The sequence below is a fragment of the Eretmochelys imbricata genome, chromosome 4 (assembly GCF_965152235.1).
Source record: "Eretmochelys imbricata isolate rEreImb1 chromosome 4, rEreImb1.hap1, whole genome shotgun sequence".
NCBI lineage: Eukaryota > Metazoa > Chordata > Testudines > Cheloniidae > Eretmochelys > Eretmochelys imbricata.
The window spans coordinates 122528180-122791895 of record NC_135575.1 but is presented as its reverse complement, the minus strand read 5'-3'; the positions used below and the strand labels follow the sequence as shown (position 1 = coordinate 122791895).

Genomic DNA, 263716 nt, shown 5'->3' with positions numbered 1-263716 from the left:
AAAGTGTCTAAATATGGATCAAAATCCTTCCTTTTGGGTGCTCAGGTTTAAAAAAGTTTGGCCTATTCTGAATAAACTGTAGAAGAGAAGAGAAAACAAAAAGCAAAGAACAGAAACATCCTGGTTCTTGACAAAAGCAACAAAAACATTACATAAAAATGTCCATAAATGTCACTGCTGAAATTTATTACTACAACCCATTACCATTACATTTATTTTTAAATCTATCCCTGTAACCAAGCAGTAAGCTACTCTGCTACTAAAATCATTCCCCTCAGTTGCTCACATTTTTTTCAGACATAGTAGAGTCCAACAATCAAATATTACAACACAAACAGCCTAAATACAGCTAGATACTCAGGTATGAAGCATAATATTTCTCCTACCTTTTCCGAATCTGATTTGTTCTATTCTAACATTCTGGTGAACTGCAGGCAGATCTCAGCCTTCCACAGCTCTAGTTGGAACTGACTCCTGATCCATCCCTTCCTGTTTGACCTTTTTACTTTCCTGTTGGTTGAACAGCCCAGCTTGGATATATGAACTAACTGATAGTTGACCATTAACTGATACCGCCCATCCAAGAATCTCCTTTTCTAAAACGCTCACAATTGCAAGCTCAGTGCATTGGACTACTAACAATTTGCCATGCAGGAAAATATGTCAGAAATATACTGAAAGCCTCAGTCAGATACATTTGCTCTTAAGAGCTGAAATTTATTATCATCTATATCTGGAAGCCCCAACGCATTGTGCTAAGCACTACACAAACAGAGTAATAAGTAGTCCTTAAGGCAGAGAATACATGACTTCGTTTAATTTGTTTGATTTTGGTCAAAGTATTAGTAGGCCTGTTGATTAATTACAGTTAACTCATGCAATTAACTCACAAAAATTAATTGTGATAAAAAAATTAATCACAATTCATCACAGTTTTCGTTGCACTGTTAAACAATAGAATACCAATTGAAATGTATTAAATATTTTGGATGTTTTTCTACATTTTAATATATATTGATTTCAATTATAACTCAGAATACAAAGTGTAGAGTGCTCATATTATTTTTATTACAAATATTTGCACTGTAAAAATGACAAACAAAAGAAATAGTATTTTTCAATTCACCTCATACAAGTACCGTAGCGCAATCTTTTTATGGTGAAAGTACAACTTACAAAAGTAGATTTTTTTTTTGCATAATTGCAGTCAAAAACAAAACAATGTAAAACTTCAGTGCCTCCAAGTCCACTCAGTCCTACTTCTTGTTCAGCCAATCGCTAAGAGGAACAAGTTTGTTTACATTTACGAGAGATAATGTGGCCCACTTCTTATTTACAATGTCACCTGAAAGTGAGAACAGGCATTGGCATGGCACTTTTGTAGCCGGCATTGCAAGAACATGCCAGATATGCTAAACATTCATATGCCTCTTCATGATTCGACCACCATTCCAGAGGACATGCTTCCAAGCTGATGATGCTTGTTAAAAAATAATGCGTTAATTAGATTTGTGACTCGACTCCTTGGGGGAAAATTGTATGTCTCCTGATCTGTGTTTTACCTGCATGATGCCATATATTTCATATTATAGCAGTCTCGGATGATGACCCAGCACATGTTGTTTTAAGAACACTTTCACTGCAGATGTGACAAAAAGCCAATAAAGTACCAATGTGAGATTTCTAAAGATAGCTACAGCACTCGTCCCAAGGTTTAAGAATCTGAAGTGCCTTCCAAAATCTGAGAGGGACGAGTTGTGGAGCATGCTTTCAGAAGTCTTAAAAGAGCAACACTCCCATGCGGAAACTACAGAACCGGAACCACCAAAAAAGAAAATAAACCTTCTGCTGGTGGCATGATGAAAATGAAGATGCGTTGGTCTGCACTGCTTTGGATTGTTATCGAGCAGAACCCGTCATCATCACGTCCTCTGGAATGATGGTTGAAGCATGAAGGGACATATGAATCTTTAGCTCATCTGGCACTTAAATATCGTACAACACTGGCTACAACTGTGCCATGTGAACACCTGTTCTCACTTTCAGGTGACATTGTAAACAAGAAGTGGCAGCGTTATCTCCTGCAAATGTAAACAAACTTGTATGTCTGAGCAATAGGCTGAACAAGAAGTAGGACTGAATGGACTTGTAGGCGCTAAAGTTTTACATTTTTTACATTTTTGAATGCAGTTATTTTTTGTACATAATTCTACATTTGGAAGTTCAACTTTCATGATGAAAAGATTGCACTACGGTATTTGTATTAAGTGAATTGAAAAATACTATTTCTTTTATTTTTACAGTGCAAATATTTATAATGAAAAATATAAAGTGAGCACTGTACACTTTGTATTCTGTGTTGTAATTGAAATCAATATATTTGAAAATGTGGAAAACATCCAAAAATATTTATATAAATCGTATTCTATTATTGTTTAACAGCACATTAATTGCACAATTAATCATGATTAATTATTTTAATCGCTTGACTGCCCTAAGTATTAGCCTACTTGAAATTCTTCCAGTTACAAAATGGCTCAGAATCAGACCTTGTATATTTTCCACATTTTCCTTTTAGCTCCAGTGGTTTTAAAATGTAAAAGTAGAGACTCGAGTTCATTTAATACCCATTATTTATTTATTTATTTGTAGTGTTCACACCCTAGACATGGACCATTGCATACCCCAGTGTGCTAGGTGGTATACAAACACGGAGGGAAAAACCCCAAAATACTAAACCATCTTTGTTATGATACTTACTAATATCTGTTATTAAGAAGCTAACATTTTCTTCAGAACTTTGTAAGCTAGCTACAGCAGCAACATATAAATGAGTTATTTTATTGTTATATACTGTGATAGTGTGCATTATAAACATTGTTATAATATGATAACAATAGGCATCTATATTCTGACCTTGCAATATGCTGAATATCCTCCATTCCCAGTGAAATCAGTGGAACTGGAAGCGACTTAAATCCTTGCACAGTCAAGACTACCATTCACCTGATAGTCTTTTCCATCAATAACGTCACTGTATGATATTGCATAATAATATAATATGAGATTGCATAACACACGTTGTGCTAAAGGCATTACATTTTAAATTAACTTGTAACACTGTTGTGCTTTTTAGCAGGAAATAATATATTTTAAACTAACCATTTTCCCTTCAATTTTGTAAATATTTAAGCTTGTTGGCACATTTTTGTTTTCTTTGAAGATTTGGGAGCAGTTTCTCCCCTAATTTCAAGTCACATTATTGGGGATTCTAGGAAAGGAGTGAAGAGATAATTGGTTCCTTTATTTGGATTAAATGTATCGTTTTCTTTTGTAACTGTGCAAATCTAATCCAAATTCAAATTTGTGACTGTTCTGTGAGTAACAGAAAAGTCTCTCACTCTCTTTCTAGGTTTCTTTTATGGCTCCAATCACTGTAGTATCTGAGCATCTCGTAAATTTATCCTCACATCACCATTGTGAAGTAGGCAACTATTATTATCCCTATTTCACAGACAGGGAAACTAAGGCAGGGATTAAATTACTTGCCAGATTTCACACAGAAAGTCTATGACAGAACCAGGAATTGAACCCAAATCACCTTAGTCCCAGTCCAGCATCAGAATCACCATTTTCTTCAGCCTTTCTTGTGGTTTATAGCCTAGAAGATAGTACCGTTATAGTTCATGTACATGCCTGTAATTGTTCTTAGATTCCTTTGGGTGGACACCCTACATTGTGGTATTCTCAATGGAATTTAACCAGTGCCTTTTCACTCAAGATGCGCATCTGGAGGGACGTGGGGAAATGGAAAGGTTTGTGCCTAGGGAATGAACACATCTCAAACTGGCCCTGGCCCTTGACCTTCTGTAGCCTTTTTAAAACACCACTACACAAAGACAATTCAATACCTCTACACTGTGGACACCTGCCCTCATTAAATAACCCCAGAGACCAATGCACTGTAACAAACAGGAAAAAGCACAACTCGGGTACATTGTGGATACCACATTAGGAATTCCATATTCCCTTATGTTCCAGCTTGAAAGTCCTAGGAATTTGGTGCTGCATGACTTGCAGAAACTATTCAGATTCCTTCACATTGGGGCATAGGTTCTGTTGGTGCTTTGATCTCTCTCATAACTATGAAAATAATTAGACGCAAATGAGATGAGAAAAAAACCCTGTTTTTGTCTAGCTGTCCTGGATCTTTTCAGGATGATTGAAAGAAGCTGCCAGGAAGTTGAAAGACGTCTCATATGAAAACAAGATATTTCCTTTAATTTCCATTGTCTTTCTCTGGCATTGCTATTCAGCATCCTGTTTGCATGCTTCAATGCAGCTGTGCGTTTGGCTGAAGGCTTTAGGGTTTTCTTCAGCAGTGCCTCTCAAATATTATATAACGTGTTAATATTTAAAGAGCAAGTTCTACCCCAAATTACACCCAGGCAGTCCTACTGAAATTGGTGAGATATATATATAGGAGGGCACGTTTTGGCCTTAAGAGCCCAATTTAAACCGTGAGAAGAAAGGATATTTTGAGTTAAGGACTCCATGGGATATATAACAGCTGAGAACCTTTAACGCAAGTGCCAATCCTGGAGCTTCGGAACTGGGACTAAGGGGGCTTCTCCTGCCTGCCTTGTGTATGTTCTAACTTGCAGGGAAATTTGTGCGGTTCTAAACACCAATCTCACGGTATCTGCAGTCTCCAGACTGAACTTTGTCTGCCCCCAATGCACTGTGTAGTTAAATGAGAAATGTCATTTTAACGTGGCAGTCATGCTAGTTCTTTATATATATATATGCTGGACACGGTAGGTTTTGAAATGGGCTTAAGACGGTTTTGTATTCTTGCACAGTTTTGGTCTGATTAGTCCCTCAGATGCGTAATCCCCCAAAATACTGTAATCTGGATTGTAAACATTCATTAGCTAATATGCGTATAATGCTTTGAAGATGTGACATATTGCACAACTGCTAAAGACATGTCTATATAACAACAGTTGTGCATGGACTAACCTCTCTGAACAAGCCTGAATCCAGCTAACACGGATAATAACAGAAGCGGGGGCTTCAGTACAGGCTAGTGAGCAGAGTACATACCCAAGGTCTGTGCCAGGCTTAAACTACTTGTACTGAAGCCCTCATTGCACTTGTCTTTACTACTGTCATTATGTGCACTAGCTAGAGTCAAGCTAGCTCAGGTAGGCTGGCCTGTGCACAACTTTTACTGTTTCAGAGTAACAGCCGTGTTAGTCTGTATTCGCAAAAAGAAAAGGAGGACTTGTGGCACCTTAGAGACCAACCAATTTATTTGAGCATGAGCTTTCGTGAGCTACAGCTCACTTCATCGGATGCATACCGTGGAAACTGCAGCAGATATTATATACACACAGAGATCATGAAACAATACCTCCTCCCACCCCACTGTCCTGCTGGTAATAGCTTATCTAAAGTGATCATCAAGTTGGGCCATTTCCAGCACAAATCCAGGTTTTCTCACCCTCCACCCCCCTACACACAAACTCACTCTCCTGCTGGTAATAGCCCATCCAAAGTGACAACTCTCTTTACTGTGTAGACATACCCTAAGCATGCACCTGATCCTACAGCCTTTTATTCAGTGACTCACCTAAATAATTGCATTGATTTCAGTAGGATTCCTGGCACGCAGAAAGGTCTGCAGGATCATGGTCCTAGATTATCATTTTTACACTGGGATTACTCTAAATTTAAATTCCACTTTTTGAGAAGATTAGATTCCAGACTGTGCTTCACTCTAACAAGCATGTTACACCTGAACAGAAACTCCCAGTAAAATCAGCTCACGGGTTAAAATCTTTTGGCATCAAATTGTGTCAGCATTTCCTCTTCCTTGTCGGAATCAAGATAGCCTAGCTTCCCCCAGCTCTTGCAAAATGAAAAACTGGCTCTGCAATCTGGGTCAGAATGTAAAAACAGAAAACACCAAGAGAAAAATATACTCTGGTCCAGTTCTAAGGAAATGCAGTCGCCCTGTAGTCTGCAGGGAAACGCTGACTCAAAGCACCCAGCTGTGACAAGACATTGCTGTTGCTCTGAAGATGTTTACCTAGCTTTATCAATAATAGTTACATTTACTTGAGATTACTAGTGTTGCTGATGTATGTTGTTAGGCAGCTTGTTATTTCTCAGCAGGAAAGGCAACATGCTGTATGTCTCACAAAGCTTCCTGCTAGCTATTATGGACCCATACGGCTCACTTTTAGCACTTCCAGCCCCAAGAAGGCAATGAGTTCAAGTTGAATGCTAGGATTCAGGATCAGAGTCCAATTCTAACAAAGCAACACAGTACTAATAGAAGCCTGCATTGTTAGAGGTCCTAACATTCAGCTGACATTAAAATAGGGTTACAACCCTACCCAGGGTTTCTATTGTATTAGAATGGGTGAAGCCAGCTCAAGTAGCCTCAACCGACAAAGCTCAGGATGAAAATGAATGGTAGAGACTTACCCGTTGGAAGATGTAATGTCTTTTTTCCCCCTTTTGCTGCTCAGCAAAATTGTGTTGTCTGCTTGCTTTCTGGTATACTCCTTTCCTTTCCAAGGGGGATAACCTCCTTCTTTAAATAAACATGAATTCTTGGGTGGTACAAATAGAGAAAAATCTTTTATCTTTGGATTTCAGTGGAAAAGGAGGGAGGCTCAGTGTACTTGGGGGTTTTAATCTACAAAAAATAGTTGAGACATTCAGTTTTCCCCAGCTCCTGTAAAGCTGGAAACCACTGGGAGGAAGCTAAACCCCTTGTATCTTCTGGAAACTGGGATTATAAAGCCACCCAATGAAGCAGGAGTTTGGATTTATAGCATAGAGGGATGAAGCACAGTAAAACATTGAGCCAGTACTTCTCTGTTTAGAATAACAGAGCTCATATAAATGGCTTTGGTGAAATAACAAAGGCCTTTCAAGAGAGGGCCAAACCATTCAGTATGGGAGGGGAGATACTATGAAATGTCTAAACACAGTTTGGTAGAAGTTTAAATGCTGCCATAATGACTGGTGGAACAATTTAAATACTTTTCCCCCAGTAGGAATCACTGTATAGTTTGTCATTATGTTTTATGTGGTTTAGGAAATGTAAGAGTCCATGGGGGTGAGATAGTCATGTGACTTAGCTCTCCATTTAAAAGCTCAGCTTCTCAGCAGGCTTGACAATAAGGAAAGGATTTTAATGAAAGCACCTGCTTGGGAGTACTAATGGAGACTTCCAGCTAGTGGGGGTATATACCATTTTGGTTGAAGATTGTTTGGTTTGTTGTGTTTCTCAAATAAGCTTGGTATGCGAGTATCAAATTTATTGTTGTGAGAAATGTGATTTAATTCCTGTATCCTCATTTTAAAAAGGGATGTTAACCAAGGCTCTTCCCTCAATAAGGCCTTTCATCTGGGCAATTTTCTTCAGCTCCCCAGAGTGTAGGGACTCGGTGTCCACCTGTGCCTGAGTGATGAATTGATAGGGCTGAAAATAGAAATAGAGAAGAGCTGGGTTCTGAGCACAGGGTGACCTTTTCTAGAATTTCATGGCTGCTTGATAAAAAGCAGCAGCCACTTAGCTCTGTGTCTAACTCTTCCTTCATATTGACAGTATTAGGCAAAATGTACTGTATTCTAGATTGTATTTTCCTTGTTAATGTGTTTTCTCCCAGAAGCAGTAGCTACCAACAGTCTGAACCTTGTAGGCACAAAGAGGTTCTGACATGTACAGTACAGTGAGACCTATGTTGTGACCTCAAATGAGAAAATGTGGGTTGGATCCATGAAGGGACTTAAGCATTGTGTCACTCCGAGTGGCAATGCGCCAACTTCTAGGTGCTTAGACAATCCCAGGAACAACACTGCTTCTCAAAACCTGAGTTAAAGTGCTTAGGCTCCCTATACAATGAATGGGGAGAGATAGGTGCCTTAGAATGCCATCCACAAAAGCCAGCATGCTAGGTGGGGAACGATCTAAGCTAGGTAATGGGAATGGGTGACAGGCCTCTCCCCTCTCTTGGAGTTGGGTACCTATTTCCTCTAGCAATGCACAAATGGGAACAAGCAGCCTGGAGCTAGGCAGCTTAGGTACTTAAGGCTGGCACCTGCTTTGCTTCACACAAAAAGGCTGGAGAAGGAGGAGGAAGTGGTGGTGGCAGGGCCACATAGAGGCTTTTGGGGACCTGGAGAAAAATCTGAAACTAAGGTTCCCCCATACTCTTCCCCCAAAAAATTATCACTGAGTGGAGTCTGAGGGTGGGTGGGAGACTAAGCATGCACCATACTCACCCCATAGCAGCAACTCCTGTCCCCATTCTGGCTGTTGTGGCCTGGCGTGCAGGGTTGCAGTGCTACTCAGGGTTAGGCCGGCCAGCAGCCCTTCCATCATGATTGGGGGGTAGGGGGGAATAATGGGCCAAATTTCAGTGAGTGGTGGTGACTGTTTCATTGTGGATAAATACTTAAATAGTCACTGGGCCAGAGAAAGAGAGAGCATGTGAAAGTCACTCTGTAGGTCAATGGTTAGGACACACAACTGGGTGGTGAGAGACCCAGGATCCAGTCCCCCTGCTTCAGTCACTCTCATTATTTATTCACAGTGGAACAGCTTCAGCAGGGTAGAGTGAGGGAGCCCTGTAACAATGCTAGTTCTGGCGGGACCCAATTGAGAGTGTCAATTCAGGACAAATTGCTTAAAGCAGCCCAGTTACAGCCCAAGGCTGGGGTTTCTTGCACACCAAGGCAAACCAAACAGAAAAGACTTTGTTTTTACCCCACTGGCTAACCATAAGTCACACAAGCAATTCCCTTAGACACTCCAGTTTCCCAGTATCACCACCAGTGCCACTCGTTATGGGGATGAATAGTTATGAAAACCAATACCCCTGTAAAAGAAAAGAGGTTCTCTCGATCCCAAAGGACCAAGCCCCAGACCCAGGTCAATATACAAATCAGATCTTACTCACAAATCACGCTATTGCCAATCCTTTAGAATCTAAAATCTAAAGGTTTATTCATAAAAGGAAAAATATATAGATGAGAGCTGGAATTGGTTAAATGGAATCAATTACATACAGTAATGGCAAAGTTCTTGGTTCAGGCTTGTAGCAGTGATAGAATAAACTGCAGGTTCAAATCAAGTCTCTGGAGTACATCCAAAGCTGGGATGGGTCTTTCAGTCCTTGGTTCAAAGCTTCAGTGTAGCAAACTTCCTCCAGAGGTAAGAAGCAGGACTGAAGACAAGATGGAGGAGCTCCAGCAGCTTTTTATATTCTCTTGCCATGTGGTCTTTCTTTCTTTGTTTCAAAGACAAGCTGTCCATCACATGGCATGGAAAAACCTCAGAGTTCTGTCCATAGGTATGTTCCTGCATACCTTGCTGAATTACAAGGTGTGTCTGCCTTCTCTCAATGGGTCAGTTGTATAGCTGATGGTCCTTAATGGCCCATCAAGCAGGCTAGGCAGAGCTGACACCAACTTGTCTGGGGTGTCACCCAGAAGCATAGCATAAGTTTGAAATACAGACAGTACAGAGCCAATATTCATAACTTTAAACACAAATATGGTACATGCATACAGATCGCATAATCATAACCAGCAAACCATAACCTTGTCTTAGACACCTTATTTGACCCCATTTATACAAGATTTGGTGCCACGACAGGACCTTGGTTGCAACAATGATCTATACGGTCCCAGATTATGTCAATAACATCATAAGCCCTATCTCAGAATATCCCATAGCTCTGTGGTTAGAGTGCTCTTCTGAGAGGTCATAGATCCCTGTCCTTTCTCCTCCTCTAGCAGAGTTGTGGGGGATTAACCCTGGGTCTCCCACATGCTAGGTGTGTGCTCTAACCATTGGGATAAAAGTTTATAAGGTAGACACCTCCATCCCAGGCTGGATTTTGAATGGGCTCAGGTGCTCCAAGGTCGCCTACCAGATTGGGCCCCACACCTGCCTTCCCCTGGTTTGTGATTTATTCTGTGACTTAGGTGTCCATACCATACCTGCTTCAGGCTTTTGTAAGATTCCTTAGGCTCTCTGTACTGCCTTTGAAACATTGGGGGTGAAATCCGGCTCCATTGAAGTCAATGTCAAAATGGGAATTCTGCCTTCAATAGGGCCAGGATTTCACCACAGGGCTTTTGGCATCACCATGGCTGTGCTTACCAGGACCCCAGGTGCCACAGGAATGGAAGTGATGTTGAACAGAGAAAAAGATCCTGTCTGGAGAAGCCCCAAGGAAGGCTGTTCTTGAGCCCCACCATGGTTAAAATTCATTTAACATAGAAGATATCTTTCCCCTTTTTAAAAAAATTAAATTTTATGGCAATTGGCTTTTGTTGAGAAATCTCTGAGGCAAAATAAGTGATAGGATTGTGCACATGTGTGCATATGCATCATTGCAATCACCTCTGGGGAAGAGCAAAGTAGCTGTTTAACAATGAATCATAGAATATCAGGGTTGGAAAGGACCTCAGAAGGTCATCTAGTCCAACCTCCTGCTCAAAGCAGGACCAATCCCCAACTAAATCATCCCAGCCAGGGCTTTGTCAAGCCTGACCTTAAAAACCTCAACGGAAGGAAATTCCACCACCTCCGTAGGTAACCCATTCCAGTGCTTCATCACCCTCCTAGTAAAAAAGTTTTTCCTAATATCCAACCTAATCCTCCCCCACTGCAACTTGAGACCACTACTCCTTGTTCTATCATCTGGTACCACTGAGAACAGTCTAGATCCATCCTCTTTGGAACCCCCTTTCAGGTAATTGAAAGCAGCTATCAAATCCCCCCTCATTCTTCTCTTCTGCAGACTAAACAATCCCAGTTCCCTCAGCTTCTCCCCATAAGACATGTGCCCCAGTCCCCTAATCATTTTTGTTGCCCTCCGCTGGACACTTTCCAGTTTTTCCACATGGGAATGCAACCCAACCAATGCATGGGAATGCTATCCAACCCTTTTTCACAGAAAGCAGATAGTACTTTAGCCATTTAAAACTAAAGGGAGAGTTTCTATGTAGGAAGACTGCAATTACCGACATTGAAATTTGGCCACAATACTATGGTTTACACTCCTGTTCTTATGATCAGAATCTTTAATAACTAGAAATTGTCAATACCTCCTGTTTGCATCCTCTCCAGTAGCACAGTCCACCCAGCACTATGTTTGGGTATTGGTTCACTAAGTGACACAGACAGAAGAGTGACACCAACTAAATCGTCAGCACGACTTCCCGCAGCACTTGAGTTTTTTGTGTGAGCCTTAGTTCAATTCTGTTTTTCATATGAGATCTGATGAGATCACAGTTTATGGTATTGCAGCAGATGTACTGCAAGTATCCTTCATTCAGGTGTTAATGAATCCTGGAGGAATAATGAATAGCTATTGTCAGTATTTTCCACCATGCATGAGTGTAATTTTTTCCATGTTGGTCAGAGAGAACATTTCAGCAATCTATTTAGAGCATCTAACATAGTGTAGAACTTACGTCAAGGTATGGCCTATCCTGTTGTTGTATCCAAAGATTGTACCAACAACTTCTTTCTAATTTTAGAAAAACACTGGAAGGATTATAATGAGAAAGAAAATCTTAATCCATAGTAGCATTTTCTGGGCTGTTTAATTAAGGGTATGCTAACATAACACTAGAATTACCTTTCACAACATGAAGATTGCTCATTCTTGCTTTGTGGTCCAATCATACAGAGGAATCTTAGTCTCCCTTTCTTTAAATGCACTCTTGAGGCTAAACTTTGTGTCCAATTTATTCTAGTGACCATAAAAGTATCTTCCCTTTGTGTTTCTTAGCTGTGTTCACTGGGAGGTTTTTCTGCAATATGTCTCATACACTCTTATTCAGAATTGCCCCTTCTCAGCCCAGTACACAGTCTGGTCCTCTTCTGATGTTGTAAAGCTGCTGATGGAATTGCCTAGAATTTGGATGATTGTCTAGCCACATACAACATTTTAGATGATGACTGAACCCTGAATTGAGCAACAGACACAGAAACTGACCCTCTACCCCATTACACCATTGTTTTCAATGAAGTTAAAATGGTCTAAAACTGGCGTAACGGGGTGGAGGATTGAGCCCACAGTATTCAGTTTGAGTTGCACAGGGATATGAGCTGATGTGCCAAAATACTGTCCAAGCCTTTACTCTCTTAAAATTTATGTTCCTGATCCTGTCTCCTTCTGCACTGATGTGCAAGGTGGAGGTTGTGGAAAAAATGACTTAATGAGCCTTTAACTCCTTGGCCTGGGTAATCTCTATGCTCTGTTGGATAGATGCAGTTAAGTGTTTCTCACAGTACAGTGCCATGGCCAGTACAATTCTCTCAGACAATGAACTGGGTAGTGTGTCTGCTCCCCTTCTTTGCCTGGACCAAGCCAGCATTTAGACCCATGTTCTATCCAGACCACCATTGTCTCTGAATGTTTGAGGTTTGTAAGATGTTTCCATAACTGGCTGCTGCAATTTAATTTGGACATATTTTCCTGAGTTGAGCTGCCTATTTTTTTAACTTAATCTAAATAATAGATAAGATTTCTTCTTTCTCTCATGGTGATAGCTTGAGTCACCCTGTCTTTTGTACTTTTTGACATTGCCCAATATATTTAGATTGAAAGTATACAAAGAGGAGGCTCTGGGTGTCATGTATTTCTATACCAGATATGGACTGGTCATAGAGCTAGCTTATGCACACCAGATATGTTCGCCATAAGATCCTTTAATGCTCTCCCCGGTATGGCTGTTGTGAATTTGAAAAAGGACTAACAAATTTATTTGAGCATAAGTTTTCGTGAGCTGTAGCTCACGAAAGCTTATGCTCGCATCCGATGAAGTGAGCTGTAGCTCACGAAAACTTATGCTCAAATAAATTTGTTAATCTCTAAGGTGCCACAAGTACTCCTGTTCTTTCTGCGGATACAAACTACTCTGCTACTCCGAAACCTAAAAAAGGAATGTTACATGCAGTGCCACCTAGTGGCTGAGCTATATAATACAGTTTGGCATTCCTTTACACTAGGGGCCTGACGAAATAGTACAAAGAGAAAAGGTGGGTGAGGTAATAGCTTTTATTGGACCAACTTGTGCTGGTGAGAGAGAAAAGCTTTCAAGCAACACAGAGCTCTTCTTCAGATCTGGGAAAGGTATTCAGAGTGTCAGAGGTAAATACCCCCGTAGTCGTAGTGACTACACTACCCCTCCATTTGGTCCTATGACTACATGAGTGCTAATGGACCACTTCACCTTGAATGGTCCCTAAGAATATGTGCTAAATACTGTTTGATCTTGTATTTAGCTTTAATGCTCTGAGATATTACCTCACCCACCTTGTCTCTCGAATATGCTGGGACTGACATAGCTACAAAGAAAAGGAGTACTTGTGGCACCTTAGAGACTAACCAATTTATTTGAGCATGAGCTTTCGTGAGCTACAGCTCACTTCAGATGCATACCGTGGAAACTGCAGCAGACTTTATATATACACAGAGAATATGAAACAATACCTTATCTATTACTTAGCTATTACCAGCAGGACAGTGGGGTGGGAGGAGGTATTGTTTCATATTCTCTGTGTATATATAAAGTCTGCTGCAGTTTCCACAGTATGCATCTGATGAAGTGAGCTGTAGCTCACAAAAGCTCATGCTCAAATAAATTGGTTAGTCTCTAAGGTGCCACAAGTACTCCTTTTCTTTTTGCGAATACAGACTAACACGGCTGTTACTCTGAAACATAGCTACAAAGATTACTGCTTACAAAATAGTATGAATAGAGTCTTGAAACAATCAAGATCAGCAACAGATCCCACCAACCCTTCCACAGTAAACAAAACAAAAATCCCCATCCTTCTGTCCCGCCCTCCAAAAATACCCACCCCACCCTCCTCAGCCCTCTCCAAATGCCTGTTTTTAAAAATGTGCTATGCTGAGTACTTGAAGGGTCACCAGACAAAGACTCATTGGACTGGGGGGGCAGTCAGTGCCAAACTCTCTGGCATCTCATGGAGAACGCCCTGCCAGCAGCTCCCTCTCTTATAAACCATAGAAGCTCAAACCCCTCCATGATTTTATAGAGAATGCCGCTCACTTTGTTACCCAGGGACCCCTAGAGGCCAAATGGCAGAAGGCACAGGAAGTGCCTAGGGTTTTACAGGGATTCCTTGTGTCAGATATCTGCACAATAGTTTACCAAAGGATGGCATGTGAGTTCTGTGTCGAAATCCAGTAGCCACTGGTCAAGATAATCATTACAAACTGTGTGTACAGATAAGATTTAAAGAGTTATGCATCTATACTAAAAATTATGGTCTTAAGGACTTGGAGTTAGGGCAGGTCTAGAGCAGGTGACATACAGTACTTTGAAAATGTTCCTTTCAGGCAGCAGGTAACAGACATCTAACCACTGTTCCCGCTAAGCTGTGCATGTGTGCACGCGCACACAGATCCTAAACCCCGCACACACAGCAAAACACCACGCGCACAACAATTTGCACAGAAGAAATTTTTTGCTCACACGGCCTGTCAAAAATTAGAGGGAACATTGCACCTAACTCCCTGTCTGGCCATTTGTGTACTGTGTGTTGTATGCCTCAGTGTATGGCTATTTGCATGCTGAGTCAGGTGCAGACAGAGATTGAAAAAACTACAAAGGAGGAAATCTAGACTACAGGAATAAACAAACAGCGGGGTGGGGTGTGTCCTGTTTATGAATAATGGCAAAGGATTGCTCTTGTATATCTTGGAGTGTAAAGCAACACACCGATTCCTTCACCAAGGAGGCAAACTGACAGCATAGCATGTTTGTCTCATGAGAGCGGGGTCACAGCCAGCCTGGATTTTGGGTGAGCAATACTCTACAAGACATGAGTATCTTGTTAATTAAATTTAGGCTCTAGAATGCATGTTATGATTTTATTTTATATGTAACCATTTGTTTCCAATACTACTTACTACTACTTGAATTTCTGTGCTTTGTTCAGTAACCTTAGATATGTTTATAGTAAAATCAAGTATAAGCGCTGTGTGTAAAACAGAGCTGTGATCTGAGATGGAATTGGTACACTGGGTGCACGGTTTCTTTGGAAGCAGCAAATCTGAGTGTCCAGTGATCCAGATGCTGGGCGCTCCAGGGAGATGCTCAGAGGGCTCGGGACTTGGAGTGTCCCTATGGTTAACCTGCAGGGTGACAGCAAGGCCTACAGTTCCTAGAGGGGAGTGTTTGTGTTGCCCAGGGCCGATGAAGTTGGGGAGCTGACTCACAGCAGACACAGACAAGGTTCCTGGCACTAAGGGCAGGTGGTAGCGAGGTGCCTCATAGGCCTGGGTGCTCTGGTGAAGCATCACTCATAGCTTATAGCTAAGGTTGCAAATAGTGTCTATTATAATCCCCTGTTCTCATAAGCACATAACTTCCCTTAACATTCAACTTTTGGGGCAAAACTTTCCATGCCTCAAAAATGGCAAATTTTGAAACTTTGCCTAAACAGAGTTCCTGGTCTAATATTGCTTCATTGTTTCTTTGTGCTCCCCTATTAGGGTGACCAGATGTCCTTATTTTATAGGGACAGTCCAGATTTTGGGGTCTTTTTCTCACATAGACAACTATTACCCCCCACCTCCTGTCCTGATTTTTGACACTTGCTATCTGGTCAGCCTATCCCCCATTTATCTGTCTGTATCCACCCATCCGTTGTCTCTTATCTTATACTTGGATTGTAAGCTCTTTGGGGAAGGGGCCAACTTTTTATTCTGCGTTTGTACAGCACCTAGCACAACAAGGTCCTGGTCCATGACTGGGGCTCCTAGATACTCCCACAATAGCAATAAATAATAATCCGCATGTGACATAAGCCTATTCCATGAATATTATTATAAAAAGATTGGAAAAAATGAGGTTAATCAATTATTTTTATTTGTTTGACAATTGTACTGCTAGTGCCTAGAGACCTCATTACAATTGTTCAGTAAATGGCCATCTCTGGCCCAAAGTTGCTTAATCAGATTGAGATCATAGCATGGACTTTGTTTTTGCTCTTGTTTAGCTGTTTCTGCAAGTTTTCTTTGCTGCTGATTCACTTTTGTTGAACTAGATGAGAATTGACTGCCTTGTTGCAACAGTGTCTCCTTCTCTTTGTCAAAAAAATGCAGCTGCTCTTCGTCATCTTCACAATTACATTCATGAGCGTGTGCAGGTAAATGTTATCGAGACAGAGAAAGAGACGAGCCATAGACTCACACCAGTCTTCATGCTCCAAGGAGTTTTGCATTATCACATGCATTCGTCATTTGTTCCACCTTTGCTGATTACCACAAAGGGTGCCATTGCTCTGTCATATCTCAGAGTTTTGCTGGCAGTTGCTGCTGCCCTTGTCTAAAACAAGTCATAGCCCTTCTGAATGTTTCTCCTTGTTCTTATCACTTCCATGGTAAATTCTCAAATGAATATTATTTGATGTTGAATCTCACTAATATCTGCCTTTGGTGCCTCTTAGACACTTTAACGTGATGTACAGGGATTTAGGCATGTAAATCCCCACACTTAGAGATGAGGGTATAACTGTCTGTCTTGTAGAGTCTGCAGATTTATCTTGATCTGGGCATTAATGACAGTCATCTAAGTCAGTTTCAACAATGTAACAAGTGTGAGAGTTCTTTGTAGGGTGTTGGCATTTTGACTTATTAGAACAAGATCCATTTCAGTGCTGACACAGATTTCATACCCTAGAGTCACAAGGAGGGTTATTGTGGGAGCCTGGATGGAAAGGATAAAATTGACAGGAGGTGAAAAGCTTATCCAGATTTGCTTCATGGTTGTTCACTTTCTTGGGTGTGTAAATGAGCTGCCAGTAACTCAAAGGTTAATCTGTCAGGTCTAGACCTTTCATGTAAACCATGAAAAGTAAATTGCTGATGGCACATCAGATGGCTTCAGTCCTCAAAGTCTGTGCAAAAAACTGATTTTTGTCTTCATCAATATATGTCCTCAGAGATCAGGTTGCTGATGAAGTAGGGTTATCTCCAGAAGATGTTATGTAGAGTGATATATAGCAGGTTGGTAAGCCTGACTTAAGTACTAGACAAACTGGTTGAAACTATAGTTAAGAACAAAATTGTCAGACACATAGATTAACATAATTTGTTGGGGAAGAGTCAACATGGTTTTTGTAAAGAGAAATAATGACTTCCCGATCTACTAGCATTCTTTGAGGGGGTCAACAAGCATGTGGACAAGGGGGATCCAGTGGATATAGTGCACTTGGATTTTCAGAAAGCCTTTGACAAGGTCCCTCACCAAAGGCTCTTAAGCAAAGTAAGCTGTCATGGGATAAGAGGGAAGCTCCTCTCATGGATTGGTAACTGGTTAAAAGATTGGAAACAAGCGGTAAGAATAAATGGTCAGTTTTCAGAATGGAGAGAGGTAAATAGTGGTGTCCCTCAGGGGTCTGTACTGGGACCAGTCCTATTCAACATATTCATAAATGATGTGGAAAAAGGGGTAGACAGTGAAGTGGCAACATTTGCAGATGATACAAAACTACTCAAGATAGGTAAGTCCCAAGCAGACTGCAAAGAGCTAAAAAAGGATCCTGGGTGACAGGGCAACAAAATAGCAAATGAAATTCAATGTTGATAAATGCAAAGTAATGCACATTGGAAAACATAATCCCAACTATACATATAAAATGATGGGATCTAAATTAGCTGTTACCTCTCAAAAAAAGAGAGTTCTCTGAAAACATCCACTCAGTATGCAGCGGCAGTCAAAAAAGCAAACAGAATGTTGGGCATCATTAAGAAAGGGATAGATAATAAGACAGAAAATATTTTATTGCCTCAATATAATTCAATGGCATGCCCACATTATGAATACTGCGTGCAGATGTGGGTGCCCTATCTCAAAAAAGATATATTGGAATTAGAAAAGGTTCAGAAAAGGGGAACAAAAATTATTAGGGGTATGGAACGGCTGCCATATGAAGAGAGATTAATAAGACGGGGACTTTTCAGCTTGGAAAAGGGACGACTAAGGGCTATGATAGATGGCTATAAAATCATGACTGGTGTGGAGAAAGTAAATAAAGAAGTGTTATTTATTCCTTCTCATAACACAAGAACTAGGGGTCACCAAATGAAATAATAGGCAGCAGATTTAAAACAAACAAAAGGAAGTATTTTTCCATAATGCACAGTCAACTTGTGGAACTCCCTGCTAGAGGATGTTGTGAAGGCCAAGACTATAACAGGGTTCAAAAAAGAACTAGATAAGTTGATGGAGGATAGATCCATCAATGGCTATTAGCTAGGATGGGCAGGGATGGTGTCCTTAGCCTCTGTTTGCCAGAAGCTGGGAATGGGCTACAGGGGATGGATTACTTGATCATTACCTGTTCTATTCATTCCCTCTGGAGCACCTGGCTTTGGCAACTGTTGGAAGACAGGATACTGGGCTAGATGGACCTTTGGTCTGACCCAGCATGGCCATTCTTATGTTCTTATGTGATACTTTCTCAGACAAGTGTTGTTTCTCTGATAGACAACCTTGGAGACAAATGCCCACACTTACTTTCCTCTCTTGAATTACTTCCAGATAGGAGAACTAAGGGCTTGTAGTTAAAGCACTGGACTGGGACAGAGGAGATCCAGGTTGAATTTCTGGCTCTGCTACAGACTTCCTGTGTAACTTTGAGCAAGCTTCTGAACTTCTCTGTTTGAGAAGCAAGCTTCTTAACATAAATTCTATAAAATGGGTATAGTTTTTCCTCCCCTGCTTCTATGTCTTATCTATTTAGATTACAAATTCTCCAGTGAAGAGATTTTGTCTTGTACAATGTACAGTCTAGAAATAGTTGGCCAGATTTACTGCTGGCTTAATTGCATTGTCTTCAGTGGAGTTACACTTCTTTCAGGCCAATATTGAATTTGACTTGTGCAAATAATGAATTCTTGCAAAGCTTCATAGGATATCTGGCTTGTCAATGGGAATGAAAGGTCCCAGAAGTCTACCTTCCCATTATCATACGATGATTTTTGTCAGCTCACTAAAAATGCCTACTTCTCTCATTCAGGAGATACTGTAATATTTAATGCAACATTTAATTTTCCTACATTTAGTAAAAGTTGAATGACTGTAAATTATGGTGGTGAGGGTGTCATGTAATCTTTCATGATGGCTCAGAATACTGTTCTCTTACTTTAAATCTGGTTTAACATCTCTATGGTCAACTAAATTTCCAATAGTAAAGACACTACCTTTCCTTAGTAACTTTGACTTCACGAAACACAGCGGACAACTCAGTCCTTTAAAACATTTCTCTGCAAGTCTGCACTTGAATGGAATAATTCCAGCCTGTTACTGACCTCTAGTTGAAACTGCAAGAAAATAAAAGTATTGCAATAAACGTAGCAGGTCTTATGCTTCAATACTCTGCCCTGCGTCTTCCCGGAAGGTCTCATAAAATATTTCTAAGGGGAAGAAAACTAAAAAAAAGATGATGCAGTCTAAAGTTATGTGAAATTGAACAGTGGTGGTGCAGAATAATTGCCTTGCCTGTTAATTCCCTCAAAGACATCAGTAGGACGAGTAAACATATCATCTTCCAAAAACATCAGAAAAAACTAGCTGGCCATGAGATCTCCACATCTTCCTTTCTTGTATAGACAATGCCACTTTGTGCAGTAGGTTTGATGGGGGTTCTGTCTCAGGGGTCTTAAGCAGAAGAATTCTGGGGTGGGTGGAAGACTGCAAGGTCCAGGAAGGGCATCCATAAGTATGGATACTTTAGAGAAGCATCCAAATTGTTGGACACAGATTTGACTCCAGTTCTGGAGCTCTTTATCACTAGATTTATACGGATTTTTTTGCTAGGGTGGAAGCTGGTTTATTCAAGTATGTAGCTTGTTGTTGTGAGGCTGAAACTGCATAATTCTTATTTCCTTTAGCCCTATAAACAGGGCAAGAATTAGGTAAATGTGTGTATGTCACTTGTGCATAAATCAGACCTAGTAATGCATTACACATGTATGAACAGTAATAGGAAGGGATCCTGGTGGGGAACCACTTATATTTTTTATCTCATTCCTGAAACTCTCTAATCTTGGTGGTCTGTTGTCTGAGAATCAGTAATGGTTGGGATTCATTGTGGAGATCAGGATAGCTTATTTGCTGTTGAGGCTCAAGATTGTTCCCTGTATGAAATTGCTTCCCTCTTTCACAACAGTGTTTAGGATCTTTTCTCATATTTTATAATCTTCAATTCTATAATCCCTTATGTCAGTCATTTGATATGGTATTGTACTAGACTTCTACTGAAGAACTCTTTGCGGCCATGATACATGGAATGGATCCAGTTCTGCACTTGAACAAAACGGGGAAAGAGTGGCTGGTCTAATGGCTAAGACCCTGGTCTGGAGTGTAGGAGCTGTGGGTTCAGCTCTGCCTTTAGACTTTTATAATCTCTCTCTGCCTTAATTTGCCATCTGTAAAATGGGAGGATATTTCCTTTCTCTCACCCTGTCTTTGAATATAATCTTTTTGGGGTACCACACCTACTGTAGTGGGGGATCATCATTTTTGTAATACAATTTTGTGTTCTGTTAGAGCAGTGTAAATTTGGAGTGTTGTAACTCTATTGCCTGTAATTGAGCTACTCCAGATTTGCACCAGCTCCCATTGGCCTGGAGCAGCGAATCGCGGCCACTGGGAGCCGTGATCAGCCGAACCTGCGGACGTGGCAGGTAAATAAACCAGCCCGGCCTGCCAGGGGCTTTCCCCACACAAACGGCGGAACAAGTTTGGGAACCACTGAATTTTAGGTAAATTACAAAGGAATTAATTTAGTTGCTTTCAACCCTTCACTCCCACCCCCACCAATTTTAATGTGTTGTTATAGTGCAGTGAATGAAGTAATACTAGTAATTGTAGAATAGATGAAGTATCATAATTGTACCAAGGTTCTTATACTGCCTTCACCCCTGCAGTGCCTGACCACCTTCCAGTAGTTGAGGTAAGTAAAATTCAATCTCTCCTCATCTCTCAAGGTGGAGGGCTCAGTGTGCAGTGTACTGTTTAGGTTTGGAAGTGGTTGTGTTTGGGTTTGGTATTTAATTTTTTATATATCTGCATGTTGACAGTTACTGGAGACAGGACAAAGAAGTGCATCATGCACTTGGAGAGGACGGGGGCAAGGTATGTGATGGTCTTCAGTTCCTGTGACTGTTCATTCCACAGTCTGGGAGCAGCCCCTGAGAAAGCTCTGTTTCCCACACAGATGAGCTTTACCCTTGTGGTAGAAAGTTCCATTGTGCCTGAGGAGCAGAGCTGTTGCCTACAGTATTCACTCTAGAGTTTTAGGAGATCTTTTAGAAAGCGTTGTCCCGGGCCCACTGAGAATGTTGAAGATAAAGACCAAGACCTTCCAGGTGACTCTTTAATCTATGGGAAGCTAGTGTAAGGAGCAGAGGACAGGTTTAATGTGCTCGCAGTAGCCCATGTTGTGGAGGGGGTGCACTACAGCATTCTGTTTTGGTTGGATTATCCAAAGAACTGATGTCTTCATGCCTTGGCATACTGTAGTCTAGCCAGTGGCGGATTAGCCACTGGGCCAATAGGGCCGGTGCCCAGGGGCCCCGGCCAATTGGAGAATCCCTGGAAAAATGGGTGCCCCCGAGCTTCGACCCACTCCCCTTACTCAGCGCTCTAAGCCCGCTTCCCGGCAGGAGCACCAGGTGGGGCAGGGAAAGCCCCTGTGCCCCAACCCTGCTCCCTGGCAGGAGCACCAGGCAGGGAGGGGAAGGCCCTTGTGCCCTGACCCCATTTCCCCAGCAGGAGCGCCGGGGGAGAGGGGCAGGAGGGGCTGCAGTGGAAGGGGTGGGGAGGGGCCCCCCACTTGCTTAGGGCCCCCCACTTGGTCTTGCTCAGGGCCCCACAAACCCCTAATCTGCCTCTGAGTCTAGCCAGGAGGCAATGAGAGCACGTATAACTGAGGCCAGGACCTCATCTGCTCAAATGAGGTAGCATCTACTAGCCTTAGGTTGGACAGTGCTATGTGAGAACCTAGCATCAGCAAAGAATCTAGGATCTGCTAAATATGGTAACCAGAGTGATGCCAGATACACGGTATAGGCTAAACAAGAGGAAATTAGGACACCTGTGCAGGGAAATGTAGAGTTAAACCTTCTGGTACAATGAAAGTCCAATAGACTATATTCCTATCCTTTGGCTAAAGAAAATTATGGCTTCATATAAAGAGCAGTTTTCTAGTGAGTCATATTTAAGGGAGGTTGCAATATATTTACATCACACACACACACAAGGGACAGCAATGCAATTATAGAGTGGTATTTACTATAGAAAGCACAAAATTGCAATACCATAGTTAGTATGATAGTCACAAACATTTATTGACTGACTGTATTAAGCATTTGCTAAAGTTTTGCACTATCTTGTCATTGCCCTGTCTCGTCTACCATTACATTTATTCAAATCTCATTTTTTTCCCCAACATATGATGTTTGGTTGTGCTTCGCGGACCAGCCATTTGTGAGGTTGCTCATGTTCTTACTGGTATTCCCCACAGGTGAGTCAGTGGTTTTATTTTTCTTTGCATTTCTATTGGTCTTTCTTGCTTACTGTTCTTTCTTGTGTATAATTTATACATAGCTATTGGTTAATACCTGTTATGCTTCATGTCACATTAAGCAACTGCTTTGCAGATATTAAAGTTTGTTTGTTTTGACCAACTTTCTTAAAGCTGACTATTGACAAGATTGAATAAATCCTGAGTGTCCCCTTCTAACAAAGATTTATTTTATTCTCCTTAGTTGTTCCCTTTGATGTTGTTTTCATTCTTTCTGTTTTCAAAGTTTGCTTTGGAATTGTATTATGAGCTATAGGTCAAACATATTTAGATGCCTAAAAGGTAATTACGGCAGCTGGACAATGTCTTAAACTTATAACTGCTGCTGTAATATTTATATATGAATCACAGAAAGAAACATGCTTAACATAAAAGTTTATCACACAGATGCACTCTCCTTAATATTACACTATGGTACTATTTCAGTGTTACTGTAATGTAGCCATAATGATGTAACTGTAGCTCATGAAAGCTTATGCTCAAATAAATTTGTTAGTCTCTATGGTGCCACAAGTCCTCCTTTTCTCTTTGTGGATACAGACTAACACGGCTGCTACTCTGAAACCTGTCATAATGAAATAATAACTCATTATTTATAGACAAATTGATAAATTGTTGGAAATTTGTTGCCATATCCAGAAGCTTACAGCAATTAAGATCTTTGGCATGTTATTCTTTTGAGAGCAGTCTTATAATTTTGTTGATTATATTAACATCCAAAAGCTTCAAGAAGGATCAGAGCTCCATAATCCAAGATGTTAGACAGAAGGGCAGGTACTGCCTCTTCCCCAAAGAGCTTACAATTGAAGGCATTGTGTCCATTGGGAATTTGCTCTGATTCCAGCAGTTGATGGCCATTTTCCAATGTAGCTGCCTGGGATTTGTAATGGTGCAGCTACATTGGTTGCTGCTTATTGATTACTGGAATCAGAGTGAATTACCTCTATAGTCAAGGCCTATAAAGATAAGCAACACATGACTGGGGGAGAGTAAGACAAATATATTCAACATATGTCTTTTCAGGGAGATTTCTTCATGCAAAAGGAGAGATGTGGAAGAAAGCACAGATATTTGTGGAAGGTTCAGACAAGTAAGTGTCCAATCACTGATAGGGAGGAAGAGCTGGAGCCTGATGGCTTCAGATTTTCAGACCCAATCATAGGGTCTTTATACAAATAAAACTCTCATTCCACTAAGCCACGAGATTCTTTTACATAAATGGCATTGCAATAGTTCTAAAAACATACCTTTTGTGTTCACACTGCTGCAAGCACATTTTTCATTCTGTCTCTGAGGGCCTATTTGTTTAAGTCAAAAATGTCATTTGGATATGAATTCTGTACTGGCGTTCTTTTGCTAAATCCATCCCCAATTTCTCTACCATCAGTTTATGAGAATGAAGATTTCATTCTAAGCTTCATAAAAAGGTTCAAATATTAGGGAAAAGCAGGTAGATACATTCCAGGCCCAATACGAACTGTCCCCCCACCCACCCCTTATGTTTAATAGTACTTTGCTGGACTCCTGCCCAAAGAACTTCAGCATATGCTTAACTCTAAGGATGTAAATAGTCTCACTGATTTAGACAGGCATATTTGTGGGGTAAAATATCACTCAAATTGAGTAAGGCTGGTAGAATTCAATGACAAATATAAAAAATTGAACTTTATTAGGTTTAAAACAAAATAGTTTTCAAGTGATAATATTTACAACTCAGAGAATGTCAGACAAGCTGAAAATAAAGAAGCTTTAAATAGAGATCTTTCAGTAACAGAAAAATTATATTGTTGTTGAATTGAACATAAATGGAGCAGTATCTCGTTCTAAGCTCCGAATAGTTGTGATACAAAAGAATAATTGCCTTTCATAAAGAAATGAGAAAGTGATGATGCAGAAATTAAAAAATACATTAAAGGAATGGAGACAGATATGGAGAATGGGTTTCTCATCTAAATTACATTTTGTCACAAAAGGAAATGATTACAAACCACTGAATCAATAGTATCTTTATAAAGATGTACTAGTTGGAAAGGGGAAACAACTGGAGAGAACGTGAGGTGGGGATTTCAGGTAAAATTTTCTAAAGCACCTAAGTTCCATTTTCAAAAGTCACTTTTGCAAATGGGATGTGGGCTTCTAAATCACTTAGGCACTTTTGAAAATTTGACCTTTGATACATATTTGGTAATGACCTAAACTGGAAACATTTTTTGAAACAAACATGCTAACAAGTAAAAGAGAATACAAATTTTATTTTACCAATGGATTTATTGGCAAGACTGTTGGGCTTTTTATATTTCAAATAAATATTGTTGATTTTTCTATCAAGAAATAATATCCCCCTTATTAGTTGCAGCTAGCTTTTCTATAGCAAATCAATGGAAGGAAAAACAACCATCCAACATCTTTCTAGTTCACTATAATTTAGAAGTTTTGGTGATGGAAAAATTCATTAAACAAACAAAAGGGAAACCAAATTTCAAGACACTTTGATTGAATTCATGGGGGGGGAAATAACTTTCCAGGAGCCTAACACACAGAGTTATGCCAGCTTCTCTGAAGCAGTTATGTTTGGTCAATGCAGAAATCTACAACCCACCTATTGGAGAGCAGAGCTGGATAAGTAACTGATTTTTCAGTTTGCTGGCAGTTCTGAAAAATTGACAGAAACAAAATGGGTTTGGTGCAAACAAACTGAAATACTGACAAATTTTGGTGAATCAAAAAAGTCAACATTTCTTTTTGAGTTGAACAAAAATGTTTTGCTTAATGTTGGTCACTTTTCAAAATTAAAGCAAAGGAAAAGGCTATATTCACAAATCAGGAGGAAGAGGTGATAAGTCCCTTTTAACCTTTAGCCCAACAGCTATAGCTCTTACCCAAGATGTATTAGACCTATCTGTGTTCACTTCTCCCCTCTGCTTGATGAAGAGCAGGAATTTGAACTTGCATTCTCCTACATGGTAGGGAAGGGTCCTATGATTAGGGGGCTGGGGCATATGACTTATGAGGAGAGGCTGGGGGAACTGGGATTATTTAGTCTGCAGAAGAGAAGAGTGAGGGGGGATTTGATAGTAGCCTTCAACTACCTGAAGAGGGGTTCCAAAGAGGATGGAACTAGGCTGTTCTCAGTGGTGGAAAATGACAGAACAAGGAGCAAAGGTCTCAAGTGGCAGCGTGGGAGGTCTAGGTTGGATATTAGGAAAAAATATTTCACTAGGAGGGTGATGAAGCACTGGAATGGGTTACCTAAGGAAGTAGTGGAATCTCCATCCTTAGAGGTTTTTAAGGCCCGGTTTGACAAAGCCCTGGCTGGGATGATTTAGTTGGGATTGGTCCTGCTTTGAGCAGGAGGTTAGACTAGATTACCTCCTGAGGTCTCTTCCAACCCTAATCTTCTATGATTCTATCCACTGGGCTATGGGATATCCTGGGCCAGAGGTCTCGTGAAGCTGTTATAAAGGAGGAGCTCCCTCATCCTCCTGCTGTCATTTTGTGAATGACTCCTAAGCCTGAGGGGAAACATTGAGACCAAAACTATTTGGTGAACTTCTGTCAAATTTGCAAATGGTTTTGGGTTGACCAGAACTTCATTTTTTGGCAAATAAACTATTTATCTGATACTTTTTGTCCAGCCGTAATAGAGAGATTAACTTTTTCCCTGTATGATACTGCCACAGTTGCAACAACAGAGATTCTTGGAGTCCTTTTCCTTTAAACAAAATGGTGTGGATGGTTCAGCCTTCTCTTTGAGGGGCCCTCTGGTTTGGCAGTTACTTCCCCCTTTGCCCAAAATAGCTTAAATCTGTTGACCTTTAAGTCATGTTACAAGGTCCATTTTTCTGTATTAGCCATTGAGTAGGGAAGGGAAGGTTAATGTTTAGAGAGACTTTGGTTGGGGGTTGTGAGTTACCCGTTGCTCTTAGCTGGATTATTTTTCTAAATAATAGTCAAAGGGTCCTGGAGTAATAGGCACTTTATTGAGAGAGAGAGAGAGAGAGAGAGAGAGATTCTTTTGTATGCTCCAGCTTCTGTGTGTGTCTCCAGTAATACAGAGCCAGCCAAAACCAAATTTAGTACATCTTTGTGTCACTGGAGCAGTGCTGAGCAGCCAGAGTGTAATGCTGAATCTGACCATTTGAATTTTTTGTTATAAAATCTAAATCGTTTTTACTTTAGCATGATGTGGTCTTAATATATTCAATACAGTTAGTTGCAATGAGCTATTAACATGTCTTAGTCACAAATATGAAAGATTAGTCAGCAGGGTTCATCTACTTGTGGGAGAGGTTCTGACCTCCTCCACCTAATATGGAAACTTCGCTCCTGAGATCTCTAACTCAAAGCAGGTGCTGGGTTTCAAGAAGCCACACTAATATAATTACAGGTTTCAGAGTAACAGCCATGTTAGTCTGTATTCGCAAAAAGAAAAGGAGTACTTGTGGCACCTTAGAGACTAACCAATTTATTTGAGCATGAGCTTTCGTGAGCTACAGCTCACTTCATTGGATGAATGTGATGCACTTCATCCGATGAAGTAAGCTGTAGCTCACGAAAGCTCATGCTCAAATAAATTGGTTAGTCTCTAAGGTGCCACAAGTACTCCTTTTCTTTTTACTAACATAATTGAGTTGGTAAATAGTGTAAACTTGGTCGTTTTCCTTTACTGTGTTTTTATTACAGAAAGTGGTACATTAAAACAGTAAGAACTCTGCATTTTCTTAGCAGCTTTCATGTGAATATCTCAGAGGTGCACGTACATTAACTAACAGAGCCTAGTAGGAAAGGGCTATAGAGAGGGACCACAATATGTGTCACTGGAATGCAGTAGCAGCTGTTTAAACTCTACAAAACATCCGAGGGGGAAAAATTGAAGAACAAACCATGCCCACCTAAAATAAGAGGGGGATTTAGAGCCCAGTTCTGCAATGTGCTGAGTGCCCTCAACTGCCTGAAGCGTTCTGTGTGGCTCGAAAGCTTGTCTCTCTCACCAACAGAAGCTGGTCCAATAAAAGATATTACCTCACCTACCTTGTCTCTTTAATCTCCTGGGACATACATAGCTACAACTACATTGCATATGATGAATCCAGTGGGAGTTAAGGATACTTAGCACCCTGCAAGTTCAAACACTGGGGGAGACAGAATCTTTTATCAGTTAGAAATTGGAGTGATCAGTGAGTTAACACTACTATTCTACAAAATGTGCAATGGATGTCTGAGGGCTTGCTCCTGGGAGGTGTTGAGCACCCTTAGCTTCTATTGATTTCAGGGCGAGGTAAGGGCACTTAGCACATCACAGGATTTGAGGCCCCTGTTGATCAAAAATAAGGGTCAGTACCTGGGTTGTATGAGCTATCCAAAAGATAAATTCTGCTCACTGTTACACAAGTGTCCATGAGTAACTCTACCTAAAAATGGAGTTACTCTGGAATGATAGTGGTGTAACAGGGAGAAGAATTTGGCTCAGAAGGTAGAATGTTTTGCCTTCCTATTATTTTTCCCCTGTGGTGGTAGTATTTTTTTCATTGTTTACATTATAAATGAAGGGTTTCAGTATTTTAATGAGCTTTCGTGAGCTACAGCTCACTTCATCAGATGCATACCGTGGAAACTGCAGCAGACTTTATATATACACAGAGAATATGAAACAATACCTCCTCCCACCCCACTGTCCTGCTGGTAATAGCTTATCTAAAGTAATCATCAGGTTAGGCCATTTCCAGCACAAATCCAGGTTTTCTCACCCTCCACCCCCCCACACAAATTCACTCTCCTGCTGGTGATAGCCCATCCAAAGTGACAACTCAAAGCTCATGCTCAAATAAATTGGTTAGTCTCTAAGGTGCCACAAGTACTCCTTTTCTTTTTATTATAAATGAAGCACCCCTTAACAGTGTATTGAATCTTTCATACAAGCCATGTTCCAAGAGGCTTCTCAGGCTTGCTCTATACTACACTGTTAGGTTGACATGAGCTGCTTTGCGTGCAAGTGTCTTCACTGAAATTTGGCTCCCACTGCTGTAAGTGCCTCTCTATGACAACTGAAAAACACCACCTTCCCCAAGGGATGATAGAGTGGTGGTTGATGTAATGAGGTCGACACCATGTCAGTGTGGCCACTGCATTCCATTGGCTATTCCTGCCTTTCAGGAGCTGTCCCACGCTAAGAAAACAATCGCTACAAATGTTCCAGGGGAGGACGAGAACTGCCAACGTCAAGAGCCAAGTGTGCGCACCCATAAGCGATTGAATAACTGCTGCAGCTGTTTGCCCCCCTAAGGTAAGTCGACATAATTTTGTAGTGTAGACCTGGCTTCAGACGTGCTGAGCATAAATAAAGAGGACCAGCTTCCCAGCGCTTGGTGTCTACATCGTTTGCTGAGGTATCAGCCGCTGAAGCAGAGAGAGGGGTGCTCCCGGCATCCCTTCCACTCGCTCCCCCTGGAGTTTACAAGCTAGGTATTTTTATTTACTAGGCGGGATGCCGGATTAAAGCATGGGGCCTCTTAAACGGTGCTGACCATCGCTGCGGCTGCTTCTCTTAGAGGGTGTGGCCTTGGCAGAGAAGCCCATTTCCCAGCGCGGCTCGGGTGCGCATCACAGAAGTTGGCATCGCAACAGGGCACAAGCCCACCAGCTGCCCCACCCGCTCCTTCTTGGGGCTCGCTGGCGCAAAGCATTGCGGGGGATGTAGTCCCTCGCCGCTCCTTAGGCGGCTGCTCTCTGGCGGAGCAGCCTACACTTCCCAGGGTCCCCCCGCCCCTCTCCCTCTGCGCCAGAGCTGTCAGAGAGCCGCGGTGGTCACCTGGCCGGGGGGCAGGAGCGGGAGCCGCACGGCGGGGCAGGCTGCGCTGCGCCAGGCTTGCGCTCTGCCTTGCGCCGCGCGCGGGGCGTTTGCAGGGCAGCTGCGGAGCCGGGCCGCTGCCGCTCTCGGGAAGTCGGGGATGCGCCACCAGGGAGCGGGGCGTTGAATGAGGCTGCGCTGCCTGGGGAGGCGGCGGCGGCGGCGGCGGCGGCTCAGGGGCGCTTCTGATGTGCACCGGGGGCAGGTGGCTCGGCCCGCCCCTGGCGCTGCGCGCACCATCCGCCCGGGCCGGAGCAGGGACCTGCGGCTCCCGGGGCGGCTGAGAGCAGCTCGCGCGGCCAGACCATGAGCACCGGCACAGGTAGGCGCGCGCCGGGGGGCTGGCGTGCTCGGGGGCTCGCGGGGCAGGGTGGCTCTCGCTGCCAGCGTTTGGCAGAGTTGTCCCATGTTTATGCGAGAGGTAGACGAGCCCCCGGGGTTCTGGGAGTAGCGTGCAGGAGAGGGGGGCATCATGCGGCTAATTTCCTCCCCCCCCCTCCCCCCGCAGCCTGGAGGTTTGAACGCCAGGAGGCTGGGTGGGGGGCAGGGGTGCAGGGCATTAATTGCGGCTGCTTCCAGTCGTTTCATTAAGCTACTGAAAAAAGCTTCTGCATCATTTATGTTTTTTAGGCGGAGATTTCCCTCCCTTTCGGCAGGTTCAGTCACGTTACAATGCAGCTTTTCTTCGCGGGGGGGGGGGAGCTGGTGCTGAAAAATATTCCCAACCGATTCCCCCCCTCCAAACATCAAATGCGGGCATCCTCTTGCAAGCAGCCGGGTGAGGGTGGGAGCTTCTGCTGCGTCCAGTGCTGGATGCAAGGCGGGTTGCAGAGCCCAGCCGGCGCTGCGCTTCCTAGCGTGCTGGCAGCCTTGGTGTTCATCCACCCGCCGCCAGCCCTCGTGTGGGGGGCTCGTGAGGACTGAATCCCAGTGGTCTAGGTGCGAATCGAACTTTTTAAGGTGTGGTTTTGCTTTTTTTTGCGGTCACGATTAAAAGCAGGGTCTGTAAACTTTTGGCCAGCGGATACCGCAGTGTTGCTGGGAGAGGAGAGCAGCGCAGCCCCCTGGATAGATGGGCAGTGCGCTCAAACGCACACACGCCCCTTGTCACAGGCCAGTAATAAGGAGCCAGCCGTACGTGTGTAAAGCCTGCTTGCTGTGAAGAAGAAAAAATCCGTGTCAAAAGAGCGTCCCCGATCCTCCTACGTGCAGCTGCTTTCTGCAGCAGAAATATGGGTCAGATCTATTGCTACAAACTCGCTGCCTACCTTCCCACCCTGCAAGTTGCTGCTGGAAAGTAAACACATATTTGCAAAGGGAAATGTATGGGTTTAAATTCTCAGCCTTTGCAGACCTGGCCCAGACTATATGGTAGTGCACAAGATGAAAATTGGAATGTCTTCTTCGGATCCACAGAATTATATAGAAGTCTGGGTAGCATTCTGTCTCATTCCATGCAATGAAGAAATAAATTGCAATGCATTATATTCACACATGACACCTGTTTAAAATAATATATGCAGCTTCAAATATAGTCAGATATTTGTGTGGAAGAATTTAATTTGGGAGTCCACTTGAAATGTTATTTTAAAAAGATTAAGCATTCACCTGCTTTGCATGGCACTGAAGTACGGGTTAGTTTGGAGCAGAGTTGATTGCAAAATGTTACACAGCTTTACCAGAAAATGTAGGTTTGCAGGGGGGAAAAAACCTTTAAGAGTTGATTGGGGGTATTTCACTCCTGAGGATAGCAATGACTGCTAAATATACATTTTTCCCCCCACAATAATTATATGTTGAATAGTTACAATTAGATGGTGACTCTGTATGTCAACAGCTGAGTCTAAAGAGGAAGGATGGTGTAGTGGTTAGAGCACATGTCTAGGCATTGGGTGACCTGAGTTCAAACCGCTTTGGGGAAGTCACTTAGCTACTCTGTACCTCAGTTCCTCATACGTAAATTGTGGATGATTCTTTCCTATAGGGGTAATGTGAAGATAAATACGTTAAAGAGTGTGAGGTACTATAGGAATGGGGTCAGGTAGGTACCTAAAATTCACAGAGAATACTACGGAATTCAAGGGATGTCTTTCCAGTTATATTAGTTGGTTTTGGATCAAGGGCACAATTTCATCTTTATAATTTTAATATAAATTGAATATAATGATAAACAAGTTTTATATATATACCTGTGTGTGTGTGTATGTATATACACACACACACATAACACTGCAGAAATGTCAGTGGACAGCAGCCTGGTGCAGATTAAATCTCAAAAATGTGTATCCCAGCCATATTGAAACAAACAAATTTCCTTAGTTATATTTAAAAAATCCCCAAACAAAAACAACCCTCCCAAAACTGACAGAATTTTAAAAAACATTTTTCCCCCTGCATTTCTCTGTCTGGACATGAAAACAAACAAGCAAGCTTTTATAATCAGTTTCTACTAATAATTACATTTCAAGCCCAAACTTTTCTCCACTGAAGTCAATTGTTTTTTTTTTTACACAGGTATTAATAATAATCATAATCTATTTTTATAGAAGGGGAAAATGCTGCTTAAAGCATCTGCCCCCTAGCCACTACCCTGCTTCACAAAGGGGACAGAGATAAGAGTGGAAACAACTTCCATTGCTTTGTTTGCTCCCCTTGCTCATTTCTACAGGATTAAGGTGCTCAGCAAAGGGGAGTATATATGCCTTTATGTTGTTGGACAATTTGTATGCACCCCTCAACACATCCTTTTGGGTGGATACTACCGAATTTCGTTTCTTCCCTATGTCAAGATATATTAGCATTGTGTCAAGGCATTTAACTATTGTTCTTTGAAATGCTGGAATAGTTTTGTCACAACCTGTCAGTTGATGTTCATGCTGTGAAATGTAGACAGAATATTTGTTTTGGATAAAGCACATTTATTTGTTGTTACATGTTTTAGAAAAGGGCATGAGATGAAAATTTGTATTGAACAAATGAAGGTTTTTATCATGATTTTTAGAATCCTTTCCATCTTCTGAAGAGCAAATGTTTCTTTCACTGGTATTAGAAACCACATTGGTGCATCCATTTGGGAGACTATCATAATTTCATATTTCAAGTTCTTTTATGTGTAGAGAAGGAATAAAAATCTAAAATGCAACCAAGTTTGCTCCAAGGAAACATGAAACTGCTGAATTAATTGAGAGGATATGATTCCTGATGTGTAATAAAAAGTATCATTTTAAAAACACTTTATGGATTTTTTTTGTATGGATTTTTTCACTATTTAGAAGCTGTTAATTTTAGACTTAAGCACAGTGGTGGCCATTAAACAGTCAATATTTGGTAACATGTGTCTCATGAGACGTGTTAAGTATCTGAAACACCATTGTGTGATGCCTGTTGGCAGATGCTGAGGTTTCAGTGGTGACCCTCCTGCCTCCCAGGACCTAGTTACTTTTGTTGACAAGATGAAGATGTGGTCAATCTTTATGTATTTTCAGTAGATGAACTAGAGGTGGTTATGTAGTGAAAATCCTGATTTATGGTTTCAGTTGGGGGGGAAGGGAGGGTACAGTTTCATTGGATCTCATTACACACCAAAAGAAAAATTCACCCCTGTGCAGAGCACCAGCTTAAGGCTTATGCATCATTTAACTCTTCAGAATAGGAGGAGGTAAGTAGTTCATTGCACGAAGTCCTGGCCCATTGCACCAGGGTGAATTGTATCCTATTTGCAAGAATTTGGATATTCATGGCTGTAATCAAGAATTCCAAACTTTAGCATGCATTATTTTGTCGTCCTCTTGTTGTATTTTTAAAAGTTTTGGCTATGCAGTTTGAAAGGCTAAATACCATGTGATGTCGATGACAACACAAATAACAGGTAGCAAACAGGTGAAGTGAACAGCTCAGAAAACCCACAGACTGAAAATCATTTGGTGCATACTTCTGAATAATGAAAATAATTAGCAGAAATTGGGATCCATTTACAAACTATTAGCTAATGCCCAATGGGGCTAAATTAGCGATGAATATTATTTGTAATGATTGATTAATTCATGCACTTCTAATATGGACACAGATTATTTGGGTGTTTTTCTTTGACCATTGTCTGAAAGGTTTGAGAGATTAGAGCTTTCTAAACTCCTGCAAGTATTGCACTTATGCTAAGATGGTCTGGAAGTCATAAAAATGACTTTTAGGGTTTCATCTTTATTTTTTCAGTTTAGTTACACTGTTAATTTTGCTCAGTTTACAAGCAACTCTACAAGTTGAATAGATTTTTTTCCCCCTCCTACTATGGTTCCCAGCACTGCAAACTCAGCCTGGGATCTGAAAATGAAATTGAGGGTTTTTTTCTACATCCTGCTTAGTAATAAAGTTTCTTGCATGGGAGCTTAGCTGATATCTTTGATGTTGTGTGAAGTCAGATTCTTCACAGCTTATACCACCATGGCTTTGGTTTTGCAATACTAGCAGCTGTAAAAAACTCATTGGTAAAGTAATTAACTATAACTCAGCTGCAAAGGGTCAAATTGTGTAGACTATTTACAGAGCTGTATGAGGCACATTGTTAGCCTTCTTGGATTCTGGTCTCATTCTACCCTAAGGAGATTACTGCACCCCTGGGGCTGCAATAAGCCCTGTAGACTTGCTGCAGAGGGATAGCAAGTACCAGTCTAGAGTCCCTTGCATGACACTGTTTCCCATTCAGTCTCCCTGGTTGTGATTCAGCAATACCTTCCCATCTCAGGATGCTGGAGATGCACTGCTTCCTTTGCTCCATATGTGGAAGTTATGAGCTTAGCCATGGCCACAGCTTATGGGGAAGGGGCAGAGTTGGTCAGTCAAAAGTTGTTTCACAGTGGCCCCTAGGGCAGTTACCCCTCTCCACTTGGAATACGGGGTAGAGCTGTATAGTCAGTGAGCCCATACATGATGTGTGACTTCCACTCTACACCGAGGGGCAGGTGTAGATAACCTTCCTGAATGTAGACATTAATCTCTTGGCTACTTCCACCTTTATGTTCTATCCATGATTATTTTCAGACTGGGAGATCCACAAGCTCCTAGGCCAAGATTGTTAAAAATGGGTGTCTAAAATTAGGCTCCTAAATAACTAGCCTGATTTTCAAAGGTGCTGAGCACCCACTATCTCCCACTGAAGTGACTGGGGGCTGCTCATTGTGCAGCACCATTGGAAATCAGGCTAATTATTTAGGTGCCCTTGTATGAATTTGGGTGCCTAACTTTATGCACCCATTTCCTTAAAATCTTCGTCCTAATATCTATAGCTTTTGTGGTATAATAACACAGTAAAATTAATCTGGAAGACCACTGGGATTTTTTAATGGGTTACATGTCTGTAACAACCATTACCACTCTCCCAAGGCCTTTTGTTAGGTTTTATCTGCAGATGGCATTCAAAATATACCACTTGATCTTTCCTAAAGTGTGCCCCCCCAAAAGAAGTATTGTGACGAGTGGCCCAGTGCTCCTGTTCAAGTGAATGTCTTTGAAATACAGTTTCACTACCTTGGGACCCAGTCCTGATTGTTTTGAAGTCAGTAGAAGTTTTAGAGTAACAGTAGAAGTTTTGCCATTGACTTCAACAGGAGCAGAATTGGGCCCTTGTTCTCTTGGCAGAAGTTATATGTTGAATAGTTTTATTTAAGACAGCTGGAGTTTCCTTTTGAAGTAGAATGATTTCCATGTGAGATTTGCTCCATAAACAGGATTATAATAGACAGCATTCCATACCAAACATGAGACATTTAGTAACAGGCATTAACATTTTAGTTGCAGTTTGTCATGCTTATTTTCTACTCAATAATTTTGCTTTTGTTTTAGTGGGCCAGGGTTCCATGTATAGTCCCGGGGAAATATACAGGTAAAATACCATACACCAAGTTAGCATTATATCCACTAGTAAAACTCAATATGGTTTGGTGTGCTTCCCAGTGTGAATGAAAATTATGTCAACAAAACTATTCTGAAAAGCAATTACGTTGCTGTTCAGTGCCACATTTTATTTTCTTACTGATGGTCTTCAAGTTAAATGACCTAAGACATGATCCTGGGAAGTGCTGAGCTTCTCCAGCTCCCACTGACTTCAAAGGCAGTAGGATCAAACCATGACTCCTTTTTAAAATGAAATGGCTAGTTATGTGCTTCATGGAGGAAAAAAAATAGTAGAAGTGATTTGTTCCAAGTTCATATTAATTAGCTGTAAATTTCAGTGAGTAGGAGCAGGCGCAGGATTAGGCTCATGCTGCTAATCCAAAGGTATTTTAGATTACACAAACTTTTTGCCTGAATATTTACTTGATCCCAGATTTATCTGACCTCTTTTAAAGTGAAAAATAAAATTCTCAAAGTCTATAAATACATACTCTGTAGATTAGTGCAAGTGTCACTTACTGGTCAGTGAGTGTTACAGCCCCCCACTGGGCCAATCCATGGGGGATATGGGGCTGTCATCTCCTATGTGACAGGCAGGGATACTTACCCCCATCCCTAGCAGGGGCCGTGGTAAACTCATGTCCGCTGTGGTTTGGACATAGATGGGGCCTGAAACACACTCCCCACCTGTAGATTACACAAGTTGTTAATTTTGGAAACATAGTGTTCAAATGTTAAAGACTGCTTCAGGGCCAGTCATTTTGGTCTTGTATGAGTCTTCAGTACATATTGAAACAAAACATCATAACGGCACTAAAGGTGGTTTAAACGTTCTAATAAATGTTTCCAAAATTGATATTTGCATTAAAATATGCATCTTCTTGATAACACATTGCAGTCTGCCAGGTAAATATAAGTACAGTAGAACCTCAGAGTCATGAACACCTTGGGAATGGAGGTTGTTCGTAACTCTGAACAAAACATTATGGTTGTTCTTTCAAAAGTTTAAACTGACCATTGACTTAATACAGCTTTGAAACTTTATTATGCAGAAGAAAAATGCTGCCCATAACCATCTTAACTAAAATGGAACAAGCACAGAAACAGTTTCCTTATCAAATCTTTTTTTTAATTTTCCCTTTATTTTTAGTAGTTTATGTTTAACACAGTGTTTGTTTGTTTTTGTCTCTGCTGCTGCCTGATTGCGTACTTCCTGTTCCAAATGAGGTGTGTGACTGACTGGGCAATTTATAACTCTGGTGTTTGTCACTCTGAAGTTCTACTGTAATCCACAAAACTGAAGAGTCTCATCTTTCTGATTCCATGTTTACAGCCAATTTTTGGATGTGTATATCAAACCCTTCACAAATTTCAGTTCTGAGACTCAGCCCCATCTTCGTTGTGGAAAAACAGTGCCAGTCACTTGGTTGAATAATGTTACCCCTTTTGACCTGAGCAGTTAACCAAAGTTTTGACTGTGCAGGTTGTTAGGAGGAGAAATTGATGACAGAGTCAAGCATCTTTGATGCAGTCTTGTTTGTTTACAAGGAATGTACAAAGTCCTGTTTCCCTGAACAAAGGAGCAATCCAGCAGAAGGAGCTCAGAGCTCTAGGCCCCTTCCCTCAAAAGCTCCCTCTGTAAGGATTTCTCACATTGCTGGTTCAGCCTGTGTTTGGCTTTCTGCTCCTTCTCTATCTCTGTTTTTGTGCATTTCTTTTGCTTCTTTCTGACTCTCACACACGTGTACATCTCTGCTAAAAGCCATACCCAGCCAAGTCCTTCTCCCTGATCATTCAAATTCCTGAGCAGCCTCACCTGTGCTTTATTTTGCATGGTGACATGTGCCTATGTTTGGGGGTGTAGGCTGTTATTGTTTCACAAAGGACCTTAAGTGTTTCTTACTGGTATCTTAAATGAAGGGCAGTGATTATATTTCCCCCCACACACACCATTTTCAATGAGGTTTAGTCCAACCTATAACAATAGTATGTACTGCTTCACTTTTGCTAAAACATTTCCTTTTCCTTCCCAGAAATATCAATAAATCTGCAACTATAAACAAAATATTGACACAGTATTATGCTATTGTGAGCCCAATACTGCACTGAATCTGAGCGTTACCCACCCCACAGAAGCTACATTTTCAAGGTCGAAAGTATTAAGGACGTTAATAGTCACTGACCAAAAAAGAGGTCATTGCACCTATTGTATTCCTTGATGGTGCAGAAGATATCCAACAACCCTATTACTCAGCATTTGTTGCAGGGTTAAGGTTTAACATTCATTCACTGAACCTTCTGGCTTTTTTTAGAGTAATGCCTCACTATTTTCCAGTAATGTGACAGCATTGATTTGTCAAATGTTAGACACAACTGTCGGGTTGAAATACCAAATAGCTTGCTTCATATAACAAATCTGCGACTGCTAATCTTGCATATTTTAATAATGTCCAAGTCTTATGGCTGTTTGTGAACTCTAAAAGTTACACTTATGGAAAAGAGGCATCAAGATAAGCCACAAAATTCTTTCATGCCCTCCACCTACTCCGTCCCCATAGTGTTGTCTCCAGGACTCCTCCTCTGTAAATCAGTGTCAGGAGTCTGCACCCAGCCTCTGATTTTGTTGTCCTAATTTCATTCTCCCCTCTACAAATTAGTCCAGAAAAGAGACTCATTCCTAAAGGCCTGTAAAACCTAGTCATGTCCTTAAGGAATTATTAACAAAATACCCAATAAACTCAAATACCCCCCCATTAACAAAAATTGTGCAGTTAATAAGATGGCTGTTAACATCATCTGCGTGTGGTCCATTTAGTCTGTAAACTTTTAGGGACATGGATATTGCCTTTCTCTTCATCTGTGAATCTGGTGTGTTATAAACAATAATACTGTTATGTTTATCCCCGAACAAAAACCCCCCTAAGATAGAACTTTCTGTATGGAAATCCCTGCTATACTTTGCAAAATTTGCTATATTTTGCTACTCTTCTCCCACTAAAACTCTAAAAAGTAAAGTCTGGCCCATAATATGACCAAAAAAAAAAAAAAATGGTGCACACAAACGAGCAGTAAATGTGAAGAGTTTACTGCTGTAAAATCAATGGAGGAATCCTGGCAAATCTAGATATTCCACCCAAGGAGTTTAGTTTCCTTTCTGGATCCTATCTATGATGCTATTTCATTCCAAATAGAAGTCAAGATTGTATCTAATGTTACCAGTTAGATAAGGGGGGGTTACAGATTTGAAATATAAACAGAAGCCCCAGGAAAATGCTTATATTTTTATATGGTATACATGTACAAGGTTACATGTACAAGTGTGCGCTATCTGCAACAATGCAGCCCCGCCAAGGAATCTCTGTTTAACATATATTAAAGCTCTCCCCATCAGACCTCAGCCAGCAGCTGTTACTGTCAATTGGGGAGTTGTTTAAAGTGGTATGTGACCTAATGGTCCAAAAAGACAACAAGGGACTCAGTCATTCTAGAAGCACTGACTGGGGCATGTTCTCCAAAATGCAAAAAGGCAATATTTACATATTTTAAACAAGGCTTTCTAGTACTAGATGGACGTGTTATTGCCCCACTCCCTGAGCACCACCCACATTTATAACTATGTGGGAAAGTAGGGGTCCAGGCCAATAAACTGGTTGAGTAGCCACAGAAGCATTCCTCATTCCCAATATCATGGTGACTAAGGATTAGCAGTAAAAGAGAGGTGAAGCCAGGGCTCTGCTGCCTGGTGCTGCATATCTTAAGGGCTTTATTGATCCAACTGAAATCAATGGCCAGCTATCGAACCAGTTGCTGTGTATTTTACAACTCTGATATCTGCAATATCTAACATGGAAAATATTTCTGATAGATTCCAGGCCTGACTAAATAATGCTCCCACTTCTTCAGCCCTCAGTGTGCGTCAGCAATGTGAAAGCTTGGCAATGCTTTATTGGTGCGAAAATCATCCCAGACCTGGGGGCCTGCACACAGGTTCAGTGTACATATTATTTGTTAATTAATTTTGACTTGCTACATTGGTCAGTTGGTCAAGACACACTGGTCATCTTTGTTACAAACCCACAGAAATAACTAGATCCAATCTCTGAAAGATAAAATCTCCATTTTTTGGTCCCTTGTTGGCATCTCCCTCTTGAATAACCATGGGAGCACAGGTCAGCTTTACAGCTTGATATGAGGGTCCCCACTGATTCTGCAATGGAGGAAGTGAATGTCATGCTTAAGAACCCTCTACTGAATGAGGAGATTGCCAGAGTACCTCACTTGAGCTTTACTGCCACCGTTTCTCACACATTGTTATTCTATGTATTGTTGGTAGCTCGTATAAAGTTCTGGCTTATGAACCTCTCCCTAATGACTGACAGTTTCATGATTCCAGAGAAACATAGCTGTGGATGGAGGTTGTGGCTGTGGAGGGAGACCTAAGCTCTGTGAGGAAGGGGAGGTAGCTAGGCCCTGTCAAATGAAGGGCATGACGTTTCAGATTTGTACCAGGCTCTTTAGCTGCAGGGGAGCCAACACAAAGCAGAGTACCCGGGTAATGTATTCAGAGACCTGTGTTGCTGAGCAGACATTCTTCTGTATTGTGTGTCAGCTGAAGATTTTTCTGGTTATTAGGTTTTGCTCCCAGATAGGAGTTGCAACAATCGAGTGTGGAGGTCACAAATGTGTGGATTCCTGCATCTGATACAAATGGGGTGCTGTCATTTGGCCATTCGTAAATGAAGAGGGTGTTTTTTATAACTTTTGACATTTGGGCATCCCAATGCAGGGGAGAATCCAGGAGTCCTTTTCCCTAACTAGTGCTCATTCATCTCTCTCTCTCTGTCCCATGTTTATTTTCCGTATCACTGGGGTTCTCAAGCTTTTCATAGTGTGGCTCACACCTCCACCTGTTTGCGTTAGTGGAGACCGTTTCCCCTCCCAGGGGTGATTAAATGGCATTCTTCCGGCAACTACAGCAGGTGCTTACACAGAAAAGGGATATTGGTAAAGTATTTAATTTAGGTATAGTTTCTTTTAATTGCAAATGAAAATGAGGAGGAGGAGACAGCAGTATAAGAGCAGCCAGCTATGCATTGGTCTCAGATAGTTTGTGGTTTGGGAGCCATTACTTATCATATCCACTCTCAGTCCATTTTCTCCCACTTAGCTTCCTTTGGTTCCCTCTCAGCCCCAATACCCCATCACAGTACCTCTGGTGCAGGGGAGATGAGCAGAAACACGGACATCAGCTTCCAATCTGGGCCAGTAGCCAACTGCATGCAGCTACAGCTGAGCTGGCCTTGATTCTGTGGGTTGGGTTGAGGTGAGAGCTCACTAGGACACTTCCTGGGAGGAGGGGCAGAGGAGCAACCACATTATATGACAGGCCTGGGAGCTGTACTTGAGCTCACTCAGTGTGCTGTCAATTTCATCAGCTCTGTTGCTTGATAGTTCCTTCAGCTGCCAGTGTACTGGGTTGTGTAAAACCCAGACAAAACACTATTTTCTGTTTTGTTTTTAAAGGGGGCGGGGGGAGGGGGAATATGGACAATCCCTGAAAACAGCTTTCAGGGAATCGCAGTGACTCTGTTCATTTATTATAGTGAGATTATGGTGTTTGTTCACATTGATGCACAGTGGGATGTAGGCAAGTTGGTTAATTTTTTTGTGGGGACAGGTAATAGAATAGGATGAAAACATTCATGGAAAATATTTTACTGGCTTGGCAAAAAAATGCTATAGGGATGTGTCCATAATAATTTACATGGTTAATTTATTTCCATCTACATTGGTACTATTGGTCAATTTTGAAGACAGAAAGCTTGTTCTGATCTTACTTATACTAGTGTCAGTCAGGAGTAACCCAGCTGAATTAATGAGTTAGACTGGTGCAAAATTGCTGTGACGGACAATGGAATCTGGTGTCAGTGAAAATCAGGGCCAGTTTTTGTTTTAATAAATATATTTCAAATAAACTGTTTGTAATTCTGCAGGCTTCATTAGAGACTTACTATCCCTCATACTAAACGATAGTTGAATTTCAGTGAGAACATAAGTGTAATTTTCAAAACAGATGTCTTGTAGCATTTCTTGTCTCTAAAACACAGTTTAATGCATCCGATGAAGTGAGCTGTAGCTCATGAAAGCTTATGCTCAAATACATTTGTTAGTCTCTAAGGTGCCACAAGTCCTCCTTTTTTTTTTTTTCAGTTTAAACTCAGTTTATGTTAAGAAAGTCTTGAAAGTTATTTTCAGAACTGTAGTAGTGAACTCACTGATGAAGCACTTAGCAGCTAGTCTTAAATCCTATGATCCCCATAGGGAATGCCTGTTATAATACACTTTGGCAGAGCTTCAGAATTAAGCTTTGACAAGCTAAATTTATCTTGCGCATGTCCAGAGACCCTTGGGGAAACACAAGTGCGAATGATATGGAGGCCAACTTATCCAAGAAATTCAGCTACACACAAGAAGATTAATTTGACTAATACATGCTTATATTCCATCAACCTAAGGAAGCTCCTCAAAAATTTGATGAAGAGTGACAGCTGAGTTTGATTTAATAGCTATAATGATATAAGTTTACTTTTAAAATAAACATGTCCTGTTTAATGACATTGAAGCTGTTATTCATGTTTGCCTTTGGGCCTGACTCGTTCAAGGAGGTCTGACTAATATTACCAGTGTGATTCTAAAACAACTTACAGGAACCAATCCTGTAAACCTTTAATACTTGATGTAGTGCTTTCCATCATGAATAATCCCACTGATGTTCATGGGACTACTCGCTTCATGATAAACATGAAGTCCCAGCTACAGCAGCAAGCTCTGCTTGGGGCAGAGCCCCATTAAAGTCAGTGGAGCTCAGTGATTATTTAAAATATATAAAAAATAAAATTTTAGCTAAAATTTCAAAAAGTTATATTTTTTTAAGAAGTTGAAAATAGGATCCTTTTAAAATGAAATGAGCCCATTATCATACAAAAGGTCCTGTTTTTAGTTTTAAAAACTGAACTTTTTGAAGTTTTTCACAAAATTTGACCAGTTTGGTTGAGCCAAACATGTATATCTCAGATTTCAAAGCTTGTTGTATTTTTAATGTAACCCACAAACTTATTTCGGATATTACTTTGGACAACATTCTCTTACAGAGATAAGCAAATATTACAATAATTTCCTTAAATTTCACTGAAAATAACTCATTGCTCAGCAGCAATGCAGCAAGTTATTCAATAGAGTGTATTCTAAATATTTACTGCTGTTTGTGTCATTTAATGTAAACTAAGCTAAAATATGCTGGAAAATTAAGTATTTTAAGTATTCATTTGAGATAGTTGGGTTGTACTTACTCAGCATCAGGAGACTGAAGATAAGGATGGGGTATTTAAAATAAATGCTATGTATGAAAAGCAGAGAAACAGAAGGCTTCAGCTCCCATCTAGAGTAAATTCTATATGCTAAATTGGAGTAGACTATAATTAAAAGGACTGCTTTAGTGTTCTCAAGTAGTAGTTCTCAATGCATCTGATGAAGTGAGCTGTAGCTCATGAAAGCTTATGCTCAAATAAATTTTGCTAGTCTCTAAGGTGCCACAAGTCCTCCTTTTCTTTTTTAAAGTAGTAGAGTAACATACTTAACTGTTTTGAGTATACCACATTTTCCACATCAGAATAAAAGAAATATCAGTTCAATGAACTAAGTCATTTCAGTAACTAAGTACTATAACAGTACATTGTATTAGTAGGTGAGAGAACCCAGGGCTTAGTAATAGATTGAACAACCCATGTTCTGGGTCATTAGAGGCTAGATGCATGGAACAGGTGACCTAATATGCAACAGTTACTCTTCACATCTTTTTTTTTTTCCTTCTGCGTCTAGGTTACTGCAGTGACTGGTGCTATATAAATACCTTGGTTAGATATTGTAGCTCCTCTAGATGTCTCAAAAAGGGTCATTGTTGTTTAAACAAAACGTGTGTCTGTCATTCTCAGCATGGACTCAAGGTGCTTTAATAGTATCTATAGGGACCTGACAGGAGTTTTTAAAATAATTATGATTTAATTTTATTTGTGCTTTACAAATGGGTATGAAGGCATGCACTCTGCCCCAGAGACCAGGACAATGTGCAATTGAAGAAGGGGAATGGGAGACCGTGCCAATGAGTGGGCAAAATGTAGGACAGGTCTTGGTAGTTGCACAGGTATGACTACAGAAGAATCCCTATGAAAGTAACAGTTTCAAGTTGTCTAGTATGTTCCATGTCTCAACCACCATTTCCTCAAAAGTCTGGGAGAACAGCAAGGCCTTTCAACGTGCCCCGGTCAAGAAGCTCAGAATCTGTCTGACCAAGGGCACAAGAGTATTGCAGAGATGACGGCTCCTTGCTGAGAATGCCTAGCCAGCAGTCCACTTCATATAAACACGTTGATGTGCCTCAACTGATCTCAACTGCAGGGAGACTTGGTTTCTCAGGACTCAAACCATTTAGAGCCATTCATGCTCTCAGAGGACAGGAGTAAGGTAGAAAGGCCTTTTTAGAAGAAGCCTGTTTCAGTGGCAGTGAAAGAAAGGGTGAGTGTGAAGGCTTCACAGAGGAGGGCCAAGAAGGTCATCCATGTATAGGGGGTACACATGGAAAACTATCTGGAGCAAGAGTGTGAGAAAGACACAACATTGTAAGCTAGCCTTGAGCCTCAGGAGGAGCAATGGAGCAACATGGGCAGTTGAGAGAGAGAGAGAGAGAGATCAGAGGGGAATATCAGAGGCAGGTTGTGTAAGGTCTTGACCAGTCGCAGCTGTCAGCATCTTTATTTCCTTTTATTTAGAGTAGAAAATACCTTGGAAACTAGCAGAACTAATTCCAGGAGACAGCCCCCTGTAATAAATAACCACTTAAAAGTCTCTCTAAGGTATTCAGTGGGCTGTTAGCTGAACACTGCTTCTGCACTAAAGACAATACACATAATAAAAGAGATCTGAGTTGCACATACCCAAAACACTGGATACCAGGGATAAAATCATGCCCCTATTGAAGTAAATGGGAGTTTCAGCATTGATTTCAAAGGTGCCAGGATCTCATCCCCAATATTTTAGGGTATTGAGAATATGAACATCCAATAAACATTACCATTCAACCTTAGATACTGGTTACATTGCCCAGGACATCATCTTTCCAGCAGTACACTGCATAGAACATAGTAGGACAATATGATTTATTTAGTGGCTGGAGGAAAGCATCAAAACAGTTTAAAACAAGAGCTGAAACATTTTAAAAGCTACACATGACAGACTGTTCTGGCTCAGTGAACTGCAAGCAATGTTCTGCCCATCATTTGCTCATGATGGGGAGAGGCTGACTGTTTTAACCGATATTTGTTACATATCTAAACCTAGAAATATTCCAAATTATGCAACACAGAAATTAGAGTAAAAGGGCCACATTATCACTGGTTTAAAGAGGCACAACTCTATTTAAATCTGCTTATGCTAATAATGAATTTGCCCCTGTGATAGTAGCACACATTTGGCTTTATTTTCTAGTCTACTTTCATGGGAGCCAGAGGGACTGAATTTCAAATATTGTAGTGGAGAAGCACCAGGACTCCCCTCAGAAGACTAAGTGGGGCTAGGAAGAAGACAGGATGGAATACAGTGCATAGGTCCATATAGCGCATTATGTAGGTCAATCACTGATTAGGGCACAACATTAGTCGCATATTTTATATCAGAAAAGTTAAAATATTCCAATCATTTTATTGTTGGTACTTGTATTTTTTACAGATTTGTACATTTTTCCTCAAGATTTGTCACTCTCCTGTGTAGTGTGAGGACATAAACCTTTGGAAACAGACAGCCTGCTCAACAAGAGAGAGTGAGAAAAGCTGTGGCTGCAGTGTAAAAATAAAGGGCTAGATCCTCCGCTGGGATAAATCAATCCATGGAAATCAATGCTCACCCCACCTAACAATCTGTTCTTTGACAAACTTTGTATCCCATGACCCATATGTGACAGAGCGCTGACTCTAGCACCCTGGTCACTGAGATTACTGCCCCACAGAAAAGGCTGCAGGCTCAACTGAGAGCAACTGAACATTTCTGCTGGGGGATTATGAACACCTGGGTGGTAATTGCTGGGCTAAATGATACATTAGTAGTAATTAGGAGGAACAGAGGGGGAGAGTTCAGAGGGTGAACTGGGCAGAAAAGTCTCCTCAGGTAGTATACATGTGTCATGTCTGTTTGCAGGAGAACCGAGGAATCCCAGTACATGTGACGAAAGGGACACAGCCTGGGGGTGTTTATCATCGTGAGGTGACAGAAACAGGCAAGGCAGCGCAGCACACCGGGTAACTGAAGAAGCACTCTGATGCAACACTAATAAGATGACTGTGTCAGAATTGCCTATTTAAAATCTCAAAAAATCGTCTGTCAGACCATCCCCAAAAATCATGAAAAATCATGAGATTTTAAAAATGTAATAGGTTTGGGGTGTTTTTATTTACCCTCTGGTTTTTGAACTTTTAAGGGGCAGTGGGCGGGGGGAGGGTGTCACATTTTCAAGCTTTTCTGGGCAAACATGAGAGCTGGAAACATCACTTTCATGTAAAAAAATGAGTCTCCTGTGCTTTGGCTAACGAGAGATAGGTGAACTTTAAATAAAACACCAAATATTGCAAGACTCACCATATAATTGTGAGAACTGATAACACTACTGTATTTCAAAGAGTCACAAACTCCTGTTTGTGGAAAAGTCAGACAAGTTTCAAAATTCACCCAGACTAACAGTGATAGTCAGTTTCCTTGTTGTTTAAATTGTAAGGCATCTACACAATCTGTCAAGACTGGAAACTGGATATCCATACAGTAATGTACGTGCCTGAGAATCTGACTCATAGGACATGTGGGTGAGTAGGATTGGCATTTACTCATGACAGAGTGTCAGCATGCAACTTTACTAAGATTAGGCTCTGAATGTTGTATATGCAGGATATGTATGTATGTTTACATTGGAGCCCTTCTTTCTGTGAAATTTTATGGAATATCAAGCTCATGCCAATTTACTCCTGGTACTTTATTTGTGGAATTACAGTAAAATCTCTATTGAAAAATAGAAATAGTCAAATTGAACTGTGCTTCTCAACTCTTGACATGCTCCCTGCAGCAAAGAGATTGAAAATTCAAGGGAAAAATGTTTAAGTGGAAATAGGCACGTTTGGTATTTTGTCATGATTGGCAGCACAGCAGGGGCACAAAATAGCTCTTGATCCCTGACAATATTTGCAACAAAGAAGCAAAAACTTAGTTTTATCTACTCAGGCCAACATTTTCCAACATGGTTTCCTAAAATTAGGTGCCTACATGGGGAATCTAGGAGTCTAAAATAAGTCTCTCTCTTCAGAAATGAAAACCATCCAGCAGCTCCTGAAATGACTGTCACTCTTGCCAACTGCAGAATCCATCTCTTCAGCTTAGCTTTTCCACAATTTCAGTTATGCCAGTATCCTCACCCCAGGCACATACTACCACCCGTGCTGCTGATGCTACGCTATATTTTTAGCGCAATAGCTTGATCAGAGCTAACATAGTTATGTCTCCTCAAACAGGGAATCGCACCCCCAGCTCCAAGTGTAGACATAAGGATTTTTTAGGTTCCGAGCCACATGATGGCTTTTCAAGTTTAAAGCTAGATCGCTGGGTGTGGGGAGCAGAAGTGCACTTTGGCAGTGGCTGGACTTAATTCCATGTGTCATGAATTCATCAAACAGATTCAAGACTTTTCCACTTGCCTTTTTATAACAGATAATTAAAAAATGTAATCTCTTGTACAGCTGGCCTGAAAATAAAGCCAGTGCATTTCCGGGATTCTTTGTGTCTTTTGCAAACCAGAGTACACAGCAGCTTAGTTTTTGTTTAATATGTCATAATTACGAGTAAGCCAATTTTAACATTGTTTCTTTATTTAAAGTTTAAATGCGGAACTCTTATGAATTGGGAATAAAATGATATTTAGTTACCTAATAGATGTCTGTATATAACAATTCAGATAAAATATCATTAATATGATCTGTAGGAAAGTAATTGTCTGTAAAAAGATAATGCAGGAAAGAAGCTAATATATTGTTTCTTAAGATCCACTAGTTTCTTCCAGTTTCTGATAAGAAGGTTTATCTTTTGAAAATATTTATTTTTATTATATGCAAATATAATTAAAAGTCAGGATACCTTCCAGATAGTGGGGAATAGGATAAGCATAGAATAGTGACAATTTAAAAACAGATCTGGAAGAGCCTAGACTTTTTTTTGGTGTACATCACCTTTAAAAATAAATATATTTACAGTGGTGTATTAATTTTAAACTAATGGTTCTTTGTCTACTCTTTGTTATACAGATGTAACCTCACTGATTTAAGTGGGATTGTAGTTGTGTGAATGAAAGAAGACTTTGGCTCAATAGATCTAAAATCAATTAAAAGTTAATTTCTTTTTACATCTTTTTGCCTGTTTCTAAAAATTACTATACTTATGACCAGTTTTTTCCCCTTTTTCTCCTTCCCACTGCTGTTCTGACCTTCTGAAATATTAGGCTTCTGGTTCTATTCCTTCTGTATGGCTCTAGCAGCGCAAAAGGGATGGCGAGCCACCTTAGCAGGGCAGCTGGGGATGCAGTTGATGTAGGGGACATTTGAAGGTAGTGCAGAAATATCGTAGTTGGGTCTATGCCACACTCTCTGCTCCCACTTCAGGCTGTAAGGGGCATTGTTGGATAGGCCAGAAGTCGCGGGGGGAGGGGAAGCCAAACTACATTGCACTCCTCAGCAGGTGGAGTGGTTCCTAGAGGACTGTTCTATCCAGAGCAACTTTGAGCAGCTAGGGTATTTGTTAGGAGAGCAGAAAGATGACTTGCAGCCACTTTCCTTCTCCCCCGCCAGAAACCACCACGAAGCAGAACTCAGCTGGACTGATGGAATTGGCCAATAACTTTGTAAAACTTTGTTGCTGACATCATTATAGGCCTAATCCTGCTAGCTTTCCATGAGTAGTCAGACTAATTGTGTGAGTGAGGTGAGCAGGGTTTGATCCACCCTTTGGTAAGAGCTCCATGTATGGAGCTGCACAGAAGAAGCGATTTGTATGTCACAAGAAGTAGTACTGGTCCTAGAAACCCAATAGCTGTGCTACATATTCTTGAGCACCATCTACTGGCATATTACCTATTAACTAAGTTTGTACATATGTAGACAACTCTTATTTATAGACCACTTCTTTGACACTATCTTGCCATAAGAATTACTACTACAAATACTTCTAGGTATAAGGAAAAGATGGATGACAATACAGAATGACTCTTACAGTGTATACCATTGTCCCTTTTTGCTCGAATGACTATCCAATATTTGGAGACTTGTGAGTTGTTTCCATTAGGTGAAGAAATTGATGAGTTAGGAATTTCTTTGGTGCAACTTGTTTATTTACAAAAAATGTATACAAAGTCCTGTTTCCCTTAACACAGTAGGAACAAACAACAAGAGGCAGTTTCCTTGTTCAGATATCCAAGCCTGTTTTCAGCCATCATTGCACAAATGAAGCTTTCTTTCAGGGTTTTAGTTTACTACCTGTGTGTCTCTGATTTTAGACCTGGCTTTTCTGTCCGCTTTCTGTTGGCTTTTTTCTTCTCCCACACACAGCTGAAATCCAATCAATGCCACAGCCCCTGCATTTGTAATCAGTTCTCAGGGAAATCCCTCTTATTCTCCCGGAGTTAATTCTTGCACAGGCCTTCCATGTGGCCAGTGCTTTGTGTGGTGGCATCTGTTGTTCCATCTATCTTCAGAAAGCACCTTAATTGTTTCTCCCATTTAGCCAGAATAATGGGTTTCTAGCATGCTCACAAGCTGCAACAAAGTCAAAGATTGCCTATAGGTCAAGACATGCCTACTGACAACAACCATCAACCTCCAGCAGAACCATACAAAAACACGATGCTGTGACTAATCTATGCTGTATTTATTCAGATGTTTAGATAGCTGAAATGCTTTGGAGGTTCAATTTAATATGACATTTATAAAGTAAATTGCTGTACTACACCACTGATTATCGCTAAACAGAAGGGGAGCTTTCCATTTGTTCAGATCAAACACATTCTGCTCTATTTCACTGTTCATTTTAATAACTAAAGAAAGTGTTTTGAAATGTAAATGGTCTCAGTCTTTTCATAAATGTTTTCTGTAATCTTATTCTCATTATAAAAGTAAACCCTTTAGGTTCCTAAAAGATGAATGAATCAGTCATCTGATTTTATATTTCAATTACAGGCCTGTCACAGGGCGCGGCTCCTCTACTGCCCTCGCCAAACCCTTTTAAGTTCCCTCCAACATTTCCCCAACAATCCCTGTGTAACAGTCTATATATACAGCACCACCATGATTTTTGGCCTTCTCCCCAGGACCTGAGTCCTCCGTGTAACTGGGCTCAACTAGCTCTGGTCCCCCCTCCCTCTCCTCTCCTCTTGCCACTTTCTTCCTGCTTCTTTATCAGCCTTGGGCAGATAAGGTAATTGGTTCCTTATTTCATCCAGCTGGCCAGCCTGATTGTCTAATTACCCTGTCAGCTTTCTCAAGGGGAGCTAATTAATATTTGAGAGATCAGAGTGCAGGCTCACTGTTCATCCCCTGCACTTAGTCACAAGGCCCTAAATGTTGTGTGAAGTAAATGTTGAACACTGTCATATCCATCTGTCATAGGTACTTACATAGCCCCATCACCATAGTATCTGAGCACCCAGTATCTGAGCATCCCATAGTCTTTAGTTTATTTATCCTCACCATGCTCCTGTGAGCTGGGGAAGTGCTGCTGTTCCCATTTTACAGATGGGGAGCTGAGGCACAGAGAGACAATAGGTAGGATTCACAAGGGGGGACTTAGGTGCTGCAATGCTGTCACTTTTTAGGCGTTCTGCCACCTCATGGAATTCATGACCCTGAGTTAGGGGCGTGGGCTCCCTATACAATGCATGGGGAGAGTTAGGTGCCTAAGAATGGGATTCACAGAAGCCAGCAATTTGGGCGGGGAGTTGCCTATGCTAGCCAGTAGGAAAAGCCATGGGGAGGTGTGTTCCCCTCCCTCAGAGGGACTTAGTCACCTAACTCCAGACTGAGGCCATGTCTACACTACAGATTTATGTCAGCATACAGCCACTGCAGTTATTACATTGCTTGTGCATGTGCACACCTGGCTCCTTGTGCTGGCACTGCACCTTGTCAGGAGCACTTGTACTGATGCAGAGTGTGCGGTGCACCATTGGTAGCTATCCCACTGCGCCACTTTCCAGCGTAGGGTCTTTTGGAAAGTTTTTGCAGTGCCTGATGGGGCTGAAATGAGTTGCGCAACGGGGACTGGGAGCAGGGGTCAACTTCCCATAATGCATTGTTCTCCATACCATAATTGCATCAGCATAATTTTCACACTTATTTTTTTTTTTCAAAATCCCGCAAACCTGCCTGTCCCTCCTCGCTGTCCGCCATCTCTGACAGAAGCATGGAGCCTGCACAACTCTGCACTATTGTCACGTGTGGTGCAAGCACAGGGTGTGATCCTGCAGTATTTGTAGAGCTACAAGAGAAGCTGCAGGAAACATGATGATTCCTTGGAGGCTAGATTGCTCTGGGACATGGGAAAAAAAATCAAGGTTGTTGATGGTGTTCAAAGAGCAGCTGGAGATAGTGGAATGCTAGTTTTGGGTCTGAGAAACAAGCACTGACTGGTGGGATCGCATCGTCATGCAGGTTTGGGACAATGAGCAGTGGCTGCAGAACTTTCGGATGAGCCAGGCGCCACTCCTGAATCTGAGCAGGGTGATCAGACAGTAAATGTGAAAAATTGGGACAGGGGGTGGAGGGTAATAGGAGCCTATGTAAGAAAAAGACCCAAAAATGGGGACTGTCCCTATAAAATTGGGACATCTGGTCACCCTAAATCTGAGTGCTGAACTTGCCCCAGCCCTTCAGCACAGGGACACCAAAATGAGAGCTTCACTGACAGTTGAGAAGTGAGTAGCGATTGCTGTGTGGAAACTTGCAACACCGGATTGCTACCAGTCAGTCAGGAATCAGTATGGAATCGGGAAACCCACCGCAGGCGCCATTAATCATCTCCTTCTACACAGGGCTGCGACTCTCGGCAATGTGCAGAACACAGTGGATAATTTTGCACCAGTGAGTTACTGAACTGCAGTGGAACACACACATCCGTATTTTGGCCCAGACCACCTTGACACGGAAGACATCAACAGAAAGGGTTACTTTTCTATGGTCATGCAAGTGCTGGTGATCACCGGGAATACTTTACTGACATCACTATGGGCTGGTCAGGGAAGGTACATGATGGGTGAATCTTTAAGAACACAGGACTGTTGAGAAAGCTGCAAGCAGGGACTTTCTTTCCCAGGCAGTGGATTACCATTGGTAATGTTGAAATGCCACTAGTGATCCTGAGCAACCCAGCCTACCCCTTGCTCCCATGTGTCATAAAGCCATACACCAGCCACCTCAACAGCACCAAGGAGTGCTTCAACTACAAGCTCAGCAGGTGCAGAATGACCGTTGAATGTGCCTTTGGTCATTTGAAGGGTCACTGGCATTGTTTACTTACAAGATTGGACCTCAGTGAGAAAAATATCCCAGTGGTTATAGCTGCCTGCTGTGTCCTGCATAATATCTGTGACGCAAAGGGGGAAAAGTTTCCGTCAGGGTGGAGGTGGACTGACTGACTGCTGAATTTGACCAGCCACACACAAGAGCTATTAGAAGAGCTCAGCGTGGAGCTATATGGCTCAGGGAGGCTTTGAAAGACTATTTTAATAGTGAGCCAGAATAGTATGTTTGCTGTAGTGTGCTCTACCTGGCCTTGCTCTTTTGCAGTCCAGTATGAATCTTGTAGTGATTGCTGCATACGTTGGTGTATGTAACATTGTCAGTGCACCTATTAATATTGTCTGTGAATTATGTTATGGGTTGTGTGACTCAATGCAGTAACAGGTAGTTGATCTCTGTCAGGCCTTCTCATCACCAGCCAGCATATGTTGTGAACTAATAAAGATGAATTATCTTCCAAAAAATAGAATTTTATTCTGTAACATGAAACAGAGAATTAAATAGAACATTTAAAACTTAATTTATTAAGGGAACAGAACTTATGAAGGGGAAAGAACAGACATTTCCATTTCAGGCACACATACACCAACCACAGCTTTCACAGGTCAGTGTGCGTGATGCTATAATTGTCTTTAATGTCCCCCGGGGTGGACAAAAAAGTGAAGGAGGGGACTGGGGTTGGGGTGGGGAAAGGGAAGGAAAAAGGCAGAGAGCTGAGGGGGAATGGAAGTCTGGCATTATTTGGACCATCTCAGCATTCTTTATCCAAGTGTGTCAAGAAACAGAGTTCAAATTTCTTTGAATTCATATAATTTCTTTCTACGTTGATCAGCTATTTTTTGTTTTGTGGCTAACTTAGGACAGGCATATGCCTACTCCTCCATTTTTGACACATCATGTGTTTGATAATCATTGCAACCCTCAAGAACCAAAGTCTTTGTGGTGGAGTTAAACTCAGCATAGTAGGTACCTAACCTAGGATGTAATTTTCAGCTGCTGAAGTCAGGCACTATTTTCACCCCCTCTTTCCGTAGCTTGTGCCCCTTCTTTCCATAGCTGCCTGACTGTTGGACAGTATATGCACCAGGGTTCCCTTTTCTTTATTTCTGCACAAACAAACAAACAGAGGACAACACCCTCATCTTGCACAACCTCTGTGGCATCCAGTACATTTTAAAATTAATCTTTTGCTGTATCAAATGTATCCTGAGATCCACAGAAGCATTTTTAACATTCCGTAATATGCTCTGCCATTGGGTTCTTTTATGGGCTATGATAACCCATGCCCCTTCCTGCACTTTCATGCAGAACTCCAAACCCAGTGAAGTTCATCGTCCTTAGTAAAGTATATATAACGGGCATGGGGAGTTTATGAAGCATTTCCAAGGTCCCCACAGTAGCTCTGGGACCTCTGGCAATATTAGGGCATCAGGACCAAACTGATATGTTAGTAGGTGTTTTAGTTGTAAGTACTGCCACTCTGCTGAAGGAGACAGGTGATATCATTGTTTTAGTATTAGAAAAGAGACAAAACCCTCATCCTTGACTAATTTAGAAATCCATAGGATGCCCCATCTCAGCCAGGTCTTCCAAATTATAGGGTTTTTTTCCGCAATTTGCAAGTCTGGATTGCCCCAGTGTTGGATCATATTAAAGAAGTTCTGTATTAAAATCACAAATGAGTTTGATTCCCCATAGTTTAAATTCCAGGCTATTACTAATTAAGAGGTCTCTTGGTTTTTGGTACTGTTTCTCTCCCTCTATGTGTGAAACTTGCAAGCTGCTAATTGTGTTAGTACATTCTAAGACAGAGTCTGTTCTCAAAGCAATTCACAGAGAGGGAGACTCAAAGCAATACTCTAACAACAGAAACAGCACCCAGAGACTCCCTGCCCTTTTGTTGTATTAACAATTATGATTAAAATAGAGATAGAGGATGTATGTGGATGGATGCTTGGTGTGGATAATAACTGAATGATCAGGGAGGTGCCAGCCTAAGAATCCAGTGTCCATCCGCTGAAGAAGGCGTCAAGTGGAAATAACCAGAGGACCCCCAGAGGGCAGACTGGAATCCACACAACAGCCGCAAGAATGGGAGAACCAAAGAACAAGATAACATCTAGCAGCACGGAGCCATCAGGAATGTGCTATCTGCTGATTGATTCAGAAACAGCATGATGAAGCAATTCCCATAGACTGGCATAGGAAGAAATTCCTATAAAAATAGACTCTAAAAAGTGAGAACTTCGGGGTCTGATTCTGCAAACCAACTTCCAGGAGCATCAGATGAGCATCTGACAAAGCTCTGCTCCCTCCTCATGTCCAGGCCACCTGGCCAGTGGCTTGGCATGAGCAACTCTAAGGCTGGTAACTATGATAACAACCTTGCAGACAACCTGTGTGTGTGTGTTTGTATGAATGAATGTGTGAATAAATATGAGATTGAATGGAATGTTATAGCTATCATAGAATATCATAGAATATCAGGGTTGGAAGGAACCTTAGGAGGTCATCTAGTCCAACCCCCTGTTCAAAGCAGGACCAATCCCCAATTAAATCATCCCAGCCAGGGCTTTGTCAAGCCTGACCTTAAAAATATCTAAGGAAGGAGATTCCACCACCTCCCTAGGTAACGCATTCCAGTGTTTCACCACCCTCCTAGTGAAAAAGTTTTTCCTAATATCCAACCTAAACCTCCCCCACTGCAATTTGAGACTATTACTCCTTGTCCTGTCCTCTTCTACCACTGAGAATAGTCTAGAACCATCCTCTCTGGAACCACCTCTCAGGTAGTTGAAAGCAGCTATCAAATCCCCCCTCATTCTTCTCTTCTGCAGACTAAACAATCCCAGTTCTCTCAGCCTCTCCTCATAAGTCATGTGTTCCAGACCCCTAATCATTTTTGTTGCCCTTCGCTGGACTCTTTCCAATTTATCCACATCCTTCTTGTAGTGTGGGGCCCAAAACTGGACACAGTACTCCAGATGAGGCCTCACCAATGTCGAATAGAGGGGAACGATCTATGCCCCTACTTATACATCCCAAAATGCCATTGGCCTTCTTGGCAACAAGGGCACACTGCTGACTCATATCCAGCCTCTCGTCCACTGTCACCCCCAGGTCCTTTTCCGCAGAACTGCTGCCTAGCCATTCGGTCCCTAGTCTGTAGCTGTGCATTGGGTTCTTCCATCCTAAGTGCAGGACCCTGCACTTATCCTTATTGAACCTCATCAGATTTCTTTTGGCCCACTCCTCCAATTTGTCTAGGTCCGTCTGTATCCTATCCCTGCCCTCCAGCGTATCTACCACTCCTCCCAGTTTAGTATCATCCGCAAATTTGCTGAGAGTGCAATCCACACCATCCTCCAGATCATTTATGAAGATATTGAACAAAACCGGCCCCAGGACCTACCCCTGGGGCACTCCACTTGACACCGGCTGCCAACTAGACATGGAGCCATTGATCACTACCCGTTGAGCCCGACAATGTAGCCAACTTTCTACCCACCTTATAGTGCATTCATCCAGCCCATACTTCTTTAACTTGCTGACAAGAATACTGTGGGAGACCGTGTCAAAAGCTTTGCTAAAGTCAAGAAACAATACGTCCACTGCTTTCCCTTCATCCACAGAACCAGTAATCTCATCATAGAAGGTGATTAGATTAGTCAGGCATGACCTTCCCTTGGTGAATCCTTGCTGACTGTTCCTGATCACTTTCCTCTCATGTAAGTGCTTCAGGATTGATTCTTTGAGGACCTGCTCCATGATTTTTCCGGGGACTGAGGTGAGGTGAAGTAAACTATAACTAACTGCTTACTATGATTCTTTCTGTATTCACAATAAATGTGGTATTTTGCCTTTTTCCCTTTAATAAAGATCCTGCTCGTTTTTATTTTATTTGTATAACACAAGCTAGGTGCTTTTGCATGAGGGTGAAGAAGAAATTAGTACTTCTTAACTAGAATAGCCCAGACCCTTCACGCAGCCACCACCATAGATACCTTATTTTTCTCCATCAGACAGAATGAAATCCCAAGGAGACCCATAGTGGGAATTGGATGTGTTAATACTCATAAATTTTCCACCATGTGAACATAAGGGTGTTAGCATGCTGGAACCAGTTTGATATCTGTGACATGATAAAAGTGTAATAGTAATTGTCTAGGTCTGGGAGTCCAAAGCCCCCTGGGCTGTAGGTGGCTGGAGTTTTTTAAGAGATAGTCATGGGCATTGACGAGGGTCCCACAGAAGTTTCTTAAAATCAGATACAGGCTGCTTAGAATATAGAGGAGCCTAGGCAGAATATTCATTTTTATTGTATTAACCTTCCCCCACAGAATAAGGGAGAAAGAATGTATCACTAGTTATTTGAGAGAGTACAGGATCTAAATTTATCTTCATTGGTTTGTTAATTGGTCTTGGAACTTTTATACCCAGGTCCTTAACTGCATCTGTTTGCCGATGGAAAGTCCATTGAGAAAAAGCCCCCCTACATGAAAACTGGGAGATTTCCTCTAGTTCTGATTTTTCCCAATTTATTTTGTAACCAGAGATTGCTCTGAATTTTAGAATTAGTGACAGGAGGGCTGGAATGGTGGTTTCTTGTTTGGACATATTAAAAAGGGCATTGTCTGCATATAACATCAATGTATACACCCTGGAACCAAGTTGTATGCCTCAGCTATCTGGATGAGCTATTGCCAGAGGCTAAAGATCCAAATAAAAAAGTAATGGTGTCAGAGGCCACCCTTGCCTAGATAGGCAGAAGGTATCCGAAGTCACATTGCTGGTGGTGATGTGAAAGTTTAGGTGGGAATATAGTAATTGGGTTCAAGAACTAAATATGGATCCAAATCTAAATTTTTGCAAAGTATAAAAGATATACATCCAGCCCAGTCTATCAAAACCTTTTGCCTTGCTTATTTCTAGAATTAAGAGTCTAAAAAGGCATGTTATAACCCTGCTACATGATTTTTAAATCTTTGTCCAAGATTCATTCTTGAATCCTACAAGTATGATATACGTACCATAGTTCCATTTGACATGGTTTAGCTAGATGTTTGAATTGTTTGAAAATAATTTACCTTGTTACCCGTGTTTTGTGTTTACTGTGCTATAGTAGCAATAGTAGGCAGTAGTATTTAGGCAAAAATGTGTTAACCACCATACAGACCCACAAAAGTAGACACTATCACTACTCCAGAAAGTTTTTACAGTCTGAGCCTACAAACACCTATGCAGGTATTTAACTTTACCCAATCAATTGATTTCAATGTTACTGAAACATAGATCCCATACTGGCACAGATCACAAACTATAGTAAGAGACTTAGGTCTTCAGTGTGTAGAATTGAGAAGAGAAAGTCCAAAAGGATGAAACATAGTCTGGCTAAGGCACAGTTAAGAGAGTTAACTATCTACAGATACTTGACATATAGCATGGAGGGAGAGAATTATATAAGTTGCTACAGGGAAGTAAAGCTTGAAGTAATGGGTTAAAGTTAGTAAAGGAAATTATACATTAAATTTCAGGGGAAATGTTGTGAGTGCTGTATTTAACAAAGCCTGTGATTTTCATATATTCGTGTTACTCCTGCAGCTGTGACTTGAAGACAAACTCACAACGAAAATCGTAAGAGTTGACAGTAGTGTGACAATAGCGTGACAGCGAGATCTGTAAGATTGTGGAATGGTCTAACATGGGAAATAATGAAACCCTCAACCCAGACGACTTTTGAAACCTAGTACAAAAAACGGAACTGTAGGGAACAATTGCACACAGGCTGTCAAATGGACCAAATTATTTGATAACTTTGCCCAACTTGTGTTCATATTTGTATGAAATCTGTATTCTCCTATGGTAAAGAATGAAAACCCATTTTTATTGTCACACCTAGATAACTCAGCTGCGGCTTTGATGATGTCAGGGCAGGACTCATGGTAATTAGTTAATGTTTGTACAGTACTTTGAAACTGCAAAGCACTCTGTAAGTGTTGAGAATTATTATCAAGTGAACTCAAGCCTCAGGTGCATAAAGTCAAAACTTACCTGCCTCCAAGCAACAGTGTGTTTTTTCACCCTGATGTAATTGTGACAAGGCGCATTTTACAAAGCCAGCTGCCCTGGGGTACAGCTTAGTGAATTCAGCTTCAAAACGTGAATTAGGGCCTGCCAGCCTATTTAAGCCAGTGGAATCAGACACTTAGTCTCTGGGATCAGCACGGGAAGAGGTGTTAAAAGAGATGGAAAATGGGATTCATAGGAGCCAGTGATCCACAAAAGGGGTCTTGTGTGCTTTCTCCTCTTACACAAGGGGAACTGTTTTCCTGGGAGTGTGGCTGGTCAGTCAGTTACATTCCATCGTTTTCCACACCCTCAGAGGACCTCAAAGGATGTTATGTTTTCAATAGGAAATTGAATATTCTCTTCTTACAGTAAGTTAGAGCAGTTGACTGAATGTTAGACAATGTGCGTTTCTTAAAGAGCTTTTTTATGATTAGGTCCATGTCCAAGTTTTAAAAAAGCACAGAAAGAAAAATGACCTTTTGGAAGTTCAGATCTTTTCCTACAGTAAGACTAATGGGGGGGGGGGGAACGGCAAGATAGAGGCATCAATAGTGCTTAGCAGTGCAGAAAAAATTCCCTGGGTGACAGTGAATGTTGATTTCATTCATTGCAAAGCAGAACCATTGCAGCACTTTTCAATCAGTGAGAGCAACAGTGTCACTCTAAATAATGGAGAGAAACAGGATGCCAGAGCATGGAATTTAGCATCTGAGTCACCATGTACTTTATGAATGTTTGGATGGGGAGAAGAATTGTCTTTGATTACTTTCTATTTTAGAAATAAATACTGGAAACATGCTGCTGTGGGTGTAGATTGCTATGCTTTTTGTTTATTGTCTCTATCAAAAATTATGGCTAATTCTTATTAAAGCCAATACCTTTGTGAGATATTTTATGAGCAAGACACCGTAGAAATATCTAAAGGCCAGATCATGTCCTACTGCTCCCTGGGTCCATGGTCTGGATGGGGGTAGGGTATAAGGAGTTCCCCTCCTGCACCCCTACAAAGCAGTCAGGCATGGTTGCTTCCTCCTGGGGCACATAGCACACCAAAGTGGGCAGGGAGGAGACAGAGCCATGGCTCTTCAGAGGGAGGAACTCCGTCCCCGGAAAGGAGTATAGCATTGGGTGAACTAACTTTGGGGTCCTGTGGCTTCACACTTCCCCAGATGTGGAGCTGTGTCCCTAGTGGTCAGATTGAACCACAAAATAGAGAGGAAGCATTTTGCCATATTTTATTTTTGAATTTTATGAAGCACATCTTGTAAGATTGGATTATTTGCGCAGAAGACTGATAAATTCTGACTGTCAGATTGGTATTTACTTATCAGCCATTCATGCCAACAGTGAAAAGATAATGAAGAAGGAAGGTTGAAATAGCTGAGGAAGGATGGACTTGAATTGGAAAGTCTTGCTGTCGGCCACAAATCCAGCAATAAATAGATTCATTGAGACAAGCTCAGGCAGGGAATTGCATACACTGGCTCCTTGAACTAAGCAGGCCCCATCAAGATCGGATCTTAGATGGAGAGCAAGAAAAGGTTGGCTGATTCCAGCTGTCTTGGTAGGACAAAAATCAAGGACTAGGATGATCCGAGGAATGGAAAACTTGTCTTATGAAAGGAGACTCAGGGAGCTTGGCTTGTTTAGCCTAACTAAAAGAAGGTTGAGGGGAGATATGATTGCTCTCTATAAATATATCAGAGGGATAAATACCAGAGAGAGAGAGGAATTATTTAAGCTCAGTACCAATGTGGACACAAGAACAAATGGATATAAACTGGCCACTAGGAAATTTAGACTAGAAATTAGACGAATGTTTTTAACCATCAGAGGAGTGAAGTTTTGGAATAGCCTTCCAAGGGAAGCAGTGGGGGCAAAAGATCTATCTGGCTTTAAGATTAAACTCGATAAGTTTATGGAGGAGATGGTATGATGGGATAACATGGTTTTGGTAATTAAATATTCATGGTAAATAGGCCCAATGGCCTGTGATGGGCTATTAGATGGGGTGAGATCCGAGCTACCCAGGAAAGAATTTTCTGTAGTATCTGGCTGATGAATCTTGCCCATATGCTCAGGGTTTAGCTGATCGCCATATTTGGGGTCGGGAAGGAATTTTCCTCCAGGGCAGATTGGAAGAGGCCCTGGAGGTTTTTCGCCTTCCTGTGTAGCATGGGGCACGGGTCACTTGCTAGAGGATTCTCTGCTCCTTGAAGTCTTTAAACTACGATGTGAGGACTTCAATAGCACAGATATAGGCGTGAGGTTTTTTTTGTTGGAGTGGTGGGTGAAATTCTGTGGCCTGCGTTGTGCAGAAGGTCAGACTAGATGATCATAATGGTCCCTTCTGACCTATATATCTATGAATCTATGAATAGTCACTCATATTTCCTAGCCATAAGTTATTGTGAGCTTAATATGCTGCTACCAAAATATTGAATCAGATCTGTAGGCTTATTGGCAACTGGCACAGAATGAAGGAGTCTGGAACTTCCTTGCCCTTTACACAAAATAGTGATGACCTTTATCTGTCTATATGATCTATGTATATCAGACTATCAAAACTTATATAGAGGATAAGAACAACCTGCAGCATAAGAAAAACTGGTTAGCTGAAGCCCTCTGGGTGCTATTGTAATAAAAATAAAAAGAAAAGCTTCTGTGGTGGGTGGAAAAAAACTTTGTTCTCAAAGACAAACCACTGAAATGGCACAGGTTAGGCTCACTGTATTTTTTCCATGTGATGATAGTGCTAATCTGATTCAGTCTCAGTGAAACTAAGTGCCATTTAGATTTTTCAAGAAGGGTCCCTAAAATAGAATACCCTTTCCTTGTGTTCGGACTTTATTTTCTTTTAATACTTATTTGGTCTTATAAAACTGTCTCAAATACCAGCTCCTCTTTCCACCAACCATATGTTACAATGTTCCCTCCTGGTGAACAAAATGCAAAATATATTCTTCCTGAACAGCGTTTATCAGTGCTCTTCCTGAAATATATCATGCACATAAACATTTTTTCAGTGAATCCGATAAAGTTGGTATAATAGTAATTCATTTCTGTTTTTAATGTCACGGAAATAAGTAGAGTTACAATAATATAGAATTTGGTCTAGGATTTTGATCTAATCCTGCAACAGACAGAAATGGAGCAGTATTAAAATATCACTCATATATATGAAAAATAGTGTGTATCTTGTTATTATTAGGCTAAATCTGCTTATTCCTGGGCTTTCTGCTAAGGGTTAATATGAAGTTTCTTTCTGTCTAGAGTTATTCTGGTCTGACCTGAAATTGATTCAGCTTTTGAAGAGGATGTCAGGTTGCAAAGTGAACAGAGCAAAATTCTTTCCCATCTGTTCAAAGAATTTGCTGTCTGGGCAGTTTTAAATTTTATCTGCTGCAGATAAATGGAGGTTTTGGTTACGGAGATCTGCAGAAAGTAGCACAGGAGTTCCAGGTTCAGATCTGATGCTTATGTGAATATTACACATTTCTCTGATGAAAGTACTTTTGAAGGACAGTTGATTCCTGAAATTGTATAGCCTGTATGTGAAAATGAAAACTATGTGCTGATGTGTTCTATAGGGATAAACAATAGCTTCATTTGTACATATATAATAAAATTATAAGAGTGTATTACTCCTGGGTGTATGCAGTCACAATTTCATTGAAATCAATTAATTTGTACCCACTTATCGCAAGGCTCAATTTATTTCCAACATGTTTGCAAGTCCAAGACAAGCAAGCAATTGAAGTGACTAAGTGAATGCAACAAAATAATGGTTAATCCCTTCATTTATGTCAGAATTAAACACAGAAATAAAACCTAGGAAAAGATCAGACCCACATTCTTGACTTTTTTTTTCCAAACTTTTTCACTGCAAACTGTAAAAAAAGGGCACACACTTCTGGAAGATGAGATTAATGTTTGTAGTGCCTGCTGGTGCAGCATAAATCTGACATTTTATACGGGTTTAGTGGCAGATTAGCAAATGTTTAAATAGTGTTTGGGGCAGTTCATCATGACTTAGCTAGCAGTATAAAAACATTCTTCAACTTGATTTTATTTCTCTTTTGCTTTTGGAGTTACTATAACACATAGGCAGTATTATTGTTTTGTTTTCAGCTGGGAGAGGATGAAGAGCTTAGCCATGGAAATTCCCTCTAAACTATTTTTTTTTTTCCCCTGGCTCTAAATGTTTGTTCGGTTTCTAGCCAGGGAATGTGTTTTTTTCCCCCCTCTGTTGTCTGACCTCCATTCAGTAAGACAGATGGGAGCAAATACACATAATTAGCATGAAAACAGGGCCAGGACTGAAGATTAGAGGAAAGAGAAATGAGGCACACAGCCCTTTTTTCCCAAGCTGGAATCAGTCCTCCACATAAGCAAAGGACATTTTCATGGAGAGGCTGAGGTGAAGTGCAAACTATCCAGGCACCATGTTCCCAACACAATTTAAGGCAGCATTAATTTCTGCTCCATGGCATATACTGCTCTCTGTATGTGTAGGTTAGTGTGCTTACCATGCAGCAGAAGAACAGAGAACCAACAAGAGAGTGACCACCAAGTCAGCTGTGCTGCTAGGAGCTACATGTCTTAGGACAGCAAGGAGTCTGCTGGCACCTTAAAGACTAACAGATTTATTTGGGCATAAACTTTCATGGGTAAAACACCACTTCTTCAGATGCATGGAATGAAAATTATAGATGCAGGCATTATATAATGACACATGAAGGGAAGGGAGTTACCTCACAGTGGAGAACCAATTTTGACAGGGCCAGTTTGATCAGGGTGGATGTAGTCCACTTCCAATAATAGATGAGGAGGGGTCAATTCCAGGAGAGGCAAAGCTGTTTTTGTAGTGAGCCAACCACTCCCAGTCCCTGTTCAAGCCCAAATTAATGGTGTGAAATTTGCAAATGAATTTTAGTTCTGCTGTTTCTCTTTGAAGTCTGTTTTTGAAGTTTTTTTGTTGAAGTAAAGCTACTTTTAAATCTGTTATAGAATGTCCAGGAAGATTGAAGTGTTCTCCTACTGGCTTTTGAATGTTACCATTTCTGATGTCCGATTTGTGTCCATTTATTCTTTTATGTAGGGACTGTTCGGTTTGGCCAATGTACATGTCAGAGGGGCATTGCTGGCACATGATGGCATATATAACATTAGTAGATGTGCAGGTGAATGAGCCCCTGATGGTATGGCTCATGTGGTTGGGTCCTCTGATGGTGTCACTAGAGTAGATATGGGGACAGAGTAGGCAATGAGGTTTGCTACAGGGGTTGGTTCCTGGGTTAGTGTTTCTGTGGTGTGGTGTGTAGTTGCTTGTGAGTATTTGCTTCAAGTTGGGGGGCTGTCTGTGAGTGAGGACTGGCCTGCCTCCCAAGGTCTGTGAGAGTGAGGGATTGTTTTCCAGAATAGGTTGTAGATTGTTGATAATCTGCTGGAGAGGTTTTAGCTGGGGGCTGTACGTGATGACCAGTGGCGTTCTGTTATTTTCCTTGTTGGGCCTGTCCTGTAGTAGGTGATTTCTGGGTACCTGTCTCGCTCTGTCAGTCTGTTTCCTCACTTCCCCAGGTGGGTATTGTAGTTTTAAGAATGCTTGATAAAGATCTTGTAGGTGTTTGTCTCTGTCTGAGGGATTGGAGCAAATTGCATAGGGACTGGGAGTGGCTGGCTCATTACAAAAACAGCTTTGCCTCTCCTGGAATTGACCCCTCCTCATCTATTATTGGGAGAGGACTACATCCACCCTGATCAAATTGGCCCTGTCAACACTGGTTCTCCACTTGTGAGATAACTCCCTTCCCTTCATGTGTCATTATATAGTGCCTGTATCTGTAATTTTCACTCCATGCATCTGAAGAAGTGGAGTTTTACCCACGAAAGCTTATGCCCAAATAAATCCGTTAGTCTTTAAGGTGCCACCAGAGTCCTTGTTGTTTTTGTGGATACAGACTAACACGGCTACGCCCTGATACTTGACACCATGCAGGGCCTTAGGACGGATATGCAGATGACCAGTAATCTATAAAGTTGGGTCACAGTTCCCAAATCCCTCAAGCTCCATGCAGTTCCATGCCATGACCATCTCCTTTCACAAGACCTCTGAGCAGAGAGTGAGTCAGCATTTCCACACCTTTATCCTGGGACTCCAATTACATAACTTTTGTACTTTTGCCATGGAAAGGAGTTATTTGATTCCACATTTTTATGTGGTTTGCATTGTTAGCATTTGCTATATTAGGACATATTGCAAATGTTAGTCTGTAGCTTTAGGGCTTTGTGTGGCTTCCACATAGGCTTTTACAGACAAATTACTGGATGGTATTAGTATCTTTCTGTAGTTCTAATATTTTGATTATTTCAGGTTCACCTTGACCTCTGTGGAGACACCAATTAGTAATTTAAAGAGATCATGCCATTTTACCTCTATTTCTAATTGGTTCCTAAAAAGGGAGAGCTAATAATTCCAGAAACTAGTCTGTTTGAAACTCATGCTTATACGGCTGGAATACTGCTTTATTTAAACAGCTATGAGGACAAATATTTCTAGATTTTGTTTCTTTGTACTTTAGTGTGCCCATAGGCATTATTTCACTTAAGATGGAGCTGAGGGAAAATAGTAGCCATGGCAAAATAGGGAACAGTTTAAACTTTGTAGCAAAGTAATAAGAAAATACAACTACTGAGATCAGAAATGGTTTATATTTTAAAAATTATTAGGGCGTGGAGTTGCTCCCATTGGAACAATGAGATTTTTGCCATTGATTTCAATGGGAGCAGACTTGAGTCTGCCCAACATACATACTTGGCCATTTCCTCAACTAGAGTAAATCAATGTTGCTTCAGTTACACAAATTGAGGATCTGGCCTGCTGTTTTTCACATCCGATGAAGTGAGCTGTAGCTCACGAAAGCTTATGCTCAAATAAATTGGTTAGTCTCTAAGGTGCCACAAGTACTCCTTTTCTTTTTGTTTTTCAGCTGTATCCCTTTATAAAGAAAGAAGTTTTGCAAAACAAGCAGTGTGCTGTGTCCTGACTTTGCATTTGTCACCAGGTCTCTTAATCCACAATTTTTCTGATTTATTGATTGATTTGTGTGCTCTCTTAAATTAGTTTCTAGAAAAAACCCTTGAGGGGGACAATGCAATTAGATGCTTTTTGTCTGTAGAATCTGGTACTTACGAGCATCTGCTATTCTTGGGGCATGGGTAGCTCAAAACAGCAGAATTACAGGAATATCTACATAACATTCAAGGACAGAAGAAGGCTGCAAAGTTTATTTAAGTCCATCTGATTAGTTAGCTAGTACCTTGTTTTTTATTGTCTATTTAAGGGTCCTGACTTGCCATTGACTTTTTTTTCAAAGGCAGAACTCCAGTTGACTTAATGTGTGTGGACCAATGGAGAGCTAACATCTAGTTCTTTATGAATAATCACATTTGCTTCTTCAACCGTACCCTTTAACCATCTATTCTGCACATTAATTTCCCTCCATGTAAAAAACATTCTCAAAATAGTCTTACTGTTTTTACAGAGCCTGCCACCTTTTCTACACCCTTCATGATCACATATATACCAAAGTCATACTGGTTTTTAACGGATGCAGATTCCTAAATTCTTTGCTTACTGTGTAGAACTTTGAACATCCCAGCTGACTGCCCATGTGCTCACTCTGGCTCTTCACTATCTCGCTTATAAAATGGAATCGAAGTCTGTGCTCATAACTATAGATATTATTGCACCAGTGCTTTGAACAGTGCCATTGCAATCACTTATGTTATGCCTTCCATTAACACATTACATCCCATTAGCCTATTAGCTTTGCTGATTTACTGCCAGATATTCAGCAGATGGGTTTAGTTTCTCTCCTGCTATTGCTGTCAAATCCTTTCCCTGATTAGTGTCTTGTAGTGCCTGACCTTTTAGGAAATAATCTCTTTTGTTAATTGTTTCCCTTATCCTCATTACTTGGCACTAAATTGCGCTTGTCAGCCCATAACCCCATTTGACCAGGTCTCCTTTGATCCAATCTCTTTCCCATTTTGTACTGACTATCCTTCTCAGTTTCATAGGTTCAGCAAATTTCTCCTTGCAGCATGTGCATTTGTGAGGGTTGTTGATATGCTGTATGTAGCATCAAAATAAAAGGCTCTCTGAAGGCTAAGCACGCCGTAACTTCACCCTATCATTTCTTCCTACTGAATCACTTTTAAGCTAGGTTGTTTTCTTATCCTATTTAGCCACTCAGTTGAGTAAAAGGGCATTCAACTCTCCCCTCCTTCACTCAGCCAAGTAAGACCTTCTTGGGTAAAGTGTGGAGAACCACTCCTCCTCTCTGTTTACTTCCCTCTGCACGTGAGTGGGAGTTGGGAGTTCGCAGAGTATTGGCTCCATCCACCCTGCTTGCCAGCAGAGCAGGGCCCACATAATGGGCAAGGTAAACTGCACCCTTAGGGGAACTGCAGTAGGTTCCTTTTTCCCCAACAGTAATTGCGGATCAGGGAAGGAATTGTGACCTGCTGAGTCACAATTACTTCTGAGGTCAGCACAGCCCCTTACTCAGGGCAGAGAGTAAACTCTCAATCTAGTCCCAGATTTTAAGATCTACTGCTTCATAAAATTATGATGCAAACTATGGTATACTTACACTGGGCCCCCATATTGCAAAAGCCACAGGTGATTTCAGTTTTCTGTAGATGAGTGGTATGCAAATTATAATTAACACAGTTCCCATATGTTTCATTGTCGTGTACATGACGAGGAATGCTTCTCTGCAAGTGAATTTTCAGAGCTTACCTATTTGGACAATCACAGATGCATTTTTCCCTTCAGCATGAGTGCTCTCTTCTGTGCAGACTGGCTTTTGACAGGGTCTATTTGTTCTGCTATGGTATTTTCAACCTATTCTAGAATGACTAGTAACTTTCAGATGTAAACTTTCTTGGCCTAGTCTTCAAGGGACACTGTTACTATTGTTGGACCTAACATATGACTTGCAAGACTTTTACAGTCAGTCCATGTGGGTGGGCTTTTAGCTTGTATGCCTAAGGACTAAGCTTATTGGCAAGGTTGAACACCACTTTGCAAGTATGGTAGGATAACCAAATGGATCTAAGCTCCAGAATAAATAAGATCCTTGTCTGATGCCCTCAAGAGAGAAAGTATAGTCTAATAGATAAGTCACTGGGAGTCAGGAGACCAGATTGTGTTCCTGGTTCTGCCACTTACCTATTCTGAGACGTTAGGCAAGTCACTTACCCTCTCTATGGCTGTGTTTTCTCTACCACAATTGTCCATCTTGTAAGCTCCTTCTGTCTCCTGTGTGTGCACATGTCTAGAACAACGGGACCCCGGTTACTGAATGGTAACTGTAACAATGATAACTAAAGAGGAAAGATCTTACATTCCAGTAAATCAAATTGAAGACGGGAACAGGAACCAGCATAAAATGATTAAAGAATTAGAAAACATGCAATAAACTCCAGGAATTCAATCTGTTTAGCATAACAAAGACAAGGTTAAGGGGTGACTTGATCACAATCTATAAGTACCTACATGGGGAAAAATATTTTGATAAAACAGGCCTTGTCAGTCTAGCAGACAAAGGTATAACAAGATCTAATGAGTGGAAGTTGAAGCTACCCAAATTCAGATTAATAAAGGTAATTAACCAATGGAACAATTCACTCTTGGGTGTGGTTGATTTTCCATCCTTGGCAATTCTTAAATGAAGATTATTTTTTTTTATCAGGGATAGGGCATGTTCACATATGCACACATACACACACACACACACACACACACACAGAGGCAGGCCTGTGACACTTCTATTAATTTATTTAAGTGTCAGATTATCTTTAATGCAAGAAAAGAGCAAGGGAAGTAAAACTCAAAATGATAGTGAATCTGAAGCAGTGCAGTGACTATGGAGGGAAATGACTTAAAGAGCACAGAGAGAAACACCTAATAAATACAGCTTCAATGTGTTCTCCAGCTGATACCCCAGAGCTGAGGCTCTGTGAAAGGCACCATCAAGATCTGTGGAAGAAGTAGCTGCATCTGGTGGGAGGGACTCTGCAACAGTGTGCTGTGTAAAGAGTATACACACCAGTTTTGAATAGGCTGGAGACCTAAGGAAGTTCATGAAATCCACGGCTACACAGACTCAGCTGCTTAAAAAGACACAGCCTCCTGCATAAGAGGACATGGGGGCTATTTATTGCAGAGGTGCTATGACTTAGCTCTGTTCAAAAATACCTGATAGAATTTCTTTTATTTCTTTTACAATGGAGAAAACAAGCTTACTTGTTTCGCTCTCCCCCAGCTCAAGTGGTGAAGGAAGTTTGCTTTAGTGTAAAATAACTAAGCAGGGGCCAAGGATGGAAAACTTCAGTTCACAAATGGATATTGCAGAAAGCTCTGAGCATGTGAACACAGGGTTACATTATATTTTGAAACCTTAATTATTCCCTATTTTTGTTGAGATGGGGAATTGCATGTGGTGAGTGTGAAAGATATAATTTATTCAGAGGTGAAAGTAATAATAAATTCTTACTGGCACGGGGTCCGGCTCCTTGGGCGGAAGGGGCAGAGCTGGGGGGGCACTTTAACATCATTCCCCTTTTGGCTCACCCGTCGGCAGCCCTACCGGTAGGGTCCCTGCCGACAGAGCTGCCAACGAGGGTGGGGAAGGGGCAGCACTTTAACCTTGGTGCCCCTTCTCCTCTCCCAGCCCCCGTCGGCCATCCTGCCGGTATGGACCCTACGAGCAGGGCCGCCGACGGGTGAGCCAAAAGGCCGGCAGCACTTTACCATGGGCTGCATACGGGTCAGTACCGGCTTCTTACCGGTACACTGTAGCGGCCCGTACCGGCTCACTTTCACCCCTGAATTGATTTCAGAACAGACTTAAAAAAAACCCTGCATCATTTAAAACCACTGCTGCCATGACAAGGAGTTCCCATCAGTCAGCTGCATTTCAGTGTCCTAAATTCATTGCTAAACTGTCTACTGATACTTTTGCAAAAAAAGAAAATTAAGGCAACGAACTGAGCAATGTAACCTTGGTTAAGTGAATCCTGCAACAAAGATGGGTAAGGGATACAGCGAGGCCATTACTGCAGTGCCCAGGATTTGACTGCAAATTGGAAAATGAACTGAGTTGATTGTCCTTTTTTGCAGTGTTGATTATATGGCAGGTGTTCATCATACCTGTAAGTTGCTATCATTTTTAATGTCAGGATGTTAAAAGTGTCTGGCTTGGTTGGTTTGAAAAAGTCTTTTCAATGAGTGAAATCAGTCTAAGTTCATAACCCTGACTGCTTGCTTTTATGGTTCATCAAATGCAGGAATGTTGTCCCTGTGTCTTGAAGAACTTTCTTGTTTGTATCGTTGGCACTGTTCTTTCCTATCAAGTTCAGCTGAGTCAGTGGCACATCTGCCACACCTGTGCTCCTGGAGTGTAATAACTTCTGTGGCATCGCTTTCCTGAAACCGCACTGACAGCCCTAAAGCTCTTGAAGTATGATTTGCCTTTGCAATAGCCACACTGTGAGATTGCGGGGGAGGCTCCAAGATTACATACATTAAATGCTGTTGTAAGTAGAATTGTAAATACAAATTAGCTCATTATTTGACTGCACCATACATAGTATAATATCTAAATACAGGTTATTTACTTACAGTTCAGACTTTTGATAGAGAATGAAGCTGACAGCAGAGGGAAGAGCTGTGATTTTTTTCCTGAAAGCTCATACACGTTTTCTGCCTATTAATTTTTGTTCTTTTGAGTGTTGCTCTTTAGCAGAGTGATTTCTGCCAAACTCAAAGTGTCTCAGGGAAAACTGAATGGGCCAAATCCTGGAACCCTCTGCAGTGTCCAACCAGAGTGTCTTCAAAGTGACTTCAAAGGGACTACTCATGTGAGTAATGGGAGGAAGGATATGGTCCAGTGCCGGTAGCACATAAATATTTAACACAATAAAGTCATACTGCCTTAGAATTTTAAAGTCAATTACATCAGCTGCATTTACTACCTGCTAGTGTGTATATAACTGGAAATTATAGTTTAAAAATTGAATAATTCTAAAACCAAAGAGATGAGGTAAATTATAAATGTCATTCAGCTGTTCCTGGCAGTGAGTTCAGTTACTCGCTGTGTCAGTCAGAAGCAGAAGTGGTCTCAAGCTACAGCATTCTGGTCTGGTCCTGAATCTGGATTTTGAACACCCAAAAATTCTGGGTAGGAGGTGGGATTTTTGGATCTGCTGCTCTGGTTTCAGCCCATTGTCAGTCAGAGGCTGGCTCAAGTTACAGATGACAGGTCAGTCTTGTTTCAGTTTACTGAAGTGTTCACCACTGAGAGATTGTTTTACAGCAAGACTTTCTTTATCATTATTGTAAAAGGAAGCTTACAAGAAGTGGAAGCTTGGACAGATGACTAAGGAGGAGTATAAAATTATTGATTGAGCATGCAGGGGTGTAATCAGGAAGGCCAAAGCACAATTGGAGTTGTGGCTCGCAAAGGATGTGAAACGGTAACAAGAAGGTCAGGGAAAGTGTGGGACCCTTACTGAAAGGGGGAGGTAATCTAGTAACAGATGATGTGGAAAAAGCTGAAGTACTCAATGTTTTTTTGCCTTGGTCTTCACAGACAAGGTCAGTTCCCAGACTGCTGCACTGGGCAGCACAGTATGGGGAGGAGGTGAGCAGCCTCAGTGGTGAAGAACAGGTTAAGGACTATTTAGAAAACTGGACATGCACAAATCCATGGGGCTGGATGCATTGGTCCTGAGGGAGTTGGCTGATGTGATTGCAGAGCCATTAGCCATTATCTTTGAAAACTCGTGGTGGTTGGTGGAGGTCCCGGATGACTAGAAAAAGGCAAATATAGTGCCTGTCTTTAAAAAAGGGAAGAAGGAGAATCCGGGGAACTACAGACCTGTCAACCTCACCTCAGTCCCCGGAAAAATCATGGAGCAGGTCCTCAAGGAATCCATTGTGGAGCACTTGGAGGAGAAGAAGGTGATCAGGAACAGTGAGTATGGATTTACGAAGGGCAAGTCATGCCTGACCAACCTGATTGGCTCTGTGGATATGGGAAAAGCGATGGACATGATATATCTTGACTTCAGCAAGGCTTTTGATATGGTTTCCCACAGTATTCTTTCCAGCAAGTTAAAAAAATATGGATTGGATGAATGGACTATACAGTGGATAGAAAGCTGGTGAGATCGTTGGGCTCAACGGGTAGTGATCAACGGCTTGATGTTTAGTTAACAGCCGGTGTCAAGCGGTGTGCCCCAGGGGTCAGTCCTGGGGCCAGTTTTGTTCAACATCTTCATTAATGATCTGGATGATGGGATGGATTGCACTCTCAGCAAGTTTGTGGGTGACACTAAGCTGGGGGAGAGGTAGATATGCTGGAGGGTAGGGATAGTGTCCAGAGTGACCTAGACAAATTGGAGGAGTGGGCCAAAAGAAAGCTGATGAGGTTCAACAAGGACAAGTGCAGAATCCTGCACTTAGGACGGAAGAATCCCATGCACTGCTACAGGCTGGGGACCGACTGGCTTAGTGGCAGCACCGCAGAAAAGGACCTGGGGATTACAGTGAACAAGAAGCTGGATATGAGTCAACAGTATGCCCATTTTGCCAAGAAGACTAATGGCATATTGGGCTGCATTAGTAGAAGCATTGCCAGCAGATCGAGGGAAGTGATTATTCCCCCTATATGGCACTGGTGAGGCCACATCTGGAGTATTGCGTCTAGTTTTGGGCCCCCCACTACAGAAAGGATGTGGACAAATTGAAGAGAGTCCAGTGGAGGGCAACAAAAATGATTAGGGGGCTGGGGCCCATGACTTATGAGGAGAGGATGAGGAAACTGGGCTTATTTAGTCTGCAGAAGAGAAAAGTGAGGGGGGGGATTTGATAGCAGCCTTCAACTACCTGAACGGGGGTTCCAAGGAAGATGGAGCTAGGTTGTTCTCAGTGGTAGCAGACGACAAAATAAGGAGCCAGGAACCCTGGCCGGGATGATTTAGTTGGGGTTGGTCCTGCTTTGAGCATAGGGTTGGACTAGATGATTGCCTTCGGCCTCTTCCAACCCTAATCTTCTGTGATTCTGTGATAACAGTTGTTCTATTCCCTGCAGTCAGTATTGGACTAACAAAACAATATGCTTTACTCTGTTTCCATTAATAACTGATGAAATCATGGATATTTCCTGTAAATAATATATCAAAGGGAAACATTTTCAAGGGGCTTCTCCCTTTGTTAGAATTTCTCATTTCCATCTAGTGCACTGGGATTTCTGCAGTATCTAAGAACTATCAGCTGTTCCTACCAGGACGTCAAGAAATGTCCTTTTTCTCGATCACACATTCATCGATTAAAAGTCCAGAAGGGACCACTGGGATAATCTCGTCTGACCTCCTGTATTACAAGTCATAGGATTTCCCTGAATTAATTTTTGTTTGAACTAGAGCATGTTTTTAAGAGTACATCTAATCTTGATTTTAAAATTGTCAGTGATGAAGAATCCACCACAACCATTGGTAATTTATTCCCAGTGGTTAATCATAATTATGTAGGTACTGTGTATATATGAAGGATGGGGGTGTTGTTTTGTTTTTAGGTTTTTTGTTTTTTTTAAAGGCTATTCATTCATTCATTGATAAAATAATGTCTAGAAACTTACCAAGACAGATTGACCTAAATAATAATGGCATATATTTTGTCCTCTGGAATGTCCTCTGGAATGGTGGTTGAAGCATGAAGAGAGCTATGAATCTTTAGCGCATCTGGCACGTAAATATCTTGTGATGCCACCTACAACAGTGCCCTGTGAATGCCTGTTCTCACTTTCAGGTGACATCGTAAATAAGAAGCAGGCAGCAATATCTCCCGTAAATGTAAACAAACTTTTTTTGTCTTGGCGATCGGCTGAACAAGAAATAGGACTGAGTGGACTTGTAGGCCCTAACGTTTTACATTGGCTTGTTTTTGAGTGCAGTTATGTAACAACAAAAATCTACATTTGTAAGTTACACTTTCACGATAAAGAGATTACACTACAGTACTTGTATGAATTGAAAAATACTATTTCTATAGTACTATTTCACACATAGTACTATCGATTTCTGGTTGCCAGACGATTTTTGAACACAACCTCCCTCTAGAATTCTAGGAATTATAAAGAAAAAGCAACCTTTACGGCAAGATGCCACCACTATGCTAATATTCAGTAGTTAGTTACTCCGCTAGCAGCTCCATTTATTTCAGAGGGACTACTCATGAAGTAAGGTACTGCTCATCATGAGTAAGGGTGTCTGGTGTGTGTGTGTGTGTGTGTGTGTGTGTGTGTAGAGAAAAGGGAGTTCTACCAGCTTCCCTAGCAGGCCCTTTATACCAGGTGGCTCCCTAAAGAGTCTGCTGGAATGGAATGGCACGGAGTACTGCTTGAAGAGTTAGTTATGCATCCTGCCCCCTGAGTACATTAGGGTGGTTCCTACTGGGTGTTGGGAGGTAGATGTGTACATGTTTGGAAGAGGCAGGGATACTGGCTAACAGGAGAGGTTTTGCAGGTTTCCCATTCATGCCAACAACCGCAGCCCATGTTGTCTTTGTGGCCATGAATTTCACAAACACAACCAGTCCCAAACTCAAGTTGATTAGAGGTTTAGTCCAAGTGTTCTGCTCCTCTCTTTTTACTCGGAGCTCATTATCCTTGTTCTTTATCTGCTGTAGAGAGTGATCTTGGTGGATACGCACAGTACTACGGTTTGCATAATGCTGTGCTGTTATGAGTTGGGTGAAAGCTTCTTAGTGGTCAGGTTAAAACCTTGCTGAGTTTGATGAGGGTGTATGTACCCTTCAGTTAACTTAACTGTAGAAACAAGTTAGTCACAGGCCCCCACCTGAGACAAAAGGGTTATGTGAATGCACTGAAGAGTTTTGGACTGTGTGGACGGAAAGGCTTTGCTGCGTATTGTTTTGGATCAGGGTGGGTAGGTGTGTGTATGTGTGGATAAAAGGTAGACCATGGAGGGCAGGGAGTAACACAGACAGCCTGAAGGAGCAGCTGTAAGCAGGCGAAAAAGTATATATATTTTTGGTGCTGTGAGCAAAAGAAGCTGTTTCCTGCTCTTTGATTCCTTCTGTGTTCAGAGACACAGGACTTTGTACTTTCTTTGTCAGTAAGCAAAACTGCATCAAAGAAATACCTGACTGTCACCAATTTCTCCTCCTAACTGGAATGACCAACTAGATCCTGAATTTTTGGGTCAAAAAAGGATAACAACACTAAGGCCAATGTATATTTGGGCCTGTTTGTAAGAGATGGATGTCCTGTGAATGTGGGAATTTTGAGGTCTCTGTAGAGTTCTGTTTTTACTAGGCAGTAAGTTCTTGGCTATAATCCTGTTTATGTGTGGGAGCTGCAGGAGTCAGATGACCCTTGCCACATTTCTCTCAGGAAGGAGCTCTAGTGGCAGAGCCCAGCTGCAGTTTCACTCGGCTGTTGAAGTACTCTTCAAATTCACGTGTTCAACAGCTGCTTTAACTGTGCTCCTTGCAGATTATAGGTACTTGGAGTGGTGATATGCCTGGCAGTAGTTCTTGTGTCACCGACTGAATTAATGCTGGAATGCCGGATGATACAGGTACAGTGTGACGACTCCACATTTGGGGGATTTACACAAGAAATGACTCTCCTCTCATATGGAATTTTCTGTGATTAAATTGTTAAGTGGATTGTCATCAGAATGTACTATTGCATGTAAGTGTTGCAGAGTGCAGAAGGATGGTTAAATGTGAACTGCTTTATTTTAAATTGTACTAAGTATTCTTGTTAATTGGAAAAATACTGAGTTACAAATTAGCATGACTGTCATTCTGTTAACTACGTTTCATGTTGGTAGTTGAATGGGTGATCCATTTTAAAACTCCATGGCTTTATTTAACATATTAGATGTTTTTAAATCTCATATTAAATCCTATTGATGAAAAGTGTTGTACTTTATGCAGCTACATTGGGAGTGCTGTTCAGTATCCTTATGCAGTGCAAACTCACTAAAATGTACAAATCCACAGTTTATGTTGAAAACTAGCAGAGGGTCGGTCATATGAACTGAAATGATGAATGTTAAAGACATTTATTTAATCATAAATATAACAGGCTTGCTTGCACTAGCCTCCTTGCAGTGTGTTGTGTATCTTGCATGTGAACATATTGGCAGATTTGAAACTGTTTGGCACTGAGCACTTTGCATTGTATCTGTGTCTTACTGTGTGTGTTTGCACGAGCCTATTTTGCATTGTGCAAGGTAACCTCTCTCCCTTTTTTCTGCCATCTCCCGTGCAAGGTATTCAGGAATCAGTAGTAGTGTCACATGGTGTTTCAGGCTTACAGTTTTAAGAATCTGGTCTCCTATGCCAGACAACACTGTAAATCTACGACTTGATTTTGATCCTTAGGCAGTACGGAATGAGACTTCAAAACCTTCTGTTAGTGCCTTTGGAAGAGATACTACAGTCAATTATTAATAATAAATATTTAATATATCTACATAGTGCAAAGATAAAAGATTGCTAATCTGGACTCTTGGATTAATACATTAAATTACTGTATTTTAGTTTTAGAAAAGAATTGGGGACTTCATTGAACATGAAGTTTGTTTGGGCTTTTTTCTACGTAATTCATTGGACTGCAAAGAAATATGTCAGATAAACTGCAAAACAAAGGATAATGCTGCTTGCTTCACTGCGGTGCAGTGTAGGAACAACTGACAAGAATTCCTTGGAAGAACTGTACCCAGCACTTCAGAAAGTACACTACTTGAACGTCAGTATAAAAGATCTCTTTAGGAAGTCAGTAGTTAGTATACAGCAAAGTAGTCAGATTTCAAACCCCCAGAGAACTGGATGCAATTTTGAGGTCTTTTTGTGGATGGGTCATTGCCAAGTGGACAAACTTCTCTAACCCTTTATTTTACTGTCAAATTTAAGATGAAAAAATCTTTTGAGGGGTCAGTTAACATGAGAGGGTTATCTTGAAAAAGACTGTGAACATAAACCTCTAGCTGATTGATATGTTCTGGGGCTTGAAGGGGAGGGATGGCGAGGCCTGGAGGAGTCACCACTCCGTGATCCCTTAGCCCTTCTGTCTTCCTCCTCCCTTCAGTGGAGAGGGAAAGGAATCACAAGGGCAATGAAGGCTGGAGGAGCATCTATGCAGGGGCTCTGCTCTGCAGCCCCCTGCAGGAAAGTTAGAGGGACATCCCCAGTACCCAGCAAAGTTCCAGAGGGTCTCAAGGATTTTTAAAGGAAAAATCTATTTTGGGTGCTTATCTGGCCGCCATTACCAGAGTATGCACCTCGCAGTCTCTAATGTATTTATCCTCACAACCCTCTGATGAGGTAGGGAAGTACTGTGTAGTACTTTGCTTTGCAGATGTGAAATTAAGGCAGAGAGAGGCTAAGAGCCAGATTTCCAAAGGTAATTTACATGTCTAAAGATGCAGATAGGCACCTAGTGGGATTTTCAAAAGTTCAAGGTGTTTACTTTCCATTGGTTTTTGTTTTGTTTTTAGGTGTTTAAGACACCTAAATAACTTTTGAAAATCTGGACCTAAGGAATGTGTCCAAAGTCACACAGGAAGTCTCTGGCAGAGCTGGCAATTGATCTGAGGTCTCTCACGTCCTAGGCTAGGGCCCTAAGACATTTGTCCTTCTAACGTTTAACGAATGACTGGCATTCCCATCTCTCATTTATCTGCTTTGCACTTTCTATGCGTCCAGGCGTGTGCAGTAGTAGTCATCACTAGAGCTGCTCATTGGTGTTCAAAGCTGGGAGTGCCGCCTGTGTCTGTTTTGTTGTTCATATTTTCATATGAACTAGGGAATGGCCATTGATTCTTTCAGACCTCGGTCATTGCTTTGCCAGATTATCCCATATCCCCTCAGCTGTGGCTCAGCCATATTGTAAATCAGTACCTCAACTGCTCTAACAACGTACTCCCTCCTGTTCATCTTTATATTTCCAGTATTGAGGTGTGCACAACTCAGTGCAGTATTCCAGGGTCAGCCTTATCAGGGCCATATAGATGGTCATCATATTAATAGTTGTATGTGAGTGAAAATCTTACTTCTTTTCAATGAGTCACTGCTAATTCAATAAACCTTATTTAATACTAGAATTAATTGGAGCATCACCTCACTCCTGCTGGGTGCTCAGTAGGTAACCTGTGATTCCTCTGGCTGTCTTGAGTTTTCGTATCAGAAATATGTTGATACTGGATTGTCACAGGACATCTCCATTGCTACCCAGTGAACCTCACTGTCTGGCCAGTTCAGATGGTTTTCCAGTCACAAATATGCACACTAGGCTGTTTATCTTATACCAATGTGTGTATTTATTTCCCTCTTACATAGTAATACTTGTGCAATACACGCTTACAGCAAGGTAGGCTTCCTTACAGCCCTCACTTCTGAATCCAAGGTTCTCTCTGAGCTTCCTCCTGAGCTCCTCTTGAGCTCCCCTTGCTTCCTGTTTCCTCCCCCTCATATTTTCCCCAGTTACCTTGTTAGCCCAGTGATTGCCACCCAGGTGCTCACAATCCACTCCCCTGAAAATGTATAATTGCCCTCAGCCTTCCCCAGGCTGCAGCACTGTCAGTGATCAAGGTGTCCTGTCACATGGATATTTAGCAAGAATATCAGCAATAAAGTTCCCGACACCAGATAGTGCCCATGTGGCAATGCTATGGAAATGTGTCCTACTTTTACTCATTTCTTTATAATCTGTTGTTTTTCTTGTGGGAACATACATGCAATAAATTCTTCGTTGGGCTTTGAAGAAGCAAGTAAGGATGCAGGAACCTTCAGTGACTTTCTAATATGGGTAGTTATAATCTGCTTCTTCATCCAGACCTGTGGAGGTACCAGATCCAGGCACAGCAGAACATCAGCAAGATTTTGGGCTCCATGCATGCTATCGTCACCAACACAACAAGGGCTCCCTCTATATTTCCATTCAGCAGAGGCTATTTTCAGTGTAGAGTAAATAAAGGTGAATTTCAAATTTCATTCAGTTCAGTAATCTAGGAAAAGTATGTGATCACTCAAACTTTAAATGAGAACTTTAATCAGGACGATACTACGCCAAATGCCCTAATATACTGTATAATCATTAAACTCCACAAAGGATGACAGCATATTGCTAGCAAAATATGTTGATATTTTGAAGCTAAACTTTGACACATAAAGACAAAAGTAAAATGATCAGAATTACTATATAAAGAGACTAGATTCAAAATGTTATTGAAATGCATGTAAGTTAAAAATGTATTAGGACTTGAATAAAAGAAGCGTTCTCTAGTCTGAAGGAGTTATTTCTCATGTTCTATCATTATGGTATTCCAGATGAAAGAGACAGTGTTTAAACTATATGAAGAAACATAAAAGCGGCAAAGAGTCCTGTGGCACCTTATAGACTAACAGATGTATTGGAGCATAAGTTTTTGTGGGTGAATACCCACTTCGTTGGATGTATTCACCCATGAAAGTTTAGGCTCCAATACATCTGTTAGTCTGTAAGGTGCCACAGGACCCTTTGCCGCTTTTACAGATCCAGACTAATCCGGCTACTCCTCTGGTACATGAAGAAACATAGTTTTATTATGACCTCACAGAGGTTACATTTCTACTCTGATCCACAGAGAATGTTGGGTGAAACACTGATCAGTTTTAATGTAGTAAATTAATTAATTCCTTTTGAATTGAGAGGAAAATAAAGCACCCTGTTAGTTTTTGTTGTTTGTTCATTCATGCTTGTTTAACATGGTTATTTTTGAATGTCAAATGCATCCTTGTGAGATTTAAAAAATGGAACGCAAGCAAAAAGTTATAGTTGTTGTACAGTTTGTTGCATATCTGTGCTTTAGGCTAAATATAATTCTTTACTTTTCATTTCTACTCATGGCTTGGAAACTGTTGTTAAAAAAAAATGCTAAGACATCAAAAAGATGGCAAGAACATGCCAGATAGGTTCCCCCCGCGCCTTTTTTTTTTGAGTCCTACTGTAACAAAAAAGGCTTCTGTGTTGATTTCCAGATACATTGCAGGTTAGGTATTACAGGGAGCTATGCAGAGCCCTTGGCCCTACTGCACGTTTCTGAATCAATGCTAGCATTCAAGGGAAACCATCTGCATGCAGTAAGTCTTGCTGCCCCGAAGGAGGTGGGACTGTAAGCATGGGTGCAGTTGACAACAACCTTTCCATAGTGTTTCTTTTTAATAAACATGACATGAAATTTCCATGTAAGCATCCAGAGTTCAAGCAACAGCTACAGCCAATTCCAAATGAGGAAACCCTTTCATAAAAATCTATAGTTATTTATGAGACAAGATGTTCATAATTTTCACGCAGAGGAAACATCTGCATGGTTGGCTGCATTAATGTCTTTCTGCTCTGAAAAACTGCTACATAAAAAGTTACTTGCACAAATATTTGGAGGATCGGAGCATTAGAGTAAATACAGGGAGACAACTTTTAGCCCTGAAATAGTTATAAAGGAAAATTAAGGGGTAATTGGCTGATAGCACTTTTACTAAATCTCTAAAAGGAAATACACCAAATTCCCTTTCACAGTTAATTTATTGGTCAATCTGAGAGGACATAACACCACTGATTTAATTTTATTTTTAAGTTGCATTTGTTTTCTTCTTGTGAGACTGTACGGAAACCGGAAACCTTTTTAAAGCTGATTTGGAATCACTTTGGGGAAAAAACCCGCAACTTTAGAATGATGTGCTGAATCCCCCGAGTAAGAAGAGGGACATTCAGTTTGTAATTTACTCTCCCTTGTTCACTCTATTAGTTCCCTGTATTAATCTGTTGCTGGGTGGAAAAGCTACTATGGGTGTGGTGAGTCATGATTCAAGCCTGTTACAATTTGATTTAATAATTCAGCCCAAAGACACTGTTACCTAACATATTAAAATGTAAAAATAAAAAATGTACTGTAGCAAAATAACAAGAACTAGAAAGTTTGTGTTCAACATTTCATACAATACTTTGGAATGCCCTTTTGCATAAACAACCTAATAGGTGCAATTTCTATTTTATATCACAAGATGGCAGCAAATTTTTAATTTGCTCGATATTTTGCTAGCCTAAATGAGCTCAGTTCTGCAGCCTTCATATACTTGCATCTCTTGTGGAAGTCAATAGGCATTTGCTTGCAGAAGGACAGCAGGATTAGAGCCTTTATTTGTTACCATGATGCACAGGATAAAGACCCTTAGAATACCTTTTTGACACTAACCTAGCAACTCTTTTTAACCTGGAACATACACAGAATAAAGAGTGGGTGGGGAGTTGCTTTTGGGGGGTGGGGGTGGGGTGTTTGTTTTTATCACAATAAGATTTTACTTGGTTTAAAATGACATTTACCTTCAGTGCTGACAATCTTGAAAGTTCCCAATGTGCTATTTACTAAATGTAATAAAAAATATCTTTGGCTGGAAGTCACAAAACGTAGAAAAACGAAGTTTGTGCATGCATCCCTAGCATATTACACATGATTTCTTTTAGATGTAAACTTAAAGCTTGATCATGAACATCCTTACTCAAGTGAGTAGTCCTTACTTGAATACTTGTGTGAGGCTTTGGCTTTTAGAGTTGGCAGGCTTTGGCTTTTAGAGATTAGAAATAGAAAACACCTGTTAGATCATCTCTCTTCCAGTGCAGGATCCTTCCTCCAGTATTAAGTATTTGCAGTACAAATGGCTAGTCGGTTGCATGTTTCGTAATAAATGCCCTGCTCAACATTTTGATATATACTGCTGGGAAAGCACAACATCTTACCTTTGTTTTTCCTATTCTAAAAGGGTGACTGTGTCTGGGAGTCTGAAGAAAGTGCCTGGATATGTTGTTTAGCATAGAATCTGATTTGTAAGATTACATGATACTTTATATGAGAATAAGTATTTTAACACCACCATCCTGGATCAATTCCAACATAAGTGGTTGTAATCTTGCTTGCCAGAAATTCTGCCATAGGTTCAGTTGGCTAAGTCCCATTAACTATTCATGAGACGTAGGCCCCGAGAGAGTTAGGCATGTGTGAAAATTTTATCCTGGTCTTTATTTTGGCAAATTTTGTGATAGAAGAATCCATATTTGTTGTATGTGGCTATGATGAGCAAAGTTACTATGTAACTGTCTTACTTTTCTGCCACAGAGTTAGTTGTCAATGAAGTTCTGATTGGAGACTCTTTATCACTAATGATGATGTAAGGGGCAAATTGCACTGTGATTTTCCTCCCCACACCCCATTTCAATTTGAGTTTGCAAACTATTGGTTAGAAGCAGTCATATTTTGACTTCTCAGCTGAGAACATTTGCTCTGGATGTCAATAAGTGAGATCAGAGCTCCACTCACCAAGTCATATTTATTATAGTTATTCCTTTAGTGGCTTCAAATGCATTTTAATGTAGTAATAAATTTATCACTATCTTGGTGCTTCGGTGCCACAGACAGAAGAAAGCGTCTGCTGACTAAGCACAGTTATATAAGTACCAAGGTTACCAAGCATGTACCAGACCAGAACTCTGTAGTAATGTCATAGTGCTTAACATTCTTTAAAATTCCCAAAACTTTCTGTGTCTCCTGGCTGGAAATTTGCGATATACAGTATATTGGTGTTTTCCAAACTGTGGGATTAGCATGGGCGAAGGACTAGCTGGGAGCACAGGCCTCTTAGTTCTTCTCCAGATTCTCAGCCTTAGTTTGAAAAAAGTCTGTCATGGTTACAAAGAAACCTTCAAACATAAAGTGACACTGATGTAGAGACATCTCTCTGAGTTTGCAGTACCCACGAAAAATAGCTGTGAGCCCATTCATAGCAATGGGTGCTAATGTTGATGCTAATGATGGTGCTTTATATGTCAACATTTTAAGCTATTTCAATTCTCATCAAAGCATGTAACAAAGGGGAGGAAGGGTCATCTGAAGATCTATGTCAGTGTTTTCCAAAGAGTTGTGTTTAGGGGGATGTGGAGGGAAGACTAGCCATGAGAGGGAACATGGAGGATGTATAATTAATATGTGTAGGCTTTTAACAGCGCATGGTGAGGTTGCAGGAAAAGGAGGAGTGCATTTGGTTTTATTTTGCTGAGGAGGAGCTCAGCATTCAAAAGTTAGAGAAACCTTACAATATCTTTGTAATATCTTCAGTATCTTTCATTGCATAATAATATTGTAACAAAAGTGGAACCAGAACTTAGATCCTCTGGTTCTAAAAGCATAATCACTTACCAGTTGAGCTAAAGGAAAATCTTTTGTAATTTCTTACAGTCTGGGGTGGAATCAGGTGCTTGAGATCCTATGAGACATTAGTTTCAGCAAATAATTTGTAACTAGAGCTGGTTGATTTGATTTTTTTTGTTTTTTGAAATTGACAGAATGTTTAAACTTGTAATTAAACAGTGTGATGCAAACTGTTGAAAAAAAAAGGCAGTTGAATTTTCAAAAAAAAGTGTTACCATTTTTTTGTACAGTTCTCTTTATACAACCCTTGATCCAAAATGTTTTTGTTCAAGTTGGTTGTGAAATTCATAAGCCATGTACAATTCTTTTGCATTATTGCAGTGGTAACCTATATGGAAATGAAAATCAGCAGCGATGCTTACATTTGTGAGCAGACTGTTTACACTGACATATAACTCTAAAGGGAATTCAATTAAAATAAAGTTTTAAAAGACCACATCAGGAGCTGGCCAATACCAGAAAGTGAGACCATTTTGGCCCAGGTGTCATGTTCATGGCATGTTTTGACTGAAATGTCAATTTTCATTATTTGTTTCTCTGACAAGATTATCATTTTATCTAATTTGTCCACCAGAAGTTTTTAATCTACTGTATGTTCTTATACAACTTGTCTTTCTTTTCAGTTTCTCAACCACAGGCTGTACATAGCAACCTGGACAAACCATCAGGTACAGCAATTCTCTGCAATAACTGTGGAAACCCATGCAAAGGGGAAGTTTTGAGAGTTCAGAACAAATATTTTCATATTAAGTGCTTTGTTTGTAAAGGTAAGTGTTTACTATTTATTACTGCTGTTATTGATTTTATATATATATAAAAGTATACAGTAACTCCCTGGAGATTGTGGCCCCATTGTTTTGGAAATGGCACAGAACTGTAGTACAAGACAGTCCTCACATCAAAGAGTTTATGGTCCTAAGACCCTGACATGCAGTGAGTTCCAAGTGCAAGGGTTCACCCAGATGGAGCTTTTTGTAAGACTGGGGCCTAAATAGGAACAAGATGGGAGAGGAACACAGCATAGGGGGAGGAAGTCAAGGGTAACAACAAAGAAACACAAAGAAAACATAGATTAGCTATGTCCAATTTGCAGGATAACTTTGTAGACTTTATGGGTCTGTTTTGTTTTAAACATATAAGTGAACAAATTGATAATTAATCTTTAATAGGCCATTTGCCTAGCTATTGCCAGTCAGCAGTTTACTGCAACTTTACTTCCAAACACCACATACAAAACAGGTGCTCTATTCTTTAGGCTGTAAGTTATAGAGGCCCCAACTTAGATCTGAAACCCACTGTGCAAGGCAATGTACAAACTCATTGTAAAAGACCATCTTCCCAGAAGAGCTGACAGATTTAGGGTGAAAGGGGAAATCAAAACACAGAAAGATGAAGTGAATTGCTAAAGGTCACATGCTGGTTAAAGGCAGAGCCAGGCTCAGAACTCAGGTCTCCTAACTCCTAGACCAATTCTTTATCCACTAGGCTATGTGTGCAGTTTGTTTAATTTTTAATTCTGCTCAAAATATAGATGAGCGCATTTCAAGGGCCCATTAAATGAGTATCTCCTTCATATTGTTCCGTCTGTCAAATACAATTACGTCTTTACTAATCCTGTGGAACAAAGCTTACAGCATGTAATATTCAATACCTGGATGAATCTTTAATGAAATAGTGAGAGTATTAGATATTATAATGTGACTTAATTCAGTTTGATGATATATCACTCTGTGGAAGGATTATACAGGAAGACATGTAAGCAATAATACAGTGTTCTAAATGGAACAAATATTTTAGTTACATACTCAGAGCTAGAGGAATAAAGGTCAGAACTTAAAGTATTTAAATTGGACTAAAATCGGTACATAATTTTCCACGTTAATATAATTATAATATGCATTAAATAGTAATACTACTATGATAAATTTCACTTTCAAAACACTTTTCAGGCATTAACTAATAAGTAGGCTTAGAATAGTTGTTGTTCAGAGTGAAATTCTTGCCTCTTACATAAAGCCTCAGTAATGTATGGGCTCTACACTGATGAAATCTAAGGCCTTACCCTGGAGGCCCCAGTGCTGCAGTAGAGAATCACAGCAGACCTTCACAATCACAGCTCCAGCAGAAAGAAGAACCAGTAGTGATTGCTATCGCTCAGTGTCTTCATTGCACAGGCGATTTCCATGTAAGCATGGATCTACTGACACTTCCACCTGCCTGTTCCTAATGCTCTCCTCAATCAGTTCATAGCTAGTGCAGAACCCATGTCTCAGTGGGATGCTGAGACCCCCTTACATGGCCACCTACATCCCTAATCCCACCTCATGCAAGTGTAACGCCAACAGACCTTGGTCGTCATCGGGCAGGATTGAACCGGGGAACTCTGAAGCTTAGCCCTGGTCTACACGAGGACTTTAGGTCAAATTTAGCAGCGTTAAATCAATGTAAACCTACACCCGTCCACATGATGAAGCCCTTTTTTTTGACTTAAAGGACTCTTAAAATCGATTTCCTTACTCCTCCCCTGACAAGTGAATTAGCGCTTAAATCGGCCTTGCCGGCTTGAATTTGGGGTACTGTGGACACAATTCGACGGTATTGGCCTCCGGGAGCTATCCCAGAGTGCTCCATTGTGACCGCTCTGGACAACACTCTCAACTCAGATGCACTGGCCAGGTAGACAGGAAAAGAACTGTGAATGCGGTGCTTGTTTCCTGAGCCCAGAATCGGCATTCCACAGCATGAACCTGCCCCATTAGCACCATGATGCATGCATTGGCAGGGCCCATGCTTTGAGAGAATGTCCATGTCCTGATCTGTGTCCATGTCCTGATCACTCACGTGACCGCGCTGACGTCGCCTCCTCGCCCGGTATCGCTCTGCCAAGTTCTGGTGCTGCATATACTGCTGGACATGCGTGTGGTATGTAATGTGCTCCTAATTGTCAAAGTGAGCTGAGCGGCCTCCATGCTTGCCGTGGTGTGGCATCCGCACAGAAAAAAGGCGCGGAACCATTGTCTGCCATTGCTCTGATGGAGGGAGGGGCGACTGACGACATGGCTTACAGGGTTGGCTTACAGGGAATTAAAATCAACAAAGGGGGTGGCTTTACATCAATGAGTATTTCAGGCAGGACTTCACGGAGGGTTCCAATAAGAAATGGTGCACCTAAGTAATTGTTCTTATTGGAACAAGCAGGTTAGTCTGGCCTCTGATTGATACGTGGCTAGATTTACCTCGCTGCACCTTCTCTGTGACGGACTGCAGTGTGACCTAGAGGAATAAGTGCCCTGATGCGGGAGGGGGGGAAGCAAATGAGTACAAAACAAATCTGGTCTATTTCTTGTTTTGATCCACTCCATCTATCTTTTACATCTTTGGCTGGCAGCAGACAGTGCAGAAGGACTGCAAGCCATCCACATCTCATGGCTGCTCGGCAGAAGATGGTGCAGTAGGACTGCTAGCCATCCTCATCTCTTGTCTGCCTGGCAGAAGATGGTACAGTACGACTGCTAGCAATCCGTATCGCCTGCCTGCTCACCATAAGACGGTTCAATAGGACTGACTGCAGGACTAAAGAGAATGACCTGGTCAAGTCACTTCTAATGTAGTCCCTGCACCCATGTCTGCCCAGGCGCTCCTGGCCGACGTGGCCGGGAGCACCTTGGACATGATGATGACTGCTACCAGTCCTACTGCACCGTCTGCTGCCACAAGGCAAGGGGCTGCTGCTGCTGTGTAGCAATGCAGTACCACGTCTGCCAGCACCCAGGAGACATACGGTGACGGATATCTGAGCGGGCTCCATGCTTGCCATGGTATGGCGTCTGCACAGGTAACTCAAGAAAAAAGGTGCGAAACAATTGTCTGCTGCTGCTTTCACGTAGGGAGAGAAGGAACGGGGGCCTGACGATATGTACCCAGGACCACCCGCGACAATGTTTTAGCCCCAGCAGGCACTGGGATCTCAACCCAGAATTCCAATGGGCAGCGGAGACTGCGGGAACTGTGGGATAGCTACCCACAGTGCAACGCTCCGGAAGTCGACGCTAGCCTTGGTACTGTGGAAGCACTCCACCGAGTTAATGCACTTAGAGCATTTTCTGTGGGGGGACACACACTCGAATATATAAAAACGATTTCTAAAACACCAACTTCTATAAATTCGACCTAATTTCATAGTGTAGACATACCCTTAGTGCATGAGCCTCTACTACATCAGCTTAAAGCTGGCTGGCTGGCTGTAGAGCAGACCACACACACACACACACACGTCTCGGTGTCACTAGATGGGTCAGAATACCACACCCAGAAGGTGTGTGAGTTATACAAGGTTACTGTGAATGTTTTGTGGTGTATGTAGGCGACCTTCTGCCAATGGGTGAATTTCACCATAGGTGATTTATCGCATTGCTAGAGTGTCCTGAAATCAGAAGAAAACATGTAATGGTACCTTATGACTGGAGTATTTCAGATGTCATGTACAATTCAGAAAACTCTCAACTAACAGACATTGCTACTGAATTGTAACTAAATTATAGTTGAAATAAACTGATTAGAGAACAGAACACATGAACCTGGGCTGAACCCAAAATGAATAATTGCCAAAACCACCCTAAACTGGCAGTTTTCCTTGTGGACAGACCTTCAGCTGGTTTAAATTATCATAACACCAGTGAAGACAATGGAGGTATGACACTTTACTCCAGCTGATAACCAGTCCCTTGGTGTTTAGACCCTTCAAATACTTGTAGACATTTATCATATTTTACCTTAGTCATCATTTAGCCCAGCTTATATCTATTTAGGTCTTTTAATCTTTCCTCATAAATCAAATTTCATGATAATTTTGTTGCTTGTTTGTGAACTCCTTCCAATTCATTGACATCTTTCTGGTGTCTAGTTTTTCAGAACTGTAGACAGTATTCTAGTGCAGACTTACCACTTCAGTATGGGATGGAAGGTAAAGGAACCGTTGGCTATAGGTAGCACAGGCTAAATAAATAAATAATTAAATAAACTTTACACAAGTTGTTAGGCCAACTTCGAGTGGTCATTTTTAATAACATGACAAACTCAGTGGATGAAGGGAACACAATAGACGTGTTAGGATTTAATAAAGCATCTGATAACATTACTCACAAAATCATACCTGAAAAAGCTCATTCAGGTAGCTTTGGACACGAACACTGTCATGAAGATTGTAAACTAGCTAAAAGCCCACGAACAAAGGGTATAACTGAATCTATACTGAGTTTAGGGGAGGTGTGCAATGAGGTACAGCATGGTCTTATCGAACTACTTTTTTTAATGGCAGATGATGTTACATTGGGAGTAGTTACAGTTACTTGTGAGCACATAAGTGATATATAGAACCAATGTATTTGATAGAGTGTTAGTTGTGGGCAAGGGAGGGTAGGAGGTTTGAGTGGGGTGGAATGAGGTATATTCTGCTGCCTGGCTTACTAGCTATCAAAACAATTGAATGTAGTATCATATTGCTACATGTTATCCTTATGTGGATTCATAAATTATCCAGGTGCCAACAGCTTGCTTATAGACGTCTTTTGTTTGAAATGACACATATAAATATATAAAAATAATAAAACTGGCACCAAAGGTTCAAAGTCCCACCCTGTCTCTGTCAAGTTCCCTAGATAAAGCTCCGCTATGTTCCAAAACAGAGAGAAGTGTCAAGAAGATAGGGTGGAAAAGCTAATAATCAGTTAATGATTTCTCCGACTTAAAACTGTGAGGAAACATATCCAGGTTAAAGGTAATAATAACAATGCTATGAATGCCAGGAACTCTCAGTAAAATCAGTGGTGTCAGTAATATGTTCCAGACTGATGTACTGAAGATGCAGAAGCATCTTTTGTAGACCAAGTAAAAAATCTAATTTCTGCAACTCAGCCTATCAGTCTGGAACTACGGAACATCTGTCTACATGTCCCTTGCACTGGGCCCAGTACCTAAGTCTTTACTCTGTTTTTACTCCGACAGAGTCCCATTCAAGTCAGTTTTAATAAAAGGATAATCATAACAGGATTTAAACTTTGTGCCATTGAAATATAAGGCAATGCTGTTTTCTTTAGGCTGTAAATCCTTTGGTTAACAGCTATGAGAATGCTGTTTTATTTTTTTCATTAAAGCAGTAGAAAAATATGAAAGAGAACGACAAAACATGATAAAATATTGACTATTACGGCTATATCCGTTTTCTAGTTCACTCCTAGGGCATCTGTCACAATAGCTTTTCATACGGTATGTGATGTTAGAGAAATTCTGGTCCTCTGGGCCAACTGCAGGACAGATTGTTAAAGAACAGGGCACAGACACCAAATTGGTTTTGAGTTCTAACACTTAGATTTCACCAACCAACTGTACCAAGTGCAAACTCCTGAAGCACTTTAACAGCCTTAACATGGAGTCACAGACAGTCCCCTTGGGTACTCCAGTCTGTCTTGCCCCCGGGGTGAGTGTATCTCTGTGGTAGGTGATCTCTTACACCAAGAATCACAGCAATATTCAGGTTACTCCTAATCCCAAAGGACCAGTCACTTACTGCAGGTCAGTTGCATTTCAGGTCTCACACCAGAGACAATGCTTTTAGCCAATTCTATGATAAACTATATGAAGATTTATTAAATAGGAAAAGGAAATTAGAGAGTTATTTACAAGGTTAAAGCAAGCAAACACAGATACACAATTGAGTTACAGTCTTAGGTTTTCAAACGTCTATCGGCTTCTATAATCATCAAGCTCTATTTGTCTTTTAGGGCTAACCCAGGCTAAGCAGCTGGGGAATCTCTTGTTTATGCCTAGAAGCAGCTTGCTGACCCAGCATCTCCAAGCAGCACAGAGATACCTAGTTGCATTTTATCCCCCTCCTGCTATGTGATGTGAGGTGCAAACTCATCTGATGGGACGAGTTCACTTGCATGACTCCTGTTTACAGGGAGCAGAGCAGAACAACAATAAGTTTTAAGTCCTTTTGTTGACAATTCCTCAGTCCAGATGTGGGGATTTCCAGCTGTAAGAACCACTCATAGCCTGTCTGGTATTGATGGGTCTCCTCCTTCAGAAGGGGCATAATTTCTGTTGAAGAGCAGCTCTTCACACTAATTAATATCCCTCTTCAGTATGGCGATTCACACAGTCACAAAGGCTCACAATACAACCGTTCAAATATTACATTACAACATGGAGCACAGATATTACAAGTAGGATTAAAGCATGCAGCATCTCACGAGCATTCAAATGAATCTAAACACTAAATTCTTTCTTATAATTCTAATACCTATTTTATCAATATCCACCCACAAGTGAGCCAGACAAATGACAGCTATGTATCTGTTTGTGTCCAGCTGAGACACGGGGACCTTGGCATGAGCTGGCACTTGGCCTGCCAGTGTCATGGTGCCATTACAGTACCCCGGACAACTTAAGTTTGATCCCATACAGGTAATAAAGATAGGGATCATCTTTATTTTGGCTCTCAATGTTTATGGTATGATACCTTTCTAACAATTACAGCATAACTTTGAACTGCATCAAGCATTACTATTTAGGGAATTGTTCAGGTGCATATACAAGCCCAATGTATCCGTGGTGCACAGAAAATTTGGTGATGACTGGCATAGATTTGACTATAAATTAAAAAGAAACAGAGGGCGTGACTCTTCTGCTTTCAATGATCAGCTCTAGCATGCTGTGGAAGGAACAAATCCACACAACTTCCATGAACGCTGCTCTGTAAACTTACAGTGGCTGTGTGTGGAGTCCTGCCGTTTCCCTACCAAATAAATAGGGCCATGCAAAACCCTACTATAAAGTTACACAGATGTAAGTGGAATGTGCTGTGCATTGTTTCGCTGTCCTTAGCCAGGTTTCAGTCAAAGACAAGGCAGTGAGCTTGCAGCCTGAACCTCAGATGTGGAAAAACAAGGCTGCTATACAGGATCAGCTTTACCATATATCCACCCATCTTTTCTTTAGGTCTTGCTGCTCAATCTTTAATCAAAACCTATTGGACCCTGGATTGCTATCGTGCTGTATGTGCCTTGGAAACAGTAGCTCTGCTCCTCCATGGTGAAATAGTCCGCTCTTTTGTATATGCATCCTCCTAGGTATTTATCCTTGCACGCTGGGTTTAACTGATCAAAGTGGGTCAGATCCTCAACTTGTGTAAATTGGTGTAGCTCTTAAGCCAGTGTGCCTGTTTCACATTTGCACTAATGCCTCCTTTATACAACTGTGGCAGTGAAAAGGGGGTCTTGGAGTGGGTATTCATTACAGCTTCACCCATGTTAAGGCCCCTTTAACGTGACTGGAGTGATGGAAAGCACCCTTAGTGTAAATGGGAATTGGAGCCAATGATTTTAACTGCATTGGATTCAGATGAGAAGATGGGCAGAGCTAGGATAGAGAGTATTCACTAGAGAAGGAAATAATTAGAAGGTATCTGTAACTTGGTAACAGGGCGTGGTTTGTTTATGACATCAAACCCATCTGCTGGGCTATAAATAAGCATGTTAAAAGCTCCCATGTGAAATGTGAGGGATTTGCATTTGAACATAGTGTAAAACCAAAGAGTCTCAGGTTGCAGGAGAGGAGCCATTTACAAAAAACTTGAAAGTAAGATTAAAGCCCAAAACAAAGTTAACAAAGCAGGTGTGGTTCATTACCTTGCATTCTTGGTGACTGCCATGGAATATCCGTAACTGCTGTTGTTCCATAGACAACACCAGCAGTATGTTCATCACTGGCTAAATCCTTCGGGCCCTGTAGGGCCCCGAACGTGTTAAATAGATATACCAGGAATAAGTGAGCAGTGGACATGGCACTCTCACAATCTGTCTTGAAGAGTTTAGTGGCTTTGGGCCTGATTTACCACTCTGTCGCACCAGATTTACAGTGGTGTGACTCTGTTAATTGATTTCATTGGAGTCATGCCAGTGTAAAACTGATGTAATACAGTGGTCAATCAGATCCTGTGCTGGGATTTTCAGATCATTTTTAGACCATAGCTTTTTAAAAATTCTATAATGTATATCAGGCTGAAAGCTTATTTATTTCTCTGATTTGCCTTGTTTCTTTCCTACCTTCACCTTCTTTGTCATAGGTTTTCTTTACTAGTGCACAAGTAATTGTTGATGATGATTAGGTACAGCCTTCAATATAGAGCCCAGCAAATTCTAGTCATTACTCAAGTAATATCACAAAACTCCTGATCTGCCAAGCACTTAAGCATTTGCTTAACTTTTAACACATAAATAGTCCAATTCAAATCCAACTGAAAATTAAACACATGCTTCAGTGGCTTGCTGGACTGGGACAATGGACTATGTGTAAAACTTTCATAGGTAAATACATAAAAAAATAAGAATGTCCATACTAGGTCAGACCAATGGTCCATCTAGCCCAGTATGCTGTCTTCTGACAGTGGCCAATGCCAGATGGTTCAGAGGAAGTGAACAAAACAGGGCAATTTATCGAGTGATCTGTCCCCTGTCATCCAGTCCCAGCTTCTAGCTGTCAGAGGTTTAGGAACATCCAGAGCAAGGGGTTGTGTCCGTGACCGTCTTGGCTGATAGCCATTGATGGACCTATCCTCCATGACTTATTTAATCCTTTTTTAAACCCAAGTATACTTTTAGCCTTCAACATCCCCTGGCAATGAGTTCCGCAGGTTGACTGTGCATTGTCTGAAGAAGTGCTTCCTTGTGTTTGTTTTAAGCCTACTGCCTATTAATTTCAATGGATGACTCCTAGTTCTTGTGTTATATGAAGGGGTAAATAGCACTTTTTCTCCACACCATTCATGATTTTATAGTCCTCCATCATATCCCTCCACAGTAATCTTTTTCCAAGCTGAACAGTCTGTCTTTTTAGTCTCCCTTCATACAGAAGCTGTTCCATAACCCTAATCACTTTTGTTGCCCTTCTCTGTCCTTTTTCCAATTCTGATGTATCTTTTTTGAGATGGGGCAACCAGAACTGAAGACAGTATTAAAGGTGTGGGCATACCATGGATTATTATAGTGGCATTATGATATTTTCTGTCTTATTATCTATCCCTTACCTAATGCTTCGTAATATTCTGTTAGCGTTTTGACTGCTGGCACTTTGAGCAGATGTTTTCAAAGAACTGTCCACTTATGTGTCTCTTCATTCTATTCCTTACTACAGTTTCAACCAATTTGCCTAATACTAAAGTTAGGTTTACTGGCCTGTAATTGTCAGGATCATGTCTGGAGCCTTTTTAAAAAAATCTGTGTCACATTAGCTATCCTCCAGTCATCTGGAATGGAGGCTGATTTAATTAATAGGTTGCATACCACAATTAGTAGTTCTGCAATTTCATATCTGAGTTCCTTGAGAACTCTAGGGTGAATACCGTCAGGCCTGGGTGGCGGTATCAAAGGCAAGGGAAGGCTCAGCCTACCCAAACTGCCTGCGTGGCCCTGGCCACGCTCCACCTCCAGACTCCCTCCTCTTCCCGCCATGGTTCTTCTTTCCCATGTGGTGAGCCCTGGGCCAGTGGCACCAGAACATGGGGAAGAGCCAGGGGCCATAGCCCTCCTACTTTTTGAAAGTGAAGAGGCCTGACCTGTCCACTTTTCGTCAGGGCAGACCCCGCCCGCTTCCCCTTCTCTTCCCCCTGAGGCCCCACCCCCAGGCCAGGCCAGCATGGAGCCTGGCTGGGGAGCCTGGGCAGCTTTGGGGAGCCGCGGCGGACCCTCCACCTGCCCAGGGTGTGGGGGGGCTGAAAGCAGCCCCTTGCTCATGTCCCCACCCCTTGGATTCCCCAGTCTCCTGGGGCAGGAGGAGGGTCTGTGACTCCATGCCAGCTGCCCATGCAGCTCTTCCCGACCTCGCTCCGGCCGGGGGGAAGGGCCTCGGAGCCACAGCCCGGTGATGGTAAGAGCCGTGCAGTTGTGGGACATGGGACGGGGGCTGCTCTGGCCCCCCACATCGCGGGCAGGTGGAGGGTCTGCAGTGGTTCCCCACAGCTGCCCACCTGGCTCTTATCATGGCTGGGCGGTGGAGCCGGGTCAGGAGAGCTGCATTGGCAGCTGTGGGGAGCCTGGGTCCCTCCACCTGCTGTGGGTGGGGGGCCTGGGACACGGGCAGTGGGCTACCTTTGCCTCCACCTCTGGTGGGGGCCCCCTGCTCCTCCCCACTTTTGGTCCTCCCCTTCCCCTGGGCTGGGGCTAGTGGGGGCCGGCCTGCAGCCAGGAGCTTTGGGCGGTTGAAACCGGTGCTTGCGCTGCCCGCCCACCCGGCGCACCGGGGCTGGGGGCCGTGCTGCCCACCCACCCGGCACTCTGGGGTTGGGGCGGGTGCACTGCGGTGCTGGGGGAGGCTCTGGGCTCCAGCTGGGGAAGGGGGGCAGGAGGGGTGGGGCCCTGGGCTGAAGGTGTGGGCCAGCCAGGAGCTAGCCTCCCCAAGACTGCTGGTCACTCACTGCCCATGCCATCAGGTTCTGGTGATATATTACTGTTTAATTTATCAGTTTGTTACAAAGCCTCTACTATTGGCACCTCAACCTGGGACAGTTCCTCTGACCTGTCACCTAAGAAGAATGACTCAGATGTGGGAATCTCCCTTGTATCCTCTGCAGTGAAGATCGATGTAAAGAATTCATGTAGCTTCTCTGCAACAGCCTTGTCTTTCCTGGTCGCTCCTTTAGCATCTCAATCATCTAATGACCCCACTGATTATTTGGCCCATGTGCTTGAGGGCCAGATTTTTAAAGGTAGTTAGTTTCCTAAAAATGCAGGTAGGTGTCTAGTGGGGTTTTCAAGAGCATCTAACCTTGTTTGCAAGGGGAGTTAGGTGCCTAGCCTGTGTAGGAGCTCTTGAATATCCAATAGGTATCTATCTGCATCTTTAGGTGTCTACATCCCTTTGCAAATCTGGCCTTTAGTCCCTGAGGGTGGATCTACACTGGAAAAAATATACCCTACAGTTGCGAGTCTCAGAATCTGAGTCAATTGACTCAGGCTTGCGGGCTTGTGTTACGGGGCTAAAAATAGCAGGGTAGAATTTACTACTCAGGCTGGATGCTGGCCTCTGAGACCTTCCTCCATCACCAGCTTTCAGAGCCTAATTTAACTCGAGGAGGAACATCTACATTACTACGTTTAGCCCCATAGTGTGAGCCTGAGACAGTTGACCTGGACTCTAAGACTCACTGCCAAAGTGGGGGTTTGGCAGTGAGTCACTTCAAAATGAAAAGTCCAAGATTGTTTTTTGAGCTGGCTGGTTTGTGAAAAAACAGAGAGGAATAGCGAGAGGAATGGATATCTGTTATAATCCCCAACCAGTCCCTCGTTGCCGACCCCACAATTTGCCCGCCTGGTTTTGACCTGCCCTGTCGCCAATGGTCCCTGTCGAACAGGTTCCGGACCTGGCAAGGTCTCTGTGCAGCCAACCAGTAACGCTGGGGCTTTCGTGACAGCCCTTTGTGCAGGTGCGGTGCAACACAGCCGGTGACGTACATTGTCAAGGAATGCCTGCTAACTAGGGTCAGCGGTGGCCTAGAAGAACTGCATCACACCAATGAAGATGCCATCGCTTGGCTAGACAACTATGCACACGAAAAATAAATGTAAAAAAAAACTATAATGAGAAATGTTGCTATGTTTTTACCAACATTTGACAAGCATTGACCGGTGGTTGACGTTTTTTGAAAATACATATTCATATTTTGACCAGTGCTAATAGGTTTCTTGTTGGAGGTCATTTTATCTGAAGTTAAAAGATCCTGTGGTACCATGGAAGTTTTACTAGACTTGGAGCTGAGGTACTGTGTATAAATAGCTCGTAAATGACAAGATACCAGAATTAATGTTTCCATTCACTAGGAGGTGAAGAATCTTCGTGTGGCTGACAATATATTCCTTAGAGAACCCCCCGGTCATTAAATTATTTTTAATTTTTCTTCTACATTTATCGTCTTCTCTAATTAGTCTCCTCTGTTGTTTGGGGGCATAAAGAACATTCTGCAACTTCTCAAATGTCTTGATCAAATATCACTTATCATATAGCTATTCTAGCTGGCGCTTTGTTAAAGGGGGCATACACTTCACCTAGAGTCTGCTGGATTGAATTTTAAGAACACCTGCTGCATAAATTCGTGTGATTAATAAAATGCAAAGGGGAGGATGGGGCTTGCAGTGTAACTATATGTGGGAAAAGACTATCTGCTTGAAAGCAGAATCCAAACATTTTATTCTTTGAAATTCACAAATGGATTAGTTTAATTTTAAGAGGTAAAGTTTCTGTTTTGATAGGGTTTTTCTTATAACTTCCTTAGTTTCCTGTTAAATGTGCATCAAAAGGTGTATAGCAAAACTACGGTTGCTTAATGTAGTCTTCTAAACTTCTACACACTTCATAAAATGAGAATCATACACATCTCTCCTTAATCTTTCACTGTCTAGCTTTTAGCTTATGTTACATCTTCTTGGTCCATGATGGAGGTTTGAACCTTCATTATAGTAAATTAAACACATATAGAACAGTGGGTGGGATTTTCAAAAGAACTCAGACTTGGCCCAACTCTTCTCCCATTGGAATCAATGGTGTAAAACTCACTGACTTTGTGGGAAGTAGAATCATAGAATCATAGAATATCAGGGTTGGAAGGGACCTCAGGAGGTCATCTAGTCCAACTCCCTGTTCAAAGCAGGACCAATCCCCAACTAAATCATCCCAGCCGGGGCTTTGTCAAGCCTGACCTTAAAAATATCTAAGGAAGGAGATTCCACTACCTCCCTAGGTAAAGCATTCCAGTGTTTCACCACCCTCCTAGTGAAAAAGTTTTTCCTAATATCCAACCTAAACCTCCCCCACTGCAACTTGAGACCATTACTCCTTGTTCTGTCATTAGCTACCACTGAGAACAGGCTAGAGCCATCCTCTTTGGAATCCCCTTTCAGGTAGTTGAAAGCAGCTATCAAATCCCCCCTCATTCTTTTCTTCCGCAGACTAAACAATCCCAGTTCCCTCAGCCTCTCCTCATAAGTCATGTGTTCCAGTCCCCTAATCATTTTTATTGCCCTCCACTGGACGTTTTCCAGTTTTTCCACATCCTTCTTGTAGTGTGGGGCCCAAAACTGGACACAGTACTCCAGATGAGGCCTCACCAGTGTTGAATAGAGGGGAACGATCACGTCCCTCGATCTGCTGGCAATGCCCCTACGTATACATCCCAAAATGCCATTGGCCTTCTTTGCAACAAGGGCACACTGTTGACTCATATCCAGCTTCTCGTCCACTGTAACCCCTAGGTCCTTTTCTGCAGAACTGCTGCCTAGCCATTCGGTCCCTAGTCTGTAGCGGTTCATGGGATTCTTCCGTCCTAAGTACAGGACTCTGCACTTGTCCTTGTTGAACCTCATCAGATTTGTTTTGGCCCAATCCTCTAATTTGTCTAGGTCCCTCTGTATCCTATCCCTACCCTCCAGCGTATCTACCTCTCCTCCCAGTTTAGTGTCATCTGCAAACTTGCTGAGGGTGCAATCCACACCATCCTCCAGATCATTTATGAAGATATTGAACAAAACCGGCCCCAGAACCGACCCTTGGGGCACTCCACTTGATACTAGCTGCCAGCTAGACATGCAGCCATTGATCACTACCCGTTGAGCCTGACAATCTAGCCAACTTTCTGTTCACCTTATAGTCCATTCATCCAGCCCATACTTCTTTAACTTGCTGGCAAGAATACTGTGGGAGACCATGTCAAAAGCTTTGCTAAAGTCAAGGAACAACACATCCACTGCTTTCCCCTCATCTACAGAGCCAGTTATCTCGTCATAGAAGGCAATTAGATTAGTCAGGCATGACTTGCCTTTGGTGAATCCATGCTGACTGTTCCTGATCACTTTCCTCTCCTCTAAGTGCTTCAGAATTGAAGTAGTTAGGATAGTGGTGAGTTCTTTTAAATATCACACCCATTATTGCTAAGTAATGATAAGAGTTGGGTGGAAATGCACATATTCAAAGACATTAAAATTTCTTGCTGATCTAAGATAAGCTTTAAATACACAGGGCCAAATTTAGCCCTCAGTTAGATGTGTGCAATCCCACTGAAATTAGGTCCCTTGGTTCAGATGAATCATTCAAGTTCTGCATTTGAGAGTCAGATTTTCCAATCAGCTAAGGCCACTTTAGATTCTATTGAATGCTTGTGAGTTGCTGCCTGCTCTAATCTTACTTGTCATATCTGTTCCATGTTGTACTGTAATATTTGAGCAGTTGTATTGTGATCCTCTGTGATTGTGTAAATTGCCATGCAGAAGAGGGATATTAGTGTGAAGAGCTGTTCTTCTACAGAAATTGGTACACCCCTTCTGAAGGAGGAGACCCATCAATGCCAGAGATAGCCAATTCTGTTTATATACAGCTTAACTCTCTGCCTACATCAGGTTTCTCCTCCCAGCCATATCCCTATAGCTTGGGGCAGAGTGTGATTGGGTCTATGGGGAAGGGGTGTGATAGAGTGAAGAAAGAAGGCGATGAGAGAACTGCTCAACAAAAGCCACCACCTCTCAGTAGATCCATTATTTGCCACTGTTTTGTGGGAATCATTGACACAATGGACCATCTGTCATGTCAGTGTATAGTTAGAACGAGTCTTTAGTTTGCAGATCTTTTACTGTGTTGTAACTGGGTACACAAAACTTCTTTCATGAAAAATTAATCTGTGGAATGGTATATGATTGCAATATTTCCTTTCTAAAGGCTAAAACCATCATTAGATTACAGAACTGTAAAATTCAATACCTGGACGCACAACACTTTGTTTTTAAATTCTTTTTAGCTCCTTTGTAAATTACAAATTGCCATTGTTTGTTTTGGTTTTAAAGCAAGAAAGCAATCCTGAATGGAGGCCAGATTTTTATATTTTTTCCCCAGTGGGCTGTTGCAGCAGCCTAGAATAGTCAGCATGCAATGTGCTCTGACTACATGCTCTCCCCGCTTCCCTTCCAATATACCCAGTGTGCTGCATGGGAGGGGCTTGTGTAGGGCTATAACACTGTCCTTGAGCCACTGGGAAATCCTCTTTGTTCTGGGGGAAATTTTGCAGTGCCCTTCAATGGAGCCGGCCTACAAGGTACACAGGAAACACACAAATCAGCTCTTCTTTTACACTAGGGCACCTGAGTCTTAGACTCTTTGTGAATTTCACAAGACCTTCCTCAACCACTAAGATAAGGTATTGAAGGAAGAGTAGCAGCCGTGTTAGTCTGTATCCACAAAAAGAAAAGGAGTACTTGTAGCACCATAAATAACAAATTTATTTGAGCATAAGCTTTCGTGAGCTACAGCTCACTTCATCTTCTAGCAATTTTAAAATGTAACATTAGCGTCATTAATTTAAAAAAGTCCAGAACGGCAGTTCCTATTCACTCCTTTAAATCCGTATTTGATTTATGCTTCTGTCACGCTACTGTATACATAACAGAAAGCTGATGTGTAGCTAGCCATGCGCTATTGCTCAAAAAATATGTTCAGGAGTCATATATACTTCTGAATGAACTTAAAAGTTAGAATGAGGATTTCATTGTTGACCTTAAGTGAGACAAAGAACAAGGCTAATGTAAATCAATCAATTTACTGTAAATGCTGACTTAAAAATTAAGCCACACTGGATAGCTCTGCTGTTAATATTACATGCACACAACTCAGTGAAGTTTATGAGCATCACCTGCACTTTCCTTCTGTGGGCTGTGTGACTGGTAGCATTGCCTGGGTGACACACTTACCTCTTCCATCCTTCTTACATCTTGAATTTCAGCCTAATTTGACCTTGAACATTGTAGGTTATTGCAGGTACTGCTCCTAAAAGTAGTTCTTCCAGAAGTGGCATCAGAGCACGTGACAACAAGGATGCTGCGGTGACTCAAGATAGGTCTGACAGTCCTCCTAGCATAAGAACCAATTTGAACATCTCCCCTTTCTCTCAACCAAATCCAAGCCTTTTTGAAGGTTCAGAGCAGATATTCCTCTCTTCCTGTGATTTCAAGCAGACAGCTTTTGGCTCTCTCCTTCCCCTCCTCCCCTGTAACCTCAAAACATGATCCTGGCTCCGTCCCTGTTTGTACTGATGAACTGGAGGGAGCTCCTGAGGTTGCACATGCTCTTTGTTAGCAGGGCCAGCCTTAGGCTTTGCGAAGGAGAATCTCAGCTTGTTTTGTTTTTTTAAAAATGCCAGTCTCTAATCCTTTTCCCATGCAGTCGTAGCCATGGAAAGCTGAACTGATTGCTAGAGTTGCAAAAAACAATCGGCTGGGCTCCACTTCTGCCGCAGGCGGTTTGGGGAAGGCTGGCCCTAAAGATCCCTCTCACGCACACGCTTTGTATGTAGTGTGTATCAGTTACATTGAGAATGCCTTCCCAAGACGTCATCTTGCTCACTCTCCCCAATGTCCTTACACCATCCTTGTACACAGGAACACAGGAATTGCCGTACCACAGCAGACCAGTCGTCTATCCAGGTTGCTGTTCTGTCTCCATCATTTGCCAGTACTGGATGCCTCATAGGAATCCTGTAATGGGCAGTTATGGAATAAACAATAGGAAAAGTTTCTAATCTCTGTAAATTACTGACTGGTTTTTGCTTTGGAGAATGAAGGTTTAAATCCCTTCCTTTTGTAAATCTTGTTGACGGCAATGGTGGGTGTTGCATGTGGTGGTCAAGGGGCATCTCCTAACAGCATCCCAAAGTAGCCCCTCATCTAGAGGCTTATCTCTCTGCACTCAGGCCATGTTTATGCTACAAAATTATGTTGACCTAATTTATGTCTGCATACAGCCACTGCAGTTATTAAACCACTTGTGTGTGGGCACAGTTGGCTCCTTGTGTTGGCGGTGCGTGTCCTCACCAGGAGTGCTTGCATCAGTTGTATTGTCAGTGTGGGGCATTGTGGGATGTCTCCTGAAAGTCAGTAACAGTTGATGTAAAAGTGCAGTGCCTACCATGACTCAACACCGCTCGGGGAGGTGCTGATACCAAATGGGCGTAGAGAGGCATTTATGTCAGCAGGAGCCAAATTTAAGCGAAGACACTTCCACAGGTAGGTCAACACAAGGCAGCTTACATCGACCTAAACCTGGAGTGTAGACCAGGCCTCAGGCTCTCTGCTGTGATGTTAGCTTTTCTATATGGAATAAAACAAGCTTATTTAATGTAGATCACAGATGAAAACCATAAGCGTAGCAACCTTCTGACTCATTGGTGTCTTGTGTTCAGGAGCCCCAAATATTAAGATGCCTGTGCTTGAAGATCTGCTATATATATATATATATAAAAATGTGCTGATCGTGAATGAAGATTCATCTTATTATAGATACAGTTCCACTCTTTCAGTCCTCTAAATCTTTTCCATTTCTCTCCATGTAGCTTGTGGATGTGACCTGGCTCAAGGAGGATTTTTTGTGAGACAGGGAGACTACATCTGTACTTTGGACTATCAAAGACTCTATGGCACACGGTGCATCAGCTGTGATGAATTCATTGAGGGGGAAGTGGTTTCAGCACTGGGGAAAACCTACCACCCAGCCTGTTTTGTGTGTGCTCTTTGCAGGTATGTGTTCCAAATAAAAACAATTATTTTTAGACTATAAAAAAGTATATTTTGAAAGAGACAAAAGCCAGGAATCCACGGGGAGGCTCATAAGCAAAACATCTTCCATAGGCCATCAAGGAGGTACCCCTCTTATTCATTTGGTTCTACCATTCTGCCCCCGTTACATTTATGGGGTTTTGAACTGAAATAGTTCAGCTTTTCTACGCCATCTACTAGTGCTACTTAATAATTACTTAATTATTGCAGCGACACTTTTAGAAGTGTTTACTAATTCCATGTGCCACAGTGTATCCAACTTTGAGATATCTTATTCCCAATTTGCGGAGGTACTTGGGATCTGCAGCTGCTGTTGTAGTCAGACCTCTTTTCCCCAGACACGACTGCTGCCTGACCTCTCTGGTGTCCACTGGACTGCCCTAGAATGTCACTCTGCTGCAGACACAGTTAACAGACTGTGAAAATCAATACATTAAAACGTATTTACGAAAGCAGATGAATACTCTCAGAAAATATGGAAATCAAAAATACACAGTGAAGTCTTGATCCTGCACACATTTAAACATGGGAGTAACGTTAAAAACGTGGGGTTCATATACCTGTGAGCAGAGAACAAGCACTGGTCTGTGTACCACCATAACCTCCAAAATAGATGTTCAGTTGAACTTAAGTAGCCAAAAGGCCTAGTGCTGGCCCTCTTCGCAGTAGTGAGTTTTACTCATGAGTTCCATTGAGTTCAATGAGACTATCCACATGCATGTATTTGCAGGATCGGGACCTAACCCTGTAACTGAAGTTTTTTGTGGGCGGTGCTAGAGTAAGACTGATACTGAATTGTAGCTTGATTCCCTTTTGTGCAAATAACTAGATGCCTATATATCAATGGTTTAAGACTTTAGTGAGAACTTGTAAGAAATACCGTTTTATAATAACAATTCAAAGTAAATGGAAATACAGTATTATTCTTTACAACTAATTATGAACATTTACTAATAAGATAAGAACAGAGAAAGCCTTATGAAGAGAAAAAACAGAGAAAACCAGAACAAAAACAGGCAATAATATCAATCCAGATATAACTGAGCGGACAGATTAAAGCGAAGTCACTTTTAAAACCCTCCTTCCATTGAATCCTGTCTCTTTAGATTTATCTCATTTATCCCAAACCATATTCTCTTTGGAGCCTGTAAATAAAAAGGACAAAAGGGAAAAAGAAAAAGAACATCAGAAAAACTTAGAAAGAAACAATTTGTATCTCCAGTCTATTATTAGTAACATAAATAAGTTCAAAGAGTGGATGGAGGATATCACACATTTGCCCTGAGCCTTCTCAGTCTACACATACATTAATGGCTCCATCTATAAACAAACCTACTAGATACCAAATTTCTGGTGCCTTTCTTCTTGGCACCAGTGTTATTCAGACCCAGAGTCAATTAAGAGAAGAAGAAAAATTCCTTGAGATTATTTTCTCATCAAGTAGGATTGACTCCTGAATTAGGATTTTGTTAGGTTTTATAATTGAAACCTAAATTATTTACCAAGCTGTACTTAGCCCTTTATTGCGGTCTGGATATTTACGGTTCCAGCTGAAACAATTCCCTGAAAGTTCAGAATAAGCTTCTACAATGAGTAAACTACTTAACTTCTTGCTCCCTAACAAAGCAAACTGAACCACAGCACTGAGAAAACCATAAATATAATCTGCTACGTAGATTACTATTAAATGCAGACATTCAAAAGTGGAATTGCTCTTTAAAACTTCAGATCTCTACACGACAGTACTTCACCCAAATAAATTCTGTCAACCTCCCTGCTCAGTTCTTTATCTAGCATACCAAATGGTTGGATTAAAAAGGAGTCAAGGCAAAACGTTTATTTGGCTGAGCCTCCCAACTGCTATTGTCTCAACAACAGCGCAAGCTTGCTATAGTCTTCCCCTAGGATGGCACTTCACCTCATGTTGCCTCCATCCAATTCAGCCCTCCAAGTTGCAAGCAGGAATCAATTAGCCTTCACCGGCAAGGTTCTAGCATCTGCTTATCAAGTCGGTCAACAGAAGAACCCTGTCGTCCTGTTACATTAGAAATACCAGGCCAGATCCTCAGCTGGTGTAAATCAACATAGCTCCATATGGCCCAGTCTTTGCAAACCAGGCATGCTTTATACTTCCTGTAAGAAAGAGTGTCTTTATCAAAACACCATGAGACTTTCTTCATCAATATTTGATTTTGTACTAAAGCTCAGTGAAAGTAATATGAAGTAGGCAATAAGTATAGTATATTCAAATAAAGATGGGTTTTGGCGTAAAAGAAAATGGCTGGAAATAGAATAATTTTTCAACAAGTTGATTCAGGGCCAGGATTTTAAAGTCATCTTTACCTTCAGAAAATCAGATCTCTTTTTAGAAGTCTGATTTTGAGGGCACGCTGCACTCCTTCAAGATGTGTTCAGCACATTCCAGGATTAGTCATCAAATAAACAGCTTTACAATCTGTGCTCTCTGTAACTGCTAAAGTGACACATTATATTGTTTTAATTGTTAATACGTTGAATAGCAAACCAATGATTTTTGAACCAACACTTCTAATAGTGGCACTTCCAACAGTGTTTTCTCAGCTTCAGAAAAGACAAGATTATAATAGCAAGCAGTGGGATGTGGAAGCATTTCACTCAAATATTTCTCTCAAATAGTAAAAGCAGGTAGTAAACCAAAGCAGATGTAGTAAATCAGAGCAAGGAAAACAAAAAGCAACGGACAAAAAATTTGGTCATATGCTTTTTCTGGCCCTGTTGACAATGCTGCTATTGGAATATCTTGTCACTGGATGTCCCAGAACAGGGGCTGGATTATCTGTTGCTCCCCACTTTTGTGTTGATAAGCCTTGGCTTCTCTATAAAGCAGGCATGTCAGTAAACTAAGTCTTTCATGAGGTATCCAACTGGGATTAGTATGTCACTACCATGGAGTGCTGGTACTTCAGTGAGTAGAATAAAATGAAGTAACAGACATGGTATATGTGAAAAGTGAGAATTAAACCTGAAATAGTGCAGTAGGGAATACATTGGCATGTTAGGGCTTTGAGGACATTTAAAGGTTGTAGATTTGGGTCCTTCCAGGCTCAGGTTTTTTACTTGGTCCTTCCATAATGCAGGGGACTAGGATTGATGACTTCTCAAGGTCTCTTCCAGCCCTGCATTTCTTGGTTCTATGAAAAACAGTATAATGGAATTAATGTCTTGCATCCTTGTTTCCTTCTATCTTGCTCTGACCACATGGCTCTTAATTACACAAATGCAGGTTCTAAATTGCATATTTTCTCTGACTGCAAAAAGTGATGGCTTATGCTATTGCTATAGCCCAGTCCAACTATTCCCCGCTGATGTTATTGCCTATAACTAGGAATGAATGGAAGAGTAAGAGAATAAATTCAAACATTTGCAGAACAACTGATTCCACTGAATTCCAATGGTGTCTGAGCAGCTTTATTTTTATGGCTGCTCTGATAAATATATCTGGCTCCAATCAGTAGCTCTCAATTCACTTTACAATCTTTTAAGGTATTTATCTTCTCAACCACCCATGTGAGGTTGGGAAGTACTGTTATCCCGATTTTACAGGTGGGGAACTGAGGCACAGGGAGGCTAAGTAAATTTTTCAAGATTGCACAAGAAGTCTGTGGCGGAGCAGCGAATAGAACCCAAGTCCTAAGCTAGTGCCCTAAGCATTGGCCCATCCTTCTTTCCATTAGAAGGGGCTGTAGGCCACTGAAGCTCCCAAAGACATTTGCCCTGAGGGGAGGAGGCAGGGCATCAAGCTGTTAACAGTCCATAGTAAAAGCTATGTCATCTGTGCCACTAGAGGTTGAGATTTAGTGAAGCTGTTCAAAAGATTGCTGTGGGGCAGGGCTGTGAGACAGAGCATTGAGAGAGGCCCCCAGGGGGAGGGGATCCCAAAGACTTATCTCAACCTCTGCCCCTAGAAAAGAAAGACAAAAACACTACCTGTGATGATCTGTATTCTCTCTGTGAAGACTATATGTATATAGTCACACTTCCTCCATAAATACTAGTAACTAAAGTCGTGGAAGACAATGCTTTCTGTGGAGAGAAAAGAAGCAGTTAACTTGCCCTTAATTGGAGGATAAACTATGGTGCAGAGACCCAGGTGCAAAGACAAACAATTCCATGTATGGTTTATAGGACTCTGAATTCTGAGTCTTCACATCTCATCAAAGATTAGGAAGCCCCTCTGTAGGTGTATAATAACAACAGAAATGGAACAAAGCCACTGTGGAAATGAATAGAGCCAATGTTCGAGATGGGCCAGATGTGCAGTCACTCATTAATCATTGTTATTAGTGCCAATCCAAATGTAACGCAAAAAAGAGGTTTCCTTTGTAAATTAAGTAAAGAATGCCCTCCCTGAATTAAGCTGTTAGACTAATACTACCTTCTCCGCCTTCAAATTTCTCCTCAAGACCCACTTTTACTTCTAATACCTACAAGAAATTAACCAACTCACCATGAGTAGGCAGAGGGGCAGTTAGACATACACAATTAGGCAGCAGTGCACCTTGTAGAATGGAGTCGCTTGTTTTTGTTCATAGAAAATGAGTGAACCAACCTGGGGCAGGGGAGTTGGCATGGGCCTTGTTTATAATGTTCTGCTGTTTCTAGGAAAAGCCAATTCTTTTTTTATGGGAGCAGGAGACCATGGGAGGTTTGAGGTCAAAACTGAAGCTATCCGGAGCATAAAACGTGCTCATCGTGCCAAAATCATACTGAATTGTAAAAGGGTTTAGCTCCCATTTAGGAAGCTCCCAGCTGCTGAACACTTTTACAGATCTGGCTTCTTAATTTGGGTGTCTGCATAGAAGCTGTTGGATGCACTCTTGGAAAATCTGGCCATTAGTTTTTGTATGGGCATTGCCCATATTTCTTACAGAAATAAAGATTTTTCTGGAGTTCAGGAAGCAAAGGACTTGTGTATTTGGTGTGTGTAGTGAAACACCCAGATATTTAATTAGTTTCCCTATAAACTACTTACGTGATGCATGCTAAGAAATAAATATTATTGTTTGCTGTGCCTCTTGGGGAGAAGCAAACATCTTGACAGTCTCTGTCACTTGCATAAACTGTGTACCCCTAGGTACTCCGGCTAAATATGCCCAGCCACAACTGGCTTGATGGCTTAGGGGTCAGCTTCAGTGCCGGACACTAGCGGTGCCCTGCCAATGGGGGAACTATGACTCCTTTAATTCTGAGGTCAGATTATATGATCACGTTGGTCCTTTCTGACTTTATAATCTATGAATATCTGGATACCTGTTGCATCCTGTGTCAGGCAGTCTTCGCTGCGTTCTCATAGTTCCTTTCAATCAGCCTGTCTAGGATTTAATAAAGTACAGAGGCCTGTAGCAAGCAATGTTTGCCTCATTCGTTCCCAGTATTCAATACCCTGGGCCAAATTCTGCCCTGACTAACATCCTGTGCAACAGCTTTCATGTCTGTGTGGTTGTACAAGGCATAAATCAGCACAGGATTTGATCCCTGGAGTCTCACTTACTATTAAGCCTCCATCAGAAATGTACGTTGAGCAGTGCTTGAGTTTGTGTTGAGGGGGAAAATAGAATAATCTATGAAGTTGGTTTAAAACCAAAATCCATTGGTAAGGAAAGTGACAGTGATAAAATATGCTAATAAAAGACACTACAAGTCATCTCAGAGTGTTGCATGGACCGAATCAAGAATCATTGGCTTAAAAATATATTTAACCCCTTGCCCCACCGTGAAATCACACTGAATGCTTAAGTGCGAATAACTAATGAAATCCTGTAGCCAAAGGCATTTGGTAGGTAAGAGTTTGTGTGGAACTGTCAAGAAACAGCATATCTGCATTTGTGCATAACCTACAGTTCTGTACATGTTGTGGACTTTAAGCTAAAGAGCTCAAAAAACTAAAACGTTGCTAACTGACCTTTATCTCTTTCTCATGAACTATCATGCTTGCTGGCTTGTAAATCCATGAGCCTAGTTGCTTGTGAAAGAGAAAAGATAGTCAGGTATTAAAGGGATACTGTCAAAGATGGTAGATATCAAATTTGGGCTCCAATTCAGCAAGGTACGTAAGCAAATGCCCAAGTTTAAGCAAGTGAGTTTTGTCCCATTGAAGGCAAGAGCCTTACTGAATCAGGGCCTTGCTGCCCACCTTTTGCCCTTTATATCTGCAAACTCCTTTTTATGTCTTCTCTCAACTTTCAAACAATTTTGAAGGCTTTTTTTTTTTTTTTGACGGAAAGAAAATGGCCTTCTGTATCTTTGTCAAAGTCCTACAGAGCTTCGTTGTTTCCTGCTTTTCAACCCCACCCTTGAAGTCCCGTTGCTTGTCCACCATCCTTCGGCTCTGAAGAAATGAATGAAACTTCTTTTGGAGATTGTCCTCACCCCTCTTTAAAGGAAGCCTGCTGTCATTAGTTACTGCACTTCAGAAAGTTCATAAATATTTACTAAATTAGAAAAAAAAAAAAAAAATATATATATGGAGTGTTTCTTTGTAGGAATTTTTCAAACCAATTTATTTATTATACATGCCTGCTACTACCTCCATAACTGTAACTGGTGCTGATGCCACTCAGAGAGACCTGCCATTTTACTGAAACTCCCAAGCAGAAAGTTCAGTTAGATGATTTAACTTTGTTTATGGTGTGAAATCATGATCTCCTTAAGTCAATGGCAAAGCTCCCATTGTCTCCAATGGGGCCATGATTTTGCTCCGAGAATGTAGCTGTTCATATGAATGCAAGAATAAGACAGAAGATTTTTTGTGTAATTGTAAAATGGGTTCTGTTATCTTTGTTTGTAAGGGTGGGGGGTTAATTTGGAGCAGATTACCAAGGACTGTAATAAATTCTCCTTCATACAGAGTCTATAAATCAAGCTTGGATGTCTTCCTAAACAATATAGTCTATCTCAGCTAGAAGTTAGTGAGTTTGATGCAGAAAATGCTGGGCGAAATTCTTTGATCTTCGTTTTACAGGAAATTTAATTAGAAGATCAACATGCTGACTTCTGGCCTTAATGTCTGCTATTTTATTAAAATAATAAAATTATATAGTGGATTTCACATTTACAATGGTACTGCAGCTCAGTATTTGAATTAAACTAAGGTACATCATTTTACAATTAAGATGGCACCTTTTTTGTAATTAGTCATTCCTTTGCATTATATGTAAAACATGGAGATGTGGTTAGTGATTTCTCTTCCTATTAGATGCACTGTTTACAATATTTTCTTATTATTTCATATTGGTATTGCAGCACGTCCTGGGAACCCCAGCTAAGATCATAGCCCCACTGTGTTATACATACTATACAAACACATAGTAAGAAACATTCCCTGCCCCCCAAGAAGGTTTTTTATACTACTCTGGGAGCAAACCAATCTGTCTACTGTTCTTAGCAAGGAGTACAGACTAACACGGCTGTTACTCTGAAACTTAGCAAGGAGTGTATATAAAGCCTTTATATGGAAAAAAATCTCTCAGAGAGCCTTTTATATTCTGTTTCATAATTTGTAAAAAAATTTGGGGTGGTGGTGAATATAATACAGAATTTTCTTAATTATATTTCAGTGAAATACACCCCTCAGATGGAATTCACCACTGGGCAGAAGGTATGCATTATGCCGATGCACCACTTAATACCCACTAAAGTTATATTTTGATGTTTCATTTGGGATTTAGTGGTACATAAGCCTTCTATGAGGTGAATTTCACCCTGATAGATATGTGTTATAAGCCCTCTTCATCATTCCCTGCAGTATAAAGTGATTTTCCCAGCTCTTCCTTCCCAAACCTCTCTAGTTTCTGTGCACAAGCAATATCTAACAAAGGTAGCCTTTTAGTTGACAGGTTTCAGAGTAGCAGCCGTGTTAGTCTGTATTCGCAAAAAGAAAAGGAGTACTTGTGGCACCTTAGAGACTAACAAATTTATTAGAGCATAAGCTTTCGTGAGCTACAGCTCACTTCATCGGATGTATAGAATGGAACATATAGTAAGATAGATATAGATATAGATATATACATACAGATAAGGTGGAAATTACCATACAAACTGTAAGAGGCTAATTAATTAAGATGAGCTATTATCAGCAGGAGAAAAAAAACTTTTGTAGGGATAATCAAGATGGCCCATTTAGACAGTTGACAAGAAGGTGTGAGGATACTTAACATAGGGAAATAGATTCAATATGTGTAATGACCCAGCCACTCCCAGTCTCTGTTCAAACCCAAATTAATGGTATCTAGTTTGCATATTAATTCAAGCTCAGCAGTTTCTCTTTGGAGTCTCTTTTTGAAGCTTTTCTGTTGCAAAATTGCCACCCTTAAATCTTTTACTGAGTGGCCACAGAAGTTGAAGTTTCAGAGTAGCAGTGTTAGTCTGTATTCGCAAAAAGAAAAGGAGTACTTGTGGCACCTTAGAGACTAACCAATTTATTTGAGCATAAGCTTTCGTGAGCTACAGCTCCTACCGGTGGACATCAGGAATCAAGGAATCATAACATTCAAAAACCGGTAGGAGAACACTTCAACCTCTGTGGCCACTCAGTAAAAGATTTAAGGGTGGCAATTTTGCAACAGAAAAACTTCAAAAACAGACTCCAAGGAGAAACTGCTAAGCTTGAATTAATATGCAAACTAGATATCATTAACTTGGGTTTGAATAGAGACTGGAAGTGGCTGGGTCATTACACATATTGAATCTACTTCCTTAAGCTAAGTATCCTCACACCTTCTTGTCAACTGTCTGAATGGGCCATCTTGATTACCACTACAAAAGTTTTTTTTCTCCTGCTGATAATAGCTCATCTTAACTAATTAGCCTCTCACAGTTTGTAACTTCCAAGGTATCTGTATGTGTGTGTGTGTGTGTGTGTGTGTGTGTGTGTGTATAATATGTTCCATTCTGTGCATCTGGTGAAGTGAGCTTTAGCTCACGAAAGCTTATGCTCTAATAAATTTGCTTTTAGTTGAGAAGATGTTAATAGGTGGAACCATTTAATTAAATGTAAAGAGAGCTCTAGTTCAATGGAAAAGAAACTTTATGCACTTGCATCCGGTTCTTTAATTGTGGTATATTTCCTCCGAGGAGTATTTGCAAGCATTTGATTTCTGAATAAATTGATTCAGCGGAGAACTTCGATATGATCAGAGCTGGTCAGGATTACATTTTTCAAAAGTTTTTTTCCAAAAGAAAACTCATAGCTTTCTTCAACATTTTAACAGCCTGGTGTAGTCTCTGCAAAAGCAATTACACTTGTATATATTCATTAAAAACAAATGATTCTAGCTCTCCCTCAATTCCAAGACTGATATTGGTGGTTATCAGTCACCAGTCACCGCGTTTCCAGGAAACAATGGACTTTGCCTTGGCTTTTGAGTATTTTCTCCTGTCTTGGGCAAGTTTTCTCTGCGTAGCTTTAGCTTATGCATCGAAGTTGCCAGTTTGCTACTTACCTTTGATATTTTAGCCTCCAGGTGATGATGATTGGATGTGTGAACGAAAAGTATGTGTGAATGAAAAGTATTGGATACGTGAATGAAAAGACACACACACCCAGCTCCCTCCCCACCAAAAAATGATTGGTTCCTGTAAGGAAAGTGATGTCTGACCTCAGTAAGGGAAGTGAGGATTTTCTGTTTGTCATGTTTTCATTTTTCCTGCTGCAGGCTGCCTTTTCCTCCTGGGGACCGGGTGACTTTCAATGGGAAAGAGTGTGTCTGCCAGAAGTGTTCACTGCCCCCTGCTGGCAGCAATAGCACTTTCCTCGTCCAGGCCCTGCGAAGTAAGTAGTTCTTTTTAGAAACAATCTATTTGTCGTTTAGTGAATAAAGCCACGTGGCTGTACGATTCCCTTAACTTACAGCCTGTAAGGAGTTACAGGTAGGAACCTGCCCTGGGAAGGAGCTATAAAAGCAAAAGGGAATCTACCATACTGGTGGATACCTAGGGGAAAGGGCTTATTGTATCGCCTCCCAACTAGCTGGAAGCTGGGAAACCTCTTTTGGTTGTTACCAGTGACCTTTGTTACTTTGATCCTGTCTTAAAATCTTTATGTTACTAAAGTTGACTTGGAGGAAAGAGAATTGAACTGAACTAAAGTTCACTGTCATGGGCCCTGACATAAGTTGGCTGAAGTCATTGTAAACCAGGAGTGAATCTAGCCCATCTTTTCTACAGTTCTCATTAAAGATAATTGGAAGACACACATTTAGTGAATGGGAGTTGGATCGGGCCCAAGGTGCCTGGCAGAACAAGTTCATTTAATTATCTATAAATAAGTCAACATGATTGAATCTACAATGCTGTACATGTCATTGAGAAAATCTCTTAGGGGCCAGCCCTTACACAGTGCTCACTGTACTGTCACGAGTAGGCCAAAACACTGCTCGATTGTAAGGGTTTGCAGGATTGAGCATGAGAAACAGTGTCTTTTTGATGCAGTCTGGATTTGCCTTTTTACTTTTCAGACAAACTGGTTTTGCAGTATGCCTGCCTGCAGACGGGGTTCACTATTGCCATTTGCAGGATATTGTGCAGATCTCAACAAACGTGATGTCTGTAAATGCAATAGGCCAGCCAGCAGTCCTGAGCGTTCCATGCTGGTTATTTGTGAAACCTTAAGTATATCGCTTTTTTGTGCAATTGGGAATTTTGCCAAATCCTGCCTCAGTGACCGTTTACCTGATTTTGCCCACTGTGGTTATTTCTGTATTGTTTTAAAGGGCACAGACCATCAAAGAATATTCTCTTTTGATATTAAATCTTTCCTATTGAATTGCCTTTGTATTTTGATTTTTCTCAATGTTTTTGCCCAAGGCTGACCCTCGGGGTACTATGTGTGTGGCATGGATCTATGATTGCATTAAAATACTGCTGTTTTCACATCTTTTCATTTCCATTTCCTTTATGACCATTTATCTTTATGTAAAGCATATTTCATATGCTGCTGTCAAATTACCCTCAAAACCATATTTTAATAGGTGACATATGGTAGATGCAGTTGCATAAACTTGCATCACTTACTACTTTTTATTTGTTCTGAGCTTCATTTCGTTTACCATAAATCCTGTAGCATTTTACTGAGCAGTGACATCAGCTGAACACAGTGTGCTGAGTGACTTTTACTCAGGATGCTGTGATTCTCAGCAAACCTCCTTGGCAATATATTCTGGGCCAGACCCTCTGCTTGCAGAAATCAGCACAGTGCCATTGATTTCAGTGGAATTTTCTGCTTGTAGAAACTTGGTGAAAGGGATGTCCACCATTCCTCTGAGTACTTTTCCAAATCCCTATGTGGACAGTGGTGGTCTCCTCCTGCTCCAAATAAAATCTACCCAGGCTGTGTAAAGTCAAATTTACCCCCTTTCCTGCTGTTTGGCTTTTCTGGTAACTCAAATTATAACAGAACATAAATTTTAGCCAAAGCTTATTCCCCAGAATTGGCTGTTCCTAGTATTTACTGCAGGGTCTGTCCATTCTTGTTTCTAGTTCCCTCTGACCGGAGCATCGTCTCTCCTTTCCATATCTTGATGGAGTTCAACATGCCATGTCTTTCTCAATAAGCCACCAGAATTTGCATAGCAGTTTTTAGTAGGGGTCTAGCTCTTGCTGAAAGGGTTGATTGACAGAACAACCCTAATCCCCTAGGGTTCATAAATCCTGCCACCCTTCTCCTCCTTTTCACTCAGAATTCATGTTTTACTTCCTGTTTTATTGAAATTGCTTCATGTTCCATAAACTGAGTGTTTTACAGTAATTGTTGAGGTTTAGGACTGTGTTGTACCTTTGACGTCCATGGATCCTAGGAGCACATTCCGGGGAAAATTTGGCCTTTAAAAACAAAAGTGTCCTTTCCTTGACTATATCCTCAAACATGTGCAAGTATTAAATATCCAAATATAGGCCTGAGCCAGCTCTCATTAAAGTCAATGGGAGTCTTTCCACGAACTTGACTTTGGGAGTTGGATCAGGCCCTATATGTTCAAATTTTCAGACATTCTCTATCGCAGGGAGTTGGTCTTAGACCCCAGTGGATACTGTGGGGCCAGGGATCAGGTGATACCTTGAAGATCACCTGGTCTTCATAAGAGCCAGTAAGTACATTAGTTGTTAGTGAAAGATTCAGGGAATAGGAAGGCTCCTGCAGGAGTCCCTGGATCAGGGGACAGAACCCATTTCATATGTCAGGTTTCAGAGTAACAGCCGTGTTAGTCTGTATTTGCAAAAAGAAAAGTGACAACTCTTTACACAATGTGCATGATAATGAAGTTAGGCCATTTCCTGCACAAATCCAGGTTCTCTCACTCCTGCTGGTAATAGCTCATCCAAACTGACCACTCTCCAAGTTTAAAACCAAGTTAAACCAGAATATCGGGGGGGGGGGGGGGGGGGGTTAGGAAAAAACAAGAGGAAATAGGCTACCTTGCATAATGACTTAGCCACTCCCAGTCTCTATTTAACCCTAAATTAACAGTATCCAATTTGCAAATGAATTCCAATTCAGCAGTTTCTCGCTGGAGTCTGGATTTGAAGTTTCTTTGTTTTAAGATAGCGACCTTCATGTCTGTGATTGCGTGACCAGAGAGATTGAAGTGTTCTCCGACTGGTTTATGAATGTTATAATTCTTGACATCTGATTTGTGTCCATTTATTCTTTTACGTAGAGACTGTCCAGTTTGACCAATGTACATGGCAGAGGGGCATTGCTGGCACATGATGGCATAAATCACATTGGTGGATGTGCAGGTGAACGAGCCTCTGATAGTGTGGCTGATGTTATTAGGCCCTGTGATGGTGTCCCCTGAATAGATATGTGGGCACAATTGGCAACGGGCTTTGTTGCAAGGATAAGTTCCTGGGTTAGTGGTTCTGTTGTGTGGTATGTGGTTGTTGGTGAGTATTTGCTTCAGGTTGCGGGGCTGTCTGTAGGCAAGGACTGGCCTGTCTCCCAAGATTTGTGAGAGGGTTGGGTCATCCTTTAGGATAGGTTGTAGATCCTTAATAATGCGTTGGAGGGGTTTTAGTTGGGGGCTGAAGGTGACGGCTAGTGGCGTTCTGTTATTTTCTTTGTTAGGCCTGTCCTGTAGTAGGTGACTTCTGGGAACTCTTCTGGCTCTATCAATCTGTTTCTTTACTTCCGCAGGTGGGTATTGTAGTTGTAAGAAAGCTTGACAGAGATCTTGTAGGTGTTTGTCTCTGTCTGAGGGGTTGGAGCAAATGCGGTTGTATCGCAGAGCTTGGCTGTAGACGATGGATCGTGTGGTGTGGTCAGGGTGAAAGCTGGAGGCATGCAGGTAGGAATAGCGGTCAGTAGGTTTCCTGTATAGGGTGGTGTTTATGTGACCATTGTTTATTAGCACTGTAGTGTCCAGGAAGTGGATCTCTTGTGTGGACTGGACCAGGCTGAGGTTGATGGTGGGATGGAAATTGTTGAAATCATGGTGGAATTCCTCAAGGGCTTCTTTTCCATGGGGCCAGATGATGAAGATGTCATCAATATAGCGCAAGTAGAGTAGGGGCTTTAGGGGACGAGAGCTGAGGAAGCGTTGTTCTAAATCAGCCATAAAAATGTTGGCATACTGTGGGGCCATGCGGGTACCCATAGCAGTGCCGCTGATCTGAAGGTATACATTGTCCCCAAATGTGAAATAGTTATGGGTAAGGACAAAGTCACAAAGTTCAGCCACCAGGTTAGCCGTGACATTATCGGGGATAGTGTTCCTGACGGCTTGTAGTCCATCTTTGTGTGGAATGTTGGTGTAGAGGGCTTCTACATCCATAGTGGCCAGGATAGTGTTATCAGGAAGATCACCGGTGGATTGAAGTTTCCTCAGGAAGTCAGTGGTGTCTCGAAGGTAGCTGGGAGTGCTGGTAGCGTAGGGCCTGAGGAGGGAGTCTACATAGCCAGACAATCCTGCTGTCAGGGTGCCAATGCCTGAAATGATTGGGCGCCCAGGAGTTCCAGGTTTATGGATCTTGGGTAGTAGATAGAATATCCCAGGTCGGGGTTCCAGGGGTGTGTCTGTGCGGATTTGATCTTGTGCTTTTTCAGGAAGTTTCTTGAGCATATGCTGTAGTTGCTTTTGGTAACTCTCAGTGGGATCATAGCGTAATGGCTTGTAGAAACTCGTGTTGGAGAGCTGCCGAGCAGCCTCTTGTTCATATTCCGACCTATTCATGATGACAACAGCACCTCCTTTGTCTGCCTTTTTGATTATGATGTCAGAGTTGTTTCTGAGGCTGTGGATGGCACTGCGTTCCGCGTGGCTGAGGTTATGGGGCAAGTGATGCTGCTTTTCCACAATTTCAGCCCGTGCACGTCGGCGGAAGCACTCTATGTAGAAGTCCAGTCTGCTGTTTCGACCTTCAGGAGGAGTCCACCTAGAATCCTTCTTTCTGTAGTGTTGGTAGGGAGACCTCTGTGGATTAGTATGTTGTTCAGAGGTATTTTGGAAATATTCCTTGAGTCGGAGACGTCGAAAATAGGATTCTAGGTCACCACAGAACTGTATCATGTTCATGGGGGTGGAGGGGCAGAAGGAGAGGCCCCGAGATAGAACAGCTGCTTCTGCTGGGCTGAGAGTATAGTTGGATAGGTTAACAATATTGCTAGGTGGATTGAGGGAACCATTGCTGTGGCCCCTTGTAGCATGTAGTAGTTTAGAAAGTTTAGTGTCCTTTTTCTTTTGTAGAGAAGCAAAGTGTGCGTTGTAAATGGCTTGTCTAGTTTTAGTATACCTTGTATATCTTCAGATCAGCGGCACTGCTATGGGTATCCGCATGGCCCCACAGTATGCCAACATTTTTATGGCTGATTTAGATCAACGCTTCCTCAGCTCTCGTCCCCTAAAGCCCCTACTCTACTTGCGCTATATTGATGACATCTTCATCATCTGGCCCCATGGAAAAGAAGCCCTTGAGGAATTCCACCATGATTTCAACAATTTCCATCCCACCATCAACCTCAGCCTGGTCCAGTCCACACAAGAGATCCACTTCCTGGACACTACAGTGCTAATAAACAATGGTCACATAAACACCACCCTATACCGGAAACCTACTGACCGCTATTCCTACCTGCATGCCTCCAGCTTTCACCCTGACCACACCACACAATCCATCGTCTACAGCCAAGCTCTGCGATACAACCGCATTTGCTCCAACCCCTCAGACAGAGACAAACACCTACAAGATCTCTGTCAAGCTTTCTTACAACTACAGTACCCACCTGCGGAAGTAAAGAAACAGATTGATAGAGCCAGAAGAGTTCCCAGAAGTCACCTACTACAGGACAGGCCTAACAAAGAAAATAACAGAACGCCACTAGCCTTCACCTTCAGCCCCCAACTAAAACCCCTCCAACGCATTATTAAGGATCTACAACCTATCCTAAAGGATGACCCAACACTCTCACAAATCTTGGGAGACAGGCCAGTCCTTGCCTACAGACAGCCCCGCAACCTGAAGCAAATACTCACCAACAACCACATACCACACAACAGAACCACTAACCCAGGAACTTATCCTTGCAACAAAGCCCGTTGCCAATTGTGCCCACATATCTATTCAGGGGACACCATCACAGGGCCTAATAACATCAGCCACACTATCAGAGGCTCGTTCACCTGCACATCCACCAATGTGATTTATGCCATCATGTGCCAGCAATGCCCCTCTGCCATGTACATTGGTCAAACTGGACAGTCTCTACGTAAAAGAATAAATGGACACAAATCAGATGTCAAGAATTATAACATTCATAAACCAGTCGGAGAACACTTCAATCTCTCTGGTCACGCAATCACAGACATGAAGGTCGCTATCTTAAAACAAAAAAACTTCAAATCCAGACTCCAGCGAGAAACTGCTGAATTGGAATTCATTTGCAAATTGGATACTATTAATTTAGGGTTAAATAGAGACTGGGAGTGGCTAAGTCATTATGCAAGGTAGCCTATTTCCTCTTGTTTTTTCCTACCCCCCCCCCCAGATGTTCTGGTTTAACTTGGATTTAAACTTGGAGAGTGGTCAGTTTGGACGAGCTATTACCAGCAGGAGAGTGAGTCTGTGTGTGTATGGGGGTGGGTTTTTGGAGGGGGGTGAGGGAGTGAGAGAACCTGGATTTGTGCAGGAAATGGCCTAACTTCATTATCATGCACATTGTGTAAGGAGTTGTCACTTTGGATGGGCTATCACCAGCAGGAGAGTGAATTTGTGTTGTGGGGGTGGAGGGTGAGAAAACCTGGATTTGTGCTGGAAATGGCCTAACCTGACGATTACTTTAGATAAGCTATTACCAGCAGGACAGTGGGGTGGGAGGAGGTATTGTTTCATATTCTCTGTGTATATATAAAGTCTGCTGCAGTTTCCACGGTATGCATCTGATGAAGTGAGCTGTAGCTCACGAAAGCTCATGCTCAAATAAATTGGTTAGTCTCTAAGGTGCCACAAGTACTCCTTTTCATTTCATATGTGACTCTCAGGTAGATGGAGTGTAAGAGCTGCAGGGAAATAGAGCTTCTGGAGTGAAACCTTCAGGGAGCAGGCTAGGATGGAGTGTAAGAGCTGCAGGGAATAGACAGGCTTCTGCAGAACACCCTGGGTCCGGGGAAGAAACATGAGTGAGATGCTGAACTTGTGTTAAATAGTTTTATTTAAAGAAATAAAACTGAAGTTCTGAAGGAAAGAAATTGAAATCCTGTGGCTGGAGAGTGTTCTTTTGTGCACAAGCTGGTGAGGTAGCCTGCTGGCTTTCATTGCCCCTCACAAGATCTATTACACACCAGTCATTTTGAGAGTAACAAAATTGGAAAGAAACAACTAGGGAAAACCACAAAAACAACAAAAGTTTGAAAGTTTTATAATCCCATGTGTTACTTTCATATCCTCCACTTGATCTTATAGTTCATATTGTAGGGAAATACAATCTAGGATGGAGATACTATACGGTGGGTGTATAACTGGTTGGAAAACCATTCCCAGAGAGTAGTTATCAGTGGTTCACAGTCAAGCTGGAAGGGCATATTGAGTGGGGTCCCGTAGGGATCAGTTCTGGGTCGGGTTCTGTTCAATATCTTCATCAATGATTTAGATAATGGCATAGAGAGCACACTTATAAAGTTTGCAGACAATACCTAGCTAGGAGGTGTTGCAAGTACTTTGGAGAATAGGATTAAAATTCAAACTGATCTGGATGGTCTGAAGAAAATAGGATGAAATTCAGTAAAAACAAATGCAAAATACTCCACTTAGGGAGGAACAATCAGTTGCAGACATACAAAATGGGAAATGACTGCCTAGGAAGGAGTGTTGCAGAAAGGGATCTGGGGGTTGTACTGGATCACAAGCTAAATATGAGTCAACGTTGTAACACTGTTACAAAAAAGGAAACATAATTCTGGGATGTATTATCAGGAGTCTAAGCAAGACATGAGAAGTTCTGCTCCATTAGGCCTCAAGTGGGCCAAAAGAAATCTGATGAGGTTCAATAAGGATAAGTGCAGGGTCCTGCACTTAGGACGGAAGAACCAATGCACAGCTACAGACTAGGGACCGAATGGCTAGGCAGCAGTTCTGCGGAAAAGGACCTAGGGGTGACAGTGGACGAGAAGCTGGATATGAGCCAGCAGTGTGCCCTTGTTGCCAAGAAGGCCAATGGCATTTTGGGATGTATAAGTAGGGGCATAGCAAGCAGATCGAGGGATGTGATCTTCCCCCTCTATTCGACATTGGTGAGGCCTCATCTGGAGTACTGTGTCCAGTTTTGGGCCCCACACTACAAGAAGGATGTGGACAAATTGGAGAAAGTCCAGAGAAGAGTAACAAAAATGATTAAAGGTCTAGAAAACATGACCTCTGAGGGAAGATTGAAAAAATTCGGTGTATTTAGTCTGGAGAAGAGAAGATTGAGAGGGGACATGATAACAGTTTTCAAGTACATAAAAGGTTGTTACAACCAGGAGGGAGAAAAATTGTTCTCCTTAACCTCTGAGGATAGGACAAGAAGCAATGGGCTTAAATTACAGCAAGAGCGGTTTAGGTTGGACATTAGGAAAAATTTCCTAACTGTCAGGGTGGGTAAGCACTGGAATAAATTGCCTAGGGAGGTTGTGGAATCTCCATCATTGGAGATTTTTAAGAGCAGGTTAGACAAACACCTGTCAAGAATGGTCTAGATAATACTTATTCCTGCCATGAGTGCAGGGGACTGGAGTAGATGACCTGATAGGAAAACAGCTCAACATCTGCTGTAATAAAGATGTGTATATATATAACTGAAAAGGAAAAACAACAGGAACTTAGTCAAAAGTCTGATAACAAATATTATAAAGACAACTACTAGATCAAGTAGTAATAGAGAGATTGTAAAAAATAACTTGGAAAATCTGAGCGAGAAAGAAGGCAGCATGCCATTTGCTTTAGCTACTTCTCCAGCATTTAGTAAATATCAGGAAGGAGCGATTCTTTCCAAAATGGCAGAAATGGACAAACATATTCAGAAATCTGTTAGCTGAATTTGAAACTGAAAGTCCAAAATGACAAATTGTAGTTATGCTTCATAAGGCAATAAATGGCACTTAGGATTCACTGTCTAAAAAACAACTGAAAGAGGGGAGTTTCACCATGAAAAAGGCTTAGTGTTTTAACATAAGAATGGCCATAGTGGGTCAGACCAAAGATCCATCTAGCCCAGTATCCTGTCTTCCAACAGTGGCCAATGCCAGGTGCCCCAGAGGGAATGAACAGAACAGGTAATCATCAAGTGATTCATCCCCTGTTGCCCATTCCCAGCTTCTGGCAAATAGAGGCTAGGTACCCCATCCCCGCCCATCCTGGCTAATAGCCATTGATGGACCTATCCTCCATTAATTTATCTAGTTCTTATTTGAACTCTGTTATAGTCTTGGCCTTCACAGCATCCTCTGGCAAGGAGTTCCACAGGTTGACTCTGCGTTGTGTGGAAAAAATACTTCCTTTTGTTCATTTTAAATCTGCTGCCGATTAATTTCATTTGGTGGCCCCTAGTTCTTGTGTTATGAGGAGTAAATAACACTTCCTTATTTACTTTCTCCACACTACTCTTGATTTTATAGATCTCTATCATATCCCCCCTTAGTTGTCCCTTTTCCAAGCAGAAAAGTCCCCGTCTTATTAATCTCTCCTCATACAGCAGCCGTTCCTACCCGTAATAATTTTTGTTGCCCTTTTCTGAACCTTTTCCAAGTCCAATATATCTTTTTTGAGATGGGGTAACCACATTTACTCATAGTATTCAATATGTGGGCGTACCATGGATTTATATAGAGGCAATATGATATTTTCTGTCTTATTATCTACCCTTTCTTAATGATTCCTAACATTTTGTTAGCTTTTTTGACTGTCACTGCACGTTGAGTGGATGTTTTTAGAGAACTCTTCACAATGACTCCAAGATCTCTTTCTTGAGTTGGAACAGCTAATTTAGACCCTATCATTTGATATGTATAGTTGGAATTATGTTTTCCAATGTGCACTAGTTTGCATTTATCAACATTGATTTTCATCTGCCATTTTGTTGCCCAGTCACCCAGTTTTGAGAGATCCTTTTGTAGCTCTTCGCAGTCTGCCTGGGACTTAACTATCTTGAGTAGTTTTGTATCATCTGCAAATTTTGACACTTTACTGTTTACCTCTTTTTCCAGATCATTTATGAATATATTGAATAGGTCTGGTTCCAGTACAGACCCCTGGGGGACACCACTATTTACCTCTCTCCATTCTGAAAACTGACCATTTATTTATTCCTACCCTCTGTTTTCTATCTTTTAATCAGTTACCACTCCATGAGAGGAGCTTCCCTCTTATCCCATGACAGCTTACTTTGCTTAAGAGCCTTTGATGAAGGACCTTGTCAAAGGCTTTCTGAAAATGTAAGCACACTATATCCACTGGATCCCCCTTGTCCACATGCTTGTTGACCCCCTTAAAGAATTCTAGTAGATTGATGAGGCATGATTTCCCTTTACAAAAACCATGTTGACTCTTCCCCAACAAATTATGTTCGTCTATGTGTCTGACAATTTTGTTCTTTATTGTAGTTTCAACCAGTTTGCCCGGTACTGAAGTCAGGTTTACTAGCCTGTAATTGCCAAGGTCACTGCTGTAGCCCTTTTTAAAAATTGGCATCACATTAGCTATCCTCCAGTCACTTGGTACAGAAGCTGATTTAAATGATAGGTTACAGATGACAGTTAGTAGTCCTGCAATTTCACATTTGAGTTCCTTCATCACTCTTGGGTGAATACCATCTGGTCCTGGTGACTTATTATTGTTTAGTTTATCAGTTTGTTCCAACAACTCCTCTAATGACACCCCAATCTGCGACAGTTCCTCAGATTTGTCACCTAAAAAGAATGACTCAGGTTTGGGAATCTCCCTCACATCCTCAGCCGTGAAGATCGATGCAAATAATTCATTTAGTTTCTCCACAATGGCCTTATTGTCCTTGAGTGCTCCTTTAGCATCTTGATCATCCAGTGGCCCCACTGGCTTCCTGCTTCTGATGTACTTAAAACATTTTTTGCTATTACTTTTTGAGTCTTTGGCTAGCTGTTCTTCAAATTCTTTTTTGGCCTTACTAATTATATTTTTACACTTCATTTGCCAGAGTTTATGCTCCTTTCTATTTTCCTCATTAGGATTTAACTTCCATTTTTTAAAGGATGCCTTTTCGCCTCTCAGTGCTTTCTTTACTTTGTTGTTTAGAATCATAGAATCATAGAATATCAGGGTTGGAAGGGACCCCTGAAGGTCATCTAGTCCAACCCCCTGCTCGAAGCAGGACCAATTCCCAGTTAAATCATCCCAGCCAGGGCTTTGTCAAGCCTGACCTTAAAAACCTCTAAGGAAGGAGATTCTACCACCTCCCTAGGTAACTCATTCCAGTGTTTCACCACCCTCTTAGTGAAAAAGTTTCTCCTAATATCCAATCTAAACCTCCCCCACTGCAACTTGAGACCATTACTCCTCGTTCTGTCATCTGCTACCATTGAGAACAGTCTAGAGCCATCCCCTTTGGAACCCCCTTTCAGGTAGTTGAAAGCAGCTATCAAATCCCCCCTCATTCTTCTCTTCTGCAGACTAAACAATCCCAGCTCCCTCAGCCTCTCCTCATAAGTTATGTGTTCTAGACCCCTAATCATTTTTGTTGCCCTTCGCTGGACTCTCTCCAATTTATCCACATCCTTCTTGTAGTGTGGGGCCCAAAACTGGACACGGTACTCCAGATGAGGCCTCACCAATGTCGAATAGAGGGGAACGATCACGTCCCTCGATCTGCTCGCTATGCCCCTACTTATACATCCCAAAATGCCATTGGCCTTCTTGGCAACAAGGGCACACTGCTGACATATCCAGCTTCTCGTCCACTGTCACCCCTAGGTCCTTTTCCGCAGAACTGCTGCCTAGCCATTCGGTCCCTAGTCTGTAGCGGTGCATTGGATTCTTCCATCCTAAGTGCAGGACCCTGCACTTATCCTTATTGAACCTCATCAGATTTCTTTTGGCCCAATCCTCCAATTTGTCTAGGTCCTTCTGTATCCTATCCCTCCCCTCCAGCGTATCTACCACTCCTCCCAGTTTAGTATCATCCGCAAATTTGCTGAGAGTGCAATCCACACCATCCTCCAGATCATTTATGAAGATATTGAACAAAACCGGCCCCAGGACCGACCCCTGGGACACTCCACTTGATACCGGCTGCCAACTAGACATGGAGCCATTGATCACTACCCGTTGAGCCCGACAATCTAGCCAGCTTTCTACCCACCTTATAGTGCATTCATCCAGCCCATACTTCCTTAACTTGCTGACAAGAATACTGTGGGAGACCGTGTCAAAAGCTTTGCTAAAGTCAAGAAACAATACATCCACTGCTTTCCCTTCATCCACAGAACCAGTAATCTCATCATAAAAGGAGATTAGATTAGTCAGACATGACCTTGGTGGCCATGGTGGCCTTTTTTTTTGGTTCTCTTACTATGTTTTTTAATGTAGGGTATACATTTAATTTGAGCCTCTATTATGATGTCTTTTAAAAGTTTCCATGCGGCTTGCAGGGATTTTACTTTTGGTGCTGTACCTTTGAATTTCTGTTTAACTAACCTCCACATTTTTGTGTAGTTCCCCTTTCTGAAATTAAATGCTACAGTGTTGGGCCGCTGAGGTGTTTTCCCCACCACAGGGGAGTTAATTATATTATGGTCAGTTATTACCAAGTGGTCCAGCTATATTCACCTCTCAGACCTGATTCTGTGCTCCACTGAGGACTAAATCAAGAACTGCCTCTCCTCTTGTGGGTTCCAGGACTAGTTGCTCCAAGCAAGTGTCATTTAAGGTGTCAAGAAACTTTATCTCTGCATGCCTTCCTGAGGTGATATGTATCCAGTCAATATGGGGATAGTTGAAATCCCCTGTTATTATTGAGTTTTTTATTTTAATAGCCATTTTATTTTCACTGAGCACTTCTCTCCATAAAAGAAAATGGTGTATGAAACATTTGTCTCTAGGTAAGTGAGACAAGGACCAGGGAAAATGCTGACCAATTTTTATTCCAGGTTACCCCATCTAGCACAATGACGTGAGTTTGAGTTGGCTCTAGGACCAACATGCCAACTGTGCAGCCTTATTCATCAGTCTATTCATCTCTGAATCCAGCTTAGGGATGCTCTGTTTTCTTTCAGGAAATCTCTGTGGACTTGCTGAACTCTAATTCTCTGACACTATATCTACTAGTATCCCTATGTGTTCACTTAAGTTCTGGCCTCCTCTCCTTCTCTATTCAGTCCCCTCCCCCCGACACTTAATGATCTGGAGGAAAAACGGGAATCTCCCTTCTCTCTCTCTCTCTGCTCCCATCCTGAGCCACTGCATCTTTAATTGTTATATGAATAAACATCTTCCTTTTCTCTTTAGTTTCTGGTGGACTCTCTCTGTAAAACTTTCTGACAATGTGTATTAAGGTGAATATATCAAAATATATCAGGAAATTCATTTGTATCCTACACAGACCTATTGGTTGAAGAGAAATGAGTCAGCGAAGGATGTTTCCTCAGAGACAAGTAGACAAGGACTTACATAAACAGGCATAGTTGGCATAGCAACTGCAGTATTTGTTTTTAATTGTCCAAAATTTAATAGGAAAAAGAGCTGTTAAAAGAAATACACCAAAAATGCTTCACAGCCAGCCAAAAGCTCAAATAAGATGTAGAGTGAATGACAGCCAAATACACTGTATTGTACTAAGTCTGTAAAAATAAAACTCTACAGATGAGATCAAATTAGATTACCAAATAAAACCCCTGGCACATGGAGGTTCCCAAACAGATTACTGCTTTCTATTAGGAGAACCTATACTGAGGTGTGTAGTGTCTTGTGGGAGTAGGTCTGGGCACATACCCAAGTGTGGGATTAATTTATTAGCAGAGGTCCAGCAATCTGCTTCAGACTGCAAAGGCTTTTGCCCTAGGCTGATTTCCAGCTGTGCTGGGGTTCAGCATAATGGTCTTAAAGAGACACATTATAACTTCCCTCACGCTTCACAAATCCACCAAAAGCAAACAAACATCACCTGCTATAATTCCGTGCTCATTAACATGCTGGTACTATTACACTTCTTTAGGCTATCATATTTGTAGTCTTATTAATACCACATTTAAGAAACTATATGCACCTTTTATTTTAAACAGAAATTACGCTAAAGAAGTCAGTTTTTCAGAAATTTATAATGGACTCCTCTGATTTGGAATCACTTTACCAGCAATAATATTCTTGGATCTTGTGTGGCTTTGTGCATCTTTTTTCCTCCTCCTTAAAGGACTTGTTTGTTTTCCTTTCTGGCGTCTCTAAATGACTCTGGATGTCTCAGTGTTCCTGGTTCTGTCTTTTCTCCATCGAACTGTCATTATGCCTCCAGAGTTCTTCCGATAATAATGGAGCTCAGATAGAAGAGAAGGGAGATGACTGTGACTCTGATGCTAGTATCGCTTTGTTTATAACTAGATTGTTGCTTTTTCTCACAATCTCTGCATATTTTAACACCTTTTTAAGCTTCTCTTTTGAAAATACATCAATATATTCTTGTTCCTTCTTGACTTATTTTCAGATCCTTCCTTTTTAGACTGCAAATGCTTAAAGACTTGAGTCTGTCATTACACCCTGGATTTTATGCATTCTTCTTTCTCATTAATATATCCCAGATAATACTGCTGGTAAACCTCCAGATCTCCCTTCTTTATTTTTCCTTCCAGTTCTGCTTTCAAGGCACTGCAGGTTTGACAGGCTATAGTAGGCCATCATTTAATCAAGGAGATTTGTGCAGCTCCTGAGTCACTGTTGATTGTCTTCTTTTATAGTGGTTACTTAACCAGACTGATTCTTGCTACTTAGCTGGAGGTCTCTCTTGTCATTATTGATCTAGCTGATCAAAACATGGGAGTGGTGGGGGAGGACAGCCGGAATTGTGAAAATATTTGCCACTTTTTCTTCACTGAAATACAAAATTTGCATTACAGTTTTAAATATTTGACACATTTTGACCTACCTGGATTATTGTACAGTAGCACCTGTAGACCCCAGTCAGGATGATAACCCTTTTGTGCTGAATACTATGCAAACACAGACAAAGATACAGTCCCTACACAGAAGAGACATTGTGAATGGCTTTTTCTTTTAGTGTCCTGAGTTTGAATTCTGTCATCAGTGATGGGCGTTGTTGCAGGAATAGTTTAACTTAGAAACGCAGGCATCTTTTCTCCAACCCACATGATCTGACCTTCCTGTAGCACAGCCAGCAGTAGTAACCACTGTGAAAATACCTTTAATTGAATTCATGTCTTTTTTTTTAAGTTGGTGTACTAGGGCTTGAATCCAGCATTATGTGAACTGTCACAGTATGACTCTGAGTGCCAACCTCATGGAAATCTTCCTAAACCCAGTGGAGCACCCAGAGAGGATACGACTGGGAGCTGTGAACTTCTGTCTCTGAGGCTTTGGGAAAGACCTTTTCACCTTTCTGCCTAGTGATAATTGCCTATTGCCTACAGCACAAGGATGGTGTTATGCATTAACTGATGAATGTTTGTAAAGTGCTATGTGACAGCCACCATCTTGGCCAACATGCTGGGGATTGAACTGGGGACCTCCACAACTAAATGAAGGAGCCACTACAGCTTTAGCTGAAGCTCCATAACTGGGGAATGTAACAACTCGTGTTGTCTGTGGGTTGGCACCAAGAGGAACTTGTAACACACACTTACCAGTGGGTTACACTTCAAAGATGAGACATGTTCTATGAGCACACTGTTATAAGTATTATTGTGATCCTAGAACTAAGCACAAGCATTACGCTTTGGGTATATTGGAGTCCTGATACCACACTCTCAACCGTGAAAGTAGTCCCCTCTGAAAATAAAAACACACCACTCATGTATCTTCTCTGCCTCTTAAAAAATTCTACTCTGAGCACTACTGCTTCTTGAATCCATTTAAATCCATAGAGACATTAGTGTTTTAATAGTACTGACCTGAATACAAGATAACTGGGAACATCTAGTCCTCTTTTAATTTATTGCACTCCTAAGCAATGGAAGCTTTCATTAGTTTGAGACTTTTATGGGACTCTGAAAGTAGTGAATGAGGAAGAGTACCTTGTATTTTGCATGCTAATTAGAAGTGACGGTGTTTTTCTAGGTTGGTATCATTCATGAGATTTGCCCTGGGAAGAGCTGAGAGTGCTCTCCAAGGCCACATGTTTGCCCAGTTCCATTCTTTCGCAAATTGTTTTTCTTTTATACAGCTCTTCATAGTGATTATCTACTTATATGTTTGTTGTTGCTTTTAAACTTTTATGGCAAGTTTCGTCTGCTCCTAGGGACTTAAAGCTAAGTTTTTCTTATTTACTCAGTGTTCAAACTGAGCTGGTAATATCAGAAGAGGGCTGATTCAATATAAATCTTCTTACTACTTCACTTAGGGTTTGTCTACACATATAATGCTGCAGCGGTGCAGCTGCACCGATACAGCTGTGCTGCTGTAGCACTCAGTGCAGAAGCTACCTATGCCGTTGCCGTAGGTACTCCACCTCCCTGAGAGGCGGTAGCTATGTCAACAGGAGAAGCCCTCCCATCGACTCTGGTGGTTAGGTCAGTATAACGGCATCACTGTGGATTTTGCACACTCCCAAGCAACGTAGTTATACTGACGTAAGTCTGTAGTGTAGACCAAGCCTCGGACAAAAAAAAATGCTTCGTATTTTTCTTCCAAATTTGAGTGATGAATTTGCTTAGTGGGAATTCAGTGGGAGCAGCTGGATACTCCGCACTTAAGTAAATCAGATTATTTAGGTGCCTAAATAAGGCCTTGGAAGCTTTAAAAACCAACTTTTGAAGTCTTACCTGAATCTTTGTGCTGGAATGAATGAGTGTAGGTGGGGTGTGGTACTGCTTGGACATAGCCTATTTTGCTAATATTAATAAGTTGTGTGAGGCTGTAATTTTTGTATATGTGCTTAGAACTTTGTTATTGTTGGTAAGTGCATTTTATAAATAAGTAAAAAAATATGTAGTTAGTGATTAACTTTTACATGTGGTACATTTTGTGTTACCAACCATCATGTTTTGTTAGTGAGCCTTATGAAACTTGGTGTTTTTTCTTAAAACCCTAGCTCCTGGAGGCAAGCTATTACATGAAACTTTCAGCTTTCCTATTCTAAATAAGTTTCTGACCCTCATGGTTGCAGAAAAAAGCCTGAAAACATGACCCGAGTGTAACCTAAACACTCAAAAAACAGGACAAATAATAAGAACCTGAAATTTATTATTTTTAAAAATTGGATTGTTTTTCGGACAATTTCATGACTTTGAGGGGACCTGACTTAGAAGTTTTGAAAAGCTTGGAGTTGGCAATACTGCATATTGTATACATACACTGCAAATGTATTAAAGTACCTTCAAAATCCACCTCATTAGAAAAACTAATGTTTCTTTTAAGTAGTCACCCTGTCAGTGATATTATATCTATCCAACTTGCCACCCCAGAATGAAGCACACATGGGTGGGCAGCAGGTAATGAGATTCAAAATTTCCTGTGAGAACACTAATGGATATTTGTCTTGCAGTAACCTGTACTATTGCACACTCATGATCAGTTACGCATAAAGCATATGATTAATTTTACAGAGGATTTTTCTTTTACAGATTGTGGGGGCTGTGGTTCAGAAATAAGAAATGGACAGTCGTTGGTAGCTTTGGACAAATATTGGCATTTGGGCTGTTTTAAATGCAAGACATGTGGCAAACTTCTGAGTGCAGAGTACATCAGCAAGTAAGTTGGAATGAGAGAAGCCGACCAATCCTTGTAGTCTCTGGCAAATTTTCAGCATTTGTTAGCAAAAAGGTGTTTGTTTAGCCTGTGGTTGCATGTTCTTAAGACTGTACTTGCATTCTTTGGTAATAATAAAAGCATAGATTTTTCTTTCTCAAATTTTCAAATTGTTAGTGAAAGTGAAGAAATAATACTGCTAGCTTCAGCCAGGCATACTGGAGAAAGGATAAGTGAAATCTTCTACGCAAAACTTTGCCTATGCACCTAAGTGATTTAGGACCACAATATTCATGGGTCTTATGCTGCTATGTTACTTTGGTGCTATTGCAAATCCAGCCCCTCAGTCCTTACCTAGACCAGTCCTGCTCTTCTAGTCCTGGTGCTCTTTTCAGCAGACTCTGCTATCGGTGTTTGACAAATTACGCTTGTGCTGGGATGTGAACAAAAAGATTGTCCCTTCCCACAGTGTTTCCTACTAGGAAGAATATCCTAAAAATGTTCATTAAGGTGATACATTTCTGGTCTTTGTGTCACTCCAAATCCTTGTGATCACAGAGGATTTGATTGCTTATACTGAATTTAACAGCTATGCTGAGAGGCATCTCAAAGCCAGTTCAAGTTCCACTGAGGCCCTGTTTTGAGGGCTTAAGTGGGACATAGTTCTTTTACTGGTCTTCAGAAGAGGGCTTAATTTCTCCCTAAGAGACTGAGGTACATAATGAAATGATTTGCCCAAGGTTACCTGGGATGTCTGTGGTAAGCTTGGGCAAGTCACTTACCTATGTGTTTCAATTTCTCCATCCGTTAAAATGGTAGGAAATATTTGCTGCATCACCTGTGTTAGGGGATTAATTTGCTAATGTTTATAAAGCACTCTGAGCTTCTTGGAAGGAATTTAGGTACATGACTATCCTTTCCCCTCAACATGACTAACTTATAGTGCAGAGGTGAATTAGGAGGTTAGAAGAGGGTGACATTTACCTAACTCCATAGTTAAAATGAAGCAAGATTACTGTAGGACTAATTCTTTCTAATATTTTCAGTTCACCAAGTCAAAAATAGTTTTTTGAAATATGCAAATGAACAGTAATTTTGGAATGTGTTTATTCGATAAACAAGAAGGGCTTCTGGTGAGATTAATTGCTAAAAGTCTAGTAGTAATATGAAATGACTTTTTCCTGCCGTATGGACACATAAAATATGCAGGGGGTGGGTTTGAGCAGGCTGTATTCTACCATTCCGACTCATAAATACCAGAAATATGTTCACCTCTCAGGGTTTATCTTTATTTAATAAGAGAAAAGGGCCAGACCCAAGTTGACTAGTGATTAAGTATTTCTTGTCCCCTTTTATCAAAAATTCCAATGAGAGTGGGTTGAAATATGGAGGGTAAATTGTAAAAGTGTATCCTTTTCTTGTCGAAAATCTTTAAGTTTTGTAATTTTTTGAATAGCTCTAATTCCAATTCGGGTGTCATAAAGTTTGCATATGTCAGCATGCAGCTTGTTGTTTTTACTGTAAGGAGCAGGGTGAAATGTAGTCATGGGTTGAGCTAAAACCCCACTGAGATTGATAGGTGTGAGCTGACCCTTCAGTTAACATAACTGTAACTATGCATAACTGTAACTATGCATCTGATGAAATGGGCTGTAGCCCACGAAAGCTTATGCTCAAATAAATGTGTTAGTCTCTAAGGTGCCACAAGTACTCCTGTTCTTATAACTATAAGCAGAAGCCCCTACCTAAGACAAAAGATGAGTGTGAACCTGTCCAGGAGCTTTTGGCTGAGAATTGTTTTGGGTAGAGGAGGGTAAAGGGACAAAAAGACTGAAAAAGACAAGAACAGCGAGAGAGAGAGAGAGCGCAAAAATCATACAAGCCTACTGTGCCCACAGTGTGAACCTGGAAAAGCTAGACAGCTTTTGGGTCGGTTGCCTAAAGAGGCTTGGGCCTGTAAGTTAAGAAACTGCTCCTGTTGTTCTTTGTTTCTCCTGCATTTGTAGAAGGAGGATTTTTTTATATTCCTTGTAAACTAATATGATTGCATCAAAGAAAATACCAGACTCCATCAATTTCTGTTTCCAAGGGGAACATCCCCAGCGCCCTGAACTTTGGCTAGGCGCTCAGGTCTGAAAGGGGCAAAATTGCTGCAGTTTAGCTCCATGCATGCCTCCCCTAAATTAATTGATTTTTTTCCTCCTCTTACCTACATTCTGGGTATGTCTACACAGGAAAGAAAAACCCATGGCTGAGTCAGGCTCATGGGCTCGGTCTTTGGGGCTGTTTCATTTCCCTTCTGGACTAGGTGCCAGCCCGAGCTCGGAAGTCTACACAGCAATGAAACAGCCTCAGAGCCTGAGCCCTGCAAGGCCGAGTTGGCTGGCACGGGCTATTCGGGGGGGGGGGGGGGTTTCTTTGCTGTGTAGACATACTCTCTGGGGCTAAAACTCTTCCCTTATCCATGCCATTCTTCATTTGGTATGGATTTTGCACTATATGTTTGACAGAGAAGAACATCTTAAGCAGTTAGTGTAAGGCCCGTAGGCTGTGGAGGAACCTTCAGGGATTTGTCTCCAAACTTGCTATGGGGATGAGAAAGTAGGAAGCACAAAGAGTAATAAAATAATATCTGCCTACCTTACAGGGGTTTGGCGAGAGCAAATGTAAAATGCATTGAAAATGAAAGGAGCTTTGTGTTACCTCATGACATTGTATTGTATAAAATAGCTTCTATATATTTCACACACAAACACTCCCTAACCTGTGAAAATAAGGCTGTTTGGTCTTAGTTTAGGTGTAGCACAATGGATGGAAATGATCCAGAGATTGTATGAGGTTATTTTAAACAGTGGTTGGCACTCTTTACTGTAGATCAGTTAGGATCCAAGTAGATTTCTGTTGAGTTATTTGCAGTGTAATATAATCGGTTTTCATTAATTAGGGTAACATAAATGGCTAAGATTTATTTAGAGCCAAAAGCTGAGATTAGAGCTCCCATTGCATGCCTTTGTAAGTTTGGATTGTTCATAATTTTAAATCCTGCAAATAAAACCACCCAAAAATCTGCTGTTTACTGCATGCCTTGGGCATATTTCCAAGACCTTTCTGTCACTTAGATTGAGCTCTGCATAGTCACCTTCTACAGAGAAGACATTGGCATCTTGATGCACTTTGAAAGTTCCTAACTCAAAAGAGTGTCCATGGAATTAAGCATTAGCAAATGAGCAATTATTCCTGTGCAGTTCAGGCTCAAAGTGAGTTTAGATGACAAATAAAAAAGGATAGAAAAGTAAATTGAAATTGGGACTGAGTTATTTCTCAGAGTGGGAAACACATGGAATAAGTTAATGAGAAAGACCATCAAAGCAAGTACTATAATATTTGAGCGTAAGAGACGTTTGATCTTATTATGGAGAAAGAGGGAACTGCTGAATACAGTGAGGAAGAAGGAAAGTGGGATTGAGATCAATTTGGCAGAGTCAGATTTGGATGAGCCAAGTGTAATTTCCTGTTCATCAATTATTGAGGTCTTTACCACATTAATAAATGGGAGGGAAAAGAAGTCTGTAATCAACCTCTCCTGAAATGCCAACAAGGTTTAGCTGTGTAATCTGCTAGCGAAACCATAGGCATCTTTGAAGCTATCCAAGTATTGTCTGTTTTTTCTCTAGGGATGGCATTCCATACTGTGAAATGGACTATCATGCTAAGTTTGGCATAAGATGTGACAACTGTGAGAAGTACATCACTGGAAGAGTGCTGGAGGTAAGAATATTCTGTCAAGCAGACAGACATCCATTCTCAAAATTTGAGAGAACTCCTTTGTTTAGGTTATTCATATGCAAGAGCTAAGTGTTAACATTTTTATTAACTGCTTTTCTCTTCCCATTTCACTTCCAGAACCATTGTGTTAAACGTTAAATCATTCATGTTATTTTTTATGAACCATCAGGAAGTATTTCTATAACTCTGTGCACACCTCTTTGCTTGATGCTTTGCTAAAATATATATTTTAAATGGAGTATTCTAAGTTATTGCAAGGTGGCAAGGCAGCAGAGTAAAGGTCATATGGGGGCTGTCTGGCATGTAACAATGTAAGTGTGTTGTGAAGTTATAAATTCCATTATTTCATACGCAGTTATCTGTTCTGTATTTTTCAGAGTTCACAGTGAAGCTATTGGAAAACTAAAATGAATCTTTCAGTACTTTTGTCTCTGGTCATAAATGAGCCATGTTGTAGTTTCACCAAGCCTGTTCGTTGTTCTGAAAAAAGTTTGGGAATATGATGTGTGTGTGCATATGCTGTACGCAAAAATCTTGTTATGGGCCCCACATAACTAAAGACCAAACTGAACCAACATTAAATTCAAAACAAAGTCTTTGGTTCTGGGTGGATGGTTATCCAATTGATCTATAAAGGTGTGTTTTTCTTTCTGTTCCTCTGCCATATCTCCAGTTATATGCAGTCTTGTTGTAGCCATTTTGGTCCCAGGAATTAGAGAGACAAGTTGGGTGAGGTAATATCTTTTTATTGGTCCAACTTCTGTTGGTGAGAGAGACAAGCTTTCAAGCTTACACAGAGCTCTCTCTCACCAATAGAATTTGGTCCAATAAAAGATATTACCTCACCCAACTTGTCTCTCTACTATCTCCGGTTTGTTCACTCAGCACTGAAGTCAGGAGGAGTTCTGCCCATCACTCAATAGTGACCCCCTTCTGGTAGATAAGAACGAGTAATGAAAGGTTGTGAAGGAAGTCTCCTTCTTCCAGCTGAGGTGCTCATGAGGCAGAGTTTCCAGTATCCAAAATAGGCGCTGATGGTTCCAGCAGGAAATATACAGTACTAGTACTTGAGCAGGAAAAAGTGTTCCTTTGCATTATATATACTGCATTGTCAAGCAATATATGTGTTTTTTCCCTCCAGCAAATCTTCCCCATCCTTCTGAACAAAGAAACTAGAATTTACTGCACATGAATTAGCAGTGATTTTCTTGCATCTTTGTTAATCTGGCACACACATGTCTCAGAGTGTACTGACTTGCTAGCCAGCAGAGGAGAATTTCTACTTATTGCCCTATGGCAGTAGTAATATATATTTTTTCCATAACAGGATCAGTGCTTGAACCACATCCACTCTTGTTATCCCTCCTTGGTTGAGTTTGTATCTCTCTCCATGGCAGGTTGGGGAGAATGGTGACAGAACAGACCCCTGTTTTCACACCCAGCACACTATTGTAATAATCTTTGTACAAGGTATGCTATGTAAAGTATCATTTAAAAACTCAGAATTTGTTGGTCAGTATTGTCCTGATAAAATGTGAGGCAACATTGTATGTGAAATTACAAGATTTCCCTGTATGATGTTATTAACACATGTTCCAAACCCCACAGTCCTACCCAAGCAGTAGTCAGCAAACAGGTCTGTCCTAAACAAAGGAATGTGTGCTTGCCTTAATTTGCACTTAAGCAATAAACAGAGTCATCAAGCAGGAAGGGAAAACAAAGAAAGCTCAAACTGAAAAAAGCCAGCAGGGAACATCCTTCCACATGGACTGTTTGCCTCTTGGTTCTCAGCTGGAAATGTTTTTCAAGTGGGGTACTGGAACTATAAAAAGGAGGGACAAACACCCCCAGGCACATACACGCCTTCTGTCTCTGGCATCACGCCTAAGAAGACAAAGGAACTCTGTGAGGGGTGGGCGGTCCTGACCTAAAGGGTTTTGTCAATAATCTTGCTGGAAGCATGTGGTGAGAAATTTTGCTTGACTCTAATATAGTTTAAGTTAGGCATTTTATCTTTATTTTTTTTAATCATTTCTGACTTTTATGCCTCATAACTTGTACTCTGTTAAACTCTCTCTCTCTTTGTAGTTAATAAACTTTTTTTACAGTTTTATCTAATCCAGTGTGTTTAAATTGAAGTATCTGGTTAACTCTATTTAAGACAATAAACTGGCATATTTTTCCCTTAAAGAATAACAGATTTAATATAGTTGTACTGACCAGGAGAGGGAAGAGCTGTACAGGACATACATTTCTGGGGAAAGATCTGGAGCTAGGGGTGTGTTGGGGTCACTCTGCGGTATAACCCAGGCTGGTGAGAGCCAGCATGTAGCTGGCAGGCTGAAGTTACACAGCGACACTGAGGGTGTGACTTGCGTGTGGGAAGGCTGTTTGTGCGGAGCCCAGGAGGGAGCTATTTCAGCAAGGCATTGCAAGGCACCCAGGGTTGCAGGGCAGGGATAACACAGCCCCAAACTGGTCTGAATTGTAGCCGGGTATGTCACAGGGGGTTGTTGGACAAAAGTGGCACCACCTGCTTCTTGAATTCGTGTTGGCTCTGCAATACATAAAGGTCTTTTTAGGGCCTGATTCTCTCTCAGCATCGGTGCAAAGTGAGTTTAAATTTCTTCTATTCTCATTTGATAGCATTTTACACCCAATTTTCACAGAAGTCAATGATGACACAAGGTGCCAGGCAGTTGAGAATCAGGCTCTTAATGTTTTGGTTGATGAGGAAAGGATGAAAAGAGCCTTTGATGTATAGCAGCAGCAGCACTGGTTTTGGTAGACTGGGAACGTGGGTGCATCTACTTCTTGCAGTTTGCTGATGAGAGCAGATACATCAGGATGAGTCCATTCTCTGGCACTATTTTATTGGCACGTATTGGCCGTAATAAACCTGAGCAAGTGTCACACTTTTAAGATGTTCTAGGAGTTTTGCCGTGATCAGTTGCACGTGGCCTTTCCAAAGAAGCTGTAAAAGTCCTTCCTTTTGTTTTTAGTTTCTGTTAACTTTTTGGGGGTGTGTGTGTTTGTTTTGTTTTGTTCTTTTGTTTTGAAAGTGCTTTAAAGAAAATACAGCAGGGCTGATTTGCCTCTTGTCGATATCAGTGTAAATCTTGAGTAATTCTGCCAAAATCAGTGGAATTACACTGGTGACAAAAAGAAAAGGAGTACTTGTGGCACCTTAGAGACTAACCAATTTATTTGAGCATGAGCTTTCGTGAGCTACAGCTCACTTCATCGGATGCATACTGTGGAAACTGCAGAAGACATTATATACACAGAGACCATGAAACAATACCTCCTCCCACCCCACTCCTGCTGGTAATAGCTTATCTAAAGTGATCATCAAGTTGGGCCATTTCCAGCACAAATCCAAGTTTTCTCACCCTCCGCCCCCCCCGCACACAAACTCACTCTCCTGCTGGTAATAGCTCATCCAAAGCGACCACTCTCCCTACAATGTGCATGATAATCAAGGTGGACCATTTCCAGCACAAATACAGTTTTTCTCACCCCCCCCCACCCCCATACACACACAAACTCACTCTCCTGCTGGTAATAGCTCATCCAAAGTGACCACTCTCCCTACAATGTGCATGATAATCAAGGTGGGCCATTTCCAGCACAAATCCAGGTTCTCTCACCCACCCCCACACAAACAAACTCACTCTCCTGCTGGCAATAGCTCATCCAAACTGACCACTCTCCTTACAATGTGCATGATAATCAAGGTGGGCCATTTCCAGCATAAATCCAAGTTTAACCAGAACATCGGGGGGGCGGGGTAGAAAAAAACAAGGGGAAATAGGCTACCTTGCATAATGACTTAGCCACTCCCAGTCTCTATTTAAGCCTAAATTAATAGTATCCAATTTGCAAATGAATTCCAATTCAGCAGTTTCTCGCTGGAGTTTGGATTTGAAGTTTTTTTGTTGTAAAATAGCGACCTTCATGTCTGTAATTGCGTGACCAGAGAGATTGAAGTGTTCTCCGACTGGTTTATGAATGTTATAATTCTTGACATCTGATTTGTGTCCATTTATTCTTTTACGTAGAGACTGTCCAGTTTGACCAATGTATATGGCAGAGGGGCACTGCTGGCACATGATGGCATATATCACATTGGCACATCCATTTGCAAATTGGATACTATTAATTTAGGCTTAAATAGAGACTATTAGTGGCTAAGTCATTATGCAAGGTAGCCTATTTCCCCTTGTTTTTTTCTACCCCTTCCTCCCCCCCCCCCGACATTCTGGTTAAACTTGGATTTATGCTGGAAATGGCCCACCTTGATTATCATGCACATTGTAAGGAGAGTGGTCAGTTTGGATGAGCTATTGCCAGCAGGAGAGTGAGTTTGTGTGTGTGGTTTTTGTGTGTGGGGGGGTGAGAGAACCTGGATTTGTGCTGGAAATGGCCCACCTTGATTATCATGCACATTGTAGGGAGAGTGGTCACTTTGGATGAGCTATTACCAGCAGGAGAGTGAGTTTGTGTGTGTATGGGGGTGGGGGTGAGAAAACCTGGATTTGTACTGGAAATGGCCCACCTTGATTATCATACACATTTTAAAGAGAGTGGTCACTTTGGATGGGCTATTACCAGCAGGAGAGTGAGTTTGTGTGGGGGGGGCGGAGGGTGAGAAAACCTGGATTTGTGCTGGAAATGGCCCAACTTGATAATCACTTTAGATAAGCTATTACCAGCAGGAGAGTGGGGTGGGAGGAGGTATTGTTTCATGGTCTCTGTGTATATAATGTCTTCTGCAGTTTCCACAGTATGCATCCGATGAAGTGAGCTGTAGCTCACGAAAGCTCATGCTCAAATAAATTGGTTAGTCTCTAAGGTGCCACAAGTCCTCCTTTTCTTTTTGCAAATACAGACTAACATGGCTGTTACTCTGAAACTGGTGACAAATACTCTTGAGAAAGGAGATGGGGGCCTAAATGCTTTAAAAAGTAAGGGAGAATGATTCTTGCAGTACCTAAAAAGCCCAGGAATCCCAGATGAAAAAAAACCAACAGGCACAGTGTTTAGCAGGAAGCAAGCAATGGATTTGAACAAGTAAATTAATCTACAGAATCTTTGCAGCAATGATCATAAATAATATCCTCAAAAGATCACATTTTTCCACGAGGATAAGATATTTTAAAAAATCCTGACAAAGGCATTAAAAAAACATGAATACAAAAGAAACCTGAATCCATATCCAATGTAAACAGCCTTGTATTCTGTACTTCTGATGTCTGACTGACCTAGAAGTAGCACAGATATCTCAATTCCAGTTTAGTATCTAATCGCGTTTGTTTTCCCCTGCCTATATAGATGATCTGTCATGTGTTTACATAGTTCTTAGATAGATACAAAAATGAAGCAGCCAAGGCTGCTTCTAACGTTTGTCATCTTTGAAAACGTTAGCAGCACTTCCGTTTTTTTCAATACTCTTTTGTTTTCTTTTTATGATCTTGAATATATTGTGAGGATTCACAAGTGTGATCATGGACAATTGCTGCTAAATAGGGGAAATGCGGAATAGTTTCCCAAGGGAAGTGCTGGAAGATATCACTTAGGTCATACTAAAACTAGACTGGACAACCTACTGGAAATGTACATTGGGGAACAATCCTGCACTGACAAAGGAAAGGACTAGATGAGTTAATATAATTTTTTCCATGTCTGATTTCTGTGGTAATTAGCAGTCAGCAGGACAGCTGTTTCCATGCCTAATCTCTGTGGCCAGATTGTATAGTTTAGTCTCCCTCTCCTACAGTTCTTGGTCCATGTTAAGTATTTATTCAGAAGAGAAGGAAGAGAGAGATTAGTAGTGCAAACTGCTGATAACTTATAATATTATAGTTGTTTTCTTATGCTGGAAGCCAAATATCATGCATGATTTTTTTACTTAAGTTCTTCCTGTGGCCTATTTTCTGAGGGTCAAATCCTCATTCCCTATGTAAAGGCAGAGCAAAATGGATCTAGGACAGGATATCTCTGTGTAGATAAGGGGAATAGACTCCCCCAGGATGTGGAGTATCGGAGCAGCCTGTCTGTGTACTGCCTTCACTTTTATGCAGTATTGTACGGGTTGTTGTCGCTGATTGCAGAGGCCTGGGCAACTGAAATGGCCTATTTGTTCTGATCTCACCTAGTCTGCCTCATCTCACCCCCAAAGCTCCCTTTGAATGGTTGCACAAGAATCCACAATAGAATTGGTGTGGCTGTCGCTAGGTTTGCCAGGTGGCTGGTTTTCAACTGGAATGTCCAGTCGAAAAGGGTACCTGGCAGGGATCTACTGACTGGACATTAAAAGTCCGGTTACTGCGGGCAGGGGGGGAAGAGGCAGCCTGTCACCCGCCCCGGAAGCGGCAGTTGCTGTGGCCGCACACATGCACCAGCTTGGGCAGCAGGCCGCCCCTTTGAGAAGCATGGTTTGCAGGGCTGAGGCAGAGGACAGAGTGCGGGGGCCCATGGCGAGCAGGTAAAAGGCTCCCAGTTGAAATGAAACATGCCCCAGGAGGGAAAGAATGTGACCTGTCTCACCAGCCAGCGCTTCCCCCGGCCACGCTGTCAGGCAGCACTGGGGCGGGGAGGGCTCAAGTAGGTGGGGGTGGGGGGCTGCCGGGCAGATAGCTCAGAGGGAGGTGGGGGGCTGCTAGGCAGGAGGTCCCCATCCTAGCTCACCAGCAGGGCTGCCTGGCTGTTACTGTGTGGCCGCAGCGCTCTTCTGACCTACACTGCTGGGCAGGCTGCTGGAGCTGGGGTTTGCAAGTCCCTTGGGGCTGCTCATGCTGGAGTTGGGCGGGGGAGAGCAGCAAACGACAGAGGAGAGAAGGGAGAGGGGTGAGTAGTGAGCAGAGCATTGAGGGAAGAGGTGGGGCAGTGGTGGGGCCTTCGGAGAAGAAGCGGGACTGGGGCGGGGCCTCCAAAGAAAAGGCAGAGCAGGGGCAGGGCCTAGGGCAGTATTCTTCATTGCAAGGCCCGCAAGCCAGTGGCAGCTTCCATCAACCCTAAGTGCGCTCCCTGTCGATCGCAATCTCCGGCAATCTCTGGTGCTGCAGTGGGGTTGCTGCTAAGGCAGGCTCCCAGCCCCACGCTATACCCAGAAGTGGCCAGCATGACCCCATGGCCACGGGGGTGGGGGGGGAGCAGAAATCTCTGCGCGCTGCTCCTGCCTGCAAGCACCGCCCCCACAGCTCCCATTGTCGGGAACAGGGAACTGTGGCCAATGGAAGTTGTGGGGGCGGTACCTGCAGAAAGGGGTAGTGCGCAGAGCCACATGCCGCCCCCCCAGGGGCCGCAAGGGTGCATTGACCCCTTCTGGGAGCAGTGTGGGGCCGGGGCTGCCTGAAGTAAGTTCCGCCCCCTTCAGTGAGCAAGTTCTGAATAGCTCTTCATCATTAAGACCAGGAGTAGCATGAATATAGGAGGCCCATTTCTTTTCCACCACTCAACCTGCAGCCTCCCGGGGCCAGCCCCCCATACCCTCTCCTGCACCACAAAACAATGCCCCAGCCCTGAGCCCCTTCCCAGAGCTAGCCAATAAAAAGAGAAAGGTAAGTGCTTTGGAAGATGAAAACTGAAAGTTTCAAGAAAAGTGGACTGACGAGATTTGATTTGTGCTTAATGAAACATGCATGAAGCCTGTCTAATTTGTCAGCAGACGTGTTCAGCTTTTAAGCGCAGCGATTTAGAACGCCAATACACAACAGTGCATGCAGATTTCAGTGAAAATTACCCACCTGGAAGTAACCTAAGAAAAAGTAAAATTGAACAACTTGGTGCTTCACTACAAGGCCAACAAAAAATAATACAGAGATCGAGGTCTGTTGCAGAATGTTTGACAGGCATCTTTTGAAATTGCATGGATTTTAGCAAGACATAAAAAGTCATTTACTCACACAGAGATCATTAAAGAGTGTTTTCTGGCTTCTGTGGAAATCCCGTGTGCAGGTTTCAATAGCAAAAATGCAATCCTAAAGCAAATAAAAAGGCTGCAACTGTCGGACACAATCATAATGAGAAGGGTGGAGGAAATTGGAAAAGAAATCCGACAACAGTTAACTTCAGATGTTTTGGCAGCACCATGTTTTAGCATAGCATGAAAGTACAGCTATATGAAAGTATAGATATATGTGACATCTCACAATTGTGTGTTTGGGTTCATTTCCCCAAAGAAGAATTATTCTGGTAAGAACTGCTGTGTTTAATATCTTTGAAAGGTCAAACAAAAGGGGAAAACATTTTGACTGCCCTACTCGATTTTTTTGTTGAGAATAACTTGGACTGGACAAAGCTAACTTCCGTGTGTACAGACGGTGCACCAAATATGTGAGGGAAGGAGACTGGATTGATTGGCCAGATGATGAAACGAAAAGAAATACCCAAATTTGCCATGTTTCATTGCATTATAGACCAAGAAGCAATTGTGGGTAGACTAGAAAATAATGAAATGCAAAGTGTCATGCAGTTGGTTGTAAAGGTGGTCAATTTTATTGTTTCAAGAGTGCTGAATCACTGGCAGTTTCGAGCATTACTGGAAGAATATGAGACAGAATATGGTGAGCTAGTGATGCGCAGTGAAGTAAGATGGTTATCTTGTGGCAGGGTCCTTGAAAGATTTTTGGGTCTCCTTCCTCAGATTCGTGAATTCCTTGAAAGCAAGGGGTAGAAGGAGAAAGACTTAGAAAATCCAGAGTGGATAATTAAGGCATTTTTGATTGACATCACTTTCCATTTGAATGAGCTAAATCTCCAGTTACAAGGGAAACAGAAATGTCCTAGTAACATGTTGCGTGTTGTAACTGCTTTTCAAAACAAGATTACAACATTATTCATTCCCATCGTGCAGTTTGTTCACTTTCCGAAATTCAGAGCAATGAGCTCAGAAAATCCCGAGCTTTTGAAACACTTCAGTTACAATTCATTTGTACAAGTATTGGGAGAATTGAGGGTGGAATTCAAGTCTCGATTCAAAAATGTAATGGAGTACAAGGAGTTTTTTAATTTAATTGAAAACCCCTTCCATGTATCAGTGACATCTCTGTCACCAGTTATCACAGACATTTGTTCTGACCATGCTAAACGGAACAGTGAAATTGTGGAACTTCAGACAAATGGCATCATGAAGTCTGAACTTAAGACAGGTGTTTATAATTTCTGGAACATGGTCCCTGATACACAATACCCATCTCTGAAACATTGTGTGCAAAAAATGCTGTCATTTTTTGTCAGTACATATACTTGCGAATCCACATTTTCAACAATGAATATTGTGAAAAGAAAACAGAGGAATAAATTGACCAACGAACATTTGGACTGCTTTACTACGATTGTGATGACAGATTACAAATACTGCATGAACAAAGTCAAGGAGGAACAGGCACACTTTCGCTCATCCAGCTTTTAAAGTAAGTGTTGCATTATTCTATTCTTAAAAAGTTTACTCTCATAGGTGCCTTTTAAATTTCATACATGTCAAGGGAGTGTCAAGGTTCCTCCCCCACTCTGAACTCTAGGGTACAGATGTGGGGACCTGCATGAAAACTTCCTAAGCTTATCTTTACCAGCTTAGGTTAAAACTTCCCCAAGGTACAAACTATTTTACCTTTTGCCCTTGGACTTTATCGCTGCCACCACCAAACGTCTAACCGGTATATTACTGGGAAAGAGTCCATTTAGTAACGTCTTTCCCTCCAAAATCCTCCCAACCCTTACACCCCTTTTCCTGGAGATGGCTTGATAAAAATCCTCACCAATTTGCATAGGTGAACACAGACCCAAACCCTTGGATCTTAAGAACAATGAAAAAGCAATCAGGTTCTTAAAAGAAGAATTTTAATAGAAGAAAATGTAAAAAGAATCACCTCTGTAAAATCAGGATGGTAAATACCTTACAGGGTAATTAGATTCAAAACATAGAGAATCCCTCTAGGCAAAACCTTAAGTTACAAAAAGACACAAAAACAAGAATCTATATTCCGTTCAGCACAGCTTATTTTCTCAGCCATTTAAAGGAATCAGAATCTAACGCATATCTAGCTAGATTACTTACTAAGTTCTAAGATTCCATTCCTGTTCTGTCCCCGGCAAAAGCATCATACAGACAGAGAGAGAGGCTTTGTTTCTCACTCCCCCAGCTTTTGAAAGTATCTTGTCTCCTCATTGGTCATTTTGGTCAGGTGCCAGCGAGGTTATCCTAGCTTCTTAACCCTTTACAGGTGAAAGGGTTTTTCCTCTGGCCAGGAGGGATTTTAAAAGTGTTAACCCTTCCCTTTATATTTATGACAATACATTTTCCTGGTTATTGTTTTATAAAAGGAGTATCGTTTTATTGCACAAGTAGACTTTGTTTTAGTTACACGACTGGCTCTGTACCATTACCTTATTAAGGAATAGTAAGCAATGTGTTAATTTAGTAGTTGATGTGGCTCTCACATTGAAGTTTTTTTGCCCAAGTGGCCCCCACTTCAAAAATAGTGAAGAACACTGGCCTAAGGGAAAGAGGCAGGGTGGGGCCTTGAAGGGGAAAGAGGTGGGTGGGGGGTCCGGTTGTCAGACATTGAAAAGTTGGCCACTCTATCTGTCACCCTTTGGTTTCTTCCCCCCCCCCCCCCCACCCCCCGCCCCACTGCAGAGATCACTGTGCTGTTACTTGAAAGCTTTTGCACATCCATGCTGGGCCTGGTAAAATTAGGCCCTTGCAATGAATAAGAAAAGGCAGCAGTGTCCAGTACAGTATCAGGGCTGCCCTTGTGGAAATTGCCGTGTGGTTTCTGTATGCATTTGTTCCAAGCTGCTATCTTGATGTGGAAGCCCAGAGTGGATGGAGGTTGCTTTACAACAGCTGAGTTTGGTTTAAGAAAGGAGTGCTAGAATGGTAAAACTGCTTAGAAAAAAATGGTTTATTTTAGTATCTGCAGAATGGCCTTGCTCCCAATACAGCAGCAAACGACATCAGGGAAGAACACAGAAAATAAACATTATAATCCCAAGCTGTTAATTTTTAGAATCAGCCATTTTGTTTCTGTCACAGTGCAGGAGGCTTCTCTGTGTTTTGGCACCAAGAAAATGTTGGTTTCTGTTTTTATGTCCCAAGCAGCTATTTGTGAATTTAATACTTGAATTTGCACTAATAACGTATCATAAAGACAGACATTAAACATAATTAAACTTTTTAAACAATACACAGTGTTCTGTATCAGGGTCTAATCCAAACCCCATGGAAGTTGATGGGTCTTTCCATTCGCTTGAGTGGCTTCTCCTGTTCCCAGCCAGAATAGGGGCAGATTCTCCATTCTGACCACATTATGCTTGGTACAAGAATGGAAGGCTGAGGGTCAGCAGCGGCTTTGAGAAGCCTTAAGATTACTCAGAGTCCCAAAGTGCCATTCTAGCAGCAGGGGATTGTTTGGATGCAGTAGTGTCCTGCCCACATCTCTGTTTGCCCTGCCACAATCCCTGACCAGATGCTGGAAGGTGGTGGCATAGGAGCAGCTATGATGGTGCTATGCCACTGGAAGATTCAGTCATACAACGGGAGTCCTCTTTTTTTTTGGATTTGCTGGAAACAAGGCTATTGTGCACTGCAGACCAGAATAAATAAGATGTATTGTATTATGGCCATGAATTTGGCTCATAATGCTCATTCTTAATTGGGTGACAATTTGACAAGGTCCTTCACCAAAGGCTCTTACGTAAATTAAGTTGTCATGGGATAAGAGGAAAGATCCTTTCATGGATTGAGAACTGGTTAAAAGACAGGGAACAAAGGGTAGGAATAAATGGTAAATTTTCAGAATGGAGAAGGGTAACTAGTGGTGTTCCCCAAGGGTCAGTCCTAGGACCAATCCTATTCAATTTACTCATAAATGATCTGGAGAAAGGGGTAAACAGGTGGCAAAGTTTGCAGATGATACTAAACTGCTCAAGAATCCAATGCACTGCTACAGACTAGGGACCGAATGGCTAGGCAGCAGTTCTGCGGAAAAGGACCTAGGGGTGACAGTGGACGAGAAGCTGGATATGAGTCAGCAGTGTGCCCTTGTTGCCAAGAAGGCCAATGGCATTTTGGGATGTATAAGTAGGGGCATAGCGAGCAGATCGAGGGACGTGATCGTCCCCCTCTATTCGACATTGGTGAGGCCTCATCTGGAGTACTGTGTCCAGTTTTGGGCCCCACACTACAAGAAGGATGTGGATAAATTGGAGAGAGTCCAGCGAAGGGCAACAAAAATGATTAGGGGTCTAGAACACATGACTTATGAGGAGAGGCTGAGGGAGCTGGGATTGTTTAGCCTGCAGAAGAGAAGAATGAGGGGGGATTTGATAGCTGCTTTCAACTACCTGAAAGGGGGTTCCAAAGAGGATGGCTCTAGACTGTTCTCAATGGTAGCAGATGACAGAACGAGGAGTAATGGTCTCAAGTTGCAGTGGGGGAGGTTTAGATTGGATATTAGGAGAAACTTTTTCACTAAGAGGGTGGTGAAACACTGGAATGCGTTGCCTAGGGAGGTGGTGGAATCTCCTTCCTTGGAAGTTTTTAAGGTCAGGCTTGACAAAGCCCTGACTGGGATGATTTAACTGGGAATTGGTCCTGCTTCGAGCAGGGGGTTGGACTAGATGACCTTCAGGGGTCCCTTCCAACCCTGATATTCTATGATTCTATGATTCTATGATTCTAAGATAGTTAAGACCAAAGCAGACTGTGAAGAACTTCAAAAAGATCTCACAAAACTAAGTGATTGGGCAACAAAATGACAAACTAAATTTAATGTGGATAAATGTAAAGTAATGCACATTGGAAAAAATAACCTCAGCTATACATACAATATGTTGGGGACTAATTTAGCTACAGCTAACCAAGAGAAAGATCTTGGAGTCATTGTGGATAGTTCTCTAAAGACATCCACTCAGTGTGCAGCGGCAGTCAAAAAAGCAAACAGGATGTTAGGAATCATTAAAAAAGGGATAGAGAATAAGACAGAGAATATCTTATTGCCCTTATATAAATCCATGGTACGCCCACATCTTGAATACTGCATATAGATGTGGTCCCCTCATCTCAAAAAAGATATACTGGCATTAGAAAAGGTTCAGAAAAGGGCAACTAAAATGATTAGGGGTTTGGAACGGGTCCCATATGAGGAGAGATTAAAGAGGCTAGGATTTTTCAGCTTGAAAAAGAGAAGACTAAGGGGGGATATGATAGAGGTATATAAAATCATGAGTGGTATGGAGAACGTGAATAAGGAAAAGTTATTTACTTGTTCACATAATATAAGAACAAGGGGCCACCTAATGAAATTAATGGGCAGCAGGTTTAAAACAAACAAAAGGAAGTTCTTCTTCACACAGTGCACAGTCAACTTGTGGAACTCCTTGCCTAAGAAGGTTGTGAAGGTTACAACTAGAACAAAGTTTAAAAGAGAACTGGATAAATTCATGGAGGTTAAGTGCATAAATGGCTATTAGCCAGGATGGGTAAGGAATGGTGTCCCTAGCCTCTGTTTGTCAGAGGGTGGAGATGGATGGCAGGAGAGAGATCACTTGATCATTACCTGTTAGGTTCACTCCCTCTGGGACGCCTGGCATTGGCCACTGTCGGTAGACAGGATACTGGACTGGATGGACCTTTGGTCAGACCCAGTATGGCCATTCTTATGTTCTTATGTTGGGTGAGTAGAGTCAAATAAGATGTGTATCAACAGAAAACCCCCCATCTATGGGCTATCTCCTCTTCTTTGGGATTGTTGATGCTTTAAGAAGCAGTTGCAAAATACTCCATCTCACTGAGAGGAGCGCAAGTTACTCCTGTGCTCTGTTTAGTGAGAAGAGCCAAACAGCATTATACACACACACGCACAAACACTTTTTTCATTGCTTCATTCAGACAAACTTCTGTTGATTTCAGGATTTGTTCCCATAATAGGAAGAAGGAGACATCCTAGTGGAAGCAAGCTGTGCTGGTTTCCCCCCCGCCCCCATGTCTGCCCTAGCCACTGGACTGTGGAGTGATGTTTGCCTTTTCTCTGGACCAGTTAATAATTAATTATTCAATTGAGGTAGCCCCACATCAGAATTTCCCCTAACCCAGACTTCAGGGCTCTCATCTGAGAGGTGGCAGATCCCTGTTTAAATCCTGTGCCATGTCAAGCAGAGGGAGGACTTGAATCAGGTCCCCCACATCCTGAGTATCCTAACCAGTAAGCTAAAGGCCTCCTTTTCCCCCTCCAGCTACCCCCTGCTTTGTGTAGAGTTAAGTAGTCTCTGACCACTCCTGCCAGATTGAGCCCAGTATGTGAGTAAGGCACTTCTCCAGCTATCTTCCTCTGGTTCATAAGAATGGCCATACTGGGTCATATCAGTGTCCATCTAGCCCAGTATCCTGTCTTCCAACAGTCTCCAATGCCAGATGCTTCAGAGGGAATGAACAGAACAGGGCAATTTATCGAGTACTTCATCCCGTCATACAGTCTCAGCTTCTGGCAGTCAGAGGTTTAGGGTCACTCTGCGCATGGAGTTGCATCTGTGACTATCTTATCTAATCACCATTGGTGGACCTATGCTCCATGAACTTATCTAAATCTTTTTCATACCCATTTATACTTTTGGATTCACAACATCCCATGGCAATGAGTTCCACAGGTTGACTGTGCATTATGAAGAAGTAGATCTTCATGGTTTTTTAAACCTGCTGCCTACTAATTTCATTGGGTGACTTCTGGTTCTTGTGTTACGTGAAGGAGTAAGCAACACTTCCTTATTCACTTTTCCACACCATTCATGATTTTATAGAGCTCTGTCAACCCACTTTCCCCCCTTAGTCATCTCTTTTCTAATCTGAACAGTCCCAGTGTTTTTTAATCTCTCCTCATATGGAAGTGGTTCCATACCCCTAATCTATCATGGATTGTCCTGGGAATTAAGCAGAAGCGAGGTGTCCAGACACCTGGAGTGAGGCAGCACTTTGCATGCCTAGAGGCAGAATCATAGGCTTGGAAGGAATGTTGTGAGGATAAATGTATTAAAGATTGTGAGGCGCTCGGATACCACAGTAATGGGAGGCCATATAACTACTTTAGTTTGATAGCAGGGGTGCACAATAGCATGATAGGCTGAGCTAAGTGGTAATAGAGCCTCATGTGTGTTGCCAGTTATCGAGAGGTAAGTCCGAGCCTCCTCCAGTGGTAAACACTACAGATGGATTGCTTTGTCATTCATCTGAATAAACAGCTTAAGCAGTTTTGCATGGATGCATTTGAAAGGGTTTACCTGGACCTGTTTGCACCACACCCCAATCCTTCTCTGATGATGATAAATCCTTCTCTCAGCAGTGGGTCACTTTGTTTTCCACTCTGGATTAACCATCTATAGATTCCACATTATTCACAACTACACTGAGGGCTCAAGTATGCCCTGCAGTAGGTGGTGTACATTGTCCTGCAGTGTCCACATGTGTCCCGTGGCTGTAGATGGCTTCCTAAAATATGCTGTACTCTGGCAGGCACTATGTCTTTCATCAAAAGGAGTTAATAGTTACGTAGTAAATCTATATTGTTGCTTTTTTTAAACATTAACAAATTCGGGAAATCAAAGCCATAAGGTCTAACAAAAGAAGAGAAGAAATGCATGAGTTACCAAATGGTGATGAGACAGGAAATGTCTGAAGTTGCAAAAGAGAAGTAAAAATTATAATCAAATGATTTATACACTAAAGAAAAAATTCCCCTGGCTTGGTAGCCCAATGTTTTTGCTTTGCTGTGAGCCTATGTTGTTTTAGTTTACAGTCTAGTTTGTAAATCAAATGCTTTCCCCTTTTTCAAAATCTTTGTATAGTACTGAGATGAGACTAATTCCCTACAGCAGGGTGTGCAAATTTCTGCCTGCAGTGTGGAATAATGGTTTATTCTGAAATGTCTATTATCCTGCTGTTTCACTAACAACAAAACCTAGTGATGTGTAAAATGTACTGGAGGGGGTTATAATACAGATGATAACACTGAATAATGAAATAATAAAAGCAAAGGTTCTATATGATCAAGGCATTTCCTATAGAATGGCCAGCCTTTGAAAAGCTGGCAAGAAAGGCAAAAGGACTCAAGTGTCAGAATTAATCATCAGTTACAAACTGCTGCCAAAGCCAGTTTTCTCTATCACGAGAGAAGGAAGCAAAACCTGTTGGGGAAACGATATGTCTTAATAAATCAGCATTAGCTTTTGCAAGAGGAAAACAGCTAAGGTAGGAAATATTAAACAGCACTTGCAAAGAGCATTATGTACGGAGGTTCAGTGCATTTTGCAGTTCGGGAATGATCCTTTGGTTTTGGTGTTTTGGGGGCTGCTGGTTTACAAAACTGTGTTAATCTGTAGTGCGTTCCACCTGAATTTGGCTGGTTAAGTGTACATTGGTACTCAGAAGCCTTAATTTGAATATTATGATCACAATTCACAGTGACTTGTTGCTTTTAAACAGGCTTCATCCAAACATAAACACATAAATAGCAATGAAAATGCCTTTAATCGTGGCTTTAGCCTGTTCAGTGCTTTAGCTAATTCTGCTATTTTGGATTTGTTCATCCTGTGTTTCTTTTTCTTTCATGTATTTTTAGTAGTCTCTTTTTTCCAGGATCCAGCACTATCAATATGCATTATCTTTTTCTGTAAGGTGACATAAAAAACCATCAGAACTGTCGAAAACCTGCTGAATGTTAAAATGAGCTTTTGCATAACTGTTACCCTACACATCAATTACGTGTTTTGTTTAGCAAGCAGTTTGGCTTATAACATTTACTGATATCTTAATCGTCTACATTTTTTAACCAGTGTGCTAGATGCTGCTGAATATTTTGAATAACATGAAACTATATTTGAAACTTAAGAGAAAATGGTTTCAGAGTAGCAGCCGTATTAGTCTGTATCTGAAAAAGGAACAGGAGTACTTGTGGCACCTTAGAGACTAACAAATTTATTAGAGCATAAGCTTTCGTGAGCTACAGCTCATCTGATGAAGTGAGCTGTAGCTCACAAAAGCTTATGCTCTAATAAATTTGTTAGTCTCTAAGGTACCACAAGTACTCCTGTTCTTTTTAAGAAAAAATAGAATCTCCATGAGAATGGTCATTGCAGTTCTTTGCAGTTGCTTGCTTTTGTTTTACATGTGGTAGAGGTCACTGATTAGAGGTCTGTGCACTATTTTGTGTGTGTGTGTGATTGGTACATGGTTTGAATTGTGGGGACAGGTGTATATCATCTGCTTTGCATCATGCAAAAGTGATGTATTATGACAAATTAAGACAGTTCTGCTACAAAATGAATTATTTCTGGTTTTAGTAGCCGCCTTGTTCCTTCTAACTTTGAATATAAACTGCTTACAGTTTACCAGGTAGGCTGCCTTTCTTAGCTCTGTGTTGCTGTGGTGATGCACCAATATTGTCAGAGCATTTAGTGCTTCTTTCCACTTAATGAATGTCTCAGCTAGATAAAATTTAAAATTGGGTATTTTTAATCCCTCGCCCTTCTGCTTTACAGAATTCCCTTCATTTCTGTTTGGCATCTGACTGACTGCCCCTAGAGTCAGCAAGGCTGCTTCACTGCAGTGCCTGGCAACGTGGCAATGGATCCAGCCAACACTGGAACATCCTCCCTCTAACTCTCTGCAGTAACCATGGCCGTGGTGTAGCATTAAGCTTTGTTTTGCTTTACCTGCAGTTTGTGGCACTTGGTTTTGTTGATAAAATATCTCCAGGATGTTGTGATCCTCTGAAGTATGTATTGTGTATCGACTGCAAGCAGGAAAACAGGCTCCGTGGGGTAAAATATTGTATGTCTTATTCTGATTTTCCTCCTTCCAGCCTTCAGTCTATTTTTGTTTTATTTAGGTTGTTTTTAAACTAAAATAAGAACTTCGAACTTATGCTTTGCTGTAGCAGCGCATTAATGCAACTGAAACTGGAAACTTGCCACTGGTTGGCAATATTATTATAAAGAAGAAGTATTTGTATTATGGTCGTGCCACAGAGTTAGCCCCTGTACAGACACCTAGTGAGAGACAACCCCTGCCCTGAAGATCTTGCAGTCTAGGTCAGGGGTTCTCAAACTTCATTGCACCGCGACCCCCTTCTGACAACAAAAACTACTACATGACTCCAGGATGGGGGACTGAAGCCTGAACCTACCCAAGCTCCACCGGCAGCGGGGGACAAAGCCAAAGCCCAAGAGCTTCAGCCCCAGGCAAGGGGCCTATAACCTGAGCCTCACCGCCCAGGGCTAAAGTCCTCAGGATTCAGCCCCGGGTGGTGGGGCTTCGGCTTTGGCCGTGCGCCACAGCAAGTCTAAGCCAGCTCTGGCGACTCCGTTAAAATGGGGTTGTGACCCATTTTGGGGTCCCAACCCACAGTTTGAGAACCGCTGGTCTAGATCAACAAGGCAAATAAAGGGTGTGAAGGATAACAGAGGCACAGAAAGGATAACAGATAAGTGACTGTGGGCATGTCTATATTGCAAACCAAAACCAAAAAAAACCCAGCCCTGCAGCAATGAGTCTCAGAGCCGGGGTCAACTGACTCAGGCTTGTGCTATGGAACCATGGTGTGGGGTGAAGGTCTCAGTGGCTAGGCTCCAGCTCAGGCAGGAAGGTCTACGTTGCAGTTTTTAGCCATGTAGCATGAGCCCTGCAAGCTGCTGTCAGTTGACCCAGGCTCTGAGGCTGGCTGACGTGGTTTTGGGAGGAGTTTTTTGGGTTTGGGGTTTTTCTTCTTTTTATTTTTGTTTTGTGTTTTGTTTTGGTGGTGGGGTTTTTTGTTTGTTTTGCTGTTTTTTGCAATGTAGATGTACCCAGACCTAGCAGCCAGAAATAGTACTTCAGGCCTGCTGACTCCCATTCTAGCCTCCAATCCAGTGGTCCGTGCTGCCTTTCCAGTACTGTTCAATATTATTTCCTGTTTCAGTAATTTCACTCTGCCTCCCGAAAATTAATGGGCTAGATCCTCAACTGCACTGGAGCAGAGCTTGGCACAGCTGAGATGAAGAAGAAAAAGTGACTCTCTGCCACCTTTATGCCTTGTTCCATCTTGGATGTGGCAAAAGTTAGAGAAGCTGGCAACTCTAACTTGCTGCAGCTTGTATTGGCCCCCAAGAGGATTTTAAGGAAAGCTGCACAACAGCCCTGGGGCCAAAGCCTCTGCTGCATTGAGGTCAATGAAGCTGAGGCAATTTGCACTAGGAGAGAATCAGGCCCATGGAATTTAAGGGTGGATTGGGAAGAGGTGAGAGCGATTCGTTAGCAAATGGGAAGCAGAAGTCTATTCCAGGCATAATGGGTGGCATGAAAAAGATGGAAAGCCAAGAGTGGGAGAAAAAGACAAAGGTTGTAGGTCATTTATTGTGAAATATATGCAACCGAGCGACAGAACCAGTAACTTTATCCAGACTATTTTAATAAATAGAAATATGGGCCAAATTCAGCTGTGATATAAGCGGACAGAGCATAATTGACTTCATCCAAGTTACACCTGCCTCCACCCAGGCTAAATTTGGCCCTGCGAGTCAAAACTTGGCCCTAGAGGTCACAAATTAAGATCTGAATTATATTTATACTATTTTCTTTTACGTAATTCCTTTAACCGTTGTTTTCTGTGGCTGGTACACAGTGAGCTACTTTCTTTAAAAGATAAATCTCCCCATTTGTACATCTGTCTCTGCACTCTATACCTGGAAGAATAAAGAAACTGTGGGAGGCAGTAAGTATGACTCAGATGTATCCACCGTGGGTGGGAAAACTCAGAGCTGTGCAAAGCACATGGGGATGAGCCAGAGCTCACACAAAATAAAATAATTGTACATGTGAGCTCGCTGAAGTGGTGCTGCAGGTGCACATGCAGACCATTATAAATGACAGATTCTTGGCTTAGTGTGGGTTGACAGATGACTCCAGTGAAGAAAGGGAGGGGGAGTGTCAGATTCAGCACTGTGTTACTCCACTTTCACGCTGGTGTAACTCCACTGAAATCAGTTCAGTTCCACTGGCATAAAGCTGGAGTGACACAATGGTGAATAGGGTCACTGAGACTACAGAACAGTTAGTAAGAATTGCTCCTCCACATATTTCTCCTGGTACCTACTCTTTCACAGATTTTTCCTCCTCTGATTTATTGCCTACTGTACAAAATAAATAGTTCTTAGAATTATAGGACTGTAGGGCGGGAAGGAGCCTTGAGAAGTCATCAAGTCCAACCCCTTGCATTGATGCAGGACCAAGCAAAATCTAGACCATCTCTGACATGTATTGGTCCAGCCTGTTCTTAAAACCTCCAAGGATGGGGATTCCATGACCTCCCTTGGAAGCCTATTTCCGAGCTTAACTCCTCTTATAGGTAGAAAGTTTTTCCTAATCTCTAACCTAAACTTCCCTTGCTGCAGATTAAGACCATTACTTCTTGTCCTTCCTTCAGTGGACATGGAAAACAGTTGATCACTGTCTTTCTTATAACAGCCTTTAACATATTTGAAGATTGTTGTGAGGTTCCCCCTTCCCCCACACACTGTTCTTTTCTCAAAACTAAACATGCCCAGTTTTTTTAACCTTTCCTCATAGGTCAGGTTTTATAAACCTTTTCTTATTTTTATTGCTCTCCTCCGGACTCTCTAGTTTGTCCACACCCTTCTTAAAGTGTGGGGCCCAGAACTGGACTCACTACTCCAGCTGAAGCCAAGTAGAGCGGGACTGTTACCTCCCATGGCTTATATACAACAGTCCTGTTAATACATCCCAGAATGATATTAGCCTTTTTTGTAGCTGTATCACATTGTTGACTCATTCAATTTGTGGTACACTATAACCCACAGATCCTTTTCTGCAGTACTAACATCTAATTAGCCAGTTATTCCCTATTTTGTAATCATGCATCTGATTTTTCATTCCTAAATGCAGTACTTTGCACCTGCCTTTATTTAATTGAGTCTTGTTGATTTCAGACCAATTCTCCAATTTGTCAAGGTTGTTTTGAATTCGAATCCTGTCCTCCAAAGTGCTTGCGACCCCTTCCAACTTGGTATCAGCCACAAATTGTATAAGCATATTCCCCACTCCATTATTCAAGTTATTAATATAAATATTGAATAGTACTGGATTCAAGACTAACCTCTGTGGGACCCCACTAGATACACCTTCCCAATTTGACAGCGAAATATTTGTAGCCACTCTTTGAGTATGGTCTTTCAACCAGTTATACACGCACCTTATAATCATTTCATCTAGATCTCCTTTCCCTAATTTGCTTATGTGGGACTATGTCAAAAGCCTCACAACAATCAAGATATCACATTAACTGTTTCCCCTTTATCTACTAGACCAGTAACCATGTCACAGAAGGACATTAGGTTGTTTTGGCATGATTTGTTCTTGACAAATCCATGCTGGCTATTTATACTATAAATGTTTACAGATTGATTATTTAATAATTTGTTCCAGCATCTTTACAGGTATTGAAGTCTAGTGTTCCTCTGATCCTTCCTCCCCCTCCTTAAAAATAAGTACAATGTTTGCCCAACACAACTAATTGGGTGATCTTACACCACTTCAAATACAGTAGAAGCCATTATAAATGTTTGCTAGTCTAGCCAGTACCACCTGCAAGTTATTGGTTGATATATAAGGTTGTTGCATTCTAGTTTGTGTGACTGGAGATTCCATGTGGCTTCAAATAAGGTTAATGTCTGGGCATAATCCTCTGCTCTGACCAGTGGTAGATATTCACCCCCCCCGTGCACCCACTCCCTTAATTGCAAATACAATTACAAATGGAGAGCAGGGAATGACCACGTCTGAGTGGCCAAGGGTTTACATGTAAATCTGTATATTTGGAAAGGTGCTTAGCTATGCATCCCCCCCAAGGCTCAGTTCCCACACTCATTGAAATCAATAGTAAATGTGACTTCAATGATTGCAGGATCAGGACCCAAAGTGTTAATCCTGCTTCTAGGTGGAGTAACTTGATGGGCCTGCAGCAGCTCACGTATTAATGGAGAATGATCTCCCTATGCTACTCATCACTTTTTATCTTACACGCTCCTCTGCTCAGCACTCCATACCTTTACTATGGAGGATCAAGCCTATTATCATAAATATTTTCTGTTCTGAGAACAGGGGGAAATGATGGTTATCCCGGGAATTGTAGGTGTTGTGAGCTAGCTGATCACATGTCTGCATTTTAGTGGTGAAGGTTGGAAATTTCTGTCTCAAATAATAGTATAATGAGTCTGAACCTCTGCCTAAGTTTGATATGGGTTAGAAGATGGTCTAAGAATCACATTAAACTATGTAACAAAACAGCTGTTACTTCTAAGATGCTGAGTGTCAGTTCCTTAGCTGATGTAAATCAGCGTAGCTCCATTAAAGTCAGTGGTGCTTCACTAACTTATGACACTTGTGAATTTGGCCCTGTGAGTCAATACAGTTTTGATAATGGCTTCTCTTCAATTACATTGGATTCCTAGAAGTTAAGTGCAGCATGAGATTCAAAAATTATTAGAGTTTATACAGAAAAGAAACCAATGTGTTCAAAACACACAATTCAGCTATCTTGGGGGGAAAAAACAGTTCACCCACGTAAAGATGTTCTATCTATAAAAACAACCATTTTAGAAAAGGGACAATGATCAAATTTAAACAAGACACAGTGAAAGGTGCATATTATCTTATAGGCTAGATGATGCATGTTTCAAGGGGTGATTTTTAAAAATGATATATCTATTTTATTATGAATAGCTTCAAACTTTTCTTGCACTTATTTCAATCTGTTTTGTGTACGTTTGATTTGTTCTCTATCTTTGAGTAGACAACATCTATTTCAGTGTGGCATATATTTGCACACTTTCTGAATTTTAAACCTGAACAGCCTTCTGTCTATAAGCACTATGTAATCAAATGAAACTTGAGAAGAATACATTTTCAGATGAAAAGTTGAGTTTTGTTTTGGTCTGAACTATTAAAAGGAGACAAAACCAAGAAAAAAGAGGAAACCCAGAATCTATTTTAGGTTTTATACTGCCACCCATCACCATAGCGTCTGAACTCCTTCCACATAAAATAGCAGTAGGAAGTCGCTAGTGGACTTTATGGAGTCTCTGCTCTTCTCAAGATGGAAACTCTGCTTCGGTTAGGATTTTTAACTGGTTGGTTGATTTGTTTTCAGATGTTTTTAGGAAGGGAAGGTCTTGTGTAGAAAAGAGCCAATATTGGAGCACCAGTCTTGCTGTAGTGGAAAGGCCTTTTTGAAGACGAAGGTTTTGCAGTGTGTCTTGAAGCTGTTCTGGCTCTGGGTTTGCCTGATCTTCTCTAGATGTTCATTCCTTCTACCTAGAGCTTTTTGTCCCCAGCTTTGATGGGCTTTGTTATCCTTCCTCGAGCAGTCAATAGGAGTCTTGCATTAGCAAAGACAATAGAATGTAAATCTACCTGAACAGATAAGATTCAGCACTACTGGTACTCCTCTACAGCTACCTACATTTGTATTATGTCAGCTGAAATGTAAAATATGCAACACTGTAATGGAATCATTGAATCAACCTGAATTCTCTTCTCGTTTCTATGAGCTTGCTGTTCTCAGCAGAAAAAGATTTCAGCCCTTATTAGTCATACCTATATTGTTGTTAGTTATGGTCAGTGTTCCCTCTAATTTTTTCCATCCACGTGTGGAATGAATTTTGTTATGTGCACCATATCGAGGTAATGTGCGGATGTGCACCACGAATAGAAATAGATATTTTTTTTTAAAAAAGTTAGCGTAGGGACAATTACTCCAGCCAGGACAGTTTAGGCATTTTAGAACTCACTACTCAAAGAATTAAATTTAAGTGTGTAACCCTTCTGCCAGGTCAAGTTGATAGCAGCAAGGGCCGGGTTCAATACACAGGGGTTCCCTCTCATCAAAGCAAATGCAAAACTGGCTCGAGCCCCCACCCAGTGACCTGGGAAAATCTTACACACCCCATGGGTGCCTCAAAGAGGCAATACTTCCCCTCTCGCAAGCACAGAGTCTCGGTGTAGCAGAGAATCTTTAATAACATGAGGTAAACGACATCAGCATTAAATTGGGAAAACACCACAACTAGTGTTCATTAACCAAACCATGAGCAAAGACTCACCCCAACAAATTAGGCCACATCCTTTCCCTCGGGTTCTTGAGTCCCACAACCCAAACGTCTATTGAGTCCAGCAATCCAAAAATCACCCGAAGTCCAAAAAGTCCAGCCCCAGAGTTCAAAAGTTCATCTGCAGAGTGTTACTCCCCAGTCTGGGTAAAAATGTGCCTGTGTAGGGGGGAAAGAGGTAAGGGGCACCTTACGTGACCTGAAGCTGACTGTCCCACAGCTCTACAGGGCTCCACTCCACTTGCTGTCTCACGAATGGCTCCGCTCCGCTCGCCGTCTCACGAATGCTCCGCCAGCCTATCCATGAACAGCACCACTGCACTCTAGATCTTCAGGCTCCCCCCTACTTGACACAGTGCTCAGTGATTTCAGCTCGCAGTAATTTTAGCTCTTTAGTGATTTCAGCTTGTAGTAGTGGGAGCCTTAGTGCTGGTGCACCATACGGCCAAAGTGAATTCAGCACAGTACCTGTAGGGAGACTCTTAATAGACCCAAAATTAGCTCTGATATTCCACAGTGGAGAGAGACAGAGGTGCAATTGGTGTTTCAGGCCCTCATAAAGGGGCCCACACCACCAGGTACTAATACCTGTCTCAAGCCTCTCTCAAGTTACAGTTTTGGAACCCATGTCCCTTGCCGAGTGAGTGCTACTTAGTTGATGGTGAGTCCCTCCGTCATACAAAAGGCCAAGTACAATTCCACTGTCCTTGATTCCCATAGTCAGGGTAATAACAATTTATTCTTCCTGCCCCAATAACAGAGACACTGGGGATCCCACATCAGCCAAAGTGACCATTTGGGCAGCTGTGGCCTCATTCTAGGCGGGGTGGGTATGCCTATGCAAATGAGATCAGCCCCTGAAGTTCTTTTCCACAACTTGCCACACCTCACCACCAGATGTCAGGGTGGAGCTCATCCTGACTCTGCTTACAAGCGTAAGAGAGAAATAAAAATTATGAAATGCATAGATCAGTCAAAAAACTAAAATAACACACTTTGAAAGAAGTAACAAGAACAACAACAATACACATATGGGTTGGGAGGTGAGTGTGAAATCCAGTATGTGTGTGTGAGTGACAAAGATGTGTGTGGCTCCTTTAAGTATGGTGATCCCACTTTAAGTACACTGCCCTTTTAAGTAGATCAGCAAGTTCAGACGCAGCAGCAGCTGCCAGAAAGCTCCCTCCTCTTGAGGCCTGTCCTGTCTCCCCCACACCCTGCTCTGTGGAGATGGAGTACAGGAGCTGGGGGAACGGAAAACCCTGACATCAGCAGCCCTCTACCTCCCCCTCCACTCTGCACAGCAAGCAGGAGGCTCCTGGGAGCAGCTCCAAGGCAGAGGGCAGGAGCAGCACATGGCAGTGCGAGGAGGAACACGTGAACTGCAAGGCACTTGATAGTGCAAGTTCCCAGCCACACAGCTTACAGGGAACTTAGGTTATAGTCATGGGGGAAAAAGTGTACTAAAAAGATTACGGACTTGTCTTCATGGTGCGTTAGTGTACATCAGCTTCAGCATAAATTCTAATGCGCACCAGCTTGTCATCCACTAACTTTCTGTGTGGACCCTGCTGGCATGCACTAAAAATTCCCTGATGCACCTTGACATAGTACTGTTTGAAATAGGACAACATCAGTGCACCCTAAGGAACTTTCAGTGAGCATCACCTGGTGTGCACTAGAATTTATAGCCCAGCTGGTTTGCATTAACGCACCATCTAAAAAAGCCTTAAGTCACCTTTCCATTGTCTGTGCCTGGGAAACAACTCAGTGTATCTGGGATCTAAACACATGTAGTCGGGTCTCTCACCCTTTAATGCACCCCTCATGTTGGATGTAGTGCTGTAGGTGAGCCTGCCTCAGTTCCCCTCACTTAGGGTATAAACAAGTCCAGCCAGGCTTTCAGGTTCTAAAGAGAACCCTCTACAGGGTCTAATTTATTTAACAGAAAAGAACAACCTCTGGGTTAAACAGTCTTATGTCCTGGCCCTTTAGCCAGGAAGCTCTCTCAGGCTGAATTCCTTGTCTGGAGCTTGGGCCTCTGCAGGGCCTCCTGTCACTGCCATGCTTCCCCCGACAGTATGTTTCTTTGCTGAGTAAATGTTTGGTAGCTCCTTGGGAGGTCCCACACCCAGTTCCGTCTCCTTGGCTGCTTTTGTCCCTCCCTGGGAGAACTTTCTCTCTGGGACTGCTCATCTTTACATCAGCCCCTTCTTTCTAGAAGCACCTCTCCTTGGGAGGAGCTTCCGGGGAGGCTGGCCTTCCTGGCATAGTTTTGCTGAGAGTAGCCCTTCCTGTATGCCTGCCTTCTGAAGCTCTCTCGTTAGGAATCCCCAGAATCCAGGAGCACCTTCTGGACTCCCTGCTTGGGGGGCTCACTGGAGAGTTCCCTTTCTCCAGGAGCACACCTTCTAGACTCCCTGATCTGATGAGCTCTTCTGGGAGCCTCACTCCTCAGGAGCTCCCTATCTCCTTGGGAATGCCTTCCCTAACTAAGCTCAGGTAGCCTTTTATTAGATCCAGGTGCTTATTGACCAATTAACCATTAAGTGGCCACCTGGGACAGTCAGTTACCCTCAGGTGGACCTTCAAAAGGCAGCGGCAGGCAGACATGAGCCTGATTCCCCTTAAAGGGCCCGTCGCCCTGTGACACAACACCGTGGGCAAAATTCTTCCCTTGATTTAGGGCCTAATCCTCTGAGGTGTGGTGCTCCACTGCAATAAGAGTTTACTTCAGTCGGAGTTATAGCTACAGGTGAGGGCATGCCAGTGATTCATATAATGTCATTATAATAGCTCCAGTATTATCTTCTTCTCATCCTTTATCCATCCTTACACTTTATCCATCTGCTACTGCATATTTAGCAGGTGTTTTCACTGAGACATCCATAACGATACCAAGGTCTTTTTCCTGAGTGGTGACAGTTAATTTAGAACCCACTGATGAGTAATTCAAGTTACTCTTTCCAATATGCATTTTGCATATGTCAACATGGAATTACATCTGCCGCTGCATTTAGTCTATTCTATGCTATTCCTTTCTAGTCTGTATTCTGCACAATTTGTTGTACTACCGTCATCATTACCTTCAAGTAGTACATTAAGTGACGTAATTAACATTTTTCATATCTGATTAATTATTTTTCTCACCTACTCCCCAAGGGAGAAATTGTATGAGTAGGGTAGGCATTTTGTTGCTTTGTTTGTTTTTATAAATTAGATGTGTTGAGCTGTCTGGAGTAGCTCATGAGCATGAGTGCCAGCCGCAGGCAAACTGTCAAGAAGCAGGGCACAACCCCCAAATTGGTTGTGAGTTCTATACTTAGATTTCACCAAGAAAGTAACAAGTGTGAACTCCTCAAGTACTATAGCAGCCTAACCATGGAATCACAGACAGTCCCCTCGGGTATTCTGGTCTATCTTGCACCCAAGCAAGCTTGTCTTTGTGATAGATTGTCCCTTACACAAAAATCACAACAATATTCAGGTTACTTCCAGTCCCCAAGGACCAATTACACATCACAGGTCAGTTACACTTAAAGACAATGCTTGTAGCCAATCCTATAATAAACTAACAAAAGATTCATTAACTAAGAAAAAATTAGTCATTTACAAAGTTAAAGCCGGTCAACAGACACACAAATGAGTTACAGTCTTAGATTCCAAAAGGTAATAGAAACTGCTGCGATATGCAAGTTTTCTGTGTCCTTTAGAGCTAACTGAAGCATAGCACCTTGGGGATCCCTTGCTTATGCTGAGAAATATTGCCCTCTCCAAATTCCAAGCAGCATAGTGATGCAGTTCCTTCTGGTCAGGAACTGTGTCACTGTACCAGCATTTTTATTCCCTTCCCTTAGACTTTAAACTGATGGGACAAGAGTTGGTGCCCATCTCCTCTTCTTGGGCACAGGGATAGGGGCAATCAGCTAAGCCTTTGTCCTTTAATGTCTAAAAAGGCTCATTTGTTTTCAGTGGGCCTTCATGTGTGCAGGACCAGCACTTTACACTGATTAATGGTTCTTTCCTGTTTGGTGTGTTACGCAGTTACAGAGGTTTACAGTGCAAACACTCAATTTAACTTTTTACCATGGGATACAGATGTTTATAAGTGAGATCAATATATGCAACATCCTACAAGTATTTAATCAAATCTAAACACATTCTAACAAACTTAATATCACTTTTAAAAATGCTAACACACAGGTGAGCTAAACTGGTTTCCAGCTATGCACTTGTCAGTGTCCAGTGAGGTCTTGGGGCCTTGGTGTAATCTGGCACCTGGCCTGGTAGCGTCACAATATGTCCCCTGTGCTGTGCATTTATATTAAAGAAAGCAAGATCAGAAAAGTGCTCCATGCACTTGGAGCAGAAGGTGATGAGATTTGTGGTGGTTTTTAGTTCCTGTTGGAGTTAATTCCACAGCCTTTCACTAGCCCTGAGAAAGCTCTGCCTACTGCACATTCAAACTTTTTATATTTACACTGAACAGTTCGTTTGTGCCTGAGGAGTACAGTTGTTGACCATATTCCTCTTTAGATGATCTTTTAGGAATCCTGGGCCCCAACTATTGACTGACTCAAAAATAAAAACCAAGCCCTTGACTCTCTGTTCTATAAGAAGCCAGCGTAGAGAATGAAGGACAGGTTAGATGGACTCATGGTAGCCTGTGTTGCCTAGGAGAGACATTGCCATTCTACATGGCCTATTGCCCTCAGACTAGGAGGATTTTCCCTTAATAAATGCTAGTCCCACTTATTCCTGCATGCACAGGTTGCTGGAGTAGGGTATTAGAGGGTCAAGCTCAAAAACAATAAGGGATTCATGAGAACAACAAATTGTCACTTACACGCATTGCATGTGTGTTTGTTGTCCCAGTGTTGCCCATTTTATAAAATACAATCTGGCAAACTAAGCTTCCAAACTGCAATGAAGAAACAGCCATATGGTTAGGAATTTGTTTGCCACATTAGACACCCTCACATCAGTGCAACAAACAGAAATAAGGAAAATCACAAGGCCATCTTTTCAACTTAAGCTGATAATACACACAATTTACGTTTTAAGGTCACAAATTTTCTAGGTTCTGCTGGAACTGGTAGTCCAGCTTTGGTTCAAGATGTGGCATCTGTTGAGCAAAGTCTTTTTGAGGTAGTCCTGCCTCTGCCTCAGGCTGCTCTTGGAGAAACTGGTGGTGCATTTTTGTTATCCCTTTTCTCTAATCAATAGGGCAATAGATTTACACTATAAACCTCAACTCCAGCAGATACACTTTGAAGTGTCATAAAAATACACAGTGCTTTTAATCATTATGGGGCAGATTCCTGATTAATATAACTTGTCATAGCTCCAACTAAATGGAGCTATGACAGCTTACATCAGATGAGGTCTGGCCCTATATCTCTAAATGATTGCAAGGAGTCTCACGTATGCTGAACAAATTATGATGGGCCAGATTCTGGAACACTTATTCTGCAAGCACTTTAGTACATTATTCAGTGAGTATTTCCATCTGTTTCGGTGGGGCTACATAGAGAGAAACATTCTACTCAACACGAGTAAGGGTGAATCTGGTCTGATACATACCTCACACCGTCTTGTCAACTGTCTAAATGGGCCATCTTGATTATCACTACAAAAGTTTTTTTTTTCTCCTGCTGATAATAGCTCATCTTAATTAATTAGCCTCTTACAGTTTGTATGGCAACTTCCACCTTCATATATATCTTCTTACTATATGTTCCATTCTATGCATCCGATGAAGTGGGCTGTAGCCCATGAAAGCTTATGCTCTAATAAATTTGTTAAAGTCTCTAAGGTGTCACAAGTACCCCTGTTCTTTTTCATTAGAGTTTAGTTATTGTACATGTAAGTGGTCTGAAATGATGGACTTAGGTTGTCTTTTTAAAATTTTTGGAAATCAATTCTAGTTTAATGATGCTGCCAAGTTATCATTTCAGAACTTTTTTAAACAGTTTCTTTGGGGAAAAAAGTCATTGAATTCCCCTAGATATTTTTAGCCAGGGTTTAAATTGTACCTGCTAGACCAGATCAATCAAATTTACTGAGATTTTGCTCTGCATTAGCATTTGCCCATATAATACCAACCTCCCAAGGGAAGTGGTCCTCTTTTTTTTTTTTTGCTTTTAAATCCCAACTTTAGGTTTTTCTGATTTACTTTCTGTGTCCATCTATGCTAAACCTATGGACACAAACAAGCAATATTAGACCTAAAGGCCTGATACTAAGTGCTGAATGCCTTCAGTCCCTAGGGTTACAGGAGTCACTCAGCATTTTGCAAGACGGAGCACTAAAAAAGAAGTAGAAGGTCTCATTAGTGTAACTATAGGGACCTCCATCGGCCAATTTATTATTGTATATTTGTGTATATACAAAGTTCTGTATGTTTTTGTTATAAAAAGTATAACATTAAAAGAAATACAAATATCTGAACTGAAAAAAGCTAAACTCTATGATCAGATATTGTGATACCACACCGATGAAATAAAAAAACAGAATTGACCTTTATATCTGTTCAGTAGCTAAGTGATACATGTAATGTCACTACTCTGCTTATATTAGTGTTTTCTCCAGATGACATTGTTCAGCAAAAAGGTCTACCACCTGACAGTGCCATTGTCTTCTTTTATACCTGATTCATTCTATGGCTTAAATTGTCATTTTGCGTCAGGAAACATATTTTTAAGGGCTGTTATTGCACCTCAGAGTTATAGTAACTCTCTTCTATAGACACAAGTCTTCCAAACATTTCAGTAGCACCTTCCTTATCAGTGTTGATGTAATTCTCCCATATCCGCTGAAAGGATCCAAAGCATTCAGTTAATGGATTGTTTTCTTTCTTAGCACTAGTGTTACACATCTGTATGGTAATAGGTTTTCATGGGTTAAACAAGGCCTACATTAGTGAAGTAAAAAACAGAGACTATTTAAACTTGAGTTCATCAGACCCAAGTACTGAGTAGTTAGAAAGCAACTACAGGACCAGGATTATGCTTTGTGGTGTAAACCTTTGCTGAACCCTTCGACTTTGTCAGTTATAAGTAATCAGGCAGATCCTCCACCTAGTCACAGTTACATTTCTAACAGCATGGCATTATTAGCATTGATTAATTATTATTGCCTGGATGCTGACACTGCACAGAATAAAGAGACTTACAGACCATGTTGTAATGTAGTACTGTAGAAACACTTCAACAGCAACAATACTTGATACTAATTGTATTAGTTTTCAACCACACTTTCCCAAGGAAACAGGATATGAAACACTTTACATAGAGCCAAATCGTGTGCTCACTCCTAATTCAGAGAAAACTCCGTCTGAACTCATACTTGACTTCAGCAGACTCATAGACTTTAAGGTCAGAAGGGACCATTATGATCATCTAGTCTGACCTCCTGCACAATGCAGGCCACATAATCCCACCCACCCACTCCTGTAACAAACCCCTGACCTATGTCTGAGCCATTGAAGTCCTCAACTCATGGTTTAAAGACTTCAAGGTGCAGAGAATCCTCCAGCAAGTGACCCGTGCCCCACGCTGCAGAGGAAGGCGAAAAACCCCCAGGGCCTCTGCCAATCTGCCCTGGAGGAAAATTCCTTCCCGACCCCAAATATGGCAATCAGCTAAACCCTGAGCATGTGAGCAAGACTCACCAGCTAGACACCCAGGAAAGAATTCTCTGTAGTAACTCAGATCCCACCCCATCTAACATCCCATCACAGGCCATTGGGCATATTTACTGCTAATAGTCAAAGATCAATTAATTGACAAAATTAGGCTATCCCATCACACCATCCCTTCCATAAATTTATCAAGCTTAGTCTTGAAGCCAGATACGTCTTTTGCCCTCACTGCTTCCCTTGGAAGGCTGTTCCAGAACTTCAGTCCTCTGATGGTTAGAAATCTTTGTCTAATTTCAAGTCTAAACTTCCTGATGGTCAGTTTATATCCATTTGTTCTTGTGTCCACATTGGTACTAAGTTTAAATAATTCCTCTCCCTCCCTGGTATGTACCCCTCTCATGTATTTATAGAGATCAATCATATCTCTCCTCAGCCTTCTTTTGGTTAGGCTAAACAAGCCAAGCTCTTTGAGTCTCCTTTCATAAGACAGGTTTTCCATTCCTTGGATCATGCTAGTAGCCCTTCTCTGTACCTGTTCCAGTTTGAATTCATCCTTCTTAAATTTGGGAGACCAGAACTGCACACAATACTCCAGATGAGGTCTCACCAGTGCCTTGTATAATGGTACTAACACCTCCTTATCTCTACTGAAAATACCTCGCCTGAGGCATCCCAAGACTGCATTCGTTTTTTTCACAGCCATATCACATTGGCAGCTCATAGTCATCCTGTGATCAACCAATACTCCAAGGTCCTTTTCCTCCTTCGTTACTTCTAATTGATGCGTCCCTAGCTTATAACCAAAATTCTTGTTATTAATCCCTAACTGCATGACCTTGCACTTTTCACTATTAAATTTCATCCTATTACTATTACTCCAGTTCACAAGGTCATCCAGATCTTCCTGTATGATATCCCGGTCCCTCTCTCTATTGTCAATGCCTCCCAGCTTCATGGCATCTGCAGACTTTATTAGCACATTCCCACTTTTTGTGCCAAGGTCAGGAATAAAAAGATTAAATAAGATTGGTCCCAAAACCAATCCCTGAGGAACTCCACTAGTGACCTCCTTCCAGCCTGACAGTTCACCTTTCATTGTGACCCATTGTAATCTCCCCTTTAACCAATTCCTTATCCACCTTTCAATTTCCATATTGATCCCCATCTTTTCCAATTTAGCTCATAATTCCCCATGTGGAATCATATCAAACGCCTTACTGAAATCAAGGTAAATTAGATCCACTGCGTTTCCTTTGTCTTAAAAATCTGTTACCTTCTCAAAGAAGGTGATTAGGTTGGTTTGGCACGATCTACCTTTTGTAAAACCATGGGTTTTTTTTTTGTAAAACCAGTAGTGTTTTGCCTGAGTCAGGTCTGCTGTACTCGATGCATAATGTTTCATGTGGTCCATGGCAAAGCCTTTTTTTACACTCGTACTTCACTTGTCAATATTTAGTTGTCTCCCTTCATGTGATGTAATTGAATGGGTCTCTTTTTTGTGGATTGCTTCTCTGTAGTTCCCCCCTGTACTTTACCAACTTCTATCCTCCGCCCTTTACTAGGATATAGAGTAACCTCTTTGAAAAGTGTCTCCCAAGGAAAGTTTCTGTCCAACCCATGTGCTCCTCTGCACCTGTCGGCTATCTCCCAGTCCTTAGTTTAAAAACTTCTCGGTGACCTTTATAATTTTATATGCTAGCAGTCTGTTTCCATTTTGGTTTAGGTGAAGGCCATCCCTCTTGTATAGGCTCCTCCTTTCCCAAAAGGTTCCCCAGTTCCTAATAAATCTAAACCCCTCCTACTTACACCATTGTCTCATCCACACATTGAGACCTCGTTGTTCTGCCTGTCTAACTGGTCCTTTGTGTGGAACCGGAAGCATATCAGAGAACACTATTATGGAGGTCCTGGACTTCAATCTCTTACCTAGTAGCCAAAATGTGGCCTCCAGGACTGCTCTCCTATCCTTCCCTATGTCACTGGAACCTGCAACCACTGGCTTCTATCAACAGTTTGGAGTATGTTATGGTCAATTCAAGTCAATGGGAATTTTTTCATTCATTTAAATGGGGTCAGATCAGACCTACTATCAAAACTATATTTCATTTTTAAAGGTGTATCTTCTGTAACTAAAATCAGCATTGCGGTTTTAATAACTTGATTTAACTGATTAATAATAATTTACTTAATTAAAAGTTTGAAAGAAAATTACCTGTAATAAAATATTTTCTTCAGAAACATAATATGAAATCTGAAGGTGTAATCACTGAATAAGCTGCACTGCTGTCTAGAGTTTGCATTATCCATAATTACCTTTTCTTTTCCCCAACAGGCCGGAGAAAAACATTATCACCCAGCTTGTGCACGATGTGTCAGATGCAGTCAGATGTTTGCAGAAGGAGAAGAAATGTATCTGCAAGGTAAACAAACAAAAGTTATTATTAGTATTGATCCTTAATGTATTTATTAAAACAATATCTTGCATTTATAACACAGCCCCCTCTAGCATAAACATCTGGGCACAGCCGCTCTGGCAGTACATTTTCATGGCAAAACAGAAAGAGAAACTAAGTGGGCAGAGGGAACTAGCAAGTTGATGTATGAACCCAAGATTAATGTTTTTTACCTAGCTTGGTTCTATAACCTGCAAGTATCAGTAGTACACTTAAATCGTTCTTTGTGTTTATTCTTTAAACAGAGAAAATTAGATACTACCTACATAAGATTTGCTGTTACATTATTTAAAATCACAAATGCCGCTATTCTATTGTCAGATTGATTTAGAGCAAATTATAGTAGTTCACTGAGTGCCAATGTGATCCATGACTTTACTCACTGCAGAAGCCAGGGAATGTTGTGATTCCTTGGTTAATGGCAAGCCAATTTGCTCAGCAGTAGTAGGAATCTGTGAAATCCTGTAACAAATCAATGCTAAAACCAGTCTTGGAGATGATACCAAACCACAAAATTTGAATTTAGATTTCAAACACTCCAGTTGTGTCTGAATCCAGGTTTTCAGTTTAATCCTTTATAAAGACATTACAAGATGGATGTTTGCTGATTTTTGTTCTGATTCAAACAGTCCCAAAGTTCAGAGTTTTGCTTTTGGACCCATCTTGTTTTCTGCAGTTACTGATATATTCAGTATAGTTATCTGTATACAGCTTACCTCTAAATTCTGAACATACTGATGTTATGTTTGACTTTTCAGATTTTACTTTGTTTTTGACTCTTAAGTTTCTGTGCTAATTTTCTCTTTCTCTCTCCCTTTCTCTTTGTTGCATATATGTTTATCTTATTTAAATTTTAATTTTCACCCCCACAGACACTCAGTCCTCCCTCTGAAAATGCTCTTCATGAAACAGCACTGAACAGTTTTACCAGCTCAATTTCATTAACCTGCAATACCCCAAAAATACTTTGTCCACAGTATTTCAATGATCTTCATGCCCAGAAAGTCTGTGAAGGTCACATTATTGTAACTGCATTGCTTCCTGTTCCTATTTGGAACATAAATATAAATCAACCCTGATATCCTGTTCCCAAATTATTAAATTAATGTAGCCAAATTCAGGTGAAATATTCCAGACCAAATGTGGTGCATAGGGACACAAGATTGTCCTGTCTTGGAAACCTCATTGACTTGGATTCTGCACGTTTGGGTTTTTTTACTATTACTGTGCTACTGTTCATAAAACAGAGGTAAATATAAAACATAAGTAACACAGCAGCACTTCATATTATCCTTATTTGAGATAATGAATTTGGCCTGTAGTCTGTTTCCTTAAGGAAGCTCACTCATGCTGACATTTTATTGAAACACTTGCACCCTTTTGATTGTTTATAGGTGATTTGTTGTCGTTGTATATATCAAGCAAATTGCTCTGGTTCAAATGGTCGATTCTCCTGTTCTCTGCAGATGAAGCTTTTCCATTTTTCTGTTTGATAATGTGCTTGCTATAGCAGTTATATTGCTAGTTTAGTTATTGCTCAGAGAAAACCACACACTTATTTAGCTAAAAGAAAAAGACCATAACAGTCTAGCATCTTGTGTTAACTTCATGGACATAGTTTTTAAATTTAAATTCTCCAGGTAGAGTTATGCTCTTTTTTGAAGCTTGATTGCTAATATGTTCCAAAATAAGACTACTTTGTGTAGTTTTTTTCTAATGTCTACTGCACCATGGCCTTCTGGTTTCAATGTATTGTATTTCTAGGCTGGCTTCATTCTATATTTGTTTGCTGTTCTCTTTGCCTTATTCCTGTGATACTCAAACTGTGGCTTGCGAGCCGCAAGTGGCTGTTCAATGTGTCTCCTGTAGCTCTTTGCAACACACGATATTAAAACACTATGTGATTTAATTATTAACCGATCAGGATGCTTTACTATTTTATTAATCAATCCAAGTTATCAACTTGCACTAAATTATTAACTTGTTTGCTGTGAGAATATGTGTATATATATATATAAACTAAATATTTCCCCATCGAACTGTTTAAATATGAATACTACTATAGTAAATGAAACAATGAATTCATACTACTGTGGCTCTTTTGGGTAATGCTGATTGATAATTTGGCTCCTGAACCACTGAGGTCTGAGTATCACTGCCTTATACAATCTCCCTGAATTAATTTCGTGTGGTAGTATTTAACTTACGTCCCACTTATAAGTAGGGAACGCAAGATGAATGTTAATTTCATGAGCAATTAAGATAGCAGACCAGATTATCTGCTAATGTAAATCAGCATAAATCAATAGAACTATGGCATTTTACACCAGCTGAGAATCTAGACCAAAGTGTGTACATTATTCGGAGGATAATGAGGGACATAGAGAGTTTTTTTGTTTGTTTTGATGAGTAGGGGGTTGTTATAGTTTAAAGAATTTTCAAAGAATTTAAAAAAGAGCTAAGCCTGTTTAATGATTTCTGAGTATCCCAAAGTTGTCATATTTTGACTTAGAAACCATGGGTGAAATCCTAGCCCTGTTGAAGTTAATGGAAAAACTCCCACTGACTTCAGTGAGGCCAGGATTTCACCCTGGTTTCTATGATTATTGGAGATCGGTGTTCTGCCCTTCATGCTGAAAGCTGCATTTACAGGACAGAATTCACCAAAGTGCTGGCTTTTATTTTCAGGTACTTCCATTTGGCATCCAGCCTGTAGACAGGCAGCCAAGACTGAAGAAAAAAGCAAGGTAAATGAAACATCTTTTAAGCCAGTTTTAATTTATTACATTGTCTTATTGTTCTACTGGCCACTGAGATTGTTAACCACAGTACTTTAAATGACAATACAATTGGCGCAGTAGTAATTTATTTATTAGAGTCTGTATTTTAGCTAGTCGGTGGTTAAACCTATCCTTTAAGGAAATTCTTGGCCTGAGGTATATGAATGAACTCTTTGTCATTAGATTAGGATGTAACGAAAGATTAGTGCACTGGCAGCCTCTCTGTTTAGATGGCTATAAATAAAACATCATTGGAATCTCGCTATATTTTCCTTACATAAAAATCTCTTTCTAGCACCTTTTTTTTGCTTTTTTAGAGCTGTCACACTTACTCAACCTAATTTAACCTCTGATATTAAATAAATACTAACTACGATGATTTGTGTGGTGGAAAGGGGATGATCTCTCTCTGTGTGTAGTGGAAAGAAGAAGGAGTTCTGGGAATCTTAATAATTAAAAGAACAGTTGATGGATGAGCTGACTCTGAAAAATGGAAAATTAATCAATAATTAGGGACATGGTCTGTCTCAAGTAGTGGGACTGAGACACCACTGTCTTGCTTAATGGAGTGAGGCCAAATGTGGGGTCTTTTGGATTGTTTTCTCTAGATGCATCAAGCGGTGGTCTTGTTTGAAAGAGCTTTGATTTGTCTTGAGAAAAATTATACTCCAAACGCATGGGACAGGACAGGACAGAATTCAGGGCAGCAACTATGAAAGGAGAATGCCCACACATCTGGTGTGTTAGCAATTACATCTCTGACCGAAGTACAGCTTTGAAAAACATTATTTTCGGCTTCATCCTAAAAGGTCATGGCCCCATGTATTGTACCCATGTATTTAGGAGAGGTAAATGATTGCTCTGATCCATCATTTTTGGAGAGCTCTGAACTCAAGTGAGTGTTTAAAATGTAAAGTAGCCAATTAACCTTTTGCCTCATAAATTTCAGTCAATAGCAAGTGGTATTTCAGGATAGAAAACAAAAACAAAAAAATTTCCAAATGACCTTTTTTGACAACCAAGTATTTTAGTTGGTAGAAGAGCTATTGATTCAGCATAACAGTATATCCTACATTTTCAGACTTGCATCTCATTTTACTCTCAATTCATTAATGGAAGTTGCTGGCTAAAACTCCATGCAACTTTTTGAAAATGTAGAGATTGATAAATTTAGGAGTGGGATTATATGATGGGGCGCCTGTGATAGCAGGGAACTGGACTTGCTTACATAGGATGTGCTTCTAGTAGGGCACCAGGAAATTTGTGCTTCTCCAGCCCCCGCCCTCTTCCCCATGCCCCCGCCTCCTCCCAGCTTCACCTCTTCCCTCCCCTGCTCTGCCTCAACCCCGCCCCCACTCCACTCCTTCCCTAAAGCCCCAGCCCTGCTCCGTCCCCACCCTCTTCCCCGCCCCAGTCCTGCCCCGACTCCCCTGAAGACTGCAGCAGGGTCGGGCCTGCACTCAACGGCAGCAGGAAGTGCAGCAGCCCAGCCCCAGTCGTGCTGCTGGGGAGTGCTGGGGTGTGGTTCCCCGCTGCCCCCCAAGCCAGCCCCACCCCTCACCATGGAGGCCTGCCCGCCTGCCCCCCCCCCCCCGTGGAGGGGGCTGCATAGGACCCCAGAAGAGCTAGGGACGGCCCTGCTTCTAGTCATATGTTCCTATGTAGTTAAATATTTTTTCCTCTTTAAAAGAACAGTAGACACTGTTGTGCTGGCCAGGTGCTAGCTGGGCTTCCCCCTAAGGCACAGAAAGCACCCTCTTAGGACTTTGTTTAAAGACTGACGGATTAGCCACACATCTCAAGTGCTATGCAAGTGCCCCTAATCTTGAGCAGAGTGAAAGAGGCTCTCTATGAGTAAACCTCATAAAAGTCAGGGCGAGTTTTGCTTCAGTAAGAAATACAGAACCGGACCAAAAAGTTGTTCAGCACTAACTCTCATTTACTTTGCTTTTTGTTTTAACTTACCAGCGCCTTTTTATATAGGAGAAACAAAAGAGAAGGAGGGAATTTTATAAAGGGTAGGGGTGAACCGTTAGCACAGCTTGTGAAGGTGACTGTGTAGGATGTGGCAATTGATTGACATTCTAGTACAGGGGTTGGCAACCTTTTAGAAGTGGTGTGACAAGTCTTCATTTATTCACTTTAATGTAAAGTTTCGCGTGCCAATAATACATTTTAATGTTTTTTAGAAGGTCTCTCTCTATAAGTCCATACATTATATAACTAAACTATTGTCGTATGTAAACAAGGTTTTCAAAATGTTTAAGAAGCTTCATTTAAAATTAAATTAAAATGCTGATCTTACGCTGCCGGCCTGCTCAGCCGACTGCCGGCCTGGGGTTCCGTTCACCCGGCTGGCAGCAGGCTGAGTGGGGCCTGCGGCTGGGACCCTGGCTGGCCCTACTGGGATCAGGGAAGTGGGTGGGCAGGCAGCCAGAACCCCAGACCGGTAGCCTGTCGGTCTGGAGTTCCGTCCGCCGGCTCCTGCCAGCCCAGGCGGCTGCTGGCCCCGCTCAGCCCACTGCCGGTCTGGGGTCCTGGCTCTGTCCCCACAGAGTAGGTACCTACCTTCTCCCTGGTTCTAGCCATTCTCTTCCTCTCTCTGCACTGAGATGAGGGTGGGAGTGTGCTGAGAACAGGGCGGGGGGTGAAGGAGCAGGCTGGGGGTTGGGGTGCAGGGTCTGACCAGGAGCTAGAATGAGGGAGGGGGCTCAGGGTTGGGGCAGGAGGTTTGGGTGTGGAGTGCTTACCTGGACAGCTCCCATTTGGTGCGAGGGGTGCAGGTGGGAATGTGTGTGTGTGTGTATAGGAGCTTCCGTTTGGTGCTCAGGGTGGGGATGTGTGGGGTGCAAGAGTCAGGGCAGGGGGCTGGGGGTGTGTGAAGAGGGTGCAGGAGTCAGGGCAGGGGGCTGGGGGGGCTGGCTATGTGTGGAGGGTGCCGGAATCAGGGCTGGGGTTGGGGGGGTGCAGGGGTCAGGGCATGGGGCTGGGGTGTGGGGGTGAGGGCAGAGGGCTAGGGGTATGTGAGGGGGATGCAGGGGTCAGGCCAGAGGGTTGGGGTGTGTGGGTGGGTGCAGGGGTCAGGGCAAAGGGCTGGAGGTGTGGGCTGGGGTCATGGAGGTGCTCCCAGCCCCCTGCCCTGAGTGGCTCACAGCAGGGGGCTGGAGGGAATATGCCCTGATTCTACCCCCTTCCCCAAGGTCCCCGGAGCAGAGAGTGCGCTGCAGCTCCGCTTTTATCTCTCCCCCTCTGTAGCAAGGGCCGTCAGCTGATCAGCCACAGGGAGAGAGAGAAGGAGGGGCAGGAACCCAGCACGCTGGGGGAAGAGGCCGGGGGGGGGGGGAGCTTGCCTGCCCTGCAAGGAGAAAGCGGGGGGTGGAAAAGAGCGGGCCGGGCAGGATTTTTAGTGGCATGCTACTGTCTGCCCGGGTCTGGCAGATAGCAGCATGCCATTAAAAATTGGCTCGCATGCCATGTTTGGCACACATGCCATAGGTTGCCGACCCCTGTTCTAGTAGATGAAGGAGAGCATCCTCAGGGTGATCGTTTTAAAAGAATGATTATTTTCTATGTACTGAGCACAATAAATGTATGTGAAGAAGGCAGAAAGAGTATCAGAGGGGTAGCAGTGTTAGTCTGTATCCACAAAAACAATGAGGAGTCCAGTGGAACCTTAAAGACTAAGAGATTTATTTGGACAGAAGCTTTCGTGGGTAAAATACCCACTTCCTCTGATGCATCTGAAGAAAGAGTGGGTGGACGCATGCTCCAGGGCTTTAGAGATGAAAGAGTGGAGGGGAAAAGGTTGGGGAGAAACAGGTGGAGCTGAGGGATATTTTTTTCCTCTAAGAGATATAAGAACAAGCTTGCAAGCAGACAGGAAGGAGCCAGAAGAACAAGAAAAATTGCAAATAAGGGAGAGGAAGGGCAAGAGTCATCACAGGAGGGGTGGGGTTGAAGGCTGGCGGATAGATGAGTGGGCAGAATGCTGGAAGCAGGGAGCAAAAAGGTCGAGTATATAGAGGAGCAAAAAGTAAAAGGAGCAGGAGTACTTGTGGCACCTTAGAGACTAACAAGTTTATTTGAGCACAAGCTTTCGTGGGCTACAGCCCACTTCATCGGATGCATGCAGTGGAAAATACAGGACAATTTTATATACACAGAGAACATGAAACAATGGGTGTTACCATACACACTGTAACGAGAGTGGTCAGTTAAGGTGAGCTATTACCAGCTGGAGAGAAAAAAAACCTTTTGTAGTGATAATCAAGATGGACCATTTCCAGCAGTTGACAAGAACGTGTGAGGAACAGTAGGGGGGAAAAATAAACATGGGGAAATAGTGTTACTTTGTGTAATGACACATCCACTCCCAGTTTTTATTCAAGCCTAATTTAATGGTGTCCAGTTTGCAAATTAATTCCAATTCAGCAGTCTCTCGATGGAGTCTGTTTTTGAAGTTTTTTTGTTGTAATATTGCGACTTTTAGGTCTGTAATCAAGTGACTAGAGAGATTGAAGTGTTTTCCAACTGGTTTTTGAATGTTATAATTCTTGACATCTGATTTGTGTCCATTTATTCTTTTACGCAGAGACTGTCCAGTTTGACCAATGTACATGGCAGAGGGGCATTGCTGGCACATGATGGCATATATCACATTGGTGGATGTGCAGGTGAATGAGCCTGTGATAGTGTGGCTGATGTGATTAGGCCCTATGGTGGTGTCCCCTGAATAGATATGTGGACACAGTTGGCAATGGGCTTTGTTGCAAGGATAGGTTCCTGGGTTAGTGTTTTTGTTGTGTGGTGTGTGGTTGCTGGTGAGTATTTGCTTCAGGTTGCAGGGCTGTCTGTAAGCAAGGACTGGCCTGTCTCCCAAGATCTGTGAGAGTGATGGGTCGTCCTTCAGGATAGGTTGTAGATCCTTGATGATGCACTGGAGAGGCTTTAGTTGGGGGCTGAAGTTGATGGCTAGTGGCATTCTGTTATTTTCTTTGTTGGGCCTGTCTGGTAGTAGGTGACTTTTGGGTACTCTTCTGGTTCTGTCAATCAGTTTCTTCATTTCAGCAGGTGGGTATTGTAGTTGTAAGAATGCTTGATAGAGATCTTGTAGGTGTTCGTCTCTGTCTGAGGGGTTGGAGCAAATGCGGTTGTATCGTAGAGCTTGGCTGTAGACAATGGATCGTGTGGTGTGGTCTGGATGAAAGCTGGAGGCATGTCGGTAAGTATAGCAGTCAGTAGGTTTCCGGTATAGGGTGGTGTTTATGTGACCATCACTTATTAGCACTGTAATGTCCAGGAAATGGCTCTCTTGTGTGGACTGGTCCAGGCTGAGGTTGATGGTGGGATGGTTATAATAGTATCAACTGAGAGGACTGAGTTTTGGAGGAGAGAAGTGGGAGCTAAAAGTGACAGAAATCAGAGCTTGATAGAGATGAGATTTCAAGAAGAGTAATGGACAATGCAGAGAGCAAGGGAAGTTTGTGTGAGCAGATACTGATCAGAAATGGGGAAAATGGAAATGGGAGAGCATAGTATCGAGTAAAGAGCGGGTCACAGGAGTGACTGAATCGGCTAGTAGAATTAACAGCATTGGAAGGAAATCTACTGGGATTGCTCCTCAAAATGAGGAGCCAGAGGTTGCCTGCAAAAGGCAGGAATTTAATAGATCATCCTTCTCTTAGGGAAACAAGATAGCATCTTTAAAGTCAGAAAAGTCACCAACGGAGGTGCCCAGCTGAGTTTTATTAAATATATTCAACCCAATTTTTTGTGCTCTTAATTTAGTCAAAGCAGATTTGACTATGTACACGCAGACTGGGGCTTCATTCAAAGCTCACTGAAGTCAATCAGAGTCTGTACATTTGACCTCAAAGGAATTTGGATCAGGCACTTGTTGCATGCTTAATTGCTTTTCCGACTAGAACTGAACTTTAAACTCTGCAGTACTGGAGCTTAAGCAAAAACCTAAGGGCAGTTGAGGTAAGAGGAGGCCGTAGAGTATATGGGTTACATGTTGGCGACACTTTCAGGCCCCTTACCCAAGTTGGAGAAAGATGTGATGTACCTAACAACACAGGTTGAGAAACTTTCAAATACAGAACTGTACTGCCACTATTATAGGGTCTTTTATGTCACCACACTCTCCAAACATTATCTAATAATACTCTACTTACATACCTGATTTTGGAGTCTTTTTAGCCGTGTAATGGAAATATCCAATGACGCACACCCTTGTGCTGATGTCCTGGTGAGAAAAGGCTTTCAGTATAAATTTGAGAAGTAAACAGGGTGATGAAACTCCTCTAAAGCACTTCATAGATCAGCCAGATATTCCAAAATAGATCGATTGTTTCTTTTTTATATAACTATTTGTTTAGTGATCCGTTACACTGAATAGTGCCTTACTCCACAAGTTGTCCCAAAGTAATGAGACTACTTGTGGAATGAGGCACTACTTAGTGTGAGGAAGGATCTCACAATCTAGCTCTTAAGACATATAAGAAAATCATAGAAGCGGCAAAAACGCAATATTAACAATGACAAATAGGAATGTATCACTATTTTGGTAGAGACACATTATATATCAAGGGACCTCAGGAGCCATCAAGTATTTTCTCTTTGGTAAGGTAATGTCATGTTAGAGATCAAAGATTTATTGTAAAATTCTTAATCAAATTCTATAAATTATTTAGTCAGGGCCTTTTTGAAGACAATTATACTGGATGACTCCTACAGACAACTGTGAAATTAGACCCATTCTGTGGTTGTACCTATAAGGTAGAAGCTACTATCAGTAATGAACAGGGATAGCTCGGACAATAACTAGATCTGACAGCTTAACACTACTAACAATATGTCACCCCCAGACAAGACATTTCTGGCTTTAGGAATACTGTGCATGACTATCACTGTACTCATGGCAAAATTCACATCCACTTGCAGTCAAGCACAGGTTTCTCCATACAAGCAGAAAATATTTTATGAGGAGCTAATGTACATGGCTGAAGGATAATGTAGGGAATAAATGTTATTTTCATTATTTTATCATTTAAATGTGGATCCCACAGGTTGGTTTCAATTTGAATAACAACTTCAAGATCTTTCATTTCTAGTTGTTCTTGTGTCTCACTGACCTTCTTTTTTGTTTATAATTGATGCTACTTCTCACAATAAAGGAAACTACCAAAAACATTGCAGTAAAGTTCTGTCATGACTTAGATGACATTCTAAATGCAGTAACTAGTTTAAAAAAAACAGGGACTACGTGCCATACTAAGATTGGCATGAATATTAATCTGTTGTACTCAAAATAAGAGAGCAAAAGAGACAGAGTCCCGGATCCTCGAAGGTGGTTAGGCCCCCAACCCCCATTTTTCCCTGGAAAAATCATGGAGCAGGTCCTCAAGGAATCAATTCTGAAGCACTTAGAGGAGAGGAAAGTGATCAGGAACAGTCAGCATGGATTCACCAAGGGCAAGTCATGCCTGACTAATCTAATTGCCTTCTATGACGAGATAACTGGCTCTGTGGATGAGGGGAAAGCGGTGGACATGTTGTTCCTTGACTTTAGCAAAGCTTTTGACACGGTCTCCCACAGTATTCTTGCCAGCAAGTTAAAGAAGTATGGGCTGGATGAATGGACGATGAGGTGGATAGAAAGTTGGCTAGAATGTTGGGCTCAACGGATAGTGATCAATGGCTCCATGTCTAGTTGGCAGCTGGTATCAAGTGGAGTGCCCCAAGGGTCGGTCCTGGGGCCGGTTTTGTTCAATATCTTCATAAATGATCTGGAGGATGGTGTGGATTGTACCCTCAGCAAGTTTGCAGATGACACTAAACTGGGAGGAGAGATAGATACACTGGAGGGTAGGGATAGGATACAGAGGGCCCTAGACAAATTAGAGGATTGGGCCAAAACAAATCTGATGAGGTTCAACAAGGACAAGTGCAGAGTCCTGCACTTAGGACGGAAGAATCCCATGCACCGCTACAGAGTAGGACCGAATGGCTCGGCAGCAGTTCTGCAGAAAAGGATATAGGGGTTACAGTGGACGAGAAGCTGGATATGAGTCAACAGTGTGCCCTTGTTGCCAAGAAGGCATGTTCCCAATGGCATTTTGGGATATATAAGTAGGGGCATTGCCAGCAGATCGAGGGATGTGATCGTTCCCCTCTATTCGACATTGGTGAGGCCTCATCTGGAGTACTGTGTCCAGTTTTGGGCCCCACACTACAAGAAGGATGTGGAAAAATTGGAGAGAGTCCAGTGGAGGGCAACAAAAATGATTAGGGGACTGGAACACATGACTTATGAGGAGAGGCTGAGGGAACTGGGATTGTTTAGTCTGCGGAAGAGAAGAATGAGGGGGGATTTGATAACTGCTTTCAACTACCTGAAAGGGGGTTCCAAAGAGGATGGCTCTAGACTGTTCTCAGTGGTAGCAGATGACAGAACAAGGAGTAATGGTCTCAAGTTGCAACGGGGGAGGTTTAGGTTGGAGATTAGGAAAATCTTTTTCACTAGGAGGGTGGTGAAACACTGGAATGCGTTACCTAGGGAGGTGGTGGAATCTTCTTCCTTAGAAGTTTTTAAGGTCAGGCTTGAGAAAGCCCTTGCTGGGATGATTTAGTTGGGGATCGGTCCTGCTTTGAGCAGGGGGTTGAACTAGATGACCTCCTGAGGTCCCTCCCAACCCTGATATTCTATGATTAATTTCAATAGAAGTTAGAAATCTAAATACCTTAGAGCATCTGGGCCTGGGTCTTTTTTGCAGTCTGTCTGCTTTATTTGCAGTGCTCTAAGTGCTGTTTGCTGGCTGCCAATTAATTACCTAGCACCATGAGACATTGTGAAAAACAAATACGAAAATTTGACAACATACACATAGGGACTCAAATTCTTCCCTTATGCACCCACATGACCCCAGCCTCAAAGCTGCTGTAACTGCAACAGCATTAGCAGCCCTCTGGGACCATTCTGGTAGCCCAGGATCACACCACTGGGGCTCATTCTGGTGGGGGGAAGGTAAATGGTACATGAGATAACTTACTGACCTGCGCAAAAATTAATTATTTTGATGATTGACTAGTTCTCTTTGATGTTTATGTTAGTTTTAGCTAGAGTAGACCATAGCATTTTATTTTTAAGTTGCAAAGCTGAGCTTAAATGAAAGACCTTTTACACTCTTTCTTTCTTAGGAAGCCATGGATAAATTTCCTTTTGCTTTTTGTCCTAGGAAACTAGAACTTCCTCTGAGAGTGTTATTTCCATTCCTGCTTCAAGTACATCAGGTTCCCCAAGCCGTGTGATCTATGTAAGTATCCCCTTCTGCAGTCCCTGCTATAAGACAGAAAGAAAGGTGTACCACTTTTTACTGTTAACTGTTGTTTAACATATTCTGTTATTGCACAGAAAGTTGATATCTTCAAAACCTCTTTATTTGTTGATTCTTGCAAATCAGAATTGACGTTGTCCCATTAAATCTTTTGAATACCATAGTTAAAAATAACAGGATATTGGCCATTTTATTCTTTTCCTTTGCTGTATATTTTTAGGTCTTAGATTACCACTTAGATTTAGATTGTACCAAACATGCAAAGTATCTACAAAGGAAAGAAAAGTTCAAGTAAACAGCAGTCTCAAAGCAGATTACAAATTTAGACTTGAACACTACTGATTTAGCAGATCTAATTTTGACATGGTGAGATTTTTACAAACATCGGTCCTGATTCTGCATGCACATGTTGCATTTCCAGGATCACACTCTTTCTAACCTGAAAGGAATTAGGGACCCGCTTCTAATGTCAGTGAAGTCAGTGAGAGATTTGCCTCTGAGTTCAATGGGAACAGATTTGGGACTTTTTACTAATAATGCAGTTGGAAGGGTCTCAGGCATGAACATGATATCCTAAGGATATAAAGAACCAAGAGGTTCCAGCTGAGAGAGTAGCTGTAATGAGTATTAAAATAGTTAAATAAATGCTGAAAAAGCTTCTATTGCTTAATTTTTCCAGCCCCTGGTGGGTGTTACTCTCAGTACCTGCTGTGACAGCCATCTGGAGATCATGTTCATAAGCACGTCCTCAAGGTCACAAAACGGTCAAAGCAGCAAATATCAGCACAGCTGGCAGTCGCCAGGCCTGTGTCTCTGGGAACACTGCAGGATTCCACTTCCTAACCTGCCTGTCCCATGCAGTGTTCCTGAGGCACACAGGTCTTGCTCATTGCACACTAGCAACCCCAGAGCGAATAGCTGCAGACAGCAGGTTACCAATTTATAACTTGACGTTTATTATACAGAGTGGAGGTGTCTGTACTTATCACACAGAGACCAACAGAGAGATACCTTGGAGCCAAAGGCTGCTGTCTTTCCTGAGGTAAAATTTCTATTCCTATGAATGGGAATTTTGCTTGACTAAAGCCTGCGTGAGGACAGTAGAGTTTGGCTCATATAAAGGTGCCTGCCGGTATTTCCACTTGCCTTTCTGGCAGGAACTCCATAGGGCTGCAGACTGACATGTTTTTGAAACGTTTCCTGTAATAATGGCATGGCCACAACCATCATCAGCACAGACATATTCACTGTACATTGGGACTGTTCTCTCCTAAGAATATTTTCCTTGACTAGATGTGAGATATTTCTCTAGCCTTATGCCTTTCTCTTACTTTTTTACATTCTTCTATTTATTTATACCTGTAGTGGCAAATATCTAGCTGTGGTACAGTACTTGCTTTCAAGCATTTTTCTTGAAGCATATGATTAATTTAAGTATATTTCATGGGCTGCTAATAGTCTAGGACAAACCTCTGTTTTCATTCTCTGTCTAAACTATGTTTTTCAAAATGTCTCATTAAGTCAGTATCTGTGACATAGCTATTTAGGGGAAGTTGATACTTCAAAAGAAGCAAGCTTGCTGTGTCAGTCAGAAAAAAGATTCCCCTGGGGAATGCCACGTCTCTCATTCTCACATTATTAATTGTCAGTAAGCTCTGAGATTGTATAACTCCCATGTAGATATCCAGGAGGAGAATTCAAACCAGTTGTTTTTGAATTCAAATGTTATCTCAGGGTATTCCCTGCACACTTCTTACAGTGGCGTGTACAGTATATACACTGCATTTCTCCCTAGCACAGGTATAAATAGCAGTGCGGATGGTGAGGCACTGATTAGGCCAGTAAAGACACTCTTGACCCCTGAGGGTATGTACCCTACATGGCTCTTTACACACCCAAGCAGCGTCTCCCCCGTCTACACTGCTGTTTCTAGCCGTGTATTGTCCTGTTGCTGGAGCCTTCCATTGTCATGTGTAGCTGCACACTGCAGTGAGGACACAGCCTGCTTCTCCCTGCAGCGTACAGCTACATGCACCCTGCACGCTGCCGCCAGTAGTGTGCAGTGTAGACATACCTTAAATGAGTAATCTCTACCACTCTCATACTCCCTTCCAGCAAAGGAGTTAGCATGGCATGCGTATATTCCGCTTTACATGCAAAACTCAACTTAGCCTGAACAACAGAGCTGTGACCAGTACCTCTGTAATGTGTCAGAGCAGAAGGATGGCATGAAAGAAAGAGTACAGAGAGAAGATTGGGGGGTTAGAAGCTGTGAACTGGTAGTTCTCACACTTTTGAATGTGTCACATTAAAACAGAACAGTAAATCTTAATTATTTAGGGACATGGGGCTATATTATGGCTTTTGAGGTACAGTCCTTGAGGAGGTGCACATAGGCCATGAAGCAGTGAGAATCCCCAGACGTGTTGTAACTAAGACTGGATGCCCGTGGAGTCCCTGAGCTACCTGTTAAAAGAATGCAACAAGCACCATCCCTTCCCTAAACACACATACTTCCCTTCCCCCTTTACTGACACTAAACTAAACTTCACTGGTTTCTTGCACTCACAGAGGGCTCAATCAAGTGCCCATTGAAGTTAATGGGAATCTTTCCATTAACTTCACTGGTCACAGGATTATGTCCAGAGTGAACTGCACTCTAGTGCAGAGGGTCCCACAGAGTGCCCTGTGTACCACTGAAATACCGACTGCCTTCTGCATTAATGTCTTTGGTGGTGCTTAAGTACAAAGTACATTGTTGGGGTGAATTTCACAGAGAGAGAATTAGGTCTGAGCTCTGCTCAGAGATTCCTGAACCTGGAAGACTGCTTTCACGCTGCATAAAGCCTCACTCAACATGTCAAATTTTAGCATACTAGGAGTGGAAATCATAATACACAATTGTAAAATAACATATTCCAAAATAATTTTATGTGAATCGCTTAGTACTTCTGAACAGTGGGGATGATTTTTGAAAAACCTAATACTCTAGATCATTAATGAATCTTATTTATGTTGTATTTTAATATCTATGCCTTTCAGCTTGAATCTGAGTTTTTCCCCCACTATTTTAAATATCACCCACGCTGTTAGAATGGGTAATCATTTTGAACTGAATGATTGCAGAAAATAATGGAATGGTTTTAAAAGGTATTGAGAGCAGAGCTGAGCCATGTTGTCTGTAACAAAATGTGTTTTCATCCACATTTCCTATATTTGGATGGGCAGCGTAGAAAGAATTATACTAAAATATAATATTTTCCAATGAGGCTTGGTATCTTTTGGTTCATAATCAGGAATGAGGACTCTGTGAAATAGATAGTGAAGGAGCTAAAGGTGGGACACAGCTGGAGTAGTGTGTTTAGGATCAGTTACTCATTGAGATAGCTTTATGGAAGGAAGAATAGATATTTGTTTACCCCAGACTCCGGATATACTCACCAAAGAGAAGACCTGGAGGTGGGGAGGGGGGAAGGAGGGTTTGAGAAGCAGCTAACAGCTGTAAGGGTTAGATTACCTGAGACAAAATATATTCTGTATGAGTCAAAGCAGTGGGAAGAAATGTATTTTCTCTTTCAATTGTTTAAAGTGATTTTTAGGAGGATGGTTGTTTTCCATTTTGTCTGCAGTTTCTTCCTTTCGTGGATATTGTTCCTGGGATTTTGTTTTATACAGTGTTCCTGGAATTTTATAAGGTGTTTTGTATGTTTGCTCCAGTACAGAAATAAATTCTTCTTTTGTTCTGTGTTCTCCAGGGTGGTATTGCATACAGATAAGATGTATAAAAAAATAGAGACATTGCTTACTTACATTGATCCACCTCAAAATCATGCTCCATCCAAACTGAGGCATAAGAGGGGTCAGGGCAACCCACTCTGAGTTGTGTAGCTACAGCTATGGAGTGTTGTGAAAATCACAGGTTTTGCAGAAGACTTATAGCCAGAGTCTCAGCCCTCGTTTAAACTGGTTTGGCTTCATTGGATTCCATGGAGCTACACCAGTATTTACAGGCCAAGGATCTTAGTTTGGTGCCTTTCAAATATAAATCTTGATCTTGCAAAGAGCTCCATGGAGGTGGAGCCTAACTTCAGTTGCAGGGTAGGGATCGTACACTGTAATGCAATTTTACTGCAGATTAGTTATGCGGGAACTGTAGGATAGAATAAGCAGCTCTTTTGAATGGGAGAAATTACTGACTAGCAGCATTTCAGCATCTGGACAGGGGATAGTTAGTATTGGAAATAAGTTTATGATTATTCATTACCATCTGTAATGAAAAAGAAAACAAACACTGCAATCCAAAATCACCTTAGAAGAAATGGGCTTTTGCCTGGCCAAGGATTGCAAGATTAGCCCTGCTGTCTCTTTGCGTAGCTAATAGTCAGCAGGATGTAAATGGAAGAAAACTAGGATTATCCAACATTACAACTATACACTAAACTTGAATGGCAGAGAAGTCATCAACATATATAAAGAAAACAACCATGTGCATTTAAGATCTTGTGGTAAGCACTGAAAAGATATTTACATTCTCAGTCATAAAAGAGTTAAATATTTATTGGTTCTTCTGCCTATATGGGTCTGTCCTTTTCTGATTTTATCCTGATCACATTCCTTCTTATCTTTACTGCTTTCTTTCCTCCTTTTCTTAGGCAAAGCTTGGAGATGAAATTCTTGACTACAAGGATTTGGCTGCTCTTCCTAAAAATAAAGCCATCTATAACATTGACCGCCCAGATATGATCTCCTATTCTCCATATATCAGTTATTCTTCAGATGACAGGCATAGTTATGGGGAGGTACTGAAACCTACGATTTTTTTAAATTTGTGAATCTAAAAATTAATATGCATCATTAAACACATCACTGTGTCTAAGTTATTAGACACACTTGCAATTTTTGTAATTACTTTGTAAACTTGGATTAATAGGAGTTATTTTATGCATTCACAGTCACTTGAATTGTCCACAAAAAAAGTGGGATTTACATTTCACTCTTTAGTTCATGGGAAATAAAAGGATAGCTTTTTGTGATCAAATATTTTTTAAAACAAATGAGATTTAATAAAAGTATGTTTTTCTGCCAAAGAAATAATACTTGCATGTGGTAGGAAACAGGAACCATTGCTAATTATAACACAAAGATCAGAAGCCAAACCAAATACCCTTCATACTTTTGTTATATGCAGCATGTTATTTTGGTAACAAAAAAAAGGTATCATTTTTCTGTGCACAAATGCCTTTCAACCACCCCATAATAAGGTTAATTTTCATGTCATGCATACATATTGCCCTTTCCATTTGCAGAGCTAATGTTATAACATTTTTGCTAATGTCATTTTATATTAATGCTGCTTTATGTGAAACATATTTTTACATAACTCCTGTCATAAAAGGTAGTGTTTCTTCTTCACTCAGGTCTGCCTTTCATTTCATTTTCTAATTTCTTTTATAGGTTTAGATTTTTTAAATTGAAATCTCTATGAAAAATTAATTGCTGTGAACACTAGCTTAACTTGGATATAAATAGATGGGTAAAAATAAATGCTTGAAATAATAGCAATAGAATAATAAAGTCCTAAATTCTGCGAGCATTTATGTTTGTACGTTATGCACATGACTCTTAGTTCTGTTCAAAAGGGCACAAGTAAAGGTACTGTAGGGAACAATCCTGCATTGACAGGGAACTATAAGCACCGTAACTGGCCTTTTCTGCTTTGTTTCTACATAAGAAGATTTCTTCAAGATTTACAAAATGCTGACCTCTCCCCGAATTTTAGACAAGCTCATTTAGCCCTTTTCAGTTTCACATCAATTCCAAACAAAAATATGACTTGAAGGATAATTTCTATGCTCCTAATAATAATCCACCTGGGAAGTGGGCTAGCAGCTCTGGAACCATTGCTTCATTGCTGCTGTTCCCCGTGGTCCCACCTGCTGGAGGTCTTGCTAGTGGGAATGATGTTGCTACATTGACAGTTTGGCTTTCTAGCATCTGCCCAGGTATTTTAAGGGTGCCTATGAATAGTGGTGATGAATGGGTATTTTGTTGCCAACCCATAACTAAGATATAACCCTGAATAGCGCTACATGAGTGGTTCAGCAGTTGAATCACAACATATTCAACATGAAAGAATTTGCTCTAATGGGAAACTGGGACTCTTTTTATATGCATCGGACTTAGATTAATTCATTCAGCATCTTAACCTAATTCTCTCATCAGGATCCAAATATTTCCAGTATCACATGCCCAGATTCTGCCATCCTTGCTCACAGTGGATAGCACCTTATTCCATGAACTGGCCTGCTGAAACTGTGGAGTAAGGTACTGTTCGATGGCAGTAAGGGTATCAGACTCTTCCCATTAAAGAGGGCACTGAAAGGTGTAGTTGGAAGGTATAGTACAGAGGTGGCCAAACTGTGGCTCGTGAGCTGCATGCAGCTCTTTTACAGTTAAAATGCAGCTTGCAGAGCCCCTACTTCCACCCCCATTCTCCACCTATCAGACTGCGGGGGGGGGAGGGAAAGCTTGGGGCTTCTGCCCTGTGGCAGTGTGGGGGGTTTAGGGGCTTCTTCTGCCCTGCAGGGAGGGGTTCTCAGGGCTTCAGCCCCATGGGGCATGTCAGCCAGGGCTCAGGGCTTCAGCAGGAGTGGGCCTGAAGCTCTGAGCCTCAGAAGGTGCCTCCCGAGTGGCTGAAGCCTTGGCAGGTGCTCTCCGGCTCTCAAACTTCTGAAGATAGGAGGGTCAGTAAGTTTGGTGACTCCTGGTATAGTAATCTAGGAATAGAGTGAGTGTTGTAGCAGAAAGCATAATAAAGCAGTAGGCAGAAGAGTGTGATTTTAATAATAAGCATGAGAATATGCATAAAATCTGTAAATCCCTTGTAGGCATTGAATAAGATTAAAGGTCGTATCCTGGCTCCCCTGAAACCTGTGGCAAAACCCACATTGTCCGCAGTAGGGTCAAGATTTCACCTTCAGTGTAGCCTGGGTTACTGAAAAAACACAGGGCCCCTTAAATTTCTTCCCATAGGGAGCAGTTCCTGCTAGGGGAATTGGGGAGGTACTTCAGGTGTGGAGCCATAATCTGTTCAATGACACCTTCATTCACCATTAATCATTTGACATGCTATCACTTAATGGTAGTCCTGCTTTTTACCAATACAACAATGCCATTCCATAGCTTTCGTTGCCTTATAAAACTGATACCACTTGTTCTTTCCAAGGTTAGGATGTGAGTTGTATGTCCTTGTCCCTGCAAACATCCATGTGTGCCCCTTTACCTGATAGACATTATGCATCCTTAGCTATTGAAAAGGGTTTTTAAACAGACTCCTTTTAGTTTCAAGACCAAATAAAATGTTTTTAAATGAATAGAAACATTTCTGTGAGTGCTACAGTTATTTTTAGACTGGTGTTAGCCAAACTATTTAGTCATAAATGCCCTTATAAACTGAGCTGTCAGTCAGAACCTTCTGTTTCTGAGATGATATGTAGAGAAAACAAAAGAGCATATAAAATGTTTCTAAAAGTTTCTAATGCTAAAATTCTTCACTATCAATATTTCCTTGTAGTGTTTTACTCAGTTACATTTGGGTATTATTAAGTTACCTTAAACTAAACCAACTATGCCAATGTCAGCATAGTTTAGTGCTAGGCATAAGTAACATGTATGCTTAATTGCCTGTGACTTAACTAAGATATTTTAAAAATAGGGTCTAATTATGCTCTGTTGTACCAGTTTCTTTATTGGCTTCAATAAAATTACTCTGGATTTACAACAGTGTAGCAGAAAGCAGAATTTCTCTCTCAATTGTGAGTGAAAAATGAGGGAACAGCAAAAATTAGTTGCCAAGTAAAGATGTTCTTTATTTAAAGATTAGGGGGGGAAATGTGCTGATATGTTGAAATACTTTAAAGCAAAGATGGGCTGAGCTTCAAAATTCCAATCCAAACTTCAGCTGTGTTTAGACAGAGGGTTTGGCATAGGCTTATCTCTGTTTTAAAGTGGTTGCTTTAAACAAGGGGTTTTTTTCTATTAAAGGTGCAGTCCTTAGTGTAGGATTCAATAGAGTGCAACCTGCCCATGGGATTCTCTTTTGACATGAAATAATTTTACAGCTGAGTAAGGAAGATGTTTCTATTTTACTCCTCATTTTTATTTAAAAAATCTAACTTAGTATTTTTGACCTACTTGGTGGATGTCCTGTTTTAACTGTATGTGTCATACGTGTTACACATGGATGTTGATACCGTTAACATAGCATTTTTCACAAATAGCATCCTGCATGAATTTTGTATGACTAATTTGTTACTTTGTGTGTTGCCGTTTGCAGTCACCTCAGTTGCTCTCTTCAACACCTACTGAGGTAATCCCTAGTGCCTTTGTTCTTTTCTGATCTGTTTCATGATGCATTAAACTTGTTTATAAAGATAATCACCAGAGCCTGAAATGGTGGTGGTTTGCCCCCTGCGTCTGCAGAGCCATGTTATCTTTATAAAGAGGTTTATTTAATACTGTTACTTATATCAAACAACTGCTGTGCTTCTATATTGTCATCTGAATGCATCTGTCTCATTGGCTGTCATCTGCATTTCTGCTTCAGAAATAGTTACTTCACGAAATAAAGTTTAGATGATCATAACTTTTTCAAATGTTACCAAATAAATTATATTCTGAATTGTAATCTGCTTTTACATTTACAGCTAGCATTTTTAATTACTTGGACTAGGGCCTTAATGTGCCTCTTTCTGTCCACTTTGCCCCCGGTTCAACTGCCTGTATATACATGTAATTAAATTGCCTATATGTATATAGGCACACAGCTGATCTGTATAGTTCCATTGACTTTAATGGAACTATACCAATACCCAGGACCATCATTGTTAAAGATGCCAGTTCAAGAAATACCACTTTGGAAGCAGCACAAGGACATCACACCCAAGAAATACCACTTTCAGGAGCAGTAATTCCTAGTTTATGTAGTTGGAATATAAATACAGCAGGCCTGACTCATTACTCCATTACACCAGTTTTATGTCCTCATAACTTCACTGACCTGAGTGGAATTACACTGTTGTAAAATTTTTGTAATAAATTGGATATTTGGGCCCAATAATTAATTGATAGTTTCCCTTAAATATCAAAAATTGCAAACTGTCACTAGAACTGTTGGTTCAGAGAGAAAAGTAGAGTTCTCAGTTAGAAATGAAATTTATCTGATATTTTTCTTTTAAAAGGAATATATCACTCATTGTGTTCCACAGATTTAGCTTGCTGTTTCTTACAGAGACAAAAACATGCAGAAACATGCATGAGATAGTCAAAGTGGAAATATCAGTGTTTCAGAAATACAATAACTTCACTTACTGCCCATCTGTTATGCTGCATAATAGTAAACTCCAGAGGATACATTGGTACTGTTCTTGGAACTGCTGTGATTCACAAAGTCACATGAATTCTTTAAGGATGTTCAGATATGCCCACAGTTTGCCCTCGCTCTGCAGAGTATATTTTCTGTGCTAAGGATGGTACTTGTTACTTACAAAGCTATTCAGCCTGCCTAGAAATGAGCGGCGCTACAGGACTTTTCTCAATATTAATAAACTGCACTGTCCTGTCCACTTTTTATTTAGCTCATTAAGTGACACTGTTTTGGTCTATAAAGAACTGTACTTATTAAGATTCTACTTCATAAAGATTGCCTTCCAAAGACATTATGCTCTTTTGCCTGGAATACATTATGCAGAAGTAAGAATGTAGATGATATGTAGCTAGTTAGGAAAGGACATGCAGAAGTATTTCAACATGACCATGGGATTTAAGTGAACATGGAGTAGTTGGTGGCAATCAGAAGTGAAGGCTACGAAATGCCTACAGTGTGCTACCTGTTTAGGCAGGCATAAATTATTCTCCCTTTTTGTTTGGACAATTTTGAATTCTTATACAGGCGTTTAAAAAAATTGCAGATAGCTCTTCTCTTAAGGGCTCGTTTCTATCTTCAAATACATGGTCGTCCATTGCCATGTACCGTCATAAAAATCATTTGCTCTGCATGACCATGTTTTTGATGGCACAGTAGGCCCCTAAATCTCCATGTCATGCTCTTTCTTGGTCAAATATTCAAATGCTTATTCAGACCCTGATCGTTCTTTACTTTCCCATCCCAGAGATACACCTGGAGGGAATCCATTGGACACAGATCACCTTCCATCCATGTGGAAGGGAGCAAAGGTGTCCCTCTGGCACTGCAGCCTCTCTTTTGGCCCTACAAAGGGTATTCTGTGAGTCTGGGGTCTGCCCGGGGGAGAGAGAATAGGGAATACGTTGGCTAGGGGGAAAGGAATTGATGGCTGAACTGGGGCCAATGATACATGTTGTCCCCATTCTGGACCCTGGAATAATATTAGGACTCAGGGCAACTCAGGGGACAGCTGTGGCCAGGAGTCATCCTGGCTGTGTTTTTGTGATGGAGCGGCACTGCCTTAAACTTAGGAGAGGATGTTGGGGCAGGGTGGAAGCAGATACGGAGATGCAAGGCCTCCATGTGAATGTTCCTGGCCATCAGCTGGTCCCCTAGAATTCAGACAGATCCCTGGGGATCTCCCAGGTTTGGAGGGTGGCTCTGTGACATTCCGTAGAGGAGCACTCTCTCCCCCTCCCACCCCAATGATGGAATATTGGGGGAATAATTCTGCAAGGGTATCTCTCAGGACTCCCTCCCACAGTGTTTTCTGCAGGAGAGATTGATCTGAGACTGTTTTCTTTTTAATTCAACCTTACTCAGATAAATTCTGGTTTTCCTATATAAGGACTGAGAAAAATGAATTCCAAAGTGATGCTAGTTATCCAAAGGTGATTTCTACATAATGCGGGCTTTTGCTTCCTAAGAAAATAATACTTTTTCAGTCACCAATTTGTAATTTTCAGTCACCAACTTGCTACAAAACGAATTAAAATCTCGGCAGTGATTGTGGGAGAAGTGGCCTAAGTCTGCAAAAGGGAACAGCCCTGTGAGGTATATTTGCAGGAATTAAAGTATTTAGGATATAGGTTTAAATAGAAAGTTGTAATGCTAGAACATTAAATCTAATGATACATATTCATACATAAATTGATCACCTGAGTATTATAGAATGTGTTTTGCTTATAGTACAGCATGTGTTGTACAGAGAAGGCACAACAGATCTGCATAGCATAATTAAACAGATGAGGCCTGATTCTACACTGTCTGGCACCTTGTCTGACTATTTGCACATGTACATGTACAAAATGAATGTAAAATGCTGTCATCTTACATTCATTTTGCTTGTGTTTAAACAAATACAAGGTACAAACAAATTGGGAATTCTGCCCATAGTGCTAAAACAACATTTCAGATATAGTACATTCTTTTCAAACTGTGTTTTCATTTTAGACGCATTTCTTATATGCTGCCTCCCATGTTTATATGACTATTCTCTGACATGATGTCTGGCAATTCCGGAACTGCTCTAATCATAACAGATTTTAGATGTTTATGGTTGTATTCTGCCCTCATTTCATTATGATTGCACGGAGCATGAAGACAGAATTGGGCCCTTTGCATATAGGGCAAAAAAAACAACAATGGATATGGATAACTTCTGAATATCTTGTAATTCACTCTGTCTTTGCTATTGATTTAGATTTTCCCCCTTTCCTCTCAGGGCGACCAAGATGATAGATCTTTCAAACAGTATAGGACATCAAGTCCTAGTTCTACTGGATCTCTGGGTTATGGTCGCTACACTCCAACATCCCATTCTCCTCAGCATTATAGCAGACCAGGTAATTGACAAGCAGGCTCATTTAATCTCTCTTTCCCCTCCTCCCCCTTTGGCCTATTTAGTAACTGTAGAAGATACCAAGAGAAAGGTTTACAGTGTGGAAAGCAATTCCAGCCTCCCTTTTCAAGTGTATTACAACATGCTGGTTAATGTGAACAGAGGTGCCCAGGGGGACAAACAAACAAGTACTTTCGATTATGCACATGCGGTGATTTTTTTTTTTCATAAAACTTAATAGGCATCAGGAAATTATGTGTTGGTGGTAGCTGAAAACAGAAAATGTAATGGAGTAAGGTCTTAATCCTGCCCCTAGCCTTACCGATCATGGGAATCTAAACAACAAAACCACAATTATTCCACCACAGTGTGGGAAGCGGACAAGCAGCCAAGAGACTGCACAGCTGCACTTTGTACCCCCTTTGAACTGCAGAGTAATGTTTCATGGTGGCTCTCTTCGCTGCTTTGGGTGGGCTGAGGACCAGGCTGGAGGAGTGGCCAGTTTGCTGGTCAAAACTCTCCTATAGTAGTGGCTGCAGAAGCCTCTGTTACACCAAGGGTCACGGTAGCAGCAGTGATACGCCTCTGGGCCCCTTCTGATTTTTGTCAGGATACCCTGCGTTTATAGTGGGGCTTTTGCAGGATTTGACCCTTTAAAAAATAGGTAATAAAGCTCCTCAATAAAGAGTTATATAATTTCCTGGGTCACTCTATCATCTTAACAAAAATATTGATGAATGACTGGGGCCTAAAAAGTGTTTTACTTCAAGACCAGAAACTCATTGTGAAAATCAATAAGCTTTCATTCAAATGGAAATCTTAATGCAAATGAAAGTTTTATGGGTTACAGAAATCATTTACAGAAGATTGTGTCTCATAATTCATACAGTCTTTGATGGGGATGGAAAAAAGTAAAGTATCGAAGATCTGTTGAGGAGAGTAAATTAGTCTCTGCTGAGACTCTAGCAGTTCCATCAGGATTCTGCTTGGTTGCACGCTGTGGGAGTAAGATGGGGAGGGGAAGGAAAACAAACAATTCCCAACCCAAAGTGAGCTATAAAGCTGTACAACTTTGGTGGGAGGGGGAGACTGCAAGAATTTTTAACCTGTATTTGTTGTTTTGACAGTATTAGCCCTCAGAGCGAGGTGTTGCAACAAAAAAGGGCTTCAGTGGGGCTCCTCAGATGCTTAAAGTTAGGCATGTGCTTAACAATGCATTTTCCTGCATTGTGGGCTTGATCCTGTATCCTTTGAACTAATAGCAAAATAGCAACTTCAGTGGGAGCTGGACCTTGCCCTAACAAAGTTCCTAGCAAAGAAAGAGATGATGTATCTCCCCATTTCATTCCACTGTGACCCTTTATAAACACGTCATCCCTTTTGCAGCTTTTGAAAACACTGATTTTCCTCAGTGTGCTTTATAGTAAGGTTTTGCTCTTCTGGAATATTTTCTGATGTTCCACCTATTAAATTCATAGGTTCCAAGGCCAGATGGGATCATTCTGATCATCAGGGCCAGATTTCCAATTAGGCACAGTAGGCATGTGCCTAGGGGTGCCTAAAAGTTAAAAGTGGGTTAAAAGTTAATACATACCGCTCTCCTACAGGCAGCCAGGCTCCTGGCATGGGCTGGTAGCCGCGCAGTTGGAGCAGAGTGGGGTGGGCCAGAGTGAGCGTCCAAGTCAGTCCGTCTGGGGGGTGCTGTGAGCCGCGGCTGGTTGGGGAGGCTGCTGAAGTAGCTGGGAGTGTCCCAGCCCCTTCCTAATCTCAGCCACCCTACTCCCTCCGCCCCATGCCGTGGAGGAAGAGGGAGGGGTGTAGCCAGCACCCCATTCAGTTGCACGGTATGAGCCAGAGCATGGCTGCCATGCTGGGCTGCAGGAGGGAATGGAAGACACTTGGGGACCACTCACTGTGGGGAGAGGAACAGTCCCCCCCTTGCGCCTAGCCTGGGGCGGGTGGGCTGTGCCCTGGTTCAGGCTGGGAGCGCTGTGCATGACGGAGGGTCTCGTGCCTTCCCGGGGAGGCTGTGGGGTTTTTATTTATATATTTCATTTTTTACGGCAAACACAAAAGTCAGCTGTAGGCAGGGGGGCGCTGAAGATGTTGTGCCTAGTGGCATGTAAGGTGTAAATCTGGCCCTGCTGATATCTAGTCTGACCTCCTGTGTAACCCAGGACATAGTTATCAGTTGTGTGTTGTTCTCTTTCCATTCATGGAAAGTCTCTGTCCCTTACCAAACTGTGTACTATGACCTGCGTTATTTTGGAAACAAGAAGACAGACTGGAGCTAAAATATACTTTCCAAGTTCGTATGTCATCAAGAGAAAACTGCTCCTGTGAGAAGGGTGTTGTTGCTAGGAATATTTTGTGGCTTTCAGTAAGTGAACAAAATAGTTTATTTTCACTTACTCTTTGTTGCCCCCTAGCTGGTACTCAGACTCTTGGTACCAGTAGCTGCATCTCCCTGCCCCAACACCCAAGCCCTACATCTACATTCAGACATCATTACATCCCTTTCTTCAAAGGTAAGGTCCAGGAATGCCGACTGTGCTGTGGTAACTGTAGACCTCTCCAAATGTGTTTTGACTTTCTTTGTGCAAGCATGGCTTCCAACAGGATAGTCTGTCTTAACTTTGTGTGAGTGCTTTCTTGACATACCATGTAAGTCTCTGGGACCTGCTGTGTTTTTTTCAATCAATGTTCAGTGTTTTTTCCAAAGGGAAAAAAAAAATCTGAAGATGGGGGAGGGGGAGAATAATTGTAAATTTTGTTTATTATCGTTTACAGAAACATTTAATCTTGTTTCCGTGTTTTAGTGAAGCTAACTGGATATTGGAATAAGGGACATTAACACCCTAGAGGATATCCATCCATCAAATATCCATCCATCTTTTTTACAAAACATTTAGAGATCTAGTCCATTTTTAATACTGTTAATATCTATTGGGCCAGATCCACAGCTGGTTAAATCAGCATAGCTCCATTGATCAGCTGTGAATCTGGCCCATATACTTTAAAGCACAGAAACTTTATTGTTATTTATTTGAATAAATTAATGCTCATTCCTGTCAAACTATTTCACAAAGGCACATTAATTGTTAATGTTCTGCATGCTGGAGACAGGCCACTGTGATGGGGGAATCTCTGGAACCTTTGAGGCAGAGTGTACTTTTGCTTGGCATGTTGTTTAAACATTAGAGAGGAAGGCGGGGTGTTGAATGATCACAACAATGTCCTTCCACTAGGATTAATGTGGGGAGGAAGGGGAAGCAAATGGGCACAAATCACAAGCATTTTCAGTTACTTTTGTATCCTCTGTCTTTGTGTCCTATTTGAGTTGAAGAAGCAAAGCTTTGTCATCAGAGCAGTTATAGGAAAGGATGTGACTCCCTGCAGGTGCATTGTACATTGGTGTAAATAAGAGCAGAATCAGGTCCATACCCTGCAAATGTGACCCCCAAAAGAGAATTCTGGAGAAAAAGAATAAGTTTAAACAAAGTGATGCCATTTTAACAGACAATCTACCTACAAAGATTCTGTCCCCCAACTTCTAGGAGGGCTGAAGCACACTCTTGTATCACATGAGTCTCTGCTTGGATACAGTTTTATGTGTACTGTAAAGCTGGACAGTTTTATCAGAAGTTGATGCATTTAGCTAGAAAACCTGTCTGTGTACTGCACTGCATGATTACACAGTGTGGAATGTTCTCATTTGAAAGTCAATTGACAGTTGCTCAGCCGCACTTCTATTTGATCACACTTAAACCAGTATATGTTCACGGCTACCTGTCATTGCCATTTGCGGCAGCAATTATTTGTTGCTGTTGTTTGGAAAACAATCCATCAAGCAGTAGCCTGTTGTTACAAAATAAAAATTAGTAAAACAACCAAAATAATAATATTTTGCACTTCTGTAGCACCTGTTATCAAGGAGCTTAGAGCCCTTTGCAAACATATATTAACTAAGCCTCACAACTCTCCTATGAGGTGTCGGTAAGTATTTTTATACAATTTACATATGGGTTAAATAAGTATTACATAGTTTCCCCTTGTTGTACATTCAATTAGTGTCACAGCAAATAATAATAAAAAAGGAGATCTGAGATCCCCAAGTGCCTTGTTCTAAATACTAGGATGCCCTCCTTCTTTATCTTGATAAATGTTTGACGTTACCTTCCCTGTTTTTAAAAATGTAGGCAACGCTATGGAGAGATCATAGTGAGAAGAGCAAAAGTCATGGGAATATAGATAAACTATTGTCAAATGCCATGTGTTCAAAATAAGATTTTTTTTTTTTTTTTTGCCATTTCAGTTCAAAATAATTAGAGATGTGCTTGGCTGATAGACTTGAACATGTCTGAATGTAATACACTAGTTACAGTACTACACCTGAACTTTTTAAACTCAAAATTAACTCTCCACATTTATTTAATAATATTTTTCTTTAAACTTCTGAGTGAGAGAAACCTCACCACACCAATAGGCTTTTCTCTTGACTATGGGCTTTGCCATAGGCCCTCACTGACAATTCACTGGGTTGGCCCTTTTTTTGGCCATAAGAATGTTGTCACTGAGTTTCTGCTTTCCCTCTTTACCACCCAGAGTTTATCTTGGCGGGTGTAATATGTTTGACCCTCCACTATCACATTTACTCACACACAAAAGTCCTCAAATCATTTGGATATGTCTAGGCTGGGTGTTTTTTGTTTGTTTTTAATCAGAAAAGTGACTTCTGTGACAGCCTAGGTAAGGATGCAGCTTTACTTATCCCACAGTTAGTGCCCATCACAATTCAGAAATGTAAAGATTTTCAAAAACACTTAGGATTGGTCTAACTATGCTCCCATTGATGCAATGGAGTCAGTGAGAGTTAGGCCAATGCTGAGAGCTTTGGAAAATCCCACCTTCACAGTGCAGTGGAGAGTGCCTTGCCTTTTTTAATTTAAGAACCAGATTTTCCAGGACATGTCCTTTTTATTCCACTTTAGTACTCACTGGCTTTGAAAGCTTGGAAAGAATCATTGCTGTTTTCAAGATTTCAGATAAAAACCAAATTCATGTGCTTAACATATGGATATATAAAATGACCCAACTTCAGAAATAATTTCTGGAATCGCCATTTTTGGGCCAGTGGTGACTGTGCGTGTTGCAGAGTTCCAGGGCAGGAAGGATTTTCAGGCATATTGCCCTTACAATAGCTTTCTAACTGCTTTATGAATCTGCAAAATTCTTGCCAGACCCCCCATCCTCTAAGACAAAAATACAATTCTGCAGTGTCAATGGCTAGATTGGAAATGTAAGGGACTGACAATAAGCAGCATGCTGCTGAGAATGAGGAGCTACAAAAAGACATTCTGTTCTTCCTGACCAGCCATGTAACGGCATGAGAGAGGATGATGTTTTGAGGTCTGGTCATTACACTGCAAACATACTAGGTTAAAAGGGCAGCCTGTCTTGTTAAGAGCCAAGAGACATGAGTATGTTTCTGTGGTTGGTACTTAAGTTCAAAGTAAGCCTTTCAGGATTCTTTCCAAATAAAATAAAATGAAATCCAGGAAAGAGTTCATGATTCTATTTTTTCATCCTGCTAATGGCAGAGAACCAAAGCAAAACTTTATAAAACTGCTCTCTCCAGTAGTTGTATATTCTATGGGATCTAACATGGAGTCTTTACTCAGTTTTTACCCAGGGAAACTTCAGGCAAGAGACAATTATATAGGATCTTAGGGGTTGTTGTAAGCTAGATAATGGGACCTTTTACTTTGCCTTTCAGTTTGATTTATTGCTAAATATTCATAATTTTGCATGTAAATTGCAAAATCCAGCTACACTCTCTCAGAATCAGTGGCAAATTTTTGACATAATTTTAATAATTTAAATGGTGGATCAGCTTGTATGGTATAATGTGCCCCAAGAATAGCTTGCCTCCTTCTTTTCTTTTAATAGAAATCTAGGCCGTGATCTTAAAAACTACTCCACACAAGTGGATCCCACACAGAGCAGTTGGCAGAATTGCAGCCTTCAGTTCCATGTGTTTGCATTCCCTGCCTCTGTCCTCTCTTCCCAAGTTCTCACCTCCTGTTCCATGCTTCCTTCTGGTCCCTTGAACGTAACAGGAAAATAATGCCTGCCTGAAAGATTTCTGTCTCTGTTTATATGATTCCCAGAATGATGGGGCCCCATCCTGTCTGGTGAGGCTTTTATCCACGTGGACTATTTTAAGTGCACAAAGTATGTGATGTATTAAGGGCCATGCCTTCCAGTACCCCAATTATAAATGTTTAGTGATACAGGAATTTTGAGCAAGCAAAGGACAGGCATTTTTTGAAAACACCATAACTTTAAAACGCCCTTTCTGATTTTTTAGCAACCTTTCCAGGCAAACTCTACCCTGGGATGTGACATTCCAGGGGGGTGGTAATAACTGGGATACAATGGGGTGCATAGACCTTAACCAGGAAGCAGCTATTTCCCATGCCATGCTCCCACTGCAAGGGGGTCAAGGAGTATAAGACACTCCCTGGCTATCTGCATTGTGTGTAAAGGGTAGAGGTGTTTCTACGGGGCTGCTACTCCCCATCCACTGCATAGGTGGGTTAGTAATGACAGGGAGTGGGTGAAGTGCAGCAGGTGAGCTGGCATAGAGGGGGAAGTAATCTGTTCCTGGTAAATGGATGGCACACCTGGCTTTCTCCCTGGAGCAGGATGGGAACCAGAAACCAAACTGTGATTCTGTCAGTCACGGTTTAGCTTCTGGTTTGCTCCTAGGGCAGCATGTTGATACTTGCCCCTTACTCAGGGCTTGCAGTAACTCCACAATCAAGCCCTCGGTTCTTGGTAGTACTTGAAGAATATCAACTAATGTTGTTCTAATTTCAGTCTCTGAACTATGCAGAATACTTTTTTAAAAATTGTTACCATCTTATCAAGTCATTGCTACCAGAGAAACAATGGCAGTGACTCCTAATTTTGTAGTTTCAATGATCTTCATTTAAATCCGCACTGTACAGGGAAGTAACACTCCCACAATAAAATGGATTAATTAGCAGGAATATTCATGGGATGCACAGCACTCTCCTCTGTTCTCATGGGGCCTTCTCCTGCTCCTATTAAGGTCAATAGCAATACTCCCATCAGCGACAGGCCCATGGTTAAAATGATGGAATATATGACATTCTCTGGGGCTGTATTTAATGTCTCTCCAGTACTCCTCAACAGAGGCTACCTGGCTTTGTGAATGGTTAGCAATCCCCTGTTCCATCCCCAGTTTACCAGATTTTTCACCTTTGCTCTGGGCTTTCTACTAACTCAAAGTTACCCATAAACCCCTCTCTCCCACATGGCAGTGCTCAATGATACATCTAAAGCTATACTCTGGGCTGCTGGCCTTTCTTCAAAAGAACTGCTGTACCATCATCATTAATATCCATTAATTCTGCGCTCCATCCTCTCTAAAATGGTTACTGCAAATTGTCAGCAGCTCTGTGTTTTGTAAAAATATCATGTTTAGCTACCAGTTGCTTAACAATGCTACACATGAACTGGATTTTACAAGTCCCCAAAAAGTAGAGCTTCACTTTTTCGTTTGCCAAGCAGCATTATAATGCCATAGAGTACGCCCCGAGGATTAAATGACAGGAAATAAATGGAGTATTTGAAGAGTATTTGACAAAATAAGAGTATAAATGGGTACGGATCAATAGTATATTCTGTACCTTTAAATTCTGCCAAGTTGGCTATGGCATTATAGATCCATGACTTGATAATCCAACCCTGTCTGCATATAAATAAAATCCTGTGGAGAGTTATCAGGGGGGAACGTTAGAATAAACCTAGTACAAGATCTCAACAGCAGTCTATTTTGTAATTTATATATCCAATAAGACATGACTCAGCCATAGCAGCTGCTTTTTGGTGCAGTCCTGCTTTGAACTAACTTAACATCACTGAATGATTTCACTGATGGTTTTAAGGGCAGGCTATAATTTAACACCATAACCTTAAACTTTGCTAAAATTCCCTAATATATTTGCTCAGTTAAGGCTACGAAGGAGCCGTTTGAAAAAAAAGGACCTACAGATTCCTGAAGATGCTTTTGTTTTATCTTTTTAACAGCATCACATTCTGAGAAGAGAATGTTAGATTTCAAAGCAGAGCTACAGGGCTGATGCTTGTACCTGATGTTATCCATCAAGTATGCGTTATTGCTGATATAGCACACTCCAGTTCCTAGATCTGTTTATCGTTTGACCCACTGTTCGGTATTGCCTTTGCTAAGAGAGTCACATCAGAAACCAGACATGGTGCCAATAAGGAAGTTGAGGTTTTACAAAGAACTATTTATTTTAAAATGTTGGATTAACAAGTCATTTTGAGTAAGCTTTTTATGCTTGAAGTACTCTACTTTGCTTTCCATTTTTTTTCTTTTATCTGCTTTCTTTGCTCTTCCCCTCGGAGGCAGTGAAAGTGGTCGGAGCACTCCAAGCTTATCCATGTATTCAGACAGCAAATCTTCGCCTTCTGCCTATCAGCAGGCTCCTAGACATTTCCATGTTCCAGGTAGGCATTCACAGCTTAGCTTTTAATCTTCAATTGTGGCATATGTTCATTTTCTCCTAAATTGTCAATGGATTTTGCATTGCTTTGTGAACTGTAGAACAACAATAACAAAAAACCTTATTTCTTCTGAAGAGTGGAAATATGTTAGCTGTTAAACATGATCTCAGAAGTGAATGAGTTACACGCTTCACATTTTTCTGTGTATCAACAAGTTTGCACTAGGAGAAGCCCAAAGAGACAACTTTATTTTATGTTAAACCTAGAAGATGTTGTTGTCTTAAATGTTACTGCTGGTTGCACAGGCCTGTTCAATTTACGGATATGATGTAAGGCTGAATTTTTTAAGTACCCATCTACTAAATGAACTGATGGGTAAGGAGCCATATTAATGTATCCCTTTAGGATTGATAGAAAATTTTGGGCTACCATGCAGCCCAAAATGTTTTAAGTGTGTACTAATGATGAGAAATGTTGCATTGTATTGTAATAGCAGTTACTACACATTAAAATGAATGAATGGTCTCTGCTCAAGTGATTTTTTTTTCCTTTTTTTTTTTTTTTTAAGAATTAAACAGAAGAAGCACGGTCTAAACTGCTTGCTTACTCTTTTGTTCTTTCCTTTTTCTTTCCTCTTTCTCAGACACTGGAGTAAAAGATAACATCTATAGGAAACCCCCTATCTACAGACAGCATGGTACAGTCTGCTTTTCTCAGCTGCAGTGTTTTCTACGCATGCCCTTGTTAAGGAAGTGCATATTTACCACTGAACTAGTTGTGCTATCGTATTCTCATTTAATTATGCCAGAATCCCTATTATCTAAAAACAAAAAGGAAAAGAATTAAGTAACACAGAAAATTGATAACTCTCTGCATAACATGAAGTCTGAAGACTCAGTAAGTGGCTGGCATAGTGATGTCTTGCTGTACATTATTAATTTAAAGCTAATACTGATCTTAAAGCAATTTGTTTATTATCAGAATGATACAATAGTATGTTAAATATAGTACATTACTATACTGCTTTCAGGTGATCCTGGGGAATATCTAAATTTTAAGGTAATTTTTGCGTCTATATTACAGCAAAAAATAAACTTTTAGGTTCATTGATATATGGTGCATATTGAATATCCATCTTTCATCAGCAAGATTTTTTTACTTTATCATAATATCAGAACAATTCTTTAATGAGGTTATATCCGCTGAGGACAAATTCCTTTTTAAGGCAGTAACCTGACTGAAGATGGCTTCTGATCTGCACCATACAATTGGAACTGAATGGGCAGACCCAATTGCAAGATTGGCACCTAAGTCACTAAACAACAGAACTATACAGAAAATGTTTTTGTGGCACATAATAATCTGACACAACACATGACTTCGAAAAGAACTGTATAAATCATGAATGCTTCAAATGAAGCAGTAAAATAGAAATTCCCCATGTTTCTTTTCAGGGAGAGCATTGACTCTTCTGGTTTGTATCATGTTCTGCCTCACACCTGACTGATTTACGGATGTGGAGAAATAAATAAATAAATAAGGGCTTCTCTCTGGATGCTGCTGATTCATAGATTCCAAGGTCAAAAGAGTGTGATCATCTAGTCTGACCTTCTATAAAACACAGGCCATACAACTTCCCCAAAATAATTTCCTTTGAACTAGAGTGTATATTTTTTTTAAATTTCAGTCATGATTTTAAAATTGCCCGTGATGTAGAATCTACCACAACCTTTGGTAAATGGCTCCAACTGTTAATTACTCTCACTGATAAATATTTATGTCTTCTATATTAAGTCTGAATTTGTCTAGCTTCAACTTCCACCCATTGGATCTTGTTATACCTTTGTTATTTACTCCTTCTCATAATACAAGAACAAGGGGCCACCAAATGAAATTAATAGGTAGCAGGTTTAAAACAAACACAAGAATGTATTTTTTCACGCAACGCACTGTCAACCTCTGGAACTCCTTGCCAGAGGGTGTTGTGAAGGCCAATACTATAATGGGGTTCAAAAGTGAGCTAGGTAGATTAATGGAAGATAGGTCCATCAGTGGCTATTAGTCAGGATGGGCAGGAATGGTGTCCCTAGCCTCTGTCTGCCAGAAGCTGGGATTGGGTGACACGGTATGGATCACTTGATGATAACCTGCTGTTTATTTCCTTTGGGGCACCTGGCATTGGCCACTGTCCGAGGACAGGATACTGGGCTTGATGGACCTTTGATCTGATCCAGTACGGCCGTTCTTATGTTCTTTCCCTGCTAGACTGAAAAAGCTATTATCAAATATTTTTCCCCATGGAGGTACTTATAGACTTTGATCAAGTCACCCCTGAGCTGAATAAATTGAGCTTCTTGAGTTTGTCACTGTCAGGTATATTTCTAACCTTTTAATTGTTTTTATGGCTCTTATCTGTGCCCTCTCCAAATTTTTCAACATCCTTCTTGAATTGTTGACACCAGAACTTCATAGCATATTCCAGCAGCAGTCACACCAGCACCAAATAGAGAGGTTAAAAACCCTCTGTGCTCTTGATTCCCCCTTTTATACATCCAAGGATTGTGTTAGCCCTTTTGGCCACAGTATCACATTGGGAATTCATATTCAGCTGATTATCCACCATGATCCCCAAATCTTTTTCAAGAGTCACTGCTTCCCAGGAATAGAGTCCCCTATCCTGTAAGTTCTTAGTTCTTACATTCTTTGTTCTTAGATGGATACATTTACCTTTAGCTATATTAAAATGCATATTGTTTGCTTGTGGCCAGTTTATTAAGCGATCCAGATCGCTCTGAATAAGTGACCCCTTTTCTTCATTCTTTTCCACTCCTCCAATCGTTGTGTTGTCTGCAAACTTTAGCAGTGATGACTTTACGTTTTCTTCTAGGTCATTAATAAAAATGTTAGTGTAGGGCCAAGAACCATCCTGCAGGACCCAACTAGAAATAAACCCACTGGATGATGATTTCCCACGTACAGTTACATTTAGATACCTATCAGTTAGCCAGTTTTTAATCCATTTAATGTGTGCCATGTTCATTTTGTATCATTCTAGTTTTTTAATCAAAATGTCATGTGGCACAAAGTCAAATGCCTTACAGAAATTTAAGTATATTGCATCAGCACTATTGCCGGTATCAGTCAAACTGACATTGAGTACAGTGAGTCAGCGTGCACACATTCTCCATAACTGAAGTGTCTGATGCTAAGCAATTGCATAGACAGGTTTAAATCACTGACATTTAAATAACCTATTAGACTGTTCTGGTTAAGCTTCAGAACAAAGCAAGGTCCAGTGGTGCTTTAATATGCTTTATCACATACAAGGGTCACCTCGGTGTCAATGAGATGGAATCCATTTATATGAGCACTTGGCTTTAGGATAAATAGCAAACATTAAAGTCTATCCAAAGCCTTTAATTTCTCCTCCTCTGCAGAGCTACAAATCATTGGTAATAAATAGTCAAAAAAAGCAAAAAAGCTACTGACAAGGCAAAAAGGCCTGAATCATTAGAGTTTTGGGAAAATCACAAGCAAAACACAAAGCCAAATCCTCAGCTGTTGTAAATCGGGATAGCTTCATTGACTTTAGTAGAACATTGATTTACACCAGCTGAGGATCTGGCCCTAACATCCTGTTCCCTGAGCATGTCATCCTTAATTATTTTATAGCTACCTCTGGTTTGCCAAAATGACTCTGAAAAAGGGAGCTTTTCTTCATGGCCATATGTTTTCTATGTCAGCCGCCATGCTGATGTACACAACCAAGGGCCAGATTTTCCTCTGTCAGTTTTATACTGGTGTAAGTACACTGACTTCAGCAAAGTTATTCCTGATATACATTGGTGTGAGAGGCCCTGTATGTTAATATGCAGGTCAGTCAGACATCTCTGCGGATACCCTGAGGAGATGTATTTTAATCTTTGTTTTACATATAAACAAGGTTCTGAAAAGGAGTGTAGAAAATGGAGGCTGGCTGGGATTCTACAGGAGTGCACCTACTAATTTATTCTAAATCAAAACAAAAATTGAGAGTGATGAAGTATCCATTTCTGTGTAGAGGCTAATGGAAACAACCTTTTGTTCCCAGCAAAAGTTGTGTAAATCTTTTTGCTAAAGAAGAAACACATTAGCAACTGATGATTCAGCTTCTTAAGCTAAAGGGGCATTGAAGTAGGACATTCAGGAGTTGGAGCCAGAAAACATTCTCTTGTTGAAGAAACCAAGTTTGAACAAACAAGCGCAAAAATGTTCTCTAAAACAAAAAGTGCAAGAAACTTTTCCAAAACATTTGACTTTGAAAGGTCTCAATTACAGTGGTGCCCAGCAGATTTGTTGTAGCTAAGAGCCTATGTGTTCCTGTTATAAACTCCTAGATTCAGAATAAAAATGAGCTGGGAAAATGTCACATGCATGATTTCAGGCTGTGAATTTGGATGGGAAAGCTGGGGAGGGTGGTATTGCATTTTTCTTTTTTAGTATCTTCATATTTTCAAAACATTTGATTCAATATTAAACCTTTTAAAAAGAGTTTGGCCTTCATCAATTTTATCACTGATCCAAACAGAGAGCTCAAATGGTTGAACTTGGGTTCCTGGAGTCCATATTTAGACATCCATATAAAAAGGACCTGATTTTCAGAGGGGCTGAGTAGCCCAATTTTCACAGAAGCCAATGCTCAGCACCTCTACAAGTCAGGTCACTTTGATGTAGGTGCCTTAATATAGATTTAGGTGCCTAAGATTCAAGGAACGCTGCATGGGCAGACCCTGGCATTCATGCTTTGCTCCATTGACTTTGACTGGATTCCTAGCAAGTGCTGGGGTCTGCCCACTGGAGTTCCAAGCAGCAGCAGACCCTATGTTTGAATATTTTGACCACTGTTTTCAAGGTTCAGGTTAAAATGTATGGATTCTTTGCTTAGAAATATACTGTAAAATTAAGCTCCTCCTGTTCTCTGTTAGCATTTCATACAGCATTAATCTTGACAAAAGGCTCATGTGGGACCGCTAAACACTGAGGATGGAGTGGAGGTCAAGGATAATCTAAGCCTGGCCCAATATTTAAACAAATACTTTGCCGCAGTCTTTAATAAGACTAAAGAGGATCTTAGGGATAATGGTAGCATGACAAATGGGAATGAGGATATGGAGGTAGACATTACATATTTGAGTTAGAAGCGAAACTCAGACAGCTTAATGGGACTAAATCAGGGGGCCCAGATAATCTTCATCCAAGAATATTAAAGGAATTGGCACAAGAAATTGCAAGCCCATTAGCAAGAATTTTTAATGAATCTGTAAACTCAGGGGTTGTACCGTATGATTGGAGAATTTCTAACATAGTTCCTATTTTTAAGAAAGGGAAAAAAAGTGATCCGGGTAATTATAGGCCTGTTAGTTTGACATCTGTAGTATGCAAGGTCTTGGAAAAAATTTTGAAGGAGAAGGTAGTTAAGGACATTGAAGTCAATGGTAAATGGGACAAAATACAACATAGTTTTACAAAAGGTAGATGGTGCCAAACCAACCTGATCTCCTTCTTTGAGAAAGTAACAGATTTTTTAGACAAAGGAAATGCAGTGGATCTAATTTACCTAGATTTTAGTAAGGCATTTGATACCGTGCCACATGGGGAATTATTAGTTAAATTGGAAAAGATGGGGATCAATAGGAAAATTGAAAGGTGGATAAGGAATTGGTTAAAGAGGAGACTACAACAGGTCCTACTGAAAGGTGAACTGTCAGGCTGGAGGGAGGTTACCAGTGGAGTTCCTCAAGGATCAGTTTTGGGACCAATCTTATTTAATCTTTTTATTACTGACCTTGGCACAAAAAGTGGGAGTGTGCTAATAAAGTTTGTGGATGATACAAAGCTGGGAGGTATTGCCAATATAGAGAAGGACAGAGATACCCTACAGGAGGATCTGGATGACCTTGTAAACTGGAGTAATAGTAATAGGATGAAATTTAATAGTGAGAAGTGTAAGGTCATGCATTTAGGGATTAATAACAAGAATTTTAGTTATAAGCTAGGGATGCATCAATTAGAAGTAATGGAGGAGGAAAAGGACCTTGGAGTATTGGTTGATCATAGGATGACTATGAGCCGCCAATGTGATATGGCTGAGAAAAAAGCTAATGCGGTCTTGGGATGCATCAGGAGAGGTATTTCCAGTAGGGATAAGGAGGTTTTAGTACCGTTATACAAGGCACTGGTGAGACCTCACCTGGAATACTGTGTGCAGTTCTGGTCTCCCATGTTTAAGAAGGATGAATTCAAACTGGAACAGGTACAGAGAAGGGCTACTAGGATGATCCGAGGAATGGAAAACTTGTCTTATGAAAGGAGACTCAGGGAGCTTGGCTTGTTTAGCCTAACTAAAAGAAGGTTGAGGGGAGATATGATTGCTCTCTATAAATATATCAGAGGGATAAATACCGGAGAGGGAGAGGAATTATTTAAGCTCAGTACCAATGTGGACACAAGAACAAATGGATATAAACTGGCCACTAGGAAATTTAGACTAGAAATTAGATGAAGGTTTTTAACCATCAGAGGAGTGAAGTTTTGGAATAGGCTTCCAAGGGAAGGAGTGGGGGGCAAAAGATCTATCTGGCTTTAAGATTAAACTCGATAAGTTTATGGAGGAGATGGTATGATGGGATAACATGGTTTTGGTAATTAAATATTCATGGTAAATAGGCCCAATGGCCTGTGATGGGCTATTAGATGGGGTGAGATCCGAGTTACCCAGGAAAGAATTTTCTCTAGTATCTGGCTGATGAAACTTGCCCATATGCTCAGGGTTTAGCTGATCGCCATATTTGGGGTCGGGAAGGAATTTTCCTCCAGGGCAGATTTGAAGAGGCCCTGGAGGTTTTTCGCCTTCCTCTGTAGCATGGGGCACGGGTCACTTGCTAGAGGATTCTCTGTTCCTTGAAGTCTTTAAACTACGATGTGAGGACTTCAATAGCACAGATATAGGTGTGAGGTTTTTTTTGTAGGAGTGGTGGGTGAAATTCTGTGGCCTGCGTTGTGCAGGAGGTCAGACTAGATGATCATAATGGTCCCTTCTGACCTAAATATCTATGAATCTATGAAAGCACCTCCAGGAAGGGGATGATGTAATGGAATGCTAAACTGTATTATACCCTTCAACCACTAGGCAGTGCTCCGTGTAATATACCTTATCAGCGGTACCATGCAGTACATTAAAAGATCTTATAGTGAAGTGCATCTGGTGTGTATCTCTGAGAAGGAAGTTCTGTGGCCAGTCCATACCTGGTACAGAAGCCTGACCAGCCCTGCATCCTATTGTGTACAAGGTGCACATGACAAGAGCTGTCTTTCAAACTTCTTTTCCACTTGCCCTGTGCTGCATGCATGGGACAATATAATGTTCACCGTTTCCAACTTTAGGGGTAGGAGTTTCACTCCGCTACATACTGATACAAACATAGATCAAAATTTTGCCTTTATGTGGGGGTTTAGGGGGTGCAGAGGTATAGCAGCTGAGTGCTAATGGCAGATGCAGTCTGCCCAGGAAGGGCAGAAGCTGTATGAAATATCTGCAGACATGCTGGGTCAGGGGCCGAAGGCTAGGTAGGGAAGAGTTGCTGCCACCCCACAGTGACCCATATGACACCTTTTAAAAGGTGCATCCATCAATGTTTTAAAACGCTGAATCTCACGGGCCCAAACTGTGGCAAGTTGTCTGTGCAATTTGGCGTGTGTATGTCTGCAAAATCTGCTGGTTGTGAAATCATTTTTGGGGTGCAGATCAGTATCATTTACAGGCACATCTGTACCTGTCTGGAAATAAAGGGCACAAAATGGCCAGAAAAGCAGGGGGAGAGGAGAATGCTGGGACCTTCTAGTGGCAAGATTTTTTTTCTCAGCAGACTTGGTAACTCAATACAAAGTACTACATAGTGGCACGTTAGTGTCAGCAAAAAAATTTCAACAGACAATTCTTTAGCAAATAGATAAATTCAGAAAATACAGGCTGCACTTTGGTTGTCTTTTTCTGCAGTGGTGTTGGTAATCGCAACCCTTCTGCAGACCCTGCTCTTGCTAATGCCATGATGTTGATTATTAAGGGCTGGACTGAGATTTTTGTCTCTGCCTTGTGTCAGGGTAACACATAGCCCAGGAGGAGCCTGGGGAAGGAATTGTGACTCAGAACGTGACTCTGCTCCTGATGGTGAAATGATTTACTGCAGCCCTTTATAGGGGGACAGCTAACTCCCTACCCCTAACCCTCCCACAGTGGTTTAGCTTTGCTGGCTGACATTTTGAGGTGGCGGATCCATTTGCTGTACCCTCCCTGCCTACCTCCTGGGGGAGAGGAATGAGGACCAGGTGTAAAACCTGCTTATATCCAAGATACCATGTGGAGAGCATTAACATGGCAACAGCGGAAAGGAGGGACTTGCTCCCCTGGACAGCTGTGTTAGGCTGAGTCACAATCTGTTTCTAAGGCTAGGTCTACACTACAGCTTATGTTGGCATAATTTATGTCACTCGAGGGTGAATAAATCACCCCCCTGAGCAACATACGTTACACTGACGTAAGTGCCGGTGTGGAAGCGCTGTGTCAGCAGGCATGGGGGCTGGACTAGTTCAGCTGATGAGAGAGCTCTCTCCCGTCAGCCCAGAGAGGCTACATTAGAGAGCTCACAGCAGCACAGCTGCATTGGTGGAGCTGCACCACTGTCAACTCTGTAGTGTAGCCGTGCAATAAATTATGTTTTTTTTCCCAGTCAAGCTCAAGAAAGTAGCATCTTTCCTAAAAAAATGGTACTTTAAAATGCTTGGAAGAGTAGATTTTATGCATATACTGTGTATTTACAGCATTAAATCATTTTAATAATTTCATAATGGCTTAAATGGATCGATGATACCGTACCAGTACACTTCCAACTTCTCATATCCCTTTGTTTGTGTGGATCATTTTATTCTTTTAAGAAACCTACAATATGATGACAGTCAAAATGGAAACAAATGATATGATGCTGTTTTAACTCTTACAATGCATTTTATATTCTAACAGTAAGAAGATCAGAGGGGGAGGATGGAAGTTTTGATCAGGACAATAGGAAGGTAATGTCCAGAATGCAGGAAAAACATGCAGGGTGTTAGTGTTTCTCAAGGGTACCATTTTAAAATCTCTCTTATTTTTTAGATATTTTATTTTTATTTATCATTATTCTAGTTATTTAATAGCAGCAAATGTGTGTTTGGTCCTTCACAGAAGATATAGAAAGATATTGCACCTCCCCCAAAGTGCTTACAATCTAAACTTTACAAGTGATGGAACTAGTAGGGGAGGCAAAAAGAAGGGAGAATTGAACTAATGCAATAAGTGCATGCATTTACTCAATCTAGGCATGCTCCTTGGTGGTTCAGTGGAGGTGGTTTTATTCAATGTATTTATTTTAAAATGAGAAAAAGTAATAAAGTAACATTGATTCACTTGTGGGCATTAATAGCTTAATTTTAAAAAATTCACATATTCTGAAACAAGGACAGAGTAACAGCGGTAATTAAGAGGAAACCCATTCTCAACCAGCTGGATCATGTTAAGTATCTGATACTAGAACTTCGAACAGACAGTCCCATGATGCATTGCACAGGATCTGTCTTCCACTTTTGTGACTGAGTGGATGATTGGTACAAAATTACTATAAATAAAATTGATCATAGAATTCCCATGTGGGTGAATTTGCAAGAATAAATCCAAACGTTAAAGTTCGGTTTTGTTCTGTTCAGCTAAAGACCAGTTGGCTGATTCTGAAGGGGGAGACAGACACCAGAGCTAATTCTCCAGATTTGGATACTCAGTCACTATCACATGGTCCTGGAACTGACAGAGAACAACTCCAGCAAATGCAAGAGAATGCAACCACCATATATTCAAGTAAGTATTTACTTTACACAGTTAGTCGTGGATGTAGGATTGCAGCTTGACTGAGAGAGACAGCCATGCCACAGGCTTCTCTGCACATTTTCATTCTTTGCCTTGGGCCTCCACCCAAACAGTCCATGTATGTATATTGGAATAGCCAGCAGATCATTGTTTTGAAATGCCGCTCTCACTAGCTGTCAGTACTGAAAGTGTTCTCCACATTCTCTTCATTTAACTTGACAGGAAGTGGGGGAGTACAGGGATGTAGTCATCAGGAATAAAGGAACCTACATTTTGCTCTTAGTACATGAATCACAAAATGATAGATAACTTTAGAGGAAAATACCTTTGAAGAGTAGCTGTCCTAAGAGAGGGTCCCCTGCTACACCATGCTGGAGATACAGGTCAACTGGGGTAAACAATTTGGCGAAGCAGTTTTTTTCAAAAGCTTTCATCCCACTGCAAGGCACATCTGGCAGCAAAGGTAATGTGCCAGTCATTGGTAATATGATAGCTGGCTCCATCATCTTTATATTAAGGAAATTATGACTCAGCAATACAAGAGGGGGGAAAAAACTGATGCAGCAGAATCTGTCACTAGAGTGAACCAAGTGGAAAGAAACAAGTAGTTTTGGATCCTACTGAACCAAAGCAAGGGGATTTCCCTTCTCAAATACCATCAGACTTTTCCCACACAGGGAATGTTTCACAAATGCTCTTGTACATGTGAAGCTGTTTCTGAATGCCACAAACTCCTCACATCCAGAAGCAACTGGCAGAAATGAGCGTAGACTATGCAAATAAATGGTGTAGGCACATGCACCATGAGAAGGCTGACTGATGGGTTGATATGCCGCTTATCTATACATGTTTTGAGATAACAGGCTTTATTTGAAACCCTTATGAGGCAAAAACCTCTCCCATAAAAATGTCTGTAACATACAGTAAACTTTTTTTCTATACAAGCAATGTACTGTGACACAGGTTTCTCCATGGGACTACCATTCTGCTTCCACTCACTCATTTATCTTATATTTTCTAATATCACACACACAAATTCAGAGCCACAGAAGTCAGAGATAGAAAAGACCCTGTGGGTTATGTGGTGACCTCCTTGCTGATGCAAGTTGTTCCTTATGTTACATTTTTAGATGTTTTGCCTATGTAGTTTTCAATGTACCCAGTGCGGGTTTCCACCACTTGTCTCAGAAGGCCATTTAACAGCCAAATTGTTCTGGCTTTGAAGGTTTTTTTCCTGATATTCACTCTCTTTTATTCCCTTCCTTAATTTTATCTAGTTACTCCTAGTTCTATCCCCTGTGCTGTCCTAAATAATTCTTTTCCTTCTTTATTGTTTACACCTTTCAAGTGTTTGTAGGCTACCGAGTGCCCCACTGATCATTCCTTAGCTATTCTCCCTTTCACATGTGGATGGGGAGCGAAGAGAACCTTAGTGCCACCCCTATACCCGATGAGCTGGTCAGTGCAGTTTAGTTGGCACAGCAAGGGAAATGATGTATGTCAGGTGTAGGTCTGGCACAGATTATTTCCCCCACAGAGCAAGAGGGGACTGCAGGTGACTCGCTGAATCACAGTCTGGTTGCAGATCTGCTTCTGGGGCAGTGCAACAATGCCTTGGCCATTACAGAGGTCTTGTGGCAAAGCCACAATTGAACTCTGTAGTAACTAGACATCATAGTAATGATCGCTCCACCCTAGTTCATTTTTTTTTCTGTCTGGTATTAATATTGTAGGCTAGGTGTCGAAATGTCTTAGGGCTTGTATGCCCACTGAGCTCTCTTAGTGGGAGAGATTTTATTCATGGATACCATTTCATGCATCACCTTGTCAAGTTGAAAAAAAAGGCTAGGGCATTAAGATGCTGAACTCACCTTCCCCTCCAACCCTTATGTATAATTTGGAAAGTGCTGAATATCCAAATACTGGTACCTTATCAACTCTATTTGGTTGTGTATGCGTGTGTAAACATTTATCTGGAGAGAGGCATATATTTACTGTCAGTAATGATTATCTCTGTTCCGTGCAAAACATTTCTCTCATTCAAAAATCATGGGCACTTTGGGCACCAATGGTGTATCAGACCACTTCATGTGTTGGTGTGATCTGTTGTATTCAAGACTCAGTCATTGTCCAAAGTATCTTTTCTTGCTTACATACATGTCTACATAAATATCTTGCTGCTATGTAACTGAGACATACATCTGTATATTATGGTAGGCAGGTTTAGTAACTGGTGTTTATAACATTTCAGAATAACATAATAGTAACTGAATATGATTCCTCGGTGCATTTAAACTTTTTTTTTTGAAGGCTGATTGCTACAAATAGCTCTTCTAAGAAAATCTGTACTGATTTACAAAAACACAGTGTCTGTAAATGGTTCGACATAGATTTCTGGTGCATTGTACTGCCACTCATTTAACATGAGAAGTTAAAGGGAATTCAGCAGTTACTATTTCCTGAACCACAGACATTCTTGAATTTGAGGTCTGAGATAGTGCAAAAGAAGCTCTACAAATGATTGTATAACCTACTTCCCAGAGGACCCTTCGATGCTTAGCTTGTTACTATTATTACTTATTCCTTGTATTGCGGTAGCACTTAGAGGCCCCAAAACAGAATCAGGGGTCCACTGAACCCTGACATAGTGAGAGACAGTCTCTGTCCAAAAGAGCTTACAGTCTAATCTAAGGCAAGATGAAACATACAGTTGGAGGTGATAAAAGAAGAACAAGAGTAACAGTGTCAGGAACACATGGATACATACACTCGCTGGGCATAGAGTTAGTTAAAAGACAATACTACTATCAAGTTTCTGTAGTTTTCAGTGTTTTAATAGTTCCCTTTCTTCAGTGACATGCTGGTTACCATGTAGCAGGAAGTATACATTGTGCATATATAAAGCTTTTTTGCTTTGTGGTTATATTATTGGACCAGGACTTGGGATACCTGGGTTCTAATCCTGGCTCTGCTTCTGGCCTGTTGGGTGACCCTGGACAAGTCGCCTCTCTGTGCTTCAGTTTCTCCATCTGTAAAATTGGCTCTTGTGTAAAGCGCTTTGAGATCTGTGATTGAAAAAAGCTATATAAGAGCTAGATGCTATTATTATTTATTATTATTTTCTTGTGGTGTAAAGTAGTCGTGCCCTATATTTTCCTCTCAAATAAAGCTGTTGAATATTTTGGCTGTCAAATATACGTTCACTTTTTAATTTATCATCTATAAGTATAGATTGTTTCTGTTATTCTTTACCATAATTCTTCATTTTAAAGACCAAAGGCCAGATTTGCAAAAGTATTAAGGTGCCTACAGATGCAGATAGGCACTTCTGAAAATCCCGTTAAGTACCTATTTGCATTTTTAGACACCTAAACGCCTTCGTAGATCTGGCCCCAATTAGCCTATGCTGAAATGCAGTCTCGTCACATTTCAAATTAGCATGAATGGCATGAAAGGAGCCATATCAATTTACAATATAGCTGATGAGTCTGTAGTATCTTCATTGGTAAGAACAGATTGTCACATATCAGTCAAGTACTCGAAAACGCTACAAGATACTGCGGAAGCATTTAGCATATGATGTTTGCAGGTGTTACAAGTATGTTGGCTAGTTCAGTCTAGATTGTTTAATTCAAAGAAGAGCAATCAGGAATAAGGTAATATACCTGAGAACTTCCTATGGAATGAAGACCTGGGTGAAATGCTGTCCCCGGTAGAAGTCAGTGGAAGTTTTCCCGTTGACTTTAATTAGGCCAGGATTTCACCCCTGGAAGTTTTCCAAATGGCCACAAGATGTCGCCTGTACTTTACTTCTCTGATTTTCACACACAAAATTCATCATGTTCATCCTGAAATGAATGTTTGTCCTCATTAAAGTTTAGGATATAAAACTCCCAAACTGTTAAGTGTTAAAGAAAGTTTGTTAATTCTAAACTGTTTCCTTTAACCCAAAGTCTTTGGTGCTATAATATTCTACCATTAACCAGGAGCATGGTGGGAAAGTCCCACTGGAAATTTCACAAATCAGAAGAGGCCACCTTTAGAAGCAGGAAACAGCATGAGACAGACCTTTGATCCCCTCTGACACTGCAATTCCTATGTTCCTAAATAATTTGAATATAGGACTTTACACCTTTTCATTATTCCTATTTTAACCTATCCCTTTAGATACGCAGTAAAGTCAAAATATTTTGAGATAACACTAAACCATGTCAGCCATCTACTCAGTGTCACTGATCTGCAGGGCAGAGAGGTCAGAGGAATTGGTCTCCCCAGCAGTGTTCTTCACTAATCTGTTTGATAGGCCAGGACAGGGACTGTAATTTTATTATTTACATGTTCAGTGCCTAATGCAGTGTGGTCTGGATTCCTGATTCGGGCCTTTAGGTGCTACTGCAATACAAAATAGTAGCTAATAATAAATAATGCACTTTGTTCTTTAAGTAGGAACGTGGAGTTTGCCATATTGGATCAGATAACTGGTCCATAGAATTCAATATCCTGTCACTAACAGTGGCCAGTACCACTTTCTTCAGAGGAAGGTGCAAGAATCCTCCATAATGGACAATTATAGTATAATTTCTTCCTGATTCCATGAATCAGTAGCTAGTTTATACCCTTTTTTTTAATGAACCCTGTCTGCTATACCTGTGGATTTTCACATTACTCATATAAATGCCTTTATCTTTCTGGCATCCTGCCAAGCTTCTGGTCACAATGAGATCTTGTGGCAATGAGTTCCACAGGTGGTGCAGGCACCTTTTTCCTTTTATCATTTTAAAATATTTAGCTTTTCAGTTCCATTGACCATCTCCTCAGTCTCATATGAGAAGGAAATGTAAATAGGCGTGCCCAGTTTATTTTCTCTTACACCATTCATTGTTTTCTTTACCTAGTGTGTCCCCTCTTATTCATCTCCTCTCTAAACATACAGGACTAGATCCTCTGCTGCTGTAAAGTGGCAAAGAACTAGTGAAGGAAGCTGTACAGATTTATACCTTCTAAAGATCTGGCTAATAGTTTAGACTGATTATTTAAGAAGGAGGTTTGAAAGTGGCAGTTTAAAGAGATCAGAGCATCTCTAGTGATGCCAGAGAATCTGAACAATACCTGAAGATCATTTTACCCACCGCTGAAATGCAGTCACCTCGGGGAGAAATGAAATAACTATTTAACAGCACCTAACAACACTATTCACCAGTTTAAGACTGAAAATAGAAAATACCTTTTCCAGTTGAAACTGTAGAGCAAATTTATAGACGGCAAAAAACTGTTCTTAAACTGGAATTTCACCAGGACCATAGTCTTACAAAAGGTGCCAGGAACGCAAGTTGACAGAACCTCTGAAATAATGGCATGTTTATTGCCATTCTGGGGTAGTAGCTCAGCACTGAGCCAGAGAGAAGGTTACCTCTTACTGAGTCCTCAGTACCACTCTCTACTGCACCAGATTGTTCCTTAGAGGTCTTCCCCATCACCGTCTGCGAAAAGCATGTAGTCTTCTGAGATATCGAATGATCCCCACCTGACGTGATATGAATTATAGATGCGGACATATTTCTCTTTTTAAAATCCTCCTGCAAGACTGAGATAAACCATACACAGCTCTACTGTATCTCAGAGACCGGGCGAAAGTTCTTGCAAATTGTTTCTTGTATTCTCTGCTTGTTTTTATTAATTTGATTGTAAAGGTTTTTGCAAAAATCTCTTGATACATATTGTGTCTTTTACAGGATTCCCATATGCCAAATCTGCTTCTCTTCCTGGCTACGGAAAGAATGGATTGCACCAGGTAGGTATTAGTATAGAATGTGTTACACCTGCTAATATTGTACCATAAATACAGCTTAGTAACCAGGTAGATAATCACAAATAACATAGAGCTCTTTAAAGATTTTTGGCTATCAGCTCTGCATAACATATTCATATGCCAAGGGAGTTCAGCCATGTCTGTCTTCAACAAGCAGTCAGCCAGATTGAGGCTTCTCTTTAATTGTGTGTCCCATGAGCATTAAGAGTCCTATTTTTCTCCGAAAACAAACACAGATCCAAAAATGTAGTCTTGATATATTAACAGAACTCAGTAAGTGTTAAATCATAGAGAAAGGCTGGCATCTATTTAAAGCAAGCTAGCTCTCCTATGTTAGAAGAAAGGGGGAGCAACCCACAGATGGGTTGCATTTCCTGAAGTGGGTAATCTGATTTTTTCCAGTGTTCATATATGTAGGTTTCCCAGATTTTGTTTTATTTTCTTTTTTTTTGTCAAAAAAAAAGGGGGGAGGGATCGGGGGAGGAGGAGCGAGAGAAGAACAGGTATCTAATGATAGTTATTGTAGGTTCTTTAAGGCAGTGACTATCTTGTTGTTTTGTGCTTGTACAGCACCTAGCACAATGGGTTCCTTGTCCACGATGGGGCTCCTAGGCACTACAGTAGAACCTCATAGTTATGGCCACCAGAGTTACAAACTGAGCACTCAACCACACACCTCTTTTGGAACCAGAAGTATGCAATTAGGCAGCAGCAGAGACAACCCAAACCTCCGAATACAGTACAGTGATGTGTTAAACATAAATACTAAAAAAATAAAGGGAAAGCAGCATTTTTTCTTCCACATAGTAAAGTTTCAAAGCTGTATTAAGTCAATGTTCAGTTGTAAACGTTTGAAAGAACAACCCTAACGTTTTGTTCTGAGTTACGAATAACCTCCATTCCTGAGTTGTTTGTAACTCTGAGGTTCTACTGTACAGTTGACAATGATAGTCATTACACGAGTGTCTCCAAAAGGAAGTTTGAAAAGAGATACAGTATGTGATCTAGGCTGTATTTTATTCAAGACAAGAGAATGACCTCCAATTAATCATGGGGAGCAGCAAGAATGCAAGTGCCATAGCCTGGCTGAAATGTTGAATATGTTTGTATGCATTTTCTGAAATGTACATCCTGTTAATATAAAATGACTAGCAGTCTTGGTGTTGATCCCAGCATCTGACACACTGAATTCAACCCCAAAGAGAACGGTGGTGTTGTGCCATGTGCAAGGTCACGCCGGCTTGGGTGGAGCAGTGTGCTCTTCAAAATGACATCCCCATATGATACTGGACAAAACCACATCTGGTTTTGCCTCAATACCAGATGGGGAACAAAACACACAAAAAGAAGGCTGTCTGGTTTAAAATTGGACAAATGGCCTAAATATAAAAACATTAGAATGGCCATATTGGATGAGACCAATGGTCCATCTAGCCCAAAGGTCCTCAAACTGTGGGGTGTGCCCCCCCTGGGGGGGTGCGGAGGAATGTTCGGGAGGTTACGGCTGAGCCTCCACTCCTGGGTCTGCCCACAGCTGTGGTCCCAGCCTCGGTCCCTTTACCCATAACTGCATCCTCCCCTTAAGCTGCAGCCCTGCCCCCGGCTCGGGGGAAGGGGAAGGGTATTTGGACAGGATGCAGGGGCAAGACCCTGAAAAGTTTGGGGACCACTGATCTAGCCCCATATCCTGTCTTCTGACAGTGGCCAGTGTCAGCTGCTTCCGGGGGAATGAACAGAATGGCAATTTTGAGAGATCCATCCCCTGTCATCCAGTCCCAGCTTCTGACAGCCAGAGGTTTAGGGACACCCATAGCATGGAGTTGCATCTCTGTCCATCTTGGCTAATAGACATTGATGACCTTTCCTCCAGGAACTTATCTAATTCTTTTTTGAACCCAGTGGTACTTTTGACCTTCATAACATCCCCTAGCAGTGAGTTCCACAGGTTGACTTTGTGTTGCATGAAGAAGCACTTCCTTTTGTTTGGTTTAAACATGGTGACCCCTAGTTCTTGTGGTATGTGAAAGGGTAAATAACACTTCCCTATTCATTTACTCCATACCATTTGTAACCCTTCTGCTCATCAGAGTTAGCAGCAACAAGGGCTGGGTTCAGTATCTAGGGGTTCCGTTCCAATAACACAATGCAAAACCAGCTCAAGCTCCACCAGCCATCCCACAAACTGCTCCGCCAGCCCCCTCTCCCAACTACTTAACACAGCACTCAGTGACTTCAGCTGTTAATAATTTTAGCACTTTAGTGATTTCAGCTTGTAGTAGGGGAGCCTCAGTGCTGGTGCACCATTGGCCCAAAGTGAATTCAGTCCAGAAGTCTGCGTAACTAGACTCCTAATGAAATCAAAATTAGCTCTGATATTCCACAGTGGAGAGAGAAGGTGCAATTGGTGTTTCGGGCCCTCACCAGGGACCCATCCCACCTGTTCCCAATCTCTCTCAGTTCACTGGGTTTTGGAACCCATGACCCTTGATTAGCAAGTGCTGCTTAGTTGATGACGAGTCCCTCCATCATAACAAAAGGCCAAGAACAGTTCCACTGTCCTTGATTCACATAATCAGGATAATAACAGTTTATTCTTCCTGCCCCAATAACAGAGAAACTGGGGCTCCTACAGCAGCCAAAATGACCATCTAGGCGGGGTGGGTGTGCCTATGCAAATGAGATCAGCCCCTGAAGTTCTTTTCCCCAACCCACCACAACTCGCCACCAGATGTCAGGGTACAGCTCATCCTGACTCTGCTTACACATTCATGGTTTTACAGACCTCTATTAATTCCCTCCCTTAGACATCTCTTCCCTAAGATCAGCAGTCCCAGGCTTTTTAATTTCTCCCCGTATGGAAGCTGTTCCGTACCCCTAATGATTTTGTTGCCCTTCTCTGTACTTTTCCCAATTCAAATATATCTTTTTTGAGATGGGATGACCAGAACTGTACACCGTATTCAAGGTGTGAGCGTACCATGATTTTATAAAGTGGCATTATGATATTTTCTGTTTCATTTGTTACCATTTCTAATGGTTCCTAACATTCTGTTCGCTTTTTTGACTTCCACTGCACATTGAGTGGATGTTTTCAAAGAACAATCCATAATGACCCCAAGATCTTTCTTGAGTGGTAACAGCTAATTTAGATTCCATCATTTTGTATGTATAGTTAGGATTACTTTCTCTAATGTTCATTATTTTGCACTTATCAGCATTGAATTTCAACTGCCATTTCGTTGCCCAGTCACCCAGTGTCATTAGATCCTTTTGTAACTCATTGCAGTCAGCTTTGGACTTAACTGTCTGGAGTAATTTTGTATCATTTGTGAATTTTGCCATCTCACTGTTCGCCCCCTTTTAAAAATAATTTACGAATATGTTGAACAGCACACATCCTGTACTGATCCTTGGTGGAACCCACAATTTACCTCTCTCCATTGTGAAAACCATTAATTCTTACTTTTTGTTTCCTATCTTTTAACCAGTTACTGATCCGTGAGAGGACCTTCCCTTTTATCCCATCCCTGCTTACTTTGCTTAACAGCCTTTGGTAAGGGACCTTGTCAAAGGCTTTCTGAAATTCCAAGTACATTATATCCACTGGTCCACATGCTTGTTGACTCCCTCTAAGAATTCTAATAGGTTGGTGAGGCATGATTTCTCTTTACAAAAACCATGTTCACTGTTTCCCAAAATTTTATGTTTATCTATGTATCTGGTAGTTCTGTTCTTCACTACAACTTCATCCAGTCTACCTACTACTGAAGTTAGGTTTACCGGCCTGTAATTGCCAGGATTGCCTCTGGAGCCTTTTTTAAAATCAGCATTATATTAGCTACCCTCCAGTCATCTGGTGTAGAGGCTGATTTAAGCAATAGGTTCCATACCACGGTTAGTAGTTCTGCAATTTCATATCTGAGTTCCTTGAGAACTCCAAGGTGAATACCATCTGGTCCTGGTGACTTACTACTATTTAATTTATCAGTGTGTTCCAAAACCACCTCTATTGACACTTCAATCTGGGACAATTCCTCCGATCCGTCACTGAAAAAGAATGGCACAGGTTTGGGAATCTCCTTCACATCCTATACAGAGAAGGCCGACACAAAGAATTTATTTAGCTTCTCTGCAAAAGCTTTGTCTTGAGTGCTCCTTTAACACCTTGATTGTCCTGTGGCCCCACTGATTGTCTGGCAGGCTTCCTGCTTCTGAGGTGCTTTAGGAAATATTTTGCTATTAGTTTTAATGTCTTTAGTTAGTTGCTCCTCAAATTTTTTCTTGGCCTGCCTAATTATACTTTTACATTTGACTTGCTTCTTTCTATTTTCCTCAGTAGGATTTGACTTCCAGTGTCTGCCTATACAGAATACTTTAGTTAGGGAACCAGTAGTTGATATCTGACTGATTTGTTGGTAAGAATTATTCTAATCTGAGGCAACAGGGAGATTAGGAAATTACTTTGAATTAGTAAAACTGGGGAGTTCTTACAGCTATTTAGACTGTAAGCTTCTTGGGGCAGGAGCTGTCTTTTTCTTCTGTGTTTGTAGAAGACACCTAACACAGTGGGGTCCTGGTTTGTGTGTGGGGTCCTGGTTTGTGGATCTCTTGTGTGGACTGGTTCAGGCTGAGGTTGATGGTGGGATGGAAATTGTTGAAATCATGGTGGAATTCCTCAAGGGCTTCTTTTCCATGGGTCCAGATGATGAAGATGTCATCAATGTAGCACAAGTAGAGTAGGGGCATTAGGGGACGAGAGCTGAGGAAGCGTTGTTCTAAGTCAGCCATAAAAATGTTGGCATACTGTGGGGCCATGCGGGTACCCATAGCAGTGCCGCTGATTTGAAGGTATACATTGTCCCCAAATGTGAAATAGTTATGGGTGAGGACAATGTAATAGAACAGTTTACTATTCAGAATTAAACCATGCAGTAGACATTTGTGACCAGCAGGTGGCAGTATTTATTCCATCTATGCAATGAGAAAGTTGAAACGCACATGTAAACTTCGTGAGTTGAAAAGGTCGTGCACGGTCAAGTCCTTTAGGCCAAAACTGTGGCATTCTTTTCAGCATAGCTGTTCTCGGTTTGGAATGCAGGCTTGTACCAACTTTTGTGGTTTGTTATTTTTAATCAATTTTCCCAATGCTGAATAATAAAATAAAACCAAAAAACGGGGCCTTGCAGGATCTGTAACCATGGCTGTGCATGTGACTCATCCCCTAACAGACAAGAATGAACCTCAGGACTTAAAACAAAAACACCGGTTTTCCAGTGTCCTGTAATGTCGATCAACTCATCATAGGACTTGTTAACCAGAAGGAAGACAAAGAATGCTGTGTCCTGTGCACACAACTCTTATTGAGTTTATTGGCAACTGCAGCTGAGGGCAGAATTTGGGCTGGGAATTTTTATTTCAGTGGGATTTCGGTGCCTAACTCTGTTAGTCTATTGTGAAATCTCCAGTCTTCGCCCATAGTGCCAGGTCTTCAAAAACCAGGTCCAACACACCTGTTGGGAGGGAGGGTGTAGGTGACTTTCTGTTACTTTTTCACCTCTTTGATCCTGGGGGATGCTGGGAATTGGAGCTCAAGTTAGAGCAGCCTCAGTTACCTGTGGAGTGAAGCAGGGGGGATATATGAGGGATCGAAAATCTGGCCTTAGGTGTCTGTCTATCTAATCATCTGCTTGATGCTGCCACTGATCATCGTAGAATCTGAGCACCTTCAACATAAAATAAATAGCAATTGTGCAGTCCCTCATTAATTTCAAGGAGTCTCTAGCACTTCTCTCTTTTAAGGGATGAAATTCTCCTTGTGGGAGGGGTTTTGGGTTCAGTATTTTTAGTAGAGGTGCAGAGCAAGAACGGGAGTGTCAGTGTTAGTCTCATTCTTATGGTGAAAGGAGTTTTTCATAGAGGAAGGTTTTGCAGCATTTCCTAAGGCTGCTCAGGCTCTGGATTTGTGTTATCTCCTCTGGAAGTTTGTTGAAAAACATACATCCATAGTTGAACACCATTGATTTGACAATGCCTATGTTTCTATTTGCACAACTAGCTCTCTGCATTTGTACGCTGCGTTATTTTGCAGCTGCTTCAGTTGCCTGCTTTGAAAAGATAGACTGTGTTATAACAAAGCTAAAAGGATTTGTGCTTTGATTATGCAGGTAGGCTTTCTTATTTTCATCTACAGTGTTTTACCTACTGTTTTGTTTGTTTTAGTTTCTTGCTACATTCTTTGTTTCCTTCTCTTTCAGACTGCAAGTATGGGCCAATATGAAACAGACCAAGATGCCAGTTGGGGGATGAGAGGTACTTTGAGTGATGATTCTCAGTCACTCCTATCTTTCATGTGTTTTGCCCCTTGGAGGGGTTTGTTAACATGCTGTTACTACTGTTACCCTGTAAGATCCTCTCATGGCTCTGTTAACGATGGCTAGATGGTAGCACAGCCCAGCAATTTGTCTATCACAGAGAATCAGCTGCTGTTGTTCTTTATTTTTTACCTTATTGAGAAGGTAAAGTGTAGAGTATTATCATCATACATTGAATCAGACCCAGTACCCCCAGCACTGGGCAGTGGCCTCCATTGTGCTCTTTTGTTAGCCAGTGATATTCTCATTCCAAAGGCAGAGAGGAAATTCAGTCCAAAATCATAGAATCTTAGGACTGGAAGGGACCTTGAGAGGTCATCTAGTCCAGTACCCTGCATTCATGGCAGGACTAAGTATTATCTAGACCAGCTGTGGGCAAAGTTTTTGGCCCGAGGGCCACATCTGGGTATGGACATTGTATGATGGGCAATGAATGCATATGAAATTGGGGGTTGGGGTGCAGGAGGGGGTGAGGGCTTCATCTGGGGGTATGGGTTCTGGGGTGGAGCTGGGGATCAGGGGTTGGGGGTGCAGGAGGGTGCTCCAGGCTGGGACCAAGGGGTTTGGAGGGTGGGAGGGGGATCAGGGCTGGGACAGGGTGTTTGGGCGGAGGAAGGGGTCAGGGGTACACGCTCCGGGCAGCGCTTACCTCAAGTAGCTCCTGGAAGCAGCAGCATGTCCTTCCTCCAGCTCCTATGCGGAGGTGCGGCCAAACGGCTCTGTGCACTGCCCCGTCCATAGGTGCTGCCCCTGCAGCTCCCATTGGCTGCAGTTGCTGGCCAATGGGAGCTGTGGGGGCAATGTGAGGAGCCCCCTGGCTGCCCCTATGCGTAGAAGGTGGAGGAGGGACATGCTGCTGCTTCCGGGAGCCGTGCGGACCCTGGCATATGCAGAGTGGGGCAAGCCCCGGACCCCACTCCCTCATTGGAGCTCGAGGGCCAGATTAAAATGTCTGAAGGGCCAAATGCGGCCCCTAGGCTGCAGTTTGCCCACCCCTGATCTAGACCATTCCTGACAGGTGTTTGTCTAACCTGCTCTTAAAAATCTCCAGTGATGGAGATTCCACAACCTCCCTAGGCAATTTATTCCAGTGCTTAACCACCCTGACAGTTTTTAGGAAGTTTTTCCTAATGGCCAAGCTAGATCTCCCTTGCTGCAATTTTAGTCCATTGCTTCTTGTTCTATCCTCAAAAGTTAACAAGAACAATTCTTCTCCCTCCTCCTCGTAACAACCTTTTTGTCTAATCACCAATCACAAAGTGTGTGCATGGTGCTTAATGGCTATATTACAATGGAATTTAAACCTTAGCAGGATCCAACAAGCAGTATCTGTCCGCATTAACTTCCCTTATTATGAGTCGACCTGACTGTGATCATGATGAACTAGACCTGGGGTGGGCTTTTCCAAAGAGCTCAAGTGGGAACTTCTGCTCTTAAATCACTTAAGCTCTTTTGAAAATCCCACCCTTAGGCTTTGCTCTAGGGCTTTGTGTTGATCCTTAATTTATTCTCAGTATCTGAGTAGATAAGGGAGCACAGCTTTAAAGAAAAGCTTCGTCTTTGATTTTAAATATTTTCGGCAATAGCGGTTCTACAAAAGTCTCCCCACTATCCTGGTGGTCCTTCCAAGCATCAAAGTACTATGGGGATTGGTGGCCGTGTGGTGGTATATCCAGCAACATTGACCTAACTAGACTAATCTCATGCTAATTTAGGACCAATAATCCTAGAAAGAACAGAAAAGAAACCCTCATTATTCTCATTGCAGTCATTCTTTTCACTTCAGTTGGTCCAAACATTGGGTGTTGTCACTTTGAAAAGTTCTGTTCACATGATGATTTTCATATGTTCCAAGATTGTAATGTGTCTAGTGATCTGTATGTTTTAATGATTTTCAGTAAAGAGCAGGAAGGGAGGAGCTTTCAGACAAGAGGCTGAGTTAACTCACACACAAGCCACTTGAGAAGAAAGATTTCCAATTTCCTCCATAGGTTGCTTTTGCTAAGGACGCCCATTCTTTAACCCCATGGCACCAGGATGCAGACGCCTCTGTCATCAGCCTTTGATGCAGATTACCAGCATCGTTGTTTCAGCAATGGATAATGTTAGGGCCATACAGATCACCAGGGTCAGAAGGTTACCTGTAGATAACTGTATATGCAGTTATCTAGCAGCTAGTCAAGGAACTGAGAGAAATGCAGTCATGTGAAACATTCATCTCTGCTAACTGTGCACTAATGCAATCATGAAAGAACCCTACGTATTCTAAACTATCAAACCATTTCCCATTTTCTTACAGAATACAAGGTAAGAAGTGCCATGCCAACACTGGGAGAATGCTCAGATTCACCTCTTCCTAGCAAGGTTAAATGTGTTCCTTTTTCCTTATTGTGTCCATGTGAAATATGTATGTCAAATATGGATACAAGTATGTACCATTTAAATTTGTAAGTTACACACGTTGCCATACAGCAGAAGCACATTTTGCTAGAGTTCATGCCTTTGTTACTTTTTGTAACAGATTTATCCTTATGAAACGCTTATTGTAACAAACCGAATTCGGGTGAAACTGCCTAAGGATGTGGACAGGACCAGACTGGAGGTAGGAAACCATTTGCTTTTGAAATCCTTGTTCTGTTCATTCATTAGCTGACTTAGTTATTTCTACTGTTGCTCATTGGTGTAAATGAACTCGGGAGAAGTCATATTCTCAACAGGGGTAAATGGGCATAGCTTTTTTGACCTCATTGGTGCTAGACCAGTTTACACCAGCTGAAGAGCTGGTCCGTAGAGGTTTGTCCATTAACCATATGTTGGTTGTTTTGTAGCAATCATTTATTTGGGCAGCAGTGCTTATCAGTCTACATTGTTCACTGAGAGCCCTATCCTGTGAAGCGCTGAGCAAAATATGTCATCCTCTTAGCATCCTCTGAATTGAGTGGAATTTGAAGGAACTCAGCCCCTTACGGGATTGGACCTGGGAGATCTCACTCATTTTCAAGTTACTGATCTCTTCAATAAATGAGTTAGTTAATATAACATTAGTGAATATTGCAAGTGGAAGACTACCGATTAAAATGATATGGGCATTTTCCAGGGATGGTTTGTGCCTCTCATTATTTTTGAAAAAAAGAGTAAGTTATTTAGTACTTTGATTATTTGTACAAATTGAGTACAAATATTCTGATAAAATTGACAGAACGGGTCATGAATGGAGAAAAAGAAAAGTTTACAAACTTTCAGGGCATTTATACATGGTGACAAAATTAAAGATCTTGAGAGTGAAAGAATTTGCTCTAATATATCAAATATTTAGAATTCCAGGAGTGCTTCCCATAAATAAAAGGCCTGAATCTGCAATCTCTTTATATAGAGAACAATTTCTGAAGCCAATAAAAGTTCTAAATGTGGAAGTCTTGTGGGGTGAACCCAAGTCTTGCTCAGTTTAATTAGACATATTAATCAACATGGAGACTTCATTTCACAGGCTGTAACTGTTACTGGTTTAAGGGGGCTGTTTTATAGAATTGTGTGCATGCAAATCTCACCTGCAAAACAAAAACAAAGAAGTGCTTGAAAATCATAATGTGAATGTATATTTTAACTGCATTATGTCAGAGAGTAAGACAAACAGAATTGCTATTACATTTTGGGAAGTGTTGGCTAGGCTCTGAATCAGTCATTGGGGTTAGATTATTAAATCTCATTTTTAAGTACCACATCCAATTTTCATTAAATGTAAGTTGAAGCTGCAAATTGCCACCCAGGCAAATATGGAGGTTTATTAAGTTTGCATCTGTGAAATCACTCTGGCAACTTCTCAATTATGACTGTTTTGTTGTTAATTAAGGGCAGTGCTTTATTTCTAATGCATGCTAATCAGGGACATTCTGTATGTGTATGCTGTTGAGCTCCGCACTGCTAGGGACTGAGCTTCTGAACAAAATGACATTATATGGACCAACTGCCATCCCCTCAGGAGGGAATTTGGTATATTCTAATTCACCTGATAGATCTAATAATCACTCAACTAGCCCTGAATGGATTATTTTTGAAGTTCCTGGAGAGCCACTGGCTACCGGGTGGTACCGCAAGAGATCCAATGTTGCTGGACAATTTCTTGGGTTTGATTTTATTACTTCCTAGATCAGCAAGAGCTGGGAGCATTAAAGAGCAGCATGCTCAGTTCTACGTGTGTTGCTTGAGTGTCTTTCCAGTCAATTTAGAGTGTGATATTGACAGGCTGCTAATAGAATCCCATTTAGCCTCCCCTAAACAGAAATATGTTGATCATGATAGATGCCATTAGATGTGAAAGGGGCAGCCAGTAGATGAGCAACAGGCAGGGAAATGGAAGATTTTTCTCCCCGCCTTAAAATAAAGACAGTAGGAATAATTTTTGCATTTATATCTGATTTGTCTATATCCCAAAGCACTGCACAAGCTAAATATATCTATGGACAGTATCAGAGAAACGCAGCCATTCCTGGGTGGTGAGGGTGACAGCCAAACAGCACCCTTCACAAATGTGTGGGGAGAAGACTTTTTGACCATGATACTATTGCAACTCACTACTCACAAAAAGTTCCAGGGGATCTTGAATATCCACATTGAGCAGCCAGGCCCTTGGCTTTTAAGATCCTATATAAAAGAACCCCACAGAGTAAAGTGCATGTTACTAAATTACCTATCCTGAACATATCAAAAGTCTGAGTTTATCTTGCTAGAATTTGAACCTGTGTTTCCATGGAGTCTAGGGATCTGATCCTGCTATCACTCACTCTGCTGTAAATCAGAAATATCTCCTTCAAAGTTGATTAAGTCACACAGGTGTCAGAATCAGGACGTGAGTGAACCCTAAACCATGAAAGATCCCCTTTGGCTCTGTGATCCATAATATCAACAAACCAATCTTACCATTAATGAATTACTGAACAATTAATTTCTAAGGGCCAGTTCCTGAAGTCCACTGTCAGCCAAAATTCACTGCATCAATGGAAGTTTTGTCTGTGTAAGGACTGAATAATGAATTCAGGATTTGACGTAAATGATTAACTAATTATTGTAGATTAATTTTAGGATTAAGAGGTCATTCAATACTTGTGAAATAAAAATTCAGTGATTACCAGCCTTAGTCCTTGAAAAAGGTTTTACGTGTAAATGGGTTAACAGGAAGGTCAAAAATATAATATTTGCCAATAAAAGGAGAGAAAAAGCCATTAATCTTTAAGCAAAAAAGAAAGGAAAACTGTGAACTAGTTGCAAGTTCCTGATTAAAGACTAAACAAGGGTAAATTTTTTAAAAGATCCGTAGGTATTTATTGGAATTGGTGTTTGTTCTTCAAATGCTTCAATGCGCTTCTTGTTTGATTATCCAGCAGGCAATATTGATTTGATTGTAAGAAACAGAATGTCTTAGATGTGTGCTGTTTTACGCCCAGGGTATAGCAAAGCACCAGAGGCGGAATAAAAAGCAAGAAGAGTCCAAGAAAAGGAAAAACACATCTGGACACATCCTATACATTAAAGCATTCTTTTATCCTTTTTTCACATTAAAGAACACAGTCTTTGTTTCAACTCATCAGGCTGGTCTGAATAGCAGGCACTGCACTAAATTGCTTTTTTTAGACAATGTATAGTTTGCTTTGGATGGATAGTGTATGTTCTGGCTGCCATTATCAATAACTCATACATTGTCCTCCGCTGGGGCTGCTGTTTGTTTAACATTAAAGTTGCTCAGCCTGCTTCACACCAGGCGCAGGCCTGTGCCTAAAGTCCCGAAAAGCCCAACCACTTCAAAGATCTCACAGTGAGTTCCAAAAGAACAATAAACAAGATCTGCTTTAAACCTGCAGTAGGAAAGCGATAAGGGGACCAGACAACTGATCCTCTCAATTGCTGCGCTATGTTAAAACGTGCATCTGAGAAAAGGAGCTCTTTGTGCAGCATCTTGGAATTATTAGGGACTGGTAGTTTTAAAAATAATTCAATTAGCAGCATTTTAATAGGATGATAACGACTGGCAAAATAGAGGTGATGGATCTGCACATTCAGACCGTATGCAAAGCTGAGTGACAAGAGCAGACTGATGGCAGCTTTTCTTTTCTTTTTCTTTTTTTGTATTAGAGAACTGCTGGGATTAAACAGCTTTGCACAGAAAGTCAGTTCATCATTATTTCTTCTCATAGCAAAGGTGGAACCCTGTGACTGAGTTACAAAGAAGGGCAAATGTGGTGCGTAAGCTCAGTAGGTTTTGGGGATGGAGGGAGACCAGCACCCAGGAAGCCCCTGACCCACACCTTCACAGGAGCAGAGCAGGATTCCAGTCAAACACCATAGGAGCAGGAAGAGGGGGCTGGGTAACATGTTTGGCCCCCCTGCAGCATCATAGGGGTGATGGCTAGAACCCCAGAAGCAGAAAATACAGGAGAGTACAGGCTAGAGTGCAACACTGCAGCAATGTTAGTATTTGCTGCAGTGTATTGCCACCAAATTGGCAGGATGGCTCTGAAAACCCTCCTCTTGTCTGAGTTCGCTCCCCTCCCCCATCTGTTGTAAGGGCTGGTGTGGGTGGCAGCAGGAGTAAGGGTAGATAATCCATCTATTCAGCAGTCTAGCTCAGATTATATCTTCTAAAACAACCTACATTTTCTAGCGTCCCGGCTTTCCTGCAGTAAAATAACGAGGCCTGATTTTTATCGCACTTGCACCGCTGTAGATCAGCACTAGCTCCCAGGACGTCCGTGGATTTGCACCAGAGCAAAACTGGCGTAGGTGAGAGGAGATTCAGGCCCCATTGTGTTTTCTGCTAAAGGTTGGAGAGGCAAACGATCTCTCCTTGTCCAGTGGGATTAAGGTCTGTAAACTCACTACTTCTGATCCCTTTGACAGTCTTCAATATGGCTGATGCCGGAGATTCTGAACAAGCAGCGTTCGTTGAGCAGTTCTGACTTAAATTGACTTTAATTCTTTTTTAGGGAAGAGGAATTTACTGTTAGTTTTCAGTTATCTCTGGTCGATGCCATAGAAATCAGGAATTGTTCATCTCTCCTCAATTGTGAGGGGAAATCTGTTGTATTGGATATTTCCCGAATGACCAATAGAATCTAGTGACAAAAGTTAGTTCTTTAGGGTCCAGTTAAGAGAAGTTGCAATGAAGGGCATGTTAAGAAGGATAACTGCTTTGGGGTGGGGCTTTCGGAAGGGTTCAGGGTGTGCCTTATTATGTTCCCATTGTGACTGATTTTGAGAATCCCACCTTTCTTGTTTAGGAAATCTTTTTTAAGTTATATTTAAATGTGTGCTTTTCAATGTATGGATTTAGCCAGAGATTAGATAGGTGCAACTGGGAATAAATGTAAATAAATGCATTAAAATAACATAAATTCTTTCTTCTGAGACACATACATCTGAGAAGCATAAATGAGGCCTTTTATTTTTCTTTGTTTGTTCTAAACCAGCAGTGAGGCTGATGTAGCTCAGTTCCTGATGCTTGCAGAGAAGACATTATTAATGCCAACACTGAACTAATACACTGACCTATTAGAATTGCTTAAAGCAAATGACCTGCTGATGCACAGATATATTGCAGGCTCTCTGAGACCTTGAATTCAAATTAATGGGCCAGAGCCTCAGCTGCTGTAAATTGACTTCAGTGAGGTATGTAAATTGACAACAGCTGAGGAGCTGGCCCAATAATTTTTGAGCTATTTCTTACCATATTGACCTTTATTCTAATTTAAGATGAATGAAGCAGCATTCTCAGGAGTGATTCTGAAAGGAAACGTAGAGAGAGATAGGAATGAGCTTAAATAGTATTTCAGTACAATGAAGTAGTAAGACAGCATTGGCTTGTAATGGTATAATTTTGTTTGGAGTTAATTTTTAATACACAGTGCTTAATACAGTAAAAATAATCCTGGTCTCTATATTCGCATCTTTCAGCCGCCAGTATTTGAAGTTTGTTTGTATTTGTGCTCAATAATGACACATGGATTTAAATTATAAAGAAGGCTGACTTCATAGAATAAAGACAGTCAAAGTGAGTGTATGTAATTCCAGTTATTGAACAGCTTTTTAGACTTGTCTTCCTACTAGATCAAAGCATATTGATTGTCACACATGCATATTCTTGCTGGGGAAAAAAATCATACCTCTCAAGTGACAAAACAGAACAGCGCACATGGTACATACTTGTATAATCCTTAAGGGTCAGACTCTGCAACCCTTGCTTACTCAAGTGAGTAGTCCCCATTGACTTCAATGGAGACTGTTTACAGGAGAGTTACTAAAGCTGTATCTAAACAAGTAAATTCCAGCAATTTAGGTAAATTGTTTTAGAAGCCAATTTACTTAAATAGGCACAACCTCCTTGTTTAGATGCTCATGTTTTTGGTTGAGTGCCCCAAAACAATTTAGTTTAAATTGATTCCTTACTGACTTAATTAAATTGCTACCACTTTTTTTGTAGACAAAGTCTTAGTCTAAAGATTGTAGAATATAGTCCTAAAATGTTGCCAGTGCTGTAGTTTTGAAAGAAAGGTAGTTTGTTCTGCAGTGTTAGTAAGATTGGTAAGAAGAATAAGTTTATTACAACAAAGTTGTAGACATGCATGTTCTAGAGGAGACATGCCCATTTTCGGAGAGCTTACAAGCTCAAGTTTCTAAAGACTAAAAGATTCTGTATTGACTACATAAAATTAGCACATTCATTAACTGTTACATTCCCAAAGGTTTTCCTATCCAGTCTTCTTTATTGATGGAAGCCATTCCTCAGCTTGGAATGAAACAGTTTTTAAAGATTATATAATCTAATTAACTTTTTGGCATCTTTAAATATTATAGCATTATTTTTTAAAAAGTCAACCTGAACCTTGACAGCAAGGAATAGATTTTCTCACTCTGTAGTTCTCTAGAATAAAATATTCCAGGTCACCTCTGTGATTTATGAGGGGCAAGATTTTTTAAAATGCATTTAGGCACTTAAAGATGCAGATATAACACCCATTGAAATAAAATGGAAATCAATGAGTGTTAGGCACTTAATCTTGCTTAGGTGCTTTTGGAAAGCCCACTAGGCATCTGTCTGCACCTTTAGGCTCCTTAGAGTTCCTGTATAAATCTGAATGGTGAGCTCCTAAGTCAGTTTGTTACTTTTGGAAAATACCCTGGTTATTAATTTTTTCTTCAAGTGATGGTCCCTATGAGTACGTGGGTTCGCATGTGTGCCATGCATCTGAGTCCAGAAGTTCTTCAAAGCAGTGTTGGTCGGCACGCACCCATGGTTCCTATCTATACTACACATGTGGGTATGTATGCACCTGAGTCTGGCTGTTCTTTAAAGCAGTGTCCGTTGGCCCACATATGCAGCAGCTTGCCTCGTGCTCCCAACCAAGGGTACAACACCTCTCCAGTTTCTTCTCACAACCGCATGGCCTGAGTTGGAATTGTGTCCTCCTGCACTTCGTTGCATAATCTATATAGAAACCATGTGGAATTAGTTATTTTCTTAGATTAGTAGTTAATAGTTAAAGAGTAGTTTATACTATAGCATAGAGTATTTTTTTTTCCGCAGTTGGGGAAATCTCCACCCCCAGCTCAGAGTCCTGGAATTCAAGAATTGCATCTTGACCTCAGTCCTTCTCCATCTGTGACAAGCATCAATGCTGCATTACTGTCTGGGTGAGGCGCATATCTCTGCAAAGTGCCGTGTCTGTTGCTCCTTCACACCCAGACCTTGAGAAGCCCAAGAGCTTCGCCTACGGAGGCACCTGTTGGAGAAGGCTATGAGGCCCCTCTCTGATCCGGGCCAGGGAGACCCCCCCGCTGTACATGGGCCTCAACTGCATCAATACATTAAGATAACGTGCCTTGGAGAGGAGCCATCACAACTAAGCCCAAGGACTCTTCTTCCCGGGCTCCCCATGAGAGCAGAGGGCTCTCTCATGGGCACAAGAACAAATCCCCGGTGAGGACCATCCATAAGAAACATGCTTCCTCCCTGAGCCAGTCCAGGTCAGGTGAGATGTCGCGAGTGGAACCTAAGGAACTGCCTCAGATGAAGAGCCCCAGATGCGAGGGCAAGACACATAAAAAGAAAGATCTGTTGGTCACCTCAGTACCAAAGCATAAAGATAGACGCTCGATGGTTCTGACCAGTGCCAGATCCAGTGTCAGTGCCACCTAATCCATCTGAAGACTGTCCAGTTGCTGCAGATGCACTGGATCCATCAGACTCATGTGAACCCCTCAGATACCAGGGCATACAGAGACTTATATAACACCTCCCTTACCCACAGCCTCCATTTCTTTCCGGCCTGGCCCTCCCCAGGGATGTCCTTACTCTGGAAGAGGAGCCTTCATCACTGTCCCAGGAGCTGTCTCACCTCTGACCATCCAGCAGGAGTGCCCCTACTAGTGCAGCAGTTCTTAGATTCAGAAGAATCAGAGGAAAAGGCTACACTGGTGTCTCTGCAGCGGCCGTTGAGCCCTGATAGACAGTCAAGGGGTTACTCTCACCATTCTGCGAGGTACGCCGCTGGTACCAATTTCCTTGGGGTCCCCCACAACCAATCAATACTTATTTCTGGCCTTCCTGGGGTCCGTAGGATCCTTATGGCAGGCGTCTGGGGCCCCTCAGGAGTTGTACTGCTCCCTCTTGTCAGCCGGTTCTATCAGTATACGAGGAGCAAGAGGTGGAACCGGATCCTCAGGTACCGACAGGTTCCAATGGGTGCCTCTTCATCTTCCTCGGATGAAGTGGTCACTCCTCCTTCACCTTCTCTGCCAAATGACAATCACCTGCACCAGGAGCTGTTACGAAGAGTGGCCAGTGATCTACAGATCCCATTAGAGGAGATCTAGGACCCTTAATACTGGCTCCTGGGCACCTTGAAGCCCCAGGGACCGAGTAAAGTTTCTCTACCCGTCAGTGAGGTCATTACTAGAACTGGCTAGAGCAGTATGGCACGCTCTAGCATCTTGTGCCCCTACACTGAAAAGGGACAAGTGATGAGATGTTGTTCCTGCAAAAGGGGCTGAATTCTTATTCTTTCCTCCTGCCCCCAACTTGCTAGTAGTGCAGGTGGCTCCTGAAAGGGCTAGATCATGCTGTCAAAGGGCCACCCTGGCAAATAAAGGCTCTAAAAGACTTGACCTCCTGAGGAAGTAAATTGTCTCCTCCACCGGGTTCCAATTTTGTGTCACTAACTACCAAGCATTGTTAGCAAAATACGATTTTAATATCTATTTCAGGCTTGTGGACTTCACAGACCAGCTTTCCACAGAGGACAGGGTGCAATTTCAGTCCTTTTAGATGAGGGGAAGCTAGTGGCAAAGGTGGCTCTCCAGACTTCAGTGGATGCTGCAGACACAGCTTCCAGTGGTTTGACTGCTGATCTAGTCACAAGGAGGAACTCCTGGCTGCAATCATCAGGGTTTCCCAGGGAGGTCCAAAACACCATCCGGGACCTCCCTTTTGTCGAGTCAAATCTCTTTTAATGAGCAATCAGATGAGTCCCTGCACTCACTAAAAGACAAGATTGACTCTGGGATTTATACTCTGGCCCCAGGAGGAAACACCAGAGGCAACCCTATAAACCCAGGCCACCCCCTCCTCCTGCAGCTTATTACCAGTGCATAAGCCACTGCACAAACATCAAAAACATTCAGAGGTCTCACTTCTCAGCCCCCTGTATTTCCTCAGCCTCTACTCATTCTCAGTCATCAGCCAAGAGCTACTTTTGACATATTGGTCAAGACCTGTGTACCACCTCATCTTACATTCTTCACCCACAAGATCACTATGGACAGCTGGGTTCTAGAGATTATCTGCCAGGGATCCTTCATTCCCTCCTCACAAACCCCCTTTCCAATCCCTCTTCAGGGACCACTCTCACAAGGTAATTCTTCAGTGGGAAACAGAAAGCCTCTTACTCCAAGGGGCAATAGAGTGCATCCTGCCTTATTACCGTGGAAGAGGATTCTACTCCCCATATTTCCTAATTCCCCAAAGAGGTGGCGGGGGAGACCCCTCCTGGACTTTTAGCAACATGTGATCTCCAGAAGAAGAAGGGGGAATGTCCGGGTTCCAGCAACGCAGACACAGGTAACTAACCGCTTTCATGTTCTCTCCACAGGTACCATTGTGGAGAGTGGACCAGATGATATGTCTGGGGGGAGAAAGCAGAAGGAGACTCCGCTGGTTGGAAGGCATGAGATGCACTGTCCTGAGATGGGGGGTTCCACGACCACCACTCCCAAGAGAAGGAGGCGGGTGGTGGTGGTCGGGGACTCTCTCCTCCGGGGGACTGAGTCATCTATCTGCCGCCCTGACCGGGAAAACCGAGAAGTCTGCTGCTTGTCAGGGGCTAAGATTCGCGATGTGACGGAGCGACTGCCGAGACTCATCAAGCCCTCGGATCGCTACCCCTTCCTGCTTCTCCACGTGGGCACCAATGATACTGCCAAGAATGACCTTGAGCGGATCACTGCGGACTACGTGGCTCTGGGAAGAAGGATAAAGGAGTTTGAGGCACAAGTAGTGTTCTCGTCCATCCTCCCCATGGAAGGAAAAGGCCTGGGTAGGGACCGTCGAATCGTGGAAGTCAATGAATGGCTACGCAGGTGGTGTCGGAGAGAAGGCTTTGGATTCTTTGACCATGGGATGGTGTTCCATGAAGGAGGAGTGCTGGGCAGAGATGGGCTCCATCTTACGAAGAGAGGGAAGAGCATCTTTGCAAGCAGGCTGGCTAACCTAGTGAGGAGGGCTTTAAACTAGGTTCACCGGGGGAAGGAGACCAAAGCCCTGAGGTAAGTGGGAAAGCGGGATACCGGGAGGAAGCACAGGCAGGAACGTCTGTGAGGGGAGGGCTCCTGCCTCATACTGAGAATGAGGGGCGATCAGCAGGTTATCTCAAGTGCTTATATACGAATGCACAAAGCCTTGGAAACAAGCAGGAAGAAGTGGAGGTCCTGGTGATGTCAAGGAATTATGACGTGATTGGAATAACAGAGACTTGGTGGGATAACTCACATGACTGGAGTACTGTCATGGATGGTTATAAACTGTTCAGGAAGGACAGGCAGGGCAGAAAAGGTGGGGGAGTAGCATTGTATGTAAGGGAGCAGTATGACTGCTCAGAGCTCCGATACGAAACTGCGGAAAAACCTGAGTGTCTCTGGATTAAGTTTAGAAGTGTGAGCAACAAGAGTGATGTAGTGGTGGGAGTCTGCTATAGACCACCAGACCAGGGGGATGAGGTGGATGAGGCTTTCTTCCGGCAACTCGCAGAAGCTACTAGATCGCACGCCCTGATTCTCATGGGTGACTTTAATTTTCCTGATATCTGCTGGGAGAGCAATACAGCAGTGCATAGGCAATCCAGGAAGTTTTTGGAAAGCGTAGGGGACAATTTCCTGGTGCAAGTGCTAGAGGAGCCAACTAGGGGGGGAGCTTTTCTTGACCTGCTGCTCACAAACCGGGAAGAATTAGTGGGGGAAGCAAAAGTGGATGGGAATCTGGGAGGCAGTGACCACGAGTTGGTTGAGTTCAGGATCCTGACACAGGGAAGAAAGGTAAGCAGCAGGATACGGACCCTGGACTTCAGGAAAGCAGACTTCGACTCCCTCAGGGAACGGATGGGTAGGATCCCCTGGGGGACTAACATGAAGGGGAAAGGAGTCAAGGAGAGCTGGCTGTATTTCAAGGAATCCCTGTTGAGGTTACAGGGACAAACCATCCCGATGAGTCGAAAGAATAGTAAATATGGCAGGTGACCAGCTTGGCTTAACGGTGAAATCCTAGCGGATTTTAAACATAAAAAAGAAGCTTACAAGAAGTGGAAGGTTGGACATATGACCAGGGAAGAATATAAAAATATTGCTCGGGCATGTAGGAATGAAATCAGGAGGGCCAAATCGCACCTGGAGCTGCAGCTAGCAAGAGATGTCAAGAGTAACAAGAAGGGTTTCTTCAGGTATGTTGGCAACAAGAAGAAAGCCAAGGGAAGTGTGGGCCCCTTACTGAATGAGGGAGGCAACCTAGTGACAGAGGATGTGGAAAAAGCTAATATACTCAATGCTTTTTTTGCCTCTGTCTTCACTAACAAGGTCAGCTCCCAGACTGCTGCGCTGGGCATCACAGCATGGGGAGTAGATGACCAGCCCTCTGTGGAGAAAGAGGTGGTTAGGGACTATTTAGAAAAGCTGGACATGCACAAGTCCATGGGGCCGGACAAGTTGCATCCGAGAGTGCTAAAGGAATTGGCGGCTGTGATTGCAGAGCCATTGGCCATTATCTTTGAAAACTCGTGGCGAATGGGGGAAGTCCCAGATGACTGGAAAAAGGCTAATGTAGTGCCAATCTTTAAAAAAGGGAAGAAGGAGGATCCTGGGAACTACAGGCCAGTCAGCCTCACCTCAGTCCCCAGAAAAATCATGGAGCAGGTCCTCAAAGAATCAATCCTGAAGCACTTACATGAGAGGAAAGTGATCAGGAACAGTCAGCATGGATTCACCAAGGGAAGGTCATACCTGACTAATCTAATCGCCTTTTATGATGAGATTACTGGTTCTATGGATGAAGGGAAAGCAGTGGATGTATTGTTTCTTGACTTTAGCAAAGCTTTTGACACGGTCTCCCACAGTATTCTTGTCAGCAAGTTAAAGAAGTATGGGCTGGATGAATGCACTATAAGGTGGGTAGAAAGTTGGCTAGATTGTCGGGCTCAACGGGTAGTGATCAACGGCTCCTTGTCTAGTTGGCAGCCGGTGTCAAGTGGAGTGCCCCAAGGGTCGGTCCTGGGGCCGGTTTTGTTCAATATCTTCATAAATGATCTGGAGAATGGTGTGGATTGCACTCTCAGCAAATTTGCGGATGATACTAAACTAGGAGGAGTGGTAGATACGCTGGAGGGTAGGGATAGGATACAGAGGGACTAGACAAATTGGAGGATTGGGCCAAAAGAAATCTGATGAGGTTCAATAAGGATAAGTGCAGGGTCCTGCACTTAGGATGGAAGAACCCAATGCACCGCTACAGACTAGGGACCGAATGGCTAGGCAGCAGTTCTGCGGAAAAGGACCTAGGGGTGACAGTGGACGAGAAGCTGGATATGAGTCAGCAGTGTGCCCTTGTTGCCAAGAAGGCCAGTGGCATTTTGGGATGTATAAGTAGGGGCATAGCGAGCAGATCGAGGGACGTGATCGTTCCCCTCTATTCGACATCGGTGAGGCCTCATCTGGGGTACTGTGTCCAGTTTTGGGCCCCACACTAGAAGAAGGATGTGGATAAATTGGAGAGAGTCCAGCGAAGGGCAACAAAAATGATTAGGGGTCTGGAACACATGACTTATGAGGAGAGGCTGAGGGAACTGGGATTGTTTAGTCTGCGGAAGAGAAGAATGAGGGGGGATTTGATAGCTGCTTTCAACTACCTGAGAGGTGGTTCCAGAGAGGATGGTTCTAGACTATTCTCAGTGGTAGAAGAGGACAGGACAAGGAGTAATGGTCTCAAGTTGCAGTGGGGGAGGTTTAGGTTGGATATTAGGAAAAACTTTTTCACTAGGAGGATGGTGAAACACTGGAATGCGTTACCTAGGGAGGTGATAGAATCCCCTTCCTTAGAAGTTTTTAAGGTCAGGCTTGACAAAGCACTGTCTGGGATGATTTAATTGGGGATTGGTCCTGCTTTGAGCAGGGGGTTGGACTAGATGACCTCCTGAGGTCGCTTCCAACCCTGGTATTCTATGATTCTATGAACTCAGTGTCTTTATTCTAAAACTGAAATTCCGGATGATTGCACTGGCATCTATAATCCCCTCCGTTCCAGAAGGGGTTCATAGTTCTTGACATGAAGGACACATATATTTCCATGTGGACATTCACACAGGAATTTCGTGCATGTTATAGTAGGCCAGGAATACTTCCAGTTTTGAGTCCTCCCCTTTGGGCTGGCTACAGCACCCAGAGTGATTACAAAGCTTTTCTCTATGATTGCAGCCCAGTTGACATGCCAGGACTATACCTAGACGATTTGCTCCTGGTAGGCCAGTCTCATCAGGAGGTCAGGTCAGTGACAAGCATTCTGATACAACTTTTAACAGCCCCAGGCATTTGCATAAATGAAGAAAAGTCTGTTTTGTGACCCACAACTTTTCAGTTGGACTCGATTTCTGCAGGAGCGTTCCTCCCCTCAGAAAGGTTTCATGCACTGAGCACCCTGATTGACCACATCACTCGCAGATCACAAGCCACAGTGCACAAGTGCTTCTCACTGTTAGGCCACTCAACCTATCAATGAAGCAAGGACCATATCAACTCCAGACTGCACTTACGGTACCTGCAAGTACAAGCAAGGACCATATCAACTCCAGGGTAGTCGTTCCTCCCAGAGTTGTCTCCTCTCTAACTTGGTGGTCAAAACAGGAAGAGGTCATGTTGGGAATACCCTTCAGCCCTCCCATCCCCAGGGGCATCACTGGGATGGACACCTCCCTTCTGGGGTAGGCTGCTCACTTGGACAATCACACTGCTCAGGGTACCTGTACCCCATGAGTAGCCTGGCTACATATAAATTTACTGGAACTGAGGGTGGTCTTTCTGCTTATATGCTTGCTACATATTCAAATAATGTCAGACAATATCACCACTGTATAAACAAACCGGGAGGAGCAAGATCTCCTCCCCTCATCCAGGAGGCAATCAGGCTTTGGAACAGGTGCATCAGGAACTGTATCATAATACAAGCTGTGTACCTTCCCAGTATTGACAGCTCCTTGGCAGGCAAACTAAGCAGAAGCGTCTCAATAGCCTATGAGTGGGAGATTCATGACAGAGTCCTGAACAAGATACTGTATATATATATATATATATATATATACTATCTGTATTCCACTACCTGCCCTCCATCCTCTTTGCTTCAGATCCTATTAGATTGTGGTAAGAGGAACTGGAGAGGGGTCGACCCACATTGCCTCTTATGCCCGTAGTTGGGAGTACGAGGCGAGCTACTGCACATGTATGGACCAACGGGCACAGCTTTGAAGAACAGCCAGACTCGGGCGCGTGCATACCTCCATGTATAGTATGGATAGGGACCACACATCTCGAAGAACTTCCAGTTACAGTAAGTAACCTCCACTTACATGATATCATATGTTGTTTGCCTCTTCCTGTTCTATCACAATGATGTTAAAGGTTTTCATTGTATCCACTTTTAGAACAATGGTGTGTTCATAGATTTCATTTCTGTAGTTAATTTTATCACAGATGTGAGGCCATGTTAATTTCTGCAGTTAATTTTATCACAGATATGTGGCCATGATTTGTGAGTCTCACAAGCAAACGTGTGCTTAGAGTACCTCATTTTAAATTTATCTTTTCAGTTTTATCATTTAAATTTATCGGTATGTATGTATTTCTTTGTTTTTCTTGGGCTTTTCTTTTGAATATCATAAAGAGTTAATGAAGACACATTATTCAGTCATTCCTATGGAATGCAATTGAAAAGTGTAACTCATTTCACTCTTGTCTGTGCCTGTTAATTGTTGGTTTCAGAAGGATATACTAAAAAAATAATTGTTAATAAAAAAAAAACAGGAATGCAACTGAGCGAATGCTTTGCACAAGACTTTGCCTGCCAGCCGACTCTGGCAAACAGAAATCAACTGTTTATATATGGGTGTGACCTTGTTTGAACAGAATCCACATAGTGATTCAAACATGTATATTCCTCCTAAAAGTGCTTACTTGGATCTGCTTTAAGGATAAAGTTTTCTGTCCTAGCTTTTATTCACTCATGCTGGGTTCTAGCCACTTTTCAAGAAAATGTTGGCATGTTGCATGTGTTGAGATCAGAGAAATGGTTTATCGTTTCAGGCTGGAGTTTTCAAAGGAGCCTAAGGAAGTTAGGGACCCAACCCACATTGAAATTCACAAGTGGCATGAAGAGGACACAACTCATTGACTTTAATGGAATAGTACCCTTTTAAACTTGCAGAAAATGTGTTTGCTTATCCTTAGTGTATGCTTAGGCTGCTATCGGTGTTGGGTATTTCTTCATATCAGTTTTCAGAGGCCTTATGAAGGAAGCCTTGGTCAGATGAAAATTATTCATTTGGAATGACGTGAAGCATGAAAAAATGCAATTCCTACCAGGATGGGAACAGTGTGAGAAGTTCACAGCGGGTAGGTAGAAGATGCTCAGATGGACACTATGAAGCCCAGACCCAGGACAAACTAGAAGACATGTTTTAGGAACAAGCTCAAAAGCCCTGTTAATTAAATGGCAACTTTTTGGATCAGGTCTATAGAGCTCAAGTCCAAGTTTGCTGAGATCGAGCCTCTGAGCATCAGCTGTCAGTTTGGAACCACGCGTGAACATGAACATTCATACTAACAAAATAATAAACGTCTTTGGATTCCACAATTTAACATTATCTGCCTTTTTTAAGGTAAAGCTGTGGTTATAAAACTTGAAGTGTTAAAACAAACAGTCTTCTTTGCATGCACAGTACACACTTTCCATACATTATCATAACATTTTTAATTACAGATCCCATGCAGGGACCAATTATGTAATTCCCAATAGGAACAAGTTCATTTTGTTGAATAATAATGTGGTGACACAAGTTATCGTCAGAGTTACATGATGCTATATCACTGGATAGGAGAATAGTTCCACTGAGTGAAATAATTCCTATTTTTTTAATCCCATATTAGAAATCTTTAGCTTCTTGGGTAATTGCCTAATTAGGGGAAAATAGTATAGGCTTAGTGGTGCTGCAAATGGTTTTCCTAGAGCCTTGTGATACATCACAAGGGGTTACGAGACGTCCCACAGTAACATCACCGAGTAAAATGGAGCTCCTCTGTAATCTCATAATGTCTTGAGATATAAGGCAAGGCACATCCAAAGAGCCAGAGGCCCTGTGCAGGGGGCTGGAAGGGCAGGAGAGAGGTCATACGAATCCTCTTCCTATTGCACATCTTGCACCAGGGCACTCAGGAACTGCTCCCTCTGAGGACACAAATTGCCTAAAGGGGGCAAGAATAAGGCAGGGCCATGGTTCCATCTACCTTTCCCCATCTGCTACAGCAGCAGCTTGAAGATCTGGCCAGGCATGCTGAAGGGGAGTAGATTGTGTGAGTGAAGCGTTCTCACTCCCCAGGGGTTGTGGGATGCTGCCACTCCACTCCATGGCTAAATGCCAATGTCTAGCTCGGTGACAGCTGTAGTCACCAGTTATATCCGTAGTCAATGGAGTTATTGTATATTGTGATATCTTTTAACATTCCTTAGAAGGCAGCTTGTGCCACCACTTAAGCATTTTTTCCAATCACATAATTACTTAATAGACTGAAATATTTATCAAGTGTGCAGCCTAATTACCCCATAGATGAGAATAACCCCGAATGCTCCCCTGGGAGCCTAGCACATGGCTAATTACAGTTTTATAATTAGCCATGTGGTAGGCTTGGAAGAAGCATCCAAGAAGCCTGCTGAGCCACAAGCAGCGAAGTAGAGGGGGGGGAAGGTTAGACAACTCTTGTAGCAGCAAGGTAGGTAGTCGGTAAGGCAGTAGAGTGAAGCACAAAAGGGCCAGATGGTGTCTAAGTAATGATGGTTGAACATGATAAGGTTAGGGCCAGGGTTAAGTCATGGGGGGAAAGTTATTTTTAACCCAAATTCCTTTTATTAGTGAGCTATTTAGAATGGTGAAAGTTTTATTATCTTTACACTCAAGAAATGAATGATCACCTACCCAGGACAGAGCAGCAACTTACTCACGTTGGAGAGCTGAAATGAAAGTAGGCTACTTGTGTGACTATCTGCTGTCCCATGTTCGTGAGGGGCTGACAGTCTGTCCCAGATTTTTCTGACAATTTTTTATATTGGGAGCTGGATGCTAGCACAGGGCCAGATTCTGCAACTGTTACTCCCAGATTCTGTTGCTCAGAGGTTTGGGAATGTCAATAGCAGTCCTGGCAGAGATGGATTAATGGGCAGAGTGCAGGTGATATGATCAGTGTGGTCCCCACTGAAATGAAACAAAGCAACTGTTTAACAGCATACTATATAAATATAAATAATATTTTAGAACAAGTGTGTCCAACTGAAAGCACAGTATGGATTCAGGTTGGCGTAATATAAAGCCTAGCTCTAATTTGTTCAGGACATGGGAAATAAACAAACAGAAATAAAATTATACTTTTGATGACAACAAGTGAACAGGACCTTGGTTTTTCTCTTCTTAAATTCATCCTCTCCAGCCATGCAGTACTTTGCATTACATTGGATTGTTGGTTCACTATTGACTGACAAGGATGTATAATACGTACTGAATTTCTAGCACCTGTTCCCTTGAGATCTCTCATCTAATTACTGACACAGCAAAAGCCTGCTTTGGTTGTGCAAGCTGACATGACCACAGCTTGAGGCAATATGGGTGTAGGTTAATTACAGCCTTCCCTTACCATAATTTATTCACATTAATGTGATGTTGCTAACTATTAGTTTTGAAGATCTCTGGATTTCATTACAAACACAATTCTTCTCAAAGAAAACAAAGTTAACTGAACTGAATAAACATTATAAATCTATTTAAACTGCTTTGTGTTTTTTTTAAACAGGCCACAGAAAAACAGAGACAAGCCTCATTAATTTGCAGAGAAAAGCATCATTTAAAACATTATGTATGACTGTTTGACTGTGCAATTAATTACCTTTCTTCTGGCAGGCAACGTAATGAGCCCGTATCTGTAATACTCACTTTAATGAGCCTGTATGTTGGAAAATGAGGATTTCACATTGTAATGCTTGCCTTCCTCCTTGCTTTAAAGAGATTTAGCACAACTTTTAATTAATGATACAGTTTCCAAAAGTGGTTGGCGTTTACTGTAATTCTTGAGAATAAGCTCTTGTGTTCTAATGCTTCCTCTGTGTGTGTGTGTGTGTGTGTTAATGGGGGTTACTAAATTATGATAGCAATATTTTGGTGACTCCTTTTTTTACAGTAGCATGAACTACTATACTCTAGTGTTAATATAGACAGGTTTCAGAGCAGCAACTGTGTTAGTCTGTATTCGCAAAAAGAAAAGGAGGACTTGTGGCACCTTAGAGACTAACCAATTTATTTGAGCATAAGCTTTCGTGAGCTACAGCTCACTTCATTGGATGCATTCAGTGGAAAATACAGTGGGGAGATTTATATACATAGAGAACATGAAACAATGGGTGTTACCATACACACTGTAATGAGAGTGATCACTTAAGATGAGCTATTATCAGCAGGAGAGCGGGGGTGGGGGGCGCGGGGGAGTGGAAATCTGTTGTAGTGATAATCAAGGTGGGCCGTTTCCAGCAGTTGACAAGAACATCTGAGGAACAATGGGGGGGGGGGGAGGCAGGAGGGAAATAAACATGGGGAAATAGTTTTACTTTGTGTAATGACCCATCCACTCCCAGTCTTTATTCAAGCCTAAATTAATTGTATCCAGTTTGCAAATTAATTCCAATTCAGCAGTCTCTCATTGGAGTCTGTTTTTGAAGTTTTTTTTGTTGAAGAATTGCAACTTTTAGTTCTATAATGTGCAGGTGAACAAGCCTCTGATAGTGTGGCTGATGTGATTAGGCCCTATGATGGTGTCCCCTGAATAGATATGTGGACACAGTTGGCAACGGGTTTTGTTGCAAGGATAGGTTCCTGGGTTAGTGGTTCTGGTGTGTGGTTGCTGGTGAGTATTTGCTTCAGGTTGGGGGGGCTGTCTGTAAGCAAGGACTGGCCTGTCTCCCAAGATCTGTGAGAGTGATGGGTCATCCTTCAGGATAGGTTGTAGATCCTTGATGATCCGCTGGAGAGGTTTTAGTTGGGGGCTGAAGGTGATGGTTAGTGGCGTTCTGTTATTTTCTTTGTTGGGCCTGTCCTGTAGTAGGTGACTTCTGGGTACTCTTCTGATTCTGTCAATCTGTTTCTTCACTTCAGTGGGTGGGTATTGTAGTTTTAAGAACGCTTGATAGAGATCTTGTAGGTGTTTGTCTCTTTCTGAGGGGTTGGAGCAAGTGCAGTTGTACCGTTGAGCTTGGCTGTAGACAATGATCGTGTGGTGTGGTCTGGATGAAAGCTGGAAGCATGTAGGTAGGCATAGCGGTCAGTAGGTTTCCGGTATAGGATGGTGTTTATGTGACCATCGCTTATTAGCACCATAGTGTCCAGGAAGTGGATCTCTTGAGTGGACTGGTCCAGGCTGAGGTTGATGGTGGGATGGTTAAGAGGTTAAGAACAACGGCAGCTCCAAGCAATCAGTTCTTTACACTGCTGTACTCCCATTGAAATCAGTAGAGTTACAGTGGGAGAATGCCAGTGTGGAGAATCAGACCCTTAGTCTCACAGGCCTATGCTCTTAGAAAAACGTGCACTTTTTGGTAAGGGCGCATGCTCTGACTCAGAAGGTGGGGAAGGGAGGTCAGGAAATTTAAAACCAATGTGCATCTGTACAACCACCTCTGCCCTCCATGGATGCCCTGAGATCTGCATAATTTTCCCCTCAATCTCAGGGAATCTGCATATTTTAGTGGGCTTTGCCTCCTTGCCTTTCAAGAGAAGGCAGCCCACCCCAAGAACAATCTGAAGGAAGCCACACAAATTGAAACTTGTTTAGTTTTCTAATCTTTATGCCGGTTTTTCCCATTTGATGTCAGTGTGGCCCTTAGATTGTCACTTTGGGAAAGGGAGTCAGTCTTCCTCTGTATTCGGTACAGCACCAAACAAGCTGCGAGTGCACAAAAATGTCATTTGTCACTCCGTGTGCCACGGTGCAGTAGCCAGTGCCAGCGACATAAGATACAATAGCAGTGATCACACAACTCTGGTGTTTAGATTAATAAAAGATTGCGAGCATATATGTGGGATAAAAACGATACCATTAAGCAATATTTTATGATACAACTGAAAATGACTAAAATACTGCAGTTCTGACAAAACCAGCCTGCGTTTCTTTAATGGTGGCTGAGTCGCACAAAACAGGGTTGGAATTTTTAACTTGCTTTTCACTGAGCCATTCCTACAAGGACTTCAGAGTCATATCATAGCCTTATAAAATACACACACACACACACACAAGTTTACATTCTCACTCCCCCTCAGACATCAATTTTCAATTCCCCTTCTTTGGTTTGGCTATTGAGGCCAGAGAATTTCATTGAAGATAATTAATGTTCAAACAGCTGATGAGAGAGAAAATTCACTCCTAGATTTCTTTGGGACTTGTTCTCCCCAACTTCATTAGTGAAGAGCATTAAGTTCTCAGCTATAGGTAAAGTCCAACAAAATTAAAATCATATGTACTGAGAAAAATATGAATAATTGCCATAACCTCTCTCAGTGGGTCTTTTCCCTTGGTATTTAGACCCTTCAAACTCTTGTAGACATTTATCATACGCCCCCTTAGTCATCATTTGGCCAAGCTGATACATTGTTAGGTCTTTTAATCTTTCCTCATAAATCAAATTCTTCAGCCCCATGATTAGTTTTGTTACTTTTATCTGAAGTCTCTCCAGTTTGATGACATCTTTTTGGGAGCAAGTTTTTCCAGAGCTGCAGACAATTTTATAATCGCTGCTGCTGCTAGGGGGGAGCCTGGGGTAGGAGCTGGTGTTCATGAAGGGAGGGGCCTGGCATTGCTGTGGTGGGGGGACTTGGTGATCCTGAGTTGTAAGGGATAGTGCTCCAGTGGGGTGTGGGGGAATAATGCTGGGCTGAGGGGCCATGGGTATCCAAAATGGCGGTTGCAGCCAGGTTAGGCTGTTGGTGTGCCGACACTGTCATGCTGACCACTATTGTCTCATTGTTTCCTTGTACTCCCCTGTCTGTATCTTTCTGTTGTCTCTTGTCTTATACTTAGATTGTAAGCTCTTTGGGGACCATCTTCTTGTTCTGTGTTTATACAGTGCATAGCACAATGGGGTCATGGTCCATGACTGAAGCTCCTAGGTTACAGTAATTATTATTAATACTATAATAATTATTACTAATAATAGCAATAACAGGCAGGGGGAGGGAGGGTGTTCCCTTGCTCCCTTTTTCCCAGCCACACAATACAGAGTAGCAGGGTTGAGGAGCACAAGTCCAGGGGGCTGTGAAGTTAATCAGACCAACGTTTCCAAAAAGCGGCCTTTGATTTTGTAAACCTTTGTTTTGGGGAGCACAGCTTGAGACACTGAGCGGCTGATTTTCAATGTGCTGCACTCCCTCAGCTCGCAGTACTTTCAGTAGGAGTTGGTGAAAATTGGGTCTCAGTTGGGTACCCAAAATTGTCACTCTTGGTAATTGTGGATTATATCAGTTTTAGATGGTATAATCTCTACCTTACAGATGCAGTGAGCCTTAATATTTGTAAAATGCTTTGACAGAATTGAGTCCAAAATAGCTAATGGAGAATCTAAAAATTATTTTTCATTTATAGTTGAACTGTACACCTTTAGTCTTTGCAGACTTTTCTGTAAATATAATAATTAGGTATTAAGCATAACTTTATCACAGAGGTCCCTTATGTTAGCCCTATTGGCAGTATTATTTTTGTAATTCTCTCTTTTTTGCTCTGTATCTCAGTTTATGCTGAGAAAACTGGAAACATCAAATAAAAGCCCAGCTCATGTCATTTCAAATCAGCCTTATCCAACATCTCATTGTGATATGATTCTAACCCCATGTAGAAATACATTTTGCATGTAAGAGCTTAGCAGCATGGTCTCTCGTTTGTTACAAGGCTACTATTAGTGAACTATGATGGTGTCTGTTGGACTTATTATATAGATCAAGGGAGGGAAATCCAGCTCTGAAATTAAATTGATAACAATCTCTTTAAATTCCCAGAGTGGCTTAAATAGGTCTCAGTATGTTCTATCATCAAGTTATATGTAGAAATATCTAAATCTCTTTCCCAAAGCCCTGGCATCTACTCAGTGGGAACTGTATTGGAAAAGTTCTCTTTTTGTACAAGTAAGCCACTGCTGTCAATTTCATTTCCCAAGAGATCTTAGCTTATTTAATTTTGATGCAGTCTTTTACAGAAGCAGTTTGGGAATTCAAATGAAAATTCTAGTACATTGTTTCATAGTGCAGGAAAGGGAGAAATACTCCTTCTCTATGAAAGCACTTACCGTATCTTTGTATTTTCTTTTTCAAGAGGCACTTGTCCCCTGAAGAGTTCCAGGAAGTCTTCAAAATGAACATTGAAGAATTTGATCGTCTGGCACTTTGGAAGCGGAATGACCTAAAGAAAAAGGCCCTGCTTTTCTAACCTCGCTCAGACAGAAAAAAAAACAAATGTGGTTAATCAAAACAAAAATTGTCTTGCCAGCACTATCATATGCAGTTACTGTTTGAACCATTGTCCAGCTTCATTGTGCGAGTGTATGTGGGAGGGAAACGACGGAAAAGATTAAATGGTAGTGCATTGGTATAGAGGTAATTTGCTGACATTGCATGACTGGCTGATTCTGTCAGTAGCTCCTGGTCCTAGCCAGTTTACAACATACAAAGATCTAGCTTTAAATTAATTGTTGCTTGTGGTTATTGCTTGATGCAAAAGGAGATTTTAAAAGGGAAGAGAAAGAAATGTAGCTGTGACAAAAGAAATCCACCTAACATTTCATTTCAATAAGTTTTACAATAATGATGAAACTTAGAAATCCCATGACTAATGAACATGCAGTTCTCCTACGGGGGGGATAATAGGCTATTTTTTAAAAAATGTGGTAAAGGCCAAAGAAAAGCATTTCAGCAAGTTGCAACTGTTTTTGTGTGGTACATTTTAGGAATGAAAGCAAAACTATCAAAGCACCTTAAATCTAGTTCTTACACTTTAGATGGAAGTTACTCTCTAAAAGATCACATACATCTAAATGGTAACTAGTTATGTTCAATTACAACACAAAGAGATTTTATTTTATTACAAAGTATATTGTGACAAATTACAGTTATAATGACTAAAGCATATAAAGAGACCTACTAAGAAAAGTTTTATGTCCCATTCATCAGGAAAACTAAAGCCTTATACAAAACTGGTTCAAGGGTGTAAAGTACCAGTTACTTGTGTTTTCCTAATCTTTTGGGGATTTTTTACATTTCGTGCTGATAAAAATACCATGAAATCTTAATTCTCTCTCTAGCTACATATAAAATAATATTGTTTTGTAAATATATGTTAAAGCATAAAGGCATACTTATTTCCTCCACTCTTTGGCTTTACTTTTTAAGCCTGTAGAGCTATGGTGGCAATTTGGTAGCTGTGGAATCGTAGCGTTCAGCATAAAATATAACAAAAAAAAAAAACAAAAAAACAACAAAAGCTTGATGTACTCTCTCAATAATTATCAAATGGTAACCAAATAGATCTATTATCAAAACCCTTGTTCATTAATATTTGCATGTTTCTGTACAAATCAAATCAAAATCCTATGTATTATTGGTGCACCTTGAAACTTTATCTTAAATAACAAGTAAAGTTAACAAAATCTACATGTTTGATATGAGCATTAGATATTAAGATCTTTTCCAGCTGAAAGACAGTATTAAATTTAATAATTTCATATGGTCAAAAATACAGTTGCTGATGAAGAATGTTTTTAAAGTGAGTTGCTAGTTTTATGTGATACTTTTTTTTAAATGCTCTTTTAGTACATTTTTCAGCCATATGTCAGCATTCTGCATTTTTACTGTCTTGAATGTTTGTACTCATCTTCTACATCACTCTGTCTTTTTGCGTTTCCTTAAAGTAACTTTAATATATGCACTGCTTCACACTAGTTCAACTGGTCCAGTGATGGAGAAATTGTAGCGTTGAACATGCCTTCTTCCAATTAACATTCAAAATTCATGCTGTTGGAAATAAATATTTTCTCATGACCTAAATGTTTTGTCTGATAATACGTATGTCTAGAAAAATCATTAAAAAGGAAAACATAGCTTGATACATGTGCTAATCATTTTAATGTATATAATTTCAAATTGTAATGTTGCTATAGGTCTTTTCATCCCTTGATACTGATATGTAACTCTCATTAAACTTACAGGAACATAACTCCATGTTCACACATTGAGGAGAGAGGATTACCCATCATATTTAACACAGAACTGAATTCTTCAGTTTTCCCACTGAAGTCAGTTGAAGCTATAGATTTGCATCTCCACCCATTGGGTGAAATTCACTCCTGTTCAGAGTGCCCACCCAACCCCTTTGCACAAATCCTCAAAATAGGGGTTAAATGGCACTTATGTAGTGCCTGGGCCCCTGCATGCCTTCTATACTTGTGTGAATTTCACGCATAGTGATACTGTAAGTCTTTAAATATACTGCCTTAATAAGCATTTCTGACACTTTCATTACACAGCTACCCTGCACATATATTTTAGTAAAGATGTTTTGCGTACCACATTGGTTAATCACTCAGTTTCCAATGAGCCTCTGACTCGTTCACAATAAGGCCATTTTACACAGACAGAACTGTTAAACCAGACTTATTGTGATGGAAGTTATGTCTACATTGCAATCAGAGGTATGATTTGCAGGTTATTTAAACATACCCATGCTTTAATCTAGCTAGCTCATTAAAACAGCAGTAGAGATGTGCTGGTAGGCTGTGCAAGCTGATCCAGTCCCCCTGGATATGTACTTGCATTGCTAGCCTGCACTACAGTCCATGCCTGTGATGTATCATGGATCTCAGACCTGGGTCCGTGGCAGTTCTTAGACCACAGCCACCATCTGGCAGCTCACTGGTACCACCAGCAGGTAGTATGGGCTGGTGGACCCTAGTTCACCATAGGCATCATACAATTTGGAGGCGACATCTGGCCTCTCTGATTGGCTCAGACTTACTGTTAAACCAGATGGAGGCACAGGAAAGTTGTCTGAGCAACCGGGTGAATTTCTGGCTGGCTTCTACATTGGACCCTGCCTTCTCACCTGACTCTTGAGCACTGCCTTGCTCCTGATTCCTGCCTTCCTGTCCTGTCATCAGTGCTTGATTTGTGCCAGGGGCTTAGCCCTGGCTCCTCTCATCTTGGCAGTTCATAGCCCTGACACCTTTGGGCTTGTCGCATCAGTTATGAAAGTAAAAAAAATTGCTTGAGCCCCATCACCTAATTGCTCAAGCCCCAGCACCTCTTTCATTACAAAGTAAGCACTGCCTGTCATGTCCTGTTCCTGGTTCCTGCCCTTCTGCCTTGTTCCAGATTCCCTGTTTCGATGCCAGCCCTGGCTGCTGACTCCAGCTCTGACTATTGGTTTGACTCCTGACTCTGTCTCCATCATTGACTTCTGGTTCCTGACTATCACTAGGTCTGACCACCTACAGCAGCACCAGTGTCTTCATTGCTATTTTTAGCAAGCTAGCTAGATTAAACCTACCATAGATATGCTTACCACAAACTGTAAATCACATCTTCCATTGCAGTGTAGCTTTAATCTATAATCTGACCTCTTAATTTCTAAAATGTATCTTTCTTTATTTTTGAGATACAGATTATGGTTTTATTCATTTATTTTACATGCAGTATCCTAAAACATCTATTAAATGTGAATAGACTTACACAATCAGTATTCTCCTAGGTCTGCAGTGTTCCAACAGCCAATCCTAAATAGCACTATAAAATGGAAAATCACGGGGGGAAATCTACATAACATGTCACAAGTGTGGTATAGGGTAATTACATAAATTTTTGTCAGGATTTTCCATCTAGTAATGTGATCCAGAAATGGCTGTTACAAACTTGGACTTTTAGCAGAACATCTGTCATTCTGTAGGCCAGGGGTTCTCAAATTGGGGGTTGGGACCACTCAGGGGGGTCACGAGCTATCAGCCTCCACCCCAAATCCCGCTTTGCCTCCAGCATTTATAATGGTGTTAAATATATAAAAAAGTGAATTAATTTATTAGGGGGGTCACACTCAGAGGCTTGCTACATGAAAGGGGTCACCAGTACAAAAGTTTGAGAACCACTGCTTTAGGCAATGCTTTTCACAGTTTATAAAACACTAAATGCTGCTATCTCTTGTGTTCCAATGGGCTATTTTTCTGTGCTTATAGATGTCGGTTATGAGGTGCCAATATGTGTCTTCATAGCAGCAATGAAGTCTTTGTGGTTTTCCCCGCTCTAAGATTCCATGTTTTGTCTTTGGATCCGATTTGTATATCTCAGACAGTTGGGTCTCCCCTGTTGCATGGTTTGGCCATCACCTTACGCATTTCAGTTATTCCCCCATACACATCAATGCTGAAGCCAGTTTTATTTCATCACCCTGGCTTTTGAGACAAATGAATCCTGTGACAAATGAATACCCACTAGACCTGGGGTTGATCTGCGCTCCCCTTCAATTCAGGAAATCCGTCAGCTCCCTGATCGCCATTATCAGAGGAGATGGGTGTCTTTTCCCTCATTCCTTGCTGTACACTGGCTGTTTCTTCTGTCTGGAGTCCACTGTTCAGACTTCTGAGAGCTGAAGCAGCAGAGGTGCAGATTGGGAAGGAGACAGTTGCGAGAAGTTACATAGCGTACAACTGACCACCTTCTGTACAAGGATTTCAGGTGAGTGGTCAGAGGAGATATGACTGATGCCAAAAGACACAATTTCTCCTCAGTCACACGAAATGCTGAGGAACCATGCAGCTGAGCTTTTTCAGGTAGGAAGTGCACAGCCTGATCAAGCCAGACTGCTTCACTCTCCTTAGTTCCTTCAAAAAGAAAAGGAGTACTTGTGGCACCTTAGAGACTAACCAATTTATTTGAGCATGAGCTTTCGTGACCTTCAGCAGATCACCAGCAGGATGCTGTTATATTATTTGCAGATAAGATAGGTCAGCTCCAGGGCTGTCTCTCTGGGTCTTTTGATTGTAAGATCTACTGCTTCCTGACAGGTACTGTGCTTCCTTGCCTTGATTTGACTTACTTTCTGAAGAACCCCCTGTTGAAACTGGAATGCAGTCTGCAACCACCACATTTGTGGGAGGGTGGCTGGAAAGGCAGTTGCTTTTCAGGTCTGGGTGGATTTGGATACTTATGACAATCTACGTCCCAGCCTTCTTTTGGAGTTGAGGTGGCCATTGTCAGGGATGGTCCTAATGTTCTTCAGCTGCCACTAGAGTAGCATCCAGTTTTGTTGTGGAGTTGTTAATTGGGCAACTGAGGGACAATTGTGATGTGTCATATGAATCAATCAATGATGATTTGCAACTGTGTGCTGTCACTGACATGTGGAGCTGTTCTCTTTCATGTTGTTCAACATGTATATGAAGCCTCTTTGTGAGATCAGTTCAAAACACAGGGTTAGGTATCATTTTATGTTGATGATACACAAGTCAAGTATATGTCTTTTTCCCTGTGGCACAACAAGCTCAGTCTCTGCTGTAGAGAAATACTTGGATGACGATACCAGTTAGATGGCCTGGTGCTATACCCCCTGCTGTTGGGTAGAGATTGTTGATATGAAGAGACTTGCTTCTCTGCTGTGTCTTTGCTTGTTGAGGGAGATTCTGTCTTAGGCAGTGAGTCAGGACAAGAATCTTGGCATCACTTTTGACTATGCTCTGTCCATGGAAAGCCATAGTTTATAAATGGTTTGTGCTGCAGGCCACTAGATAGAAATATATTCCCTTGTGCCTATGAGGACTGATGATTTTTGTGTAAAAGGAACAATGTTAAAATTAAAGAAAAGGAGTACTTATGGCACCTTAGAGACTAACCAATTTATTTGAGCATGAGCTTTCGTGAGCTACAGCTCACTTCATCAGATGCATACCATGGAAACTGCAGCAGACTTAATATATACACAGAGAATATGAAACAATACCTCCTCCCACCCCACTGTCCTGCTGGTAATAGCTTATCTAAAGTAATCGTCAGGTTAGGCCATTTCCAGCACAAATCCAGGTTTTCTCACCCTCCACCCCCCCACACAAATTCACTCTCCTGCTGGTGATTGCCCATCCAAAGTGACAACTCTTTACACAATGTGCATGATAATCAAGTTAGGCCATTTCCTGTGCAAATCCAGGTTCTCTCACTCCCTCACCCCCCTCCAAAAACCCACCCCCATACACACACAAACTCACTCTCCTGCTGGTAACAGCTCATCCAAACTGACCACTCTCCAAGTTAAACCAGAACATCTGGGGGGGGGGGGGGGTAGGAAAAAACAAGAGGAAATAGGCTACCTTGCATAATGACTTAGCCACTCCCAGTCTCTATTTAAGCCTAAATTAATAGTATCCAATTTGCAAATGAATTCCAATTCAGCAGTTTCTCGCTGGAGTCTGGATTTGAAGTTCAAATCCAGACTCCAGCGAGAAACTGCTGAATTGGAATTCATTTGCAAATTGGATACTATTAATTTAGGCTTAAATAGAGACTGGGAGTGGCTAAGTCATTATGCAAGGTAGCCTATTTCCTCTTGTTTTTTCCTACCCCCCCCCCCCCCAGATGTTCTGGTTTAACTTGGAGAGTGGTCAGTTTGGATGAGCTGTTACCAGCAGGAGAGTGAGTTTGTGTGTGTATGGGGGTGGGTTTTTGGAGGGGGGTGAGGGAGTGAGAGAACCTGGATTTGCACAGGAAATGGCCTAACTTGATTATCATGCACATTGTGTAAAGAGTTGTCACTTTGGATGGGCTATCACCAGCAGGAGAGTGAATTTGTGTGGGGGGGTGGAGGGTGAGAAAACCTGGATTTGTGCTGGAAATGGCCTAACCTGAAGATTACTTTAGATAAGCTATTACCAGCAGGACAGTGGGGTGGGAGGAGGTATTGTTTCATATTCTCTGTGTATATATAAAGTCTGCTGCAGTTTCCACGGTATGCACCTGATGAAGTGAGCTGTAGCTCACGAAAGCTCATGCTCAAATAAATTGGTTAGTCTCTAAGGTGCCACAAGTACTCCTTTTCTTTTTGCGAATACAGACTAACACGGCTGTTACTCTGAAACCAATGTTAAAATTGTATGATATGAGATGATGTTATAGGATAAGTGTTGTTACATGGATTGCATGGCGGAATATGTGTAGTATGAAGACTGAAAAGAACACATGCCATTGAGTGCACAGAGACACACCGGCTCAGACTCCTGCACCCAGACTACCCACCTGGAACTTGGAAGGGGTTGAATTTGAAGAATGGGTGGTTGGTTCCTGAGGAAAGAGGAAGCAGGATCACAGAAGGGGTCGGGAAAACTAGACTGTGATCAGGAAGGGAAGCACTGCTAGATTAAGCTTTCCCCTCCTGGAGTAAGAAGTAGACAAGTTACTGACAGCTATTGTTTTGTTTAATCTGATTCAATCAAATTTCAGTGGTTTTTCAAACTCAGAAATCAGAGGCATAATCAAAAGATGGGGTTTGAACAGATCTACAAAGCCCTCGAAATAGAGTTAGGAAAAGCAGCTAGGATTGCTCTGTCTTTACAGGCAAGTGTCCTGAGAGGACGGTTGGAGGGGGAAAGGGCTGCACTAATGACCCAGAGACACTAATGTCAAAAACAAGTTGCGTGCCCAGGAAGGGGCAGCCATGACAATTTTACGTCCCTTTTAATACAGTCCTGAGCAGCAAGTGGCAGATTATTAATAACAATAATAATAAAGCAGTGTTTTAAGTTGGCACAGCTATTTTTTTAGTCCATAATGAAGAGTTTCTCTTCCTTTTCTACTATATTCCATAAGGAGAAGGTTTCATTACGTTTACTAAGAAATCAGTGGCAAAACTTCTGTTGATGTCAATAAGAATAGAATTGGACCCACTATATCAGGGATCGGCAACCTTTGGCACGCAGCCCGTCAGGGAAAGCCGCTGGCAGGCCGGGACAGTTTGTTTACCTGCAGCGTCCGCAGGTTCGGCCGATCGCAGCTCCCACTGGCCACGGTTTACCATCCCAGGCCAATGGGGGCTGTGGGAAGCAGCCATTGGCCTGGGACAGCAAACCGCAGCCAGTGGGAGCTGCGATCAGCCGAACCTGCGGACGCTGCAGGTAAACAAACCGTCCCTGCCCGCCAGCAGCTTTCCCTGACAGGCCACAAGCCAAAGGTTGCCGATCCCTGCACTATATGTAGATGCAAACATAATAATAATACTTACTCTGACATGGTGTTTTTTATGCAAAGATCTCAAAATGCTTTAAGTATCATGAAGGGAGAAAATGTACATAAACCAAGCTAATGTCGGTGCACATTTCTGTTAATTCCTTACTCCATCAGATCCCCTTGAACTCAACAGGTGAATGATGTAGTAGAACATACAATAGTAGAACACAGAATGTTTTTTACCTGGAGAAAAAAAATTTGTAAGCACCTCAGCATTTGACCCACTGTATCTTTACATTACATCAGAAAGCACTGTAAAACTACTAATCTGGTCATACTTTCTTAGCAGCATGAACGTATGGCTCTTAACTCTAAATTTAATAAATGATTGACTCAGTACATCCGACATAAATAAGGCTAAGAAAATACTTCATGTTAATCAGTGGAAAAAGCTACTTAACTAAGAGTAGTTAGGAAGAAGTGCTATGTAAATACAGGTGTTGTAAAATGTCCCAGTGAGAGTACTCAGAAGAACATGAGAATTTTTCAAGTGTTGTAAGCAGAACACAAGAAGTAATTCTTCCTCTCTACTCCGCGCTGGTACAGCCTCAACTGGAGTATTGTGTCCAGTTCTGGGCGCCACATTTCAGGAGCTGGAGCATGATGCAGAATGTGATCGACTGTTGACTAGAGCTGGGATGGCATGCCCGTTAGCACCACGGAGAACAGATGCAGCGAGGAAGTGTGCTGATTAGGGGTTACCAAGATTCTGGTAAAGCGGGGGCAGCATGATTCACTATGGGGAGGAGTGGAGCACTGACCCAATCCTAGCTCCCCTACTGGGGCTGGGCTCTGGTATTTCCCAATTTTGATGAGATGTTCACCCCATACCAGCCCCAAAGGGGTTAAGGTGGCCAGTTAACATTATAGGCCGCACCTGGGTTTAGAGTCTGGCTTGAATGAAAATGAGTAATAACTGATAAAGCCCAGCTGGAGAAGCTGACTAAGGTATAAAGCCAGGACATTTGCAGCAGAAAGGGGCTTCAGTGTGGAAGCTGGCTGTCACTCTCTAGGCTTACAGAGGGAAAAAGAAGAAATCCATGGAGAAAGAGAAGCCTGGGGATCCTGGTCCTGAGGGAAAGGTTACCCAGAAGGTAGAGAAGAAAGTCTGTTGGAGGAAGAATAGGAAGCAGCTCAAAGAAAGAGCAGCACAATTAGAGACTGTGGAGACCTTGGCTGTTGATTGTAGGGTCCATGGGCTTGAACTCAGAGTAGCATATGGGTTCAAGTTCCCTTACCAGCCACTGGGAAGTGGCATACAATTGTGGGAGATGCCAACCGGACAGCTAGTCCAGAGGGACTTTCTACCCTGGAAGGGGTTGTGACGGGTTGCCCCCTTTTGAGGTGCCACTTGATGTGCTGAGATACAACTGAGCCCCCCTGTTCTGTCAGCATGGGCCCCCGTTTACCTGTCTTGCTGAGCCAGGCTCTTAAGCCTCCTCCAGCACACACACACACAGGCAGGGCCATACCCCACTGCAGAAAGACACAGACACTGAAATCAGCTCTGGGAAGACTCAGTTTAAGGGACTTTCCCCAACACTCAGGTGCCTACCTCCTCTGAAGTACAGAGCCAAAGGTATATTGTCTTGCACTGTATAGAAAAATCTGCCCAGCGCAAGTTCATAAAAATTCACTCTCTTCCTCAATGTGAAGAGAGATATGCATGCCTCCTTGCCCCCACCATTAGAAATTGCACAAACTGGGTTTAATAATAAACCAACCAAATTTATTTACTATAAAAGGCAGATTTTAGGTGGTTAAAGGGATAGCAAACAGAACAAAGCAGATTATTAAGCAAATAAAACAAAACACACAAACTAAGCTTGATTCACCAAAGAAATTGGCTACAAATAGTAATTTCTCACCCTAAAAATTGTTTCAGGCAGCTTACAGAGATTCTTGAAAGTCAGCTGTATTGGCCTGCAGCTTGAATCTTCAGGTGTTATTAGTCATAGGCTAGACAATCTTCCAGCCTGGGCTCAACTCTTCTCCCCTCAGTTCAGTTCTTCCTTTCAGGTATTTCTTAATGTCTCTTTGGGCGGGGAGGCAGAGAAGAATCATGATGATGTCACTCCCTTGCCTTATATATCTTTTGTGTATGGCAGGAACCCTTTGTCTTCCAGGGAAAAACACTGGCATTCCAAGGAGGGCAGGGGTCCAGTACCAGGTAACTCTGACCCATGTCCCTGTGGGGTTGTAGTAGCCATTACTCACAGACTGTCTGGAGCATTCACAGGAAGACTAAGCTCTTTCACAGTACATTGTCTTTCTTAATGGGCCATCAGCTCTGTCTGGCCTTTTCATTATTTTACCTGAAGGGCTAGTTGTGGGTGAAACCCAAAGTAGCACATTTGAAATATGGATACATGGTCAATATTCCTAACTTCAGATACAGAAATGATACATACAAATTGGATAATCACATTCAGTAAATCATAACCTTTCCAATGATATCTTACATGAGCCATCTGGCATAAAGTATATCTCAGTTATGCCATATCCATACCATAAGCATATTTCCACAAAGAATATGGAGTGTAACGTCACAGTGGGGACTATAGAGTGACCTAGCCCGAGGGCTGAGTCACAAAAAAAGAGAGAACCCCAAGTCAGAGACAGAGAGGCCACAGGGTGAGTGAATGACACAAGGGATGTTAGACTGGACCAGGGCCGATTCCCCAGACAAAACCATGAGAATTTGCACAAACGGTGAATGAACTCCATGAGACTGACCCAGGGTGGATGGGCACTTGGCGGGCATTCTGCTGCAGCCCCCAATACTGGCACAACTCCAGTGCCTGATGATATTTCTTTTAGTTGGTGGAGAGGTGGGGCTGGACTCAGTTGACTTGCATTGGTATAGGACAACTGAGACCATGGGAGGCAGAAGAGTTCTGGACACTGGGGATTGAGTGGCATGCTTTTCTGGGGCTTTCTCCATTAGTCAATCGTCAATCTGGATGCAAAAATCAATTAAAGTTCCCAGGCTAGATGGAGATTCCACCCGTACTGGTTCATCTTTGATAGAGTCGTTGAGCCCCTGCCTAAAGTGGTGTCACTGCACAGCCTCATTCCCGTGGGTGTCTGTGGCCAGACATCGAAATTCCACTGCATATTTGGCAACAGACCTGGTACTCTTCCAGAGGGCATGGAGAGCAGCTTCTGTGGTGTGTTCTTGATGCCCACCATTGCCCATACAAAGCTGCTCCTGTTCTTAAAATGTATCTCTTTCTCTGTTGGCTATTGCAAATTTTGGTGCATATATTTGAATTATTATATATCTGACATGCCTTGTTTATAGCCTGACTGTTATTCTGTTATTCACCGGCTCCAGCACTGGAGGGACTACAAGGCCTGATGCATCAGCAGTGCTAAAATATAAGTAAAATCTAATTAATTAATCCTTCACTGATTAGGGTCACTTGCTATTTGTGGTACTTCTTCCCAAATGATGTCAGTGCATTCAATATCCTTTGTCATGGTCTTCTGCCAGTTCTTCCTTGGCCTTCCTCACTTTCTCTTTCCTTCCTCAGGTACCCAATTCAATGCTTGCTTAGCATGTCTCCCATCTTCCTTATGGTGTACAAGTCCCAACCACTTGAGCATTCTTTCTTTGATATTTTCTAACTGTCCTGCTTTGCTAGACCCCTTTCTCTCACATTAATTAATGAATTAGGGTGAGTGTGATTACCAATTCTCCCCATTCAGGTGCTTCACTCATCTTTTAGCCTTGTCAATCTGAGAAGGCCAGGCAGCTCTCCACACTACCCTTCCCTGCAGCATTTCAAACCAGCGTACAGTTACCCCCAGAGAAAGGTTCATGATCTGCCCTAAATCTCTAAGTCCTCTATGAAGTCCACCCACTAAAAAAATCCAAATAATTTTTACCCAGGTGTACAAAGCATGTACGAGGGGTATCAGCTGGTCCCAGAGCATGCCCCTCTTGCCATGCCAAGTCCAACTCAGATTAGCCTCATGACCAAGCCTAGCTATGAACCTCCGTGGGAATTGGCTGCACATCCACAGGCCTAAGGTCCAGATGTCCCTGCTTCTGCCCTATTTTCCCTTCCGGCTCCTCACAGCTCACTAGTGGTGAGGAGAGCATAGCCAGCCACCTTGCCCCGCTTGTCTGGGTTATTCCATATTGTAGCTACCACAGTGGACTGCCCCCACCTCCAATCACATTTTAAAATGTAAAACTCCCAAACATGGCATTGGCACACCCCAGCAATATTTTTGCCAACAACGGGTTAACATAATGGATTGCATATTTGGTTGAAGAAATTGATGGCCCCTGGACTCGTAAACAATTTTATATTTCAGGAGATACAGAAGAGAAATAAGAGAGATCCCTCTCAGTGGAGATGCTCCTTATAAAGACACTCCAATGCAATGTTATCAGTTTTCAAAGTGTGAAAAGAGAGAACTTACCAAAAGATAAACAAAAATTGCTACAAGTGGGATTCAGAAATCAATGTAACTCATCTAAGGGTGACATATGCTCCACTTTTGTAGTAAGCAAATAAAAATTAAAGGCGAAGAGTTAACATCCACAAATATTGACTACAAAACTGAGCCACATAAGTTATGCGTAATGTCACTCAGCCATGAGAAAGCAATTCTTAAAAGTTTGTAACCAGCAAACTTTTTTTCTGGCAATATATTTTAAAACATAGATACGGGAACCAAAAACTGCAAGAGCAACAACAACAAAAAAGACCATTGGAGTCTCCAAACTTCAAGCATGGCACATCCCTAAGACAGGTTTCAGAGTAACAGCCGTGTTAGTCTGTATTCGCAAAAAGAAAAGGAGTACTTGTGGCACCTTAGAGACTAACCAATTTATTTGAGCATGAGCTTTCGTGAGCTACAGCTCACTTCATCGGATGCATACCGTGGAAACGAGCTACAGCTCACTTCATCAGATGCATACCGTGGAAAACTGTTTCCACGGTATGCATCTGATGAAGTGAGCTGTGGCTCACGAAAGCTCATGCTCAAATAAATTGGTTAGTCTCTAAGGTGCCACAAGTACTCCTTTTCTTTTTACATCCCTAAGAATAATTTGTAGCTAAATTTGTCTTCACAAAGGATGTCTCCCGCTTCCACACCCACATCTTATCTCCAGGAAGAAGCTGGAGGTCCTCACCACTGTTTGCCCCCAGGATGCTGTAGATCTTGTTGTCTTACCTCCCATCTTGGCATGGGCAAGACAGGGAGATGAGCACCTCTGTCCTTCCCTATCATTATTGATTTGAATTCAGTAGCACTTAGCAGCCCCAGACAGGAACCGGGTCCCTATTGTGTTAGGTGCTGTACAAACACAAGCCCTGCCCCAAAGATATAATAATATTATAATTTAAGGAGTTCCTGGGCAAAGGTGTGTAAAGTTTAGGTGTACATGCAAATTAATGTTCTTTTTAAAACAATTGGAACATTCAAACATATCAAAACTGATAGTAATCAGTGCCTGTCTATTGCCTTGTCTATATTCCAATGTGCACCATTTTAACTTCAAATATGTTTAAAAACCAAAGTAGCTAAATCAGTCCAAAATTCTCTATGGACAGTTTTCATTTAATTTACACCTGGTTTAAATTATATTTACTCATCTTAACTTGCATCATTAATCTTATTTAAATATGATTTGTATTATAGAAATGTAAGGTTGGAAGGGACCTCGAGAGGTCATCTAGTCCAGCCCCTTCACCTAGGCAGAACCAACTATACCTAGACCATTCCCAGTAGGTGTTTGTCTAACCTGTACTGACCTAAGCTAAATCAATATAAACTGGATATAAACTGATTTAAAAGCGTATGCACAAGATTGTGCACCATTTTAACCAAACGGGTTTTAAAATCAAAGGTTTGGTTTAAACAGGTATAACTTTCAATATAGCCAGACTCAGACTTCTGGATTGCTTTATCCCAGTTGATCACATCCCTTGGTAGGATTAGGGAAAATGCCGTTGGACTAGAGCAGAAGGATGAAAGTCTGGAGGAGGCGGGTTCCACTTGACGTGAACAGCAGGATGTTTCTGTCTTGGCATCCATCCTCCCTATGTGCAGGCTTTCTGCCTGTAGCATCTCCAGGCACCATGAGCCTGTCCACTGACAGCACAGGGCTAAGAGACGGATTGTGGGGCTTACACTGGCCCCTTGATAACTGGTAAAATAGAGGTCAACTGCCTGTGCGCTACAATGATTACAGTACAAAGCTCATGTGGAAGGAATGTCACTTACCATATTTTATTCATGGTAAGCAGCCAGACATCTGTATTGCTGCATGAAATTAATGCTGAAATACAGGGTAACGAGCATCCCGTATTGAGTTGATATAGGACTCAGGATAAAATGCAGGTAGAAGTGTCGTTTAATAAGAGTCAGGGTTCTGGAGGAGACTGTATCCCTTCACTCCTCCCAAGGAGCAGGCTTGCAACTCCAACCTCAGCCTCTCCTGTTTCCCCACCAGGAGACTACCTCCCTTCACCCTACATTCCCCCCCGCCCCCCCCCCCCAGCACTTGCTTGTTCCCAGGTAGAATCCATAGCATCGAGCAGCCCCCTTCTATGCCCCCCGCACCCCCTCTCATCTCCGCTTGGCCCCAGCCTTAGAGCTCACATGACCCTTCCTGGGCTCCAAGAACTGGCACCTCCCTTGCTGGCACCTCATCCCTTCTGCAACCCCTTAGTCCCCTGAATAGTGCTGGCCCCTCTTGCAACCCCCTAGTCCCCTAAATGCTGGCCCCTCTTGCAACCCCCTAGTCCTCTGGATGGTGCTCGAGACCCTCTTCCCCAGGGTACCTCCTTGCCTGTCCCCAGGGAGCATTCACCCAGAGGATGCCGTAGCGCCCCACGCCGCTATATCCTTTCGGGGCGCAGGCCCCAGAGAGCAGCTCGGCTCCGCGCTCCCTGCCCCGAGGCCGGGGGGCCGGGGCTCTCCCCCTCCCGCCTTTGTTCTGCCTGGCTCCGCCTCCTGCCAGCGCTGCCGGCTGATTGGGCGGCGGCGCCGCCAGTCTGGGCCGGCTCTGGCATGTGTGAATGATACTCCCCGGGCGTGCGGGGCTCGCTCGCGGCAGCTGCCTCCTCCTTCCCCCTCGGCCTGGAGTGGAGCCGCGGCTCCCTGCCCGCCCTCTCCCCATTGTTGCGCTGGGTCTCGGGGTGGGCAGGCGCCCGGCTTTGCGCGGAGAATTGCTGCAAGACAAGGCTCGAGGTAGGAAATGTCTCTTTGCTGCTTCCACTCTCGCTCCGCTGCCCCTTTCCCGGCTCCCTGTTTGCAGAGCTCCCCCAGCCAGCCCCAATGCCAAGGCAGAAACGGGCCGCTGGGCTCGGCCGAGGGGGCTCTGAAACCAGAACGGGGCTTTCTCTGGCCGGGCTCTGATCCCCTAGGCAGCCCCTGCGAACAGCCCGGAGCTGGAAGTCCTTTGGGAAGCACCTAGCCCAGAGACAAAAAAAGTCCCTCTCTGTTTTGGCTGGGAGAAGCACATGGAAAAAGCGGTGATGGAGCGAGAGCATCGGGCGGTAGCATTCAGTCAGTTACTGTTTTCCCCCCTTGCAAGATCTCTGGTGGTTGGGTTCCCCCCCCGCCCCCGGCGCTGTTACATGATGCAACCCTTGCGTAGGGTTTGAAAGAGCAACAATCCGGGTTGAGCTCTTCCCAGATTATGCCATCTGGTTGTGATCCTTGTGACTCCAATCTCCAGTGCAAGGCACCAGCCTGTCTGAGGGGCTGCCCCAACTCCGAGAGGCTGCTGCTTTGCACGGCAGAGGGTTTCATTATTTCCCCCCAGCTTCTGGGACAATCCCCCCCGATTTTGCCATTTCAACCCGTTTCAGCACGGAAGCGGGGGAGGGGAATTGCATCATGTTACAGCCCCGGAGTCAGTAAGGACGAAGGCAAAAAGAACCATCTTTCCAGACCTATCCCCACTGGCTTCACCAATATATTACCCCCTCCTTTGTATTTCCTGTTTAACGGAGAGGTTAAAACTGAAAAGCAGCCGTGTGATTGGTAGAAAGATGTTCAGTTCACAGCGACGTATTTTGATTTCTTCCACTGGGATTTTTTTTTTTTAAATTCAATTTTTACTTTGTCGGTTCTGCTTGGAGATAGGTGAAATGTACCCAAGATTTAGCCCGTTGCAAAATGAGTAGTGAGGCAACAGAGAGAGATGTTTGGAAATAGAGCACATTCTCTAGTTTGTGTACAGAGTTCAAAGACTGCAATTGATTGTAAGAAAGGAAGGGATTCACCTGCCTGGAGCGAGAGGGTAGTATGGAGGAATATACATGTGACTCAGAGAAGAATCACCATCTTTCCTTTCCATGGATGTTAGGGATGGAAGAGACTTCAGCTTTTCCAGTCTCTCCCATTTGTTTCATCAGTGTTTATTCCTCACACTTAATAGATTTTTAGTTAGTTAGTTTTTCATGCTTGGACCATGGGTGATGGTTTCAAGCAAGATCAGAATGATAAAATAATGAAGCAGGCCCCAAATGCAGAGGGATCCCTTCAAAAAACACTGTGTTGTAAAGTTGTGGTCATTCCAACCTCACATCTTCTGACGATTTCTGTTGATAGCACTCTTTGTTTTGCTCCATGGGAGAAAACTATATTCTGACAACATGGATCAACTCTACCGTTTATGATATTTTTCACAAATGGATTACCCCTCCCCTCCCACACACAGCCTTGCAGTACTGTGGAGGTACTGCTGTAGGCAGCAAAGTGCAATAACTTTCTCTGAGATGCTGGAAGGGGTGTCTAGGGAAATATGAGGTTAATTTTTCTATGTCAGGTCTGCGTAGGCATGGCAGATGGGGGAAAGATATCAGCTGGTTTGGCAGCTGGTAGTTTGGTTGGGATACTTTAGCAAAGGAAGAAGAGTACTTCACCCATCTCTCCTCTACTGGGTATTCCTCAGCCATCTCCTCTGCCTCCTGGTCACCTCCCAGGAAAAAGCTGCACAAATACCTTGCTTTTGTAAACAAGTTATCTTGTCTTTTGGAAGAAAATGGCAATGGAATAGGAGATCTGGTGCATTGGACACCCAGTGATGGCTGAGTTGTGTTACCATGGCAACAGGATTACCGGAAATAGCCAGGAAAATCTTAAAATGGATTCTGAAAAGAAAAGGAGAGTACACTCTGCTCTATTTTTGTGAAAACACACTGGATTTTAATGGCAGTCCTGTACATGGAATAATGAGCACTTATTTCCCATCAGTCAGCCATTGTTTGGTGTTCTGTCAAAGAAAAATCTCTAGGCAACAGTATAAGCATTATGTTGGTATTATGAGCTCTCCAGTAGCATCTTGGATGCTAGGGTTTGGGAAGATCACCTGGGTCAGAGCTGTTCCAAATAGCCTGTCTATCATAATCTCTTGAAAGGAGGGGCTAGCGGTCACCAACAAATGCACGGAACACAGGAGCTTCAATAGACCGGTCATTGATAGTGTTTTAAAACCTTACAGGTTTTG

The 263716-nt window shown here is 41.8% G+C and overlaps 1 protein-coding gene across 1 annotated transcript; it reads left to right on the top strand.

Annotated features, from left to right (window-relative positions):
* The first annotated feature begins 74849 nt into the window (after positions 1-74849).
* On the top strand, positions 74850-246412 carry ABLIM2 (actin binding LIM protein family member 2). The gene is made up of 22 exons (XM_077814657.1): positions 74850-74907; positions 83086-83229; positions 100881-101064; positions 110796-110911; positions 128361-128487; positions 132159-132252; positions 166401-166488; positions 169210-169268; positions 178541-178618; positions 183292-183438; positions 186975-187007; positions 190327-190447; positions 192873-192971; positions 198904-199005; positions 199646-199699; positions 208058-208107; positions 208777-208924; positions 214666-214724; positions 220997-221051; positions 223413-223477; positions 223635-223715; positions 246299-246412. Exons 1-22 carry the CDS (start codon positions 74850-74852, stop codon positions 246410-246412), a joined length of 2076 nt encoding a protein of 691 aa, XP_077670783.1.
* The last annotated feature ends 17304 nt before the right edge of the window (positions 246413-263716 follow it).

Excerpts from the sequence above, each read along its gene's own strand:
- ABLIM2 (XM_077814657.1), top strand. The coding sequence starts at position 74,850 with ATGGAATTTTCTGTGATTAAATTGTTAAGTGGATTGTCATCAGAATGT. Across the intron at positions 199,006-199,645 it reads TAGACATTTCCATGTTCCAG|ACACTGGAGTAAAAGATAAC; the intron begins GTAGGCATTCAC and ends CCTCTTTCTCAG. Across the intron at positions 208,925-214,665 it reads TGCAACCACCATATATTCAA|GATTCCCATATGCCAAATCT; the intron begins GTAAGTATTTAC and ends TGTCTTTTACAG.